The 288358-nt window shown below is 43.8% G+C and overlaps 1 protein-coding gene across 11 annotated transcripts; it reads left to right on the forward strand.

Moving 5' to 3' along the window:
- Positions 1-5483: 5483 nt before the first annotated feature.
- On the forward strand, positions 5484-181089 carry CRPPA (CDP-L-ribitol pyrophosphorylase A). 11 transcript variants are annotated; one of them, XM_075922287.1, is made up of 11 exons: positions 7282-7384; positions 11685-11808; positions 18756-19035; positions 46263-46412; positions 56465-56569; positions 63409-63454; positions 88129-88226; positions 92045-92131; positions 93198-93290; positions 100847-100978; positions 168869-181088. In XM_075922287.1, the coding sequence occupies exons 2-11, from the start codon at positions 11714-11716 to the stop codon at positions 168971-168973; spliced, it is 1191 nt and encodes a 396-aa protein (XP_075778402.1). In that variant the 5' UTR covers positions 7282-7384; positions 11685-11713; the 3' UTR covers positions 168974-181088. The 11 variants fall into 11 exon arrangements, with proteins under 11 accessions (XP_075778404.1, XP_075778400.1, XP_075778403.1 ...); XM_075922282.1 differs by lacking the exons at positions 7282-7384; positions 11685-11808 and adding exons at positions 7527-8723; positions 8828-9016; XM_006138325.4 differs by lacking the exon at positions 7282-7384 and adding an exon at positions 8737-9016.
- Positions 181090-288358: the final 107269 nt, after the last annotated feature.

Genomic DNA, 288358 nt, shown 5'->3' on the forward strand with positions numbered 1-288358 from the left:
TTTCTGGAAAAACTCGTGGAGCATCCACACCACAAACACATTTTTGCGCAAAGTAATTGGAAAGATCAGAGGAGCTTTTGCACAATTGGTAATTATCATTCTACAAGGAAGAACGCCTTTTTGCGCAAGAGCTCTTGCGCAAAAAGGCATGTGTGGATGGGGAAGAGGGGTTTTTAGCACAAGAAGAGGAAAAAGGAAAAAGCACAGGTGCCCTGGTGGCCATTCTGTCCATAGCAATCACTGCTTACTTGTAAGAGAGCATCCAGGCAGTCCGGAAGCTCGCTTTTGCAAAAGTGATCACTTTTTCAATGTGCTTTTGCAATGTGGATGCGCTCTTGTGCAAGAAGTTTTTGCGGAAGATCTCGTCCAACAAAAGCTTCTTGCGCAAAAAGCCTGCAGTCTACACATAGCTTGAGATATGAGTCCTCTATTCTTCCATTTTAAGCACTTTGAAAATATTTTTCTGACATTCATCTATATTTATATGTCCTGCTTCTATTTAAGATCTGGCATTTGGAACATTAAATATTTTGAGAATACATTATCCAGTTTTTCTTCAATACAATTTAGAAACTTCTTAATTTGTGTGTGGAGGAAATGTTCCACTTCAGTGAACAAGAACTACGGGAGAGGATAGCAACTGCCAAGAAAAAAGGGGAAAATTTTGTCATCAGCAGACACTTGTTATAAAGTGGAGGTTGTCAGACTTGGACAGATATCTGCAATATTTGAACAGATAAAAAATCCCAACAAATGTTACTTTAAGGAAAGTTACAGACACCTATATAAACAAATTATATAATTAAGGCTTTTGTATAGAAAATGCAGAGGCTAATTAAGCAAATGAAAACTGGAATGTTTTCACTGACACTTGCCCTAATCTTGGCAGAGAATCTTGCAAACACATTTTGTTTCCTTGGGAAGGGGTATCAAGATACACAAGTACATATATGAAACAGGTAAAAGAAAACAACACCTTAGTAGTTGTATAGAACTTGAGAAAAGTTTTAGTGAAAGGTGATAGTGTTTGCATCACTCATTTAACCAACCTATTACTGCTTGACTTCATAGTATATTTACTGCTGTGTCATGCCTCAGGGTAATATCAAGATGAAGAAAAAAGGTTTTAACAACACTTTTAGTACACTGAAATGAAAAAAAGCAAAAGTGTTCAAAAGATCTGGCCTAACTCCAAAAGCTCTCTCTTGAAATTAAACACAAGTTTAATAAGAAAGTTTAAGATGGCCAAACAAACTCTTTGGTCATGCTAAAAAATCTGTACACATTAAAAAGTGTTATTTTGAATTATTTTAAAATAATTCAGTTTAAATCAATTTACTCTTGAAATCTATACTTTAAATTTTTAATTTCATTAATTTAAGAACATAAGAACATAAATAGATCTAATGCTATAAATATTCATGCATGTACTAAACATTAAGCATGTGAGCGGTACCATTGACATCAGCAGAACTGACTAATATATTCAAAGACCAGAATGAACCATTTGTGGTCATCCAGTATGAATTCCTGCATAACAAACCACAGAACTCCCCCAAAATAATTCCTCATGTGAATTTTTTAGAAAAACATATAATCCAATCTTAATTTTAAAATTGACAATGATGAAGAATCTACCATAAACCTTGGTAGACTGTTCCAATGGCTGAATTACTCTCACAAATTTACTTCTGCTTTATGCATTGTGAATTTATGTTGCTTTAAAATTTCAGTCACTGGATCATGTTGTATCTTTCTCTGTGAGAATAAAGATATTTAAGAGTCTTGCTGAATTAGGGTCACTGTGACCTCTACCGCAAAGACTCTTAAAGTAGAATGAAATAGGAACACAGTTTATTTAAATAAATCAAAATTATTAATAATGGTTCACATCTACAGCACATTTCACCAAATGCTCTCAGAATACTTGGTCACAAATCCTTTCCAATCACAACTGTAAAAAATATATAGCCAATTTTGATTCAGCACAAGGATATTATTTTAACGGAAACTGTAGAACAAAATATCATCACTTCTTCAATAATTTCTCTCTACTGTACAGCCTCAAGCCAAACTTTACTCCTGCTGATACAGAGAGTAGGACCTATCAGGATCATGACAAACTTGACTCTATATGCCTGCTCAGAGAAACCTAATATTAAATTAATAAAGACTAAAAAGCACAGCAGCAAATAAGCTTGAAAGGGAAGAACAATTTATAGTTTAATCCTCTTGTATATAAACAACTAGCTGGATTTACCTGGCATTGCCCGGGAAACCAGAGGAACAAAATTTAGAAAAACAGAAGCTGGTCCTGACAGCCTCCAGCCACAGCGCAGCTGCCAATGCCTGACATCTGGCTATTGTGGCAGACCCCCTTACTTTTCTACTGCTGCATAAAGCAAAATCTCTGACTCAAAAAAGAGGCATTGCAATGTTGAGAATCAGGGCTATTTGACTTGGCAAACTTAGATACAAAAGTAACAATAGAAACTATGTCTCTGTTTTCTTCCCAAGTCATGAGTCTTGGAGCCATTAAAAGCACAGTGGAAGGGAGAGCCCTCACATTACCATGGCTTGTTTCCCCACCCTTACTGGAAGCTTATGGAGGCCCCTCTTCAATAGTGCAATATTTTGCCTCCTATCAGATGGTATTTTTGGGTTAATTATCCTTGTAGAAGCTAATGTTTTTTTGGTAGGGAAGTAGGGGATAGGCATGCTGGGTCTGCAAATTCTCATCTAGAGCTGAGTATAGGGATGCCTCAATCAATGGGGCTGGCCCTACTGAATCTGAGAGATTTCAAGGTGACACCTCAAACTCTTCTTCCATCTTTTTTGATGAAACTATGAGTCAACTTCCTGAGCCTGCTAGCACCTCTATAGTCCCTCCTCCAGCACCACCCCCTTGACTAGCTGCCCCTCCCATGGACTGCATCTCTCACCCCCAGGATCATCCAGTATCAAACCCAGGACCAGTGCAGATTTGAGGGATCCCGCCCCCGCCTTGGATTAATTTCTCACCCACCCAGCATCATCCAGTGCTGCCACTTGGGCCAGTGCCCCTCAAAGGAGACCCTCCCTCCCCATCATGGGCTTCATTTCTCACTTACTCCTTGCGGGATTGTCCAGCCCCACTTCCTTCATCCCCCTACAATCCTGCCCTCCCCCCACTGGTCCGGCCCAACCCCCCCACAATACTGCCCTCCCCCCACTTGCTCCCAACAGTCCAGCCCCCCCAGACCAGCCCGCCCCCCCAACGATCCAGCTCCCCTAATCCTGCCCTACCCCCCACTCACCCCCAATGGTTCAGCCCTCCCGGACCAGCCCCTTCCGCATTAATTCCCTCCCCACCCTGCTCTCACCTTCTGGTCCCCGATGCACCTCCTGGACATTTTTTCAAAGTGGCAGCTGGGCGGTAACAGCAGCCCCACCCCCTCCACCTAGAGCGAGCCCCGGCAGCAACCTGCCCGCCCATTGGTTGGCAACTGAGCCTAGAGCCAATCGCAGTATTGAAGAGGGGCCTCCATATGCTTCCAGCAATGGCGGGGAAGCCGCTTCTCCCCGCACTGCCAAGCTCTGTGCAACCCTGGGGAGAGGGGTCGGTCTCTCATCTCTTCCCTCCCACAGTACCTTAAAACCTTCTTCTAGAGGAAAGGTTATCCTATGGAAAGTTTGTTTGTGGTAGGTCTTATAATGTCAAAGTTATTAGAGCACAAACATTCTCCTTTATATGTTAGATTAAAAAGCTTGGAATTCGAGAGCTGCACAAGACAAACATTTACCTTATGTTTTATTGTAATGTCTGGTCCAGTAAGTGGGGTGCAGATGCAATTCTGCTTTTTTACAATTATCACAAAAATATGTATTTTTCCCCATTCAGAATTAGAGAGAATTGATGAAGGATTAATGCCTTGAGATCCCGTGATGAAATGTATTATAGATTGCATTTGGCAAGTAAGCAGATAAACCCATAGGTTCAGGTTCATGCTGTGCCCTGTACACATACAGACGAAGAAACCATCCCAGCAACATTAAACAATAAATTGTGGCCTCTACAATTACATATATCTCTACGCAGAACAGTAGAAAGATTAGACAGCTAACTTATAAGACCAGGACTCCTTCTCTTCAAAATGAATTGTACTTGATATTACACCTGCTAATTTCCATCTCAGGCTGATTGTTTTACTGCTTGTCACTGTTAAATAAATCACTGTTATGTGAAACAAAACCCTACAAGATGACAATTTTGGCTGAATGCTTCCTTTGCTGCTGACGATGCTGAAAAAAGTATTGTTTAGCCAGTCATGCTCTGTGGCACTTTTGGACATTTTCAGTTTAGTGTATTTTTATGGTTCATACATTTTACATTTATATAGTGTGAAGTTTGGGTTTTTAAAAGCTTTTTGCAAATAACATAATTAATAATTTATTTAATTAGAGGGACAGCTTCTATAAGATAGTTTGATGGAGATCCACGGCAGAATGTCCTATATCCCAATGGTCTATGCCAGAGATGGGCAATAATCAGTCCATGGCCTGGACGCAGTTCATCACAGTTAGCCCTTGGCAGGCCACTGGATGTTTTATTTACCTGAATATCTGCAGGTCTGACTGCCTGCAGCTACCATTGGTCGCAATTCACTGTTACCGGCCAATGGGAGCTGTAGGAAGCAGTGCAGGTACTGATGAACTGCGTCCAGCCCGTAGGCTGCTTATTGTCCATCCCTGGTAGATGCACTCACCTGAGTGGTGACAGCCCCCATTCAAATCCCTTCTCCTCAGTTAGGAGAGGGGGGCTTAAAGCAGGGGTCTTCCACATACAATACTGGGTAAGCACTCTAATCACTGGGATAAATGCAGTTATGGAGGTCCTCCCATCCCGATCCTAGCTGCTGTCTGTAGATTTAGGGGGCCTCTTAGCACACCTACTGGATCAGGTCCTGCATGTGACTTAGTGGAGAAGTACCTATCTTCTCTCTGATTCATGGATCATGCTGGGGCTCAAGTAGGAGGTACATGGCCTGACACCTAAACTGAAGCAGCAATTCACATTCCCAGGGGCAGAAATTTAAGCCATCAGGCAGTTTTAGTGCATATATTTAGGCATCAAGTTAGTTTAGGTATCTACAGGATTAGGTTGGATCCTAGCAGGGTTTTGTGGATCTAAGTAGCACTTAACAGGGCAAATAGGTACCTAAATATTCAGTTTACATGCCTACATTCCTTTGTGGATCTAGGCCAGGAGTGAACAAGAGGCTGCTAGCAGGTTGGATCTGGCCTGCGGCTGCCTTGCTGGAACCCTTAGGCAGAGAACAGCTCATGCTATAAACAAGGAGCTGCTCTCTGCTTTAGATGGCCAGGGAGGGAGGAGGCAGTCTTTGCATGCTGCCCTGCCCCCTCCCCAGCAAAATCTCTCAGCTCCCATTGGCCAATTTCTGGCCAATAGGAACTGAGACATTTTGAGGGGGTGGGAGGCAGGGGCAGTGTGGGAAGTCCTCCCATTGCTGGATTGCAGCAGACAGTCTGCTGGCTAAGAGCTGCCTAGGTAAGTGCTTCTCAGCGGGAGCCTATCTCTAGCACCCCACCTAAACCCTCTGTATCCCCTTTCAACCCAGGTCACAACTTCTTCTCAGACCCTGTACCTCCTTTTACACCCCTCCCCCTAGCCAGAATCTTCTCCTTCCCTGTCCTTCATTCCCTTGCCCCAGGTCACCACCCAAGCTCTCTGTACCCCTTTACCCATCTCACAAGTCCCTCCCAGACTTTGCACCTTCTCCTAGAGCCTCTACCCCAGGCCAGAATCCTCTCCTGCACTCTTACTCCCACATGGATCCTCCACCCCAAACCTCTGCCCCAGATCAAAGCCCTCTCCTTCACCCAAACTTCCTCAGATCCCACACCCACTGCTGCACCCCAATTCCCTACCCCAAACTCCCTTCTGCACCCAACTGCGGCCCCTGACCCCATTCATAGAAGTGAGGCCCTTGCCAAAAATCTTGGAATGGACCCCCATAAAAAAATTATTGCTCACTGCTTATGTAGGCCCATAAAATAGGAACTAAGATGGTAAACAGCTGGATTCAGTCAAGACCAAAGTGATACAGACAGGCAATGAAAACCATTTTAAGGAACAAGTGCTGTGATTGCAAGATAGGGTACTTAATAACTGATAATGCATAACATTGAGGTGTTTTTCAAACTGTCACTCCACATGGACATCCAAATAATTGCTGCATTCTAGGGACGTTAAAATGCATTTATTTAGATTAACTGCTGACAATGGCAGGGGCTCCATGTTCACACAGTGGAAGGGAAGAGGAGGCAAGCCAGTGGAGCCACTCTCCCGCTTCTGTATTAGAGGCAGGGGGGAAGGCAGGTAGGAGCAGATGGCTGGAAACCAGTTTTTACCCTGAGCATTGGCTCTCACCTGCTCTCACCTCCTAGTTAACCTTAATGGTTACATGTAACAACTTCCCCCCTCCCCCATATTGTGCTGCTGCCTCTGTATCCGAGGCGGCGGCAGCATGGGTGGGCAGCTCCGCGGGAGCTAGTTCTCCCTGTGCACCAGCTCCCACCTGCCTCCCTTCTCCCACCCGCTACAGAGGCAGATGCGCGGGGAGGAGGGTCTGTGTATAACCGTGAAGGCTCCCTGCTAAGGCCGGGCTCCTGGGCTGACTCTGTGCACCTTTACGCTCACACCCCTCCTGCGTTCAGAACTATTTTCGTCAGCGGCCGGGTGGCCTAGAGACTAACCCTACAGAAGGTTTAGTCCTGTCCCCGCGCCGCCCGAGGGGGAGCGCTAAGGCAGGCGGTGCGGTTCCATTCCACCCGGCAGCAGGATGGTCCGGGAACTCGGACGCGCAGCGGCCCCCGCCGCCACAGGCAGAGACAGCTTCCTTGGTGCGCATGCGCACGCGGGTGCCTATCTTCACCGCCCTTTCGGGGATTTCTAGGCCCCGCGGCCGGGCCTGCCTCACAAGGTCCCATCTGCTGGTGGGGCAAAGAGCCGGCCAGTGACGCGCACCGCCCCCTCAGCCCGGGCGAGGAACAGAGCGGGAGGGGGGCGCCTGGATTCTCTGGAGCGCGGACATTCCAGGGGAGGGAATCGGCCGCTCGCTCCCGACTGGCGCGTCCCTGCCGGGATCGCGCCGTGCCCTGGGGTTGGGGGGGGGAAGCGGGTTTCCAGCTGCAGCTTCGGGAGCGGACGCTCCAGCCCTAGGCCCGTCATGGAGCCAGGGGCTCTCCTGAGCGGCGCAGCCTCGGTGGCTGCGGTGCTGCCGGCGGGCGGGAGCGGGGAGCGGCTGGGGGGCGCCACCCCGAAGCAGTTCTGCGCCCTGCTGGGCAGGCCGCTCGTCAGCTACACGGTGCGCGCGTTGGAGAGGTAAAGAGCCGCTCCCCCCCCCCTTCCCGCACGTGGCTCCCCTCTTCCCGCCCCACAGCCCCGCCCATTCCCCCACGGCCCCGCCCACATCTTCCCCTCAGACCGGCAGCCCCTCTTAGCCCGCTGCACCCTCCCCCGATTGCCCCCCCCAGCAAACTGCCCCTTCTGTCCTCGCTTCGCCCGGCGCTGCCTGCCTGGGGGCTCTGAGCCCTTCACCCCCGCCAGAGCCCAGCTGCCTGTACCCCAGATCCCTCCCTGCACTGGAACTATGTTTAGTGAGCTGAGCTGCCCCCCCTCCCCCCACCTGTTCCTTTTTCTCACCACCCCAAGCTGGGGTCACACTTCGGGTTGTCAGTTCTCCCCATCTGGTCTCCATTCCGGGGCAGTTGGCAACCTAGGCACAGCTGGAGGCAGGTGCAGAGCCCTGGGGCAGGGGTGGCTGGCAGCACCCTGCACCTCAAGTTCCCACTCTCATGTCCCTGGGCACTTTGGCACCAGCTTGCCTACTCTTGCTGCCCACTGTGCTGAAGCTCTTTGCTCTCTTGCCTAGTTTTCCAGTGCTCTCCCTGGGCCCTCTGCTCTTGAATATTCTGTTTGTTTGCTGACCCCTTATGTGTCTCCTTTCCCCCTTGGGCCTCTGGTCCTCTGCTTCATATCCCTGGAGCTCTTGTCATTTGTTTCATGCCCGCTCCCAAATATACTTGTTTGCCAGCAAACTGGGAACCCTGCCACCCCACCTGTGCTCATAATCATAACCAATTATATTTATATTCCAGTAGGAAACAGTTGGGCTTTACTGAGGGCTGGAGTAAGTAAGAACAAGACAATGTGGTGACCAGGATCTGAATCCACTTACTGTTGGTGAATTTGGTCCTGTTTTTACCACATAATAGGCCAGTGGTCTCCAACCTTTTTAACCACAATATCATTTTTTCTATTTATGTGCAATGTAAGATCTATCTCAAACCCAGATACTCTTGCCACACTTCCTTCCTGCCCCTTCTCTTAGGCATTGCCCCTGCTCCATCCCTTCTCCAAGGCCTCACCCTGCTCACTCCATCCTCCTTCCTCCCCAAATCTTATTCACTTTCACCAGGGTGGGGGACAGGTGCAAGCTCTGGTCTTGGGCCAAAGGATTCAGAGTGCAGGGCTCCAGGCTTAGCCCAGGGCAGGGGATTAGGGTCCAGGAGGGAGTTCAGGGTGCAAGCTCTAGGAAGAAGTTTGGGTGCAGGGGAACTCATGTCTGGGGCAGGAGGTTGGGTGCAGGAAGGGGTTCAGGAATGGGACAGGATTCCACTTAACTGAGATGGCTACTGGATGGTGGAGCCATGGGGTTAAGGTAGGTTTACTCCTGCCATGACCCTGTACCAGTTCTTGTACCCTTGTACCACTCTGACATGTACAGCAATGGCTTCATGGTGCCATGTGCTGCGCTCATTTCAGCACTGACCCCACAGTTTCTGCTGGCCACGGTTTCCTGTTATTGATCAATGGGAGCTGCAGGAGTGGTGTCTGCAGGCAAGGACAGCATGTGGAGACCCCTTGCTCTGCCTTTCTCAGGAGCTGCAGGGACATGCGAGCCACTTCCAGGAGCAGTAGTTACCATAGGGATAATTACTCCAGCCATGACAGGTTAGGCTTTTTAGAACTCACTCTTCAAATAATTAAATGTAAGCATAAGAGAGAAATGAAAATTATTAAATGCACAGACCAGTCAAAAAACAAAAATAACTCACTTTGCAAGTAGTAAAAGAAGTAACAAGAATACATGTATGTGTTGGGTTGGGAGATGAGTAGAGGACAGTGTGTTTGTGAATGTGACAGATTTGCATTGCCAAGCTCCCTCTACCCCCTTCTCTCTGTGTGGATGTGGGGGGGAGGGGGATATCCTGATATCAGCAAACCTCCCCCTCACTCCGTCCCACACCCTGCATAGTAAACAGGAGGCTCCCAGGGTGGCAGCTCCAATGCAGAGAGCAGGAGCAGCATCACAATGGGTGGAGGGACAACTGAAGTGCCAGTGCTTGATAGCTTTTATCTAGGCCAAACCAGTAAGGATCACCTGTCAGAGTCTCCAAGATCTACCCATAGATCCCAATCTACTGGTTGGTGACCACTGTTATAGGCTATTGTTAGAACTGCATACAGTAAAACTCCATTCGTCCGGCATCTGATGCTCCGGCACTCCTGATGGTCCGGCACCATCAGGAACCTGGAAGTGCTCCGGGCAGCTGGACCATTGGAGCTGCTCTGCCCCCGGCTTCCCTGATTCAGCCGCTGCTAAAACTGACCAGCCCCTGAATCTGGGAAACCGGGGGCAGAGCAGCTCGAGTGCTGCCGGTAGGTCCCGTAGCGCTGCCTCTCGGGGCAGCGGGACCAACCCGGCAGCACCCCAGCTGTCCCCGATTCAGCCGCTGCTGAAACTGACTAGCAGCTGACTCCAGGAAGCCCGAGGCAGAGCTGCTCTGCCGCAGGCTTCCTGGAATCAGCCCCTGGTCAGTTTCAGCAGTGGCTGACTTGGGTACACCTGGGACAGAGCAGCTGAGGTGCTGCCGGGTTGGTCTCACAGTGCCAAGGGTTGGCGCTACTAGACCAACCCGGCAGCGCCCCATCTGCTCTGTCCAAGGCATCTGGATTCAGCCACTGTTGAAACTGACCAGCGGCTGACTCCAGGAACCCCGGGGTTGGTCCAGTAGTGCTGAGGAGCGGTTCTGCGGGACCAACCCGGCAGCACCCCAGCTGCTCTGCCCCAAGCATCCCCAAGAGCAGCTGGGGGTGCTGACGGGTTGGTCTCGCTGTGCCAAGGGTCGGCGCTACCGGACCAACCAGGCAGCACTCCAGCTGCTCTGCTGCAGGCGTCCCGGATTCAGCCGCTGCTGAAACTGACCACCAGCGGCTGAATCCGGGACGCCTGGGGCAGAGCCGGACACCCCCCCACCACAGACCCCTCATAGCCCCTCTTCTGATAGTCCTGCAAATCTGATAATCTGGCACCCCCTGGGTCCTAAAGGTGCTGGATTATCGGAAGTTTACTGTATTTGAGATGAGCAAGTGTTTCTGATATAAGAATATTTATATATGAATAAAATTCAGTTAAACCAAGCACACCACTTATGACTGTTCCTAACATGCTTCTCCTGTGTTTACTTTGCTGCACGTAGCCAAAGCTTTGGCAATGAAGATGTGGTTAGTGTTGATTGATATTCCTGAGATAAATTGAAAGATGTGATTTCTCGTTTAGGGGAAGTGGAGGGAATGCAGTGCTCTCAATCACAAATCACTACAGGCTTCCTGTGTGCTTGTCCTTGGCACCACAAATACAGTAATACAAACAGAAAACATGAACTGTCTTGCAGATTTAATTGAAGTATCTCTAGTTGAATTGCAAACTAATAGCTAACATCATGCAAGGTTGCATCTGTGTCTTTTCTTTGTTGGTGCTGAAGCAAATTAAAGTATCGGGACACTACAATTAATATATTTTTTTCCAAGTTAAATGGTTTCTGGGTATTAGGCATGTGACTATTTGGATGGTTAATAGAGCTATAATTTATAATCTCAAATGTGAACATAATACAAAGGCCAGGACCTTGGGTAATTTAAAATGTGGGAGGGAGGAGCTGACACGTACTATATAGACCCTTTCATAGCATGTTACATAAAACAGGCCTTCAAGTTTTTGGAGGCTGGAGATTTGGATAAGGTAGGTCCCTTCTCCCACCACTCTGTGCTGTTGGACACTTGCAGAACACCAACATTCAGATTCTTTTTCTTCCTTAACCCAGCAATAAAGACTGCTTCTCTGTTTCAGTAATTTTTGACAGAGAAAGAATATTATTTGTTTTCTCTGTTTAATGTTCACCAGCAGCCAGTCACAAAACAAATCACAACTGTAACCAATCAAAACCTCTAATTCAGTATTTGTCACAGCTCATCTCTTTCACCTCTGCCAAAATTTGTGGGAGTCAGGAAAGGAATAATAGTCTGTAGTTAAGTTAAAAATATGGGCAAGAGAGTGCAGTGAGGATTAGGAAAGAAATATTTTCAGAAAAATAAAATATTTAAAAAAAAAACCTTAATTTTTTTTGCTGTCATGAAGCTCTGGGAAATCACAGTTTTTAGCTAAACAATGATATTATAAATGCTGTTCCACAGATTTAAAAAAAAAAAACATCTGGGTATTAACTCTACAGTCCACTTAGGACCAGCACCTGAACAGACTCCGAATCATGGTCTAATTTAGTGCTTCCTCTTTATTCCAAGCAATAAATAAACTATGCCAGTCTCTTCACTGATGCAGATTACTTCCACTTTGGCATAACCTCAGAGATGCTGGCTGGTATGTCTGGAGCAAAAGTGAGAAGAAGAAAACAGACTTCACAGCCTAGCTGTACTGAAGAGGGAAATCACCAAGATGTGGGGATGTGAGTAGCCTGCCTACTGGGTCTAAGGAGCCTCCCCCCCCCCCCCCCAGTTTTCACTTCTTTGCCTGGATGTGTACACTAACATTACAATAATTGAGCCAGGAGAGTATAAAATAATCAAACAATTTGCAGTTTGTTATTGATAATCCTGGGAAAGATAGAATCCCTGTATAACATCTTCCCCTGACATTGTCTAGTTAGCTACTCTAATAAATTGCTTCTAGGTGACATATAACTTCTACCACTCTGCCTCCTCTGCTCCTGAAATGGTAACAAATATTCAGGGGAAATAGGCAATTTTCTGTCTGAATCTTTGAGTGATTTTAAAATCACAATTAAAAGTAATTGTGGTTTTTTTTTTTTTTTGGTGCCTACCCTGAGACACCTTAAAGATGCTTAATTATATTCAGAGGACAGGTGCTCAGAACTTCTGAAAAGCAGGCCCTATAGTTCAGTTTGTACATTAGAATTCACTAGTCAGTTTTGAAAACTTTGACCTCAATGCTCATGTACCTTGTGGTATTTCATCAAAGACTTGAAAAAGGTATCTTTGTAGTCTTTTGACAGGGTTATGGGGAGGGAAACATCTTAAAATATTTTCTGAAAGCATGTAGGGTCAATTCTCTTCTGATGTCAATTCAGTTTTACCGGGGAGGAACTTGACTCAGTGTCATTTACATTAAACTAAAGATACCATTTCCTCCTTAGATGGCTATTGCTTTACAGATATTTTCCCAATAAGGCTAAGATAATAGAATATTTCATTAACCTGCCTCAACCCTTTATGGAGTTCTTGATCGTCTCAACCACTTCATAAATCCAAATAATAAATGTGGGATATGGATCTATCACAAATGTAGCAACATATAGGCATATTAACAGACCTAAAAATGACACATGCTACCATAATATATCCATGTTTCAGGAGAATCAGCTTCTCTTGCACTCACCAAATGGGGAAAAAAACCTATGTCGGGCACAGGGCAGCCCTAGACTAGCTGCCAGCAACTGGCGCCTTAGGCGAGCCATGCAATCAGCGCCCCCACCTCCGAACCCCTCAGTGATATTGCGCCACCATTTGGCACCCCATTTAACTTGGCACCCTAGCCAACCGCCTAGTTCGTCTATATTGATGGGCCGCCCCTGGGTATACCTTAATTATCCTCTGGTTATTTAACAAATCATCTCTGAGCTGAGTCAACACAGACATTTTAGCTCAAAATAAATTAGTTTGACAAAAGTATAGGCACCTAAAAATAGAATGGAAATGTAATACTCTTTCTTGTTATATCTTAGAATTCTTCTTGAAGGATAGAAAACATCCTTTATAAAAGTCCTAAGACTGCCCCATTGATGTACTCTTTCCAAGCTGTACTGCTGTTCAAATGTTTGGATTGCTTTGACTTAGCTGGAGATACCTGTGAACGCTTATGTGAGAAGTGGGAAAATAAAGATTGCGTGCTGTGTAAATTTACAAGCAAATGGAATTATTAGGCACTACAATATGATGAAATGGACAGTACAGTCAGGCATAATTAAAACTAGGATTTAAGATGCAATGTTAATATGCATGTAGCTAGTAGCTGTTAAGGTATTTTTTTTTAAAGTTTAGTGTGGACAGGCTATTGCATATAACACATGTTAAACTAGTCAAGTTAAAACCTCAGCTCTTCGATCAGTTTAACATGTTTTATGTAGAGTACATAAATTTATCCATGATAGATTTTCAGACTATGTTAATTAACATGCTAATATCATTACTTAAATTCTGCTCAGGAAAAGTCCTCAATGTACAGAGATGTTGTATAATTACTAAATCATAATTGCAGCTTTTCTGCCCTTGATGCAGTTCACTTTTGTCTCATTGTGGATTTACATGACTGATGTACACTAATTGCTGACTAACTGTGAACACGAATCCTCGTGCTTGGGCAATCTTTAATAGCCAATAGGAGTTTAGGGATTTGAACAGTCGTCATATGGTTATTTCAGTATTCTCACAACTCTTATTACTTTAATCCTTCTGATTGGTTTTTGTAATAGAATTTTCAATCCACTAACCAATAACAAAGTTGCTTTAGCTTCTTGCTCCCTTCTGTTGAAAGTAGCACATTTTATGTAGAATCGGGAAAGGAATACAAAAGCCAATAACCTGGAGATTTTTTTTTAAAAATAAAAAGGGTCATTTTCTTCAGACCTATTCCTGCATTCAGTTATCTCAGTGAAACTATTATCACTAACTTCAAATAGAACTAGAATTGGACTCTTCTTCATTTCTGCTCTGCAGGCCAGCAGGGCACTCTTGTCCAATGTAATAGTTATAGATCTGCATATGCAGTAGGAAGTTACTAGCTGTTTCCCTCCATTTATACAGGAAACAACAACAAAAAATAAAACACCCCCCTCCTCAAATGTATATTGCAAGGCTGTGTCTACATTGTCATATCTTTCCAGAAAAGGGATGCTAATGAGACACTTCGGAATTGCAAATGCCGCGGGGGATATTTAAATCCCCCGTGGATTTGCAATTCCGAAGTGTCTCATTAGCATCCCTTTTCCGGAAAGGGATGACAATGTAGACACAGCCCAAGTGTTTTGGAGAGAAGAGTCTAGCAGACAGAGAAAAAACTGGATAAGGATGAGAGGGAAGCCTCTTTCCCAAAGAACCTGTCAGCAGTTTATTGAACCATTTTCTTCTTTCTAATATTTCTTCAGTCATTTAATGTTTGAATATTGGAGTCAGTGTAAAATTAATTAAAAGTTACTTCTTGCTGACTCAGCAATAACTATATCCTGCACTAAAACTCATTGGCCTTCAACTAGGGATATTTAAAAGCGTGGCTTTTTTTAGTTTTTTTCTGAAATGTTTAGCAGTTGCACATTTACATGCAGAGGGGAGGAAGCTCCGCAGGAGTCAGTTCATGCGTGTAGCCAGCTTAAAAGGTGCCTCTGATGTTGGGAGAGGGTGGACTTGTGTGTAGTTGTGAAGTTTAACTGATGAGTTGAGGCTCATCAGTTAAATGTATATACTATCACCTCCCTACCTTCAACATCATTCTGTTCAGTCCAAATGCAATAAAAAGGACCAATATCTGTGATATATTATCTAAATATAAAATTGCACATTTTTTTTCTCATTTGATTTACATCACCCATTTGATTTCAGAATTTTATATTCAATGTATACACAGAAAAGCACTTTCCTTGAAGGTATTTTGCAATGATCCAAGACTTTCTGGTTCCAAAAACCTCTAAAGCATCTTGTCTTTTGACATATACTTAGTGGCAAGGAGCAGACTATTCAGTTCTAAAGAAAGGAGGGAGTATACTCTTCCATACATTTTCAGTCTTTCAGAAAAACCTCTGTTGTCAGAGATTAGCAAGCTGAACTCAGCTAGTTATTCAGTCCAAACATGTCAAAGGGTTTCATCCTGCCAAGAATCTGCTATAATAAATTGCCCAAGGCTTGTCAGTTCTGTCCTATACATATTGTATTCTGGCTTCCTGTGATGTATTCCTACTTGACATGAAATCTCACATGCCAAATCCTGTTGGCAGACTTGTGTGTTGGTATCTCTTTATGACAATTTCAGAAGTGGTAGATATTAACTGAATATCTGTGTTTTTTAAACAGCATTAGGTTATGTCTAGACTGCGGGGGCTTTCCGGGATACCACCACGTCCAGGGAACGCGTTTGCTCTTCTGCTTTGTGTGTGTGTGTGTGTGTGTGTGTGTGTGTGTGTGTGTGTGTGTGTAAGAGCAAACGTGTTCTTTCAGGGACCTCTGTATACCTCGTTCTATGAGGAACAAGCTTAGGAACAAAGCTGAGCGTCTTGAAAATGTGTGTATTTAGCAGCATGTTGTATGGATGTGATTCGAAGAGAAGTATATTGGCGTTCGAGGGGGGTTGTTATAGAAAGATCTTGAGAACAGGATGGATGCAGAAGGTTGCCAATGAGGAATTATATAGGAAGATACAGCCGAAAGAGAACCTACTGCAGAAGGTTATACAATGGAAGTTACAGCTATTCGGGCATATATGCAAAAAGTTAAGACCTTGGTATTTGGCATAATGGATGGTCTGAATAGGAGAGGCAGACCCCACAGAGAATGGGTAGATGATATAGTAGATTAGTGCGGAGCTAGTCTACAGAAACTAAGCTATTCCGCACTGGACAGGGAAAGATGGAAGGAAATAGTGAAGGAGACATCGGACACCAACGGGCGCTGAGCCCATGGTTATTGATGATGATGAATACTTTGTCTTATTATCTACTCCTTTTTTAATGATTTCCAATATTCTGTTCACTTTTTCAACTGTTGCTGTATATTGAATGGGTGTTTCCAGAGGATTACCTACAACGACTCAAGATCTCTCTTGAGTTGTAACAGCTAATTTAGACCTCATCATTTTACACGTATAGTTGGGATTATGTTTTCCAGTATGCATCACTTTGCATTTAACATTACATTTCATTTGGTCAAAAAAAAATTATTTCCAGTGAGCTCACCTTTGAAGTGGTTTAAAGTAAATTTCTCCAAATGTTTGCTATGATCAGAGTTGGAGGCCCATTATTTTAATCACATGTTTACTCATTTGGAAATTTTCATAATTAGTATTCATGTCTATACTGTTTGGTGATTATCTAGTTTTATAACAATTTGATTTGTGTGTGAGCGCATCAGACTATAAAGCATTTTGGGAGCTCAAAGCATATCTATTTCTCAGTTACTGCTTTGTACAGATTCTTTTCCATATTGTATGAGATCGGATTAGACTGAAAGCTTCTTTTTAAATTTTTTTATAGTTGCAAATATTCCTTCCTTTTTTTTGTTTTAAAACTAATTTTGCCAACTGATATTAAATTTAAAAAGTTTTAGTGACGTTTACCATCAAAAGATAGAGTTCTGGCAGCTCCCCCAGCTGTTGTAATGCCCACAGCCCCTCCTTCCATCAGGTAATGCAGGATGAAGAGAGGAGGAGAAGAGTGTGGGGACACAGGGACGGGGTGGAGTCACATGAAAGGGAAATGGTTGGTCGTGTCATGCCCCTTAGTTCAGTGTTCTCCAACCGTTGTAACCACAAGATCACTTTTTCAATTTAAGTGCAATGTAAGATCTACCTCAAACCCAAATACACTTGGTCCACTTCCTTCCTGCCCCTGCTTTGAGGCCCTGCCCCTACTCTACCCCTTCTCTGAGGCCTCACCCTACTCACTCCATCCTCCTACCTCCCCCATCCTCACTCACTTTCACCAGGCTGGAGTAGGGGGGTACAGGCTCTGGTCTTGGGCCAAGGGGTACGAGTGTGGGAGGGGCTCTGGGCTTAGCCCAGAGTGGGGGATTGGGATCCAGGAGGGGTTTCAGGGTGCAAGCTCTGGGAAGGAGTTTGGGTGCAGGGGGGCTCATGTCTGGGGCAGGAGGTTGGGTGTAGGAAGCGGCTTAGGGCTGGAACAGGGGTTCAGGAAGCAGGCTCTGGCTGGGTACCAATTTAACTGAGATTGTTTGTTTCCGGATGGCGGAGCAGTGGGGTTAAGGCAGGCTTACTCCTGCCCTCGGCCTGCACCACTCCTGGAAGCAGCTGGCATGTACAGCAATGGCTCCATGGTGCCATGTGCTGCCCTTCATCTACATGTACTGAGCCCACAGCTTTTGCTGGCCACAATTCCCCATTACTGATCAATGGGAGCTGCAGGAGTGGTGTCTGCAGGCAAGGACAGCATGTAGAGACCCCCTGCTCTGCCTTTCTCAGGGGCTGCAGGGACATGCCAACCATTTTTAGGAGCAGCAATTACCATAGGGATAGGGATAATTACTCCAGCCATGACAGGATAGGCATTTTACAACTCACTACTCAAGAATTAAATATAAGAGTAAGAGAGAAATAACAATTATGAAACACACAGACCAGTCACAAACCCAAAATAACCTACTTTGCAAGCAGTAAAAGAAGTAACAACAACCACCCACGTATGTGTTGAGTCAGGAGAGGAGAGTGGAGGACAGTGTGTGTTTGTGAGAATGACAGACACACACACAGTGTGTGAGTGATAGATTTGCATTGCCAAGCTCCCTCTAACCCCTTCTCTCTGTGGAGATAGAATATAGAAGTGGGGGGGAGAAGAGACACCCTGATATCAGCATTCCCCCGACCCCAACCCCCTGCATAGCAAGCAGGAGGCTCCCAAGGGGGCAGCTCCAAGACAGAGGGCAGGAACGAACACTATGGCAGCAGGTGGAGGGGCAACTGAAATGCCAGTGCTTCACAGCTTTCCCCGCCCAACCAGTCAGGATCACCTGTCAGAGGCTCCAAGATCTACCAGTAGATCGGATCTACTGGTTGGTGACCACTGCCTTAGCTGGCATGCGCCTGTCCTGCCCTCATTCTGGGAAGAAATTAATTTTACTTTTACCACTGACTGACACACACACAATAGAACTTGGAATAGTCCAAAATCCTGTGTACCAAATGATATGGGCTAGAGGCTAAGAGCAGTGAGACTTCAGCTATTGGTTAGAGCGCACAAGCATTTAAAAGGTAAGTTATAGATCATTGGGAACCCGAATGAGATTGGACTGAATTAGTTGTTGAGGAGGGTTGACAAGGAGATTTCTGTCTGGTACATCTGAAGTCTTACTCGCCAGTCCTGCAACTTCTTGTGTGTGGGCAAACACCTGCACTGAATCCCATTGATTTCATTGGGTCTCAATGTGGATGTAGAAGGTGAGGTTCACCCAGCTGATCATGAAATGAGCCATAAGCTAAACTTTCAAAATTATATAGCCACTTTAGAATGTTGAGAAGTGCATCATTGTGATCGTATTTTTACTGATAATTATGTTTCTCACTACAAGAAATTATTAATTTTTAGTCCTAATGCAGGTGTTAGAAGTTTTATTTAAGAATACATGCAAACAATATTTATGATTCTCTAATTTCTTACAGAATAAGCTGGATATCAGATATCGTGGTGGTGGTCTCTCTGGAGAACATTGAAACAATGAAATCTATAATTGAAAAATATGGCCACAAACGAATTACGGTTGTAGAAGGTGGAGTGACTCGCCACCGCTCAATTTTCAATGGACTGAAAATCTTTCTAAATAGCAAGCTCTCCAGCTGTCCACTCCAGAAACCAGAAGTAGTGATTATCCATGATGCTGTGAGGCCATTTGTTGAGGAAGATATTCTTCTTAAAGTTGTTTTGGCTGCTAAAGAACATGGGGTATGTACAGCACTGCAATTAAACTTTGTAAAGCTCTCTTACATTGGTCTAAAGTAAAATTACATTGTTTTAATACTTCAGCTTTAATACCGTTCCTTTTAAGTGGCATAAATATAGGATCCAGTCATGTAAGCAGATCAGCTTGGGTGCACATGCCTACAAGATAAGGGCCTTATTTGGATTAGGATATGGAATTAGTCTTCTAAGGTAGGAACATTTTTTCTGATGAAATTTTTTTTGTAATTTTTTAAAATGGAAATTCCCTATAATCTCATTATTTGCTATGTTTTAACAAAACAAGGTTGTAGTACATTTTGGTTTCCAGTAACATTTTCTTCTAATTTTCAGACTTTAAGCATTAATTTTAGCTCTACCAAAATAGAGTTCTACTCCAAATTTCTATGTTTTATCTCTTTTCCCTAAGGTTTATTGAGGAAACAATCCTATTCCAGGTTCATCCCATTTTTCTGGCTCACCTTGGGTCAATCTTTTTCAACATTCACTCAGTTATGTCAATTCTGAGCGCTGTACTTGATTTAGTGACTCTGGGTATGTCTACACTTGCAGCCTATTTCGGAATAGGGTTGCAAATGTAGGCATTCGGAATTGCAAATCAAGCCCGGGATTTAAATATCCCGCGCTTGATTTGTATCTTCCCGTCAGGGCGCCATTTTTTGAAATTTACAAGCCCGGAATAACTGCCCTCATCTACATGCGGCAGTGAAACGGGCGTTCGAAATAAAGCCCTATTTTGAACTACCTGTTAAACCTCATTGCAAAATAGGCTGCAAATGTAGACAAAACTTCTGTCTCTTTTTCTGTTTGGTTTTAAGAGAAGTAATCGCATTCTAGGCACATCCTGTTTTCTTGGCACAAGCAAACCCTTATGTTGCTTTCAGTTATGATAAAAGGAAGATGTATACTCAATTTGGTGGTCCTACCTCTTACTCTTTAGGATAGGGTTTGGCAATTTTTGGTGGGGGGCAAATCCAAGATTTTGGAAAGTGATCAAGAGCCACACTTTTCTGTGGAGGAGATGTGGGATCTAGGATGGAGATTGGGTGCAGAAGGGTGCACGGAGTAAGTGACTGGGTTGCAGGAGATGGTGTGAGGTCTGAGAAGGAATTTTGGCTGAAGGAGGGGGTTGTGACTGGTGTCAGGAGATTGGGGTGCAGGGTCTGGGAGGGTGTTTGGGTTCAGCAGAGGATTCTGGCCTGGGGGAGGGGAATGCAGAGGTTTTGGAGCGTGACCTGGAGGAGGGAGTTTGGAGTGCGGGAGGGGCAGGAGTGCCAGAGGCAGGCTGTGGCTGGGAGGTGCTTACCTAAGCCAGCATGCCTGCAGCACCCCCAAGGCAGGTTGGGCTCCCTGTCTGCTGCAGCCCCAGATCACTTAGAGCTGCAGGCTGTTCCTTCCACGTGGCTCTCAGCTCTGGGACCGGGAAGAGGCTTGAGCTGCCCTCATCCCCCCCAGGCCAATCTCTCAGCTCCTATTGGCCGGTTGTTTCTGGCCAAAAGGAGCTGAGGATTGGGCTGGAGGTGAGGAGATCACACGGAGCCGCCCCATCCCTCTAGAGCGCTTTAAACCCACGGCAGCTGTGTGCCTAAGGGCCCCCGCAGAATGGTCCGTGGGACAGATTCAGTGGCTTCGCAGGCCGGATCCGGCTCATGGGCTGTATTTTGCCCAGTCCTAGTTTAGGAGGAGTTCTTGATAAAACAGACAAACTCTCTGAATATATATAGTAGACTAGAAGAGAGTTATATTTTTGTGGCATAACAAAAAGCTTTGCAATTATTCTTTTCCATCTCATCCTTCATAGCAAAAGTACTGTTCTCATTACATTACTTGATTTTCTTAAAAACCTTAAACATTGACATATTGTGCAGAATTTCATATACATCTTGTAGAACTGTGTACTGTTTTGTATGGATATAACAAAATTGTGATCTTATTCTTATGGGAATAATTTGCAATAAATGGCAGAGAGGTTAACTAACAGTTAATGATCAGCTGCAAGTCCTAAAACCAGCTGGCTATTAAGTGCCAGGAAATGGCTGTTGTGGAGATCATTATTTCCATTGTTTTCCTTTATAAAATAGGTTTTAGTATTTTTTGTCTTGAGCTTTGTCTGCCGTTGGTAGTTTTTGTTTCCAGTATCTATGTTTTCCTTCTCACTAATCATTGGTACATTAAAACAAGATATTTCTGAATGCTGTTAGGATATACAAAAGTGATCTTATAAATATCAGTTAAGTGAAATTAAAATATGACGTTACTTTGAACTTAAACTGATGCACAGCCAAAACGAGGATATGACCTGTACTTTGGTAAGTAGTTTCAGTGAAAATACTGGGGACTATGACTTTGAGTAAGGTGAGCAGGACTTGTCCCTGTATTTTTAATGAAATGCCTAACATAGTAAAACTTACCGTATTTTCCGGCGTATAAGGCGACCGGGTGTATAAGACGACCCCCTAATTTATTAGTTAAAAGATAGGTTTTCGTCTTATACTCGCCGTATAAGACTATCCCCCCTTAAGAGGCCAACCGGCAGCGCCCCAGCACCCCTCCGCCTCCCCAGCTTTGCTCCCGGTGTCCCTGGTCTGCTGGAGACGGTCCCCAGCAGACCAGAGGCACCGGGAGCAAAGCCGCAGCAGCGGCGGGGTCCCGCGCCTCCCCGGCTTTGCCAGAGCAAAGCCTCAGAGGCGCAGGACCCCTCTGCCTCCCCGGCTTTGCTCCCGGTGTCCCTGGTCTGCTGGAGACGGTCCCCAGCAGACCAAGGACACCGGGAGCAAAGCTGAAGCGGCGGCGGGGTGCCGTGCTTCTGAGGCTTTGCCCTGGCAAAGCCTCAGAGGCGCGGGACCCCGCCACGGCTGCGGCTTTGCTCCCGGTGTCCCTGGTCTGCTGAGGACCGTCTCCAGCAGACCAGGGACACCGTGAGCAAAGCCTCTGAGGATGCCGGCAGCGGGGCAGCCCAGGCGCGCCTGGGCTGCCCCGCTGCCAGAGCCCCTCCGCGGCTTTGCTCCGCGTCTTCCTGGTCTGCAGACCAGGGAGACGCGGAGCAGCTTTTCTCGCCCCGGAGTACACGGGCAGCGGGACCGCGAGGTCCCGCAGTCTGTGTCCTCCGGGGCGAGAAAAGCCCCGGCGTATAAGATGACCCCCGGTTTTTGGGGGATGTTTTTTAGCATAAAAAGTCGTCTTATACGCCGGAAAATACAGTATGTTCAGTGATGCATGTGAAAAGTAGTAAAGTTCTATATTTTCTGCATTACTACATAAAGTTCTACCTGTGAATATATTTTATTACTACTTTTCTTCAAACATAGTATGGAGCAGAGGTCCCCTCAGATCCCCTCCAGGTTCCACTTCAGCTCTTGATGCTGTCTTTTTGTCTTCCCTACAAGTGGGTTTTTGGAGCAAATAAACAAGAGTCCTCTCCCCTCTATTCTTTGATGAGTGGGGGGGAATCCATGGGAAAATAAAGAGAGATAAGGGTGGCCTGTAACTCTTGCAATCTTCTTATATCTTTCCTTTGGTCTTGGTCTAAACAAGGTTTACCTCCAGTATCTCCTTGTGAGGTGTGTTGCTCTGAGGCTAGGTCTTGTAGCTTTGAGAGCAGAGAGATTGTTGCTATCTTCCTCTCAGTAAACCTGTCCATGGTAGGATAGCCTCTTCCTGTTCACCATCCATTCCTGTGGCAGGTTTTCCCTTTTAAGCCCCTATAGCCCCCACAGATCAAGCCTTGCAGCAGCTGCTCATTGGAATTGAACAAACACGTGATCATTAAAAAAAAAAAAAAAATCACTCACCTAAGAAATTCAGAGTCCCAAGAAACCCAAATGTTTAAATCCTACAGTATCCAAACTCTGTATGAGACAATAGAAATTTTGTAATGGTACTTATGAAAATCATACATTCTATAATTCTTCATCATTTTCTAGAGCTTTATTATTTCCTTTTCTTTCTCCGTTGGTAGGATCAAGTACCACTACCTCAGGGAAGCGTGTGCTTCATAGGTTGGGTTCATTTGATATTTTTGATAGCTACATCCATGTAAGTTGTAAAAACTTCATTGCCACCAGCCTTCCCCATTCTGATGGCTGAAGACAAAACTGTCTCATGTTCAAACTGCTCTCTGCGAGGAACAATACATTAGAAGTTCAGCAGCATTAGTATATATCTGCCTTCTGATTGAGATAAGACTGTTGCTGGAAAGAGGATGAGGCCTTATGCTTCAGACTGTGCGCCATGGAAATGGTGATGCCAGAGCGATGTTGTTGCAATGAAACAAGCATTTTTGTTTCCTAAATGTGTTTTGGTTTTGCTTACCTGTAGGATAGTTTTGGTTCCATTCTGTCCTGTCATCCTTCAGATTGTTGCTAGTTTGAATTTTTAAATTCCCTATTAATGTTAAAGGGAATAAACTCAGACTTTATCTGCAAGTGAGTAATACTTTCTCTCACTAATTTTTTTTCTTGGATGATTAGTGTATTTAGCTGCATAATCTTCCCAAATAAATTAGGTACAAGACACAAAGGCAACCTTTACAGGAAGCCCTCCACATTTTCAGGGGCTACGTTCCAGAGACAGCCACTAATGTTGAGATCCGCACATACGGGAAGGCCGGGGGTGTTTGTGCACAAAACCAATAAATTGTCCAAAATGAGCATTTTATTGCCTGCTGTTTCACAGTCAACAAACAACTTCAACATCAAAACTAGTCACCCAAAACAATTATTTGAATTTGCTCCCTGCAAATCTTTCTGTTCCTCTGGGATGGGGTAGGAAGGTTAACAAAGGTGGGTTTGCAAATGAACATAGTAATGTGAAGATGTTTAGTCTTGTTTTTTAACACCTTTAAAATTTCTGGTACGGCATCACTACAGCTTCAATTTCCCTTTTAACTTTCTGGCTCCATTCCACCAAGAGATCATAGTGAAACATTTTGTCAGTGAGCTGTTTTCTGCATCTGAAGAGATCAGCCTGTTTTTTACATTTAAATCTGTTGTTTCTGTCTCATGTTCCCGTTCCTCTTTGTCTTCCCTATTTGTCATGAGTCCTGCTAGGTCCTCATCAGTCAATTCCTCTGAATGCGACTGAATCAGTTTTTCAACCTCTGATTCCTCTGTATCCTCAAAATCCTCCCTTCCAGTATCATGAGACATTCTGACAATGCTCTTGATCCCTTCATTGACAGGTGGGAAATCAGTGATATCACTGACCGCTTCCTTCCGCAACTTCCTCCAACAAGCATTGATGGTTGATTTTATTGATGTTAGTGATGTAGTTAGCAATGTTGTAGTCATCCCAGCACTTCCTTAGATCAAGCATTTCATCAGTGTCCTGCTCATTGTGAATCTGAGCAAAAGTGCGCCTGGTATAATAAGCTTTAAAAGTAGCAATCACACCTTGGTTGAGGGAAGTTGTGTTAGGTGGCAGGAAAATCACTTTTATGTTAAGATGGACAAATTACAAAGTGCCTTGTGGGTGGGCTGGGGCATTGTCCAAGGTGGGTAGCACTTTGAAGGACAGCTCATTGGACTGTAGGTATTTCTCTGCCTCAGACAAAACAGTTGTGGAACCAGTCCAAAAATATCAGTTGTCACCCAAGCCCTTCTGTTTCACCTCCAAAAAACTGGCAAACTGTGCTTATTATTTCCCTTTAATGCCCTGGGGTTCAAAGCATGGTAGAGCAACATAGGTTTCACCATACAGTCTCCTGCAGCATTAGCACAGAAAAGGGTTAGCTTGTCTTTTGCCGCCTTGAAGCCGGAAGCTGTCCTTTCCTCCTTGGAAAGGTATGTTTTGTGGGCATCCTTTTCCAAAACAAGGCAGTTTCATTGGCACTGAAAACTAGTTGGCACACACAACCCTTTTCCTCAATAATTTTAAGAAGGTGCAAGGTATAAGCCCATGCTGCTTTATGGTCTACTGATGCTGATTCCCTCGTTAACTTCACATTATGCAAACTGTGCCACTTTTTAAACTTGTCAAAGTGCACTCCTTGCTTACGTTGAATGATACTGCATGTCATGAGTTCCCACCTGACCACCTGATGCCTGTGCAAAATGCTTCCACAAACTCAAAGCCTTTTCTGGAATTCCAGCACCATTCACAGGTGCTCATTTCTGTGCCGTGTCTTCAATCCTAATGCTTAATGCCTTTTTCTGATTTTTCAGTTATGGGATCACTACTCACACATGACACCTTGGCACAAGTTGGCACACTTGCAGCAACACTGCCCCTTACATTTTTCTCCTTTTTAAAATATAACCTTTTATAGTAGACCTTTTAATGCCATACATACTAACTACTGAGGCTGCATTATAACCACTTGCAAGCTTATCCAATAATTCAGTTTTCTGACTTTTTCCTTTCTTAGTCTCTTGATCACTGACTGGATCACTCACTTTTCTTTTTGGTGCTGTAATTAAGGTGAGGTGTTACTTCAGTGATCGTAATTTTTTTTACCAGAACGCACTGAGAAAATGTCAGCATGCTGCATCATGTGCTTATACCGTGTGTGGTGTAGCGCACCATGAACAGTGAAACTACAGATGGCAATGTCTTGCTGTATAAATATTTTCTTCACCAGATAATGTGCTCACGTTTGTGTGATCATCCCCTGACAATAGCTAACCATTCTCCAATCTAGATCATCAGTTTGGTACCACTTTGCCCTTGCCCATATAATCATCTATTTCCCATGTCTGACAGTCTTCCTTTTCTAATGTATAAAGTCTATTTTAGGAAGATGAGCTGTTTTGATTCATTACTTTCATGTATTTAACTTCTGAAGGTTTCTAAAAATATGCCTCGTGACCAGGAACAACAGATGAAACATCTGTTTTCTCGACTGGCATAGCTTCATTGAACTAAGTTGAGTTATGATAGCAGAGAATTGACCCAAGAAGCTCTTGGCTTCCTTTGCTAACTGTCAACCTTCAATTTGTGAAACAGAAGCCTTTGTAGTATAAATTGGCAAACTCCTCTGCTTTGTGGGGGAGAAGACAGTACCTTCATCTAACACCGATGCTGCATTTTGAGCAAATCACTGGACAGCCATTGACTCTCCGTCTCAAAATTGACTCTTGCAGTTTCAGAATATCATAAGTTAGTGTCTCCTGTTCTTCTCCTGTAATCATATTCTTACCATATCTACAGGAATCATTTCTTCAGTGTTTCATTACACAATGCACAGTAATTATTTCTTCTTAGATTATGTGAGAAAACTTTTCTAATACAAAACCTGGTAGAAACATTAAATCACGAGTGCAATAAGGATAATACTACACTGTTGTTCATCTGCATACCATATAGATCATGTAATTGTATGAAGTTTTAATGTTCTTAAAATGGCATTTGATCAACTAGAGGATCACCGTACTCCTTAATTCTACTTGTCAGACAAATGAATTACTTTATTGCATTTACTAATCAGTTTGCTATTTGCCTCTAGGATTCCAAATGTGCAGCTTATCCAAAACTAATAAATTATACCTTAATATATTAATTATCTGAAACAGTCCCTTTATTATGTAGCTTTATGACCAATTAAATTCATTTCTGATATTTGAGGGCTATTTATAAGTAAAATTATGTTTCTAGAAGCAAATTTTTCATTTCCAATAAAAGCTGGGAATGGTGGAGGCTGAAGAAGGCAGGAATCCAAAGCCCCTAGCAATATCTAATTGCCAGCATTTGAAATAGTATCACAATTTTTTTTTTATAATTAAAATGAAAAACCTGTCAGATCTATTATTGGAAAAACTAGATCATGTTGAGAAACAGTCTAATTATCCCTCTGTCTGTAGTTAAATTTGCAGATTTGATTATAAACTGAATTTTCATCCCTCTTCTAACTCGAAGTAGAAGCTTCATTCTAAGAATTGGAAGATGGTCTCTAGTTAATTGGATGAATATTTGTTGTTTTAAATAGTCTTAAAAGAAAAAAATCTTTGTTCATAATTAGCAAGAGTCTGAAGATAAGATATATGTGTCAGAGAAAAAATTAGTTGGAGGAAAAATGTATGCTGAGGGATAAATTTTCAGCAGTGGTCACCGTGTTGCACTGAAGAAACTAATATTTAGGGGAAAATTATACGCTCCATAAAATGCTTGATGGCAATTGTTGCTTTATATACAGATGGAGGAGAGAATTGGGTTTTTATTGGATGGTATTCATATTAGGACCTTACTCATATGTCAATCATGGAACCAAGACGTGTAGAAACTTCTACTGTATACATTGCAAGGACTTTCAAAGCTTACTGAAATCAATGTAAAGACTCTATATTAACCCCAGTTTACTTTCTGTCAGTGCCAAGGTGCAAAGAGATTCATTCTTACTGCTCTCCTGCAGGAGAGGAACAATGCTTCTAAGCACCTCCTAAATTCATGTGGCGTAACCTCCTCTTTTACTCCCTCCTGGAACTTCACACCTGCATAGGAGAGGAGCTCCACTGTTATCCACCTGGGGAGGTACACAGCACTTCACAGCTTCTCTCCTCTAACCCCTTGGAGCTAGATGCCATATGACAATTTATGTGCCTCATGAAACAATGATTTTATTGGCATAACTCAGGGATAATGTTTGATGGCGGGGCCACTCCAAGATTTTGCAAAGTGGTCAAGGGCTGCACTCTTTCATGATATTAGTGGAGGAGGTGCGGGGCCTGGGATGGAGGTTAGGTGCAGAAGGGAACTTGGGTTAAGGGATTTGGGTGCAGGGATTTGGTTTGTGACCTAGGGCAGCACAAGGTTGTGTCCTGGGACAGATAATTAGTGTAAAAATTGTTGAACTACCTTTGATTATTTTTCTTCTATTTAGTCAGCCTTAGAAAAAAGTTTGCATCCTTTTAACATGTATGAAATGGAAAGTATGGCAAAATTTAATCCCTTATCCTCTTGAGTTCATGTACGGTATTAGAGGGTACAAACAAGGCTTTCTTCATTTTTTTTTATGCTTACCTTTTCCATAAATAAGGTAGTGTATATAGGGGAGATGTGAAAAAGAATTAGTATAGGTCTAGTGAAGGAGTTCTTTCCAATTCCATATGAATAGAATATATGCGCAGAACTCTCAGTGCGTGTTGATGCAGTAAGTTGAGGAGAACAAAGACAGAAGAAAGTCATTGAGAATCTACAGAGAGCAGAAACAAGAAAGTCAGAGGGTACGAGAGGAGGCTGTGGGACTTTAGAAAGTGAAGAAACAGTTGATGATATTCACAGAGCTGCTTAAAAGCATTAGACCACTTTCTGTTCCAAGCCCTTGTTTAGGCTGGGAGTCGAACCAGAGAGACCACAATAATGTAGGAAACTCAGATTTTTGTAGTGATGAAGTGTTTCTGTATCTCCTGTATACAGTTGGGCTGTTGGAAACTATTTTCAAGCAGGCATTGCTCAACTTCAAATAGGTGCAAGATAGGATTAAGAACAGATCTGAAACAATAAGTATAGAAAGCTGTTTCCAAGAGAAAAGAAAACACTCATAGAATCATAGAGCTGGTCATCAAGTCCAGCCTCCTGCCCAAGGCAGGACCAATCCCAACTAAATCAACCCAGCCAGAGCTTTGTCAAGCAGAGACTTAAAAACCTCTAGGGATGGAGATTCCACCACTTCCCTAGGTAACCCATTCCAGTGCTTCACCACCCTCCTAGTGAAATAGTTTTTCCTAATATCCAACCTGGACTGCCCCCACTGTAACTTGAGACCATTGCTCCCTGTTCTGCCATCTGTCACTACTGTGAACAGCTCTTCTCTAGCCTCTTTGGAACCTCCCTTCAGGAAGTTGAAGGGTGCTATAAAATTCCCCCTCATTCTTTTCTTCTGCAGACTAAACAAACCCAAATCCTTCAGCCTCTCCTCATAGGTCATATGCTTCAGTCCCCTAAACTTTTTGGTCGCCCTCCACTGGACCTTCTCCAATGTGTCCACATCCTTCCTGTAGTTGGGGGCCCAGAACTGGACACAGTACTCCAGATGTGGCCTCACCAGAGCCGAATAAAGGGGAATAATCACTTCTCTAGATCTGCTAGCAGTGCTCCTCTTAATGCAACCTAATATGCCATTAGCCTTCTTGGCTACAAGGACACACTGGCACATCTTCATACCTTTATTAGAATTTTTCTTAAACTAAACACTCAGAATCTAGTATATTTTAGAATGACTGATAGTGGCATTTACTGGCATTTTACAGAGAGATAATAGGAAATACTAGTTTTTATTTTTATGCATTTAATATATAACTATGTACAAGAAGAAAACTAAGGAAACCAAGATGGCCTCAGTCCAGGACCAGCAGTTGATGCTACTGTCTTCTAAATTCCCAGCTTGTCAGAACTAATTTGGGCTGTTAAATCTGTTGCTATATTCTTTCCTCAATTACGCAGTTCAGTATAATGCACAGATAAAGGGAACCTCATTAGAAAAGTCATGGTGTCATAAATTTATATTACATTTGTTTAAGACATCCTGTCTTTTTTAAGCCAATTCAGTATACAACATCGTGTCAGCTGGTTAGTATTGGATCAAAGTGTATATTAACCTCCTGATTAAACAGCCCTCTTCTGCTGTGAGGAATAAACACAATTATAACTTCTTCCTTCCTGATGTTGGTTTAAGATTAACATATGTCCAGTTTCAGTGAGTTCACCATTGTCCTTATCCAGCTGGGTAAACAAACTTTAAGGAAATGTAGTAAATTGTAGCATACAAACCGTTCACCTACTGTTCAGAACATGTGCAAGGAGTTCTGGTGGACACTCTCTTTGTCTGACTAAAGAGTATATTTAGTGTCTTTCTTGGAGCACACTCAATGTCTCAAATCCAGTTTCATGCAGTTTTTATATCTGAAACCCAGGGACTGTGTAGATTAATAGATAAGTGGTCAATACACATACATCAGGTAAAACTAGAATTGGATATGACACTTCCTTTAATCAAATTCTAAAATTAGCTGTTGATCTCCCAGTTATTAATGTAAATAACTGATATTCTGTTCTACAATATCTAAGTAAGCTTCAGTTAGAAACTCACAGATTTAACAGAAAGCTTTTAAAGTATGTTTCTTCTGTTTTAAAAATAAAACTAAAACTTGTGACTCCTCACCAAATCCTGAACCTTGCACTAGACTTTTGTGTAGAAAAAGAAATCTTTACATACAATAGAGCAAAACTTTTCAGACAGCATTTTTTGATGAAAAATGAAGATTCAGCAACACTGAAGAGAGTTGCTAGTCTATGTTGGTTTCATTGACTTGTTTGAGTTTGAGGGAGAAGCAAGGGAACAAAAATAATTCTCAAGAAAAAGATCAGTGTTGCGGGATAGTTCCCTTGTCCCTCGCCCAGGGTTCACTGTTGAGCCCCTGAGCCTTCTGGCACCACACCTTGCATCTTCTGAAACATAGATACGGCTATACCCCAAAGCCCCTCTTCCCTGGGCAGTTCACCAGGGCAGTGTGGCCTAGCGGCTGGAGTTTCTAGCAACATTCCTCTTCACCGAAGCAATGCGGCCTACCAGTCAAATTAGTAGTCCAGGTGTAGTGTCCCCTTCGGGGGATAATAGGGGAACCCAGGCCCTCTCTTTTCACTGGATCCCAGCCCAGAGCCCTCTCAGTGGTGGACATGTCCCACTACTAGCTCAGCAAGGAGTCCGCCCGAAACATGCTCAGCACTTGGGGACTCCAGTTCCCCACCTTGGGGTACTTCCTACCCTGTCCAGGATTGCTGGCATCTTCCCCACCTGCATCCTTTGCTGGCCTCTGCTGTGCTATCTGTCTGCTGCTCCTTCTCTGGGCTAGAAGCCCCACTGTCTGGTCCCTGTTGGCTGGCCTCCCAGTCTGGCCCCTCAGGCGGCTTGTTTACAGGAGCTCAGGCAGTACATCCTTCCTCCTCAGCAGCCAGCCCAGACTAAGCCACCCTCCATGCTTTTATACCTGATCATGCCCAACTGGGTTGTGGGGGCAGGGCTTCTTCAGTCAGGTGAGCCTGGTTAGGTTTAACTTTCACAGCATGGGGCTGGTACACCCCGTCACAGTCAGAATGTTTAATTTAGATCAGCGTTTCCCAAACTATGGGCTGAGGCCTGGTACTGGGCCGCGGGAAAAAAATACCGGGCCTCAGCATGGCTGCTGGGAGGGGAGCAGAGCGGGTCGGGCTGGGAGGAGGAGGGAGGAACCGGCCGCCGGGAAACAGTGCTGGGGGCAGCGGGGCTGTCTTGTAGAGATCCGGGTCAAAGCAGGGCTGGGAGCAGCAGGGCTGGGAGTAGCGCGGCTCTCCCGCGGAGATCCGGGTGGGCGGTGAAAGCAGGGCTGGGGGCAGCGGGGCTGTCCCGCAGAGATGGGCGGGCGGGCGGGCAGGTGGCAGAAGCAGGGCTGGTGGCAGCGGGGCTGCCCCGCAGAGATGGGCGGGCGGGCAGGTGGCAGAAGCAGGGTTGGCAAGAATATTGTGGGTGATTGTATCAAAAGCTTTGCTGGCACTAGGGGCTTTGGGAGGACTAGAAACAACTTATTTGAATATTCATCATTTGCTTATTGAATATGCAAATGAATGTTACTGGGCCTCCAAAATCTCATGAATGGATTTACTGGTCCCTGTGCCAAAAAGTTTGGGAACCCCTGATTTAGATGTATGTGAAAAAAATGTGTAGCGTTTTTATTTTTAAATTCAAAATAACTGTTCAAAATGTTTTTTCAATTATATTTTAAAAATAGGATAAACACTTCAAATTGAAGTGAAAAAATTATTTTTGGATTGAATTAAATGTTTAGGTAACACAAATTTTGAACTGTCTGCAAACCAAAAAATCAGTTATTTGCACAGATTCAGTCTTCTGTTCCTTATCTGAGGCTGAAGTTTTAGGGATGTAGTAGCCCTAACAGCTGGTGCACTTCCAAGGGAGAATGGCTGCAGAGTTTGTGCAGTCATATCTTCTGTGTGAATCCTACTCCCTAACCTCACCTATACACATTGGTACAAGGAGCCACAATGGCACAGGAACAAGGATGCCTTGAGTAGGGTTCCCACGATTATGCTTTTCTACTTTTCTGCAGTGTAACCATGCCGTTTCTGCTAGGTCACTGTCTTGAGTCTGTAGACGAAGTAAGATATAGCCCTTAATAACAACTGGATAGAATTTGGGCTAAGTGCTATTAAGAAAAAGGTCTTTATAAGAAAGAAGAATAAAATACGTCACAATGAAACCTGATATCTTCAATTACTGAAAACCAGAATTAATAAGAGGAATTATTTCAAATCTAGTTATCAGACTTTGTTTCATTAATACATTATGCATTTCAGGTTCACAGATGCAGACGGTTTAAAAAGAATATTTCGTTAAATATTTGTAATATTTTAATCTCATAATTACCAGTGGTTAATTTAGCTTTGAAGATGTTCTGTAAGTTTGGAGTAAGCAGACATTCACTGAAGACAGCCCTGCTAACTAGTTTAGTAATTACTGTATGTGTCTGAAGCTTGTTGATTAGTGCAGATATAATTAGCTTGAGTGCAGACGTCTTAATAGACGTGCATGTTTTTACCTGTGGCATGCATAGGTCTACAGGTATTGCTTTCATTTCTGTTTTTGAAGTGTATATAGCTGTTTTTAAAGTGTATATAGCTCACCATTGCAAGCCATTTGATTTGTGAAAATATATTTTCCTTGTATTAACTTGTGGAAACAGTTTGATAGACTTGAATGAGAAAAAATTCATCACCGTGATTTTGAGCAGTTTCAGCTGGCTCGTATCCAGAGCTAATTTAGGCTACATCCCAAAGAGACAGAAGTGTTTGTTAATTTGCAAATAATATTTCACATAATCAAAATTCCACCACAGCATTGTAAATTGTTGGATATATATCTAGCATGTCTGCATTCGTGTGTGTTATTATTCTGAGCTGTTTATTTGAACAGCATTTTATGTGACTCTTATATTCATTGAAGACTAAAATAAAGTCACGTTCATTTCTACTAAATTTTGAAGGTTAGTGGACATCCTGGGCCAGATTCACCCTCTATACAATTCCATTGATTTCAATGATATTTCACCATTAATGTATTTGTCTCATTGCGTCTAACTGTCCCATATGATTTCAGCATAAAGCTTCAAAGAGACCATCTAATTTAAAGTGATTTAATTATACGTCTAAGTTCTGTCCGTCAAAGTTTAAGACAGAAGGTTTGCTTCTCTTTAGGGCAATGAAATGCAAGATTATCAGAACTCAGTTTCCATGCTGCAGCATTTGTCAGAGCAGAGAATAAACTCTCTGATTAAAGAAACCAGTGTCTTCTGATAAAAATGTTAATATTAAGATAGGTAAACACTAAGAAATGTAGGGATGGTTAAAGTTTCCCTAATATTAAATTGTCATTCCTAATCTTGATTATAGATGACTCTGATATCAGGCCTACTCTTTGTATTAAAAAGTGGGAACTCTCATCTGTTAAAATAGATTCATAGATATATGGATTCCAAGACCAGATGGCACTGTTGTGATCATCTAGTTTGACCTTCTGTATATCACAGGCCACAGAATTTTTCAAAATAATTCCTAGGTCATAACTTTTGGCAAAACACCCAGTCTGGATTTTAAAATGGTCAGGAATAGGGAATCTACTCCAACAAATTGGTGAATTTGTTCAAAGATTAATTACTCTCACTGTTGAAAATGTGCACCTTATTTCTAGTCTGAATTTGTCTAGCTTCAACTTCTGGCCATTGAATCATGTTATACCTTTCTCTGCTAGACTGTAGAGCCTGTTAAATACTAAAATAATTAAAATATATATATGACAAGATTTACTCAGAGTTGCTCAGGTTCTTAACTCAATTAATTTTTTTTTAAATGTATGTACATGCTTCATTTAAATCATTGCTTTGGGGTGGGACTGGGGATGAGAGGTTCAGTATGCAGGTTTCCCAAGGAGAGAGGTGTTACGCCAGAGACTTAGGTAATCCAATTAATATGTGGCCAGTTAGGGAATTTAAGGGTGTTAGGGTGTGTCTGTTCAGAACAACAAATCCGACCTGGTGTTATGTATCTCTATCACCGCTGGATTGATTGTCACAAATCAGACAAGTACACGAGATTAGGGCCAAACCATGTATTTGAAAGGTAAAAGCACAACACCAACAAGTAACAATAACGATCCCACCCTATTCCTAGAAAAGAGAGAAGATAGACAGATCCCCAATACAAAAGGTAATACTTTACAATGGGAGGAGGCGGCGATCGAGGCCTGCAACCTACTACCCCATAGCTAGTTGAAAGCTTTGGGGGAGGACAGCAGGGAGATCCCTCGCAGAGGTGAACTGACCAGCCGGAACAGACCCTCTAGTTGATGAATCCTCGCCTTTTGTGGAGTGTTCCCTCTGAATATGGTTTTCACCAGTCCTGCGACTCCGTGAGCCAATTCAGTGAGTGAGGATGGAAGTGAGTATAAAAGTCCAAGTCCGTATGGTGCCAGCCAATAATCCAGTGGATGGGGTATTCCCACACCCACGGTGGTTGATACACCAAGGCCTGGGCTTCCCAATCCTAATCCAGTGTCCACGAATATGGGGAGATGGAGTGTCACGGGAGACAGACAAACACACGCTGACAGGGCTACGGACGGACAGTGACGAACCTGAGCTCCCCTCAGAGCAAGGTTTATAAGCTCTCTGAGGCGGGAAAATCATGCTAGGGAGCTGGGTGCAGAATATGGGGTCATGTGCAGCAGGTGATGGGGTGGAGTGCATAGATTGACTGCGTGCGCAGCAAAGAGGGTTGAGTGCAGATGGTAGTGTCATGTGCACCTTTGGTAGAGAGGGGTGCAGAGGCTGTATGGTGGTGTGCACCTAACTGATTTTGGTGGGAAATGAGCTTCTGAGGTAAAACCTCAAAATGGAACCCAGACAGACTCCATCTTGTATATCCTGAGAACATAACATATTCAGTAATTGCTCAAACCGTGGTAACAGAGGACTACTTGAGGCGCCTCTCACCACAACAACTTTGGACCAGGTGAAAAGGTCCAGCAGGCAAGCCAGGGCAGAGATGCATGTCCCTTACCTGCAGCAGGTACAGGTTTGTCTGCCCCCCTGCGCTTCCCAGTCAGAGTGAGGAATGCAGCAAATTGTGCATTTTCTCCTCACTCCCTGATGAAGGGGAACTGCCAGTGATGTTCTTGTATGAATAAAGGTGAGGGAGCTTCAGCCTCCCGCAAAGTGTGCCTGGGGGATAGAAGGCTTGGAGCTGGGGGGAAGGAGGCTGTGCCCCTTGCCAGCCCCTTTCATCTGATTCTGTCTCTTTTCTGTATGGTGTTATGAGAAGCAATCCCATTCCAGGCACATCTGATTTTCCTGGCACAAGCAAACACTTACCTTGCTTTAAGCTATGGTAAGAGGCAGCTATATGCCAAATGTGGGTGGTCCTAGCTCTTACCATTTAGGAGGGGGTTTTGAACAGACAGACAAACTCAAGTATATAGTAGATATGCTTTGGTTGGTGGACCTAGCCAAGAGAGATTCAAGCTGGAAGGAGACTGAGTATTAGGAGATATGAAGCTGGGTAATAGAATGGAAACAATTGCTAGCAGGAAAAAAAGAGGAGGGGTGTCAGAAGATAGAAGAGTCCTCACTTTAGGATCTGATGCTGCAAACTAATTGTCCTTAAATGTTCTGTGAGCCACCTATTCAAGCCCTGGTTTACACTAGGGAATTACTTTGAAATAACAAGCAGAGTGTCCACACTACACAGCCTATTATTTAGAAATAATAACTCCTGCTTTCCACGAGCAATAATGCTTATTTTGAAAGTTACAGTAATTCCTCATTTAACACTATACTTATGTTTCAGAAAATGATCGTGTTAAGTGAAAACGTGTTATGCGGGGTCAATTTTCCCATTGAAAATAATGGAAAAGGTGGGTTTGCTTTTCAAGCTGTGGCATCTGTTGGGACCGGGACATAAGGTTGGGGGAGAAAGGGGACTGGGTTACAGCAGGGAGGGGAAGTATTTGGCTCTGGGGAAGGGAAGGGGTGAAGAGGGAAGGGGGATTGGTTTGGGAATATGCCCCTGTGATGGGTCTACTGGGACCCGCACTGCGTTCGGTGAGGGGGGGTTGCCGGGGAGCGGCGTGGCGAGCAGCGAACCCTCCGCCGCTTTGCAGGGAGGTGGGGGAAGCCCTGTGCAGCCGCTGGCGATGGGCCGGCTGGGGAAACCCAACTGCCGGCCTGCAAGTGGGGGCGGAGGAGAGGGGGCAAGGCATCCAGTGAGGGGGAGTCAGCGGGGAATGGCGCGGCGAGCGGCGAACCCGCTGCTGCTTTGCAGGAAGGCGGGGGAAGCCCCGTGCAGCCGCTGGCAACAGGCCGGCTGGGGAAATCGTGTTGTTCTGGGGATGGTCGTGTAATTAAAAAATCGTTCCTTAAAAAAAAAAATTGTGCTATCGCGAAAACGTGTTAAGTGGGCACGTGTTAAATGAGGAATTACTGTATTTCAAAGAAGCAGACCCGTCACAGGGGCATATTCCCAAATCACGAGGTGCTCCACTGCTACTATTTTGAAATAGCTGCTTCCCAGAGTCATTCAAAGTAATTACAGGCAGTCCCCGGGTTACATGGATCCGACTTACATCGGATCCCTACTTACAAACGGGGTGAGGCAACCCCTCACTAGCTGCTTTTCCCCCAGCAGACCAGGGAGACACGAAGCTAGCGCCCCACCCAGCAGACCAGGGAGACGTGGAGCTGCTTTTCTCAGCAGACACCTCAGCTTGAGAATAAAGGACTGAGGGAAGTGAGGTGTGGGAGAATAAAACTGAGCTCTGGAGAAATGTTTGGCTAGAGTTTCCCCTACAATATGTACCAGTTCCGACTTACATACAAATTCAACTTAAGAACAAACCTACAGTCCCTATCTTGTACGTAACCCGGGGACTGCCTGTACTCCCCAGTGCTTCCTGGGGCTCTAAATCGAGCTAGCGTGTCCACATTAAGGGAGCCTGCCTTGGGCTAATTTCAAGACTTCCCTGTAGTGTGGACATGCTATTTCAAAATAATTATTTCGGGAGTTATTATTCTTCTTCGAGTGGCCCCGTGGGTGCTCCACTCCAGGTGTCGGGTCCCGTCCCGGCACCGCGAATCGGAGAGCTATCAGAGCCGTGGTCCACTGGACCGCGCATGCGTGGCTGCCCGAGGCGGCGTTCGCGCCTTTGATGTGTTGTGCGCGGTCCGGCTTGCTCAGTTCCTCTCAGCTGCCCTCGGTCGCGGACGAGAGCTCCTTCTTGTCAGTTTCATTCCAACGGTTTTCTCTCAGAGTCTTCACATTTGGTGAATAGTTCAAAAATTTTTCTTTCCTTACTTTTGCGTTAAATTGACCAGTTCTTTAAAAAAAAAACACAAAAAAAAACAGTTTTTCTACAGACTTTGGACAGTTTCTGCGGCAGCCTGAGGGGGACGGGCGTAGGAAAGATTGTACGTGTCAATTTCTCTCTTCCCACTACTTCAGTATGCCAGCGTCCCCCGGTTTTAAAAAATGCTCAGTCTTCCGAGAACCCATGCCGGCATCTGATAGGCATGATTCCTGCGTCATGCGCTTGGGTGAGACGCATGTCCCCCAAAAATGCATCCACTGCAGCAAACTGACGGCGAGGGCTCGAAAGGATCGGGACTTGCGCCTGAAGCTGATCCTTTATGGAAAGGCGCTAGAGTCTGATGCCACCCCTGCCTCAGGCACAGCAGCCCAGAAACGGCGGGCAACGTCTCCCGGGACAGCCGTTACAAAAAAGACTAAGGCGTCCCCAGCTCGATCGTTGCCAGACACCACCAAAATGAATTGCCCTGACGAGGCATCCGGGTCAGCAGCCCCAGGGCAGAAACTGGCTCCTGGACACACGAGACCGGCACCGGATCCAAAAACCGCGCGGAAGCCGGCATCGGCAGGAGCGCGAAAGCCGGCACCGCCAACTGCCGCCCAAACGGCGCCGGCGGCGGCGAGTTTAAACCCCTCGTTGCTGAGCCGCCAAGTCTCTCAGGCGGCACCGCAGGCTGATCTGCTGGCACCGGGCTCTTCCTCGGCACCGACAACGCTGCCCCCATGTGGCGATACAGAGGCATTACAGCCGCGTGCGGCACCGAGCTCTCCACCAATAGAAGAAATTGACAAGGCTTCACTGCCTTGCAAAGCCGTAGAGAAAGAAACTTACAGGGCGCTTTCCCCATCGCCTACCTTCTCTTCAGGACGGTCTCCTTCTCCACCCAGGTACCGAAGGCACCGGGACTATAGCCTCTCTCCATCTTATCAAGTGCTTAGAGGACCTTCCCATAGGGACACGGTCTATATAGAAACAAGATGCCCCCCATCACGTTCTCGCTCCCCAAGGGGGTCATCAAGGCATAGATCACCTAGGCGGTCGCCACAGCGGATCTACTACATCCGCAGTTCGGGATCCTCCAGATACTCCTCACTAACACGGTCTGACTGTTATTATGGCCGCTACCATAGGGCTGAATATGATCGCCCCCACCTTGGTCACGCTACTCTATCTTATAGGGGTTCTTCATGTACTCATCTATCACCCAGTGCGCAGCACTTATCAGAGCGTCCACAAAGATTGTTTTCACCACCTCCATCAGAAAACTTACCCATCAATCAGGACCACTCAGAACCAGAAGAGGGCCAGCTGTCCGAGACAGAAGATCCTCAGCCACACATTTCTCCAGCTGACTGTTCCTCATCGTCACCGGATGAAGCAATGATTCCAGATGACGCCTCTCCCTTGGATGACCTGAAGCAGTTTCAGGACCTATTCAAAAGGGTTGCAAACACACAGGAAATACAGTTGACAGACGTTCCCATGAAACATCGTCTCTTAAAGAATTTGCGACAGCAACAACGGGCAAGAATCGCACTCCCTATCGATGAGGCCATCATGGAAGTGGCAGACGAAATATGGCAAACCCCTACATCGGCTGCCCCAACTAGTAAGAGGGTTGATAGAAAGTATTTTGTACCTGCTAAAGGACTGGATTTCCTTTTCAACCACCCTCAACCCAACTCTCTTGTAGTTGATGCGGTACAGCGGAGGGCTAAGGCTCCTCAATATAAGAATACAATCCAAGACAAGGATAATAAAAAATTGGATGTGTTTGGAAGAAAGGTTTACTCTTCGGCTACGTTATTGTTACGAATCGCAAATTATACGGCCTACCTTTCTAACCACAATTTTGATAACTATTCAAAGCTTACAGAGCTACTACAATATCTACCTGATGCCAAGAAACCCTTACTGAAAGCCATAGTCCAAGAAGGATATATAGCCTGCAATACTACTTTGCAGATGGCCATGGATGTGGCCGACACAGCTGCATGGGCCACAGCTATGGGGGTCGCAATGAGGCGGTCTTCCTGGTTATCATCTGCCAGAACTCCATGGGAGCTTCAGAATAAAGTAGAAGATCTACCCTTTGATAAACAGAAGCTCTTCGCTAGTAACACCGACGAAGTTCTTCATTCTGGCAAAGACTCCCGTACCACTTTACGTAACTTGGGAATGTATACACCTCCCTATAAACGTAAACGTTACTATCCTTACCAACGGAGGTACGATTATGCATTCAATAAGAATCAATCACGTCCCCAAGACAATCAGCGCTTCCGGCAGCGTCCTCAATGTAAGAGATCTCAAACGAACCGTTCATCTAATCAACCTGCACCTAAACAGCAAATTTGACTTTCCCGTCGAGGACGCAAGCACGACCCCCACGTTCAATGTACCACAGGACTCTTTACACATGTTTCACCATCGATTAAAACAGTACCTCCTTCACTGGTCCAGTATCACCACGGACAAGTGGGTTCTGGAGGTGGTACAATTTGGTCTCTCCATCCCCTTTCTATCCATTCCCCCTACCACCCCTCCTACCCCGTCCCTTTTCAGGGACCCCTCTCACGAACATTTGCTGAAACAGGAAGTTCATCGCCTACTGAATATCGGTGCTATAGAGAGGGTACCAAGTCAGTTTAAGGGAAAAGGATTTTATTCCCGGTACTTCCTTACCCCAAAGAAGAAAGGAGGGTGGAGACCCATTTTGGACCTACGCAAGCTAAACCGCTACCTCAGGAAACATCGCTTCAAGATGGTGACCCTAAATGCCATCATTCCGTCGTTGAACAAGGGAGACTGGTTTGCAGTCCTCGACCTGCAAGACGCCTACTTCCACATAGCGATCCATGTGGCACACAGGCATTTTCTCCGCTTCCAGCTAAGTCAAGAACATTTCCAGTACAAAGTACTACCTTTCGGCTTGGCATGTGCACCCAGAGTTTTCACCAAAACCTTAGCGGTAGTGGCTGCCCACTTGCGCAGGCTGGGAGTGACAATTTTCCCATACTTGGACGATTGCCTCCTAAGAGGTCAAACATATTCAGAGGCCAAACACATGGTGACAAAAGCCTCTCAGGTTTTTCACTCTCTGGGTCTTCTCATAAACATGCAGAAATCCTCGCCAGAACCTACACAAGATCTGGTCTTCATAGGGGCGAGACTCGATTCGAGAACAGCGCACGCTTATTTACCTGCCGAACGTTTTGCCGCCATTCAAGATCTTGTTCACACGCTGACGTATGCTCCAACGATTCCCGTCAGAGTGCCGTTACAACTACTGGGACACATGGCCGCCTCAACAACTATTGTTCAAAACGCAAGGTTACATTTTCGCTGCCTTCAACACTGGCTGAGTACAGTATACACTCCGATGAAGGACAGCATCCACAAGGTGGTGGCGATACCATCACATGTACAACAATCCCTACAGTGGTGGACCAAGCCGACCAATGTTATGGCAGGCATTCCTTTTCACCGTCCACAACCGTCGAAGCAAATAACAACAGATGCGTCCCTTACTGGCTGGGGAGCGCATATGGACGACATGACGGTTCAAGGTCGCTGGTCTCCGCAGGAGATGCTCTTACATATCAACATTCTCGAGTTACGAGCAATACGTCATGCATGTCAGCATTTTCAGTCCCATATAAGGAACACGACTGTCAGAATCCTTACGGACAATATTGCCACCATGTATTATATAAACAGACAGGGAGGGGCTCGATCCCGATCTCTCTGTATAGAAGCGATGCACTTGTGGAACTGGTGTACCCGCCTCAATACCATCCTGACAGCCTCCTATTTGCCGGGTGTCCAGAATACTATCGCGGACTCACTCAGCAGGCTGTTTCCCCACGACCACGAGTGGGAACTTCGCACGGACATTCTACACGGTATTTTCGCCCAATGGGGGTTTCCCTCAATAGATCTGTTCGCTACTGCTGCCAATGCCAAGTGCCCCTATTATTGCTCCAGAGCAGGGATCGGACATCTCTCCTTGGGAGACGCTTTTCTCCACAATTGGGATCGTCCTAGTTCCCAGGATCCTGGAAAAGATCACTGTAGAAAGGGCTCGAGTAATTCTCATAGCCCCAGCTTGGCCACGGCAACCTTGGTATTCAGTACTCCACCAGATGTCCATCAAGACACCGTACACCCTTCCTCTGCTTCCGGATCTCTTGACTCAGGACAACAGCTCCCTTTCCCATCCGAAACCCGAAACATTACACCTCACGGCGTGGATGCTCGCTGGTTCAATCCAGTCGAACGCTCATGTTCACAGAGAGTCAAGCAAGTATTAGTACACAGCAGAAAAGACTCCACACGAAAGACCTACCTCGCCAAGTGGGCCAGATTTGAAACGTGGTGTAGCAGTGATGGTAGGGATGCTTACGTCGCAGGGATATCCCAGATACTTGATTACATTTTACATCTCCACAACACGGGCCTTGCAATAGCCTCGCTGTGAGTGCATCTAGCAGCAATTAGTGCTTTTCATCAAGGTCAGGATGGGTTTTCTGTATTTGCTCATCCCATCACAAGGAGGTTCCTAAAAGGACTTACAAATCTCAGCCCACCACGGCGACCACCACCACCTTCCTGGAATTTAGACTTTGTTCTGGATTCCTTGACACGCCCCCCCTTTGAACCCTTGGCTACGATACCATTGCAACTTCTAACCACTAAGTTGCTTTTTCTGCTTGCCATTACATCAGCTCGCAGAGTGAGTGAAATAGTGGCATTCATGTCATCACCTCCTTACACGGTGTTTAATAAAGAGTCGGTAACGTTGAGATCTCATCCAGCTTTTGTTCCGAAAGTTTGTTCGGATTTTCACATCAACGAGCCAGTTGTTCTCCCCTGTTTCTATCCCAAGCCTCATACTTCAAGAGAAGATGCACTGTTGCACACACTCGATGTGAGGAGGGCATTAGCCTTTTATATCGAAAGAACGCGACACTTTAGGAAATCGGACCGTCTAATAGTGTCATTAGCGGATCGAACCAAGGGACAACCCATCACTTCCCAACGGATTGCGAGGTTAATAGTGTCGTGTATTACAGCCTGCTACTCCATACATAACAAACCTCTTGCGTGTGCTCCTAAGGCCCATTCTACGAGAGCAGTAGCCACGACTACAGCTTTTCTTAGAGGTGTTCCTTTCCGAGACATTTGTCGAGCAGCAACATGGTCATATCATTCTACCTTTGAGGCATTACGCTGTAATAAACCAATTTGCTGCCGATTCCTCTGTGGCTACGGCAGTACTTTCGCATGTCCATAAACCTTAATTCCGGAGCGCTCAAGTGTTCGAGTACTGCTCCGAAGTCACCTGGAGTGGAGCACCCACGGGGCCACTCGAAGAAGAAGAAGTTACTCACCCTGTGAAGTAACGATTGTTCTTCGAGATGTGCCCCGTGGGTGCTCCACGACCCGCCCTTCCTCCCCGCTCTGGTATTTTTCATTTTCTCATTTCAGGGAGCGGCTGAGAGGAATTGAGCAAGCCGGACCGCGCACAACACATCAAAGGCGCGAACGCCGCCTCGGGCAGCCACGCATGCGTGGTCCAGTGGACCACGGCTCTGATAGCTCTCCGATTCGCGGCGCCGGGACGGGACCCGACACCTGGAGTGGAGCACCCACGGGGCACATCTCAAAGAACAATCGTTACTTCACAGGGTGAGTAACTTCTTCTTTTGAAGTAAATTATTTCGAAATAATTTCCTAGTGTAGACATGCTCTAAGGCCCCAATTTAATAAGCTGATTTTGATAGGTGGACTTCAGTGGGACTCTGTATGGGCATCTATGGTCCACTTGCAGAATCAGGTTGTAAAATACTGCTTTTCTTCTGATGCCAAGCTGTTGCAACTGTCAGGCTTGTGCACACAGTGTGCACAGTGTACTTACACAGGGCTCCCCTCCCCCAGGAGGACCTCTGACCTCTGACCTCTGGCAAAAAGACAAAATAAAACCTGAGTGGTGTTGCAACTATGGATGTTAAGTAACGGTTAATTAGCTAATAAAGTAGCCATGGAATTTCCATCAACTACTCAATTAGTCGATAAAGCACCAGCTCCTGCTCCCCCCTCCTTTGCTGCCTCTGTACTTGACTAATAATAACTAATAATATGTATAACAACCACAAAACTCAAACCCTACCTTCATGAAAAGCACAAGAAAGTAGAAGAGCATGCATAGTATTCTAAAGGTTAACAAGCTGAGGCTATTTAGTATGCAAGGGGATAATGAGTTTGAGTTAATAACCCTGGACACAAAACATGCTGGCACAAGATCACTGTCCATTTTAAAACTAGCGGTTGCCTATTTATGGCTACAACTTTTAGACTACTAAAAAGATTTGGAAAACTGTATTGAGGTTCCCCATTGAAAGTAAAGTCATACTATTTTCACATGATTTATTTACTTATTTAAAGTACTCTTGGGCAAGCCTACTACTTAAGTAGCCAGGTCACATACCCACAAATTGGTAACCCAAGTAGAAAATCAGAGGTACTGAAATGGTTTCTGCCATCACTTCTTGATACTTTCTTCTGTCTATCAGCTCTACATCAATTTTGCATAGATTAAACCATAAATAGGCTCCAGTCTCAGTTAAATGTTGGGGTGGATTGCTTCCATGCACCATCTGAGTAGACGAGATTGAGATGCGAAGCTGGGATTACAGGGCCATCTATTAGTTTCTCATCTGTGTTGAGCAGGATATGTGAAGCACACGAAAGAGCTCTTAAAGCAGATGAGCAATTGCCCAAACTACCCCAGGATATCTAAAAAAAGAAAAGAGTTGTGAGTAAATCCACCAAACTTTTTTTAGTGATCAAAACTATGCTCACAATACATTTTAATTAATATTATTGTATCAACTGAAAGACACATAAGACTCCATTATTGTCTTCTAGCTCCAAACCAACACCACCATTGAAATGTCTAGAACAGTGGTCCCTAACCTTTAGAGGCTGCCGGGCGCCAGGGGGCGTGGCCATTCACCTGCCGGGCACCAGGGGGCGGGGACACATGCACGCCCGGGGGCGGACGGCCCCCCCCAATAGCCGCGTGCTCGGGGGCGGCCCCCCCCGCAAGCGCCGTGCTCCCGGGACCGGCCCCCCCCCCCCGCAAGCGCCGGGGGCCAATGCCCCCTCCAAATGCCGCACGCCTGGGGCCGGCGCCCCCTCCTCCCCCAAGCACCACACGCCCGAGCCGGCGCTCCTCCTAAGCGCCGGGCGCCCGGGGCCAGCAACTCCCTCCCCCCAAGCGCTGCGCGCCCGGGCCGGCGCTCCCCCCAAGTGCCTGCGCGCCCGGGCCGGCGCTCCTACTAAGCGCCGCGCGCCTGGGGCCGGCGCCCCCCTCCCCCCAAGCGCCGCGCGCCCGGGGCACAAGCGGCCAATTCGCGGCGCTCCCGGGGCGGCGCTTACCATGCGCCCCGGGCCGGCTCCGGCACACAAATGGCCGGGCGGGCGCACACAAATGGCCCCGCGGGTGCCGTGTTGGGGACCACTAGTCTAGAACATACTCAGACATGAAATCCAATGGGCTAGGGTCATGACACTTGCTGAATTGCCTCACTGCAGCCTTGTTCACCATCCCCAAAAGAGACATATTTGTGATGGGGTTGCCTGCACTAACAGGGAACTGAATTAATTGGCCCATGAGGTCCCTTCCAGCCCTATGTTCCTATGGTTAGGATGTAACCTTGCATGATCGACAAAGAGATTATAACAAAATATTGAATGAGCCTAGGAAAGCTTATTTGACAAAATGTGATTTTCCTGGTATTACCATTTAAAAAAAACAAACCCAACCTTTTATTAGACATTTAAACAGACTTAACAGCTTGCTTATGACTCTTTCCCTAGACCTTTGAATTTTATATTGTTTTTGTATGTGGCCAATTAAAACATACTAAAATAAATAACATTATCCAAAGGCCCAGCAACTGGGATATAAGAATAATAGTCCAGCACATTAGAATCAGAAATTAGAGATGGAAAAGATCCAGTGTCTTAGATCACCTAGTCCATTTACCTACCTCAGTAGGTTTGTTCCCGGCAGTACATCTGCTAATGCTTTATTTCTTAGTTGATTTGTAGCCTACTGATTAATTCGTGAAGAATGAAAATTGCCATCTTATTGACTTTCTGATGCAATAATCTGCTCTGGCATGTGAAAAAATGTTTCTTTTACCCCAATACAACTTGTGAGCCCTCTCTTACCTGCTCTCTTAAAGAAGAGAAGCTCTTCATGCAAGAACTTTGTTCAGATCCTTTACCTGGCATTTGAATTCTCAGGTCCTACCATTCCCCTTGAACTGTCCATTGTAATCTTATGCATAGGTCCATGGCTTCTTGAGTACCAGGGATTCATCTCAATTATGTGTCTTCCCTCTGTGCATGCAAATGTATAAACTAAGTAATTTTTTTCATAACTCATAAAAGCTCAGTTTATTTGAGTAAATTTTGTCTAACTATACTTGCTGTCTCCGCCCTGCTTTATTATTAAGTGGTTTAGCAGAGGAGGGGTAAAGCAGCAATATTAATTGAGCGACACATTCTTGCACAATCAAGAGCAGATTTTGGTAATGGAAGGTCATGGAGAAGAAGTAAAATATCACTGTTATTTTAGTAATAGATTACTCCCTCCCTGCATAGCAATATTGCACCTGCTCTGCTCTGAAGTATCTGAGAATGGTGGATACTTAGAATGCCTCAAGAAGAGTTTACCACCTGGCAGCACTGCCCTAGAGAGTTAATATGTTAAATTTGTTTTGGCTTGTTCTCTGTGCAGAAATTAGTTAAGGTAAACATCTAAGAATATATTTAAGATGTTTTTTGTTTTGTTTCCTAGGCAGCTGGAGCAATCCGTCCTCTCGTCTCTACTGTTGTTGCTTCTTCTGTGGATGGTTCCTTAGATCATTCACTAGAACGTGCTAGGTACAGAGCAAGTGAAATGCCTCAGGCTTTCGTATTTGATATTATCTATCAAGCATATCATCAGGTAAGAATTTGGGCTTTTTAAATCAGAAGTTCATTCCCCCATGTATGTTCAAGAAAAATATTTCTACTTGTTTGTTTTTTTCTGAAAATTATAAGTTAAATTTCTATATGTGTATCTCAGACTAAGAGAGTTTGTATGTAAATCATTTCAGTGTAGTATCATACAACATTGCCTTTATAATAATACTATAAGATTCATCCGGCATTTCTCATGTCCTAAACTCAATTAATTTTTGTTTTTCTTCATTTAAATCATTGGTTTGGGGTGGGGCTGGCAATGAGGGATTAACTATATAGGCTTCCCTTGGGACAGAGGACTATCCCAGCCCTTTCTCACCACAGCAATTTGGGGCCAGATGAGAAGTGCCTCTCCATGGTCACTGCTGGTCCTGTGGGCACAGCTGGGGGAGGGGTGCATGTACACCCACCTGGGTCACATCTAAATTCATCTGCCCCCAAGCTCCTCAGCCAGATTGAGGAATGGAGTAAACTGCATTTTCCCATTGCTCCCTGACGAAGGGGAACTCCCAGCTATGTTACTGTATGAATATAAGGGGAAGCTCTAGCCCCCCCTGCCCTCAGTAAAATGTGCCTGGAGAATAGGAGATTTAGGGATGGTAAGTGCATGACGGGGGCGGAGCATCCCGAGACAGTCCCTTTCATCTGCTTGGTGATTCTGTCGCTTTTCTATATGGTTTATGCATCCCTGTATGAATCAGGAGAGGCGGGGAAGCTTCAATCCACCTCCCCACAATCAAACCCTTACCTTGCTTTTAGTTATGATAAGAGAAAGCTGCATACCAAATTTGGTGATCTTAGCTCTTACCATTTAGGGGGAGTTCTTGAAGAAACAGACGCAGGGGCACACCACAGACAGGGGCTGCTCTCGTCTGGAGCAGCCTCTGTGTACAGCAGGCCTGGGCACCCCGCAGGCAGGGGCTGCTCCAGCATCTGGAGCAGCCACTGTTTGCAGTAAATCCGGATGCCTTGCATGCAGGAGCTTGGAGCCAGTAGAGCCAGCCCCAGCACAGAACTGGAGGCGGGGGCCCTGCATGCTGGGAGCTGCTCCGGCTAGGCTAGAGCAGTCCCCAGCCCAGATCCTACTTTAGTCGGTTAACCAGTTAAACATTAGGTCAACCTAATGCTGAACCAGTTAACTGATTAATTGGGATTTTACATCCCTACTGATAATTCTTATACAGCTGGTCTCCGACTTACGACCACCTCCGCTTACAACAATCCGCACTTATGACTAAAGCGGTCATAAATGCGGTTCCCGAGTTACGAACGTGATCTGCGCTTACGAACTGCGTGGTCGCTATGTAACTCAATGGATCCGAGTTACGAATACATCGAGTTACGACCAAGTGTTTGGTCCATAACTCGTTCATAACTCAAGGACCGGCTGTAATCTGCTCAATTTGTTCTGTTATCAAACTGCCAAATACTACAGTAATGTGATTCCTGGGTATTAGGTGAATTCCATATAGTCAATGGAATTACACCAGAGAGAATTTAGCCATTCATGTATTTTACCAATGCTTCTTTCTTCCTTTGTGCGTGAATGTATCATTAAACCTGTTAAAATTAATGCTACAAGCCTGACTTGGATTTAAGATTCCAGTAATCCAGAAAACTCAGTCATACAATTAGCAATTATAGTTATTTAATTTCATTTCCTTTTATTTTTTATGTTTTTGCTGTAATCTTTGTCCCTTATTTATCTCTTTTCCCATGACATCTTCCACTTCATGGGTGAAGACAGCTTAAGCAAAGCTCTCCTCCACTCCAGGATTTATTAAGGGCCTAATCCAGAGCCCATTGGAAAGATTCCTATTGATTTAAAGTTTAGGCTTTGGTTCAACAAAATACATAAACTAGTGAACTGACATGCTTGAAGTTAGATGTTTAACTATCTTAATGAATCATTGCAGTAAGTGGTGGGAATTCGGGGAGGCAATCTTGTGCATGAGTGGTGTAATCATGGACAGTGGGATATGCTAATATATTAGAAAATCCTAATTTTGCAAATTTAAGTTAATTTATGTGAAACTATAAAATATTCCATCCATCATAATACGTGATCAGATTCATTAGATACATTGATTAATGGCTGATCATGATACATATGTGAATACAATCTTGGTTTTTACTTTCCAACGAATAAATGCATTACATTAATATCTTTATTGAACTGAAAAAACTGGAGCAGGAGATTCTAATGAAAACTTAACTGTTTCACCGTTATCCCCTCAATATTTGCTTCACTTTACACTCAGAGCTTACTGGAAGCACTCCAAAATCCAATCTCCTCTTCACATATCAACTTGTGGAAATTGCCTGTCATCCAGGGATCTCCAAAAAGTTGGTGCCTTGGAGTATGAGATTTCTTCACTTACCTTTTGGCAGGAATTCTTTCACTGCATTAGTGTGTAAAGCAGTGGACACCAAGCAGTAGATCGAGTGACAGAACTGAGGACACGGATAATGGGGAAACCCACTTCTCTGTATGTTGACATATTGTAATTCATTGTGGACTTTCTGAAGAACCATGGACTGCTGACATTCTCTTTGTCACCTGAAGTGACTGTGATTTTCCACTTAGTCTTTTTCTACTTGTTTTTGTTGTTACTTGTTTAAAAAGGAATGGTGTGACTAAACTAGGAAAAACAAAGCTAAGAAAAATTCTGGAAAGGATATATGGGGGCTCAGAAATCAGTGCTGCTCACTCTTTTTGTGAGACTGGTACTAAATGATTTCTTCATATTCTCATTTTAAACATTCGGCTATGTCTCTACTGCTCCCATTTTGTGGAAAAAATATGTAAATGAGGCTCTGCTTTTGTACAAGACACTTTTGCGCAAGAGACGTTCTTCCGTGTTTTTTTCAGGAAGAACAGCTCTTGCGCAAGAGGGGGTTTTGCACAAAAGTCTCTTGTGCAAAAACGGAGCCTCATTAATTATGCAAATGAGGTGAGGCGATATTCCACGCTTTGCCTCATTTGCATATTTATTGTGCCAAACAGGTGCAGTGTAGACATAGCCTCTGTATAGCGCCATTGGTCGCTCATGCCTATTTAAATGTGATCCATTGAGCTGGAGTTTAATGTCCACTCAGACAAAAAAAGGTATTTAAGTCTTTGCTTGAAATCCTTTTGCTATGAATTGATTGTATGGAGTATAGATATTAGTAAAAGCCACTAATCACTGCCCTTTGAATCACAGTAACAGATTAAGGCAGGGGTGGGCAAAAGCCACTAGTGGGCTGGATCCATTTAGGGCTATGATCTGGCCTGCACGGCTGTTCCAGGCCCTATCTTAATGTATAACTGTGGTTCAAAGAGCAGTTATCTATTTTCAGTACTTTTACTAACATCTATACTCCACAAAGTTGGGAGGGATTGCTAATAACAGAAGAGGACTAGAATATCATACAAGAAATTTTGGATGACCTTGAAAACTGGAGTAATATAAATGGGATACAGTTTGATAGTGCAAAGTGCAAGGTTATGCACTTAGGGACTAGAACAAGAAAAAAATCAATATCAGTTTTAGGGTGCATCAGGTGATGTATTTCTATTAGAGATAGAGAAATGTTACTATCCCTATACAAAGGACTAATGAAACCTAGGGTTACCAGATGGGTTTCAAAAAAATACTGGACACGTGATCTCAGAACGGGGGGGGGGGGGGGGGGGGGAGGGGAGAGGAGAGAGGCACTCGGGGAGAGGGGTTGGCTGGGGGAGATCGGGGGGGGTGAACTAGCAGACGGGAAGCAGGGATGGCCAAGAGAAGGTCGGGAGGAGCAGGACTGGCTGGGGGAGATCAGGGAAAGTAACTGACTGGCGGGGAGCAGGGCTAGCCAGGAGGAGGTTGGGGGGGGTGGGGTTGGCCGCGGGGGAACCAGCCAGCGGGGGAGCGGGGCTGACTCGGGTGCACGCAGATCCTGGGGTGCTGCCTGTCCTGTGCATTGGCGAATCCGGCCCCGGGGATTCCATCCCGGCCCAGCCCCCCTCCACTCTACTGCGTAGTTGCGAACTGCCTGGCTGGTAGACACACTCATGCAGTATGAGCATGTGTACCAGCCAGGCAGTACGCAACTATGTACTGATACTTCTGATAATAATAAAAACTTATTTAATTAGAAAATACCGGACATTTATATATCTGGTATTTTCTCAATTTGTTTCCTAGACAGAAAGCTCAAATACTGGACTGTTTGGTTCAAAACCAAACACCTGGCAACCCTAATGAAACTTAATGTGTTCAATTCTGGTCTCCCACATTTAAGAAAGATGGACTCAAAATGGAACAGGTGTGGAGAATGGCTACTAACATTATCAGATGTATGGAGAATGTGTCTTACAAGAGGAGACGTAAGGAGCTTGTCTTGTTTAGCGTAGCAAAATGAAGGTTGACAGGAGATATGTTTGCTCTCAAAAATACAGCAGAGGGACACATGCCAGTGAGGGAGAAGAGTTATTTAAATTAAGGAGCAATGTTGGCACAAGGCAGAGCAAGGCGCTGCTGCGTGGCACAGTACTAGCAGGGCTCGCGTCATGCCACAAACTGTTTTCCCTGTTACTGCACTTTTAAGGGCTGTAGGGCAAGGGGATTTATAGAATGTTGATGAGTGTGGACAGAGTGGGCACCAGGGCAGCTATGAGAATCGCTGGAGGCCAGTTATTTTGCAATAACTCTAATTGGGCCATCTACACATGCTCTATTTCAAAATTACTATTTTGAAATGGACATTATTCCTTGTAAATTGAGGGTTACAGAATTTGGAATAAGACACGTTATTTCGAAATTATTTCAAAATAATGGGCTTGCTGTGAAGACACTCACTTTATTTTAAAATAACGTGAATTATTTCAAAATAACGCTGCAGTATAGACATGCCCTGAGAGACATAGCTAGGCTGACTTAGCCCCCACTGTAGACAGTGCTAGGTCAATGGAAAAACTTGTGATTGGGTGTACCTACCCCACACAGAACAGCAGGGAGTTGCCCAGGCCCAGCTGGCTGAAAGGGCCCCACCCCCATGGCTCTGCTGGGCATGCTCCCAGGGGAGCCAGGGTATAAAAGCCAGGGAGCCATTCAGTTGGGGCTGACCACCAGAGGGGAAGGAGCTCCGGTCCAAGCTCCAGAGCAGCCGCAGCGGCAGTAGCGACAGCCCCCGCCAGGGAGGCCGTCCAGAGGGGACCGACCCACCGAGCAACACCCCAAGAACGGATCAGCGCACCAGGAGGTGTAGGAAGTAGCCCAGGGCAGAGGATTGTCCTCTGGGAGCTTGGCATGTTCCGCCCCGCATCCCCGCCGAGCTGGTAGCGGAATTTGCCACTGCCAATAGGGCCCTGGGCTGGGACCCGGTGGAGTGGGAGGGCCTGGGTCCCCCTACCTCTCTGCCCCAGAACAATCCAGCTCCCTAGCATTTGGGGAAGCTTACTTTGGACTGGACCGCTAGGCCATTGTGACCTTGAGAGAGGGGAGTGAGTGAGTATCTGACTAGGCCTGCAAGGCCATATTTACCCTGTTAGAAGGGGCTGTACTTTGGGACTAGGCCAGCAGGGCTGTATTCACCCTAATAATGGGGGCTATACTTTGAGAATTAGGCCTACAGGGCCGTATTCACCTTAATAGAGGGAATCGTACTCTGGGACTGAGCCTGCAGGGTCCTGTTTGCCTGGTGGAAAGCGAATATGGACCCTGACTTTGGGCACTTTTGGACCGTCAAAGGGGCTAGTCCCTGGACACCCCTCTTGGAGAGGTGAATTAACTAAAGCAACAGGAGAGTGTTCCTGTTGCTATAGTGATTACCTACAATGCAGCTGCTGCAGCTGTGCCTCTCTAGCATTTTAAATGTAGCTGTACCCTATATAATTAAATTGATTAAGGAAATATAAGACTACTGTGAGTCACATTATAGAATTGTCGCTCCTTTCTTCTGCAATCAATCTAACAGACTTTAAAGACATTCACAACTGCCGTGTTAGGCATTATTGGTTTTTTTCCTTCCCTAAACCGAATAAGGAAAGAAAGGGGAAAAGGGAATAAAAAATAAATGTATCAGATTACTTTTTCTGTCGCCCTATAAAATTCTCATTTCATACTCCCTGATTATGGTACTTATATGCTAATACTGAGGTATAAATAAGTAAATGAGTATAAATAATTTGGCTTCATTCTTCTCTGCTTATAGTACAGCTGCTCCCTGAGTTATGACCACATCCACTTACGACCATCCGCACTTACGATCAAAGTGGTCGTAGATGCGGATCCGAGTTATGAACGGCAATCTGAGCTTATGAGCAGCGTGGTTGCCATGTAACTCTATGGAATCCAAGTTACGAACACTTCGAGTTATGGACCAGTTGTTGGTCCCTAACTTGTTCGTAACTTGGGGAGTGGCTGTAGTGTTAAAATGTTCTGCTTTGGTTTTCTGCTTCTAAATTGCTGTACGCCACAATTAATTGTGTAATCATGCCATATTTTAATTACTCAGAGATTGGAAAAGGAAAACGTTTTCTATATATTTTTCGATGGGCTCTAATGTGAACTTTTTTATTTTGGATAATATTTTCAGTTATTTTGGAGCATTTGCAGCTATAACTGAAGTCAGAATTTAAAACCATTTACCTTAACTCTATATTTTTAAAACTGAACATGACAAATAACTTCTCTAAACTGAGCGTGGCACTTCTGCAATCCCCGCCAAATCTAAAGAAAACTAATTTCATAGTGAAACTTGTATATAGGATATCTGCTAGATTTTTGGCCCTGGTCTAGACACTTAGAACATAATCTAGCCACGTGGGGAATTTCTCCTGCAGTGTTGTCTCCTATGCCATTCTTATCTTATTTTGAAATAACGCGTCTACACACAAAATGCATTTCGAAATAGCATTTTGCTATTTCAAAATAGCACGTCCACACTGAGTGGACTCTGAATCGCATTTAAGGCTGGCAGTTCTAGCAGGGCTCCAGGTCAGGACTTAACTACTTGGGGCTGCTGCCTGAGGCTTTCTGAGGTCTGTGCTGAAAGGGACACCCCTCCCCCCCCCCCCCCCCCCCCCGACAGCCAGTTCTCAGGTTTCCCTGCTTGCTTGTTTACTTTGATGAGGGACAGCAAAGCATTTTGTCTCTGCGTGCTCTGGTTGCCCTCACTTGGGACACCACAGCACTCGGCAACATGGAGCCAGAGCCGCTCCTGGGCACTCCGGTGCTTCTCTTGGACGCGTTGCTGCGAGCCTGGCTGCACTTTCTGCAGGCTGCCATCTGGGAGGTCTGTGGGGGGGCTGTCAGTATCCAGGAGGCTCTGCGGGAGAGCTTCCACCCTGAGGAGAACTAAGAGCCTCCCTGGTCTGCGCCATTGGGGGCTTGTGCCTCATTCCTCCCTCATGTCCTTTCAATTACCCCTTCGTAGCCCCCCTTCCTGATGTAAAATAAAATACACATTTTCATGAATGCAAACTCTCTTTATTTAATAAAACTGGGGAGGGGGGGAAATGAAACTCTGGTGAGACTGGAGAAAGGAGGCAGGACAGGGGAGAAGAGAGGGAAACCTGGAAGGAGGGATCTGGAAGGGGGAAACAAGAGGAAAAATGGGGAGGGGAAGCTCAGCATTGGGGATCTCGCTGGACCAACATGATTTTCATGCAGACCTGCTCCTGGGTTCACATGTGGCCTTTGGTGGTCAGGCTGGCAGCTATCCTGCCATAGATGGCCGTGTTCATCTGTCTAGTGCAGAGATCATGGATATTGGGAGCATCCCCTCCAAACCTGAATAAGGTCCACGATCTCCACCCTGGATCTTCTCCGAGCCCTGGCAGGCTCTTGGGAGCTGGCAGACTACTCCTGGGGAGCAGTGGAAGGCTGGCTGCCTGTGCTTGCTGGCTTCTGTTTTGGGGCTACGGGTCAGGGGCGGTGACTACTGAATCTGGGCTGGCAGGTTTGGCACTGTGACCAGAGTCTACTCCTTTAAGGGCTCTGGGAGTGGGGGGAGGGAGAGAAGTGTTCTTGGTTGAGGCCACCAGGGCAGCCTAGGAAGGCTGGAGGCCCCCTATTTCGAAATAAGTGTTTGTACAGCACTTATTTAGAAATAGCTATTTCAAATTTGGCGTTATTCCTCGTAGGATGAGGATTATCAAATTCGAAATAAGTGCTCCGCTGTTATAAGGGCTGTTATTTCAAAGTAACTTTGCTGTGTAGACATACCCTTAGGGAGTGTAGAGTAGCCTATGGGCTGCTTAACTTACATCAGGGTCAGGACAGTATGAGAATCAGGGTGTTATAAACCTCAGTCTATGTTTTGTGATGAGTGTAGCTGTGCTCTTTCCACTCCTACTATTCTTTCCTTTGAAATCCTCAGTAATTAGATATGCTCAGATGCTTGGCAGGGACGAGAGGAGAAGGGTGTTGTTAGGAGCATGCCCTTTCAAATTGATAGGAAAGTGAATGGAATTCCATCCACTTTGTAACCTTGCAATTGTGTAAGTAATACATTCATTATAACTAACTGACTTATGTTATAGCAAAAGGTTTGGATTAAACTTAAACACAAGTTGTAGGCCTCAGACAGGCCAGCCAGCTTTGTTAACTTAGCACCAGCTCTGTTTGATGTTAGCATGTTCTGATGTTAAAGTGAAGGGATGGCGTATTGTAATATATAGTGATGTTAATATTAGGAAAGGCCTTCTAATAGATAGAAAGAAGTTTAATGTTGAAAGACTTTGTAACTTTGTTAAAGTGACTAGAAGTACCCTTTTGTCCCACGCTCCAATTGTGTAAATGTATTGTTTGTGTGAATGAGAGAGAGAATGTTTTAGGAGAGATTAGTGTGAAGGCCTCTGCATGCCCAGATCTTTATAGGAAGGGATGGAGACTCAGAAGCACCAAATAATTATCAACTAAGCGAAAGCACACTGAAGACGCAACTGGACCAAGTCAGATTGACGAACCCTGAAGTTAGTGGCAAGCACCCCTTGATAGGGAACCAGTAACAACTTTAGCTTGAAGACAACACCTCCGAGGGGTTGTCAGCGTATAGATATCAAATGCCTGTGAGAACAACTTCTTCCTCATAAGCATATGTCGTAGGAAGATTGATTGTGACGCTGAGTGACTGATTAAGGCCTGACAAGGCAAAAGGCATAGACTTGCATGGAAGGAAAATCCCATAAAGGATGGGGCTACTTGTATGGTTCTTCGGGTTTCCGTCCTGCTAAGACTATGGAGTGTCAGTCCAGACTGACAAGAACCCGGCTCCTTCCTCGCACCTGACCTATCTGGCCAATAGGTTGGGCCAAGCAATAGACTGGTAACTATTCCATCAGCAGGGTGCGTACGTGCGTGTGTGTCTGTGTGTGTGAAGGTATATGCTACTTTGTTATATTATCAATAAATGCGGCATGTTGCCTTATCCCCCTGAAAAAGATCCTGTGTGCTTCTTTTAAGCATAACAACTTCATGTGAAAACTTGTGGTTATAACATGGAGCCGTATTACTGTAGGGTTCTGTATGTGTTTGACCATGGATGCACAGATATGTAAGGGATATATAAAATCTCATTTAACTCCCTCATTTTCCCATTTTCCCATACTTTAAATACATTGCCCATTTTGTCTTTTGAATGAAAATGCCCATTCTTCTACTGCCAGCTACAGAGTACCCCAGTGTTTGTGAAGTTAACTGTTAAATTGATATTTCAATAATTCCCTTTAAAAATCAAGGCCTCAACAGCAACTTTTCATAACTTGAACTTCTGATCATCAAAGTTTAGCACCTAATGGTGCACAAAGGCTATCTCGAGTCGTGAAAGTATGTAAATTACTAAAGTCTGGCATAGTGTGAACAAGGTAGGTTTCCTAGCGTGGCTTTGCCAAGCCACCTGTCCCCTAACCTACACAAGTTAAGGTGCCAGTGCTGCGGATGGAATTGTAAGGACACCAAATGTGGTTAAACTAGAAAAATATTTTGTCACTTTGACCATTAATGTGATGATTATACTCTTAACTGTAATAACACAAATTTGTTTTTGTTTTAATTGATACAGTGTAGTGATTATGACTTGGATTATGGGACGGAATGTTTGCATTTGGCTCTAAAATACTGTAAAACAAATGCCAAACTTATAGAGGGATCACCTGACCTCTGGAAGGTAAGAGCAATGTTTCATTCATTCATTCATTCATTCATTCATTCATTCATTCATTCATTCATTATTAGGCCCTGAATGTTCATTTTAGTCATTTTTGTAAAATTTTAAAATATCACTAATGCACTTAGCATTAGCCAGTTACAAACAGTGATTGTCTAATGTATTATTACTGGCTTTTCTATGAAGCATTTTGGTGTTGTGATGAGTTACATTACACATCCAAGAACTGATATGTTTCCAGAGGGATCAACATCAGTCTCTTTACTTCCACCAGAGGAAAATAACTCCACCCTAATTAAGGAGAACTGACACAATAATAATGCTTCAAAGGGTTTTTGAAATTTAAAAGTATCTAGAATAGGATGTCTGCAGCCTGTTGTCCCTTATACAATGGGAAACAGTTTTAAGTAATTAAAAATGCTAAAACAGTCTTCCTCTCTGACTCTGCTCCACACATTTTTGTAGAGGTTTCTAGATCCTTAGTAAGCCACAATCCATCAACGGATATTCTTTTAGAACAGCTTTGTTTTGTCCATAATCTTCAGTATCTTTGGATTCTGTCTGAGGAAAAAATGTCCTTTCTCAGTTCTTTAATTCTTGAAGAGACATTTGTAGCAGTTTTGGCCAATCTCAAGGTACTCACCCAAAAGCTGCTTCACTAAACTGATGATAAAACAGAGAGCTGCTACTAACAGAGACTTCAGGAGGTAGCCGAGTTAGTCTGTTATAGGAAAAAAACCAACCCATGAAAGCTCATGATACCACCTACATGTTTTGTTAGTCTATAAAGTGCTACCAGACCATTTGTTGGGTTTTTTTACTAACAGAGAGACATCCTTAGTAAGCCAAGTTTTCCATCCCACCTCTTGAGAGGAGGGTGACGCAATCTGAAAATCTTGTTTTAGGAATATTCCTTATCTGATATTACCTCAGAGCAGTTCTGCCATCTTTCCACCACCCTTTCATTATTTGGAATGCTGTTTACATCTCATTAAACTATGGCTTAACTGATGTAACCATAGAAAAGATGATTTTTACGTGCATGTAATGCTGTTCCTTTTAATTATGTCAGGTCATTTTATCTGACTTATCTAGATCATGATTGCTTTTGTTTAATAACTACTCTTAGTAACACTTTTAAATGTGAGCACTGCTATTTGCTACCTTTGTTCTATAAATGCTTTATGTAATAATTTTATTTTCAAAGCTTGTACTCATTTTTGGAGTGAGAATCATTCACAAAGCTGAAAACAATTATGAGCCAAATCAGCAGAAAGGTAGAATTTAATCAGAAAAGTGTTAATGATATTGGGAATTGCTTAAGAACAGTTGACTAGATGCTCCAAAGGCTACAAATCCACAGTTAAGGAAGGACTACCAGTCCTGGCTTAAAGGGCAAGTTAAGACAGCTATAAAAAAAATGTATGTATAAAACCAATGGGAGAAAGTTGGTAGTAAGCCAAAGGATGTATATGTATCAGATGATAATATATTTCACTCTGACAGCATCTGAGGATACTAACCTGCAGCTGCTATAACTAGACACTTTAAAATTACACCCAGACAACTCACATCTTCAAGTTTTAACAAGAGCTGGCTAAGAAGATCTCTGGAGCATAAGTATTAATTTTTCAGTAAGTCTTGGATCACTGAGGAAATTCCAGGGAACTGGAAGAAAGCAAATATTGTGCCAATATTTAAAATATCGTAAATGGGATAACCTAGGTAACTAAAGATTTATTCTCCTGACATTAGTTCTGAACAAAATAGACAATGGCCGATACAGGATTGTATTAATACAGAATTAAAGGAGGGTAATACGATGAATCATAGAATCATTGGACTGGAAGGGACCTCGAGAGGTCATCGAGTCCAGCCCCCCACCCTCAAGGCAGGACCAAGCTCTGTCTACACCATCCCTGACAGATGTCTTTCTAACCTGTTCTTAAATATCTCCAGAGAGGGAGATTCCACCACCTCCCTTGGCAATTTATTCCAATATTTGACCACCCTGACAGTTAGGAATTTTTTCCTAATGTCCAATCTAAACCTCCCTTGCTGCACTTCAAGCCCATTACTCCTTGTCCTGTCCTCAGAAACCAAGAGGAACAAATTTTCTCCTTCCTCCTTGTGACACCCTTTTAGATATTTGAAAACCGCTATCATGTCCCCCCTTAATCCTCTTTTTTCCAAACTAAACAAGCCCAGTTCATGAAGCCTGGCTTCATAGGTCATGTTCTCTAGACCTTTAATCATTCTTGTCGCTCTTCTCTGTACCCTTTCCAATTTCTCAACATCTTTCTTGAAATGTGGCGCCCAGAACTGGACACAGTACTCCAGCTGAGGCCTAACTAGTGCAGAGTAGAGCAGCAGAATGACTTCACGAGTTCTGCTTACAACATACCTGTTGATACAACCTAGAATCATATTTGCTTTTTTTTGCAGCAGCATCACACTGTTGACTCATATTCAACTTGTGGTTCACTATGACCCCTAGATCCCTTTCCGCCATGCTCCTTCCTAGACAGTCGCTTCCCATCTTGTATGTATGGAACTGATTGTTCCTTCCTAAGTGGAGCACTTTGCATTTCTCTTTATTAAACCTCATCCTGTTTACCTCTGACCATTTCTCTAACTTGCTAAGGTCATTTTGAATTATGTCCCTATCCTCCAAAGAAGTCGCAACCCCACCCAGTTTGGTATCATCTGCAAACTTAATAAGCGTACTCTCTATCCCAATATCTACATCATTGATGAAGATATTGAACAGTACGGGTCCCAAAACAGACCCTTGCGGAACTCCACTTGTTATCCCTTTCCAGCAGGATTTAGCACCGTTAACAACAACTCTCTGACTACGGTTATCCAGCCAATTATGCACCCACCTTATCGTGGCCCTATCTAAGTTATATTTGCCTAGTTTATCAATAAGAATATCATGCGAGACCGTATCAAATGCCTTACTAAAGTCTAGGTATATGACATCCACCACTTCTTCCTTATCCACAAGGCTCGTTATGCTATCAAAGAAAGCTATCAGATTAGTTTGGCATGACTTGTTCTTCACAAACCCATGCTGGCTATTCCCTATCACTTTATTACCTTCCAAGTGTTTGCATATGATTTCCTTAATTACCTGCTCCATTATCTTCCCTGGGACAGACATTAAACTGACCGGTCTGTAGTTTCCTGGGTTGTTCTTATTCCCCTTTTTATAGATGGGCACAATATTTGCCCTTTTCCAGTCTTCGGGAATCTCCCCTGTCTTCCATGATTTTTCAAAGATCATAGCTAAAGGCTCAGATACCTCCTCTATCAGCTCCTTGAGTATCCTGGGATGCATTTCATCAGGACCTGGTGACTTGCTGACATCTAACTTTCCTAAGTGATTTTTAATTTGTTCTTTGTGTATCCTAACTTCTAAACTTACCCTCTCTCTGCTTGTATTCACTACGTTAGGCACACCTCCAGACTTCTCGGTGAAGACCGAAACAAAGAAGTCATTGAGCATCTCCGCCATTTCCAAGTTTCCTGTTACTGCTTCTCCCTCCTCACTAAGCAGTGGGCCTACCCTGTCCTTGGTCTTCCTCTTGCTTTTAATGTATTTATAAAAGGTCTTCTTGTTTCCCTTTATGCCTGTAGCTAGTTTGATCTCATTTTGTGCCTTTGCCTTTCTAATCTTGCCCCTGCATTCCCGTGTTGCTTGCCTATATTCATCCTTTGTTAGTTGTCCTAGTTTCCATTTTTTATAGGACTCCTTTTTTATTTTGAGATCGTGCAAGATCTCCTTATTAAGCCAAGCTGGTCTTTTGCCATATTTTCTATCTTTCCTACACAGCGGAATTGTTTGCTTTTGGGCCCTTAACAACGTCCCTTTGAAATACTTCCAAGTCTCCTCAGTTGTTTTTCCCTTCAGTCTTGCTTCCCATGGGACCTTACCTACAAGTTCTCTGAGCGTATCAAAATCTGCCTTCCTGAAATCCATTACCTCAATTGTGCTGGTCTCCCTTCTACCTTTCCTTAAGATCATGAACTCTATTATTTCGTGATCACTGTCCCCTATACTGTCTTCCACTTTCAAGTTCTCAACTAGTTCCTCCCTATTTGTTAAAACCAAATCCAGAACAGCTTCTCCTCTGGTAGCTTTTTCAACCTTCTGAAACAGAAAGTTGTCTCCAATGCAGTCCAGAAACTTATTGGATAGCCTGTGCCTCGCTGTGTTAGTTTCCCAACATATGTCTGGATAGTTGAAGTCCCCCATCACCACCAAATCTTGGGCTTTGGATAGTTTTGTTAATTGTTTAAAAAAGGCCTCATCCACCTCTTCCACCTGGCTTCGTGGCCTGTGGTAGACTCCTAGCATGATATCACCCTCGTTTTTTACCCCTTTTAGCTTAACCCAGAGACTCTCTATACAGCTATCTCCTACATTCATCTCCACTTCAGTCCAAGTGTGTACATTTTTAATATACAAGGCAACCCCTCCTCCCTTTTTTCCCTGTCTGTCCTTCCTGAGCAAGCCGTACCCTTCCATACCAACATTCCAATCATGCGTCCCATCCCACCGGGTTTCTGTAATACCAATGATATCATAGTTGTATATATTGGTTAGCAATTCCAGTTCTTCCTGCTTATTACCCATACTTCTCGCATTTGTATATAGGCATCTAAGATACTGATTTGATCTTGCCTCCCTGTTGTGCCCTGACCCTCCTTTCTCCTTGCCATTATAGGCCGTAGTCTCCCCTATTTCCAACCCATCTCCCAGTCCCGCACATGCAGCACTTACCTGTGGGCTTTGCTCACCTGCCCCCGACGTACCTAGTTTAAAGCCCTCCTCACAAGGTTAGCCAGTCTGTGTCCAAACAAGGCCTTCCCGCTCCTGGAAAGGTGAACTCCATCTCCGCCAAGCAGTCCTTCCTGGAAGAGCACCCCGTGATCAAGGAAGCCGAATCCCTCCTGGCGACACCATCGTTGCAGCTAGGCATTCACCTCCAGGAGGCACCTCTCTCTGCCCGGGCCTCTACCTTTGACAGGAAGGATAGAAGAGAATACCACCTGCGCTCCAAACTCCTTCACCCGTACTCCCAAAGCTCTGTAGTCACACTTGATCTGCTCAGTGTCACACCTGGCAGTATCATTTGTGCCCACGTGGATGAGTAGCATGGGGTAGTAGTCAGAGGGCCGGATAATCCTCGACAATGCCTCCGTAACATCTCGGATACGGGCCCCTGGCAGACAGCATACCTCTCGAGATGAGCTGTCAGGGCGACAGATGGGTGCCTCCGTTCCCCTCAGAAGAGAGTCTCCAACCACCACTACCCTACGTTTCCTCCTCTCAGTGGTGGCAGGAGACTGCTCAACCTTGGTGGTGCAAGGCCTGGTCTCCTCCACTGTGGGGGGTGACTCTTTGTCTCCTGCTGAAAGTAAAGTGTAACAGTTATGTAACAACACAGTGGGAGGGTTAGGAGCAGGGGTGGAACACTGCCTGCTGCCGGAAGTAACCAGCTGCCAGTGCTCACCCTGCACCACCGCCTCCTCCATAAGTGGCTGGTCAACAGTCCCACATCCTAGGACAGTGACCTCCGTGGACTCCACAGGAATACTGTCCAGGAATTCCTCATGGCTTCCCCTTTTTATAGATGGGCACAATATTTGCCCTTTTTCAGTCTTCGGGAATCTCCCCTGTCTTCCATGATTTTTCAAAGATCATAGCTAAAGGCTCAGATACCTCCTCTATCAGCTCCTTGAGTATCCTGGGATGCATTTCATCAGGACCTGATGAAGGGCGTCAACATGGATTTATGGGAAATAGATCACAGCTAGAGGATTCTCTGCATCTTGGGGTCTTCAAAGTATTTGAAGGCTTCAATATCTGAGATATAGGTGAGAGGATTATTCTAGGAGGGGTGGGTAAGATTTTGTGGCCTGCACTGTGCAGGGGGTCAGACTAGATGATCATAATGGTCCCTTCTGACCTTAAAGTCTATGAGTCTAAAAAAAGTGAACACATATAAAAAGGACAAATCAAATTTCAGAACAGAGGGCGGATGGGGGGGGGGAGGGGAAGGTAAATGTCTGTGAGCTAATGATATTAGAGGTGATAATTGGGGACGCTATCTTTGTAATGGGTAAGATAATTAGCGTATTTGTTAAGACCCCGGCGTAAAGTGTCAAATTTAAGCATGAATGACAGTTCAGAGGTTTCTCTTTCAAGTCTGGAGTTAAAATGCCTTTGAAGCAGTATGCAGGTAATCAAGTCGTTGAGACAATGCCCTTTCTGGTTGAAATGGCAAGAAACTGTTTTTTCTTTGTGATACTGTCTGATACTGTCTTCCCCAATTATCACCTCTAATATCATTAGCTCACAGACATTTACCTCCCCCCCCATCCCCTCTCTGTTCTGAAGTTTGATTTGTCCTTTTTGTATGTGTTCACTTTTTTTGATTGTATCCCTTTGGTATATATGGTCATGCCTATTTTCTTCCACAATGTGATCTGAGGAAGTCGGTCCGGCCCACGAAAGCTCTTCACCTAATAAACCATCTTGTTAGTCTTTAAAGTGCTACATAGTTCTGTTTTTTTTTGTTTCAGCTAGACTAGACTAACATAGCTACATCTCTATTACTATAAAAACAGAGTATGATTCTATAGTGTCTCTTGTGATTTCCATAATGTTTGTTCTCATATTTCCCAGTGGTATTTCTATAATTAAGAAATTGACTAAATCATTTGTTTATGGTACTTCAAATGTAAAGAATTGCCTTTGGGGTACTATTTTATTGGTTTTACATTCCTTCCTGCTGTGTTAAGTCTAATGAGGTTTATCTGTCCTTTAGGTGACCTACAAGAGGGATCTATATGCTGCTGAATCAATTATTAAAGGTATGTGTTTGTCCTGGTGACTCTCAGTTCATATAATTTTCAAATGAAACCTAGAAGTTAGTATGACTGTTCTAAGTCTATGATCATAAGAAACAATAACAATCTGTCTATTTTGGTTAGTTCTTTTAAAATATTAAATTTTTTTTTATTTTTTTTTACAGATAATACTGTAGCAACATTAATGCTATTTACACTATGATATCTAACACACACTTATTGATTGTTACCATGGCAGCAAAACATTCTACATTCATAAATAAAATACATTTATAAATAAATATAAATAAATATTCTATGTTTATAAATAAAAAACAAATTACAAGTGAGAATTCAATAGAATTACATGAATGATACATATATGAAAATTATAGCATATCTGCTCCAATTATACGTGAAACTAACTTCACCGGATAAATACCCTTCACATTTGAAGATGCTGTGTCCTCATTTCCTATACAAGCAGTTATGAGTAAAACTACTTTATGTGGATCTTGTTTATAAAGTAAATGATGACCATTCATGTTCTGACAACCTGTGAGATAGATGCAGTGCTTTTTTTGTAAGACAAAAAAGGTGACAGTACTCCAGGGTAAACTTGCTGAGCAAAACAACAAAAACACAAAACAAACCCCCCCGCACTGGGGGCCGAAATGCGGTCGCAGCCCCTTTAAGAGCCAAAATGCCGCGCATCCTGAGCAGGCTTCCATCAGGAGCCATACCGCCCCAGGAAAACAGGTGAAATGCCATTCCTTTTCTGTGTGCTGGGAAAATAGGTGACGGTATGGCTTTCCGGGCCGTACCATCACAAAAAAAGCATTACATAGATGTATGTCTTAATTTGAAGAATCTGGAAATATGAATCTGCAAATATGCACAGTACAGGACTGTGGAAAATAATGATCATGGAGGATGGGTTGAGTAATGACCCAGATTTATATAGGCGTTTATTTATAGCACAGTATAGTGTACCAATATAATAATTTTTATGTATATATGTTACACAATGTACACGATATGTACATGTATTTAGGAGTTATAAAAATGCATACCAGAAAAAATATTTAGGAACACAATAAGCTTGTGGGCATTTACTATAATAATCAGTGATGAAGAAAGGGCCAAATTATGGTTTGTTTTGCACACTGGTCCAAAGTAGTAAGGAGATACTAACTACGTGTACCATGAGTAGTAGCAGGCGAGGGGAAACAGGCTAAGAGTCACCACATTGTAAGAGGCTCTCTTCCCTGATGTGCATGACAGCAAAACTGCATCAGTGTTGTCAGGTAATCTGCATTGCAATAGGTATAGATCTGATGCAGTTTGTTCCCTCCCAGACCAGTGGAGAAACCATAGAAACTTGTGGTCTCCTAGGGTGCTCCAACAGTGTGTTGCTTTTTACTCTGGGCACATGGCAAAGCCATAATTTAACACAAAATTATTAAACAATTCTTTTCTCACAAATCACAAAACATCACAAAAGTTGCTGAAAGAAAATTAATGCTCATTTTATAATTCAATAGGGTTATATTTTTAACTGTATTTAAAAAACTTTGAAAAATCCAAAATATTGATAGATCTTGAAAATCCTCCCTGAGATTTTTAGCTCTGTCATATAAGTAGTCCCATTGATGCAATAAAGTATCTGGCCCTCCATGTGCAATGCAAAAATAAATTATAGTTCACTTTAAAATTATGTTAAAGGAAATAAAAGTTTAGATGGACATAATTTAAGATCACAGTTATTGGATAAATTGCCATTATATACTTGAAATAGATGGGGTAGTTAAGAGTGAATTAGTACAGGATGAGTGGAAAATGGAAAAAAAAAAACATAATTCAGAGACTTGGGTATGATGAGTTTAAAAAAACAACAGTTAAATATTGATCCTTTAGCCAAGATATTTTTAGCATATTGAATTAAGTGCTGTTTTGGACTGTTTGTATTGTTTATGTGAATCTAGTTCAGTTATGTTACTCTTGGCATTTCTAACCACTTTTAATAATTTATATCCGTCTGAGCATGCAGAAAAGCCTTGGGTGGGCTCAATAAGCTCAAGTGACAAAAGTACAATGCTACTTTAAGTGGATATTTATAAAATCAGAATCAAAACAAAACATGTTAGGGTAAAAATCACAAGCCCAGTACTGTACACACTCTACTCTACTGATTTTAATGTGAATTCCTCTCATGGAGGGCTTGGAGGATCTGTCTGTGACTAGTTTCTCAGTTGACATAAAATGGCATAGCTGAATTCTGCCACTTTTTGTCAGCTGAAGATCTGATCACTGATTATATAATCTTTAACTATTGTTCTGTTACCTGTTTTTTGCCCCAGTTTATTACTTTGATCCTGCATATACACATGCTCTTAAAAGTAAGCGTGTGAGAACTCCTGCTGAAATCACGAGGGCTTGTGGGAGTGGGACCTATCTTATTCAAACTGGTAAAATATCTGTATTTATTTCCAGTATTATATTATTTGGTTAGCTTTTTCATTCTGTTAGCTTGGACACCTCATTTGTTATTACTTTCTATTTTTGAATGTATATTAGAAGCATAAACTTAATATTGAGGCACCAAATACGGGAATTAAAAGTAGTATGGTTGTCTAGTTATATTGTCTGATATTTCTTCCTTATTTTACCAGCTCACAAATTCTAGTTAATTTGATGTTAGAGTTCTAATGCACTAATAAATACAGTATAGCAGTATTTTACCCATAACCCATACATTATTATTTGTTTTCTAAAAACCATAACAGTTTAAGCAAACTTTGAGAAAGCATTCCTAATGGACTTAGACTTTGAAAATTCTTTTTACAAAAATTTATGTTTTGCATTAAATATTACCTTTCCATTCCCTTCAAGTATTAGTGGTAAGAAGGAGGAAAAAATACAGTTATCATAGAAGAGTCAAGCAGGGAAGTTTATATTACTAATAATACATTTTGGAATAAGCCTGTACATACGAAGTACTAACTATAGTACTATACAGAAATATTAGCCAAACATTTATAAATTTTAAACTGACCTTTGTGTGTACTCAGTATAAAAGTCATAAATTAACTATCTTGTAGGTATAATAATAAATAGCTTCCTAAATGAAGCAGGCCATGATTGGCGCTGGGAGCCCTGTGGTCTCATGCAAAAGCCGGGCGGGGCGGGGCCCGGGACTCTCAGCCACTACCTCCTCCCGGCTTCTGCATGCAACCAGAGGCTCCCAGTGCCAATCGCAGCCCCGCCTCCATGCTGGGAGCCTCTGGTTCCATGCAAAAGCTGGGTGGGGAGAGTGACTCCCAGCCCCGCCCCCGCCCGGCTTCTGCTCGCAACTAAAGGGAGTGCCTGCCGGGAGCGCAGGTGGAAGGACTCCGGCTGTGGCCAGTGACTGCACCTTCCCTCCCCTTTCCTGCCCCCCTTTCCTCCTGTTCAGCCTCGCGGCCCCTGATCCTCCCCAGCGCTGCTTCCCTGCCCCCCTGCTTTCTCCCGGCCAGTCCCGCGGCCCCCGGACACTCCCTCCCCCGGCCAGCTCTGCCGGTTTTTTGGCGGGGTCTACCTGGCAATCCTAAATGAAGTACTTGCTATTTGTCTTTTTTGATCAGTTTATCTTGATTGAAATCAATGAGCTATGCCGATTTATATGAAGTGAGCATAACCCACTATATATGCCACCCTTAGGGCATATCTTTATGCAAGATAATGCACAGCAAGCAAACCTACAGCTTTTTGTCTTAGCTCACACTTACCAGCTATATGGACCTTACTACCACATACTAGACATTCTGTAGTGCACTTTGTCTTTAGACCAGAGGCATCAAACTCCCGGCCCACATCCTGGGCTGGAGCAGTTGTGCAGGCTGGTCCAGGAGTTGTGGAGGGTGGCTGTCCATTACTCTTTCTCAAGCCCCATCTCTTCCACCACAGCCCTGTCCCCACCACACCATGGCACCCTCTCTCTCTCTCGGACATGGCTTCAGGGATGACTGGGGTGGGAAGGGGGGCAGTAGCAGTGGTCACCCCCTACCTCCGCTCTCGGCGCAATGGAAGGAGATGCAGGGAAATGGAGCACACTGGGGTATGTCTAGACTACATGCCTCTGTCATCAGAGGCATGTAAATTAGACATACCGACACAGTCAATAAAGTGGGGATTTAAATATCCCCCGCTTCATTAGAATAAAAATGGCTGCCATGTTGTGCCGGCTCAGCTGTTTGTCGGCATGAACCGGCAGTCAAGGCGGGGATCGGTCAGCAAGGAAAGCCTTTGGAGACGTCTTCACTTTTTGATTACATATGATATATTTTTTTTGCTTCAAGTTATGGTCTTGGATGAATAAATCTTTAAAGAGTCTATCCTTTGAGCCAAAATGTCAGATTTATACTTATACTGTACATAGCTTGACTAGGGAATAGTTTTCCTTTTAGTACACTTTTCAGTGATGGTCTCATGGACTTTTTGAATAATGACTTGCAATTTTATTTATTGTAGGATACTCTTGCTTTTCCATAATTTTCCTTTGATTAATTGTTTAACTGTACATTAATATTATTAAATAAAAGAAACATTGTAAAGATAAGTATTTGGCTGTAGAATAGTGTGTGAAAGAAGTCACAATTCATCATCTGACAATAATTATGTGACTATTTCTTAGTCATCCACATTACAAATGTAACTCTACCTATGCAAGAAAAGCTAACAAGTCCCAAATGCTTCAGAGGAGCACAACTAGGTTTTTGGCTGTTGGATAAATGAGACTTGATGACAGACAAATTCCAGCCCACCAAACTGAACAGTGATGTAGGTAAGGAAAACACAAATGTAGTGTTCATATTCAGAGCCGGGGAGTGTAACATATAAATAGCTTCTTAAGTCAGTATCTTCTGAAACTCTTTTCTTAAATCATACTTATTTTCTCACTTGTGTAAGTCACAAAACCCTAGCATCATTCATTTTATAAACAGTAACATCAATTCTTTTCTACAGTTTAGCAGGTATGAACTTGTGGAGTATGTAGACAAGGTGGCACATGCCTATTTTTTAATAGCCTATAAGTAAGGAAACCTCATCTTGCAGTCAGGCTGACTCATTTAGAAATGAGAGCTGGATAATACAAAATATCCTAAAAAACCTCTATTAGAAATAGTGCCCCTAGGCTAAGTATCTTTGGACTCTAGTTCAAACATGTAAGCCTAAAAGTAGTTTTCCCCAGAAGAATTTTGTGTTTAGAGCCTGATGTTTTTTAATAATCAGAGATATTCTATAACTTCTTTTGCATGCATGTTTATCAGTGTGCACATACAGATTGAACATTTTGCATGCATAATTGGCTGGATAGATAGCTCCTCATCTGTGTGCATGTGTGTACAAATTACAATTTTGGAGACATGTACAAATGTAGGGACAGACCTCCAGCCCCAGTTTATGCAAATCAGGAGCTAAGTTTTATGTTCCATATTATATGGAAACTACATGTGAAAGGTGCTGAAAACACTGTGAGTATCAAAGGATATACCGTATTTTCCGGCGTATAAGACGACTTTTTATACTAAAAAACATCCCCCAAAAATCGGGGGTCGTCTTATACGCCGGGTATAAACATATAGGCAGTCCCCGACTTGCAGGTACGAACGGGGCTTTTCTCGCCCCGGAGGACACGGACTGCGGGACCTTGCGGTTCCGCCGCCCGTGTACTCTGGGGCGAGAAAAGCTGCTCCGCGTCTCCCTGGTCTGCAGACCAGGGAGACGCAGATCAAAGCCGCGGAGGGGCTCCGGCAGCGGGACAGCCCAGGCGCGCCTGGGCTGCCCCACTGCCCGAGCCCCTCCGCGGCTTTGCAAAGCCTCGGGGGAAGCCGGCAGCGGGACAGCCCAGACGCGCCGTGGCTGTCCCACTGCTGGCGTCCTCAGAGGCTTTGCTCCCGGTGTCCCTGGTCTGCTGGAGACGGTCCCCAGCAGACCAGGGGCACCAGGAGCAAAGCCTCAGCAGCGGCGGGGTCCTGTGCCTCTGAGGCTTTGCCAGAGCTTTTGTTGTGGACCCTGGGGCAGAGCAGCTGGGGCGCTGCCGGTTGGCCTCTTAAGGGGGGGGGGTAGTCTTATACGGCGAGTATAGGCGAAAACCTATGTTTTAACTAGAAAATTAGGGGGTCGTCTTATACGCCCAGTCGCCTTTTACGCCGGAAAATACGGTATGTGTAGGATGCTGGACTATCAGTCAGGACTCGAAGGCAGGCCAGATCCTAACAAATGGCAGGTCTCCACTCTGTGGAAATAGGTGTCCATAATAGTGCTGAATGGAAGCAAATTCTTTATTCGCTCACACAACAAACATTGCTCCTTCCCTTTTTTACATGCTAACTAGAAGATTAACCTGACATTGCTTGTCTCCTTAACTCAATTATTTTTTGTTTTTCTTCATTTAACTCTTTGCCCTGGGATGGGAATGGGAATGAGGGGTTCAGGCTGCCCCAGGGTGGTAGGCCTATCCCAGACCTCTCTCATGGCATCAGCACGGGTAGTGTGCTGGGGCTGAAGGAGTCCCTGCTGGTGGCTAGGGTGGTGAAGACCAAGTTGCCTGGTGGCTCCCTGGGGATGGTCAGGGTGGTGGGGGCCACACTCTCTGCCTGGTGGATCCCTGGGGCTGTCCAGGATAATGGAAGCCATGCTGTCTGGATGATAGCTCCCTGGGGCTGCAGGGGCCACATTGCCCAGCTGCCTGAGCTTCAGGGCTTCAACTCGGGAGTGCTGTGGCTGCCCAGGTGCTATGGGTGGTGGCTTCAGCTCACCAGGGCTGGGGTCTGACCTCTCCTCCCCCAGTTGTTTGGCGCTGGGGCCAAGGTCAGGGGGGAATTGTTTGGGCTCCAGCTGTGGGAGATGGAGGCCAGAATAGGAGGGATGGGCCAGTCATGTCTAACACCAGCACGGGAACCTTACCTCCGTCCTTGCTGTCCCATTGGGGTTACATCTCTGGCCCCTTGCTCACCCACTGTGGTCATTATACAGTATAACTGTCCCTGCTAGCAACCCTCTTTCTTTCTGTGTTATGAAAAACAATAGCATTCCATGAACGTCCCATTGTCCTGGCACTATCAAACCCTTACCTTGTTTTAAATTATAAGATGTATTCCAAATGTAGTGTTCCTAGCTGTTATCATTTAGAAGAAGTTCTTGAACAAACAGATGGACGGATAGACAGACTCACTTGCTTGCAGACAGACAAACTCTCTCAAATATACAGTATGGGCAGTGTCAAGTTTGACAGTTTTTTGTGTGTAGTGTTATGTGTTGTGAAGTGGACAGTGATAAGTTTGGTTTGTTGTGTTCTATGAAGAAGTTCCTTCAGGGAACTGATGGGCAGGATCCCCTGAGATGAAGGGGAAATGAATCCAGGAGAGCTCACAGTATTTTAAAGAAGCCTTACTGAAGATAGGAATAAGCCATCCCGATGCGCAGTAAGAAAAGCACATATGGTAGAGAATCAGTGTGGTTTACTAGTAAAATCCTTGGTGAGCTTAAACACAAAAAGGAAGTTTACAACAAGTTAATACTTGAACAGATGACTGGATGAGAGAGGTAACCTAGTGACAGATGGGGTATGTCTAGACTACATGTCTCTGCCGACCGAGGCATGTAAATTAGACATACGGACATAGTCAATGAAGCAGGGATTTAAATATCCCTTGCTTCATTAGAATAAAATGGCCGCCACGTTGTGCCGGCTTAGTTGTCGGCACGAACTGGCAGTCAAGACGCGGATCGGTCGGCAAGGAAAGCCTTTGCCGACTGATCCTGTAAACTTCATTGCACGAGGCATAAGGAATCGGTCGGCAAAGGCTTTCATTGCCGACCGATCCCCGTCTTGACTGCCAGTTTGTGCTGACAAACAGCTGAGCTGGCACAGCACAGCGGCCATTTTTAGTCTAATGAAACGAGGGATATTTAAATCCCCGCTTCATTGACTATGTTGGTATGTCTAATTTACATGCCGTGGTCGGCAGAGGCATGTAGTCTAAACATACCCATGGTGTGGGAAAAGCGGAAGTACTAAGTGCTTTTTTTGCCTCTGTCTTCACAGACAAGGTCAGCTCTCAGACTACTGTGCTAGGCAACACAGTATGGGAAGGAGGTGGCAGCCCTCGATGGAGAAAGAACAGGTTAAGAACTATTTAGAAAAGTTGGACATACACAAATCAATGGGGCCAGATTTAATGCATCTGAGGGTGCTGAGGGAGTTGGCAGATGTGATTGCAGAGCCATTGGCCATTATCTTTGAAAACTCATGGAGATCAGGAGCTGCCACCTGTGGTCATTCATGAGTAAAACTGTCCCTGTTAGCACATCCCTCTATTTCAGTTTTAATTTTAATAAAAAATTCTTCTAAATTATCACATCTCATTCATTTTACATGAACACTAACTCCATAGGAATAAGCAGGTTTTAAATTTATTTTTTTTTCTGTGTTTTCCCTTTATACTGATGTGCTTGATCATATGTCATTGAGAGGGAGGGAAAGGTTTCTTAGACAATGTTAAAGGCATTGGAATGAATTTATCATTTGGAGTTTAAATATTTAAAAGCTTTCCATGTAAAGCCAGTATATATCTTTATATTCAGTGTTATCTTGATGTGCATTCAGGGCATATTTTTATATATTCTTTTAATCCCTCAGTGCTAATTTAATTTTTTTGTCATTAAAGGTGTGGTACAGATTTGTTTTCAGTGTAATTATACTGCACATTTATAATCTTTTATTTCCTTGTGTACGAGGCACCCAGAAGACAATACAAACAAATTTCAATATACCGATTAACTGAGCATCAAAAGGATATAACATTCTGTTAAATAAGACGACTTGCATTAAACATATTTGTTAAAAATAACAAAAACAATCCTCTACGAAAAATCTTGTTGAATCCTAAAATTAGAGACAGAATTTCTGCTTTGAAATGTTGATATTATGCAGCTTATTAGTAAGCCATAAACTGCATTCTTAATTATTATTATTTATTATGTGATTAAAACAATCATGATTAATTGCACTGTTAAATAATATGTCATTTATTTAAATATTTTTTGACTGTTTAATTTTTTAAATATATTCAAGTCAGTTAAAACAGTTAGAAAGTGTACAATGCTCACTTTAATTTTATTACAAATATTTGCACGGTAAAAACAAGCCAAATAATATTTTTCAATTACTGTAGTGCAATCTCTTTATCATGAAAGTTGAATTTACAAATGCAGAATTAGGTACAAAAGATTACATAAAAATAATATAATCATTTTAGAGATTACAAACTACTCAGTCCTACATCTTATTCAGCAAGTCGCTCAGACAAACACATTTGTTTGTTTTCAGGAGATAATGCTACCTGCTTCTTGTTACAGTGTCACCTGAAAGCAACAACAGATATTCATATAACATTGTTGTAGCTATGTCACAAGGTATTTACTTACTAGATGCACTAAAGATTTATGCTTCCACCACCATTGCAGATGACATATATCCTTGTTAATGACGGGGTTCTGCTCAATAATGAGCCAAATAAGTGCAAACCGACCCACGTTCATATTCATCATCCAAGTCAATAGAAGGTTGATTTTCTTTTTTGGTGGTTTGGGTTCTGAAATGTTGCTCCTTTAAAATTTCTAAAAGTATCGCTCTCAGATTTTGGAAAGCACTTGAGATTCTTAAACCTTGGGTCAAGTGCTATAGCAATCGTGAAAAATCTCTCTCTTTCTCTCTCTCCCTCCCTCCCTCCCTCCGACAGTTTCCAGTGAAAGTAAACTGAAAAAACAACAAATAGTCTGGTAGCACTTGATAGACGAACAAAACTTGTAGATGGTATCATGAGCTTTCGTGGACACAGCCCACTTCTTCAGATGACCGGGGTATTAGATGTCTAGGACAAAAATAAATAGGGGAGATTGTGCGGGGGGGAGGGAGAAGGCAAGAAAAGGCAGTGGATAAAAAATATATCAAGGGAAAGCTGAATCTATAAGCACCTAAAGACTAGATAGTCAAAGGGGGCAGATAAGAACCATTAATTAAGTGTTTCCTGACATTTTGTTGTTTGCTAAAGACTGATGAAACATCTAGATGGTATCATGAGATTCTTCAAAGACAAAGAACCATTGTTGCCCTCATTGTTTGATAGGTAGGTAATGACCTAACCATCCAGTATCTTTGTTTAATCCAGAGTGTGAAAATTGAACTTGCAAATGAGCTGAAGCTCCAGTCCTTCCCTGTGTATTTGGCTCCTGTAATTGGTTTGTAACAAAACAGCCACTTGGAAATCTGTTAATGCATGCCCAAGGAGATTAAAGTGTGCCCCCACAGGCTTTTGTATGTTCCCTTTACGGATATCTGATTTGTGTCCATTAATTCTTTCACGTAGGGACTGTCCAGTTTGTCCAGTATATATTACAGTGGGGCATTGCTGGCATTTGATGGCATAGATTAAATTACTGGATGTGCAGTTGAATTGGCCTCTGATTTGGTGGCTCATATGGTTGGCTCCAGTAATGAGTTTGCTTGTATAGATATGTGGGTAGAGTTGGCACCATGGCTGATTGCAGGGATGGGTTCCTGGATGTTTATGATGTAGCTGTGTAGCATGGTTATTGGAAAGAATACGTTTCAGGTTGGGGGGTTGTCTGTAAGTGAGAATAGGCCTTTCCTCCAAGGCTTTTGACGATGAGGGATCTTTTTCCAAGATTGTTGGAGAGGATTGAGTTGTGGACCATGGGTGATGACAAGTGGAATTCTGTTATTTTCTCTTTTGGGTCTGTCTTGGAGTAGTTCATGTCTGGGTACTTTTTTGGCTCTGTCAATTTGTTTTTTCACTTCTCCAGGGGGGTATTTCAGTTTTAGGAATGCTCTATAAAGATCTTGTAGGTGTTTGTCTCTGTCTGTGAAACTGGAGCAAATCCAGTTGTATCTTAGGGCTTGGCTGTATACAATAGATTGAAAAATGTGTCTGCGATGGGAGCTGGAGGCATGAAGGTAAGCAGGGCTCGCTGAGCCTTGGCAAGCCCTGCTCGCCAGCCACGCTGTCCGTCAATCTGCACATGCGCAGATCGCCCAAGCCCGGCTCTTCCGGGTTGTAATCTACTCGCCATGGGCGAGTAGATTACATAGATTGTCGAGCCCTGAAGGTAAGTGAAAATATTCTTAAAATGAACAGTGGAACTGTTCTTAAAATAAACACATGCTGGGTCAGAATCTGAGAGTTCTACAGCATGAATTTATATGGCAAAATATGGGTAAAACAGAGCAGGAGACATACAGTTCTCCCAAAGGAGTTCAGTCACAAATTTAATTAACACTCTAATATTTTAAGGAGTGTCATCAGCATGGAAGCATGTCCTCTGGAAGGATGGCTCAACCATGAAGGGGTATATTAATATTTAGCATATCTGGCACATACCATAAATTAGCAAATATAACCCGCATCCATGTATAACATGCGCTTGTGTATTATCTGTGGTTTTTTTATCGTGTGTATAAAAACAAAAATAGATTACCTGCGGATGTACATAGCCCGCAGAGACTTCAGCCACCTTCATAAAAGGCTGATGTTATCATGTTGGTCTTGTCTTCTTTTAATATGAGTAAAAATCAACGTGCATAAGACGAGGACATGTATACCCTTCGGGGAGGATGGGATGTGGTTGGTAACCCGTGGGTAACCCGCAGGTTATATTCGCTAATTCACGGTAAATACCTTGCACGTAATATCACGGCAATTAAAAGCTGGCTATAGAAGTGCCATGCAAACATTTATTCTCACTTTCTGGTGACATTGTAAGAAGCGAACAGCATTACCTCCCATAAATGTAAACAAGCTTGTTTATCTCAGAATTTGGCTGAACAAGACGTAGGCCTGAGTGGACTTACAGGCTGTAATGTTTTACATTTTCATTTTTGAGTGCAGGTCTGTAATAAAAAAATTTGCATTTGTTACTTGCACTTTCATGAAAAAGAGTTTGCACTACAGTATTTGTCTGAGGTCATCTGATGTTGCCGGCAAGAGTAAGTCTCAGGTCCGACACTGGATTCTCAAAGTACAAAAAACGCTACACAGGTATCTGTCAAAAACCAGGGCTTTGGAGCGGAGCCCGGAGCTGGAGCACGGAGCAGTGGAGCTGCAGGTTTTTGCCCGGAGCTGGAGCGGAGCCGGAGCACAGAAAATCGTGACTGCTCCAGGTTTTTTTTTCATTTTCAATCCAAAATTAATGATATTTTAGCAAGAAAGTCCTAAAGGTGCCAAAAAGTTTCAGATTGTATAACAATTGATATTAACATCTACTTTACCACTTTACGTAGTACAGGTCCCCGGGTTACGTACAAGATAGGGACTGTAGGTTTGTTCTTAAGTTGAATTTGTATGTAAGTCGGAACTGGTACATATTGTAGGGGAAACTCTAGCCAAACATTTCTCCAGAGCTCAGTTTTATTCTCCCACACCTCACTTCCCTCAGTCCTTTATTCTCAAGCTGAGGTGTCTGCTGAGAAAAGCCGCTCCGCGTCTCCCTGGTCTGCTGGGGGAAGCAGCTAGTGCGGGGTTGCCTCACCCAGTTTGTAAGTAGGGATCCGATGTAAGTCGGATCCATGTAACCCAGGAACTGCCTGTATGTCACAGTTATTCTCATTTCGGCCAAAATCAAGATTTAATGTACAGATACAAAAATACAAAGTTTTTTGGAGATATGTTTTATTAAAGAATCAGATAATTATCAGACATCTGGAAACACTGCAGACTGCTCCCACCCTTGTGCCAAGGTTAGGCGAGTAGGTACTTGTGTAGATTAGTTAGATAGTTAGATTAGTATGTGTTTATTTGTAACGTGAAGCCTCATTACATCCCAACAATTAATATTGTAGAACAGCGACAGCACGTTCTAACGCTATAGCACACACCGAATTTCATTGATATATCTATATTAAAGCATTTTTGAGATATTAATTAAAAACTTGGAAAATATTTCAAATATTTTTACTGCAAAATTTCCTAAGAAAAATTAACTTGCAATTTATAAATAAAAATTTATATTAATTGTGTATATTAAAATACTTTTCTTCATTAACACTGCAAGAAACATGTTAAAATATTAAAATATACTTTAATAATAATTTTGTTTAAAAAGAAAATGTGACCATTTTTGTCCAGAAAATCCAAAATAAATTCGAAGTACCTTAAGTGGTTAAGATATCACAAGCAGGTACATTATAAAAAAATTTAATCCTTTTGTTCATTGCTTTTCTAAGATCATAACAAGAAATATTTGGATGAAGTAGCAGCACAAGAAGATTTGGCCATGGCTTCAACAAAAAAATCAAATCTGCTCCCCATGATTGATAGCTGATTTACTTTTGAATTTGAAAAGCTCAAATTTGGGCTTTTGGGAAAAGCAAAGAAGAAATCGGCAACTTGCAAGGTGGAAAAGGAAGTGAATGGCGAGCTCAAACCATGTAGCTTCAAGACAAGCGAAGCAAGTGCCGTGAAAAGTTTCAACTTTTGGCGTCATGTAAAACATAACCATCCTGAAAACTATGCAGCTTTGGTTACAAAAAAGGACCACGAAGATGAGGCAAAACAGAAAGCTGACATGGCTAAACGACGTTCATCTGGTTCTTTGTAAACTCCTGGAGGAGATTTTTTGCGGAGCTTCATTTGAAAAGAAACCCAAAATGAGCAAACAAAACTTGACTCATATTTAAAGTCCTCAAAGGTTAAAGTCACCATGGATGCCAATACTTTCCGTGAAGGGCTGATGGAAATGGTTTGCTTGAGTTGAACACTGCTCACTACCTCCAGGCTAAAGAACAAAGGATTCCAAAAAATTTCAGGTGAAATGGGTCAGCAGCTTGACGTTTCAATGGGGCACAATGCGGTTCGTCATTTAGTTGTCAGCACAGCTGAGTCTGGTCGTGAAGGACGACTCAAAAGTCCAACTGATGAGGTGCGGTATTCACACTCTTCAGTTGGCAATCTCGGATGAACTGAATAAAGAACATGCAAAGAAATTTCTGGCAAAAATTCGACAAGTCATGGTCAAACTACAAACCCCAAGTATTTGAAGTTTTCTGCTTGATCTACATGGGGTAACTCAGTCCTTGGATATTGTGACTCGCTGGGGTTCAACATTTGCGATGATTGATCAGCTTCTCGTTTTTCAGTCTTACTGTGAACTAGTGGCTGCTGCTGGAACAAGAGAACTCAAGTTAACAAAAGCTGAATGGGATGAAGTGAAGAAGCTGTGAGGAGACTTGGCAAAGCCAAACCATACAACTGTGAATCTTCAAGCTGTCAATGTAACCCTGGGAGTTTTAATGAAGGAATGGTGAACTCTGTCAAAATTCTTGCAAGAAAATGGTGGACAAATGGCAGAAGGAATTCTATCCTCGATGCAGAAATGCGAAGAGAAGCTTTTTGACAGCATTCATTTCCTTGCTGGTGTTTGTTGGCCCACGGTATCAGATTCTTCTTACCTCAAGGGAAATACCAAAGGCAAAGGAAGAGCTCCTTCATATTGCTCGACGACTCAAAAAACAAAATCTATTGCTACATTTGAACTCGGTGAAAAAGGTTGAAGAAAATGAAACATAACAAAAGGAGTCATCAACAATTGAATTTGCGGTTTCGGAAAGTTCACATCCTTCAGAAATAGCAGGCTATTTTCAAACTTCCATCTCCACTCTGAACTTGTTCGAGCATCCATCCTTGAGACGTCTTAAACCATCACAGGGAAATGGAGATAATTCAAGCACCAATTCTTCAGAAGATGACATTTGGAAAAGGAATTGGATAAACAAGAAAAACGCTGGCGAGTTTCTGCTATTCATAATTGTAATGAAGCATTATTCGAGAGAGACTTTCGGGAAGATTGTGAGGCGATGGAGTCTATTGGTAGGCAAAAAGTTGTCTGTTTTTGAGGCCGTTCACAGCTACCCACACCACATTCAGGTAGAATTGCTTTGAGCATGCCAACAACTCAAGCTAGTGTAGAGCGACTGGTTTTGGATTTAAAGTTAATTTAACTTTATACTAAAGTTAACTTTAGTATAAACTGTTCAGGAAGAACAGGCAGGGGAGAAAAGGAGGAGGAGTTGCACTATATGTAAGAGAGCACTACGATTGCTCTGAATTCCAGTATAAAGACGGAGAAAAACCTGTTGAGAGTCTATGGGTTAAGTTTAAACGAGAGAACAACAGCAGTGATGTTGTGGTTGGTGTCTGCTACAGGCCACTGAATCAGGTGGATAAGGTAGACGAGGCTTTCTTCGGACAACTGAGAGAAGCTTCCAGATCGCAGGCCTTGGTTCTCGTAGGGGACTTTAATCACCCGGACATCTGTTGGGAAACCAATACGGCAGTACACAGGCAATCCAGGAAGTTTTTGGAGAATGTTGGAGATAACTTCTTGGTACAAGTGCTGAAGGATCTGACCAGAGGCTGTGCACAGCTTGACCTTCTGCTCACAAACAGGGAGGAACTAATAGGGGACGTAGAGGTGGGTAACAACCTGGGTAGCAGTGATCATGAGATGGTAGATTTCAGGATCCTGACCAAAGGGAAAAAAGAGAGTAGTAAAATACACACCTTGGACTTCAAAAAAGCAGATTATGACTCCCTCAGAGATCTGATGGGCAAAATCCCCTGGGATGCTAACATGAAAGGGAAAGGAGTCCAGGACAGCTGGCAGTATTTTAAAGAAGCCTTACTGAAGGCACAGAAAGAAATCATCCCGATACGTAGCAAGAGAGGCAAACATAGTAGGAGACCGGATTGGCTTACAGGGGAAATCCTTGGTGAACTTAAGCACAAAAAGGAAGCTTACAAAAAGTGGAAACTTGGACAAATGACCAGAGAGGGGTTTAAATGTATAGCTCGAGAATGCCGGGGGGTTATCAGGAAGGCGAAAGCGCAAATGGAATTGCGACTGGCTAAGGATGTGAAGGATAACAAGAAAGGTTTCTACAGGCATGTTAACAAGAAGAAGGTGATCAGAGAGGGTGTGCGGCCCCCTACTGGATGAAGGAGGTAACCTAGTGACAGATGATGTGGGGAAAGCTGAAGTACTCAATGCTTTCTTTGCCTCTGTATTCACGGACAAAGTGGGCTCCCAGACTAATGCGCTATGTGATGCAAGATGGGATGAAGATGGACAGCCCTTGGTGGGTAAGAACAGGTTAGGAACTATTTAGAAAAGCTAAACGTACACAAATCCGTGGGTCCGGACTTAATGCATCCGAGGGTACTGAGAGAGTTGACAAATGTCATTGAGGAGCCTTTGGCCGTTATCTTTGAAAAGTTGTGTAGATCGGGAGAAATCCCGGATGATTGGAAAAAGGCAAATGTAGCGCCCATCTTCAAAGAAGGGAAGAAGGACGATCCTGGGAACTATAGGCCGGTCAGTCTTACCTCAGTTCCTGGAAAAATCATGGAAGGGATCCTTAAGGAATCCATTTTGAGGCACTTGGAAAAGAGGAAAGTGATTAGGAATAGTCAGCATGGATTCATAAAGGGCAAGTCGTGCCTGACCAATCTGATTAGCTTCTATGATGAGATAACTGGCTCTGTGAACGTGGGAAAGTCAGTGGGTGGTATAGCAAGGCTTTTGATACGGTCTCCCACAATATTCTTGCCAGCAAGTTAAGGGATTGTGGATTGGATAAATGGACAGTAAGATGGATAGAAAGATGGCTAGAAGGCCGGGCCCAGCGGGTAGTGATCAACGGCTCAATGTCAGGATGGCGGTCGGTTTCTAGCAAAGTGCCCCAAGGTTCGGTTCTAGGACTGGTTTTGTTCAATATCTTTATTAATGATCTGGATGAGGGGATGGATTGCATCCTCAGCAAGTTTGCGGATGACACTAAGCTAGGGGGAGAGGTAGATACGCTTGAGGGCAGAGTTAGGGTCCAGAATGACTTAGACAAATTGGAGGATTGGAGCACAAGTAATCTGATGAGGTTCAACAAGGACAAGTGCAGAGTCCTGCACTTGGGACGGAAGAATCCCAAGCATTGTTACAGGCTGGGGACCAACCAGCTAAGTAGTAGTTCTGTAGAAAAGGACCTGGGGTTTAGAGTGGATGAGAAGCTGGATATGAGTCAACAGTGTGCCCTGGTAGCCAAGAAGGCCAATGGCATATTAGGTTGCATTAAGAGGAGCATTGCCAGCAGATGCAGTGATTTCATTATTCCCCTTTATTTGGCTCTGGTGAGGCCACATCTGGGCTGTGTCTACATTGGCACCTTTTTTCCGGAAATGCTTAAAACGGAACAGTTTTCCATTTTAAGTATTTCCGGAAAAGGAGCGTCTACATTGGCCCCGGAGTTACCGTTATAATGATGCGCTTTTCTGGAAAAGCGCGTCTACATTGGCGGCGCACTTTTCCGGAAAAGCAGAAGCCCGGAGCCATTTTGAAGAGGGCAAAGGCCACCAGACCTTTCCGGGGGCGGGGCCAGAGCGCCGTTCAGACATGTGCTTAAAGGGGTCTCGCTGGACAGCCGTTTGTCTCCTGCTTCCGTGCCTTGGGGCCTCTGCCAGGGACTGGCACCCTTAGCAGGTTCGGTGGTTGCCCTCTGAGTTTTGGGGACACCACCCTTTGGCTCCCAACTGCTTTTCCCTGAGTTTTGTTTTTTCTGCCCTGCTCTGTCTGCTATGGAGCCGTGCGTGTCCACGTACCTGCTCGGGCCCCTGTTTCAGCTATACAAGTGCCTGCTGCTCGTGCTGGAGGCCGGTACCATGGTGTACATGTACCAGAAAGCAGAGATCACCTTGGACTCCCTCACCAGGGAGGCTCTGGCAACCATGTCACATCAGCACCCCACCGTAGAGAAGCCCGTCTGGAATTTGGAGAGCAGCACCGACTGGTGGGACCGGGTGGTCCTCGGACTATGGGATGACCAGCAATGGATCAGGAATTTCCGGATGAGAAGGCGGACCTTCCTGCAGCTGTGCACCTGGCTCACCCCCACGCTGCAGAGAGCCGCCATCTGGCTGCGGGCACCCATCCCCGTGAACAAGAGGGTCGCCATCGCGCTCTGGAAGCTGGCCACACCGGACAACTACCGCTCGGTGGCACAGCAGTCCGGGGTGGGAAGATCAACCGTCAGAGTGATCGTTGTGGAGGTAAGTCCCAGGAGGAGTGGGGTGGGGGGAGGGTGCTGCACTCCAGGCCCAGGGACAGCCAAGACTCCAGGCTGGGTTGCCCAGGGGTTTGGGTCGTCCCTCCCTTGCACAGGCCCGGTGGTGGGAAGGTGGTGGCCGTGGGGCGAGGGGGGCCTGGTGTGTGTGTGTGTGTGTGTGTGTGTGAGGACAGAGGGAATCAAGGGGGGACCCAAGGGAGCGCACACTCACCCCTGCCGTATGTGATGTGTTCCCTTGTGTTTCTCTGCACCCTTCTGCAGGTCGTCCACGCCATGAATGACGTCCTGCTCCCACGAATCATCCACCTGCGCGACGTGGATGATACTATGGCCGGCTTCGCTGCCCTCGGGTTCCCCAACTGTGGGGGAGCCCTGGACGCCACCCACATCCCCATCCGGGCCCCGGAGCATCGAGCGGGCCATTTCATGAACCGCAAGGGGTACTGCTCCATTGTTCTGCAGGCACTTGTGGACCACCGGGGCCACTTCACGGACATTTACGGGGGCTGGTCCGGCTGGGCACACGACGCCCGCATCCTCCGGAACTCTGGACTCTTTCGCAGGTTGGAGGCGGGCACCTACTTCCCCCGGTGGGACTTCACTGTCGGGGATGTGCCTATGCCCCTCTGCGTCATTGGGGACGCGGCCTACCCCCTGATGCCCTTGCTAATGCGGCCGTACATGGGGCAGCCGGACCAGAACCGGGCCCGGTTCAACGACCGCCTCAACTGGGCCCGAAACCCAGTGGAGCTCGCCTTTGGACGTTTAAAGCCCGCCTCCGTTGTTTGCTCACCGGTCTCGAGATGAGTGAGCAGAATGCAACGGAGGTACTGGCTATGTGCTGCGTGCTCCACAACATTGTGGAGCGCAGTGGGGAGGCCTTCCTCCCTGCATGGATGGCAGCCGAGGCACAGACGTTGGAACAGCCCGACACAGCTGCCATCCGCCAGGCGCGCCAGGATGCGGTGCGCATCAGAGAGGCCCTGGTAGACATGTTTGCTCAAGCCCCATAGTAGGATTGCCTGGGTCTCCCCAGACTACTCCCTCCCATTCCCTACCCTTTCCCACCCCCTCCCCTTACCTCCCCCAATTGCAAAGCGTCGACTCAAAGCACATCGGCCGTCATCGTGACTGTTCGTCGGGTGCGTCGGGCTTAGGGTTTTTCTTTTTAGTTTAGGCTAGGGTTTAGGCCACCATCGCCTGTCCTGAAGAACAGCCAAGAGGATTCGGGGTTTGTGCGGAAGGCTCAAGTCAGCGTACCTGATTCCAGTCAGCTTCTGTCGAGGGATCTCCTGGCTGTTCCTCTCCTGAGGCCCGGAAGGACCAAAGGATTGAGGTGGCCAGCAACACTACCCAATTGTCCTCCCTGTGCCTAGATTATGTTTAATAATCTGTAGTGTGCATCTTTTAACCATTCTTGCTTGTTTGTTAGCTATGTAAATATAGTTTGTGGTTTACATTTTACTGAAAAGTCTCAGTATTTCTTTATGCGCCACAAACCAATGACCACTTACAAAGGCCCCCCCCGCGCCCCCCCCCCCCCCCGGTGATAGAGTAAAGAATTTGTTGTCCACAGTTTGTAACCCTGTTAAATTTAAGTGGCTAATTGGCATCTCAAATCATTTCTTACAGTTACTAGAGTAACACAATAACCAACACAAGAATGAACTGAAAAATAGAAAACTTTTTATTTACAAGGGGGGGGGAAGACCTTCAACTGGGACAGGGAGAGGGGGCAGTTACTGCGACGGGCGGCCCCTGCGAGCGCTCCTCCCGGGGGGGAACCTGCACACGCTGGGCAGACCGCGTCTTGGCAGCCTGCACGGGGAGCAGGGGCAGGAGCAGGGGCAGGAGCTGGGATAGGAGCAGGGATAGGAGGGGGCAGGAGCTGTGCTCCGGGAGGGATGGCGGGGGCATGGGGTCTGGCCATGCCATAGTGTATGGCGTGCACTAAATGTGCCGTGAGCATGTCCATCGAGCTGCGCATCCCTCTGCACTCAGTTAGGAAGGCAGCCCAGCCCTCCTGCTGCCACTGCAGGTCCCCCTGCACCCGCTCTGCAATGGAGCCCTGGATTCCCTCCATGGCGTTCACATGGTGGCGCAGAAGCTGGTCCCTCTGACGCAGCCTGTGCCTCCTGGGTTGGCCAGCTGGGGGTGCCACTGCTACCGCAGTGGAGGGTCTGGTGCTGGGTCCCGCTGCAGGGAAGAGAAGATAGGATGGGTCAGTCAGGCAGGCCGTTCACTGTCCCCACACCTCATGCCCTCCACCCCTGAGCCCAGGTGACCTCACAGTTGTGTGGCTTGGGCCCACTCTGTTCCCCTCCTGCCCCCGTGTTGTATGTTGGCAAGGAGGACTGCCCCTGGAGTAGGGTCCTCCCTCCAGTATTGTAAGCACTGGTCTGTATCCTGGTCCCGTGGAGGGCGGGAGGGTGCTTGTGGAACTCCCTGCCGGTGGAGACTGTGAAAAGCTTTGGGCTAGTCACTGGTGTTTGACAGGGAGCGAGATGCATCCCCATGCAGTGCCTGGGAGCACATCTGGCAGAGGCGGTCTGGGCTCTCAGATCCCTCGCGTGGGATATCTCCTGGACGGAACCAGAAGAGTGACTAGGTGGGGGGGTGTCCCATCCTTGCAGCAAAACTCAGGGGCCCTTGTCCCTCCCACTATCCCTCCCGCAAGGCCGGTAGCCCAGGGACCTGTGTGGCCGTAGTGGGGACTTCCCTCGGGGAACCAGCCAAGGCACCGGGAGCAGGCGAGGGGCTCAGTGGGGCCCACGCTCACAGGACTGTGACGCTGTGGTTTACCCAGGAGCAGCTGGCTGTACCTCACAGCCAGGCATGGGACAGTGTGCCGTTCTCCGTGCTGCACCCTTGGCAGAGGTGCGGGCTCTGGGCTGAGTCCCTGGGGCCCTGGCCAGTTCCAGCTGGCATCCACCCTTCCCCCTGGTCCCGGCGAATGTGTGTGAGCAGCACGGTCCCAGGCATGCCCTGCAGTTGCCTGCAGCGGCCACATGCTGCTCGGTCACCAAGCTGCACTTGGTTGCACGTGCTGCTTGCTGCCTCCTGCTACACAGCGTGCAGCTGACGTGGCCTGAGTGACATGCTCTCCCCCTCCTCCCTCCGGACACCAGGCTCCCCCCCCGCCCTCCATCCCCCGCCCTTTGGAAGTGAAAACTGCAAAGACTCACCAGTGGGTTCCTCCCCGGCCTCGGCCTCGGAGGAGCTGCTGGAGGGGGCCTGCTGGGCGGTGGCAACGCTGGCCTCCTCTCCACCGGACACGCTGCCGCTCTCCTCTCCCTCCCCCGTCTTGGTGGGTCGGACGATGGCGGGGCGCTGGCACGTGTCCACAGCGACATCAAGGGCTTGCAGGGCTGGCTGGCCCAGAAAGGCGTTCATCCGCTCGTAGTAGGGGCAGGCGTAGTCCTGCCTCCCTGCCCTCGCTGGCCCGGACGTACCCCAGCCGCAGCTCCTTGACTTTTGAGCGGACCTGCTCACAGTTCCAGGAGGGGTGTTCCTGCTGCGCCAGGTTGTCGGCCAGCCGCGTGTAGATATCTACGTTCCGGCGCCTGGAGTGCAGGTCGTGGAGACCCTCTTCCTCCTGCCAGAGGTCCAGGAGGGTCTCCAGCTCCCTGGGGGTCCAGGATGGGGCCCGCCGTTTGCGGCCCCTGGGCGCCTCCTGAGCTGTGGGTGCAGGTGGCTCACCACCCGGAGCTGCCATGGCTGACTTCTGATGCTGGCTGGGCAGGACGGGCGCTGTGGCAAACCTCAGGCCGCAGGTCTGAGACACGCTCCTGCCATGTGCGCCCAGCAGCCTCCGAACTCTTTAAGAGCTCGGGTTACCAGGAAGTCCAGGGCTCCTACGGGGTCTCGCGCCGTCCAAACCGCTTTTTTCCGTTTCTTCTCCTTTTCCGGAAAAGCTGTCTACACTGGCCCTTTTCCAGAAAAGCTTTTCCGGAAAAAGGACTTTTGCCCGATTGGGAGCAGCGTAGCTTTTCCGGAAAAGCGGCTGATTTTGTACAGTACAGCGTTGTTGCTTTTCCGGAAATTCAAGGGGCCAGTGTAGACAGCTCGCAGCTTATTCTGGAAAAGCCGCTGATTTTACGGAATAAGTGGCCCAGTGTAGACACAGCCCTGGAGTATTGACAGTTCTGGGCCTCCCACTACAAAAAGGATGTGGACATATTGGAGAGGGTCCAGTGGAGGGCAACCAATGATTATGGGGCTGGAGCATATGACCTGTGAGGAGAGGCTGAGGGAGTTGAGTCTGTTTAGTCTGCAGAAGCGAAGAGTGAGGGGGGATTTGATAGCAGCCTTCAACTTCCTGAAGGGAGGTTCCAAAGAGGATGGAGAGAGGCTGTTCTCAGTAGTGACAGATGGCAGAACAAGGAGCAGTGGTCTCAAGTTGTGGTGGCAGAGGTCCAGGTTGGTTATTAGGAAAAACTATTTCACTAGGAGGGTAGTGAAGCACTGGAATGGGTTACCTAGGAAAGTAGTGGAGTCTCCATCCCTAGAGGTGTTTAAGTCTCAGCTTGACAAAGCCCCAGATGGGTTGATTTAGTTGGGATTGGTCCTGCCTAGAGCAGGGGGCTGGACTTGATGACCTTCTGAGGTCTCTTCCAGCTCTATGGCTCTATGATTAAATGATCTGGGCAGGCTACGAAAGACTACTTGATTGCTGCAATAATTTTTTACAGATTGAATTATGAATGATTCTAGTTTGTATCATTGTTGATGACATTTACGTTGTTTTTACAACTGAACAAAAATAAAGTTTTTTTCAAAATTATAGTATGCACTTTTTTATGTAGTTAAAAATTAATTTCAGTCGGAGCGCGGAGCAAAGCTGGAGCAGTCACTATTGATGCTGGAGCGGAGCTGGAGCAGAGCAAATCAAAAATTTGATTGCTCCAAATCCCTGTTCAAATACAAGCAGTTTATTTCCTGACTATCAGCTGTGCCCCTTAACTAAAAGAACAACATGATAGGAAAAGTGGCATTTCTTACATCCTTTCTGGTAGCCGGGGAACCCGTTTCAGCTGCGGATGAAGTGGAAGACTGTCTCAGCTTCCGAGGCACCAGTATCCAAAGCCCATCGGTGAGGTCCAAATTGCCGTGCTTTGGTGCAGCTTTAAATACTGTGTCTCTACTTTGTTTGTGGCTGGCAGTTTGGAAATTTTGGGGGGTTACTCGTTACTTGTTACAGTATGGCTCAGCTGTACTGCTTGTCCTTTGACTTTGTTTACATGATCAGTACATTTAGGTAAACAAGATTATGTTCCCGCCCTTATCTACAGTTCGTTCTTGCTACAATGGCGTATGTTGCTAGAGCAGTGTTTCCTGATTTTATTTGGCCACGGAACCCTTTTCAGCTTAAAATAATTTCAAGGAACCCTTAGGGTTCCCACAGTAAAATTTGGAAAGCAAAAAAAAAAAGAAAAAGTGCCCCTCCAGAATTGGTTGAGCAACAAACCTGCAAAATACTCTGTCTCTTTAAGAGGGGGCGGGGCAATGCCGCATTCTTGCGGAACCCTTACTTTCGCTTTGCGGAACCCTGGGGTTCCACGGAGCACCAATTGGGAAACGCTGTGCTAGAGGCTTGATTTTGGCTCATTAGTAGCAGGGAAGGGCGGCGGATGGTAAAACAGGGAGAATGCAGGCCTCACTACCTCTATGCTTAACACGTACGGAGTTCTTCTGCAAGTTTCCCCTACATCTGAAAAATAGTGTTTCTTTTCTTTATCATTTTTACGGTGCATATATTTATAATAAAAATCATATACAGTTGTACTGTACACTTTTTATTCTGTGTTGTAATTGAAATCAATATATTTGAAAATGTAGAAAAAAGTAAAAAATATTTAACAAATTTCAATTGGTATTTTATTGTTTAATAGTGTGATTAAAACAGCAATTAATCAAAAAATGTTTAGTCATAATAATATCTATTGCAACATTTGACCTGATTCTAAAACTTGAGTAGCTCCCTATGCCCACAACCCTATGGTTTTTAATTGAGCAAACACCCACCTAGAGAAAGCCTTTGTTTATCTGTCCCATCTGCTTCTTGCCCATTTTGTGATATACTTTTTGCAGCTTTGCTAATAATGTATTTAGTGTCTGGTTAGGGTAGGGAGGAATTAAGCTTGTGTGAAATCAGTATATCAGGAAACTATTATACTCTCTTGAGATACACTAAATGTAAGTATGTGGGGTTCATCCAAAACCCATTTAAATCAATTAGGAATCTTTCCACTGATTTCTTTAGATCAGGCCCTCTGTGTGAGATTTTTACAAAGTTCTGCAGAGATAGGAAATAGGGAATAAACTGCTAATTTGATTTTCTGATTTATGTTCATTGTGCTGACTTGCCTTGGAGTAAGGCCTCTTAAAATGAAATTTTCCGCTGTTGAAAAAGCTATATTGAAAAACAACAGCTGAAGAAATTGAAAGTAGAGTTCATCATATTAATAATTTTGTTTGATATATACTTTATATGGAATATTCAGATCTTGTTTTCTCTTGGTCACAGACAATCTATCACAACAAGTTTGTGTTACCACTGATATGAAAGAAGATTCTATGCAATTAGGTTTTCTTCTTCATGAAACTCTGAAAAGTCAAGTAAAAGTAAGTACTAGTGTATAGTACACTAGAGGGCTGCGTCCCCTTCTCATTATGCTCACCAACCCCCCTCTCATGGGGGCTAGGCAGGCCGAACTCTCCTCTCGGCCACTGTGGAGGGACAGGCTGCAGCAGCGCCAGCCATGGCCCCTTTATTCCCCCCACCAACTTTGGCCCTTTTTCCCCTCCCTAAGCTCCTCCCACTCCGACTGTGCCATCTCGGGCCCTTTCTTCTCTTACCTCCCCTCATTGGCCATGCCAGCCTGGTCCCTTTTTCTTTCACCCCCGGCCACAGACTAACCTTCCCTAACCCCCCCCCCCTCCCCGCCCCCCCCGGCTGAAGCTGCACCAGGTCCAGCTCTACTCCCAGTGGCTGGGGAAGGCCAGGAGTGGGCTGGGGGTGATGAGGCACTGGGAATGCAGGGTTTGGGCATGGGGGGTTGGGGGGCACTTAATTTTTTCCTGACACACACCACTTTCTCGCTGTTCCAAGGGGGAAGCCACCTCCGGCCCCACTTCTACTTCCGGGTCTGGGGCCCTGATGCTCTGCAACCCACAGTAGCATGTACGCTTCCCTTGCAAATTAGATCCGGCACGGATCCTGGGGGCTTTCTGTTCCCCCTTCCCTGTAGGAAGCTGGCACTATAACCTAGTTGAGCGGGGGGCTGAGGCTGGAGCTTCAGGTAGGTGGCAGCAGGCAGCAGTTCCCCACTGGGTCACAGAGCATCAGGGCTCCAGATCCTGAGATATAAGTGAGGCCAGAGGTGGCTGCCACGGCTGCCCCCTAGGCCTCTGCAGGGGAGCCAGGGCCAGGAGGGAACCCAGAATACCCCCCTAAGAGAGGCTGGGGGGAACCCCAGCCATGGCTACCGCTTCTGAAGCTGGGGGGGGGGTGACAGAGTGATGTGATGGTCACATTCTCGTCCCACAAGAAAAAAAATGATATATAGAGATGCATTAGTAGTATTACTAGCCTGTTTCTGGTTGCCATCAACTCTTACAGACAGAAATTGACCTAATTTCAGCATAGTCTTAAAGACAAAATTCAAGGTCTTCTGTGCCATTAGAATAGTTTAAATGGGGAAATGTCTTTCACTTTCAAACATGTCTTGCCAAAACTTGGAAAAGTGTGTTACTGGTGCTCAGCATTTTAGAAATATATTTTAATTTATCTGAGACAGTTGTGTCATTCTAGGCCATAATAACAAGCAGATTAGGATTCACTTAGCTTTTCTGCTCAGTTCTAAATGCAAAGTCTAAAGAATCATTGGCTACATTATTGTCATATGGATTTCTCAGATTAAGATTATTAAATTAATTCACTTTCCAGGGGACAATTTGTGATGAGAGATTCCAAAAGCTAGTACCAACAGAAATAAAAAACTCTTAAAAAATTATATCAGTGAGTTGAAGGAAATGCACACACAACTTTTCTGACAAAATTTCAACAATTATTTGCAAAGTAGTACCTACCACAATGATTTTAACTGGAACTTAAAAATAACATATGTAAGTAATAAATTAATATTGTTACTGAAAGATACTTTTCATGACAACCATATTTATTATTGTAAAAGAATTGGGTCAGCAACCTTTCCTATTCATTTTGTTTGTTAATTTATCCTTTGCCTTCTTTAAACAAGTAAATTTATAAAGACCCTAAAGATGTTTCCCTCTTTGTGCTTGAAAATTATGCACCTCTGATTCCTTAGTACGGGGCCTCTCCTATCCAAAGACTGCCAATTGTGATGAATATGACTAATTTGTTTAATAGTTTTGTAATTGAATAAGTATCTACAAGGGACTAGATTGAAACTATTAAATTCATGTCATTTGGGACATAGGCTAGGTTTGCTAATCAGCCTTTCGGGGGTGAAAGGCTAGTGCATTAATCACAGCACTATTTAGTCCCCTCGAATGGTATTAATTACGTATATATTTAATAAAGTTAAACTGTAATATTTTAACTAGTTTTATGGATGCCTGATGCATGGTATTCATGTTCTTCTTTAAAAATGGAAATTGAAGAAAGAAACTGTAACATGTCAAGGTAAATAAGAAAAATGTGTTTTCTCTTAAAAAAAGAGTGCTTACTATTCAATATATTCATTTTATGTTAAAACATATCAAGATTGTTTAAAATTTTCATTTTATACATGAATCAAATTGGCCCATTTGTAATCATTTTTGACAACGGAAAGCTAATTGCTTCTAAATGCAGTAATGATTTGGCAAAACCTCTTATCACCATCCATTTAATTGTCACATAAGCATACTCTGCTCATTAAGGCCGTATCTATACTACAGAGAAGATCGAAGCTGCCACAGTCGATCTTCCTGGTTCGAATTAACAGGTCTAGAGAAGATGCACTAATTCAAACTGAGAGGGATGCTCCCGTTAAGGCCAGTAGTCCAGCTCCAATGAGTAGTAAGGAAAGTCAAAGGGAGGAAGAGCTCCCATTGACTTCCCACCGTGTGTACAATGCCATAATTCAATTTAAGGTACTTTGACGCTGGCTATGCAATTATTGTAGCTGGAGTTGCATATCTTAATTTGAATTTATCCCGTGGTGTAGACCTAGCCTTATTGTTATTTCTGCATGTTGTTTACTCATTAAGTGTTATCAAAGTTGAATGGATAGCTTTCAAAATCACCAGTTTCATATACTTCAGAATTTTTTAAAACATTTTAATTCAAATTACTATCACATAAAGTAGGCTACAAATCGTCTCCATTTGGTTGCTGCATTTCTTAACTGCTTCTGAATTGGAAATCTAAGAGTCAGTGACAGATTCCTGCTTCTGTGGATAGCTCAACAACTTGAGGGTGAACTAACTGCTGCATATTTTTTAGAAAGGCATCCAGTCTTGATATATAGATTTCACAGAGGGAGAATCTTCCACATCTCTTGGTAATTTGTTCTGATGGTTAATTATCTACTGTTAAAAATACGTTTTCTGCTTTGTAAATCCAATCTCAATTTCCAGCTCTTGGATTTTGTTATGCTCCTGTCTGCTGGGCAGACACATGCTTTCCTATCAGATGATTACAAGCTAAACACTTAGATAAAGAGAAATTAAGTAATCTCTTAACCCTTTTATTTTGGATAAGTTAAATAGATTGATCTCCTAAGTCCTATTTTAAGCTATGTTTTCTATTCATAAATAATTCCAGCGACTCATCTACAAGGCCTCTCCAATTTTTCAGATTGCTAATGCAGTGTTCTCAGTCTCCAAGGTTTGGGATCACTCAGGTCCCAAGGATGCTAGATTAGGGAGGTCCAACCTGTACAATTGCAGACTATTGAAAAGTTTATTGAAAATATGGTCCCTGGGATATATTCTAAGAGTTAATCATTGTATATCGAAACTTAAAAGTTCTAGACCCTAAAAAAACACTCTCCCATCTCCAACCCTCCATCTGTCTGTCCGAAACAGTGAACCTTGCTCTTCAAAGGCTAAGGCTCACTGGAGGCAGGACATTTCTCAATAGCAGATCTATGTTCCTAGAATTGCTCTTTGCAGCATTACCACTTAAGTATGATTTGGCTGTGATGATAAAGATTTGAAGGATCTTTTTGTCCAAGTTTTTTCAACGGGCACAAAGGGCTTTTTTAAAGGGCTTTTATTTTTCTCAGCAGATCTAGCTCTGCCCTCTTTCTTTAGCTGCAGGGAGTGGTTTTCAGTCCTATATTTAGAATGTTAAATGTGAATTTTAAGCCATGTAAAATGCTCACAGACACTGCAGTGGTAGTGGCTTTAAAAAGTAGCAATATTTTTCTGAGTCTGTATAATGACACAGTATCTATTCGCTTTTTCAACAGGTTAAAGGAATATCAGTGTTTCTGTGCAAAAATGATAATTGTCTGCAAAACATCTTAAGACAGTGCTACAATTTTATTTGCATAAATGTGAGTATTTTGGACAAATATGCTAATTATGTACTTCACATTTAATATATCTATTGATTTTTAAAATAAACAGCTCACAATAAGTTTTTGTATTTCAAGAGTTATAGACTGTTGAAACACTTGTAGTTGAATAGGAGCCCTTCCAAACCCCATTCTTGCATTCAGTCCGGTCACAAGTACCTTGTAAACCATCCAGTGAGTTGTTGCATAGGAGGAATAAAGAATTCTTATAAATCACCAGTTGAAACAAATAAACTGCAAGGGATCATAGCGCTGATAGTGTATTTATTTAATTCTTGTTGAACAATCTCAAAAACAGAATACTCAGACTATAGTTATAACTGGAATACAATTTGACCCATGATTCTGAAGAGATTTTAGTCTACTGAGATTGACACATGTGGCAATGTGACTGGTTCAGAATGTTGTGGCCATCAACTCGACATTTATCACATAGTCTGTACTGGTACCTACTGGCTCTGACAAATCCATTCCACTAAACTTCGGGCCTAGCATCCCATACCAGGGCAGGAAGGGTTTAAGTTGAGTCATATCTAGAAACCAGTGTTATCGCTTACCCCGATCTACACTAAGGGATACTCCCTTCAAATTAAGATATGCAATTCCAGCTATGTTTATTGCACAGCTTAAGTCAAAGTATCTTAATAAATTTTAGCACCATCCACAATGCAGGAAGTCAAAGGGAACACACTCTCCCTTCGACTTCCCTTACTTCTTGTAGAAGCAGGACTATCAGCATCTACGAGAGTGCCCTCTCAGTTCAAGTGAGTGTGTCTTTACTATACCCGCTAATTTGAACCCTGGCAGATCGACTGCAGCTGCTTTGATCTTCTGTGTAGTGTAGACATGGCCCTATATACCTTAGAAATTGTCTTAGTAGTATTTATAACAGCATGCTATATGAACCTGTAATTTCATCAATTCAAAGCATTATAAATAGAAGAGTTATTTCCTTTCCGGCAACTAAAAGAAGTTTTCACTGCACTTTGTGAATTAAGCTTTGCTTTATTTTCTTTTGGTAACTTTAAAATTTGTTTTTACTTAGGCTAAAAAATCTTACTTTCAAGAAATTCAGGAACTAGTGGATATAATTGAAAATGCAAGTATTTCTGTCTTACACCCAGTTGTTCTCATTTCGGTACGTTAACTTATTCAGTTTTAATGTAATAAACCTCTAATCAAATACAAATAGTTTTTTCTTAGAATCTGTATAATGTATAAAATATTTCATGTGATGCACCCTTGCATTTTAAGTATTTTTAAATGGTAAACTGTATATGAGATCACAAAACATCATTAAACTTCAGCAATATGTACTTTATGCGACTAGGAGCCAAGGTGAGGCAAATAAAAGGCACAGTATTAGTTGAAAATTTACTTTATTTTCTTTAAGGTTTCATGATGCCCAGTCCTAGGTAACTTTTAGCTCTCAATCCTTTATTATGTCCCATTCGTTCTGGGAGTGCTACAGATTGCATAGAGCTCTGCAAGGCCATGTCTACACTAGGAAACTATTTCAAAATTACTAAATTTGACATAAGAACTCCCGATTTAACAAATTCAAGCTAGTGTGGTCCTTACTACAGGGAAGCCTTGAAATTAGTCTAAGGCAGGCTCTGTTAATGTGGATGCGCTACCTTGGATTTAGAGCACCAGGAAGCACTGGGGAGTAATTAGTTTGAATTATTCTGAGGAGTAATTATTTCAAAATAGCAGCACCAGAGCTTCCACACTGCCATTATTTCAAAATAACTATTTCAGAATTGTTACTGCTGATGAAAAGCAGGAGTACAGATTTCTAATTCCACGGCCCATTATTTTGAAATAATGGGCTTGGTAGTGTGGATGCTCCACTTATAAATTCAACCTTCGGGGTGGGGGTTATTTCAAAATAAAGTTCTAGTGTAGACCAGGGCTAAGAGTACAGAGCTAGACAGTCAGTTATCATATATTTAGCATTTATAATTATGCTGTGTAATGTTTATCAAAATGTTAAAATTATGATCATTTTAATATTACAAGGAAATTTAATTTAAAAATGTCATATATTTCCCTGGGTCTCTTAAGACCAAATAAAGCATTTCTCAAACTGGGGTCTGCAGATCCCTAGGTGTCTGTGAGGATACTCCAGCAGCTCTGCTAGCGCTGTTGATCAACTCCTTCATTTCCCTCCCTTAACTCTTCCTCCTCCTTTCCAGTGCCTCCTACACACCAGAGAACTACCAATCAGTACTGTGCAGGAGGTACATGGAGGGAGGGGAAGGAGCGGGGATTGGTGCACTTGGAGGAGGGCGGCAGAAAGAGAAAGGACAGGGATTGAGTGGGGATGGGAAGAGGTGGGGCAGGGATGGGACAGTGGGGGAAGGGATGGAGTGGAGGTAGAATCTGGGACTGGGTGGGAGGAAGCTTGGGTGTTCACAAACATTTTAAATGAAAATGGGGGTCCTCGGGTTGCTAAAGTTTGAGAACCACTGATGTACTAGATCACGGGTGGGCAATAGTCTGCCTGTGGTTTGCCACAATTAGTCCCCGGTGGGTCACCAGCACTTTATCTACCTGCACATCCACAGGTCTGTCCACTTGCAGCTCCAGTTGGCCACAGATTGCCATTCCTGATCAGAGGGAGCTGCAAGAAGCATCCCAGTCCACGCTGCTTCCCATAGCTCAGCTGGGAATGACTATCTGCAGTCAGTGGGAGCTGCAAGCAGCTGTACCTGCAGATGTACAGGTAAATTAAGTGCCAGCTGCCTGCCAGGGACTAATCTTGAACCGTGTCCAGCTCACAGTCCATTTATTGCTCACCCCTGTACTAGATTCAGCTCTAGGTAAACTTCAATTAAGTGTCAATCTTTCTAAGTGTATATGTTATCCATCTTTATGTGGCCTGCATTCTAGTTACATGGGTCAGTTACTACTGCTGCTGAGGATATCTTTAGAATTTGGGCTGACTGCTGCTTCTTCACCTAGACGGCCAGAGGGATTTATAGCCACTCAAAATGTGATACTAGAATTTTCTGTGCCACTGAGGAGCTCTGTAAGCCTCTGATGAAGAGCTGTGCATAATTGTCTGTACTAGTTTTCTGCCTTGATGAGAGAGAGAGTATGGGAAAAAGTTGAATTATCAGTATTATCTAGTCCCAAGGATTATGCTGCTGTATTGTACTTAAATAGTTTGATAGCAATTATGCACCACAGCTGACTGTTACTTTAAATACCATTCGTTGAATAAGGTAGTTGCCAACATGTAGGGTGATGCAGAGGTGCTGACTTTTGTTTTTGCTTGTGGGTGCCTTTGAAGTGTTGTCTGTGTTTTTGGTGTGAGAGAGGGGTCATTTTGTCAGGTTTGGGGAGAGACTGTTATCAACGTACTTATCCCTTGTTTTATATTTTATCAATGACTGTGTGTATCATTGATATCTTTACTATTATAATTGTGATTAAATAGTGACAAACTGCATAATTACACTATAATGAATTACAGCATGCTACAATCAGTGCAATCACCTACAAACTGTCTTCACCAGCACCCAGTTTAAAGACATTATGTCTCTCTGTAAGTTTCTGGATGAAGCAGTCAGATGTCCTATTTACATCTAGTTCCCTGATATTGTTTTTATGCACAATAAGGTCAGCTACATTATTCATTTACATCTGTCCCATTGGTGACTGGAGATAATTTTTAAGTCATTTGACGGTGGAGAATGAGTTATGGATGATATAAACACAGTGAGATGGATTATTATAAATTTTCAGTACTCTGAAAATATAGTGCTTCCCGAGTACTGCAGATAACTCCAAGATTACTCTCTTCATGGTTTATTGCTAATTTAGACATTGTATGAGGATTATATTTTTCCATGTGCATTAATTTGAATTTCACATTGAGTTTCGTCTGCTGTTTTGTGCCAAGTCACTCAGTTTTGTAAGAGCCCTTTGTAACCTTTCTCAGTCTGTTTAGGACTTAACTACCTTGAGTAATTTTATATCATTTCACTGTTTATCCCTTTGTGCAGATTATTTATTAATATGTTGTACGGAGACCAGTGCTGTTCTAGCCCCTCAAAGACACCTCTAGTTACTTCTCTCCATTCCAAAAGCAGACCATTTTTCCTACCTGTTGGCTTTCTATCTTAACTGAAGTGCCTGGGAATGCTTTCAGGAGCATCTCAGGCTCCTTACTTTAATTATGAGCCTTTTGCTATCTTAATCACCCTACCTCTGTTTATAAACAAACTCCCTGCTTTAAGGGCAGAAGTTGTTAGCCGCAGAGAACTCATTCATTGCACACTCAAGATCTGGCTCCCGGATGGTGAGTACCACAATTTTATCTCATGGCATCAGTGCCTGTGGGTTGATTTTACACATGACACCATAGGCAGTGGTATCTTAACTCCTCTGAAAGGATTGTATCATCTAAGGGCAAGGCTAGGTGTCAGGAACTCCTGAGTTCTAGTCTCAGTTCTGATAGTCACTTCCTCTGTACCTAGGACAGTCACTTATCCTGTCTCATCTGTAGAATCTACGATATATTTGAGAGTGTGTCTGTCTGTCTCTTTGTTCAAGTACCCATCCTAAACAGTAAGAGCTAGGAACATCAAATTTGGAAAACAGCTTCTCCTTATCATAATTTAACAGAAGATAAGGGTTTGGTTGTGCCAGGAAAATGGGATATGCTTGGAGTGGGATTGCTTCTCCTAAAATGGAAAGGGAAGGCTGTGCTATATAATGACTACATGGGGGCAGCAGGGGATATGGGATAGAAAGCAGGGATAGTTATACAGTGTAATTACCACAGGGGGCAGCAAGGGGCCAGAGATGTGGACTGGGACAACTATAGCTTCATTAGGGCGGCAGGGGGCAGAGGTGAAGAGAGGGACAGTTATCTACTATATATTTGGGGGAGGGGGAGCTGGGTAGTCCTCTCTCCCTGGGGTAGCCTGCATACTTAACCCCTCATTCCCCAGTGACACCCCAGGGCAATGATTTAAATGAAGCATGTACATTTTCATTTTATTTTCCAAAAAACAAAAATTAATTGAGTTAAGGATCTGAGCAATGCTGGGTAAATCTTTTAGTACGAACATAATTCCTATTTACCAACTAATAGAGGTGTTGTAAAGATTAATTAGTTTATGTTTATAAGACACTTTCCAGATGAATAGCACATCAAAAGGACTATATCTTATTTGACCCAAGTGTTCAATGCACACTGAGGGTTGGTGTGAATGCTGATCCTTGGCACCTGAGAATTTAGTCTTTACTTGCAGTTCTCTGTTACATTGCTTATGTACATTTAAGAAGAAATTCTGTAGGGAACTTCATGTGTACTAGCCTATAAAGTTTTAGCTAGGTTTCCTGTGCACCCAATATGTAGGGTCCTCTCTATATATAGGGACTCTTCTTTCTTGCCAACTATTGGTAACACAATACTTCTCCTCGGTGGCAGAGTATTGTTTACATTATCCCTTGAATAACTGTTTTAATCACAGTCTCAACATATAAAACCCTAGAAGGAGCATGATGAGATAACACTATAACTTTTGCAGTAGATGGTATGGCTATTGTCTGTTATAAGGATGGGTATTACATTCTTTCTTGTCTGGGGTATACAATGAAATGGATAAGGACTGATAATAGCAATAATAAAACATACTAAACTTATGTCAATGTCTCAAGAAAAATATGAGAACATAAATCCCTTGCAAGATTACTTAAAGAACTTCTGTCAGGTTTCTGCCCTCAAACTGCATAGATCCTGACTTCTGCACCATCTTTGCAGAAGCCCTTTTTCTCTACCTTGCCTCTCAATAAAAAAATTGTTAAACTCTTAATATGTAGGAAGAATAAGATACATTTAGTATGTTCTTTTTAGCAATATATATGTTTTTAAACTATGGGATCTGATTCATCTGTCAAATTATTCTCCCAGTACTTTCTAAATATCGCTGGCATAGATAGCCTTGGGAATAGCCTTAATAACAGATGCCTGTGTATGAAACATATTTCTCATGCACATGAAGTCTCTCTTAAAGTAGAGCAATAGCCAAAGAATAAATAGACTTTGTGCTATGCTAAAAAAAAAGGTTTATATAGAATTCTTTGTCTGGAATTCTTATTGCTACCTATTCATATTCTGGATATATGGCGCTTCCAGATTATTTTTAGAAATACCACAAATAGAAAATGGAAAGCAGTCTGAAAAATGTTTTAAATTAATAAAGAGTTAGCTAAACAAATCATTATCTCATATTAATCACTGGGAACAATTTAAGTACTTTAAACTTCCGATCCCTAAAATTCAGTACAGATGATATAGCTGGGGGATAGAAATTTCTTTCATCAGTTTTTAATTACTCAGTGTTGGGTGTACACTTAAATAATGGCAACTATAATGGATTTTTTTCTCAGTTTGATATTTTTATTTTAAAAAATAAATAAATTTAACCGACAAAGCCTGAATGGATTGTTAGACAAATATTCTGTATAATCTTGTGCTTTTGATGTAAATGTGGATACTTATATTTCTCAGATACTTTAAGTTTTGACTTTTTTTATTTTGAGTATATTGACACATTTGGTCATTGCGGTTTTTTAGATACTGGTTGACTAGTAAACCACGTAGATTTCATTTCTGTTATATTCTATGGGACTTCTACAAAGAAGAGAATGTGTAGTAAACTGACAGTAACCCTATTTTAGCCTCTAGCACTGATCTTCCTTTCTGATAAAATGCCATTTAGCTAACAATGTGGCAGCTTTCTGCTTCATTATTTCATATTCTAAGTGTAATAGAAAGAGCATTACTAATACATGTGCATTAGTGATAATTTGTTTATACTACGCGATTAAAAATAAATTTTTCCATTGCAGTTGTGAACTAGGTACTAGTGTGAACTTTGCACTAGGTAGCATTGCCTGGTGGATAGAGCACAAACTGCAACTCAGGAGGCCTTAGTTCTATTCCTAGCTCTGCCATTGCCTGTTGGGAAACCTTGAGCAGGTTGTTTAATCTCCCTATACCTCAGTTTCCACACCTGTAAAATGAAGATAATGATACTGACTTTCTTTGCAGAGTGCTTGGGGATCTACTGATTAAATATGCTTTATAAGAGCTAAGTACAGTCAGTAGTGGTATTTTCTATTCCTAATGTTTTGGTTAAATATGTAATAGATTATATTCCTATTTATGTTGTTATATATTTTACATCCTGCATATACAGGCTGTGCAAAGTCAGGAAGCTAAAATTCCACCCCCAATATTATCTCTCGAATTCCATGATTTTATTATGTACTGTGCACATGCAGACTTAGTGCCAGGTTAGCACATTTCTTTTATTTAATACACATAATCATAATCTCCAACAATTATGCCCTTTCCCTGTTGGAAGATAGAGAATATTGCACCCTATTTCAAAATAATATTCTTAATTTTTCCTATTAGTGTAAGATGCCTTCTAATTGTGAATTTCTGCTTATTAAAAATGGCTAATTATTAATTACTTTAGCTTTTCTTAAACATGTCATATTGATGGACATGCATAGAGATACCCATAATACATTTTTGAAGCATTGATGAAGGTTCCTTATGGTTTGAAGTAGAACAGAAGAAAGGCACAAGTGTTGTCGAGGCATAGCTCACTAGCTCTTGCCTCCATCAGGAAGACGAGGCAGGACTAGTAATTACGAAACTCAATCTCAAATAAGGTATTTTAAAAACACAAAATCCTATTGAGATTTTAGGGACTTTAAATTTTCTGCAAAGTAGGTTTTTTATTTTGTGGTTTATGAGACTCGTTTTAACTATCCACTAACATAGCTGAGGCATCGTATGAAAAATGTTGTATGAACAAATATCCACCTTAAATCTTGCTTTTTTGAGCTTAATAGAAATTTTGTGAAGAGATAAAGATAAAATTGTTTGAATAGTTAAAGTATTGAAAAGCATGAATCAAAGTTTAATAAATAATGACTTCTCTTTACAGTACTAAAGTGCAGCATTGTAAAGAATACAAATTATAAAATGCAGTGTCCCAGACAGAGAACAGACACAACAGATATTCTTAAGAATGTAATTCCATGTTGAAAAACTAAAACAAATTACTGGAAAACATGTGTACTCTTCTCTGATTTTTTTCAGATGATTTTATCTGTGAATCTATTAGAACGCTGCTAATGCACGGATATCCGCTTTATATCTATGGGTATCTGCATCCACAGATGGATATCTGCAGCTCATTTTTGTGGATGCGAGTACAGATGTATATGTTGTATTTAGAACCCAGCAAGTCCACTTTATATCCATGAGTATTCACATCAGCGGTTGTGATGTGGATAACTGCAGCTCATTTTTGCAGATACAGATGCAAATACCGATTCAAAATTTTGTATTTGCGCAGAGCTCAAAATATGGTTCCAAAATGACAGGGTTTTTTTTAGATTAATAAACTCTTAAGTGTATTGAGGACATTATATTCTGATCACTTCTGGCAGATTTTGAAAAGAAACAGTTTTCCTTTTATTAAGTATTTAAGTCATGGAGCGTGACATGAATATAAGTTTATAAAATTTTCCTGCCATCTCATATTATTTTTATTATATTTATTTAACAGTTTTTAAAAAATAATTCTGGAGATCTAGCAGAATTTATTTTGCAATAGAATGTAGTAATGGTTTGCTTTTTGCACCCTTTTGCAGGTCTATTTGACTGCTTCAGAAAATATGTCTTTCAGCAATGGAATAGAAGAACTGGCTGGGATAAAGGAATTTGCAAGGGAAGTAGAAAAGAAAAATGTTTTGGTTTATGGTCTTCTCATCCATTACATAAAGGTATGTAATTCTCTTTATACCTGCGAATTATCTACTTTTGTAAACTATATGATTAATGATAAGAATCTTTATTTAAAAAAATCAAAGGAAAAAACGACAAGGTAGTTTTCTCGAAAATTTTCTTGCCTGTTCATGTTCAGTAGAGCCTCTGGTTACTGGCAAAAATGTAAGTGATTTGATTAGAGAAAAAAATGGTAAATAGTAAAAAAAAAAAAAAAAAAAAAAATGTGAACATGCTTGAGCCGTTCTTTTCCTGTTGCTCATCTTTAAAGCTTGGTATCTGCAGCTTATTAAAATTGAAAATATGAGAAATATTTGTAATCAAAATTGATTTTTCAACTGTTTTCTGTTCCCCCATCAAAACAGTGTTTGGTATTTAGGTAACAAAAAAGGCATACCTATATCTGGGGAAGCAAACAGTATCCATGAATCCAGTTGCTGTAGATTACCAAAGTTGGGGGCCAAATGAGCTGACATTTCAGCATCATTGTAAAAGCTATTTAAAATTAACCTTTTTGTTTAGGGATACTTTGTCACTGGTGCATATATAGATTTCACTGATTGTTAGTGGCATAGAGCCACCAGTTAAGTTAGGCAAATATTAAAATATTCAACTGATGTTTAAATAAGTGAAATAAAATCTGTTTCTTACTGAATTTTTGGAATGTGGTAGTTATTTAGTGTTACATGTGGCTGATTACGCACAACTATACTTCATAAAATTTTATCCAAAAGTGCCAAGGCCTCAAAAATTCCACTGATTTTAATGAGGCTACGCCTAGACTACAGGCTTCTTCTGGAAGAAACTTTTTTTGGAAGAGTCTTCCAAAAAAACTTCTTCAGAAAGAGAGCATCCACACTGCAAAAGTGCATTGAAAAAGCGATCTGCTTTTTCAAAAGAGAGAATCCAGACTGAATGGACGCACTCTCGCATGTAAGCTGTGATTGCTGTGGACGGAATGGCTACCAGGGCACCTGTGCTTTTTCCTCTTTCCTCTTTCCTCTACTTTCGAAAGAACTCTCTCTTTCCTGTACACAAACGCCTTTTTGTGAAAGAACTCTTTTGCAAAAAGGCTTCTTCCTCATAGAATGAGGATTACCAATTCAGGAAAAGAACAGAGGGGTTTTTGATTTTCTTGTGGAAGAACGCAAATGCAGTGTGGACATTCCTCAAATTTTTAGGAAAAATGGCTGTTTTTCCAACAAAACTCTGTGGTGTAGACATACCCTGAGAGCCTGAGTTGTGAATAGTTAGTATCTTTGAAAATCAGGTTGCTTATTTTTAAAGACTTATTAATGTTATTATAAGAATACTGTTATAAATATCTGTAATTCTCCTTCTGTTCACTTATATTATAAACCACTGTTGAGAGGAATGTATTTTAGAATGTATTCTTTCTACAATGAAGCTTAAAATTCAAAGTCTGAGATGAAGGTAAAAAGTTATTTTGAAATCAAATTTGGGCTAAAAATCCAAAATGACCTTTATTAACTTACACAACCACAAATAAAATAATTTAGTGGTTTTAAACACCTTTTGCGCATATGTTTTAAAATGACATAGGTTTTCAAAATGTAATATGACCGGGATACCTTTACACATGTGGGCACATACAAATTAAATCATATATATTATTTCACTTAGAACAGCAGTTCTCAAACTTTAGCACCTCGAGGACCCGCATTTTCATTTAACATGTTTCATAGATTCCCAAGCTCCTCCTTTTCCAGATTCCATTCTCACTCCACCCCTTTCCTCACATCCCCACCCTCACCCCACCTCTTTCTACCCCTGCTCCACCTTTGCCGCTCCTTTTCCCCTCTACTGCGAGGGTGCCATTTTCCAAGGGGGGGCAGCTGCTGTGTGTTCTGAGACACAGCTTGCTTTTCATCCTGGTCCCCCTACTACTAGGGAGGGAGGGGAAAGTTCATGCATTCCGTGCATGCCTCTCTCACTTGGCTGGTGAAGGGAGCTCATCAGCCAGGTGCGAGAGGCATGCATGGAATGCAAGTACTTTCCCCTCATCCTCTTAGCTTCTGGGGAATGGGATGAAAAGCAAGCCACATCCTGGAGTGCACGGCTTCTGTACCCCACATCCTCCATAAATGGTGCCCTTGCTCCGCTGTCCACCCCCTCCTCCAAGTGTGCCCCATCCCCACTTTCCCCTAGCCTCCCTTTTCCTTCTGCACACTGTTGAACAATTGTTCTTCCATGTGCAGAAGACACTGGGAGGGAGGGGATGGAGTTGAGGGAAGAAGAGAGAGGAATTGATCAGCAGGGTTTAGACCCCCCTGGAGTAGCCTCATGAATGCCCAGCAGTCCATAGTTTGAGAAATGCTGGCTTAGAAAGTGATGACTGTGTAACTTTTTTAACTGAAAAGTTGAAGGTGTTTAGCAGATTCTCAAAGATTAAATCTTGACTTTTAATATGTGTGTGCACTGACTTATCTCCTATAAAACAGTTGTACTACTTGCACAACTTGAATGCATGGTTTAAGCTTTGAGTGAGTTCTTCCCCTTTTCCTTCTCTCCGCCCCCCTCCCCCCAAAAAATTATAAACTTCTTTAGCATTCATTTTGCACATTAAAGCTTTATAGACAAGATAGGTCTGTTAGGCTATGTCTACAGTAATGTTATTAAATAACAAAAAGCACGTCTACCAGCAAGCCATTATTTTGAAATAAAGGTCTTCTTACTCTGACTCTTGTAACCCTTATTTAACAAGGAGTAAGGGAAGTCAAAGGAAGAGTGTTCTTCCTTTGACTTCCTGCTGTGTAGACAGTGCCAAAAGCTGAATTAAGCTATTTTGACTTCAGCTATGCAGTTGACGTAGCTGAAGTTGTATAGCTTAATTCGATTTTTGCCCTGCTGTGTAGATGTGCCATAAGAGCTTTTTTGACTACTGATTCAGTAATTCACAGAATTAAAAGAATTTACATAGACTTACTAAAACTGATCCAGAAAAGTCTCAAATCATGAATCCTCATATTAAGAAAACCATAAATCTGTATTAATATAATAAAACATAATATCTCTGTTGATCTGTTACTGCTTTTAACATAAGAAAATTTTAAAATAACTTAATTTACACGAGTGATCAAAATGGGTCTTGAAGAGCCAAAACAGTGCAGCAGATCTTCATTTTAAGAAGTTTATAAATTGCAGTATAATGTCCTAGTTTTTATACCTTTTATACTCTTCCTGACTGATTTTAAAGAAATACAACTAATTAAGGGGCAAGAAATATGTATGATGATAAGTCTGGTGAGAATTTTTGTCCACATGTAGTAGGAACCTGTACCCAAGGAATTGCTCCTATAGCAGGCCTATAGTTACCCGGGTCGCTTTTTTCCCCTTTCTTAAAAATCGGAACTATATTAGCAATTCTCCAGTCAAATGGTACAACCCCTGAGTTTAGAGATTTATTAAAAAATTTTGCTAATGGACTTTCAAGTTCATGTGCCAGTTCCTTTAATATTCGTGGATGAAGATTATCTGGGCCCCCCGATTTACTCCCATTAAGCTGTTCAAGTTTGGCTTTTACCTCAGATATGGTAATATCTACCTCCTTATCTTTAGCCCCATTTGTTAACTTACCATTATCCCTAAGCTCTTCATTAGCCTCATTAAAGACTGAAGGAAAGTATTTGTTAAAATACTGGGCCATTCCTAGATTATCCTTAACCTCCACTCCATCCTTAGTAATTAGCGGGCCTACTTCTTCTTTTTTTGTTTTTTTCCTATTTATATGGCTATAAAACCTTTTACTATTGGTTTTAATTCCCTTTGCAAGGTCCAACTCTACCTGACTTTTAGCCTTTCTCACTTTATCCCTACATGCTCTAACCTCAATAAGGTAGCTTTCTTTACTGTTCCTTCCCATTTTCCACTCCTTATATGCTTTCTGCTTTTTCTTAATCACCTCTCTGAGATGCTTGCTAATCCAGCTTGGTCTAACACACCTGCCTATACATTTTTTCCCTTTTCTAGGGATACAGGCTTCTGACAGCTTCTGCAACTTTAACTTAAAATAATTCCAGGCCTCCTCCACTTTAAGATCCATAATTTCTTTAGTCCAATCAACTTCCCTAACTAGTTTCCTTAATTTACTAAAGTTAGCCCTTTTGAAATAAAAAACCCTAGTCTCAGATTTATTTTTGTTTATCCTTCCATTTAATTTAAACTGAATTAGCTCATGATCACTCGAGCCAAGGTTGTCTCCTACAACCATTTCATCTATGAGGTCCTCGCTACTCACTAAAACCAAATCTAAAATAGCATCCCCCCTTGTTGGTTCAGCAACTACTTGATGAAGGAATTCATCAGCTATCACATCTAGGAAAATCTGAGCCCTATTATTATTACTAGCACTTGTTCTCTAGTCTATATCTGGAAAGTTGAAATCTCCCATGATTACACAGTTTCCATGAGTATTTACTTCATTAAAAACATTAAAGAGGTCTCTATCCATATCCAAATTGGATCCTGGTGGTCTATAACACACCCCAAGCACTATCCCAGGGGAGGATCTGATAGTTTTCTTCTCCAATGTGAATTTTGCCCAAACGGACTCTGTCTTCTCCATTCCATCACTTTTTATTTCTTTACAATCTACCTCATCTTTGATATACAATGCGACTCCACCACCTTTACCCTTATTTCTGTCTTTCCTAAACAGCACATACCCTTCAATACCTGTACTCCAGTCATGCCTAGTATTCCACCATGTTTCTGTTATTCCTATAATATCTGGTTTCACTTCCTGGACCAATAGCTCTAGTTCCTCCTTTTTGTTACCTAGGCTCCTCGCATTGGTGTACAAACATCTTAATTTTTGCTGTTTGGCCTCATTCACATTCTTTACCCAATTTGGCACAGACGTTACACCTACAATATGACCTAGTAGACTAGTATCCACCCCACCCTTCCTCATGTTCATTCTCCCACCCCCAGCTATATCGTTTCTTACTTCGTTTTCCTCCCTCTCAGTGTTAAAATCTGGCGTAGAGATTACCTGGGCATCTCCCAACCGTCTCCCCCAAATTCCTAGTTTAAAGCTCTCTTAATAAGTTGAGCCAGCCTCCATCCTAGAAGTCTATTTCCCTCCTTACTTAGGTGAAGTCCATCTCTAGAGAACAGTCCTCTCTCTGTCCATAAATGCCTCCCAGTGACCATACATCCCAAAGCCCTCCTAATAGCATCACTGCCTAAGCCATCTATTGATCATCATACTCCTGTCACATCTTAGTTGCCCTTCTCTAGGAACAGGCAGAATCCCACTAAAGATCACCTGAGCCTCAATTTCCTTAAGCATCCTCCCCAGCCTAGCATAGTCTCCCTTAATTCGTTCCAGTGAGAATCTAGCCGTATCATTTGTTCCTACATGAAGGATGATCAATGGATTCCTTCCTGCTCCCTTAATAATTCTCTTCAACCTCAGTTCCACATCTCGTATCTTAGCACCTGGCAGACAGCACATCCTTCTATTCTCTGGATTAGCTCTGGTTACAGGCCTATCTATTCTTCTCAATAAGGAGTCCCCTGTTGGAGCTGTCATGTAACTGCTGAAATGTAGTTAGGAGGCGTTCATGCAGGCAGTACAGACTAAAAAAATTAGTTAGTCTAATATTAACCTACTAGACCATCATTCTTCAAGTCCAGTGTATAGTTTCATGTTAGAGGGAATATGTGATATTAATCCGAGAGTGCCCTTTCTTATATGTGGGATATGAGCAATGTTCCCCTCTAATCATTTGCATCCATGTGGATTTTTCCCATCCATGTGTGGAATACATTTTTATGTGCACCGAGGCATGTATGAATGTGCTCCACAAGTAAAAATAAAAAATCTGTTAGTGGGCACTGGACTCTCTCCTGAGTGGCCACACAAGCGCTCAGTTTACAGGAAACATTAGATATGAACATAGCAATGTATCCTTTTAAAGTTAAGAATAGTTGGATGCATGTCTGCTAAAGGCAAAAGATCATAACCACAAAATATCTGAATTGATTTTAACCGCAGAGAGTTGAACAGTTGCTTAATCAGGGTTTTGGATGAATGAAGTGTATTGTGCAACTATTAAAGACAGTGCTTGTTTATAAAGTGATGTTGAGATTTTTTTAGATTTACTAAGGAGTCATGTTTTAATGGACAAGCAACTTCTAAGAAGTTACCCAGAAAAAGTAAAAAAAAAAAACCTCCTAAAAATGTCTATAACTATTACAAATGTACAGTATACTGTAAATATCATGTCATTCATTCAGAAAGAACATGTGTTTAGTTGTAAACAAAAGGAAACTCTATTAACATAACTGTGCATGAAATACTAAAATAATAATATTGATACAAATGTTGGATAAACCTAGCAAAAGCTCTTGTTTGTGTTCTGAGTGACTAAATGGAATTTTTTCCTTCACTGTTTACCACATATTTTCCAAGACACAGTCCTGTGGAACATGAGCAAACATAATTTAAATCTTTACTGAAATCCACAATATAATGTTAAATTCAATTTTTTTCAAGAAAATGAAGGATTTTTAATCATATTGTTAATTAGTAGTTTTGTTAATTTTCTACTTAGGGTCAGATATTCCCTACCTGTGGAAAAATACATACAGGCAGGAAAAGAGATAGTGAGAAGATTCCACTGATCTGAGCTGTGACTGGGTCAGGCTAGAGAGCTAGGTTAGAAGGGGAGAGAGGCAGCTCTAGAAAACAGAAACAGCCTTGGCTAATTAGGAGAGGATTATTTCAGGGCAGCTGACCCAGAGTTATCATGGTCGGAGTGGCAGCAGCGGAGATGGGGCTACTATAAATTAATTAGGGCTAACTGATCTCACTTGAAGCTGCCACAGGGCCTCTTAAAAAGCCTTCTCTGCTGGTGGAAGGTGTGGAGAGTAGAAAAGGAAGTTGGAGTGAGACTGAGTGTATAATAGATTATGAGCTTTTCTGATTCTCTCCTTAAGGGAATGGCAGCATTGCCATAGACAGCAGGGGAGGTGAGGAGCCAGACAAGAAGTGTTTGGGTTCCTTTTCCAGGTAGCCTGAGAGTTCAGCCAGTACTTGGGGAGGACTATTTACTTAGCCCCAGGCTGAGCAGGGGGCACTTGCCCCAATGCCCTTCTAGCTGAGGGACAGAAGCCCAAACCTCAGCAAGGGCAAGTGGGGTCCATCCTGTAATACCTAAATCACCAACGAGATAATGAACAGATCAGAGGTATGGGACCCAGGAGTGGGACTGAACTTGTCACATGTGGTGTCAGGAATTGGATCTTCAACTGCCATAAGACCCTTTTCAGAAGGAAAAAAAGCCAGATTGAGAATGTAGTGAAGGTGCTCATACAATCCACAGCTGTGCAGCAGGAAGTTACCAGGTCCAGGTTGATCCCGCTGGGAAACAATGTGGCTACAGCAGAAAACTAATCAGCCGCTGCTGATCCAGGCTGCCCAGAACCGAGCCACCCTGCAGGAGGTGATAATGTAGCTGAAAGCTTTGACTGCCCAGGAGCATGGCCAAGATGAGACTCGATCCCTATGGGTCTATAGTTACCTTCAGAAGATGACAAAAGAGGATGACAAGAGGTGTACCTCCTAGCCTTTGAGAGGATAGTTCTAGAGGAAGGCTGGTCCTGAGCCCAGTTGGCCAGCATCCTGGCTCCGTTCCTGTACGGTGGGGCAGGGCCCAGAAGGCCTATTTTGACATGCCTGAGGAGGCCGCCGCTGAGTACCCCCAACTGAAGGCAGAGATCCTAGCCAGGTCCAGAGTGACAACTGCCATCACAGCCCAAAGGTTCTACAAGTGGAGGGCAAAGCCCTGAGGTTCAAGCTATTTGACTTGATGCACCTGGCCCAAAAATGGCTGCGGCTCAAGACCCACAGTCTGGAGAAGATCATGGAAATCATCGTCCTGGACCAGTATTTGAGGGGGTTATCTCCTGCAAAGATGAGTCATCCAGGGTGAGCCCTCTTCATATGACAATAGTAGTGGTAGTATTTCTAGCAAGGGTATATGGTCATTCCTTTAGAAGGGGAATTCTCTCCTATGAATCCAATAGATAGAGAAGTGGAGGTCACTCTCAACGAGACTGACTCCTCCTTAATCTCCCTCAGAATGTCTGTAGCAGCTACCTGTTTTGTCTTTCCTGGCTCAATATTTTTGGATTTTGCATCCTGAGCCATTCTCCAGGTAGAGAACTGACTACAGGCAGTCCCTGACTTACGCGGATCCGACTTACGTCGGATCCGCACTTACGAACGGGGCTTTCTCGCCCCGGAGGTCGAGGTAGCAGATTGCTACCTGCGAGCTCCAGGGCGAGAAAGCCCCGTTCGTAAGCTGCTCCGGTGCCCCTGGTCTGCTGGAGACCGTCTCCAGCAGACAAGGGGCACCGGGCGGGTTCCCGCGCTTCTGAGGCTTTGCCACAGCAAAGCCTCAGAAGCGCGGGGAACCGCCGCTGCTGCCGCTAGAGTCCCGGTGCCTGTGGTCTGCTGGGGACTGTCCCCAGCAGACCACAGGCACCGGGACTCAAGCCGCAGCCGCGGGGGGGTCCCGCGCCTCTGAGACTTTGCCAGAGGAAAGCCTCAGAGGCGCGGCACCCCGCTGCCGCTGCGGCTCTGCTCCCCGTGTCCCTGGTCTGCTGGGGGGGGGGGCACGGCTAGTGTGCCCCCCCCCCCCCCCCCAGCAGACCAGGCTTTTGTTTTGGACCCTGGAGCAGAGCAGCTGGGGCGCTGCGGATTGGTCCTGCAGCGCCCGCTCTGGGCACTACTGGACCAACCCGGCAGCACCCCAGCTGCTCTGCCCCAGGTCCTGATTCAGCCGCTGCTGGTCAGTTTCAGCAGTGGCTGAATCAGGACGCCTGGGGCAGAGCAGCTGGGGTGCTGCTGGGTTGGTCCAGTAGCGCCGAGGAGCGGTGCTACTGGAGCAACCCAGCAGCACCCCAGCTGCTCTGCCCCAGGCGTCCCCAAGTCAGCCGCTGCTGAAACTGACCAGCGCTGACTACAGGAAGCCCGAGGCAGAGTTGCTCTGCCCCAGGCTTCCTGGAATCAGCGCTGATCAGTTTCAGCAGCAGCTGACTTGTGGAAGCTTGGGGTTCTTAAGTTGAATCTGTATGTAAGTCAGAACTGGCGGTCAGTTTCAGCAGCGGCTGAATCTGGACGCCAGTTCCGACTTACATACAGATTCAACTTAAGAACAAACCTACAGTCCCTATCTTGTACGTAACCCGGGGACTGCCTGTACTTAATTCATTTCAAGTAACGTAGTTTCAGTATATCATGCTGATGATTACAAACCAGTCCCTCATTCCAGTCCAGTCACATATGTTAAAAAAAAGTCACAGGTCAGGAAAATTATTCCAATGGCCAATATTAATTCTAGATTTACTAAAATAAGGGTAAAACATTGTTTTCTTGATCAAGACACATAAGTATGGGTTTAAGTCTCTCTTCTTTTAGTGTTGCTTAAAGAGATCATTGAAGATTTTTTTCCCCCCAAGTGACAAGATTTTAGCCAGAGCTGGAACCAGTCTTACAGTGATATGAGTTCCAGCTTATTTCAAAATAGTTTTTTCAGGAGTTATTTCAAATTTAGTTATTTTGAAACAATTTCTTAGAGTAGACATGCCCTCAAACCTGCTGCTGGAAGCAGTCAGAGCTCTTTTCGTTTCCCCTCAGTAGCCAACACCCTTCTCTGAGAAGGAGGAAGCTAAAGAGCCCGGCAGCTTAGGATGGCTCTACTTCTGTCTCCTCTTGTGATCTACAAGACAACCCCTCCCCCCTTCCTTCTCCCTCACTTGCAACACCCAGTCTGGGATGGGACAAAAAAGGTGAAGAACCATAGGAGCTGCAGGAGGAGCAGAGGTGAGTCTAGGAGGACAGAACTCATGTGGGGGCAGGTGAATGTGGAGGAGAACTGATGTGGAAGCTGTGGGGATAGGCAGATGCAGGGGGGGGTGAGAGCTCCTGAGGTAGGGACCATAATCACTTACCGTGCATTTGGGAGAGCCACTGACACTAATTGTCACATACGCACAAGGATGAGGTAAAAAAGACAGCTCAAACTATACAATCTTCTTTTTAAAAATAAACCTTGTGATTTTGGGGCCACCTCTCATGTTCTGGGTCTAACTCAGGATTTTTTTGTTTGTGTGTGTGTGGCAATTCTGGATCTCATTTTTGCACTAATGAGTGAGTACTGCTGTGTGTCATGAGAGGATACACAGCTAAATGTCTGTACTCCTGCAGGGTAATAGAAATTATAAGGACTACCTTTAGATCAGCTTGCCCATCACCCTGCTAGTTACACATGGTTTCCTTTCCCTTCTGGGCATTAATTAGTGTATCTACGAAGAACTCTCTCTCCACATCTGTAAACCTTACACAGCAGAAAATAAATTAGATGGTTTATGGGAACTATGAAATTTTAATAAAGGAACACAAGTACCCAGATGAACATCCTGCCAACAAACTTTCCAGTATGATGCCAGTCTTGGAAATATGAGCTGTTGAGAGAAATAATTGGTAACATTTTAGGTTTTCACTAAATAATTATCCATTTGTATTGGAAAGGTCAGAGAATTTCTCAATTTGTCTCCACTAGAAGAGTTTCTATGAGTTTAACAAGCTGCATAGAAAATGATGAGATTACTATTTTATGTCTCTACACGTGGTCCTTTTAAACTTGTTTCAAATAGCAAACTTTTAATTGCCAATTGAGAATCATCCAGCTATACTGAATGAAGCACAGGAGACACTTGATATCGGTTTAATCAGGCCGCAACTTTATTATTAGATTTCTAGGACTACCTAGCAGATAACAGTGCAGTAACTCCCTGTTTATTCGTTAGTTCCACCAACTCCCCCTCTTTTTTCCATCTAAATTCCTCCAGCAAATCTATTGCTGGGAAGTTATGGCACCTTCTACCAGTGCTCCCTCTTTTACCATCCATGACCCTCTAACAAATTATTGCGGGGCCTTATCCCCCTTTGTAGGAAGGGTAAGGTGGGCTATTAGAATGGGGGTTTGGCTTCCTGCAGTTACAAACATATGAGCCCCAAACCTTACACTGTTGTGTTCCTTTAACCAGCATTTTTTAAAGTCCTTTACTAGACCATTTATCTGGTTGCTGGTAGAGATGTACTAGGATAGTGGATTAAGTGATAAGCAAAAGCTAATAGGTTAATGTTATAGACTACATGCATTCCCCCCTCCCCTGCAGTAATTTTTTTAGTAGGCTGACCAGCAACCCGGCTCAGTCCCAGCTTGCACCGGGTCCAGAACCTACCCCTGCTGCGGCTCTGCATTTAAATTCTGTATCAGAGGCAGTGGCGCGAGGCAACAGGCAGCTGGTCCATGAGAGAAGCTGGTTTTTAAACTAGCTCCCCTTGTGGATCAGCTCCCTCCTGGCACTCCACACTGCTGACTCTGATAAAGAGGAAGCAGCACAGAGTGTCAGGGGGTTCCTCGGGAGTGAGGCCCGAGCACACTGGCTGCTGGCCTCACCTCAGGGACTATAGAATAGTCAAGTAACCCATAAGCATTCATGAGGTTAATCGACTATTCAGTTAACCGATACTTAACATCTCTTGTTGCTGGATGCCTTCCCTATGGAGTACTTGTACTGGATAGCCACTTGCCAAATAAGCTGCAACATATGGCCTACCATGCCTTTTGTGCTCACCATAATAGTTCTTCACTGGCACCCATTGGCGGGGAGGCAAATAAAGATCAACCCACCAAAGCTAATATGCTGGCGAAGAAAAACATTTCTTTCCAATCCCCCTAAATAGAAGTGCCTACCACAATGCCCACAGCAGGTTCAAACCCCACCTGATAATCATACCTCAGGGAGAGGGAGTATGGATGCTGCCTTGCCTGTTTCGTGGTTTGATGTTTAACAAGATAGGAAATGAATATTGAATCGGAACAGTTTGTATGTAACAGCAGTATCAAATTTGAGCTGTTTCATCTTCAAATCCATAATTAGTTACTATGAAGTATTTTTAATTCACTGAAAAGTTTTCAGTGTCTTTCTCTGACATTTTCTTCTATATCACATAACTAGATGCCAAATGTATGTTAGATAATGTCTGAAATTTAAAACCTGAGATTTAGCAATCTCTTGTTTGTTTGAAGTTCTGTGGGACTGAAACACAAAGGTCATTATTTCGTAGACACTATTTTTTCCCAGTTATACATATAGCAAAAAGACATTTACATTTAGATCAAATTAACATATTTTTCATGGCAGTGAATAATAGCTCAACATTTTCTAAAGGTTCAATTTGTGTACAGGCAGTCCCCGGGTTATGTACAAGATAGGGACTGTAGGTTTGTTCTTAAGTTGAATTTGTATGTAAGTCGGAACTGGTACTTATTGTAGGGGAAACTCTAGCCAAACATTTCTCCAGAGCTCAGTTTTATTCTCTCACACCTCACTTCCCTCAGTCCTTTATTCTCAAGCTGAAGTGTCTGCTGAGAAAAGCCACTCTGCGTCTCCCTGGTCTGCTGGGGGGGGGGGGGGGGGGGGGGACGCTAACTTCGCGTCTCCCTGGTCTGCTGGGGGGAAGCAGCTAGTGTGAGGTTGCCTCACCCCGTTTGTAAGTAGGGATCCGATGTAAGTCAGATCCATGTAACCCGGGGACTGCCTGTATTTATATAAGTGCTAGATATTATTACCACAGTAAAAAGTTTCATTATATTATGTAAAATAAAAATCGGTAGTTTAGATGGTTGTAATATATTTGTGGATTCTATTTCTTCTGGGGAAAAAACCTTCAGATACATTGCTGTATTATAGCAACATGTGAAATTGGCAAAACAAATATATTTGTTTTAAAGAATGTAATCTGGATCATTAAGGTACCTACGTTGACTATGATTTTTTGAGTATGTAGCAGACATAGCACATACATCTTTAATATTTATTTGTAGAAAAATTGGATGCCTATTTTTAACATATCTTAATTAAAACATATTTTTTAGCAATTTTTTAGGATTGAGTTTTTTTATTTTATTTTGCCCAACACTATATTTACAGCTGAATTACTTGGTTATGGCAGCCTTTTTTTAACCACTAAAGAGCTGCATACACCGAACCAAGCACTTAAACTTATATATCATATAAAAAAGTCTCTATATTGTATATCTAAATATGTACTCTCAGCTGAAAGAATCTTCTTTTTTGGATATGGTATTTTTATTCTTACTGGCTATATTTTTCTTTATAGACTATCACTGAAATCTATGCCTTATTCTAAGTGTCTTTTTTAATCTGCTATATATTTGAGAGAGTTTGCCTGTCTGTGCATCTATGCTAGTCTGTGTGTCTGTCTGTTCAAGAACTCCTTCTAAATGGTAAAAGCTAGCACCACCAAATTTGGTATGAAGCTTGCCTGTCTGTGCATCTATGCTAGTCTGTGTGTCTGTCTGTTCAAGAACTCCTTCTAAATGGTAAAAGCTAGCACCACCAAATTTGGTATGAAGCTTCCTTTTATCATATATTAAACCAAGGTAAGCATTTGGTTGTGCCAGGCAAATGGGATGTGCCTGAATGTGATTCTTTCCTGTATAGTTTTATAAGAAGCAGACAGAACCATCAGGCAGCTCCTTCCAACCCCAGTTCATATGGAAACTTTGCTAGCAGGAAAGTGCACAGTTTGCTGCTCTCCTCATGAGAAGCGCAAGGAGCAGATGAACCTGGACCTGCTACCCCTCTACTGGCTGTGCTTGCTGGAGTTGCAGCAGCCATGAACAGACACTTGTCACCTGGTCCCAACCTGCTGTGGTGAGAGAGGGCTGGGGTAGCCCTCTCTCCTTGGAGCAGCCTGCATACAGAATCCCCATCCCCAGGGCTCGACAAATAATGCATTCTACTCGCCCGTGGTGAGTAGATTGTAACCCAGAAGAGCCGGGTTTGGGCAATCTGTGCATGCGCAGAATGATCTGTGCATGCGCAGATTGCCGGACAGTGCGGCTGGCGAGCGGGGTTCGCCGCGGTTCGGCGAGCCCTGCCTATCCCCACCATTTTATTTTCCAAAACAAACAAACAAAACCCAAAATGAATTGAGTTAAGGACTTGAACAACTCTGGGTAAATCTTGTAGTAACAGCATAAATGTAAGAGAGCCTGTTTGCAACACACTTTTTCCTCTCTAACTTGAGATGAATCACTCTTTATTTTCTGCTTTTATATAGCAGTTAACATTTTGATCAACTTATAAATCTTTGTTTCGTTTCCAGTACTTAACTTCCCAGTCCTAGAGACTGCACATTAAACTGCATTGAAATTGATCTCTATATTTAGCAATCAGTGACTTTATCACCTGATCAACTGGTTACAGATAAAAATACAATTTCCAACAATTATGATTTTTCTCATTTGCAGAGGGAATTCACTATCCGCTTCATTGTGAAAAGCAATGGTTAGGTATATTGAGAGAGGCTGCCACACACATTGAACCTTCTTTTAATGTCTTTTGCTAATAAACTCACCATTAATATCTGGGCACAGGTATGGAGAGAATGTTATAATGATACCCTGTTTAATCCATAACGGGTAAATTTTTACCACTCTAGTCAATTCAAGATTGAGCTTTCATGTCATTTCTAGGGGAATTTTCTGTTTCCTTTTGGATTCAGTTGAATTTCTACACCAACTTTAGCACGCAATCTTCATTTGTTTCAGACAGGATTATTAATAATTAGTAATAATTCTCCATTAATTTCAATTTACCAAATACTAAGCATATTAAAGGTTTTAAACATTTATATTGTGCCATGTAACCTGATTTTTGATACACATTTCTGTTTTTATCTTGAGGGGTTTTGTTGTCATGGTTCATGTGCGCAGCTGCGCAGTTTGTGAAATACTTCAACCATTTAAATGGATAGGGGACACATCTCCCACCAAACTGTATAGTGACAGTATGTGAAGCCACTTTGTGGGTGTTATTGCAGTTGTAAGTCTATGGTAGCTCTTGAAACTCCTGCAGGGAGGACAGTGTCCATCAGATCTACATTGTAGCAGTTACATTTGGTTTTTGTTAATTCTTCCCTTTGCAAAGTGCAGAAGAGCCTCAGATTGTTCTTAGGAGACTTCCTTGCAAGTTGTGGCCTAGAGGACAATTATAGCGGGCAGGAAAGGTGCGGCAGCTTGTAGCATTTTGGGGATTTATTTGCAATGCTGCTATCCCTAAGCAGGGAGGGATGCTCTGCTGTAATTTAGACAGCCATGCTATATTTTCTCTCTATGTATAAAACAGTGTTTCCTGCTGGATAACAGAGTGATGTCATCTGCATCCTCATGCCACTGCTGCCTGCCTCCACCTCCTTCCTCAGATGCTTGCTGTGGCCAGCCTCAGTGTCGTCCCCTTCTGGGCGTGGGCTGCTCCAGCTCTAGCTTTCGCTTCCTTCCCTAGGGCGCTGTGCACACCAGGGAGGAGCTGCTGGGACCATGTCACCTCCACCATCCAAGCCTGACACTCCCCCCTCAGAATGCACCAGGATGTTTATTCATTGGTACGTGTAGCATTGGCATATCCTAGGGGGCTATATGCTGTAGGGATGTTAGCGGGTAGTCAACTACTCAACTACTTGCTTTACCCCTTCCTCCTCGCTACCTCTGTATGACAGGGGCTGAATAGGGGCTGCTGGACTTGGTGTGAGCTGGGACCAAGCAGTCCCAGCTCACGCTGATCTGGAACACTGCACCTCTGCAGTGGGGTCTTACTATATTTTAAATGCAGAGCCACAGTGCAGGTGGCTCCCAGAGTCCTTGCAAGCCAGGACTCCTCAGTCCTGGCTCCAGCCAGCTCTGGGAGCTACCCCCGCTGCAGCTCTGCAGAGTGGCTCCTTATCAACTAATCGTGTAGTCAGTACAAATTGTATTGACTACGTGATTAGCTAGATAACTGCAGTTTAATATCCTTAGTCTGCTGGCAGCACGATGCATTTTCAGTCTGTTCAGTCTCTCTTCACACACAACCTTTCTGGGTCTCTAATCATTTTCACTGCCTGGCTTGCAAATCTCTCCATGTCTGCTACATCTTTTTGGCGGTAAGGTGACCAAAAGTGAGAACAGCCAGCACTGCAGGTGAGGGCAAACTCTCAGCTTATAGAACGGCATGAAAATTAAGGTTCTCAATTAATCAGTACGTAGTTCCTGAGCTATGGTTCTGAGAGCCACACGAAAGCAAGTAAATGGCCCCCCTTCCCCAAGCTGAGACCCTGCACCCTCAGCTCTCTCACTACCCTGCTGAGATTCTACACCCCCACCCCGCTCACTCACCCGCTCTGCCGAGACTCCACACCCTCACCCTATTCACTCATATCCCCCTAGCTGACACCTTGCACCGCCAGCCACCTCATTCGTACCCCCTAACTGAGACTCCGCGCCCCTAGCTCCCTCACCTCTTCCTCCAAGACCCCACACTCCCAGCCTGCTTCTGCCCCCTTTTCCCTGGTTAGACACCTGTCCCCAGAGAGAGGGGTGTTGGCAAGTGTAGCAAGCAGGGGGCACAGCCCCCGGTTAGATATAAAATATGTATTGCTATAATTGTAACAAACTATTTAATTTAAAATTACTTCAGTGTTCAGAACCTTATGTATATATTTTATTAGAAGAAAAGGATATTGGTTAGTACATTTCACTGCCATTTCAATATGAATATATCTCTTTAAGGAATTTCCTACCAGATGCTTGGATTAAAAAAATATTGAATCACTTCATGGTCATTTATAGAATTTCCAACATAACTAATTATATTGATTTTAAAACATTCTTATGAACTCATATTTGCTTTGGCCACTTTTATCCATCTTTTAAAATAATGTTTACTATATATTATTCCTTGAAATGTAATTTCCCACCGGTTCAGGGAAGTCATCCTTTCTAGAATTAAGAGGCACAGATTCATTACTTTGCAATGTGCTAAATAAATATACTTGATTTATAACTGTGACTGTATTTTGATCTTTGAAGTTTCCACCAAGTAGTTGGTTTAAAAAAAAAAAAAAGAATAAATTGTTTACATTTGAGATTGATTCAACCTGTGAGGTATTGGCAGCAGCGTGCATATTCATTTTTGGCAACCACTTGCCTTTGGCTTTGTTACTTTACTTATTCAGTGTTTCCATACATATGCATGTGCTGGCATAGTATCTCTTACTCAACCTTCCCTTCCTTCTTCCCCCCAAAAACTGATCCATACTTCTCTTACCCACACCTAAAAACTCTTTATGTTCACTCCCAGGCTCCTTCAGAGGTGCTGGAATAATTTCTCTAATGGGGGTACTGAGAGCCATTGTACCAGACTAATAACCGTGTATATAATGGACACCACTTCAATCCCTCAGCACCCCCTACTTTCAGCTATGGGCTCCTTCTCTCTCACTCAGCTCCTCTATTATCGTTGACTCTCACAAGGCTTTGTGCTGCTTCTGGGGAGTTCAGGAAATACATTTCTGTATTATAATTTAAATGAATTACTCAAAATTCTGTATTAATTTGCCTAGTAAAAAATCTATTTGTCAAAAAAAATTACCTAAATCATTTTTGTGTATCTGTATTGTTACAGACATACTTGCTGATGGACATTTTGAAATAAATTGCCAAAACAAATCAAATTGGCATGACTAGACCGTGTTATTTTGACAAACAAAATATGCAGAATTTTAAAATGTATGCAGAATTTGTAATATTTTGGTACAGATTCCCCCCAGGATTACAGTTGTAATGCCATTTACTTCGGTTAAATTAGTGTTGATTTACATGACTAATTGTGATGAAGATCAATTCCTTTGAACACCCAGCCTAGGCAGACTTTTTTAGGAAACTGAAATCAGCCAGAGAAGCAATTGACATGCCCCACAATTCAGAGATTTACTAGTGGTAGCTAAATATCCCTCTTTATCCATTATTCTAACTGCTGCTGACAAAGTTAGGCTTGACTTTTGCATGAGGGTCAGAAACTGAGAATCCAATCAGGCAAATCTTTAATTGACTTAAATTTAACAGCTAAAAAAATCCTCTAAACAAATGTAACAGAATTTAAAGACAATGTATTTATTAGGCAAAGGCAACCCTTTAAATTTTGTGCGAAGATTAATAATAATCTTTATTTTAAAAGTTGAGCAAAGAGTAAAACACAAACATTAAATCAACAGTTGCACGTCATAGATTATACTGGACGACAGAGGTACAGTTTATCAGCTACAACAAACAGTAGCTCAGTTCCCAAAACATAAACTCTTTGAAACTTCACTTCTTGAATAAGTAAAGGCCTACTTTGCATCTTTACTGAAGATATTAAGATCATCTACTTTCCACCAATCCCCACAACAAACATTCCCTTATGTTCATGCTCAGTTTAACTTTTCTAACCCCAATCCTCCATTCTCCAGGATTTCTATCTCTAGGACAGATTCCTCTAGTCTGACTGTGCAAATTGAAATAAATTGAACTACTCACAAAGTAAGGGTATGTCTACACATCAAAGTTATTTTGAAATAACTTCCTAGCATCTACACAAGCCAACCACTATTTCGAAATTAAATCAAAATAGTGGAGGGCTTATTTAGAAATTGTTAAACTTCATTCCACGAGGAATAACACCAATTTTGAAATTGCTATTTTGAAATAAGTGCTGTGTAGATGCTTATTTTGAAATGGGGGCCTCCAGCCCTTCCCAGGATGCCCTGGTGGCCACTCTGGCCTCAACTAAGAACACTCCTCTTCCTCCCTCACCGGATCCCTTAAAGGGGTAGACCTGTGCCAGCTCCAAGCCTGCCAGCCCAGAGTCAGCAGTCACTGCTCCTGACCCAGTGGCCCCAAAACATGAGCCAGCAAGCCACTGGCAGGCAGCCCTCCACCGCTCCCCAGGAGCAGTCTGCCAGCTCCCAGGAACCTGCCAGGGCCCGGAGAAGATGGGCACCTTCCTGGTCCAGGGCAGAGATCATGGACCTTATTCAGGTTTGGGGAGATGACCCCAACGTCCATGGTCTCTGCACTAGACAAGGGAATGCAGCTGTCTATGGCAGGATAGCTGCCAGCCTGGCCACCAAAGGTCACATGCAAACCCAGAAGCAGGTTCACATGAAAATCAAGTTAGTCTGGTGAGATGCCCAACCCTGATCCCTGAGCTTCCCCTCCCCCCTTTTCCCCTTGCTTCCCCCTTCCAGCTCTTTCCTCCCAGGTTTCCCCCTCCCCTCTCCCACTCTCACGAACAGGAACAGCTAACAGGAGAGTTTGGAGAGGGAGTTAGAGGGGGAGGTTAGAGGGCACTAGTGACTTCTGACCTTGTTTAAAACATAACTCTTAGAATAATCTATATTCCAGAGGTTTAAAAAGAATCCCAGTTTATACTTAAACTTATTCATTAGAAAAATGGAGACAGAAGCCCAGCAGCAGAGTGGGGGCTATCATGTTTGTGTTGAGTGTAACATGTATGATTACCTGCCCTGTGGGCGGGTGGCATATGTGTGCACCCATTGCAAGGAGCTCCTGACCCTCAGAGACCGAGTTCGGGCTTTGGAGGCCAGGGTGGCTGAACTGGAGGAGCTAAGGGAGGTAGAGAGCTATGTTGATGAGACTTTCCGGGACACTGTAGTACTGTCCCACCTCCAGTCTGAGAGCCCCAGTGCTCTTAAGGAGGATGAAAGTCTCAAGTGAACAGAGCATTTAATGGGAGCAGAGGGAAACCATCCCATAGTTTGGACCCTCCTCCCAGAGGATGTTGCGGTATCCTCTCGCACTGAGGATACCTCTGAGGGGGAGGGAATGCCAGTTAGGAAGAGGCAGGTGTTAGTAGTGGGTGATTCGATCGTTAGAAACATAGATAGTTGGGTTTGTGATGACCGGGAAAACCGTATGGTCACTTGCCTGCCTGGTGCGAAGGTTGCGGATCTCTCGAGGCGTATAGACAGACTTATGTGTAGTGCTGGGGAGGAGCCGGTGGTCGTGGTACATGTAAGTACCAATGACATAGGGAAGGGTAGGAGAGATGTCCTGGAGGCCAAATTTAGACTGCTAGGAAAGAGACTGAAATCCAGGACCTCTATGGTGGCATTCTCGGAAATGCTTCCAGTTCCACGCGCAGGGCTAGGTAGGCAGGCAGAGCTTCAGAGTCTCAATGCGTGGATGAGACGATGGTGTAGGGAAGAGGGGTTTCGATTTATTAGGAACTGGGGACACTTTTGGGAGAGGGGGAGCCTAAACAGGAAGGATGGGCTCCACCTAAACCAGTGCCAGCAGTCTGGTTCCACCCTGAACATTAAAAAGGCCGTAGAGCAGTTTTTAAACTAAGAGATGGGGGAAAGCCAATTGGTGCGGAGATGCACGTGAATCAGAGGGAGACTTCTCTTAGAGGAGAATCCACTGATATAGACTCTCTAAGCTGTAGTCAGAAAGAGAAGAGGGGAGAGGGCAAACCATGGGCCAGAGCAGACAAACAACCGCATACAAAGGAATCCAGTGCATCAGGGAAGGGCAGACAAATAAGCAGTGGCAAATTTTTAAAGTGCTTGTACACAAATGCTAGGAGTCTGACTAATAAGATGGGTGAACTAGAGTACCTTGTATTAAATGAGGAGATTGATATAATAGGCATCACTGAAACCTGGTGGAATGAGGAAAATCTGTGGGACACAATCATACAGGGATATAAAATATATCGAAAGGATAGAGCAGGCCGGGTGGGTGGCGGAGTGGCACTGTATGTGAAAGATAATGTAGAATCAAATGAAATAAAAATATTAAGTGAATCAACATGTTCAATAGAATCGCTATGGATAGTAATTCCATGCTCCAATAATAAGAAATTAGCAGTAGGAATATATTACCGACCACCTGACCAGGACAGCGATACTGACATTGAAATGCTAAGGGAGATTAGAGAGGCTACCAAAATAAAGAACTCTGTAATAATGGGGGATTTTAATTACCTCCATATTGACTGGATACATGTCACCTCAGAAAGAGAAGCAGAGATAAAATTTCTCAATGGCTTAAATGACTGCTTCTTGGAGCAGCTGGTGCAGGAACCCACAAGGAGAGACGCAATTCTCGATTTAGTCCTGAGTGGAGGGCAGGATCAGGTCCAGGAGATAACCGTTACAGGACCGCTTGGGATTAGTGACCATAATATAATAACATTCAACATTCCTGTGGTGGGAAGAACACCTCAGCAGTCCAGCACCCTGGCATTTAATTTCAAAAAGGGGAATTACACAAAAATGAGGAGGTTAGTTAAACAGAAATTAAAAGGCACAGTGACTAGAGCCAAATCCCTGAAAGCTGCATGGAAACTTTTTAAAGACACCATAATAGAGGCCCAACTTAAACATATACCCCAAATTAAAAAACATAGCAAGAGACCTAAAAAAGAGTCACCGTGGCTTAAACACCATGTAAAAGAAGCAGTGAGGGACAAAAAGGTATCTTTTAAGAAGTGGAAGTCCAATCCTAGTGAGATAAATAGAAAAGAACATAAACACTGTCAAATCAAGTGTAAAAATATAATAAGAAAAGCAAAAAAAGATTTTGAGGAACAGCTAGCCAAAAACTCAAAAAGAAATAACAAAATGTTTTTTTTAAGTACATTAGAAGCAGGAAGCCTGCTAAAAAACCTGTGGGTCCCCTAGATGATCGAGCTATAAAAGGAGCAATCAAGGACGATAAAGCCATTGCGGAGAAACTAAATGATTTCTTTGCTTCAGTCTTCATGGCTGAGGACGTTGGGGAGATTCCTGAATCTGCACCGTCCTTTGTGGGTGATGAATCTGAGGAACTGTCCTGGATTGAAGTGTCATTAGAGGAGGTTTTGGAACAAATAGAAAAACTTAATGTTAACAAATCTCCGGGACCGGATGGCATTCATCCAAGGGTTCTAAAAGAACTCAAATGGGAAATTGCTGAGCTATTATCTGTGGTTTGTAACCTATCCTTTAAATTGGCTTCCGTACCTAATGACTGGAAGGTAGCCAACGTGACACCAATATTTAAAAAGGGCTCTTGAGGCGATCCTGGCAATTACAGACCGGTAAGTCAAACTTCAGTACCGGGCAAATTAGTCGAAACAATAGTAAAGAATAAAATTGTGAAGCATGTAGAAGAACATAATTTGTTGGACAAAAGTCAACATGGTTTCTGTAAAGGGAAATCCTATCTTACTAATCTGTTAGAGTTCTTTGAAGGGGTTAACAAACATGCGGACAAGGGGGATCCAGTAGATATAGTATACTTAGATTTTCAGAAAGCCTTTGACAAGGTCCCTCACCAAAGGCTCTTGTGTAAATTACATGGCCATGGGATAAGAGGGAAGGTCCTTTCTTGGATTGAGAACTGGTTAAAAAACAGGAAACAAAGGGTAGGAATAAGTGGTAAATTTTCAGATTGGAGAGGAGTAACTAGTCAGTCCTGGGACCAATCTTGTTCAATTTATTCATAAATGATCTGGAGAAACGAGAAAGCAGTGAGGTAGTAAAGTTTGCAGATGATACCAAACTGTTTAGGATAGTCAAGACAGAAGCAGACTGTGAGGGACTCCAAGAAGATCTCACCAAACTGAGTGATTGGGCAACAAAATGGCAAATGAAATTTAATGTGGATAAGTGTAAAGTAATGCACATCGGGAAAAATAACCCCAACTATACGTACAGTATGATGGGGGCTAATTTGGCTATGACAAATCAGGAAAGAGATCTTGGAGTTATCGTGGACAGTTCTCTGAAAACTTCCACGCAGTGTGTAGCGGCGGTCAAAAAGGCAAATAGGATGCTAGGAATTATTAGGAAAGGTATAGAAAATAAGACACAGAATATCTTACTGCCCCTGTATAAAACTATGGTACGCCCACATATTGAATACTGTGTACAGATGTGGTCTCCTCACCTCAAAAAAGATATTTAGTCCTTGGAAAGGGTTCAGGAAAGGGCAACTAAAATGATTAGGGGTTTGGAACGGGTCCCATATGAGGAGAGGTTAAAGCGACTGGGACTTTTCAGTTTAGAAAAGAGGAGACTGAGGGTGGATATTATAGAGGTCTATAAAATCATGAGTGGTGTGGAGAGGGCCGATAAAGAAAAGTTATTTATTAGTTCCCTAAATAGAAGAACTAGAGGACACCAAATGAAATTAATGGGTAGCAGGTTTAAAACGAATAAAAGAAAGTTCTTCTTCACACAGCGTGTAGTCAACCTGTGGAACTCCTTGCCAGAGGAGGCTGTGAAGGCTAGGACTATAACAGAGTTTAAAGAAAAGCTAGATAATTTCATGGAGGTTAGGTTTATAAAAGGCTATTAGCCAGGGGATAAAATGGTGTCCTTGGCCTCTGTCTGTCAGAGGCTGGAGAGGGATGGCAGGAGACAAATCGCTTGATCATTGTCTTCGGTCCACCCTCTCTGGGGCACCTGGTGCTGGCCACTGTCGGTAGACAGAATACTGGGCTAGATGGACCTTTGGTCTGACCCACTACAGCTGTTCTTATGTTCTCTCTCCTTTCCCCTCTCCTGCCTCCTTTCTCCATTCTCACCAGAGTATCATTCCCTCCCCCCCCCCCCGTTTTGTTAAATAAAGAGAGTTTGTGTTCATGAAAATACGTGTATTTTATTTTACATTTTACGTCAGCAATGGGGGTTAGCGAGGAGTAAGTGGAAGGACGTGAGGGAGGAATGAGGCACAAGCCCCCAGTGGGGCAGACCAGGAAGGCTCTTAGTGCTCCTCAGGGTGGAAGCTCTCCCTCAGGGCCTCCTGGATACTGACAGCCTCTGATGAACCTACCAGATGGCAGCCTGCAGAAAGTGCAGCCAGGCTTGCAGTAATTCATCCATGAGAAGCACTAGAGTGCTCAGGGGCAGCTCTGGCTCCATGCTGCAGAGCATCGTGGTGTCCCGAATGAGGGCAATCAGAGCATGCAGAGACAAAATGCTTTGCTGTCCCTCACCGAGGTAGGCAAACAAGCAGGGAAACCTGAGAACCGGCTGTCCAAGGGGGGGGTCCCTTTAAGCACAGGCCTCATATAGCCTCAGGCAGCAGCCACACAAATTAACTCCTGACCTGATGCCCTGCCGGACTGGTTCCGGCCAGCCTTAAATGCAATTCCGCGTCCACTCAGTGTGGACGCGCTATTTTGAACTAGCCAAATGATATTTCAAAATGCATTTTGTGTGTAGATGTGTTATTTTGAAATATCTTATTTCAAAATAACTATTTCGAAATTAGATATTTTGAAATAATGCTGTCATGTAGACATACCCTAAGGTACTACTCAGAATCTGGGCCTGGCCTCTATCCTAGATCAGGGGTCAGTAGTCTTTAGCTCTCTGTCCATCAGGGTAATCAGCTGGTAGATCTTGAGATATTTTGTTGACATTGAACATCTGCAGGGCCCCACCACCACCACTACCCCCTGCAGGTCCAATGTCTGTGGTTCGCCGTTCCTGGCAATTGGAAGCTGTGGGAAGTGTCGGCCACCAGGTTCCTGCAACCTGCATCGCTTCCCCCAGCTCCTATTGGCTGGAAATGGCAAACTGTAGCCACTAGGTGTGGGGAACCATGCCTGAAGACTGTCAACATCAGCAAAATATCTTGCAACCCGCCAGTGGATTACCCTGACGGGCCAAGAGTTAAAGGTTACCAATCCGTGTTCTGGATGAGGTGGCTAGAGAGTTGTCTAAATCTAGACAATTGCTGACAGCTGCTGGCCTCTCTGCTGCACATCTGCTGAAGCCTGGATGGAAGAGCATGTAAGATTATAACTTTGGCCAAGGTAGCGCTTAGAAGAGCCCTGATTGTCAGATCACCCAGCTCCACTGATTGGTCCAATCACTCTATTTAAGCCAGAGGGAGGTAGGGGAATTTGTCTGAGCAATAAGTTGATTTCCATTTGTGGCTGCATTTTACCCTGCTTGTTTTTACTCCTTGTACCCATCCATGCTCCTGATTCGTGCTGTAGTCTTGGCTGCTGCCTCATTCCTGCGTTCACTCCTGTATCCATCCTACTCCTCCGCTTTACTTGATCAAGGCCTCTTCTCCAGTTCCTACCCTTATACCTCAGCTCCAATGCATCATTTACCAGTCCTATCTCTGACCCTCATCTCTGACTTCTGCTGCTGGCTCTGGCATTTGGTATCTGAACCCTGATCTGACCCTGGGTTTTTTTTTTTTTCTGTTTCTGACTCTGGGCTTGACCTCAGCTTGTGGTAGTTGGTAGTTGATTCTGGTGCTATCCCTTGGCTTTGCTCCACTACCTGGATGTGTTCTGTGCCCACTTCTGTCCTGATTTATAGGCCAAATTGCCTACTTCCCAGTCCAGGATTGTTTTAGGAGTTTGTCACTATCACTCCTCAGTTGGCTGAATAGTCATTGCTGAGACTGTACCATTGCTGATGGAACATTTTTTTTTTTTAAATAGAGAGCACTACTTTTCTTTTTTTAGATTTTTTAGACCAAACCATAAGATCCTGGCATCCTGAAGTGATGGATGGGACACTTATTGTTTTGATTTATCAGAGATAGATGGGACACTGACCTGCAATATTTCCTCAGTGAGATTAAAATACATAGCCCAATTTAAATACATACACCTTCAAATAACTACTAGGAATTATGAATGTCTGTTGTGGTGCTTCAAGTTCAGTTAACTAACTTTACCAGTAGTCATTGTGAAGATTCTGTTGACCTGAAAATGTTACTAGAAACAGTTCCTAATGATAACCTTGATTGTAAATAACTTCAAATGACTATAGTGTTGCAAATTATGCTCCATCTACTTTTTTTGCTGGAGAAATAAATAATATCTACAGTGTCATACCGTGACTTTTTATGAATGTTAGGAGGACTGTGTTAGAAATCACGATCAAAAGTAGCTCAGGAAAATGTATCTTTCCCCAAACTTTTATTTATTGTTATGTTGGCATGCAGTACAGTGTAAGAAAGAGATCAATATCTCAAGAGTTAGTTTCACATGCATATTTTCAACAAACTGAAGAAATAAGAGGATTACAATGTTTGGGATTCAGTCTGGTAAGCCCCACTCATAAGTGACTCCACTGGTGTCAGTGAAGTAAATAAGATGACGCACAGGAGTGAAGATTTGTAGACTCAGATTCTGGGTTGCTCCAAGGATCTCATGGTTTGGTTTGGTTTTTGTGTGGCTTGTTTGTTTGTGTAAATATATTAAAGGCACCTAAAGGCATCTAAGCCAAGGTGTCCTGGTTTAGGACACAGCAATGATTAAGGGCTTAGTATTTACTTATCTGTTTTGTGGAAGATGTTGAGGTATTGTACTGCATTGTTGTTGTCTCAAATCAAAATGGAAAATGTCCCAGAGCTTGCCAAACTTATACTGCTGTTTTCCAAACTGAATTAGAAAAGAATGTAACTTAAGGCAATTCCTAACAGCTATGCTGAACAAATGCTTTCTAAATGCATTTAAGAAAGCTTCCATTTTTATAAATTAAATATTAATTTGTGCAAATTGATAGCCTTTTTTAAAGAGTTCACAAGATACTGATGACAACTAGTATGTGTTCTTTTTAATGAAAAGAGTGAATATAGTCTTCCTGTTTGTAGAGCTATTGTGCTTTATAATCTTAAGGGGAGACAGTAATATGAATACCTGGGTCACAGTGCAAACAAAATAAGTAATGAGATTTTAGTTTGTCTTACATAAACAGAAAATATTGCTTGAAAAGGGCAGACGGAAATTCCTTGTTTCCTATGTTTGCATTGCTACAATACCTACACTAGTCTGGATTAGTTTGCTAATGTGAAATGCTAATAAAAGATCCTTTATGCCAAAAAGAAAACTGTAAAGAATAAGAATAAATTCACAATGAAGAGAGGTAATGTGGGGGATCTGCCAAGAATTTGTACTGAAACCTGAGCTGTTCAACACAAGATCTAGAAAAAGGGGTGAAAAGTGAGGTGACAAAGTATGGAGACAAGACTAAATTAGTAATTTAGACTCAAGGTAATTAGGTCAGAAGCAGACTGAAGACTTACAAAGGGATCTCACAAAACTGGGTGAGTGGGCAACAAGCTGGCAGATGAAATTCAGTGTCGATAAATGCAAAATAGGGCATGTTGGAAAACATAATCCCAATTGTGCGCACCAAATTATAGGGGCTAAAATAACTGTTACCACTCAAAACACAGATCTTGGAGTCTTGTAGATAGTTCTCTGAGAACATACACTCAATGTGAAGTAGCAGTCAAAAAAGCTAACGATGTCAGGAACCATTGGGAAAAGGATAGATAAGACAAAAAACATCATATTACAACTACATACAGCCATCATATGTCCACAACTTGAATATTGCCATATAGTTCTCATTATCATATCTCAAAAAAGATATATTAGAATTTGAAAACACATACAGAAGGGCAATAAAAATGATTATGGATATGAACAGCAGGTTCCATATGAGGAGAGATTAAAAAGACTGGGATTGCTTAGTTTAGAAAAAAGGCAATAAGGGGGGATACAATAGAGGTCTATATAATCATGAAGGTTGGAGAAGATAAATAGGGAATTGTTATTTATATGAGAACTAGGAGGCACCCCTATTAAATTAATAATCAGCCAGTTTAAAACAAACAGAAAGAAGTACTTCAGAACATATCATCAACCTGTGGAACAAGTTGCAAGGGGATCACTGTTGTGATGGCAAAAAGTACTAATGGATTAAAAAAAGAATTAGTTAAGTTCCATCACAGACTAGTGACATAATTGCATGCTCTGGGTGACCCTAAATTTTTGATTGTCAGAAGCTGGGACTGGATGCCAGGGGATGGATCCCCTGGTAATTCTCTCTAAAGCATGTGGCACTGGCCACTTTCTGAAAACAGGATACCATACTAGATTTACTGCTGGCCTGACTCAATATGGCTGTTCTTTATGTTCTTATGAAACTACTTTTTTATGAAATTTAAAAGGGAATTCAGGATCTCTACCAAGCATTTATAAACCTCAACTACCCACCCGGAAAAATAAAAAAGCAAATTGAAAGAGCTAGACAAATACCTAGAAACCATCTACTTCAAGACAGACCCAAGAAAACCAACAATAGAACACCACTTGTCATCACCTACAACCCCCAACTTAAACCTGTCCAACACATTATCAATAAACTACAGCCTGTACTGGAACAGGATACCATACTCCAAGAGGCTCTGGGAGACAGACCCATAGTCTCCTATAGACAACCACCTAACCTCAAGATGATTCTTACCAACAACCACAGGACATACCACACTAATACCAACCCTGGTACCTTCCCTTGCAACAAACCCCGTTGCCAGTTTTGTCCGCATATTTATTCTGCTGATACCATTATTGGACCTAACCAAGTGAGTTATAAGATCAAGAACACATATTCCTGCGCATCCAGAAATATAATCTATGCTATCATGTGCCGAAAGTGTCCGTCTGCTATCCCCACCTCTAATATCATCAATTCACAGACACTTACCTTCCTTCTTTTCCCCCCTCCCCTGCACCCCCTCCTGTTCTGAAATGTGATTTGTCCTTTTCATATGTGTTCATTTTTTTAAATTGTATCCTTTGGTATATATGGTTGTGACTATTTTCTTCCACTATTTGATCTGAGGAAGTGGGTCTGGCCCACGAAAGCTCATCATCTAATAAACCATCTTGTTAGTCTTTAAAGTGCTACATTGTCCTGCATTTTGCTTCAGCTACCCCAGACTAACACGGCTACATCTCTATCACTATTCTACGTCTATGGGTGTGTCTACACAGCACTGTAACTCAAAACAAAATATGCAATTTGAGCTATGCAAATTGCGTATCTTGTTTCGATGCTATTTCAGAATAGTTTATTTTGTCATTTGGTGCTATCTACACAGCACCAAATTTCGAAATAAAGTGCTATTCTGAAACATCCCTTACTCGTCGTAGAATAAGGTTTACAGGGACATTGGAATAGGAAGCCCGTAATAATGGGCTTGCTGTGAAGATACAGGATAGCTATTTTGGGATACTTCGGTATCCCAAAATAGTGTTGCAGTGTAGACATACCTTATGAGACTTATGTTCTTAAGGACCTGTCACACAGAGTCCTTTGAAAATTTTACTGATAGTGTTAAATTGTGTTCTTTGAAGTCATGTTAGATTCCACATATTTATTACCAATGAATATGTTTTGAAGACTAGTTTTATTTGATGTGTATTGCCTTCTCACCCAATACTGTGGAACTTCTTGGACCAGAAGAAGTGGTGGAGGTAGCTATAGTTCCTCCTCTGGTCCTATTTCACTGAGCCATGGTCTGCACTACAGACTTAGGTCAGTACAACTACATCAGTCATGGATGTGGAAAATCTGACATAACTCACATCAATTGGAGGCGGTCTCTTGTTAGTTAAGGTAGTGAAGGTACAGAGTAGCTTAACTGTGACAGTATTCTTGACGGGAACAGAAGTTGTATTTGCTTCAGTTATGGTTATAGTATTCTAATACATCTTGCACAGCTGATATATTTTGATACTTTGTTATTCCAGAAGGGTACTTCTCTTTCGAACAAAATTATTTTTCTGAATTTCAGTTTTATTTTTGGTAAAAGAGTATTCAATTAACTTTGGGTACTTCCTTCAACAGTTTTTAATTCCTATTTTATTAATTGTGTGTCTTTCACCTACTAGCCAGCAAATGTATTTTTGTCTTTATATTTCAGCATAGTAAGAAGCTAACCAGCACCTGCAATGGTGCCTTATACGGTGTTTAATTTAATTGGCCACTTGTTCCTTTTTGAAGTGTGACATGAGAAGAAACTCAATCAGTTCAGACACACAAATTGCAGAAATGTTTATGGTGCCAGCTAGTCTTCTCTGTCCCAACCATATTCTGGATACTAGCTTATATTGTTAGGAATGTTTTTCATACTATTCTTAGAATACCAGTTCATTTATACAGATATTCAATGGATCTGTGCACCATTCTGCGATCAGTGCATTCTGCAAGCATAATGGAAAATAAAACATAATATAGAGACAGTACTGCATAGCTGACCTGGAAGTACAGAGTAGCTTAATTTACTTTCCCACATCATAGACAGAGATAGATAGGGTCAGGTGTGGATTCAGAATAGCATTGAGTAGTACAAGGGAAACATTTTAAAGCATTGTTCCAACCCCGTAATCATCCTTTTCAAAGAAGTTATATCAGTGTTCAAAAAACCTAGATAACCAGAAGATATGTGGAGAAAATGCAGTTGAGAAAGTTAGCAAAAGTTTTATATACTGGGGTTTTAACTTAGGTCTTTCCTGGGACTTGCCTTCACTGGTATCTCAAATAATAACAGGGACAAATGTACACCTTAAATTTCCCCTTTAAACTTAGCTGTTCCTAGTAGTTTCCTGAAACAACCATTCTTTCCAAGGCCAAAGAGCAGCTATTTATCTTATAGCATGGGTGGGGAGACTTAAACCATGGCCACAACAGTGAAACAGAGAGGAAATCAACCAACAGTTCCAGCACCTGCCAATGAACTGAGTTAAGAGAAGAATGCTGTGAACCCATTACGGGTTCCCATTACTACTGTATCTGAACACATTGAATGTAGGTTAAATGGAGATATTGTAAATCTTAAAAGCAGACAATTAACACTGTGCTATGAAAATCTTTCAGTTAGTGCCAACATTGGAAATTATATATCACAACGGATTGCTATCATGATGATTATTTATTATTGTTTATGATTAAAAAGTGGCAAAGTATGACAACAGTGATGAAGGTGATTTTGTGAGATAAAGAGGGCATAGTTCAGGGATGGGGTCCCCAGCTTGACTGGATCTGGGCCCTGAGGCTCAAGACACCCGCACCCCCAGAACTGGGGAGCCACTGCTAGTGTTCCAGCCCCCGTCCCCCTTCTGCCTCACTGTGGGGCTGGAGCTCACAAAATGTACTAAGCTGGGTCCCCCCTAGGCTCTGGTGTGCGAGGAGAATGTGATGAGTCTTTTTCGTTTTCAGTCGGGCCATGTCAGTGAAGGGTATTTGTTTTTTTTTTCTCTCACTTGTGTGCATCTCGTGACTGATTTTCTATGGGCCAGTGGGCCACCAACTCAAAAAAGGTTCCACACCCAGGCATAGCTGGACAGACTCGATTGAATCATAGGTGTGGACGGCACCTTGGTCATGTCTACACTAGAGAGAAGATCAACCCTCCGGAGGTTGATTGTCCAGTGTTCAATTCAGCGGGTCTAGTGTAAACCCCAAATCGAACGCCCCTGCTGGCGTCCTGTAGTCCTCATTCTGTGCCGTTGGCCTCCTTCAGTATAGATGCTGCGGCAGCTCGATTTAAGGTAAACTAAATCCGTATACATATTTTACCGTAAGCAGTTCTGCATTCAGGGCAGGGTTAAGTATTATCTAAACCAGGGGTGGCCAAGAGGACGCTAGCAGGTTGGATCTAGACCTCCAAGCCACTGGATCCTGCCCATGGCCACCTCACCAGCACCTTTACTACAGAGCAACTCACACTGCTTTAAAGGCTGTCTGCTCTGTGCTCTGGATGCTGGGAAGGCTTTGTGCACTGTCCCTGCCCCCGAGCAAAATCCCTCTATTGGCCAGTTTCCAGCCAATAGGAGCTGAGAAATTTTGCTGGCGGCAGGGCAGCTAGCAAAGCTTCCCCCCCCCACACCTATGCTGATGCAGACCCACGTGGAGCAGCCAGCCCAGCACACAGGCATGGAGCCTCTCAGGTTATTGCAGAGCTGCTGGCTAGGAGTGACCCAGGCAAGCGCCTCCAAGCCAGAGCCTGCCTCTGGCACCCCAGCCCTTCTCTTCCCCCAACTTCCTGCCCCAGGCTACCACCTCCTCTTGCTCTTGCTCCAGATCACCTCCCAAGCCCTTTGTACCCCCTCTCCCCACCTTCTCCCGGTCACATCTCCCTTATAGACCTTGTACTCCCTCCTACACCCCTCTCCCAGGCCAGAATCCTCTCCTGCACCCATACTCTCTCCTGGACCAGGTACCCCAAGCTTCTGCCCCAGATCATAACCCGTCCTTCATCTAAAATCTTGGAGTGGTTCCCCATTAAAAATTATTGTCCACCTCTGATCTAAACCATCTCTGATAAGTATTTATCTAACCTTGTCTTAAAAATCTTCAGTGACAGAGATTCTACAACCTCCGTAAGTAATTTATTTCAGTGCTTAAATAGCTGATAGGAAGTTTTCATATTCTCCAACCTAAACTGCCCTTGCTGTAATTTAAGTCCATTGCTTCTTGTTTTAATCTCAGAGATTAAAGAGAGAATTTTTTCTTCTTCCTCCTTGTAACAACCTTTCATGTGTTTTAAAAATGTAATTGTGTCGTCCCCCCAATCTTCTCAAGACTAAACAAGCCCATTTTTTTCAGTCTTCCCTAATTGTTTGTTTTCTACAGCTTTAATCATTTTTGTTACTTTTCTCTGGACTTTATCCAATTTGACCAAATCTTTCCTGAAATACAGTGCCTAGAACTAGACACAATACACCACTTGAGGCCTAATCAGCACAAAGTAGAGCAGAATTACTTCTTTGCATGCATGTAATGTTACGTTCCTTCACTAGGTGTACGATATTTTTGTGTACTAAATAAGGTTAGATTCTACTGCAAAAAGCCCTAGAAAACTTTCATAGATACTTACAAAGCTGTAATCAACAGCTTCAACAGATCAACATACCATATCTTTATGAAGACAGAATAGGAAGGATGTTTCAGACAGGTATTACAGTGGTACTACACATAAGAAAGGAATGTTCTCTTCCGTGTAGCTTCAGGCAGAAGACAGTAGAATTTCCTGTAGTATGCAGTGTGCTTCTGTTCAATGGCTACCTGGGTGGCTTTTTTTTACTGACTTTGCAGGTATTTTTGTTTTAACTTTTTTTCATGACAGCTGAATAGAATCCAGTTCTTTAATACTCTTTAAAGGCAAGATTGTAATTTAGGGCACAGCAGGCACACATGGAAAAAAAGGTTTCCTGAAACTTTCTGTCCTAATAGGCTGTGTCTAGACTGGCATGATTTTCTGGAAATGTGTTTAACGGAAAAGTTTTTTGTTAAAAGCATTTTCGGAAAAAAGCGTCTAGATTGGCACGGACGCTTTTCCGCAAAAAAGCCTCAATCGCCATTTTCGCAATCGGGGCTTTTTTGCGGAAAACAAATCTGAGCTGTCTACACTGGCCTTTTTGCGCAAAAGGACTTTTGCCTGAACGAGAGCAGCGTAGTATTTCCGCAAGAAGCACTGATTTCTTACAGTAGGAAGTCAGTGCTTTTGAGGAAATTCAAGTGGCCAGTCTAGACACAGCCATAGAGTCCAGGAGGGAAACTAGGCTCCATGGAAGGGGTTGGAGAGGGGTAGTGAGCAAATGGAGATTTATTTGCACCCCTGTAGCTCACTTTCCCACAAATGCATGGCGTGCTGAACTGACAGGTCTACTAAAAGATATTACCTCACCCACTTTGTCTCTCTAAGTGCAGTTGAAGACAGGTAGAGTTGTACTTTGAGTAGATAAAACTTCTCTAAAAATGCTAAGTACTTTGGAAAATCAGATTCTAGGTGTTTCCAGTTGGTGCCGGTAGCTGTCACTGCCTACGGAAGGCCATGTCCCTTTGCAACACATGCTCTGAAAATGGTTTATAGTGCGAAATTAGCAATCTCTGGCTCAACAGTCTAGGGTGCTGTAAACCTCATTTCATGAGGCATAAGGGAGAGGTCGACAAAGGCGTTCCCTGTCGACCGATCCACATCTTAACTGCTGCGCTGTGCCGATGATTAGCTGAGCTGGCACAGCGCGGCGGCAATTTTTATTTTAATGAAGCTAGGGATTTTTAAATCCCGGCTTCATTGACTATGTCGGGTAGTCTAATTTACATGCCTCTGGCGACAGAGGCATGTAGTCTAGACATACCCATTGTGATTTGTGCACTAACAGCTGGTGAGGGGGAGTAGTGCTGCTACAGTGGTAGTGGGGGCAGGGATGCAGGCCTGTGCAACTTCACTGCACCCTAGCCCAGGGCCCAGTCAGTGGCAGAGATGTCTACTGCTAGGTCAGTGGGAATCTCACCACAACATGCCAACTACACCTCGGGGAGACCCACAGTCAGACATTATTCTGACTCCCCTGGGCTCTTTTCTAAACTCCCCCCCACTCATAAATGCATCCATTGGTCGTCATTGATGACTTCAGGGTATTCAGCAAGGAGTAGTCCCAGCAGTTCCTTGGCTTTAGGTGCATATGGTTGGCCAAGATCCCAGGTGTCTGTCTTCATCTGCTCAAAGTCCCTCATTGCAGCTGACCTCCACAGGGGACTGAAGGCCTCCAGCTAGCCCTCTGTTTTTCTGTGGATGGAGGCAGTCCCCTGACCAGAGAATGGCTTGGAGGCATCTACTCCCTGCGGTGGCTGGTGCCCCCAACTAAGCCACAAGGCCCGGCTCTTATACTTCCTGTTTCTCTTGAGGCTCCACCTTTCTGCCTCTGTCGTGATGGCAGAGGTTTTTCCAGGTCCTCTGAGAAGAGGTTGTCGGGTCCTTCTGAACTGTCACTCTCTGTGGAAGTCCATGTCCTTTTGTTACAGTGTCCAATATTAGTGGACACTTTTCAGTATTTTGGCCTAAATCTCTGTGCGCCTCAGTTCCCCAGGTGTAAAATGTGAGCCTTCATGTTACTGGATTATTTTCAGGGTGCATTCATTAATGTTTGTGAAGTGCTCTAATACTTTGGTGAGAGCAACACAGAAACACCCATGGGAAATGAGTAATTCGGTGTTCAGTGCAAGAATGTGGACACAAGAACAAATGGATATAAGCTGGCTAGTAGGAAGTTTAGATTTGAGATTAGACGAAGGTTTCTAACCATTAGAGGAGTGAGGTTCTGGAACGGCCTTCCAAGGGAAATAGTGGGGGCAAAAGATCTAGCTGGCTTCAAGATTAAACTAGATGGGTTTATGAAGGGGATGGTTTGATGAGATAACATGATCTTGGTAACTAATTGACCATTCATTAACAGTGGTAAATAGGTCAATGGAGGGATAATAGGATTTACTATAGAGAACTTTCTGGGTATCTGGCTGGTGAGTCTTGCCCACATGCTCAGGGTTTAGCTGATCGCCATTTTTGGGGTCAGGAAGGAATTTTCCTCCAAGGTAGATTGGCATTGGCCTTCCTCTGTAGCATGGGGTACAGGTCACAGCTGGAGGATTCTCTGCATCTTGGGGTCTTCAAACTATTTGAAGGCTTCAATATCTGAGATATAGGTGAGAGGATTATTCTAGGAGGGGGTGAGTGAGATTCTGTGGCCTTCATTGTGCAGGGGGTCAGACTAGATGATCATAATGGTCCCTTCTGACCTTAAAGACTATGAGTCTGGATTAAAGGCCATACATTGAATGTTAATAAAAAGAAATAGTCAATATACTACCCATTCACTAAATGAAGCCTGGATCTAGTGAGTGGGGAAAAAAAGTAGGTGAACATGTATTTGGACTCTGTATCATAGCGCAAGTGCATAAGGGGTCCAAACTAAAGTTGCATGGGCAGTCTTAATTCTGAATTTCCTAACTTTTGATGTTAGGCTTTGTATATCTACCATTCTTTAATGTAAGTTTTTTGATGCAATCTGAATAAACAGTACTTCTCCATGCTTGTTTTTAAGGCTTTAAAAATAAATCTAAATTGAAATGAATTATAATTCTAGGGGAAGTTGCTCAATTAACTGCTGGCCACTTTTGTCGACAAAACTCAGTAGTCTAGACACACCCTAAGAAAGATAGTGATGTATGTTTACACCCACAGTGGGTGACTGTGTCCATTTTCTCTCCTACCCAGCAGAGCTTCCCCTCTCACCCCAATGGAAAAGTATTTCCCTTGACAATAATCAAATAATAATCAAAATTTGAAAATAGCAAAAGTAAGAAAAAATGCTGATTAAGAACTTATGAGAATTTGATTTCAGGATATTTACTTCATAGATTTTGGTTTCTGATGTTCACAGTTTGTTTTAACACTTATAAAGCTTTATCTTTTTTAATCTCAATGTCTGCTGTCACTAAAAATTGCCTGACTTCTGGCCATTCCCACATAATTTACCTGAATCATGAAAATATAAATAAAAACAAACAAACTTAAAAATAAATATTGATACTATCCTTTGAAAGTGTGTGGGGATATATATATGGGTCTAATCTCATTGGCAGAATTTGGAAACTCTGTATCAAAAATCAGTTCATAAATATAGATTAAAACACCCATCACATTTTACCCATCTTTCTAGAACATCTAAGGCTTGTAAATTAAAATTTGATGATGAATTCCCATTTGGCAGCAGTAAAATTGGCCTCCTTTTTAATATGCTCTCTAGGGATATACTAAGCAAAGCAAGATTAAAGAAATGATTTTAAAATGAGGATTGAGCCTTGTAGACATGTTTGAAGATAGTCAGTTTAATTTACTTAAGCATTATTTTGCCCATATTTAAAATCTATTTTAGTAACTTTAGTATCTATGATAAAAGACCAGATTTCTCAACTGAATGACTAAAAATGAGTGGTGATTTTTAATCCCTCAAGGATAATATCATGTTTCTTCATCATTCAGGAGTGCTGTTATTAATATAATTACAGTAACAAGCAACAGGACCTGATTTTATGCTGGTGATAATTATAAATGTATTGCCCAAGTTTCAAATTTTTTTATCGACACACGACATTCCCATGCATGCTTGTGCACGCACATACACATAGAGGGCTATTGTGGACTTGGAATGTGCATTTCACAGAAGAAATGTGATACATTAATGTTCTACAAATGAATTCCCTCTCTTTGCAGCTATGATTATTCTGTATAGTTATAATATTTAATTAAGAAATTAACAATGCCAATTAAAGGTGAACTGCTTAATAGCAGCATAGAAGCAAACTCAAAATTGGGCTTTACTTTTCCTAGATCCCAGCGGTGTACTCAACTGGGGCTTCTAGGCATGTAAATCAAAGTAGTTTCTACTGATGCTCAAGATTCCTAGAGGTTGTCAGAGTCTCTCCCTCCCTCCCCTAAGGAAGACAAAGAAACCAGGATGTAACATTTTTCATGTAAGAAAATAGGATGAGAAAAACTTTTTTAAAAAGTGAAAGCATCAGAAAAAAGCCATAAAAGGAGCAACAAAAATTGTTTTTTTACTGAAATTCATTTTTTAATCAGACGAATGTGGTTTGTGGATTACAGACTCTATCTCCTGCTTTCAAACACTAAATGACACTTGCTTTTTTTAAAGCCACAAGATACTTCACTTGAATTCTAGAAACTTAATTATAGTTAATGAGATTCCCCATTCTCCTCCACTGCAGGGATGCCAATCAGTAGGGCTAGTGGGGGGTAAAAGTCTCCCTTCCCCCAAGAATTTTGCACTTGCTCAAAGCCTAATTGGCCACCCAATTAGGGTTGCCAGATGGTCTCCCAAAAATACCAAACACATGGGCTAAATACTTGTCGAGCAAAAAAAACAAAACAAACCACCACCCACACGGAACACACATCCTGTGTGGCTTACTACCAAGAGCCACCAAGCTGGGAACAAAGTAGCCGACTGCTATCCAAAGCAGAGAGAGGCAGACACCGGGGCAACACAATGGCAGGGCGGGGTGGGGCGACCATGGGTAGGAAGGTGACCCACTCCACCCCCCCACCCCATAGCCAGGTCTTTGTGTCTCCCAGTGGGAAGAAGCAGAAATTCCACCCCAGTCAGTTTTGGCTGAGAACCCATGGAAGGCTCCTAAACGCAACTACAAAGCACCTGCGGGATTCTCTCCTGGACTACGGCGCCACAACGCGCTTGAACAGCGCTTAGGAGCAGGGACAGGGCTTCTCCTCCTCCCCAAGGCGTCGCTCCTCCTCAGACGCAATCAGCTGAGGGCTCCCAGCACCGATCGCAGCCCTGCCTCCTAGCCAAGGGACTCCCTCTGTTTGTGTGCAGAAACCTGGCAGGGGAGGGTGGAGTGGCTGAGTCTCCAAGCCACTCCCTCCACCCCTGCCACATTTCTGCACGCAAACACAGGCTCCCAGCTGGGAGGCGGGGCCGCGATCGGCGCTAGGAGCCTGTGGTTGCGTGCAGAAGCTGGGCGGGGAGAGTGGCTGGGAGTCCCAGCTACTCCCCCTGCCCCCGCCGGGCTTTTGCATGCTACCACAGGCTCCTAGTGCCAGTCACGGCCCTGCCTCCCAGCCACTACCCCGCCAGGCTTCTGTCCGGTGCCCAGCCGGAAAAACAGAAAATACTGGACATTGCATATGTCCAGTATTTTCTTACCGGACAGAGAGCACAAAAACCGGTAGAATATTGGACACCTGGCAACCCTACACCCAATTAGCACCCAGAACCACCCAAATCTGATTCTGTGTGAATGTTCTTGAATGGGTGGGGTTCTGTTGCTGGTCTGAGTGATATGAACCAGTGACCCCACACCATCATGTTGTTTTTCCCCCTCTACAAGCAGAATTTCCAGAGGGAACTATGTAATCCCACCTCCAGCACCAGCAATGTCTCCTCCCAGGCAGGTAATACCACAGGAAGCCATCACTCCAAGGGTAGGGAGCATGCTGACAGGCCGGGGCAGTGATATCTGAGAGGAGGAAGTACAGGGACCTCAAAACACAACAGTCCCCTCCCCTGGATTCAGTATGTGCATGAATCATCTTCCCTTCCCCCAGGTTTACTCCTGTGCACACCAGATATGGTAGCATTGTCTGCACCAGTTGCTACCTCTCTGCTGTGGTAGGGAATCTGCGTGCCTGCAGGAGGTGGTGTGTGTATGCTATGGCTGCTGAGGTGTGGCAGCAAAGAGCCTCACTAAATATTTTTTATTGTATGTTTAAATTCTGATCTGAAAAATGTATAACCCCTCCCCCCCAAATATATCTGAATTGGCATCCATGCATATTTTATACCTGTTAAGTGCATCTTGTGTGCTCTTGCTAGTTTTTCCTCCTTCCAGACTTTCCATCTTTTAGTCCTGCTAGATTTTCTTTCAGTTGGGCACATGAAACTCAGTGTAGTAAATAGCCCTTTGTGGTTACCCATATGCTAAGAATTCAACTTTACAAGCAAGAATAATCTTTTGGACTTCACTAATTTGTATTTGTAGATTTATTTACATTTTCAGTGTGTCCATTCTTGTTCTTATTTAAGAAAATAAGAGCTCTCAAATGACAGATACTTACATCTAAAAATAACAACTGAGCCAGAAGAGAGATTTTGTACAGTGCATATATGGTATAGGACCTCCTGGTCCCACACTCTCGGATGTCAGTGCTGGCCCCTCTGCCTCCATACTTTAGATCTGTTCCTGGTTGCTGGGTTCTGCCCTCAGCCACTGGCCTGCAGCTCCCACCACCAGGCTCCACTCTTGGCCACAGGGCTCTGCTGATGGAGTCTACCCCCTCCCCCCCACCGCCCTCCCCAGCCGCTAAGCTCCAATCCCAGCTGCTGGCTCCCAGTCCTGGGGCTCTGCTTCCAGTCTCCTGCCTGGCTCTCTGGCTGGCAACATCCATATTCCTGCTATGTCAGTTTTTCCCTGTTAGTGCTCCAGCCCTGGAGCAGCTACATGATCCTAGGCAATGCTGCACCTTGGATGTTATCGGATCAGAGATTCCTGGATTAGAGAGGCTCAACCTGTGTAAGTAACATTGCTGGCATAGTAATTGACATATCTATTCAGTCCTTAGCATTATATTAGTCTCTAAAATGTCTAGACTTCCTGAATGAAGGCATTTGTAGACCACGTAGAAAGTTGTTAAGGGTAAGATAAGAGGTATCACCTAAGTCTGCTTGGAGTAATACCTACATAATATTTGAAAGCTAATAGAAATCTTATAACTTGTGCTATACTAAATCTAATTAGAAACAATGAGTGACGATTCCAGAAAGGTTTGAATATGTTAAAAACTACTAATGAACTGTGACCAATGTTTCCTTGTTTACCAGGAAATGAGAGATGATTGTTATTTTAAAAGAAATAAATTCTGCTGTTCTCCTGAATCATTTGTTATCCATATGTCTCTAAAAATATAAATTAAATTTCACGCTGAAATGTGCAATATACATGATCAAAAAACTCCCCCATCTCAAATAGCCAACTTTTTTAAATATGTAAAGTAAAGATGCTTGTGCAATGTTTTTAATCTTTACCAGACTTCTTGGCAGTTTTATGGTAAAATTGACCTTGGTGAGAAATCTGTATTTAAAGTGTCAATCTTCATTATTTATTTTTCTAAGAGTGCATCTACACTGCACCCATACCTCAAAATATTGCATAGCTTATTTTGAGGTAAATTCGAAATACCTTATTTCAAAATTTGGCGCTGTCTATGCTGCGCCAGAATTTTAAAACAAGCGCTATTCCAACAAGTCCCTTGTGGAATGAGGGTTACAGGGATGCTGGAATAGCAGAATATATTTTGAAATAACGGGCGCGTTTAAAGACTCCTGGCCACTGGATACTTCTAATATCCCAAAATAGCACCACTGTGTAGATGTAGCATAATTGTTCATTTTTTGTCTGCTGAGTTTTTAATACAGTTCTTTCTTCCGTGTCAGCTTCTGAAACGTTTTGATTTTGTGGTGATACACATTTCATAGTCTCAAAGGCTATTAAGAATTTATGTCCTCCCACCATTATGGGTGTTAAGTCTATATAATTTTGATATGAAAGGCAGCTTTGATATTTCTGAAATGTTCTACTTTGTACTCCACACAAGTATATTTTAGCTAACAGTGAATTAATAGGGACTTTTCTGAATTATACATCTTTAGTGGAGATGGATGCAGTGGTTAGTTTGTGTCAAGCAAAAAGAGCATAATGCATGACCAAATAATGGTAATTGGGTAAGATTTTTGTCAATGATTTTACTTTACATGGATTTCAGATACTGACAGTCTATTTTTGTAGATTATATTATTGAACTTGTGTCAATAATATTGATTATATTGATCAATAGAGAGAGAGCCTCTGAGTTTATAGGAATTGCTTGATCTTACAAGAAATTGAGGAAGATGCTGTATGAAATCTTCTTATTGGTGGAATTCACCATTTCACAAAAACAGACTGTTGGCAAATCCTGGCTGCCCCTTCATGCTCAGGAATTAGCCTTAGAGCTTATCTTCATTGCAATGTCTGACCAATCTATATTTGAGTTAACTCTTCTCAAAATATTTCAAAGGTTACAAGTCACATTACAAGTCACTGACTAGCACAGAGTGTTTATGGTAACGCAGTATAACTGATTCCTCACTACCCTGACTCCATCCCCTAATGGGCTAGCTAGCTCATGTTAAAAGTGCCACTAGAGCTAGAGTCTCGCGTGTGTACTCTGGGAAGGTGTTAAAAGACAATACTTGAGTTAGAACTCGACCTAACGCTGCAGTTAAAGGACAAAGTTGAGGACAGTCCTGTTCAGTCTTCAACTTAAAAGCATGTGTCATCTTCCACATTATAGGAGCTTCTAGGAGTTCTGCCTTTTGGCTGTCTAATTCAATTTCATTTAAAAGAAATGCTGTTGGTTCAAATGTTATTTTCATTCACTGATGTGTGTGTGTGTGTGTCTTCCTTGTCATGTGCTCCAGGTATTTTCCTTAACAAACTATTCATGCTTATGACATTGACAGTGCTGCATTTAAGGGTACTTGAAATCTCTGACTCTTTCTTTTGCTTATCAGCTTTAAATTGTCATCTTTAAATATTCATTTCCTGTGCCAGTCAAATATCTTGATGCCTTTTCTGTTTTAAATATCTTTTCTTATATTTAAATATTAAAATGTTCTACTGGTAACTGTAAAATTATTGGACTCACATGTTAAATTCAATCGAAGTGAAAACAATTTTAAAGTTTGCATACAATGTCTTTTGTAAATGCAAAATTTTAATATTAAATGGATAAGCAGATTATCTTTCTAATCAAAGTGATGGGAATGTATTTGGTTAACCTAAGAAGGTCCTTTTGCACAGTATGCATAAAATGATAAAAACCCATTTGCTATTAAATAGTAATAATCTACTTAAAGTATCATAAATGACTTGTCACTTGTTATTTTAAGACCATCTCTAAACATAATCTGAAAATAATGTATTTCATCAGCCATTCTCAAGCTACTATTCAGTAAATGCCTTTTAAATATTTTTGCAGTCTCTCAAAATGAAAGTTATTAAACTTGGCTATTATGCATTGGGCATCTTTACCGACTATCCACCCTGGTTGAATGTTATATGTACATTCAACATTGCTCATAAATTTAACAGACTTATGCTGCTCTTGTGAATTTGAGACATTGGAGCTGGTTCTACCCTACTTATACCAGTGTAAACTTAGTTGCAATCTATTGTTACATGTCAGAATCAACTTCCAGGTATATACTAGAAGATTTACCCAATGCGGCTTACTTAACTCAAATATATTTTGTGGTTTTTTTTTTTCATTTAAATCATTGCTCTGTGGTGGGGCTGGGATGAGGGGTTTCATATGCAGGCTGTTCTAGGGAGAGAGGACAACCCTAGCCCTCTAGCACCACATCATCTTGGGCCAGGTAAGAAGCACTTGTGCATGGCTGCTACAGCTGCAATAGGCACAGCTGGGAGACAGACACACACACAAAGTCTCTGAAATACATAGCATAGGGTGTTCCCACTATAAGTCACCTCGGTATACATCCATTCTATATTAATGTTGACGCTTGTAGGAACTGATGTATTGTAAGTATTCCCATTCCCCATTTGTAAGTTGCACAAACCCCTCCCCCCCAATTTGCACAAATGGAAGTCAGCCATGAGAAAAAAATTCCCTGCTTTAAGTTGTTTTGCTATAAGTCGAAGTTTTTTGGAACGTAACTTGGACTTATAGCTAGGACGGCCTGTAGATAGCTGTCCCTGTCTCCTCCCAGCCCCCTGCTGGCCCAGTGAGGTTATAGCTGTGTTGCTCCCTATCTCTGGATTCCCCCCTGTGGTCATTCTGCGGTATAACTGTCCTTTCTGCCTTTCCATTTTATGAGAAATAATCCAATTCCAGGCACATCCCATTGTCCTGGCACAACCAAACTCTTACCTTTTTTAAGTAATGATCAGAGGAAGCTGCATACCAAATTTTATGGTCCTAGCTCTTACCATTTAAGAGGACTTTATGAACAAACGGACTCACAGGTAGATGAACAGACAGACACACATTTCTAAAATATATAGTAAAGATATATATTGTTATAAGGTAGACTAGGTTTGGAGGCTCCCTTGGGGTGGACTAGGTCTGAAGATTCCCTTCTAGAGGCCTAGCAGCCCTGTTGTTCCTACCTCCTAAAAAAGAGCAGAGGAGATATCCTCAAGGCAGCCAAGTGTGACTGTGCAGCAGAACATCCAATCAGAAGGGCCAAATATAGGGAAGCAGTAGAGGTAGAGCAGCCACTTGCTTCCTGGAGCTCAAAGAGACAGGACCAGGTGTTTGGCTGTCTGGAAGAGCAGCAGAAATATGGACAGGTCAGTGGAAGTAGCCTGAGCCCAGAACCTTACCCAGGGTGGGCAAAAGGGCCGGATCTGGCCCACCAAGCGGGTCGATTTGGCCCGCGGAGGCCCTGCCACTTCCACTCCCCCAGGCAAATTAGGGCCTGGGGCCAAGGGAGCACGTGAAGCTTCCCCCTGCCCTGTGAGCAGCATGCAGCGCTTTGAAGCGTCGCGTGCTGCTTGGAGGGCGGGAGGAGACATCACACGCTCCCCTGCCCCCAAATCCTGATTGGCCTGGGGACAGGAGGAGCATGTGAAGTTTCTTTCCCCCTTCCCCCCAGCCCTGTGAGGACCGCATGGCATTTGAAAGTGCCGTACACTCGCGCAGGGTGGGAGCAGCGTGAGGGAAGCTTTGCACAGCTCCCCTGCCTCCAGGCTAATCAGGACTTGGGGGTGAGGGAGCGCGTGACATCTCATTCCACCCTGCGAGCAGCACGTGGCGCTTTGAAGTGCCGCGTGCTTCTCACAGGGCGGGGTTAGGACAGGAGGAGGTGGGAGGAGGTGGGGGAGTGTGTGAAGCCTCTTCCTGCCCTGACAGGGGCATGGGCACCTAGTGGGAAGCGAGGGCAAAGGCGCTCCCCCACCTCCAGACCAATTATGGTCTGGGGGTGGGGAAACCCAGAAGCATTCTGGCCCTGCCCCTTCTGGATTAGGCCCCACCGCTTCTGGAGCAGACCGGAGCCACTTCCAAAAATTTTTGAAGTGGCCCCGGCCAAAAATTATTGCCACCCCTGACCTAGCCAATACTGTGGTGGCCCTTGCTGGTCTGATTGAAGATTGAGGCTCGGCAATGGCTGCTCAAAGGACACCAACAGTGGGTGCTTTCAAGTCCTCCTTTCATCATGAGGATGTTTGCTATAAGTGGCCAGCATCAAATTTTGTAGTTTTCATAGAAAGTCACAAAACAATGTGCTGAGTATTAGAAAATTGGTGCACAGTTAGGCATTTATCCTGCCATTTAGGACAGTGATGGTACAAATCCAAAGAGTGTAGCAAAATAGTGGTCTGGCACAATCTACAGGCAGTCCCCGAGTTATGCGGATCCGACTTATGTCGGATCCACAGTTACGAACAGGATTTTTCTCACCCTGGAGGACGGGAGAGGCGGGATGCCCAGATGCGCCGCAGTCCCGCCGCCAGCATCCTCCGGGGCGAGAAAAGCTGCTCCGTGTCTCCCTGGTCTGCTGGGGGGGGGGAGCCTCCCTCCCTCCAGCAGACCAGGGAGACGCTGAGCAAAGCCGCGGAGCACGCGGGCAGCGGGAAAGCCCAGATGCACCGCGGCTGTCTTTGCTCCCCGTCTCCCTGGTCTGCTGTCTCCAGCAGACCAGGGAGACGCGGAGCAAAGCCATGGAGGACCCGGGCGGCGGGACCGCGGCGCGTCTCAGTCCGCCGCCCGCGTCTCCCTGGTCTGCTGGGGGGAGGGGCGCCCCCCCAAGCAGACCAGGCTTTTCTCCGGACGCCTGTGGTAGAGCATCTGGGGCGCTGCCAGTTGGTCCCGCAGCGTCGCTCTGGGCGCTACTGGACCAACCCGGCAGCATCCCAGCTGCTCTGCTCCAGGCGTCCTGATTCAGCCGCTGCTGGTCAGTTTCAGTAGTGGCTGAATGAGGACGCCTGGGGCAGAACAGCTTAGGTGCTGCTGGGTTGGTTCAGTAGCGCCGAGGAGCAGCGCTACTGGAGCAACCCAGTAACACCCCAGCTGCTCTGCCCCAGGCGTCCCCAAGTCAGCCGCTGCTGAAACTGACCAGCGCTGACTACAGGAAGCGCGAGGCAGAGTTGCTCTGCCCCAGGCTTCCTGGAATCAGCCGCTGATCAGTTTCAGCAGCAGCTGACTTGGGGACTTGGGGTTCTTAAGTTGAATCTGTATGTAAGTCAGAACTGGCGGTCAGTTTCAGCAGTGGCTGAATCTGGACGCCAGTTCCGACTTACATACAGATTCAACTTCAGAACAAACCTACAGTCCCTATCTTGTACGTAACCCGGGGACCGCCTGTATTCCCATTAGACAGCTGTTTAATGGAAGTTACACCTATTAGAGCAGTGTTTCTCAACCTTTTTTTTTTAATAAAGTACCCCTTCTTTAAAAAAAGATTATAAGTACCCCCTTTTAAAAATATAAATAAATAAATATAGATAGATAGATATAAAGTATAAATAAATAAGTATAGATAGATAGATATAAAGTACCCCCAGTACCTACAGTTTTCAGACACACACAATTTTTTTCTTTCATTGCAACACACTTGTTTAAGCAACTTAATCGTAGCCGGCCGTGTGATGAAATTTTTGGGTGTAAAAAGTACAAAAATAATAAAGCGCTGTAAAACTTAAAACAAAAATTCAGTTTTCTCCAAATTTCAGTTGTGCTGACATACCCCCCAGACTTCTCTTGAGTACCACTGGTTGAGAAACACTGTATTAGAGAATGGCTATGGTGGATTAGCAGCCTGTCCTCAGCATTGCTATGAGTAGAAGTTGTGATCAGGTAAATACTGGCTAATTGTGCTGTGATTCCAATCATACAACAGCAGAATAAGAGGAACAGAATAGAAATTATTTAAGGTAGAAATCTGTCATAAAGTATGTTTATGAATGTTAAAAATAAAGTAAAGGGGAAAACAGAGACCACAAAATCTATCCTGATAAATATCCACTGTGTATGTCAGCGCACACAGTGTCTGTATACGGGCAGTCCCCGAGTTACGCGGATCCGACTTATGTCGGATCCGCACTTACGAACAGGGCTTTCTCGCCCCGGAGCTCGTAGGCAGCGGGACCGCCCAGAGCGCGGGACCCCTCCGGCTCCCCGGCTTTGCTCCGGGTGTCCCTGGTCTGCTGGGGACCGTCTCCAGCAGACCAGGGACACCGGGAGCAAATCCGCAGCGGTGGCGGGGTCCCGCGCCTCTGAGGCTTTGCCAGAGGAAAGCCTCAGAGGCGCTGCACCCCGCCACCGCTGCCGCTTTGCTCCCGGTGCCTCTGGTCTGCTGGGGACCGTCTCCAGCAGACCAGGGACACCCGGAGCTAAGCCGGGGAGGCGGAGGGGTCCCGCACCTCCCCGGCTTTGCCACAGCTAAGCCTCAGAGGCGCGGGACTCCGCCACCGCTGCGGCTTTGCTCCTGGTGTCCCTGGTCTGCTGGAGACGGTCCCCAGCAGACCAGAGGCACCGGGAGCAAAGCCGCAGTGGTGGCGGGGTCCCCGGCTTTGCTCCGGGTGTCCCTGGTCTGCTGGAGACCGTCTCCAGCAGACCAGAGGCACCGGGAGCAAAGCCGCAGCGGCGGCGCGGCACCCCACCGCTGCTGCGGCTTTGCTCCCCGTGTCCCTGGTCTGCTGGGGGGGGGGGCTGCTAGTGCGCCCCTCCCCCCAGCAGACCAGGTTTTTGTTGTGGACCCTGGGGTAGAGCAGCTGGGGTGCTGCCGGGTTGGTCCTGCAGGGACCTACCTGGCAGCCCAGCTGTTCTGTCCCAGGCTCGAGATTCAGCCGCTGTTGAAACTGATCAGTGGCTGATTCCAGGAAGCTGGGGGCAGAGCAATTCTGCCTCCAGCTTCCTGTAGTCAGCCCCTGGTCAGTTTCAGCAGCAGCGGCTGAATCTGGAGCCAGTTCCGACTTACATACAAATTCAACTTAAGAACAAACCTATAGTCCCTATCTTGTACGTAACCCGGGGACTGCCTGTAATAAATTCAAAGGGTATATGGAGCTCATATAAAAGTGCTCATATAAACTGGATCCTTTCATAATTATTATTTGAAAATGGATTATGCTAATGAGCTTACGACCTCCTCAGTTAGTTATTTGCTCTAGAAATAATCAGACACTTGTTACTTTCATCATTCAGCAGTTAGTAAAAAAGCATAAGTACTGTCTAGTAAGTGAGAATATTCTCTGTTGATTTTGAATTAGAATGAATACAAGTTTTATATTGTAACTGAAAGAACAAACATTAGTAAAATGTGTTTTAATATAAAAATAGCATAGAAATTTGTTCAACAAAGTTATCTGAAGCATAATCCCCTTCATCAGATATATTCCATTTGTTTTGTGTCATATTAAGAAGATAGTCATTAGTTCATTTTTTCAGTTATACAGTAAATCTGCATTAAACTCTGTTCTGTGAAGGGGAAAAAAGTGAAAATATTTTCATATTTTAGCATAATATATGCTTGATAATGAACTCCATATTACTTTTTTGTGTGTTTGTTTGTTTTTGTTTTTACTAATTCTCAGTTACTAAAATCGTGTATATAATTCAGACATTTAAACAGGAAATTGTTTTTCAGTAATACTATTATGGTTAAAAACAGTAGCTATTTCTTAGTTTTGTAAGGACTTGATCATTTAAAAATAATTTTAGACCTTAGGCCAAAATGTCCTATCTCACACAAATTGGGAGCTGGAATAGCAGAGGCTCTCAAACTGGTCCACGAAGAACAAGTGTTTACAGAATTAAACTTTTTAAAAATCAAGTAGTCTGAGACTGACAGATGGAAAGATGATGGTCCACAAAAGATTCTTTTTATTGGAAAGTAGTTCAAATATTGAACTATGGGGAACCTCTGTAGAATAGTTTGGAAAAGAATACGGTGAACTTAAAAGCTGTAGGACAATTTAGGATTCTTTTCTTCAGTTCTTGAAATTCATTGTATATGGTGGCATATGGGATTTTGAATGACAGAGTTGAGGCAAAGTGGAAGTGTCCTTTTGAGAAAGATGCTTTGTTGAGGGATTTGGGTAGAAATTGAGCAAGAACACATTTGGTCAATGACAATATAGTCTTTCCTTCATTGAGTGGGTGAGATGGGTGGAACTTGTGACTAGAATATATACATGTGGTTACAGCTAATACAACAGAAACTTTGTTCGGAATTCTATTGTTTATTATGTTAAAATGAGCTTTCCGGTAAACATGTCTGGTAGTTTCCAAGTGTACAACATACAGTGTCATTCATTTATTGCTTCACTGTTTACTTTGCATGAATTAAGTAATTCTACCTTCCAGTTGTATGATATTTTTATGATGTGCTGTATAATATGATACAGTTTGTCCTCTATCTATTAAATCAAAGTATTTAACAAATGTAATGTGATGTGAAAATGTCTTAAAGTCAGTCCTTTAATTAAGACCTGAACATTCTCCAGGAACACCAGATGAGAATGAAAGTTAAATGTTCTGCAGCTATTTCTTCAAGAATGTAATATTTAAGACTACTTTTGAATCTATAAGTACACAATGGCAGAGAAATTAAAGGTCAATGAGACTGTGGGCCTGATCTCTAGCAGTTAGGGGAGTTGCACTAAATGCAGATGGGGCCTTGCACCTCCTCCCGCACTCCAAACCCCTTCCCCAACCTGAAGCTCTCATACCCTGTTCCCCTCATTTCTGGCTTCACCTGTAGCCCTCACCCCGTGCATCCCAACCGTCTGTACCAGCCGGGTGAAAGTGAGTGAGAATGGGGGCAAGCGAGCGACAAGAGAGGAATGATCAAGGAAGCAGAGAAGGGCCTTGGAGAAGGGGTGGGGCAGGGGCAGGGACAGCGCCTCAGGGAAGGGGCAGGGCAGGTGTGTTTGGTTTGGAGGGATTAGAAAGTTGGCAGCCTTACTAGCAATGGAAAGTCTGTCAGGAGGGGTGCAGTTGCTCAAATCTTCTGCAATATCTTTTCCTCCCTCGGAGCCTGAGATGACAGCAAAGGGCTAGCTGGGGTGAGGGTGGGACCACGACATGTAGGAGATGCACTGATTAAGTTGAGTATCCACTGCAGACTGAGAAGTGTAGGTGTATAAGTGGGAGTTGAGCTATGAACTATGGAAATAATGAAAAGGCTTATTACTGGTATGAATATCTACTTTACAGTTAGAAGGGTCAAGTATTGTCTTCAATTCTGACATCTTAAAACATATTAGAGAATCCAGGCTGCAGAGAGCTATGTGCATAGCCAGCCAGCAGCCTGGGGCTGCTAGGGAGATGGCGGGGAGAAGCTTGCCTGAGAGTGCTGCTGGCAAAGAGCAGCTTTGGTAAGAACACCCCAATTCCCTCCCAGATCTTGCATCCCCTCCTAAATCTTTCCCCAACCCAGAATCCACACCTGCACCCATATCCCCTCCTGGACCCTGCACCCCAAACATCTGCCCCAGGTCACAACCCCAGGGTTACAGCTGTACCCTCTGTACCCTGTTCCCCTTGCCCCAGATCATAACTCTCTGTTCCCTCCCCCTGGATTCTGCACCCCTCCATAGAAAAGTGTGGCCCTTAACCACTTATCAAGCTTAACCACTATCAAATCTTGGAGTGCTCCCCATCAAAATTATAGCCCACCCTGCCTCAGCCCCTTCTCCTCACCGCCCAGAGAGTCTGCCTCTGTGTCAGCTGTCAAGTGGCGGCTCAGTTTCACGCCCATTCTTTTCACCTCTTCTGAGCCGGGATGTGAGCAGCATGGTATTCACACTCAGCCAGACCAGGTACAGCATCTCCTCGATGCCAAGCTCCTGTACCCACTTCTAAAAAGCCATACAAGTCCTGAGCAAAATTGAAAAGGTGCGAGGCAGCTCCCAGTTGGAAACTGTGAACAGGAGCCAATGGGAGCCATGAGGTTCTGTAGCTAGGTAAACAAACTGATGCAGGATTGCTAGCAGCTTTGCTAAAGCAGGCCCTCAGAACAATTTGAGAACCACTATTGTAATGGATAAATGGCATGAGTCTTGTCATGTTGACTGTCTGTATTTTAATTCATAACAAGGAGCAAATAGTGCTTTTTTCATTTACCTGGTTCACAGCTTATTGTCATGTTAAATCCTCACCTGAATATCGAAGTACTCTGCCTTTCACAGAGTAACTCAAAGCAAATCATCCTCACTTTAAAACTAGCAATCATAATAATAAACATTAATATACGGATAAGCATGCAACATAAAAAAAAACGCAGAAAACAAAGAGGAAGCAGGAAAAGCTAGGTGGTCAGTCAATAATTAGAGAACCCAGCCTTTGGTCACTCTCCATTCTTCTTTTCTCCCAATCTCTTGGCCATTCACTTAAGGATGGAAAAGGGAGGGGTGCCAGAGGCAGGTTCTGGCTGGGACGTGCTTAACTAAGCAGCTCCCAGCCAGCTTTGTATATAGCATAAATTGAAAATATTAGACACTTTTGTTTTGAGAGTCAAACATTATTTCAAAAATAAACATTATTCCAAAAGGGTCAGTAGTCTGGGGCAGATTTCCTGCACTATTTACTACATCTATACTGTTCGGGTGGTGCAAAGGGAACAGAAACCATCCACTTGTATCCTGTTTGTCTTCCCATGGTGTGGGGGACTCTGTAGTGGGTATGGCACCAGCAGAGATGGCTCCTTGGCCTTTTGCTGTTGCACTGTGGTTATTCCTATCTGAGATGTGTTCAGTAGCGGGGGGGGGGGGGGGGTGTTGTCAGATGATGCAAATGAGACCAGTGCCCAGGTTGTTCTAACCTGAACTGAGGCAAAAAATATCAAGGCATCTTGACTCTGGTTCTCATCTGATTCTCTCTTCCTGAATTTGAGCTATTTAGATACATTCATGTCCAGATGAAGAATGTATGATTAAAATTTTAGCATGGTTGTCATGTCCCTGTGAGTTATTGATGCTTTATAGAACATTTAGAAAAACATTTTCTTTAGAAACAATTCTGTGCACAGTATATGTCATGTATCTTTCATCTCAAGTTCTTTGTTTCAAAGGACTTGGGCAGGATCTTTGTTCCTTAAGTGTCTTTACATTTTTTATAGCCACCCCAAATCATAATTCTCTGTCTAAAACATTATAATTGCTCGCTGATAAAGAAGCAATTACAATTACAGATACAAAATACTCTTCCTGAACAAATGAACCCTTTAGAAATAATGTTGCGTGCTGATATACTTAGTACTGAAAAGTAGCCTATATACAAATGATAAAGTAGATGCATGCTTTTGCATGTATATCTCTGTCAGTTGTATTTTACTGTCAGAAGATAGTGACATATATCCTGTAAGGCAATAGTTTTCCACTCTTAACTTTCAACTCCTATCAGGATAGATAACATATGAAAGAAAAATATTTAATGGCAAGCCCACCAAATTTCTCACTTTATGTTCTCTCCAGAATCTATGCATAATTTAGCTCCGTAGTTCAATTGGTTTCTACACTTCATAGATGCAAACTCTGCAACATCTGTTGGTCTAGCCTCTTCACTTTCCATATGATCTCTCAGTTCAGGCTCTGTCTAGGCTACGGAGTTTTTCTGGGGTCCTTATCCTGGAAAAATTCCACCATGTCCAGGGAATGTGTCTGCTCTTCCGACATTTTTTGCGAAAGAGCAGACACGGTCTTTCAGAAGTCCTGTCTTCCTTGTACCACAGAGAAAGGCTCTTCTGAAATGGAAGGTTTTTCTGAAACGTGGCCCAGTGTAGACGGGCCAATTTTCAGAAAAGACTCTTCTGACAAAACTATCGGAAAAAGGTATGCAAATTGTGGAGTGCAATTTGCGTACCTTTTTCCGATAAAAAGTGGCAGTCTAGACATAGCCTCAGAGTGTCATAGACTCCGGAGTGAAGACAAGCAAAAGAGAGTACCCTTATTTTGGAAAAACAGTGAATGAGCATAGTAGATAATTCACAAAAATGACAAATTACAACTTGGATGTGCTCATGCTTACATATGCCTCCCTTTGCTAATATATGTTTGGAGGTGGAATACAGATGGTTTTACTGGGAAAGATACGAGTTCTAAATATTGTAGAGTGGTTTTAAATGTCACAGTAGAATGGTAAGTGCAAACACCTGAGGAATTACACTCTCATGCTTCAGAGATAAACTGATCATTATTTTTATAGCTAAGTTTAAAAACCCATGAAAATAATTGTTCATGGTAGGTTATAACTGAAGTCAGAAATGTTTGTGGTTTTTCATATGGAATCTGATTTGTCAATACAGGCAGTCCCCGACTTACGCGGATCCGACTTATGTCGGATCCGCACTTACGAACGGGGCTTTCTCGCCCCGGAAGTCGGGGCGAGACAGCCCCGTTCGTAAGCTGCTCCGGTGCCCCTGGTCTGCTGGAGACCGTCTCCAGCAGACCAGGGGCACCGGGCGGGTTCCCGCGCTTCTGAGGCTTTGCCAGAGCAAAGCCTCAGAGGCGCGGGGAACCGCCGCTGCTGCCGCTTCAATCTGGGTGCCTGTGGTCTGCTGGGGACCGTCCCCAGCAGACCACAGGCTCCCGGACTGAAGCCGCAGCCGCGGCGGGTTCCCTCGCCTCTGAGGCTTTGCCAGAGCAAAGCCTCAGAGGCTCTGCTCCCGGTGTCCCTGGTCTGCTGGGGAGGCGGGGGGGGGGCAGCTAGTGTGCTCCCCCCCCCCAGCAGACCAGGCTTTTGTTTTGGACTCTGGGGCAGAGCAGCTGGGGCGCTGCCGATTGGTCCTGCAGCGCCCACTCTGGGCACTACTGGACCAACCCGGCAGCACCCCAGCTGCTCTGCCCCAGGTCCTGATTCAGCCGCTGCTGGTCAGTTTCAGCAGCGGCTGAATCAGGATGCCTGGGGCAGAGCAGATGGGGTGCTGCTAGGTTGGTCCAGTAGCACCCAGGAGCGGCGCTACTGGAGCAACCCAGCAGCACCCCAGCTGCTCTGCCCCAGGCGTCCCCAAGTCAGCTTCTGCTGAAACTGACCAGCGCTGACTACAGGAAGCCCCAGGCAGAGTTGCTCTGCCCCGGGCTTCCTGGAATCAGCGCTGATCAGTTTCAGCAGCAGCTGACTTGGGGACGCCTGGGGTTCTTAAGTTGATTCTGTATGTAAGTCAGAACTGGCGGTCAGTTTCAGCAGTGTCTGAATCTGGACGCCAGTTCCGACTTACATACAGATTCAACTTAAGAACAAACCTACAGTCCCTATCTTGTACGTAACCCGGGGACTGCCTGTACATAATTGACAAGGTCATTGCTAGGTTCCCTAAGTCTCCTCAAGGCTTACCTTTTAGTGAGGTTTTAATTTTATTTTATTTCACCCGATGAAAAAAACAGGCTGTGTTTTCATCTTGATAATTACCTTTTTGGGTAAAAGGAGGAACCAAATCTAGAATAAACATAGTCTTACAAATAACACTTCATATATTGCAATTACAAAGCATAAAGGTCAGCACAGAGTATAATAAAATTCCTACTAAATGCAAGGAATTCAAGGATTATTTTTAGGTATGTGTATATACAACTTTTTGATACAAACTCATATGATGCGTGATCCTATTAACAAGAATTAACATTACATTCATGTTTTAATTTTTCAATTTTGAGTTGCTCAGAACACATGTGCGCACACAAACGTTTTTTGGAAATAATGTTTCAAGCATAAAGTTAACCATCACACCAGAAAATTCAGAGTGAAGGCTAATATCTCTATCACCCTTAAACACCCAGTGAAAGCATAGGCATCGTGACATGTATCATGTATTGGAGAAATATCATCATACCTGTACTTAATGTTGGTTAAGAAACCTTAACATTTTTTACATTTGTTTCCATCTGAATTGTGCTTTTGTTTCTCCACTATGCTAAGAAATAGGATCTGATCTGATAGACTGCAACTGTGATTATAGAATAGTTTCACAGCTCCATATAAAATGAGAGCTCTGAGATGGACTATGTTATTTTATTCCCTAATACATGATGCCTAGTACATACATGGCCCTGTTTTCCATGTTTTATGTTTGTTTTGTATTCTATAATGATAATACAATCCAGACATTTTCTTTCAAGACTCTCAGCACTTTTGGGGAGTTAAACTCACTAGGTATTAGTCTCATGCCTTATAAATACTACCCGAGGCAAGTTATAACTTCCTTGAAATACGCTTCCTGTCATGACTTATGTCCTAAATAATACCTATTGTGTAACTATGAATTTCAGCACCTAATATGTATATTATTGATTAGTGGCCAGCATTGTGTACAGGGCCAGCCCGAGCCATTCGTGCACCCCAGGCCCCGGGAGCATGGCGCCACCCCTGGAAGTGTGATGCATGCGCGGCCCCGCCCCTGGGCGCGTGGCGCCCCCGCCCCTAGCACATACGTGGCCCCACCCCCAGGCGCCTGGCGCATGTGTGATGCCATCCCAGCCGCGCGGCACATGCACAGTGCCTCCCCCACCCGGCCCAGTAGCCCCACGAGGCACTCCCCATAATGGAGTGCCCCGGGCAGTAGCCCGGTCAGTCTGTAGCTTGGGCCGGCTCTGATTGTGTATTATGTGCTTATACCAGGACTTTCAAAATTATTGATCTTTGATATAGTTGTCTGTGAAAGCTCTCTCAGAACCATTTTCAAATAAATCCATATTAAGGGATTAGGTTTTTTTGATTGATTTGGTTCTGAAGTGCCATGTGTTTGCTGACTGCAGAATATGGGATACACAACTATTGTTGGCTTCCACTTCCTCCAGGACAACAATAGGTGTAAAAACAAAAGCTTCTCATAAAAGCTATTTAAAATATTGTTTAAAAGCTTCCAAAGAGAATTCCAATGAGATGTCATATATTATATTAAAACTAACAATGCTTAAGAAAAGACGAATTTGCCTTTAGAGTTACATTTGCCTTAGTAAATGTCTCTGTGAGATGAAACAGTGACATTTTCTTCTTGTTTTGTTTGTGTTTTGGTGGTCTGAAAACATTTTTTAAATTTCTTTAATTTAAGGACAATAATTTTATTTATATTGTTCCTAACTGAAGTTTATGATGCAAAAATATAAACCTCAGACCGTTTAGCAAGCTGGTAAAACCACATTTTTATTTTTAATTGTGGCTAAATAAAATGATTCATGCTAAAATCCAAACTTGTATGAGCATTTTCTAGATACTATGATTTTGTAATTAATTGCGAAAATAAGTAATTAAAAAGATTGCCACAGTCAGATTAACTAGTCGTCTTGGTAGTATACTTGGATCAGCAATGCCAGTAAGAATTACTTCACTAGCTCTTTGAAGGGCATGACTCTACTTATTTACAGCAAATTGGCATCCGGAAAATTTGTGTTTCAGCTTTTTGGAATGAAAACAGCAATCAAAATCCCGAATTTACGAGAGAGACTACAGATGTGGTCCTTTGGGAAGCACATTGCTAGTGGATTGTTAATGCGGTTGGGAAAGGGTGAGGTCTTAGTTTCGGAAAAACTCCAAAACCTGCAGGGAGTGGAAGAAAGCAAATATTTTTACAGTACAAGTTTAATTTGTATAATGTCATGCATATACTTTGTATAAAAATGCCTTGTGGAGTTCAATCATGAAATTACAGTAATAAATAACACTATAAGAGAGTTGCAAGTGCAGCATAGGCAAGAAGAAAACCTACTTTTTCAGCTAATGTTTGAACTGAGATGGAGAGTCAAGGCAGACGAATACAGAAAGTGTTTTGCATCAGTAGTAACCAGACAACATTGAGGCACATGGAAACTATTGATAGTTAATAGAAGGAACAGAAAGAGAGCAACTGTATGTGTTTAAAAATCCCACCTAAAATAATGGGTTTAAAATAAAAGGTGGTGGGTGTTTTGAAATTGGATCTTGAAGCAATGGAGGACTTCAACAGCGATGGGTATGAACTTCTTTGTACATAGCAAAAGACATTCAGTAGTACTGTGCACATGCTAAAGGGTAAGCCTTGAGGAGACCATAGGAAAGGAAACTTTAGTCAAAGTATGAGGCGAAGGTATACGTCATGCTAGGAGGGTGCCAGCTCATGCCACAGCCTGTAGCCTCGCTGAACACTCGCTGAACATTTCTCAGACAAAAAGTTTATTTGCTGGGTTATTGGGGTGGAGGGAGGAAGCAGGGAATATTTAGGATATCTGCAGGAGGAGAAAGTATTCGTCCTGTTACAGTAGGCAGGGCAAGAATAAACTTTAACAGGGATTTGAATATGTGTGTTCTTTAAGTGCAAGGGACTACCCTAGTCACTAGACTGAGTGGCTAGGTGAGGGGGAGTCTTTCCCCATCTCTTCTGTTAAAGCTGTGGAGCAGGGACATGACCGTGTCTTGTCTCCAAGAGAGTGTCCTTAATCACCTGGCTATAGAGTCATTCTTACTCACTTTCTGTGGCTCACTAATTATTCATCACTATTTCTTCTTCATCTCTCTGTATGAATTTAGCCCTTCATTTCCTTTTCATTGTTAAAAAGTGCCTGGAAACAAATCAAAGCAGTTAATTGTAGATTAAATGAACTATTCCATTTGACCTGAATCAAAATTTGTGGACTTTTTTGATTTGCTAAAATGTCTCAGCTTTTTTGGTACAGGTCGAACCATTTTGTTTTAATTTTTCAAAATTGCCATTGAACTGAAAAATCAGTTTTCCACACAATAGTAATTGTAACACGATTTGTACTAAAAGTTTAAATTGAATATCAACAATTAAGCTTTCTTCACAGTGTTAAAAAATTGTGTCTCATTTCTATGACATAAAAAGTTGCCGGGATATGGGGAAAATAGAGGATTTTGCTTATTCTTTTATTTTAACAATTAAAGTCAGCAAATAACCTCAAGAACTAGATTGAATCTTATAATCAATTATTTGTGAGCTTATTTGCAATTTTATGTTCAGTTCATCTTTATTTTTAAGACCATCCAAAGCATATAGTAAGGGAGTTTAAATAATATTTATTTAGAGTCTAACTCACTCCTTGCATTACAGGCAAGTAACAAAAATTTTGTGGAAAACTGTGGAAGGGGAAAGGAATATGAGGGAGAGGTCACTCCCCACTAAACTACACTCAGGCTATAGAGCAAAAATGCAGCGTCTTCCTGGCAATTCTTCTAGTTTATGGGTTAGAATACTGGCCACTGCTCTTTCATGGCTAGACTTAGGGCCACTGGATCTGTAACCATGGAGCCACAGTTCATGTAGAGGTCTGAGCCAAAGCCTTTATTCAAGTCAATGCAAGTCTTTGGTGTCCATTGATTTCAGATGACTGCATCAGGCCAAATGCTACGATTGGGCGTAAGTGCTATGAGGCACTCAGAGCTGGAGTGAATTTCACTCTTATAGTAGAACTTGTTGTATTCATAATAACGGGAAATGGGTTTTGATTTTTCTAAAAATTATTTCCTTATTTGAATTCCAGTTACAGGAAAGCACTAGGAAAAATTGGTCTTTGAGGACATATAAAACTACAAGTGTCCATAGGAAAGTGAGTGGAGTTTTGAAGCTATTTGAAATGAGACTGGTTAAATAGTCATTAAGGACTATGCAGTATAGAAACTTTTAAGGGGTACCCATTTTTGCTACTTTTATTATACAGCTTAACACATTTAGTGTAGGTTAGTATTGAGTACTAACATTAACAAAAATGTGGATGCCTTCACAGGTCATGAATTATGCATCTGTTTTCCTTTCCATTAATATGGAGTGCAGTTAATTCCTCATTGTACCATTAAAGCAAAATGAATTATTTCTTCCTTTAATTTTTATAATTGGTTCTTCATTTTCTTTAATTCAATTTGCCATTTCGAATAGCTTTTTAAAAAAGTCTTGATTATTTTACGAGTGTTTTACCTTTTAAATTAATTTCAATTTGAGTGTGGGTGTTTATAAAGGAACAGTTGTACTGATGATTGATATTAGCTGGCAGATATGAACTACCTATCTTGGCAAACTGTACAGTTTATTTAAGAGAACATAAGGGACATTCATATTTATCTGATTGAACTAACAAAGTCTAGAAGAGAACTTGAATGTAATATTAAGAATATCTTTCCCCTAAAGGATAATAATGTTTATTATACTCAAAAGGGAGTTTTTGACCTTTAAATCTATCAGAAATGCTATTTTAATCATTTAATTTAAAAGCAGCGATTATACCATAGCTATTGTTTATTTGTTTACATAACATCCAATATGATATTCAAGTCAAAGAAGCAATGTAATATGGAACGTGCTCCATCAATCTTGAATACTTTAGCTTTGAACATTGAAGAGTTATCCAGATTGTTTCACAATCACATTTCTGATAAGGTAAAGAGAGTAAGATTACAAGGAGTCATACTGGGAGCAGTGATGTCGGTTTCCCAGGCTATGTCTACACTACAATGAACTGTCGGAAAAAGGTACGTAAATTGCGCTCTGCAATTTGTGTACCTTTTTCCAATAGTTTTTTCAGAAGAGGCTTTTCCAAAATTTGGCCCGTCTACACTGGGCCAAGTTTCAGAAAAGCCTCTTTCAGAAGAGCCCTTCTTCCTCATGGCTTCCAAAAAAGCTCATCTGCTCTTCCGCAAAAAAACCCAGAAGAGCAGACACGTTCCCTGGATGCGGCGGCGTTTTTCCGGGATACATTAGGTATCCCGGAAAACCCCCATGGTGTAGGCATAGCCCCAGAGATGTTCATTTATTTTGTTTGAGATTCTGACATTATCCAGTGATTCCTCAATGAAACCTGTTTCTCATTTTGCAAATGCTCACAGTTTTCCTATTCAAATCCCTCATACAACTCCCCCTCAAATTTACTGTCTTCAGAGGTGGACCTTTTTAGTTGTTGTGACATCACCAGATGGGTGAGAGAAATGAACATTGTTACATACATATACCCTGAATCTTCAGTTCTTTCTGGGAGATAAGAATTTCCTTCGCTTGTCAGAATTCATCAAGAAGATAAACATGGAATTCACCAACAAACCAGTTCTTCTCTCCTCTCTTTCTGGAAAGTTATCCATATGCTGATGTTCTTTCTTGTTCTCAAGAGCTCAGAGACATTAGGCAGTTGGTCTGTTTTGAGGATTGTTGCAAAATTATTGTGCCAGATGACTAAAGGACTGGATCTTATGTACCTGCATATGACACAGTCAATTCCAGCATTATAGATGGTCACATGTCATTCTGCAAAAGGGATCGTGGCAAAGCCGCTGGACCCCCCCCCCCCCCCCAGCACACCAGGGACACCCGAGCAAAGCCGCCCAGGCGGCGGGAGTCCCGCTGCCTGGGCGGCTTTGCTCGTTTGCCCCGGAGCAAAGCCGCCCAGGCAGCGGGACTCCCGCAGCCTGGGCGGCTTTGCTCCTGTCCCCCTGGTCTGCTGGGGGGGTCCAGAAAAGCCGCTGGACCCCCCAGCAGACCAGGGACACCCGAGCAAAGCCGCCGCCTGGGCGGCTTTGCTCCCGGGCAAACGAGCAAAGCCGCTCAGGCGGCGGCTTTGCTCTGGTGTGCCTGGTCTGCTGGGGGGGTCCAGTGGCTTTGCTGGACCCCCCCCCCCCCAGCAGACCAGGGGGACAGGAGCAAAGCCGCGGAAACCCGCCCCCCCCCCCCGCAGCGGGACAGCCCTGGCGCACCTGGGCTGTCCCTCTGCGGGCGTGCTCCAAGGCTTTGCTCCCCGTCTCCCTGCAGACCAGGGAGACGGAGAGCAAAGCCGCTGAGCATGCCAGCAGGGGGACAGCCCAAGCGCGCCTGGGCTGTCCCGCTGCGGGCGTGCTCAGTGGCTTTGCTCTCCGTCTCCCTGGTCTGCAGGGAGATGGGGAGCAAAGCCTTGGAGCACGCCCGCAGCGGGACAGCCCAGGCGCGCTTGGGCTGTCCCACTGAGGGCGTGCTCCAAGGCTTTGCTTCTGTCCCCCTGGTCTGCTGGGGGGGGGGGGGAGCAGCTAGTGCCCCCCCCCCCCCCAGCAGACCAGGCTTTTCTTGTCTACCCCTGGGGTAGAGCAACTGGGGGCTGCCAGTTTGGTCCCGCAGCGCCGCTCCGGACCAACCCGGCAGCACCCCAGCTGCTCTGCTCCAGGTGTCCTGATTCAGCCGCTGCTGGTCAGTTTCAGCAGCGGCTGAATCAGGACGCCTGGGGCAGGGCAGCTGGGCTGCTGCTGGGTTGCTCCAGTAGCGCCGAGGAGCAGCGCTACTGGAGCAACCCAGCAGCACCCCAGCTGCTCTGCCCCAGGCGTCCCCAAGTCAGCCGCTGCTGAAACTGACCAGCGGCTGACTACAGGAAGCCCGAGGCAGAGTTGCTCTGCCCCAGGCTTCCTGGAATCAGCCGCTGATCAGTTTCAACAGCAGCTGACTTGGGGACGCCTGGGTTTCTTAAGTTGAATCTGTATGTAAGTCAGAACTGGCATCCAGATTCAGCCGCGGTTGAAACTGATCAGTTTCAGCAGCGGCTGACGCCAGTTCCGACTTACATACAGATTCAACTTAAAAACAAACCTACAGTCCCTATCTTGTACGTAACCCGGGGACTGCCTGTAAATTAAAATGAATACAAATTTTGTAGCCTTCTTTTCTTTTCTGTTTTTGGAGGGGAAGGAGTTCTGTTTTAACATTTAGATTATTCTTTATGAAACTAGTACATTCAGGAAACGAAAGAAGTTTGCATTGTGCTGAGGGAATGGAAAAAAATGCTAACATTTCTTCTGCACTGTTTTTCAGTGCCCCACAGGAGAATTTAATGCATTGCTCACTCTCAACAAAGACATTTCATTTTGTTACAATAATAATTATTAAATGTTGCTCAGTTTTTCAGCATACTGCTAATAATATAGAGATTACAAAGCAAATGTCCATCATCTTTCAGTATAAAACAGATCTTGTGCCTTTGTATGCTAAAGCATTTCATGTTCTGAACTTTTAGTTTTTGTAACTTGAGTTTGTAGTCCATTATGGTCAAATGTTCTTGAATTTGACAGTAGAATAACCCATATTTTCAGTTTTTGTATGAAAATAAAAGTGAAAAATCAAATTCACGTATTCTAAATTGATACAATTTATATTTTTCTGTTAAATTGAAAATGCCTTTACATTCGAAGATTATAAACCAGAAGGGACCATTGTGTTCAGGTAGCCTGACCTCCTTTATTTAGGTGCTCTGCTGCATTAAGACCTTGATTCTCAAGTAATCCAAAGCGCCAAATACTTTTATTGGAATACCACTATTGTATTCATCTTCTTTTAGATGGTTCTTAATTTGGCATTTTTGCGCACTTTCTGTGAGATATGGTTTTCTTGCAAATTGATCTAAAAATGAATTTTCCAGTTTCTATAGCATTTCCTAATTACAAGCCTTTATAAGGATCCTTCTAAAGTAGATAAAATAAACTAGAAGATTGATTGATGAGATTACCTTTATGAAGCAAACTTGTAATACTGTTGATGTATTATACTTAGATATCCATAAGGTATTTGCCATTATACCACACAACCATCTGATTACAAATTTATATCTAAATAAAGTTAACATGGCACACATTAAATGTATAAAACCTGGCCTAATTGGTAGTCTCAAATGTAACTGTAAATGGGGACTCATGATCCAGTGTGTCTGTTTTCAGTGTGATCTTGCGGGGATTGGTTCTTTGCCCTACTCTATTTAATATTTTTATCAATAAGCTAGAGGAGAATATAAATAATCACTGATTTTTTTTATGTGTAGATGATATAAGAATTGAGGGAGTGGTAAGTAATGAAAAGGACAGGTCACTGATTTAGAGTGATCGGGATTACTATGAATAATATGGCTACACGCAAGTGTATACGTGTAGGAACAAAGAATGTAGGCCATTCTTACAGGGGGAGGGCTCAAAAAGATCTGTTCTAGGAATTATATGGGGAATGGTCTGTGGCCTGTTTTCCAGGAAAGGTTGGTCTAAATAATCACAATGATCCCTTCTCCACTAGAATCTAGGACTAGTACCTGTTTAGGAAGCATGAATTCATATATGTTCACTCCTGGAATATTAGTTTTTTGTTACTATAATGTGTATTTGACTACCATAATACCAACTTTGTGTGTTTGTACTCAGTAGCAAAAATAATTGTTTTTAAAAAGCTGAAAGATAATGCATATGAAATTAAATTGTGTGTTAACATACTGGCTAGTTTGGTTACCTAGGAAAGATTCCCAATTGATTTAAACAGTGGGAGTCAATATCTTCTAGTGCCGTGGTCACCAACAGGTCGATCGCGAGCTACTGGTCGATCTCGAGGCCTCGACCAGTCGCTCGCAAGGCATCCTGTCCGTCCCGCCCCCATTTCCCTCCCACCCCCCAGAAGTCCCACTACTTACCTCAAGGTAGTGTTGGCTTCAGAAGTACAGCAGCTTAGTCCCACTTCTGGCAATTCCAGAAGTGCACTAGCTGCTCTGCCGGCCCCCTGCACCGCACAGGAGGGGTGAGTCAGCCCCGCGGGAGGCACTCAGGGGGTTTCCTGGCGCGGGGGGGGTTGGCACTATTAATTTCTGTAGGCTTTGTCCCAGGCTCAGATTTTAACGATTTGGAGCACTATTGAGTTAACATTCATACCTAGTAGGGAAATGAAAGTGATTCTGCTCTGCTTCCGGTTTATACCTTTTTTCCCCAACCCTCATCTTGTCTGTTTTGATAATAAGAAACAGTCCTTGTCCCTAAAAAGTTTACAATATGGTTTCATAATGCCTAGTAGACAGGGACCCTGATTTTGGGTGAAGCCTGTATGTATTACCATAACATCTTTAATAAATAATAATACATCATCCTTAGTAGGCAATATCTTATACTGAGATTTCACCCCAGAAAATACTCAAATGTACAGTATATAATATTCTTCCACATTTATTAGATGGCTACCTCCATTAAACAACTGGTTTTTGCCAATGCTTTTGTACTAGTCACATATAGCTGAGATACTTCTGCTAATTTAAGCATGAGGTTATTTTATTGGACACAGGAAGAGGAATTAATAGTAGCTCTTGGAATCACCAGTGCAAAGTTGGTGAAGCTAGGTGCATAAAGCAGGATATATAAAGGGGATAGTAAATGGGGAATGAGAGCCCCAAAAGCTCCTGTGTTTTGAACTACAGGCAGTCCCCGGGTTACGTACAAGATAGGGACTGTAGGTTTGTTCTTAAGTTGAATCTGTATGTAAGTCGGAACTGGCGTCCAGATTCAGCCACTGCTGAAACTGACCTCCAGTTCTGACTTACATACAGATTCAACTTAAGAACCCCAAGTCCCCAAGTCAGCTGCTGCTGAAACTGATCAGCGGCTGATTCCAGGAAGCCCGGGGCAGAGCAACTGTGTCTCGGGCTTCCTGTAGTCAGCGCTGGTCAGTTTCAGCAGCAGCTGACTTGGGGACGCCTGGGGCAGAGCAGCTGGGGTGCTGCTGGGTTGCTCCAGTAGCGCTGCTCCTCGGCGCTACTGGAGCAACCCAGCAGCACCCCAGCTGCTCTGCCCCAGGCGTCCTGATTCAGCCGCTGCTGAAACTGACCAGCAGCGGCTGAATCAGGACGCCTGGGGCAGAGGAGCTGGGGTGCTGCCGGGTTGGTCCAGTAGTGCCCAGAGCGGCGCTGCGGGACCAACTGGCAGCGTCCCAGCTGCTCTGCCCCAGGGTCCACAACAAAAGCCTGGTCTGCTGGGGGGGGGGCACACTAGCTGTGCCCCCCCCCCCCCCCAGCAGACCAGGGACACGGGGAGCAAAGCCGCAGCGGCGGGGTGCCGCGCCTCTGAGGCTTTGCTCTGGCGCGGGACCCGCCGCCGCTGTGGCTTTGCTCCCGGTGTCCCTGGTCTGCTGGAGACGGTCCCCAACTGAACTGAACAGCAGGTGGGCAATAATGTGAGATAACTATTGTGCAGCTTACAAGAGCTCTACTGAGCATTTTGTGCTTACATCCTCTTCTGTGCCTTGTGTCTAAACTTCTCAAGCAAATACATTTGTGAAAACTTAGGTCTACTTAATCATTTGGCTTTCACCAATCAGTAGTGACATTTTTGAAAAATTCAGTGCTGTAAGACTGAATACACATTCTCAATTTGTAATCAGATTCTCATTTCAGTTTCCTGTACCCTTCTGCTCAGTATGTGAGTTGCAAATATCTCAAAGGATCTTCTTTTTCAAATATTTCCCTTGAAATTTAAAAAAACCTTTGAGTTGGCCTTAGATATGATAAAAGATTCTATTTAAACTAATTTTCAGTCAAATTGGACCCCACAATATCACTTGAGGTCCATTGGCTTTAAAATAGTGAAAAGCTAAACTTCCCTCTCACGTCCTTTCATGTTCAAAAACTGAAATAATTTATTACAACAAAGGAATGTGTGTAGAATCTAGTAACCAACATAGGATATAGAAAGATTTATTAGGAGAAGAATTAAGAGCATTCCTGGCCAGGTGTATTTTTTTTCTTTTTTCAAAAAAAGAAAATAATGTATACAAGTTTGGTCAACTTCAGATATGGCTGGAAGACCATTTAGAAAACATATCTGTAATAGTGAAACTTTTATCCATACTTTGCAGCAACACACTAAATAAAAGTGGAAACAGAAGATGACTGCTACTGAATTTCAAGTAGTGTATACTAAATCTTGAAAACAATTAAAATGTTTGTCTTTGTGACCCTATGGGCTTGATTCCTTGCGCCTTGTGCAGTTATTTACACCTATGCTAAGTGGGCAAAAAACAGAATAACACCCACTTTCCACATGTATATAAATGTCTACATGAGATGAAAGGCAACATTGAATCAGGCCCCAAAGTTCCAATTCCACACTCCTTGTTTATCCAGAACTTCCATGCGCTAATTGGGACTTTCGTCTGAGTAAGAAATATAGAGTTTCACTATAAGTGAATATTAAATATCTGTGTTCTAATTGACTATGAGTGTTATTTATAACAGAAAATTTTGCAGGCTACTAGGAAGTAACATTGACTAATCCTCCTAAATATAAAAAATACCTACTTTCAAAAAGAAAATTTAGGACACATTTTAGTCTGACCCAGTCATTTGTATTTCCAAACTAAGTACTAAAGGCTCATGTGCAAACTGTGCATTGTGCATCTCAGATAAGCAGCAGATTATCTGGGATGCATTGTGATCCTTTTCACATGCCTCTATGCTCCAACTAGGGATTTCTGAAGACATTCTTTCAAATGTCTAAGTCAGTGTTTCTCAAAGTGGTCCACTCTGAAAAAGCTGCTAACAGGCTGCTCCGGTTTGCTTGCTTACTAGCTCCGCAGCCATGCACTCTCGTGGTTCCCATTGGCTGTGGTTTGCCATTGTTGCCAAGAGGAGCTGCGAGGCTTTGAGGCCGTGGAGCTGGTAAATAAACAAACTGGAGTGGCCCAATAGCAGCTTTCTCAGAGTGGGTCTGTGGTCCACTTTGAGAAACACTGCTCTAAGTTCAGAACCCACAATGATAGTGATTGTATTGTTTCTAAAATATTCACACATCAGTGAAGCATCAATGTACAACAGAACAGCTCGGCTTAACTCCCTTATCCTTTTAAAACTACCACCCCTACCACCTCTTCTCTAACCTCAATCCTTTTCTTAAACCCTCTCTTCCATTCCTTCCAAATTCCCCCTCTGCCTTAGTTTTTATAATTTTCTTACAAATGAGCATAAGTCTGAGAGTTTCTCCAGTGCCTCCCTGCCCAATATCCATTTTCCCTTTGTTCCCAGTGGCCTGGACTACACTAAAACCTTAGTCTGAAATTAACCCCCCCAAGGTCAAAGTGGTGCGTCCACACACCAACCCTATTATTCCAGTGTAAGGGGCCACAGAATTTGAACTCTGTGGTCCTGCTTTTCATGAGGAATAATGCTATTCCTGAACTTATAAGTCCGAAATTATGTTAGTGTGGATGCTCTGGTGCTGCTAATTTGAACTAATTGGCCACCAGGAGGCCTCCCACAGCTCCCCTGAGTGCTTCCTGCGGCTCTGAGTCCGAGTAGCACATCCACATTAATGGAGCCTGCCTCAGATTCCATTAGATTCTTCCCCATAGTGAGGACACGGAACTTCAAATTTGTAAAATTGGGTGCCCAGAAGTAAAACTTAGTAAATTTGAAATACTGTCCTAATGTTAACATGGCCAGTTAGACTCTTGAGGCCGCTTACTCTTAACTCCTGTAATTATATACCAATTCTGTCTCCCCAACCCATGTTATAGTCCCTTTACTTAAAAAGCCAGCAGTTGACTCTCTTTCCACCTTTATATCATTTTCCAGTATCCATTAACCCAGAGTTCTTGAAAACTCCATAATCATTGGCTTAGTGTCTTCTTTTCTGATTTTTCTTAGGAAACCTGACTTTTGCTGCATTGTTGCCCACAGAGCTGGACTTAGGGGCAAGAGATCTAGGTGACCACTTCCTGAAGGGAGGTTCCAAAGAGGATGGAGAGAGGCTGTTCTCAGTAGTGACAGATGGCAGAACAAGAAGCAATGGTCTCAAGTTGTGGTGGCAGAGGTCCAGCTTGGTTATTAGGAAAAACTATTTCACTAGGAGGGTGGTGAAGCACTGGAATGGGTTACCTAGGGAAGTAGTGGAGTCTCCATCCCTAGAGGTGTTTAAGTCTCGGCTTGACAAAGCCCTGGCCGGGTTGATTTAGTTGGAATTGGTCCTGCCTAGAGCAGGGGGCTGGACTTGATGACCTTCTGAGGTCTCTTCCAGTTCTATGATTCTGTGATTCTATGAATGTGGGATTGGGGGGGGCGTCAGGCTTGGGATGCTGTTTTTGTTGTTAGTGACAAAAGGGAAAATTGAATAGTTGAAGGAACATACTTAAGGTATTAAATGTGTGGAATTATTTTTCAATAACCTACTAGAATGTTCTGGACCTTTGTAGAATCTCAGGGAACTTTCCATGAGACTTACATTTTCCTCAGACCTCCTAGAATGTTGTCAGTCAAGACTATGTGGGTATATAAAAGGTGAGGTGTTGCCAATAAATCAGTGAGATGTAAGAACGAACTGAAATGAAATGAGAGCCCAGCTGCAATATTGTGATCCTTCTTTTATTGTGTAATTATGAAAGTGTACTTCTGTTGTAAGATTTGAAGAGAGTAAATTGTATCTAATAAAGGACATATTTAATGAGACAACCGAGATATCTATCATGCTCCTATATACACATAATATGAAAGAAATAATGTTATTTATTTTGCCATCCTTAACATGTAATGTGTGACAACAGCCTGACTGTGGAACATATCCTTTTGCGCGCCCTAAGTAATTGAAGTCCATTCAGTGCTGGTGCACAGTTCAATTTCTTGATGTTGGTACATGTCAGGTATTCTAAAAATTAAAAAGTTTCTATAAGCTTAGAGGAAATTTTTAGTTATTTACGTGGCATATGTGGCATGAATAAATACAGATTTACAGATCCTAGAAAGTAAATTATCATCATTAACCTGAAACAATTAAAATACATTCCATTTGTTTATGTTCTGTTTCTGTCTACAAATGTTTCTTTGTGTTATAGGCTGGAGATTTGACATTAGAGTGAAATTTTCTTTTATAAACAATCACATTTTTTGGAAGGCTTTTGTATTGGCAAATGCAACATATTTTGAATTTTTGTCAGAAGTCATAAGGTGATTGTGCATATTTTAAAAAGGGTGTTAAATGTGTTTATCTTTTTCATAATTACTCATAAGCTGTTCCTTTGTCTTTCAGGATGATCCAAAGCTTCAGGAGACAATCAATTCTGCTGCTGCCATTATTTCTGCATTAATAAAGGATAGAAACCCTGAGCTGATTGGACAGGTGCTGGTAGCATGAATAATAAAATCATTTGTAGCTATCAGAAGTATTTCTTTTTCATCATGTGTTTACCAACGTTCTTGAAACATTTTACTTTGTGATTCAATCACTGGATTTACAAAGTTTGCTATTAGGATCTTTTATCAACATAAAATGTAAGTTTGACCTCATGTTAAGATGCATGTGTAAATGCAACAAGTTACGTTTTGAAGTGTTATTATGAAGTATTATTATATGTGAAGTACTAATCATTTCTATAACTACAACTGGTGCTATTCAGTCCTTTCATATCCAAAGTACTTGATCTAAGCACAGCTCTCTCTTCAACCAGATAACATATACGATCTTAAAGCACAACTGGTGTTCTTTACTCAAAATGATTGAGGGATTGATCCTGCACTTACTATTGGGTTTAGAGTGTAATACAAGGTATAATCCCTTTGAATTTAATGAAAGTACCCTAATAGAAGCCATCACTAAGGCTTGACATGGATGGAGGTTCATGGGACCATATGAGAAGTAGCCACTATCTGTTGAATATTTCACAAGGTTTTTGTTCCAGTTGCAATGAAGTCAATGAGAATTCCTAAGAATGTTACATAACCTACTCACAAATTGGGGAAACACAATTCCAAAAAAGCATAAAGACTTGGGGTTCTGCTGCGAGGAGCAGTAGAGAAATGTACATTTTCAGCTAGTGCAGGGGTGGACAATACATTTTAATGGGGGGCCACTCCAAGATTTTGGTGAGTGGTCAAGGGCTGCACTTCTGTGGAAAGGGCATGGGGTCTGGGACAGTGAGTGGGGTGTGGAAGGGAACTTGGGATAGAGGCCTGGGGTGCAGGAGGGAGTGTGGGATCTGAGAGGGAGTTTGGGTGAAGAAGAGTGTTGTGATCTGGGGCAGGGGATTGGGGTCCAGGAGGGGTTATGGGTGCAAGAAAAGATTCTAGCCTGGGGGAGGGTTATAAGAGGGGGTGCAGGGTCTGGGAGGAAGTTGAGACCTGGGAGAAGGGAGGAAAAGTGGTGCATGAATTCCTGGCTATGAAGCATTATCTCCATGCCCCGCCCTTCCACCTGATGCCACAACCACTCCCAGCCCAATCCTTCTGGGCCGTGTGGAGAGCTGGGCTGCCATGCTGTTGCCCCAACCCAGTCCTCCCTGGTGGCTGGGAGAAGCTGGGCTGCAGCACCGTGGCCCTAACCCTCCCCAGGGCCCGGGAAGAGCCGGGCTGCTACGCAGTGGCTCTATCCCTCCCAGGTGACTAGGCTGCTGAGCTACACTGTCTTCCCCAGCGGCCGGACGGAGCCAGGCTGGTGTGCCGCAGCCCCAGCCTTCCCTGGTGATGGGCCCAGTCTCAGGTGGTCAGGCACGTAGGCAGTTTTGGGAAGGTTATGCCTTCTCTTGCCTACATGACCAACCACCCACAGCTCCAGTAGCTGAAGCTCTGAGTGCTGGCGGCTCCCCGCCCCCACCTTGCCCCACTTCAGGGATGAAATTCACCACCCACAGCATGCAGAGTGGGGATGTGAGGGGAGCCAGCGGTGCTTGGGGCTTCAGCGGCTGAATCCCTTAGCTCTGACAGCTCCTCCTCTGCCCCCTGCAGGCGAAATATGGGACAATATGTCCTTTTTTTTTTTTAAGTCAGGTCGGAGGGAGGAGGCCTTATCTACAGGACTGTCCTAGTAAGAACAGGGCGATGGTCACCCTAACCCATGCAGTCTAGTCAAACAAATGAGAAACTTGAGAGATTACATTATTTGCAGTCACTTAAGAATAAACATTTCAAATTCACTTCTGTCTGATGCTAATAAATTGAGTTTGATACAGAAATTCATCTGTCAGGTTTTCAAAAGATGTGATGTAAGTTACTAGCTAGATTGCAAACATGTAGATTATTAGAGTCCTCTTTCTTATTTTTCTTATTTTTCACTTAAGATGTAGAAAGGCTCTAACACAAAATATACTACATGTTTCCTCAGGACTAACAACCAAGCAAAGAAAAAATCCTTTTTCTTTTACATCTACAGTAATTTTTGCCACTGTGCTTATATTCAAGCACTGGAGTCAGCAAACTAACTTCATCATTATAAAATAGTCTATGTCATGTCAATTTCACTTTTTTCGGTTGTAATTTTTTGCTCAGTTAATTTATTTTAAACACGTTTTGAAAATTTCTCATGCAATAAACTCCTATAATGAAACATGATTTTCTATAGGCTATTTTGGAGCGGCTCTTGAGAAAAAATGTAAATTAAGTTTCAGGTTTTCATTATCAATATCGTGTTTATTTTAACTGAAATTCAGGGGTAAAATACAGATTTCCCTAATGTGCTATTAATATATTATCACTGTTCTTTCCTTTTAAATAGTTCATAAACAGCCAGTGAACTAGTGTGGAGAAAATATTACAAAGAGAAAGCTATTGAATCAGAGGGCAAAACAGAAAGCTTCTGTAGAAATGAATGAAACAGATCAGAATGAATGCTATTAAGTGTCCAAACTAAATTTTTTTCACAAATATTAATATGTATAGTATGAACAAATAGATAAAGCAAAATTAAGAAACAGTTTGATTTGCTTTAATCTACACACAACAACTCACAAATATTCAAATGAAAAAATTGGCATATGTAAACACACAGGGTTAACCAGTGAATCAGTCACAACCCATACTGCTTGAAATATACTAGAAAGCCTTGTGTGATGGGGTGTACCAGCCCTGCACTGAATTAACAGGGTTTAGCCAGGTTACACTGACTGAAGGAGCTCTGCCCCCGCAGTCCTACCAGGCATGCTCAGACTGTAGCCCAGGTATAAAAGCCTGGGGAGAGGCTCAGTCTGGGCTAGCTGGTGGAGGAGAAGGACCTCAGGTTGGAGCTCCTGAGCAGCAGCAGCCAGATGCCCGAGAGAAGAGCAGTGGAGGCTCCGATGCCAGTTGGGAAGTAACCACCGCAGACAACCAGGGAAGTGTGCCCCCCCCCCCCCCCAAGGAGTGAGAAGACCCAGCTGCCATGTGGGAATTTGGCTCATTGGATCAGGTAGGAAGTGGCTCAGGGAGGGTGCAGGAGCGGCCTCTCCCACCCAGAGATCCTCGGCATGTTTCGGTTGGATTCTCTGCTGAAGGAGTGGTGGGCTGTTCTGCTATTCACAGGGCCCTTGGCTGGGACCCGGTGGAGTAGCATAGCCCCCACCCCTGTGACTCTGGTCATTGGGCAATCCAGCCCTGTCTTAAATGGCTGCGTTACACTGTGGTTTATTGCCTCTGGCCATTGGGCCGTCCAATCCCCAGGGAGGGGGAAGGAAGGACCAACCCACGACACCTTGGAATATCCAGATTCAGCCTTTCCTATTCACTTACCCCTGCAGTCATCACCAGTGATACTTCCTGGGTAAAATGCTATTTAATGTGAATAAGCATTTCAGAATCTGATTCTAGTAAATGTTTAAATGATTACAAAGTTGACTGAGTAATCATAATATATCTGAAAAGTGAAATAAACCTGTTTGTCACAACAACTGAAAATAAAGTAAAAACTTGAGGCTTGCTAGGTAGGTCATTTGGTAGAAATATTTGTACCCTAATCTTCATTCTATTTCCAGGCCATTTGCCTTGAAAATTACATTTGATTGTTTCCCTGAAAAAAATTACACGAATGAAAAGCACAGAGGATGATGTAATAAAGAAATGTCCAGATAGAGGGTGAAATCCTAACTTTACTGAAATCAATGGCAAGACTCCCATTTTGCCCTCAGGGGCCTGGATTTCACCCATGAAGGTTATGGCTGATTCTTCTCACTATAATGTGCTGGACAAAGAAACTTTGCATCCAAAAACCTTTAAGTTTATGGCACATTTATCATTATAACACAGAGAAAATATACTTTTTAGGTGTTTATCCAAACAGAAGCTTCAAAAACTATTTGAAATTCCCCATTGCTGGTTTGTGCTCTCCTATTGTATGTCACCTCTTACTGAAAGATATTTTTAATAAGTGATTTGAATACGTCACATCGTCATATTTTATCTGTGATTAAGGATACTGTATCTGTTTGAATTAAAAGTGGAAGGTTCTGAATCTTGATGGATTGGACATGCATCTAAAAGGGCAAATTCAAATGAACTCGATTGATGAAACTTCCACTAAGTAGAGCCAGGTTTTGGCCTAATGAAAGTATAAACAGCTGTGAAACAAATTTTGTTGCGGAGATTCATGTAGCAGCAGTTCACAGTGATTTTGTTTGCTCATCCTTTTAAAGGTTCCTACTCAATTGTTCTATATGCCTTTTGAAAAGGAAATCACTACCTGTAATTCTCATCTGATTTTTTTAATAATGAATTATTGGGATCTTTCCAACTTGGGAATTCAGATACAGAGTTTATTAAATGGAAGCTTTTCTGTGTGACTTGGTAGTCAAAGAATGCTATTCAAAGGCAATTCCTCTTTACTGTTACAAGAATCACTTATAAAAGTCACAATTAACTCTTTGTTCATTTGAACTTGGAGAGATGGTGAGACTTATAAAAAAGAATGTAATAATTAAGTGCCCATTTTAGTGTTAATTATGAAATGCTAAGATGTTGATATTTGCTATGATGCAAAAGATTCCACTATAAATCTGTAATTTAGATACCACTTTGGGTGCAGTAACTAGATAGAACAGGAATGAGATACCCCAAAACAAAACTTAACTAATGGCCCGTTGATTTGGTCACTCAGGCTTCTTTTCCAATTCATGGTAAATCCAAATTGTGATATATTGTAGCTCTATTTTTTAAATGACTTGCTTCTGCAACAGCACCCAGTTAGATGTGTAAACCACCTTATTTCTAGGTGCAGTCAGTACTGTCTTTTTGCATGGTTATTTGTGTGGCCAATATTTGAGACCGACACTCCAACTTTAGGCTTGTTACCCCCATGTCCCTCAATCCTCATCTCATCCCAGTGATTCTGTCTTTTAACAATTTGGGGCTGAGGCCATGATTTCTACAATGCCTTGTGCAATAGGGCCTCAACCTGGCTGGTTTCTATGCACTCTCACAATATAAATGTTAATACTGATTATTAATAATGACTTCAGTAAATTGAGTTGGGGCCTGAAAAATGCAGTTTCTGTACCAGTGCTGACATCAGAGTTCCAGCTTCATAATAAGTTTATGGCAGAGTAGGCAGTTTGATTACATATACCAAACTGAGGAGGCATGGCATTACTCAATGAATAATCCCTCAAAGGAATTAAACCACATAACACAATTTTCTGTTATATGTCATCTCTCTCGTAGACTCTTGGTATCAAAATGATTCAAAGAGTTAAATTACAGTGTTACTCAAAGAAAAAGAATGGGTGGAGAGAGAAATTAAGAGGCTTAGAGAAGCAGAAATAGCTATGAGCAAGAGATTGTAAGGCAGAGATACAATAAAGTTCCTCCAGGTGTCAGGAGCTGCAACGGAAAAGGCCTTTGAATATTTATTCATGTCAAGCTTTTACAGTAGCAGAATGTGCAAAGAATATGGGTAATTACCTGCATCTGGCTCCGTAGAACCACAGGGTGCAGCTGTGGTAATCATGTTTCCCATTTCCTGATAGTTAATATTATTTCTCTGGTAATTACTTGCCCCTTCTTTGTCACTTCATCTCTTTCTCTTCCATGGCACTGCCACTTTCCTTCTATTTTATATCCGTGTATTTCAACTGTCACGTGTTGAATCTTATCTTTATTTCCCTTCCATTTGTCTTCTGACCTCTCCTCTGTCTCTGTATCTCGTCTATCTCCTCTTATTTGTCACTATCCTCCTTTTCCTCCCAGGCCACTATGGTTGAAGGAAACAGTCCGCTCCCTCTTCCACAAAGCCACGCTGTGTGCTTACACAAAAATGCCTTTCTTGCTGGCCTGGATCAAAAAATTAGGCAGCTATTGTTTTTTTGCTCCTGTGTGCTCTTCACAGGTGGGACTGCGAGCAGCTGTCACCTCCATTGGTACCTCAGCACATGTAAGCAGTAGCAGACTGAAAAGACAGACTTCCTGTATGGAGAGCTGCTAAAAGTGACACTGAGCCCCAGTAGTTAACTGAGAGTAGCCTCAAGCTCCCTGTCACATGGACACAGATCTGCTTCCAGGTCAGATAAGTACATTTGGGTGAATAAAGTTAGGCAAATCAAGCAGCCGGAGTTGTAAGAGCCAGAAAGAACCCAGCTAGGCTCTCAGAATTCAGGGATTGCTTCCGGGACTCTGAAGTCTGGAAAAATGTTTATGTATAAACAGAAAATTTGATTAGAGTCACTGAGAAACAATAAACTGGGAACATCACAAAGCCATGTTAGTTCTTTTTTCACAGCAAAACTCCACTGAAATCAATGAAGAGATCATCTGTGTTCAGTGTCCTTGGTATGTATTCCATCTACTCCTTCCTGCCATGTTCTGTTAACATTACACATAACCAAGTGAACCAACAGATTTGCCAGGCCCCTCTACATAGTGTGTGGAGGAGGGAAGGGAGGAAGCTCCACAGTCCCGGAAGGGGTGGAAATGGGCCTTGGGTAGAAGGGATAATGCCACCCAAAGTATCCCTCCCCCTCACTGGTCACATGATTACAAGTGAGACTCATCAGTTAACCATTTATATGTTTAACCCTTCTGCCGGTAGCAGTGTGCAACCTGAAGGGCCAGGTTCAGTATCTAGGAAGGTTCTTTCAACAAGGTGACTAAAACTGGCTTGAGCCCCCACCCAGTAGATTGGGAAGATTCCAACCTACCCACTGGGTACCTTTAGAGGCAATTCTTCCCCTCTCGTAAGCACTGAGTCAGAGATAGAAACAGTCTGTTTCATAACAGTACTCTATTGTCAACCCGCAGGACCACACTTAAACAAAGAGAACCTATAATATGAAAGAAACCTGTAAGCAAAGTACCATCCCCGGAGTCTGCAGGGCAAAGTCTTTTGCCTAAAGGTCTTTAGTCCAACCCTACTTAAAACACCCTATTTACAGCTTGGTCCAGTCAATGCAGACCCAGTCACATCACTTTGATGTCTCCACTCATTGAGCATGTGCCAGTGCCACCTATGCACTGTTCCTGTTGTCCACTTGCTCATGACAGCCGCCCTTCCGGCTGCTGCGCTGGCCGCCAGGTGCCCCGCTGGCCACCTGCCACTGGTCCTGCCAACTGCCTGCCGCTGCTCCTGCCAGCTGCCCCTCTGGACGCCTGCTTCTGCCAGCTGCCCCGCTGGCTGCCTGCTCCTGCCAGCCACTTCGCAGGCCACCTGCCATTGCTCCTACGAACCATCCGCCAGCTGCTCCTGCTGGCCGCCTTGCTGGCTGCCTGCCACTCACCGGCCATTCCCACCAGCCGCCTGCTGGCTGCTAGCTTCTGCCAGCTGCCCTGCTGGCCCCTTGCTGATGCTTCTGCGATGGGTCTGGCTCTGGACCAAACCTAGTGATTTCAGCTGTTTGTCAGTTGCTCAGTGATTTCAGCTCTTGGCCACCACCTAGGCAGGCCAAAAGATTCCAGCTTCCACTGAACTAACATTTCAAAATAATAAAGAGACTCCTTATGGAGTCTGTCTTTAGAATGGGGGGGAAGAGAGACAAGTTGAACCAGTCTTACAGCTAATGCCTGGATGGCATGTAGCCTGCTGGTTCCAGCTTCTTCCCCCCCAGTCCAATCCACTTGAGACTGGAAGGGGAAGGCTTGTCCATCCAAGACTCTTTACAATGACAGTGTTTCTTCTGCAAGCACTGGTGGTCATATTTTACAATTCCTACATTTAGGGTTAACATGGTTTGTGACCCCATAACAACCAAATTAGTTACAATACACAACATTCCATTCCAACAATTGACCATCCATGAGGCCTATAGCACTGACTGAACTCGATTTATATATTGCATTCCCTGGCATCCTTTCCCATTTCAGCATGAGCTGTATTTACGTATCAACAGTTGATTATCTTGCAGGGCTAAACAACTGAATGAGCATAACCACACCAAGGACTCCTCTCCCCTTTCAGTTGGCTGCATTGGGAGCAGTGGTTCAGACCCTGTTTACACATGGTTACCCTTTCACATATCTTCCAGGCAATGGTGATAGTGGGAGCTCTAGGCCACTCCGAATTGCAGACACCACGGCCAAATGCTCCCTTTGAACTCCCTACTTTCCCCTCCCTATTGGCGGGCCTGAATGTAACCACACTGCTCAGTTTAGGCTCTTTTTGTTTGTGCTACATTCTGAGATGTGTGTTTATGCAGCGCCCCATATTTCAACATTTGTTTGGGGAGGATGCTTACAAATAATATTGATTTTGATGCAGACCTACAGAATAGCTTTTTGTGTATAAGTAAAGAACTAGTTAATTCATGTACATGTATTGAGCTCCAGGCCCTTGGCTACATGTGCAGCATTTATAACATATAGCATTTATAACATGGATGAAATAAATCATCCATACCCTGTACACACTGAAATGCAAGTTTTATGAAAATGATCTCTCCAGAAATGCTCAGAACTGTGTTCTAATATGGCAGGGCTGACGGGGAGGAAGGAAAATACCTGTAAACCATTTTGGGAGTGGTTGTTTAACACCAGATCAAAGAAGTCTTATGAGAGGTATTTAAACAAAAAATTCAAAATACCTTCAGTGCACAATACAAAAGCCAGTCTCTTAGGGCATTCTACACTAGCAAGAAGATCAACACTCCAGAGGTTGATTTTCTAGTGTTTGATTTAACGGCTCTAATGTAGACCCCTAAATTGAATGCTGAGGGCAGCTCCCACCGGCACCCGGTACTCCTCCTTCTGAGAGGAATAAGGGAAGCTGATGGGAACATGTGCTCCCATTGGCCTCTGTATGGATGCTGCAAAATGCGTAGCTGGAGTTGCGTACCTTAAGCCAACCTTCCTGGTCTAATATGGACCAGGCCTTATTTTTTTTAAAAACATCAGCCTTCCTTTTTTAATTCCACATATTTAATGTGTATCTTTGTGCAGGCAATCACAAAAACTGAAAGTCCGTGGTATGTTCAAAGCTTCACAATACTGAAGTACGATTGCTTTTGGCTCCAAAGACGACAAAATACAGTGGCAGCAAAGCCCCACCTGGTGGTGTTGCCTTATGAATTTCTAGCCAACAAATCCTTTCTAAACTGGTTCAGAAGGCCAGTGCCACTAATGAGTAGCTTGGCAGTGCAGTGCCTCTTTGGCAAAGATTTGAAATCATCACCTTCATCTCAAATATCACTGATGTCTTTTCCCTAGCAACACATCTCTCTGAGGCTACATCTAGACTACAGGCTTCCTTCAGAAGAAGCTTTTTTTGGAAGAGAGCTTCTGAAAAATCTTCCGAAAGAGAGCATCCACACTGCAAAAGTGCATCGGAAAAGTGAATGGACGCGCTCTCGCATGTAAGCTGTGATTGCTATGGACGGAATGACCACCAGGGCACCTTTGCTTTTTCCTCCTTCCTCTTCTGAAAGGACTGCCTCTTTCCTGTCCCCACACACCTTTTTGCAAAAGAGCTTTTTCTCAAAAATACTGCTTCTTTGTAGAATGTGGATTACCAATGCTGGAAAAAACCCCTCTGATCTTTTGATTTTCTTGCAGAAGAACACAATTGCAGTATGGACATTCCTCAAGTTTTGTTGGAAAAACAACCATTTTTCTGACAAAACTCTGTAGTGTAGACATACCATGAGTGTGGTGACTGGTGAGAAATGGGCTGCCTGTTTGAACAATGCAGCAAAACTGAAAAAAATAAGGAAATCAGTGGTCTAGAGCTGTCATTCCAGCTTCATTCACAGTGACTAAAATATAAAAAGGAAAAGCACAATCATTACTGTAAACTATAGTTTACAGAGAGTGCTGAAATATACACTGTGATACAGTATTATTAGCCCATTGGATAGTGACAAGTTGCCAGACATGTTAATCAAACAGTCCATGTGGGTGGGCAATGTAAATGCAATATTTGTTGGCTAGGATACAATGGATTATCTTGGCTGACATGTATAGTCTTTGAGCCAGTTTCTCTTCAGTTCCCAGGATTTCATTCAGACTTTTTTCAATTTCTGAGATGCTGAGTTTCATTTTTTTTCAGCTTGAACAAACCCAAAAACTTGGCCAAAGTTGTGCTCAGTTATGGGTTGAAACTATAGAGTTCTGCTTGGTTTACAGCCCACCTCTTAAATAAGTTTTATTTCATGCAAAAATCTGCCTTGGCTTTCTTGAAAATGAACCTGAGTTCACTGAAAGGTTTCTGAACAGCAGAGAGCCTTTAGAACAGTGTTCCTTAAACTTTTTAAGACCTAGGAACACCAAACAATAATTTTTTTTTATGGGGAACACCAAGGATTTTTTGGTGAGGGGGGAAAAAAAAGTCAGGGGGAAAAAGAGTAGGGGGGAAAGTTATTGAGGGAAAAAAAGGGTCGGGGGAGTTATTGAGCCAAAAAAAAAATTGCCTGCCCTTTAAATGGTGGCCATTTTGAATTCTGTTGTTCTCTGCGGTACACCTCCGACTGCCACGCGGCACACTGGTGGCAGTTTATGAAACACTGCTTTAGAAACACCGCCTGCAATGCACTGTGCTGCATGCAGTCAATAGCATTCCATGCTATTTAACACAAGAAACGTGATTTTCAAATAGATGTTAAATAAAAAATCGATAAATGTCAGCTGATATTAAAATTGCATAACTGTAAAATAGCATAACCACTTATTGGTGCAAAAGGATTTAGTCCTGTGGTTTTCAAACTTTTTTTTTCTCATGACCCATTTGAAGAAAATTCATCTAGAATGTGGGCTCTGGGGTGGGGTTGAGGATGGAGAGCTTTAAGCTGTATGATGGGGCTCCGGCTTTGTTGGGGGTGGTCAAGGCTAGGACAGGAGGCGCTTACCTTGAGTGGCTCCCAGTCAGCAGTGCATCAGGAGTGCTAAGACAGGCTCCCTGCCTCTCCTGGCACCAGAGAACATGCTGCACCCCAGAAGCAGCCAGTAGCAAGTTCCCAGCCAATGGAAATTTGGAGCTAGTGCTAGGGGCAGGGGCAGGGGCAGTGCATGGAGCCCTGTGTGCTCTCTTTCTTTCTTCTCCCCAACTGGGAGCCAGGCCTGCTGCCAGCTGCTTATGGGGCACAGCACAGTCTATGGTGTCAGAACAGCAGGTAGCCTGCCTTAGCACCCACACTGGTCACCTGATCAACCTGCAGTAATGAGACCCAGTGCCTGACATTCCATGTTTGAAAACCACTGGTTTAGTCTATGTGTGGAGAAAATAACCACAAAGACAGATTTTCCGCAGAGCAAGATATTTATTAGACTTGACTCTATGCAACAAAATAAATTTGAATTTTCTACTATGATTATCATTAAAAAATGTACAAATGTCATGTAAATGTGATGTTTTGTGTACTTTGGAGTCACATTTTGTGTGTGTGTGTCTAACAAAACACTGAAAAACAGATTGGATATTGCTCCTTAGAGGTGTGTAGAATGCTAGGTGGAAGAAACCAGCCATATTTAAACTTTATTGTAGAAAATGCCATACTTGAAAGACTATTTTATAAGTACGACACTTAGCTGTTCAGTAGCTCTTTCATGCCCTCTGCAGTTAACTCAATTTTTTGTGAATGTGCAGTGAAATTAAGATCTGTTATGTTTCCTACAAAAACATTTTACCCAGGGTAAATACCAGTACACAATGGGAGTAAATGCTATTGGAAAGATTCATTTTGTTGCTTCTTGGCCAGGTTGTGGCTTTTGCCCTCCCCCTGCCCTCCTCCGTAGACAAGCAATTCTGTAGAGCAGAATAAGGTTGTACTATACATAGTCTAATTCAGGTCAGAGCACTGAAATACAAACTCATTATTGCATATGCTGTTTGATGGCATGACTAACTTTTTTCAAGTTTATGTGTTACTGCACATGCAATCATCTGTGCACTGGTTAACATACATGCGGTACTCACAATTGCAGAGCCTGTGTATAAATGACAGTCCAAAACTGCTTTAAAATAAGTAGGTCTATGAATAAAGCTGCTACTATAAATTGTATTTTACTAATTATCAGCTTTTAAAATGTGTGATTCAGTTATTGGTGTGTATATTTACGCAAATAAAGGTATAATTCAATTAATAATCTAAATGAGCATAATCTAAATTGTTTGCGTATGAATTAAGACAGTGATTCTCAAACTGGGCTGGGGGTCTTTGAAAATACTGAAGGGTATCCAGGAATCATGTCTAGGGCTGCCAGCTTTGCTGATCAACTCCTCTGCCACACTCCCAGTACCTTCTGCACACTGTGAAACATCTATTCAGGCTACGTCTAGAGTGCAGGCTTCTTTCAAAAGAATTTTTTTTCAGAAGAGATCTTCTGAAAAAACCTCTTCTGAAAGAGAGCGTCCACACACAAAAGCACATTGAAAAAGCGATGCGCTTTTGCGAAGGAGAGCGTCCAGACTGTTTGGACACTCTCTCACAGGAAAGGCCACCCAGAACCACTTCTGGCAGGGCTTAGGGTCTCCAGTTGCTTCTGAGTGCTGGTACTGGAGCCTTACAGAGACATGCACTTAAGGGACCTACCTGGACAGCTGCTTCTCTGCTTCTGCTGTGTGCTTGCTACCTCTTCGAGGGACAGCAAAGCTTCAGCAGTCCCTGCTGTGGTTGCCCCACTTTTTTGGATGCCCCAGCTTTTCTCTTGGTGCCATGGAGCTGGAGCTGACCCTGGGCATGCGATGGCCCCACACAACCATGCTGCAGTTTCTGGAGCACTTTGTGCCGGTTGCCTTCCTGGTCTTGACCAAGCTCAACTCCGAGCTCATTCTGGGAACCCTCTCCCTGGGTGCGAGAGCTACACTCTGACAACCGCACCCCACTGTGAAGAGGAGTTTTTGGAGTCTGGACTCCAGTTCTGACTGGTGGGACCAGCTGGTCATGGAGTGGTGGGACAACCAGCCGTGGCTCCAAAACTTCCACATGTGTAAGGTCACCTTTTTGGAGCTGTGTGCCTAGCTCACTCCTGCCCTCCAGAAACATGACACCCACCTGCGGCCCGCCATCTCCCTTGAGAAGTGAGTTGCAATCACCATCTGGAAGCTCACCACACCCAACAGCTACTGGTTAGTGGGCAACCAGTTTGGCGTGAGGAAGTCCACCATCGAGGCACTCCTCATGGAGGTAAGGCACTCTGGGCTGCAGTCCCTGCAGAGGGATGTGGAGAGTGTTGCATAAGGGGGACCCTCAGGAAAGGGGGGCTGAGGGCTGTGGGGGAGGGAAGCCCCATCTCTGGGGGGGTTGTGCAGTCCTGCCATCACACAGCCCTGCTGCTGGGGGGAAGTGGCCTCATAGGAGGTGGCTTCTGGGGTATTGGGGAGAGAGGAGAAGAGGGGGGCAGGCACTTCCCTACGGCTCAGGCACTCCCTCTTTTATTCTCTGTTGTGTGTGTTTCTTTGTCTCCTTCTGCACGTGGCGAGGGCCATCACTTGGTCCTGCTGTGGAAGGTCATCCGCCTGGGAGACCGGGACTCAATCGTGGCAGGATTTGCTGCCCTGGGATTCCCGGACTGTGCTGGAGCCATAGTTGGGACCCACATACTGATCTGCGCACCTGAGCATTGAGCGGCCCAGTATATTAATGGGAAAGGCTACTTCGCCATGGTGCTGCAGGCCCTGGTTGACCACCGTGGACGCTTCATGGACATTTTTGTTGGATGGTTGGGCAGGTCACACGATGCCTGGATTTTTTGCAACTGAAGCCTCTATGGCAAGCTGGAGGCAGACACATTCTTCCCTTGCCGGGACTTTGCGGTTGGGGACTTGCAGATACCGTTGTGCATCGTGGGGGACGCGGCCTGCCTCCTGATTGCTGTGGCTAATGAAGCTATATACTGGACACCTGGACCCCAGCAGGGACCAATTTAATGCCCGCCTGAACCGGACCAGGATCCAGGTCGAGTGCACCTTCGGCTGCCTCAAGGCGAAGTTCAGGTGCCTGCTGACCTGCCTCAATGTGGGTGGTTGCGGCATGTTGTGTCCTCCACAACATTGTGGAGAGAAAGGGGGAGGCTTTCCTCCCAGGGTAGGGGGCAGACACTGGCCACGAGAGGCAAGCCTTCAAGCAGCCGTGGACAACTGCCATCCACCAGACCCATCAGGCTAGGGTGAGCATCCAGGAGGCCCTGAGGGAGAGGTTCTCTCAGGACCCCAGTAACTCTCCCTAGGGCCTCCCCAACAGGGGCCTCTGGCTGGCAGCCCTATCCCTTCCCCACCACAACCCCTACCTTCACCCCATCCCTGACCTCTCAGTAAAGATACCTGTTTGGATGTGAACTAAACAAAGTCTGTATTTATCTTCCAATCAAAAGGGTGAGGAGGGGGAGGAAGACTCATAATCTGAAGGGGGAGAAGGGCTCAGAGTGGCATGGGTGGCAGCTGGATGTGCCACCTCAGGTGCGGGGACCTCATTGGACTTCGGGTTGGGTGGGTCTGGGGACCACAGGAGGGTGGGCAGAAGTGGGGGCGGGGGGCTGGAGTGGGGTCAGGGAGTCAGGGGTAGGGGCCATAGGCATCACTTGGGGAGGGGGCATTGTATGGGGAAGGAGCAGAGGCATTGTATGGGGGTAGGGGAATGGGAATGGGCATGGCAGGAGGGTAGTAGGCAGGAGGAGCGACAGCAGGCGGGTGTGCCATCATTTCTGTCATGACAGCACACATGCTATCACACTGCTGCATGAGGTGGTCCCAGGCACAGTTCCGCCACTCTGAGTCCTTCCGGATCTTCTGTGCCAGAGTCTGCTGCATGTCATGCAGGATGCTGACATGCTGGTGCATGAGGCCTTCCTGGTCCCTGGCGCACTTTTGGGTCCCCTGGGCTGTGGCAGCTGGCATGGGTGGTGTGGCTCGCTCCTCAGTCCAGACTGGTCCAGCTATGGAGAACACGAAGAGGGAGAGGGGGTCCGTCATCAATGCAGACGCTGTCCCTGAGGCCGTGACCTCCTCTGTGAGCAGTGACCAACAGTCCTCGGACAAGAGGAGGAGGATGTCCCGGGAGCAAAGTCATGTGTGTCCTGCACAGCAAGCCCTGCCTCCCAGGGGACCATGCTGCCCACTCCCTTGTCCTCCTACCCCATCCCACAGACAAACAGGCAAGGGAAGTGTCCGGCCACAATGGGATCCCATGGGCAGCAAAGGATCTGGGAGCAGCCTGGCCCTCCCTGGGGTCTGCACACACACCTGCGGCTCACAGCACTGCCTGCAGGAGCAGGTGGTGCCTTGTACGTGCAGACATTCCCATGTGCTGTGTGCAGCACTCCTCGGGGTGTCAGGGTTGTGCCTGCTCCCTTGTGGCTAGCCTGCTTCCAGCTGTGGCAGGTACAGGGAGGGCCCCTCCCCCGGGCCAGATGTGTATCAGGATCCCACCTGTGCTCAGGGGCTGCCTGCTGAGTCCTCATGGTGCACTCTAATGTTGCATGGGGTTCCACGTGCACAGACTGCAGCACGATGTCCAGCCTGAGCAACACTCGCACCCGGTCTCCTGTGGGCCCGCCTCCCTCACTCTGTGTGTGACAAACTAAGAGCACTCATCTGAAAATCCCTCCCTGGAATCAGACAAGGCCTGGGTGACATCCTGGCTGATTGGCACTGGCTCCAGGGACATAGTAATAATGTCCATTTCTCCTTCTCGTCCTCCTGCTGGCCCTGGTCCTCCTACTCCTCTGCTGTGACCTCCAGCCAGGCGATAACGGGGTTTGGTGCAGCTCCACGTAGTAGGGGCTGGTGGGGGCTCCTGCCCCTGAGTGTGAGCTGCGCTCCCTGTCCCTGAAGTATCCATGATGGAGCTCTTTGACCTTACTCCGGACCTTTTCCAAGGTCCAGGGTGGGTGTCCATGCTTCACCAGGGACTGGGCCATGCTCTTGAAGATGTCTGAATTGCGCTTGGAACACAGATCCTGAAATGTCTCCTCCTCGCCCCTACCTTGAGGAGGGATAGGATCTCTGCTCTGGACCAGGAGGGTGCTCGCCTCTTGTCCCCGTGTGTGGATCCTGGAACCCCTGGGTCTGCTCCCTGTGACGGCCAGGTAGGTCTCGGGGCACTTGTGGCTCTGCCATGGATGGCAAGGCCTGTGTGGCAGGGAGAGCTGCGCAGTGAGGTGCTGCTCTCAGGCCGGCTTCCTGCCACAAGGCTTGTCCAGGGTGCCTGCAGCTTTAAGAGGGGCCAGGAGACAAGAACTATAGAGTTGTGATTATTGTGGATGCAGTGTCCACCAGGGGACATGTATTATTTCCTGGAGGCTTCTTCTTTCGAAAGAAAACCCTCCTTCCCATCCACACACGCCTTTTTCCAAAAGAGCTCCAAGTTCAAATCACTTTGACTCTTTTGGAGTAGGGATTTGAACTCTTCCTTCTTATTCTGGGGCGAGGCTGTGTGTCTCTCTCCTGTTGGAATAGTTCCAATGTATATAACAGTTAAATAATCATTAGAACAGAGAGTGATTATATGGCTTGATGATGAGAGACCTGGACTCAATTCCCTGCTTCAACTTGGGTATCCCACAGAGTGTGTGAGTGCTTTAATCACATCTGTTGGATTTTGAGGGGATTAGGTATGCCTAGAGCAGGCCTACTAGATTGAACCCAGCCAGTGAGATAGGTTGAGGAATGTTTTGGCCATGTCTCTAGATACTAGCAATTGATGTGTCAGAGGTCAATCTTCTGGTGTTCGATTTAGCAGGTCTAGTAAGGACCTGCTAAATCAAATGCTGAGGATGCCCCTGTCAGCACTGGTACACCTACTTCTTGAGGAATAAGGGAAGTCAACAGGAGTGTTTCTCCCACTAACCTCCTGCTGTGGGGACAGTGCCAAAGTTTGAATCAAGGTATGTTGATTCCAGCTACACAATTAACATAGCTGAAGTTGCATTTCTTAATTTGAACTTATCCCCTAATGTAGACCTGATCTTATTCTGTAAATCCTGCCAGTGGTTAGGCATGAGGTAGCATTGAGCTGCTTAATGCTATCAAGATATGGGTGGCAGTGTGCATGCCCACCAGCAGCAATTTACACATGTAGGTAATGGAAACTTAGTACCCAGAAAATTTAGGCCCCTATGTTTAGGGTTAGGCTGCAGATAAAGGGTGCATATGTTTGTGAATGTCAGGGCTGCCTAAATGTTGGATTTAGGCACCTAAAGTAGCAGGCTCCTAAGTCCTTTTGTCAATTTGGCCCTAGTGGAATGAGGGAGGAGGAAATCTGGAGCTGATCATGAGATACCTGGAGGGAGGGGGATCTCACAAAACAGACACCCACACCATGGAGGATTCTGCTTCCAGGAATACTCTGGATGGAGAGTCACTAATTTAGGAAACTGCCTGGAAAGAGGAAACCTTTGGTACTGTGAAGAAGAGAAAAGTGAGAGAAATTGAGGGAGGGGGGATTAAAATGTCTTTTTTTTTTGGTTGAAGGATAAATACAAAATTCCAGTAGCTACTTATTTGGGTTTCTTTTAAATATTAGTGCACAGCCTCACTTAGTTTAAACCTTTAAAAGAAAATAAAAGGCAAAGTTGAAGAATCTGCCTGCTTTAGTTTCCCACTTGTCCACCAGAGGGAGTATAACATTATAAATGATCAAAAGTTACAAAGGGGTGGCCAAGTTAGTCTGTAACAGGAAAAACTTTAAAAACAACAAATAGTCTAGTAGCACCTTAAAGACTAACAAAACATGCAGATAGCATGATGAGCTTTCATGGGCACAACCTACTTCTTCAGATGACTTGAGTGTTAGAAGTCCAGATCCAAGAATAAATAAGGGAGGGAGGGAGGAGGGGAGAAGGAGGAAAAATTGGAGGGGAAGAAGAAAAAAGAGACAGCGAGTAGATAAGCTTCAGGGGGTAGCTGAGTTTGTTGTTTTTTAAGTCTTTCCTGTTACAGACTAATAGTCTAGTAGCACCTTAAAGACTAAATCAGTCTTTTGTAACTAGGGTATCATGAGCCCACAAAAGCTAATGATACCATTCAGTGGTCCCCAACGTGGTGCCCGCGGGCGTCATGACGCCTGCCGGGGCATTTATGTGCACCCGCCGAGTGACCAGGGCCGGCCCAACCCATTCTTGCGCTCTGAGGCCTGAGCATGCTTGAGCCATTCCTGCGCCCCGGGCAGCAGGCCCGTGACACATGCGAGGCTCCGCCCCCGGATGCATGGTGCATGCGCGGCCTTGCCCCCTGGCACGCTGCGCATCTTACATCTGCAATCGGGCGCACAGCGTCTGATGGCAGCTCTAAGGGGCGCTGTGCGGCCTCCGGCCCCAGGCGTGCGGTGCCCCTTACAGCTGCCATCAGGTGCCCCCCCCATAGGTTGGTGCCTCAGGCAGCTGCCCGGCTAGCTCCTCCCTTAATCCGACTCTGTGCGTGGTGCCGGCCCCAGGCGCGTGGCGCAGGCGCACAGCGCTTGAGTGGCCCCACCCCCGTGCACCCAGCCCCAAAAGGTTGGGGACCACTGATCTACATTATAAATGATATATCCTGAACCAGTGTTTGGAAACAGGAATCTAGTCAGGGAAAAGTCCTGCAATGCAGAAAATGTTTTACAGTAGGTATCTTTTTTTACCACTTCTATCTCTAGTATACATTTTCTAATGTTGGTGAATCATTCAGCAATATGGTCAAATAGTCCCATGTTTATGTATATATATGAGATTTGTGCATCTGCCTGTCTGTGAGTCCATCTATCTGTCTGCAAGTCTGTTTATTCAAGAACTCCTCCTAAATGGTAAGCACTAAGACCACCATATTTGGTATGCAGCTTCTTCTTATCCTGACCTATAGCAATGCCGGTAAGTCTTCTAGTATATGATAAAAATTCACCAACCTGGAGAGCAAGGAACATACGGAATCAAACAAATTATGTCACAGTAAAACTGTGTGAAGGGGAGAATTAAGACATGGCCATGCCTATTCAAGTAAAGAATCTGGATCAACATTGTAAGTACCTAACTATAAAAATTAGGCCTATCATGTTGTTAAAACAGCATTCTTAACTAAAGGATTTAACTGCAAACTAAATCCAGAATTGATACGGTAACTGAATGCAATTCAAAGTCTATAAGAACAAAGCTGTTCAATGTTTGGCCAATTTTTAATAAGATGGATTTTTTGAAATACAGTTCATGGTAATACTATGTGAATAAGGTGTGTAACCATAAATTAAAAGTTAGAACTCCAGCAGAGATTGTTGATATTTATTCATTTCATAGTTTCTGGACCTTATTCTTTGGGCTTCCGCTTTTTCTTTTTGCCATTCAAGTAGCACAAAAAGAAACAAAAATGTGCAGCATCTTCCCTGCTGGGGACTCACTTGGCATAGGAAAGTGCCTAGCAATGTAGAGCCAAGGTATGCCTCCTACACCCAGCCACACAGAGCTCTGGCTGGCAACTGGTCTTTTGGCAACTGTTACCAGTTTCCAAACACTGCCAGGGTCAGCCAGAGAATTGTGGAACTGTAACAGAGCCGCTGCACCCTGCAGTTCCAATCAGACACTGAACATACTCATACATATGTTTATAAGTAACGTCTTTGAATCTTTACATTATCACTGTTGTCCTTATTCTTCTACAGTCTGACCTTCTATTGTTCATTACCACCATATCTTGTCTTAAACTGGACTGTTAGCTATATTGTAAAACAATGTAATAAGTAATAATCCATGCCTCCTTCAAGTTCAGAGGGAACTGAATTTTCATAAATTTCTCCGTAATTATATATCTAAATACCCCCCTAGTTCTTGGTGCCTAGTTTAGGTGCCCAAGTCTATAAACATTACCTGTGTTTAGGTTGGTAATGCTGAAAATGCTCTTATTCTATCAGATTGTAGAGAAACAGAAATTTCGATGAAAAAGAAAGGCTCTTGTTCTCTGTTCATATCTCAAGACACCTAACACTGTTCAGACAGTTTTCTCAGTTCTCATATATTTGAGCCAGATAGGTCAGATTTACTGGAAAGCAGGGAACTATTGGAGATTAAAATTTTCCTCAGTTACCTGTTAGCATTGGCTCAAAGAAATATATGCTAAAATACTTAATTATCAATGGCACTTAAGTGATATTTTTCATCTGATGAGACCAAAGTGCTTTACAAGCATTCATTAATGGTAACAACTCTAAGAAATAGCTGTTATCCCCATTTTTCAGACAGACCCCCCCCCCCAAAAAAGCCAACATTCTTTCACGTCTATTTATCTGCAGCTAAGTGAGGCCTGGTAAAGGAGCACCAACAAGCTTCTTTAACAGGTTGGCATCTATCTACAATGTATGCTATGTAAAGATCTCATTCCGGTTTTGAACTGCTATAACTGCATTTTCTTAAGTTGCTAAATAGAAATGGGCAGCATTAAAAAACCCAAGATCAGGTTTTAATCTTAGCTGCTCTAAGGAAAAATTAAATGGGCTATGCTGAAGACAGTGTAATTTCTCCAGATTTAGCTGGTGTAAGAGAGCACAGCTTGCATGTCCTTTTTGTACTTCGTGCTTACAAAAAGAGCAGACTGTTGCTAAAGTTCTAATTCCTTCTACTAAAGTCCAAGAGAGCAAAAGTCCTTCGACATTCCTTGAGAAACAATCCGCCCTTCAGCCTACTTTATAAATTAATAAAAGCTGGTACGCAAAACCCAAGGAAGATTGGAATCTGCAGCCTGATCTCTGTTAAGTACATATATGGGTTTATATGTTTCTATTCTCTCTGTCTCGCTCTCTTTAAATATATAGTTTGAAAAACAAATCTGTTAACTTATTCTTTAAAATGTTAACAGTTAAAACCAGGTTTCAGGTGAGCAATAAAACATGCAGCTTCCCCAGACCTGTTCAAAACAATAACAATAGCCTAAGTCACATTAAGCCAGATGTTGAAGCACAAAAAGGAGGTGGGGGAGGGAGGTTCATGGAGACAAGAACAAATATGTGGAGGCCAAGATCTTGAAGGTCATGGAGACTGAACTTTCTTAAAGTAGAAGTCCCTCAGGTTAAGGCTGAGTCATACTGCCCAAGCAATGTGAAAAATCTTGCTCTACTGGTTCCTTTGCTGTATGTTTTCTATGGGGCAGATTAAAAGAAGTCTTCACTCTCCAGATCTATTAATCTATTATCTTGCACCTAAATTTGCTAAACAGTTAAGAAACTTATTCAGGCTTTCCTCCTTCCTCCTCCCATCTCTTTTTCTAAAGCTGTTTGTAGGCTGGGCCAGCCTTTATTAGTAGGCAGTGTTCAGACTAAGGCCACGTCTTCACTACCAGAAAGATTGGCACTGCAGCAGTCGATCTTCTAGAGTTCGATTTAGTGGGTTTGGAAAGACCCACTAAATAGAACAGCCAGGGCACCCCGTTGATGCTGGTACTCCTCGATTCACAAGGAGTAAGGGAACTCGATGGGAGAATTTGCTCCCATCGACCTCCCACTGTGGAGATGGCGTAGAAGGTCAAATTATGTCGACTCCAGCTATGCAATTAACATAGCTAGACTTGTATATCTTAATCTGACCTTCCAGGTAAGTATAGACAAGGCCCAAGCGTCAAGAGACATGGATTTTGTTCCTGGCTCTGCCATTACCTTGCCCTGTCTGTCAATTTTCTCATTTGTGAAATGAGGGTAACATTTTATTTACTATTTTGCTAAGGTGCTGTTACATTAGAGAAGAAAAAAGCTCTGCTCCCAGAGATAAGTATTTAATTATTCTTAAATGTATTTTAAATTAAATAGAAAACCTAATTCAATTACACGTAACTTTATGAAGCTGAAGTTTCCATGGACAGAAGAGATGAAGTTGATTTTTAGCTGTTAAAATGTTTAGCATTAAGCAGCCGACCCAAATCACTCTGTAGAAGAGATTACTTGATTTTCATTTGTTTTGTGGATTTTCATCATTGAAAAAAACTAGTGTCAAGAAGGGTATATCATACGCCTATGGACTAACATAATCCTGTGCCTTATCCCAACTATGATTTGCCAAATCAGGGAATCCAAATAAGAATATTACTATCTTAATTACCAATATGTTCCAACACCCTCTTGTTTCCTTTTCAAATCCTCCTTTCCCTTGTCCCAGGCTATGACAGGACTTGGAGATGAAGTTCTGAGCAGACTATTGTGGATGCTGACTGTTTGGAACTGCAGTGTCTCCATGGCAGCAGGCAGCAAGTGGGTGCCAATGATAGCCCCTCGCTGAAAACAGGAGGGGCGTTGTGCAGACTTGCAGAAAAAAGGCAGTGGTGCTGTGTAGTGGGGGAAAGGAGAGCAAGGTCATAAACTACTGCAAAAAGGTGAGTGCTGGTCAGCTTTGCAGCACTGACTCCCCCCTGGGAATGCAAGAGTGGACAGCTTTAAAGGTACAAGCTGTGGCTTTGGAAACCCCTTTTTCCACACAGTGGGCAACGCAGCACCCACCTTCTCTCTCCCCTTGAAGTGTTTGAACCTGCTGTGGACATCGTGCTAGTCACTCCTTTTTAAGGGGGCTGGGGAGAAATTTTTCCCTCATCACCATACTGGCTTCAGCCAAGTGGGATTTTTTCACCTTCCCCCAAGCAGGTGTCAGGGAAGACCTTATTATGGTGAACACCAAAGGCCTCCAAAGGCCTGGTTAGGCCCTATATCACAACTTATTTGGTAAGTGTGGGGCGACTACCCCATAGGGAAGGGGTCCAGTGCAGCTACCCCATAGGGAAGGCATCCATTGCCCAGATAAATGGCCTGATAAAGGCCTGAAATGGAGGTGCTGGTTAAAGAAACAGAATGGCGTGGGGTTTGGAGCTCTGATGGTTGTAATGGCAAGGAGCCAACCTCCCTTATAGCCCACCTTACCCCTCCTTCAATGGATTTGCTGGATGGCCCTGGTGGAAAAGAAGGTGGAAGAGTTGGAAGCCTCTTGAGTAATTACAGAATAAATGTACACAGTACAGCTGTTATCTGCCGGGTAGCCACCGACATCTAATACTAAAGTTGTGGCCTGATTAAATCCATATCAAGCATCTCCTGTCCTTTTGGTATATCTGTATGAGTAACAATGGCATTCAGGAACAAGTGTTGCTGTAAGAGTAGAAATACAGGCAACCCTACCCAGGTCAGAGGGCTGAGCATAGGCAAGAATTCAAGCATGAGAACTGTAAAGTAACGAAAGCCATCAACTGAGGCAGGTTAACTTCAAGATGTGAGTTGAGTCAGTTCTTTATCTGAACTTGCCCTCCTCATCCCTGGTTATTACCCGCTTACAACATTATTTACAAAACACAGAATCAGACCAAGACTGAAAATTTTCTGTCTGGAGTTTCTCAGAGAGCCTCTTCTGTTTCTCACATTAGCCAGTTATTTACTACGTCCAATTTGCCTACCAAATGGACTGTCAAGACAGACACACCATTCTCAGCCAATGCCGGAGACCATTATTCCACTGGTATAAATCTGTTATTTGATCCAATCTCATTTTGGGCCTAATCTAAAGCCCACTGAAAACAGGAGAAAAACTCCCATTGACCTAATTTTTTATCCAGTCCCTTATATATTAATTATGAGTGCATCAGAAAGTCCCAGTTATTAAAAAGCTGTATGGTACGGTCTGAGGAATGGGAATTGTTTTAGAGAATCATGATCAAATGGCCTGAGCTTGTTCCTGTATTCTTATCCCAGCTTTAATATTGACTCCTAATTTGGCTGTGGACAGTTTATCAGCAATGATATTTGCTGTAGGGTGAGTGAGAGAATCAAAAAGCTTCAGCTTTTGATCCAAAAATGTACATTTTGACAGTACCATTTTGTGAAAACAGTGTCATGATTTTGTTTTTGAATGAATGAAAACACATTTCAAAACATTGAAAGTTGCCACGAAACATCATTGTGATCCTCTAGGCATCCATAATCACTACTTACCTAAATACCTTCCGCACAGTACTGTTATCAGTCTCGATCAGGTAACCTCTGAAAAGTGCTTTGTAGACACATATATCACTCTGGACAGGTCTACACTTACGAGAAGATTGACATTCCAGAGGCTGATCTTCCAGCATTCCATTTAGTGGGCATAGTATATACCTCTAAATCGAACGCAGAGGACAGCCCCCGCTGGTGTTCGGTAAACCTTCTTCTGTGAGGAATAAAGGAAGCTGATGGGAGCATGTGTTCCCATTGCCCTCCTGCTGTGTGGATGCTGCCCCTGCTCAGCTTAGGATAAGCCGACTCCAGTTACACTGTATGCGTAGCTGGAGTTGCGTACTGTAAACCGATCTGCCTGGTCTAATATAGATGAGGCCTCTGTGTGTTATTACTTCAGACAGTGTATCTTTTATGGTAATGCTGAATTTGGAAAATTGAAGGTCAATTTTAAAGCTCAATGAAGCCATATTTATATTAGAATTCAAGCTGACCTGCATATTTATCATCATCAGAATCATAGTTATTACTATTATTTTAGTAGCACTGAAATATGCTAGGCACTTTCCAAAAGCAGAGGTCTCACAAAGCCCTGCCTCAAAAGTGGTAGGATTTGTACCTGTCCAAACAAACTTTCCCACATTAAAGATATTTTTGAAAGTTTAAAAAGAAAGTTAAAGCGCCGTGTTTATTTAGAGCTGAATAGCAGTGTTTGCTGCTTTATAGCTACGATGAACAATAAGCGAGATTAATCGAATTAAACTGGTGATATCAATGCTATGGTTTGGGTTCTTTAAACTAGCTATTCATGGAGCATGTCTACACAGCAGCATTATTTCAAAATTATTTTGAAATAATGGGCATCTTATTCTGAAATCCGTATCCCTCATTTTATGAGGAATAACGCTTATTTTGAAATAGTTATTTCAGAATAGGGTGTGTGTAGACTGCACAGTTGTGGTTATTTCAAAATAAATGGCCTCTGGGACTTCCCATATTTACCCTGCTGGCCACTCTGTCCACACTCATCAGGACTCTATAGTTCCTCTTCCCCTGCAGGCTTTAAAGGTGCAGCCTCAGGGGAAACCGTGTGTGGCATGCAGCAGGCCCAGTTCACACTGTGCCACACAGAAGCACCCAAATTTGCCAACCCTGATGCCATAGCTGACAACAGCACTGCACCTGAGCCTCCATAGCTGCCAACACAGTTTCAGGAAGCTCCTAAGCCCCTGCCTGGGGCAGAAGAGTCAGGCACCATCCTGGACTGGTGTGGAGATCCTGGATCTCACCGAGATCTGGGGAGAGGAGGCAAGCCTCCAGGATCTCCGCACCAGATGAGAGAATGGATGGCCGACAGCCTGGAGCAGAGGAGACACACCTGCACCCAGGAGCAGGTTAAAGAGCTCAGGCACACCTACACTAGGGCCAGGAATCACAGCTCCCTCTCAGGGGCAGCACCTGCCATTACAACCAGCTCCACTGCTTTCTGGAAGGGGGGTCAGTCCCTTTCACCCCTCCCCTCCCCTCCGGGATGCCCGTTGTCACTCTCCCAGAGGGCAGGCCTGCAGCTCAGGATGAGGAGGAGCAGACCACACTGTCCTTGGAGCTGGTACCACCCTCCCAGGAGGTCACCCAGGGATCAGAGGATGCCGGAGAAGGCCCATCAGGTGAGCTCCATCCATGACTGTTCCTAGACACTTCCCGGTGTAGGCGGCAGGTGGCGAGGAGCTACACGCTCCTCACTCGGCCGCCTCAGCCTGGGCATTGCGCTGCAGCCTGTGCACGTGGATGCATGTGGAACGTCAGTCCGGAGCGCTCAGCCCCAGGAAGCTGCCATAGAGGGTTATTGCAGAGACCTGCCTTTGTCCCGACCCCATGGTGGGACACCCTTCCACCACAAGCCACCACTAAGGAGGCTGAGGTCCTGGAAACACACAGCAGTGCTGCAAAAGGCACGTGGCCAGACCTACGCTTTTGGGGCCGCATCCATGCCCAGGGACCTGGAGAGGGGGCACATCGCCACCCTGTGTGCCTTGCAGCAGTCTCTGTAGGTGGTCGTGGAGCTGCACTGCACCAACGGGCAGGCACTCTTGAAGCAGGCCTGGACCATGTGCCTGGCTTACCGCTGCAGTTGACAGCCTGCTGTTGTGGATGATGGGGTCCACATTGCCCAGGAGGATGAGCTGGTGCAGCAGGATACTGTTGATGGTCCTTATCAACTCTGGAAGGAGACAAACAGAATCACAGGGTTGCCAGGGCCCTCAGGAGTTCCCTGAGCCCAATGCCTCTCTCCCTTCCCCCAGACACAGCAGGACCAACTCCCTACATACCCCATCCCCTGACAGGGTTTGTGAAGGCGGGACTGAAAACCTTTCCAGGGAGAGAGCCTCCACCACTCCCTCCCCTTCTCTAGGGAACCCTATTCCAGCAGTTCACCAGCTCCTGGGACAATAGCACGAGAGCACCATACCTGCATAGAGTCATAGAATCATAGGACTGGAAGGGACCTCGAGAGGTCATCGAGTCCAGCCCCCCTGCCCTCAAGACAGGACCAAGCTCCGTCTACACCATCCCTGACAGATGTCTATCTAACCTGTTCTTAAAGATCTCCAGAGAAGGAGATTCCACCACCTCCCTTGGCAATTTATTCCAATATTTGACCACCCTGACAGTTAGGAATTTTTTCCTAATGTCCAATCTAAACCTCCCTTTCTGCACTTTAAGCCCATTACTCCTTGTCCTGTCCTCAGAAACCAAGAGGAACAAATTTTCTCCTTCCTCCTTGTGACACCCTTTTAGATATTTGAAAACCACTATCATGTCCCCCCTTAATCTTCTTTTTTCCAAACTAAACAAGCCCAGTTCATGAAGCTTGGCTTCATAGGTCATGTTCTCTAAACCTTTAATCATTCTTGTCTCTCTTCTCTGTACCCTTTCCAATTTCTCCACATCTTTCTTGAAATGTGGCGCCCAGAACTGGACACAGTACTCCAGCTGAGGCCTAACTAGTGCAGAGTAGAGCAGCAGAATGACTTCACGAGTTTTGCTTACAACACACCTGTTGATACAACCTAGAATCATATTTGCTTTTTTTGCAACAGCATTGTGCATGAGTATGGCCCCGATGGTCAGTCTCCCTATACCAAACTGGTTCCTGATAGAGTGGTAGCTGTCCAGTGTGGCAAGCTTCCAGACAGCAATGGTGACTCGCTTGTGGAGGGGGTGGCATGTCACATGTGGATGTCCCCTCACCTAAGAGCAGGGGTGAGCCACTCGTAGAGCTCTACGAAGATCCATTCTGCATGCGGAAGTTCTGGAGCCACTGCTGGTCGTCCCACCACTCCATGAGGATCTGGGCCCACCAGTCAGAACTGGTGGTCAGTCGCCACAGCAGTGGTACATGGTGTGCAGGGGAGGTCGGGAAGGGTCGTGCTGCATGAGCAGCACATGGAGAGAGGAGAGGAGATGCCCTGCAATGAGATGGGGGTCCTGTTCCTGTAGGGACATGAGGGCAGCCTGCACTAACTGCACCAGGAGGTGCAGCATGGGGGTTTAAGAGCTGTCAACTGCTTGGAGGCAGGCCTGGTTCCATGGCAGGAGTGCTGTGGTGTCTGAAAGGGCAACCAGAGCAGGCAGTGAGAAGGATTTGCTGTTTCTCAATGAGGTAGGTAAAAGAGAGGAGCCTGAGACATGGCTGTATAGGGGGGTCCCTTTATGCTTGAGTCTCAGACAGCCTCAGGAAGCAGCTCCAGGAAGTGAGTGCAGTCCTGATGCCCTGCCCAAAGTGCTTCCGGGTGGCCTTAAATGCAGTTCAGCATTCAATGAGTATGGACGCTCTGTTTCGAAATAGCTCAGCGCTATTTCAGTTGGCGTTTGCTGTGTAGACACGCTATTTCAAAATAAGCTATTTTGGAGTTTGTATTCCAAAATAGCTTATTCCGAAATAAGCATGCAGTGTAGACGTACCCCGTCTGTCCACTTTTGTGCCATGATAATATCATGCTAGTTCACAAAATATATTACATAATATATTTCAATGCAATACCATAAAATAATCTTATTCTCCTGCACAGACTGTCTTGTATAGCCTATGGATCGCATGAGGTTATATTCATAGGTGACAATGGCCAAAACTGAGAAGCATCTGTTAATTTCTCTTGTTATCTTGTACACCTGTTAGCAGTCATTGGTGTGGTTTGATTAAGGAACCTGTGTTTTACCTGGCATGTGTACTGTCCGGTACACTTCAGTCTTCTTTGCACAGTTTACTACAAAACCTTTCTTCCTGCTGCTTAAAATAAAACAGAAAGAGCCAGATCCTTAGCCAGTGCACTCAACATAGCTCCACTGAGTTGAGTGGTAGTAGACCGGTTTACATCCACTGAGGATTGCGCCCTACAATATTATTTTGTAGTTCATGCCTGAGACAGTTTTTTAAATAATAGCAGAAGGAGTATGGGTAAATTACAACAAAATGATCAGTCCCCTCATCTCTAACAATGAGATTTCACTTGGTTTAAGGATAAAAGAGTGCAAGTGTTTTGCTTCTCTCATTCTACTTAATTATCTTGCCTTCCCCACGGTCTTACTGCAGAGACATTTATAGCCATCAAACATAGTCTGCCAGACCTAGGTGTTATGGACTGTGCCTCCAGGGATAATAACCATATGGTATTTTAGGAGAGGACACAGTTCATTTCAGAGCAATTCGAATAAGCAGATTTCTTTTCTTTATTACACCATTGCATTTGGCGGCAATCCGCTAGAGGCAGATTCTCTGCTCTCAAAGGACTGGTCTGCCCACTCTGTCCATTTAACAGGACATTCAGCTCAGAAAATCCAGTCGCTGATCACACATGTGGAGCAGATGTGCGAGCATGCGTAGCAAAAGAAAAAAAATCCCAGCAGTGGACCAAGGGAAATGTAGCATAACTACTCAAAAACAGTGACAAAAAAACCCTGATTCTGAAATGGTGGATATTGTGGCTTGTAAGGGACTATTTTTCTTATTAATTCTTCGTAGGGGGAAAAAAGCATATGCTTCCTCTATTATTTTTCTTTTTGAAGGTGGGGGAGTCATATTCATGTTATGCTGATGTGGCTTCTTTGTTCATTTTCACAGCCTTCTTACAATGATATAATTCTCACTATTTTGACCAGACAGTCTTGGGGCCCTACCTCTCAGGAACTGACTGCTGGAAAACTTCCACTGGAAAAAAACACCCATTTAAAAGAAAGGATATCAGAAGTATACATCCTTTTATCCTTGCCCCCATAGACTTGCATGTAAAAGGAGAGCACCAGCTGTTTTTCTCATGGTGAATAAGGGTTACTTGGGGAAATCTGACTTCCTGTTTTTACATGGACAACTACATTGTTACATAACTAGTTAATTTTGGTTAGGTCAATAGAGCAAGTTTAATTATTGGAACTTTCCTTTTTCACTCAAGCTACACACCGTACATAAGAAAGAGAAATTACAAGAAAGTCAGACGTGTACAGTAGCTGAAATTTTCATCTTTATTAAATGGATGGCTTTGATACTCCTTATTAAATGTATCCCCTCTTTTTCAAATATAATGATCTGGGGGAAAATTTTGCTGCACTATATTTCTACTGGAAAATGCTGTTATTTAATATCTCTGGGTGTGTTTACACATCAGTGTTATTTTGGAATAATGGCTGTTATTCCAAAACAACAATGCGAGCATCTACACATCGATTCTGTTATTTTGAAATAAATTTGAAATAACGGATGGTTATTCCAACTTCTGTAAACCTCATTCCATGAAGAATAATGCCTACTCCAAAATAGCTATTTCGGAATAGCTGTAGTGTGGACGTTCCACTGCTGCTATTTTGAAATAGCTCTTCCCCAGGACCTTTAAAGTAATTACTCCCCAGTGCCTCCTGGGGCTCTAAATCTAGGTAGCACATCTATATTAAGGAAGCCTGCCTTGGACTAATTTTGAAGCTTCCCTGTAGTGTAGACGTATTATTTTGAAATAAGCTGTTTCAGAGTATTTCTTCCGGATGAGCTTATTTTGAAATAAGCATGCAGAGTAGACGTACCCTCAGAGTATAGTGAATGAAATATTGTGTGTGAAATTGAAAAAATGTAATAGCCAGAGCACTCACGGAGACCCTCCCCTCAGCTCCCTGCAATATCCCCCGCAGCCTTAATCTAGCAGAGTTCATAAGAACAACATTTAAGCATCTTTATCCATGGATATACAAACGTATCTTAATAGGCAGTGCTATTAAACACACAGCCATTATTATAAGAACAACCACCCAGGACAATGCAAAATATAACCTAATTACATATTGGAAGGTATCAGAAATTAAATACGGGTCTTGCTATTTGTGATAGTCAGAATTTTCTTTAAATGAAGCTCTTTCTATTTATTTTGTGTTTCTGGTCAGTGACTAGATATAGACTTTTTTCTTCAGTTCATAGGGTATTGTAAATTATGCTAGATTTCAAAGTATTAGTTTTGATTAATGCATCAAAGGACATTTGTCCCTGTTTCCTCCACATTCTCATAATATACAAGTAGTTGGCTGTATGCTGTTAATCCCTTCAGAATAAAGCAAGCAGATCATTGTAGATCATAGTATCTCTTTTGTGTGTTTTTGGTACAACAATATTACAGTGGAAGGAACCCACTAGCACTGTTATATGGATGAGTGTTTTTATTCAGAGCCTTGTTCTTAATAAACATCCCAAAGAAAAATATTCAACAGCAGCAGGCAGTAATAAAGAGGCAGAAAATGGCAAAACCACAGTACTGAAGGAAGCCTATGTGAAAACACTGGTTGTATCTTCCTGGTTACAGAAAACAAATAGAACTGTTCAAAGTGCTTGCCAGCAAGGGCCTGCCAAATAAAATATTGTTTTATGAAGTCAGGAAAAAACTAATTTTAAAGGTTATTGTAGGTTATTTGTGGTCACTTCTTGAATGCATAAAACATGATGTCATTTTGAACCCTTTGCTATTTTTATTTTAATCCTATAGGTCTTTGCCTGAGATACTATCTCAGCCTCTGCAGAAATCTAAAAGGTGGTGTTATTGTTTAGTACATGCAAAAGCTTGTTCTACAAAATGAATAGAATTAAATACAAGCCAACAAAGTGCCAGAACATGTTGTGCCATATCAGCCTTACTGCTGCGTCAATATATTCACACTATAAAATAACTCTGGAGAAAAGGATCACCACCCTACTAGTAAACTTGAATCAGAAGATTGCAAAGAGGTTTTCCTCATACTGAATACATAAAGTTTATGTTATGGTACGGTTCTCTTGGATTATGTGTCATGCTAACAGTATACATACTCTCCTTGATAACATCGGCTTAACTTCACTAGCTGAACAATATTGTGGATGTGATAATTATTTTCATTTGGGTAACCTGTCACCACATGTTACTTGCCTGCTTCTGGTCTTCAGTAGTATAGGTTTGTCTGGCTTATCTGAAAAAGTAATGCCAGCACCAAGTGTAATGTATCTAGATCAAAGGAGGAGGCAGTTTAAGCAGGCATTTGATTAAAAGAAGCTGACAGTAAAGGGTAAAGTCTATTTGTCACCACCAATCAAAGTTAAAGCTGTTCCTACTTTTCTTCTTTTAAATTGTAAGTTCTTCAGTGTATGGAGCATGTCTTCATATGTATTTGTGTACCAGTTAGCACAACAGCGTTTTGATCCTAATTGCAGTTTTTGGGCTAATATATCTATATATTTTAGAAATTGCACCTGTCTGTCTGCCTAAGAGTCTTTGTTCAAGAACTCCTCCTGAATAGTAAGAGCTAGGACCACCAAATTTGGTATGCAGCTTCCTCTTACGCTAACTTAAAGCAAAGTCAGGGTTTGATTGTGCCAAGAAAATGGGAAGTGCCAGGAATGGGACTGTTTTCCAAAACATGGAAAGGGAGGGGGCACAGAGAGCAGGGACGCAATACTTAGAGTGGCCACTGGGGGCAGTGAGCACAGAGGAGAGCTATACTGCAGAGTGGCCACTGGGGGCAGCCGCACCACCAAGAAAGTGGCCAGCAGGTCTGGGGATCTGCCATCTTGCCTGCCACCGGACCAGGTAGCCCCTCCTGCCCCTGGAGGCTGGGGAAGCTAGGGGGCACCAAAGACCTCTGCCAGATGGGTGCCTGGGAGGAGGAAAAGGCCACTCTGGGGGGGAGCCAGCCCTGTCAGATGGGATCCCCCATCCTGAGCCCCTCCTCACCCATCACTCTCACACTCCCTCAACGTCCAGTCTCCTGCCCTACCCCCCCTTCACACCCTCAATGTCCTGCCCTGACTCCTGCACCTCCCACACCTCCAGCTCCCTGCCCTGAAAGTCTTCTAGTTAATAATAAATAATTCTTCCATCTGCTATAGTTTCCATAAATATAATGGGCGACTATTTTAGGGTCTGATACAAAATTTACAGAAGTCAATGGAAAAACATTGACTTCTGTATGCTTTAAATCAGCTCCTTAATCAGCCCTCTGAGAGATTCCCAATCTCCAACCATTAACTTGGACCTGTTAGTTATCTCACATTCATCTGTAATTACCATTCCTAAGAGGGGTCAAAATGAGCATGAATACATAGAACAGATTGCCTGCAAGAGAAAGTACTTAACCAGGCTACGGCATTCTCTCAGGCTATGTCTACACTATGAGTTTTCTCAGCAAAAAATATTCTAATGAGGGACTCATTTGCATGAGTCACAATCTCATTTGCATATTTTCTGCTATCCAGTTTTTTGCTAGGGTTTTTGTGCAAAAACAAGCAGTGTAGACATTTTCTTTTTGCACAAAAACCCCTTTTCCTGCAAGATCTGTTGCAGGAAAAGGTCTGTTGTGGGAAAACGGAATTTTGCGCAGAAATAAAACGTCCACACTACTTGTTTTTGCACAAAAACCCCAGTGAAAAAAATGGATCAGCAGAAAATATGCAAATGAGATCATGACTCATGCAAATGAGTCCTTCATTAGCATATTTTTTGCAGAGAAAACTCATAGTGTAGACGTAACCTCAGAGGATATGTCTATTCAGCAGCTTTATTTTGGAATAACTGATGTTATTCTGAAATAACAAAGATTACATCTACGTAGCAAGTCATTATTTTGAAATAATGTCAAGCTGGAGGACTTTTTACTTCAACTCCTGTAACCCTCATTTTACAAGGAGTAAGGGAAGTCGAAGTGTTCTTCCTTCGACTTCCTGCTGTGTAGACAGTGCCAAAAGCAGAATTAAACTATTTTGACTTCAGCTACGCAATTGATGTAGCTGAAGTTGCATGGCTTAATTCGACTTTTGCCCTGCTGTGTAGATTTGCCCAGAGTGTTTACTGGTAACATGCTGCTCAAGCTAATGCCCTGTCTTTTGACAAAGAAGCAAAAATTGAAGAGCTGCTATCCCTGTGATAAATTAGGGTATACTTAAGTTTTCCAAGAAAATCATTGTTCCAACACAGGGCAACAACACATGGCTTGGGGAAAAAATACATGCACAGTTTTAAACTGATATTCTACAAATTCAGTTTTTACCTTGTATAGTCTAGCTACTTGCTTTACATCACTACAGCATTTATAAAATGACTTTTGAATATTTTTATCTTCCTCGCAAGCTTTCTCTTACAGTCCCTTCATATTATTAATTTATCCAAATATCCACAATACACAGCCAAGCATTTTCTCTAACTTTTAATTACAGGTTGAACCTCCCTAATCTGGCACACTCTGATCCAGCAACATCCATGGCCCAGCATGGTTTTAGTTAGCCAGATGTCCACTTATCATGGGTGTGGCCATGTTTCCCACTGTCCCATAAAGTTTTTTTATAGTCATCAGTCCTGGCTCTCATTGTTCTTTGCTGTTATTTAGCTCTATTTTATCCTTAAATATCTTCTAAGAACCCAGTAAGCAGTGGATGGGTTGGTAATGCTGCTAGACAATATTGACCTCCCATGGTTCGGCAAATTCTAGAGTTCAGCACCAGTCAGGATCCAAAGGTGCCAGACTAGACAGGTTCAAACTGGTGGTATTCTCTTCTATCCTTCCTGTTGAAGATAGGGGCCCGGGCAGAGACAGGTGCATCCTGGAGTTGAATGCCTGGCTGCGAGGATGGTGTCTCCAGGAGGGCTTTGGCTTCCTCGACCATGGGATGCTATTCCAGGAAGGACTGCTGGGCAGAGATGGCATTCACCTTTTGAGGAGGGGGAAGACCCTATTTGGACAAAGACTGGCTAACCTAGTGAGGAGAGCTTTAAACTAGGTTCAACGGGGATAGGTGAGCAAAGCCCACAGGTAAGTGGAGAACATGGAGACCTGGGAGATGGGTCAGAAATGGGAGGGAGCGTGGGCTATAATGACAGAGAGAAAGGAGGGTAAGGGCAAAACTGGGAGGCAAGGTCAAATCAGTATCTTAGATGCCTATATATACAAATGCGAGAAGTATGGGTAATAAGCAGGAAGAACTGGAAGTGCTAATAAATAAGTACAATTATGACATTGTTGGCATCACAGAAACTTGGTGGAATAATACACATGATTGGAATGCTTGCTCAGGAAGGACAGACAGGGAAAAAAGGGAGGCGGTGTTGCCTTATATATTAAAAATGAACACACTTGGAGTGAGGTGGAGATGGACATAGGAGACGGAAGTGTTGAGAGTCTCTGGGTTAGGCTAAAAGGGGTTAAAAATGAGGGTGATGTCATGCTAGGAGTCTACTACAGGCCACCTACCCTGGTGGAAGAAGTGGATGAGGCTTTTTTTAAACAACTAACAATATCATCCAAAGCCCAAGATTTGGTGGTGATGGGGGACTTCAGCTATCCTGATATATGTTGGGAAAATAACACAGAGGGGCACAGACTATCCAATAAGTTCTTGGACTGCATTGGAGACAACTTTTTATTTCAGAAGGTTGAAAAAGCTACGAGGGGGAAAGCTGTTCCAGATTTGATCCTAACAAATAGGGAGGAACTGGTTGAGAATTTGAAAGTGGAAGGCAGCTTGGGTGAAAGTGATCATGAAATCATAGAGTTCACAATTCTAAGGAAGGGTAGAAAGGAGAGCATCAAAATAGAGACAATGGATTTCAGGAAGGCAGATTTTGGTAAGCTCAGAGAGCTGATAGGTAAGGTCCAGTGGGAATCAAGACTGAGGGGAAAACCAACTGAGGAGAGCTGGCAATTTTTCAAAGGGACGTTGTTAAGGGCCCAAAAGCAAGCTGTTCCACTGCGTTGGAAAGATAGAAAATATGGCAAAAGACCGCGTTGGCTTAACCACGAGATCTTGCATGATCTAAAAATAAAAAAGGAGTCCTATAGAAAATGGAAAGTAGGACAAATTACAAAGGATGAATATAGGCAAACAACACAGGAATGCAGGGGCAAATTTAGAAAGGCAAAGGCACAAGATGAGCTCAAACTAGCTACAGGAATAAAGGGAAACAAGGAGACTTTTTATAAATACATTAGAAGCAAGAGGAAGACCAAGGACAGGGTAGGCCCACTGGTCAGTGAGGAGGGAGAAACAGTAACAGGAAACTTGGAAATGGCAGAGATGCTTAATAACTTCTTCTTTTCGGTCTTTACCAAGAAGTCTGAAGGAATGACTAACATAGTGAATACTACTGGGAAGGGGTAGGTTTAGAAGATAAAATAAAAAAAGAACAAGTTAAAAATCACCTAGAAAAGTTAGATGCCTGCAAGTTACCAGGGCCTGATGAAATGCTTCCTAGAATACTAAAGGAGCTGATAGAGGAGGTATCTGAGCTTCTAGCTATCATCTTTGGAAAATCATGGGGGACAGGAGAGATTCCAGAAGACTTGAAAAGGGCAAATATAGTGCCCATTTATAAAAAGGGAAATAAGAACAACCCAGGAAACTACAGACTAGTTAGTTTAACTTCTGTGCCAGGGAAGATGATGGTGCAAGTAATTAAGGAAATCATCTGTAAACACTTGGAAGGTGGCAAGGTGAGAGGGAACAGCCAGCATGGATTTGTGAAGAACAAATCATGTCAAACCAATCTGATAGCTTTCACTGATAGGATAACGAGTTTCGTGGATAAGGGAGAAGCGGTGGATGTGGTATACCTAGACTTCAGTAAGGCATTTGATATGGTCTCGCATGATATTCTTATCAATAAACTAGGCAAATACAACTTAGATGAGGCTACTATAAGGTGAGTGCATAACTGGCTGGATAACCATACTCAGGGTATGTCAACACTAGCTCATTAGTTCGAGCTAGGTAGGCAAATGAGGGCAACTGGAGTTGCAAATGAAGCCCGGGATTTAAATATCCCGGGCTTCGTTTGCATGTTCCTGGGCACCGCCATTTTTAAATCCCCCTTAGTCTGAACTAATTGCCCGCGGCTAGACGCGGCACTTAAACGTTAATTCGAACTAACTCCTTAGTTCGAATTAACTGTTACTCCTCATTCCACGAGGAGAATTAACTGTTACTCCTCATTCCATGAGGAGTAACAGTTAATTCGAACTAAGGAGTTAGTTTGAATTAACGTTTAACTGCCGCATCTAGCCGCGGGCAGTTCGGACTAAGGGGGATTTAAAAATGGCAGTGCCTGGGAACATGCAAATGAAGCCCAGGATATTTAAATCCTGGGCTTCATTTGCAACTCTGGTTTCCCTCATTTGCCTACCTAGCTCGAACTAATGAGCTAGTGTAGACATACCCTCAGAGAGTAGTTATTAATGGTTCACAATCCTGCTGGAAAGGTATAACTAGTGGGGTTCCACAGGGGTCTGTTTTGGGACCGGCTCTGTTCAATATCTTCATCAATGATTTAGATATTGGTATAGAAAGTACGCTTATTAAGTTTGCAGATAATACCAAGCTGGGAGGGGTTGCGACTGCTCTGGAGGATAGGGACATAATTCAAAATGATCTGGACAAATTGGAGAAATGTTCTGAGGTAAACAGGATGAAGTTTAATAAAGACAAATGTAAAGTGCTCCACTTAGGAAGGAACAATCAGTTTCACACATACAGAATGGGAAGCGACTGTCTAGGAAGGAGTACGGCAGAAAGGGATCCAGGGGTTATAGTGGACCACAAGCTGAATATGAGTCAGCAGTGTGATCCTGTTGCAAAAAAAGCAAACATGATTCTGGGATGCATCAACAGGTGTGTCGTGAGCAAGACACGAGAAGTCATTTTTCCACTCTACTCTGCGCTGGTTAGGCCTCAGGTGGAGTATTGTGTCCAGTTCTGGGCACTGCATTTCAAGAAAGATGTGGAGAAATTGGAGGGGGTCCAGAGAAGAGCAATGAGAATGATTAAAGGTCTAGAGAACATGACCTATGAAGGAAGGCTGAAAGAATTGGGTTTGTTTAGTTTAGAAAAGAGAAGATTGAGGGGGGACATGATAGCCATTTTCAGCTATTGGAAAGGGTGTCATAAGGAGGAGGGAGAAAACTTGTTCTTCTTGGGCTCTGAGGATAGAACAAGACGCAATAGGCTTAACCTGCAGCAAGGGAGGTTTAGGTTGGACATTAGGAAAAACTTCCTAACTGTCAGGGTTGTCAAACACTGGAATAAATTGCCCAGCAAGATTGTGGAATCTCCATCTCTGGAGATATTTAAGAGTAGGTTAGATAAATGTCTATCGGGGACGGTCTAGACACTATTTGGTCCTGCCATGAGAGCAGGGGACTGGACTCAATGACCACTCAAGGTCCCTTCCAGTCCTAGTATTCTGTGATTCTATAACCTATAGAATTTGGCTTTGCTAATAATAGCAAACCAAGTAATCTTGCAAAAGTCTTGCAACGGATACCCATTCCAACGGATACCCATTGGACAAATCCCTGGTGCCCAGGGACCCACAGAAAATATGACAGTTCAGTCTTCTTATATCCTTGTTTCAGGTCTTGGCTGATCCTGGCTTCAATACCCTTGGCTTGATCCTGGCTTCAGATTCACAACCTTGTTCTCTGCAGCAAAGGTGACCAGAGCTGTGGGCTCTTTAAATCACCTCCAGAGCCTTGGGAGGCAGTGCAGTCCATGCAGTGGTGAGCGCTGCCTGCCTACAGCCCTACCCCTTCTGCCTAAAGACACACCCCTTCCACGAGGCTTGGAGCCAAGTCCCCCCCCCCCACACACACATACACATAGCCCAGGGCCCAGCAAAGTCTGTTGCCAGCCTGGAGAGTGGGTGAGGTCTGAGAGTTGTGGCACTGAACTCATAGCCCAAAGGGAGGGGAGCTAATGCTGTTTTAATCCACTTTTGCACCCTCCTAATCTGGAGATGCTCCAAAGACTGAAGCAGCATATTCATTTATGTGGCCTTGGAAACCTGTCACAGGGTTGCCTGCTCTATGCGCCGCAGCACTACCCAGAATTCTCGTAATGTGATGTGCTGCAGCTCTGCCCCTGCTATATACCTCATGCCTGGGCTTCAATGGGATTCTTAGAAAGACAGTGTGGAGCTGCCTCTGCAGTGCCTGCATAGGGGAATCCTCCCCTTGTCAAATCTGGTGTTTTTAGAGCCCCTTTTAAACTGCTCTGGCCTTTATACTCATATAAAGGGACTGGGGCAGGTGTAAGAATCTCATCTAAGATTTCTTACTTGTAAATGGTATTTTTTTCCAAATCAATCTCTAATATGCTGCCATTCGTTGTCTTTCTGTTTTATAGCCAGTTGGCATTATTAATGCTATTTCCTTGCTGTACTGTCATACTCATGAGAGAACTCTCCTGAGCAAAATTTCTATTAATGTCTTATCGTTTGGTCTTTCTGGATAAAAGATGTTTGCTGTAACTAAGCTTTACTAAGGCTCTTATTCCTGTTATAAATTTAATTCCACCCAGGTGTCTCCCACCTCCCAGCTTGTAAATATTTCCCTTTACAGTCAGTTCTGTGGGATTCATGTTTGGGAAACCACTGGCTAGGAGTATGATGGGCTCAGGACACAGATTTGTAGTGTGTGGATGGGGCTGGAGTGTTGTGGCAGAAGACTGGGAATTTGGGGGTGCAGGAGTTTGGGGATGTGAGAGGCTCAGAACAGGGGCTTCCAGTGTATGATAGGCTGGCGTTTGGAGTCTGGAGGTGGTGGTTGAGGAGTGTTATGATGCTGCGGCCAGATGGGGGCTTGGGCGCAATTTGGGGCTTGTTGTCCAGGCTTCATTTTTAAATAAAATATTATATCCCACACAAAATGTTTCAGCATTGTCTTTATTTATGAGAGGGGCAGGGAACCTGTTTTGAGTCAGGGATCACTGACCCACAGGAAAGTCAGTTGTGGCCACACAAGTGAGATGCAAAAAAAACCCCCTCCAAAACCTTCCAAGCCTCACTAATATGGCCCCAACTGTGCTGGTGGGGGTAGGTGGCAGGGTGCTGGGGCAGGGTGCTTGTGTGGGGGGGGGGGGGGAGGTCTGGCCAGGGGGAGAGGACAGAGACATCTGGGGCCAGTACTTGGGGATCCTGGGTCTCAGGAAGTGCGCGGGCTGCTCTTCCCCTCCCCTAAGCAGCTGGTGTGCTTCCTGAAATGCCTAGTCTGTCACTCCACCGGGGACTTCCTTCCTCCCTCCCTGCTGCCTGCCTGCGCAGGGTATATGTGTAGGAGTTTCAGGACTGCATGCCAGCTCCAACTTCTCAGGAAGTGTGCACTCTTCCTCTGCTCCCCACAACAGCTGCGTGCTTCCTGAGAAGTTGGAGCTGGCATGCAGTCCCAGGTTTCCAACTCCGTCCCCTCTCCCACCTGGTGCAGGCAGGCAGCAGGGGGAAAGTCCCTGCTGGTGCAACAGACCCAGCATTTCAGGAAGTGCACCAGCTGTTTAGGGGAAGGGAAGAGCAGCTTGTTCTAACCCAGTCCTCCTCCCCTTCCCCAAAGCCAGGCATACACACCTCCACCCAATCCCCCTCTACTGCCCTCTCCCAAAGCCAGGCACACCCCTTCCCCAGCCCAATCCCCCTCCTCCCACTCTAACCTAATTCTTGGGTCCTGGAGTGTGAAGGACCGGGTCTGGGCACAGCTGAGGGCATCCGCTCAGGGCGAATTGTTCAAATTCGGGGTTCCTTACAGCCCCCAGACTGGAGACCTTCCCAAATAGGCCACAAACCAGTCCCAGAGCACTTCAGCTGCCTGCTTGAAGCCTCATGAGCAAAACCCCTCCGGCATCCCAGCAATATCCATGCCCCAGATGGCCCCGGGCCTCATACACAGGTGAGGGGTTCTAGAGCCCAATCTCACCTTCCCCGAACAAGTTCTGTCCGGTTCCAAGAAACCAGCCACAGATCCCTGGTCAATTTACCTTCTGGACCTTACCCACAAATCACGCTGAGTCAGTCCTTTAGCATCTAACATTGGTTTATTGCTACAAGAAAGAAAAGCATGAGAGCAAGGTTGCTAAAGAATCATACATTACATGCATCGAATCTCCCAGGTCTCGATGCAAGCTCTAGCAGAGATGTTGTAGCTGCTGGCTTAAAAGTCCTTGTTGCATATCCTAGGTTAGGATGGGTCCACAGTTCTTTCCAGCTCTTCGATCCCTGTTGCCTCTGGGATGAAGGGCTGAGCTGAGTATGAGATGGAGACGGCCACATGGCCAATTTATACCTCCTTCCTGGTCTCTTCTTGGCTGCAGCAGGTCACCTGGCCAGCGGCCTATCCCTGTGTTCCTTGCTGGTAGCCCTTAGGTGTCATTCCTCATTCCCGAGGTGTGTCCTAGGCCCATTGAGTGCTATTGTCCCACAGAGCCTTGCTAATTAGCATGTCCATTGGCTGAGCTCTGCCCATTGCTCAAACACACACAGAAATATTTAATACTCGCACAAAATACATACTTATAACTTCACACGCAGACATTATACATTTACATGAATAGCATATATAAAATTAGCAGACAGTAAGCTTCTAGTCAACATCTTGCATGGCCCCCTTTATACTACTTTTGGGACCAACAACCCCCCCCCCATGGGTGCAGCAGTGACCCAGCTGCTCCCTTCACAATCCAATAACGTGACACGGAGCCACCACTGCTACAGCTGCACATCTCCCTCTAGGTGCTGGGGCACATGCGCTGAGTGGCCGACTTTGAACCAGGATGCCATGCACACCTCTTCCACCCCTCCTCCAGAGCCAGGCATCTCCCCCTCCCTAACCTTATGCCTGGGTCCCGGATGCTGTGTGCAACCCAGTCTGCACGTGCAGGATATGACATAGTGCACTGGGGGCTGTGAGCAGATGGCGCAGGCCAGGAGCACCCATGCGGCTCACAGCATCCCGGCCATGAGAGTGGCTGACCTGAGTGATTCTGGGTTCTGTCCTGGTTCTGTCAGGAGCCACAATTTTTTTCATGCAGCTCGCGAGCTGTGGGTTGGCCACCGCTGATCTAGATGTTAGCAATGTTATGTCATGCTGAGTGGAACTTCTGAGCAACCACATTTATATTCTCTTTAAAGGAACTAGCTTTAAGTAACCAACCAGTTCCATCAGCTGAACCATTTGATTTGTTTAAAGACACCTCAGGTACCGGATCTGTCACAGTTAAAGTCTAATTCCAGAAGCACTGGACAACAGCAAGCAAGGAAATGTCTTCCTGCCTCTCCTTATTGCCTCCAGCAGGTAAACCGTATTAATACTTTTCTCTAGTTCACCTTTCAAAGAGAAGAGGCTGATGGATAGAAATAGATATATCTTTCTATATTTGACTTCAGAATAGAAAATTGAATATTTGATTTTTACCTTCTCCCTCATAATAAAATAGTGACTGTCACTTAGGTTTCTTGTAGGATTTGTCAAACTCTTTCCATGGTCCCCAAGTGTATATGAGCCTTGATTTTTGTTGTGTCTGCCAATAAAAAAGCAGATTGGAATGTATTTTGATATAAATTCTAAAAAAGCCATCATTTTTATTAAAGGGAACATTCCTTGTAAAATGAACAGCTTTGTAATTCATTAAATCTCCTTCCCTGGGTGGATCAGAATATTTGTGCTCTATTGCATGCTTTAGGAGGTACAAATGAAGAAGAAATGCTTCAAGGCTGAAAAGAAAGCCAATCAAGATGGGAAACATGGGTTAGCCTTTTTCAATAGGAGGTTAGAGAGCACTTTTCTCTATTTCTAGCTTCTTCTGGGTCATGTTTTTGCAGTGCAGGGGGAATTTGAGTTCTGCTCCATCCCAAAAGAAGATAGTGTGCAACAGAATTGCAGTTACATGAAAACCACAGAAATGGAGGATGAAGGAACTCCCTTTAAGTAAAGTTAGAAAGAAACTTAGTGGCTTGATTTTGTAAAATGCTAAGCACTGACTCCAATCCAGCACAGCATTTAGCTACATGAATGTTCCCATCAAACCTATGTAGTTATAGATGACCCTCCGAATCATTAATGGCTTTTCCCCCATAATGCCCTGCTAGTGTAGAAGTATTTTCCCAATTTGCTGATGGGGAACTGAGCTAGAGATAGAGGGTAAGTGGCTTGACCAAGGTCACATCAGCTTTTGGCAGAGCTGGAAATTGAAAGGGCATCTCTCAGGCCTGAAGCATATTCCGTGTGTAAGCAGGGTCTGAACCACTGCTTCCAATGCAGCCAGCAGAAAGGGGAGAGGAGTCTTGGGTGTGATTATACTCCTTCAGTTGTTTAGCCCTGCAAGGTATTCAACTGTTGATATGTAAATACAGCTCATGCTGGAATGGGAAAGGAATCCAGGGTGTGATTATGTAAATCCAGTTCAGTCAGTGCTATAGGCCTGGTCGATGGTCAATTGTTAGAATGGAATTTTGTGTATTGTAACTAATTTGGCTGTTGTGGGGTCACAGGCCATGTTGACCATAGATGTAGGAATTGTAAAATATGATCACCAGTGCTTGTAGGAAGGACACTGTCATTGTGAAGAGTCTCGGATGGACAAGCCTTCCGAGACTCAAGTGGTTTGGATTGGGGGGGAAGGAGCTTGAACCAGCAGGCTACATGCTTTCCAGGAGTGAGCTGTAAAACTGGTTCAACCTGTCTTCTCTCCCCTCCCCTCCCCAGTTCTAAGGATAGACCTAAAACAGACTCCATAAGGAGTCTCTTTGTTATTTTGAAATATTATTCCAGTGGAAGCTAGAATCTTTTGGCCTGCCTAGATGGTGGCAAAGAACTGAAATCACTGAGAAACTGACAAAGAACTGAAATCACGAGGTTTGGCCCAGAGACAGAGCCATCATGGAAGCAAGTGGCCAGCAGGTGGCTGGCAGCCAGCAGGGTGGCTGGTGGGAGCAGCCAGTAGAAATAGCAGCGGGCATCTAGCACAGTGGCTGGTGGGAGTGGCAGGCAGGCAGGCAGCCAGTAGAAATAGCAGCAGGCAGCCACTGGGGTGGCTGGCAGAAGCAGATGGCCTGTGGGGTGGCTGGCGGGAGCAGCTGGCAAGAGCAGCAGCAAGTGGCCAATGGAGTGGGTGAGATGCCTCCTATACCCACCCCTCAAGGGTAGGAGGTGAGCTCTGAAAATCACCTCTGAGCTCTGATCTGCCCTGACTCAGGGCAGCAACTGTGAGTGGGGTACGAAGAAAGGTTGGGCATGTGAATGGGACCCTTACATTGCTGGATTTGTGAGCCTGAGAGGCAAAGGAAATTGCTGAATCTGCTTGAGTGGGGATGTTTACTTGTGGCTTGGTTATAAACTTTGTGGTGTTTTCCCAAGTTACTACCATGTTACTTCTCTCCCTCTTTCATTAAAAGTTTATTTTCTATGCTCAGACTCTGTGCTTGCAAGTGGGGAAGCACTGCCTCCCAGAGGTGTCCAAGGATGTGTGAATTTCCCCACCGGACTGGGTTGGGCTTGAGCCAGTTCTGTGTGAGATGGATAAAAAGAAACCCTAGATATTGAACCCAGCCTTGGCTGCTGCCAGCGCTATCTGGCAGAAGGGTTACACGTGCATTAGACCGTCCTTTCTCCCTGTGCACTGAAGTGCTTTGCTGGATCAAGTCTAGTGCTGAAACAGCGAGTGTAAAGTGTAGAACAAAAGAGAGACACAACCAGGGAAATTGATTATGGAAGCCTGTTGAAGACAGCACCCACTGCATGATTCCACACATGCTGCCTACTGAAGAATAGCCAGAACAGCCACCAGTTGTAATTCTGCAAACAAATCACAACGGGCTTAGCTCTGAGGGTGACCCTAGAGCTCACAATTTGTAGGAGTAACCACAGGCTTATTTTTAATAAGATTTGAATCAGATCGGCATGTTGGGATCTACTGCAATCAATAAATAGCTGCACTGCATAGTTATATTTCTAAAGGGTATGAAAGCGTAGGTCCTGCAAAGACTTAAAGAGGCTTTTGGAAAATAATTACACTGAAAGCTATAGTGTAGTGACAACTGTGTTGAAGTTAGGAACTATTGCTTTAAGCATAAGAAGTTTATTGGTTCTGCTTGCAGATAAGGGGCTCTGTAGGGAAGCATGCAAAGTGATACTGCCTTTCTATAAAGAGAGAGCCTATAACAAGGTGGGATTGAGCCTCTCTGCTTTGGGGTTCTTGTATGGTAGGATTCTGGAGTCTAAGGGTACATCTACACTGCACAGCTATTTCAGGATACCAGAAGTATCCCTAAATAGCTCCCCCAGTTCTGTCTTCACATCTTCACAAGCCGCCCATTATTTCAAATTATTTTTTTGAAATAACAGGTGCACTATTTCAGCATCCCAGTAACCCTCGTTATTTTGAAATTTGGTGTTGTGTAGACATGCGAAATTTCGAAATAGCCTACTTTGAAACTCAATTGAAATAAGATACGCAGTTTGTATACTGCAAATTGCATATCTTATTTCGAGTTTAGGGTGCTGTGTAGACGCACCCTATGAGATAAAGTGTTTGCTACTCTGCAAACTGCTGGAACAGGTATTTTGTTATATTATCCAATTGCTTTGCATGTTACGAATGTAACAAAGCCCATGGCTGGGAACGTCCTGTGAGAAAGCTGTGGGTTCTTAAACTGTATCATAGTGTTGAGCACAAGTTAACAGAGAGCTTAACTTGTGGGCCCTCTCTCCTGTGATTCCCTACCACACAAAGTACCTCTTCTCCCATTGGCTATTGTGTAACATCTCTCTGGAAACAGCAGCAATTGCTTCTATGAAAAAAAAATCCTTTCTGAAAAGTCTATTTGTGGCTGTTTTGAGTAGCTGGAAGCAAGGAGCAGTATCAGTGCCATGTTACCTGTCAACTCTTCAGGCTGCTTCTGAGAGGGCCAGATGTAAGCAACCAGCATGGGACTCTTAGGCGAGCTACATACTACAATTGAAGGTGGGCTTACGGCAGGAGTGGGAAATAATTTTTGATCAGAGGCCACTTCAGAAATTTTTGAAGTGGCCCTGGGCTGCCCAGAAGGGGCAGAGCCTCAGGTGGAAGGGGCGGGGCCAGGACAAGTCAATGCTTCCCCACCCACAAGACCCTGATTGGTCTGGGGTGGTTGGGGGAGCCTGTGAAGTCTTCGCTCCCGCCCACCCACAGAAAGAACCGCTAGCTGGCACGAACACCTGGCAGTTCCCTCTAGGAGCTTGCGCCCCTGGTGGTAGGAGGAGACTTTGCACACTCCCCCACTGCACCCTTATCAATCAGGGACTGGGGAGGGGAAACATGCGTCCCACTCCCTCCCCCCGTCCTGTAAAGGAGCACCATGCTTAGAGTCAACCACCAGCCTTTTGCAGGGAGGGAGGAGACTTTGCGTGCTCCACCCATCCCCAGGCCAATCGGGGGGGGGAGCACATGAGGTCTCCTCTCGCCCTACAAGGAGCTCCAGCTTCGACAGGGGTGCCCTGAGCATTCGATTTAGAAGGTCTTTACTAGATCCGCTAAATCAAACTCCGGAAGATCACTGCAGCATCACTCTTTCGGGAAATGAAGATGGCCTTAGATAGTGACTTTTAGTTCTTTTCTGGGCCTGCAGAAGTAGGTCAAAGGAGACCTAGGTTCAATAGCTCAGAAAGACTCTGCCATATGATATTGTGTAAATCATGTAGTTTAGCCCGTGTCTCCATTTCCCATTTGTAAAATTCAGGTGATGTGAGGATTACAAGTCCATTTTTAATGCGCGGGTATGACAGAGTGCAGGGAGTTAACAGGATGAGCCTGCATTGTGATCACTCTGATGCTAATTAGCTTCCCCCAGAGAGGGCTGACTGGGGGGATGAAACATAATTAGCTGATCGGACTAGCAGGGTGTGATAGCAAAAGGGAGAGAAACAGGACTAATATTGTTCAGAGACAGAGCAATCTCCAGGAAGAGAGACTTCTTTTTATTGGCTGTACAGAAGTGCCGAGGATACAAGGACTGTTGTAAATAGTATTGCTGCATGTAATGGTAAAGGTGTGGGTGGTGGGAACCCAAATAAAGAAACTGCGGGGGGTGCTCGCTCATCCAACCAACGGCATCTGAGCAGCCTTGTGTAATGCTAAAAAGAGGAAGTGGATCATTCCCTGTCACAGTAGAGTCAGAGCATATAGCTAGAGTAGAACTCACTTCCTCTGTGACTTTGAGTAATTCACTTCATCTCCCAGCCTCAGATGTAACATGGTGTTAGTACTGTAATATATATTGCAGCTTTTACACCTGACACTGATGCTTTGAAGAATAACATTTTCAGAGTGCTTTGAAGATGTGCACTGATATAGCTGTATGTATTATTAATACACAATTGTGTGACCTCTTATGTCCAGAGGTAAAACTGCTCCAATGGAAAACAACAGGGAACAAATACATCCCTGATGCAATTCCATCAACATGAGTGGAGTAGCACTAAAGAGGAATTTGTCCCAATGGATGTGTTAGTGGGATCACAAATATTAATGGACAGTGTCTAAAAACTATTCAGCAATTAAGTCTACTTTACTGTAATGATTTGGATAAATTAAAGCAAGGATGTTTTGTGAAAACAAGTGTTTTTGTTGTATTTTTAACTTGCTTAAATTAATTTAACAAAATTAATGTTTTGAATTTTTATTGACCCCTTTCCTTTTTACTGGCATTTGGCTGGGTAACCAAAAAGGAACTTGACATTGATATTCAAACAGGACTCGATGAGATTGCTACAAGGGGCTTTCCCCTTCTTTCTTGCATTGCCTGTGAAACTGCAGGAGCCTGTCCTCACGGCTTGTATTTGGAGTGAAAGAGTGTTCAGTAACTCTAAGAAGATATGAATTTGTATTTGGAAAGACACACACTGTTTTGGAAAATTAGATTAAAATCTTTTAGTGGTGGGGGACTTGGTGACTCAGGAACCATTTCATCTCTGCATCACCAATTCAGATGAACAGCTGCCAAAAGCCATGACTATTTGATTGATTTGTGCTGTAAAGGGGTGGAATCTATCCAGTTCCTACTCCATATTACAACAATTACCATCAGAGTTAGCATTAATGTTCAGTGTAAGCAGAGATGCTGAGCACTGAGGGATTTAGGACAATAAAATCTCTCCAAAAAAGAAAAAAAATCCATTAATCAATGGATGAGTTGAATGACACAAAACCACTTAGCTTTTTATTTTACAACAGTCAAAATAGTGCTGAGCACATTAGAATCACAACACAAATTTCATCCCTCACAATCTAATATCATACATGATACAATGATGGGATAACATCAGGAAAGCAAGGAATTGGAAGTGCGAGAAGAGGGTAGCTATAGGATAATCCAGCAAAACTGACCACATAGCACATTGAATCATTTAAAATGGTTGAAATATATTTTAATTGAGTTGTTCCGGTAAACAGTAGTTGGCTGCAGTATCTTTCTCAAAAAGCCAAACACTTCTAGCTGCTTTTGTTTAGCTCCCTGGTTTATTAGCCCATCATTTCCTGGCCTCATATGACAGATTTAAAAATCCATCGGTTAAGGCAAAGATTGTAAATAATAGGGTCAGGCAGTGTAGCAGTAATGTAGTTCTTGGGCTTCAAAAGTAGTTTCTGCTAGAAACACCATTACGTCTACACTGCAGGCTTCTTGTGAAAGAACTGTTTTGCGCAAGAGTTCTTGTGCAAAAGGTCTTCCAGAAGAGCACGTCTACACTGCCGTGTGCTTTTGCCCAAGAGCGTCCATGGCAGTGTGGGTGCTCTCTTGTGCAAGAAAGCTCTGATGGCCATTTTAGCCATAGGGGTTTCTTGCGCAAGAAAATCATGTTGCCTGTCTACACTGCCTTCTTGTGGAAGAGCTCTTGTGCAAGAGGGCTTATTCCTCGTGGGGAGAGGAACAACTCTTCTGGAAGAAGCCCTGTTTTCCAACACTGTACTGTAAATTTACTTGCGCAAGAACACGCGTGCAGTGTAGACACCCGGCAAGTTTTTGTGCAAGAACAGCTGTTCTTGCTCAAAAAGCCTGCAGTGTAGACATAGTCCATGGGTTTTATAGACACTATTCTTGGCTTATAAATCTACTTTAGAATTGTTCAACTGTAGTACAGTTGCAGACTCTTGGTATAAATTAGCATTGCCTGGGGCTCCCTTGTTGTTTGGTCTAAAAGTATCAAGAAACAATTTTAATATCTTTTTCTTGTATTGCATCATTGCATCCCAAAACTGGTGATGTAACATTTAATAGATCTTATTTGATGGTATGTATCTGTCACAGCATGTGCTTTAAATGAACAATGTTAATTCTTAGGATGTGGCATCCTCTTTCAGGGGCTTTGAAGTCTGCATCTTCTTTGTTTCTGATTGACATGACTGAGATCCTAGATAAAGCGGGGACAAATGAGACTTGTTGTATTTGTAGGGTGTAAGAAGAGGTTAGAAGGGTGCTGAAACACTCAATAAAATGTGGGGTGCTGAAAGCCATTGAATCAAACTGGAAACCACTTCAAGCCAGGGGGAGGAGGGTGCAGGAGCACCCCAAGTTCCACAAGCTCTGATATGTTGTGATTTTCAGGAATGCAACTGTTAGTGAAAAATTACACTTTTTAAGCCATTCAGAGCATGTCCAGTTTAGATACACGCATTATAGAACACAGTGCCTATAAACTGTACACACTGTCTATAGATGAACCATAATGATTCCATCAGGGGTCACCAGTGGAGACTGAATCCTGAATCTTCAGCACTAAAAATAAAGGCTTCTAGCATTTGAGATGAGGGAACAAAATTCAGTTATCTGATAGCAATAGTAGGCACTTTATTATTTAGCTGAGCCATTAAAGGGGAACACATAATGCATGCTGAGCCCAATGAGTTACATGTACATGGGTCATTATAATGGGGCATAGTAGACTAACACTCCTGAAGTCTGTGAAAGGAAGAGTCCTAAGAGAGAATATTATTGAAAAGCAAAGGTTGTATGTCCCCTAATATATATGTTCAGAAACCTGGAGCAAAATATCCTGGCTGTGTCTACACTGGCACGTTCTTGCATGAAAGCGGCCACTCTTGCGCAAAAACATGCCGCTTGTCTACACTGGCCGCGCGTTCTTGTGAAAGTAAACTGATGTTGTACTGTAGAAAATCAGGGCTTCTTGTGCGAGAACTTTGACACTCCCTCTCAGGAAGAAACCCTCTTGTGCAAGAGCTCTTCCAGAAGAGGCCAGTGTAGACAGGCAACATGAATTTCTTGCGCAAGAAGTCCCTATGGTTAAAATGGCCATCAGAGCTTTCTTGCGGAAGAGAGCGTCCACACTGCCATGGATGCTCTCACGCAAAAGCACATGCCAGTGTGCTCTTTTGTGGAAGAGTTTTTGCACAAGAAGCTGTGTAGACGTATCCCCTATGTTCAAATATGAAAGAATCAAGCACATCTGATAGGCCCAAACAATAAACAACTAACAGAGAAAATTCATCTTGCTTTCTGTCTTCTCCTTATATACATTACAATAATTTCTTGTATCAAATATTTTTCTCTTAGGAACTGAATCCCCCTTTTTTCCCTCCTATAAGAACCCTGGATTTCTGTTTCTGATAGTATCCTATCAGAAACACCTATGAAGTATCTATATCGGGGCGGGCAAAAGTCTCTCAGCAGGCCACATCCAGCCTGCTTTGGGCTTTGATCTGGCCCACGAGCCAATTACAATCCCCACCCCCTAATTACAGGACCCATGGGGAGGGGGGAAGGAGCTCAGCCCTGACCCTTCATGCCCCATGCTGCTGCATGAGAGGAGGCAGCGCTGGGGCTCAGGCTCCTCAACAGAGCTGGCCCGGAGGCATCACTACTGCAGCCACACAGTCTGGGAATGGTCCTGGAGGCTGGAGGTGCAGCTGCCATGGTGTCTCCGGGGCCAGCCCCAGGCCACCTGGCCACAGTAGCGGCGCCTCCAGGACCAACCCTGGGCTGCAGTGCCTCTGGGGCGGCCCCAAGCCGCATAGACACAGCAATGGCACCACTGGGGCTGGCCCTGGCCTATGTGGCTGTGGCAGCAGTGCCGCTAGGGCCGGCAGCAGCGGCGCCTCCGGGGTGGCCCCAAGCTGCATTGCCTCTGAGACAGCCCCAAGTTGTGTAGCCATGGCAATGGCATATCTGGGGAAAGCCCTGGACCACGTGGCTGCAGCAGTGGCACTTCTGGGGCCGGCTGCAGTAGCGGCACCTCCAGGGCCGTCCCCAAGCCACGTAGCCACGGCAATGGTGCCTCTGGGGCCGGCCACAGTGCCTTGGTTTGGTTGCGTGGCTGTGGCAACGGCACCTCCAGCCTCCAGGCTGGCCTGTGGCTGTAGTGCCTTGGGGCCAGTCCCGGATTGTGTGGCCATGGCAGCAGTGTTTCCAGCCTCCGGGACCGTGTGGCCGCAGAACTGGGGCCTCCCTCCGGGACAGTTGGGACAGCGTGGCTGCAGCTGTTGCTTCAAGGGAGCACAAATTCAGGTAAGGTTGCCCCTCAAACCCAGACCCCCCCACCCGCACCCTAATCCCATCACTTCCCTCCCCCCCAAAACCCAGCACCCCCAGCTTGCTCCAACACCTCACTTGTTCTTGTACCCTCTCTCCTGGTCACATTCTGCACCTTCCCTTGTTCCTGCTCCTGCCACCTGGCCAGAAACCCTAATTGCAGCCTGCTTCTGCACTCCAGCTACCTCTCAAATCCTGCACCTCATCCCTATCCTACTTGCTGAGAGCCCTGTCTCATGCACTGTACCCCTCATTTTTGTCCCCTCCCCATAGCCTAAGTAGGTCCATAAAATCCACTGACTCAAGAACCCCAGAAAAGTAAATCTGGTCTATAGAAAGTCCTGAACCTCAGTTTCCCCCTTTCCTTCCCTTCATCCATGATGTTGTGGCACTAGAGGAGTGAGATGTCTCCATTCGGGGTTACATCAGTGAGAGTCGGGAGGTTTTGGAGGAATTTTTTGCTTCTGACTTGTGGTCTCCAGTGGTCAGTGACCCCAGACTCAAAAAGGGTTCCACACCCCTCCCAAAAATAAAGAAAACATTGAAACCTTTTGTGTTGGACATGATATTTTACTTAATTTAAAATGAAGTTTGATAGACTAACATGAGAAAATTAAAACGCTTAATCTGTTTCATAATTTAAATTAAACTGTTCTTACTAGCTGCAGCTGGGTCAGAAAATAAGGTCACCATACTCAGAAGGGTAGTTCTCAACCTTGCCCCTTCCACCCAAGTCCCCGCGTCTTCCGGGTCAGCCCGCAACCACTTCTGAAATTTGTGAAGTGGCCCCTCTTCCAAAATTATTGCCCACCCCTGATCTATATCAATACTCAAGTTGTCAGCAACAAACCACCTTTCAATTACTGGTGAAAGAATGCATTTAATTTTTCTAATCTCTCCTACGTTATTTGGAGCTTACAGCAGCTGATACTGGTTCAAAGTAGTAAGGCTGTCTGGTCTGTAACTGCAGAGGATATCTGGACACAAACATATCAGCCAAAAGAAAATGGCTTGTAAATTCTGACTATCACGTCCATCACCTTGAGATGTCAGTCCATTTTCTGGCAACTGTGAAAGTGGAACTTGCTGTTCCCTGACACTGAGAGATAAGGTCAAATTATTAAGGTTGATTTTTAGCACCCGATATTGTAAAGCTGAAGGTGCGTGTTCTCAGTATGCACAAGAATTCGACTCAGTTCGAAATAGTGTGTCCTGAGTAGGGTAGCTACCATCGACTTTGAAAGTGATGCACTGTGGGTACCTATCCCACAATTTCTGCCCCCCTTTGCATTTTGGGTTATGCTCCCAGTACATGCTGGAACCAAAGCTGTACAGGGGGTGGTCCTAGGTACATGTCATCAATGTCCCACAATATACTCATCTCTTCCCTCACTTGCCCCACTTGAAAGCAACAGCAAACGGCCTTTTCCCCCTGGTTATCCACGTAGATGCCATACCAGTGTAAGCATGGAACCTATCATGGATCCCATTCAGCAGCAAAGCATTATGGCAGTCATATTAACCATGGTGAGCTAATGCTGGAGAATCTCTACAGTGTATCCAGGGTCTGCCAGAAGGAGGAAGAATCCTGGGAGGCCATGAACATACTCTTTTGCGAAGCACTTAAGTTGAGCAACTAGCAAATGTTGCTGGCATTCGATCCTCTGCACACAGAGGAATGCTGGTTCTGATGCCATGAGACAAGCACAGACTGGTGGGATGCAGCTATGGGAAGATCTGCGGTGGCTGCAAAACTTGTGTGTGCAAATGGCCACTTTTATGGAAGTTTGTGAATTGCTTGCTTCTGCCCTGAACATGTTCCTTGAACATGTCATCCCTAATCCATATTCACCTGCAAATTTGTGCCAGCTGGACAGCTGGTGGAGCCAGGGGAATGTGTAGCATGCTCGTTGTTGTTCCTGCTGTAACAAAAAGTGAAGGGTAGACTTTACAGAAGATACACTGTAAAACCTAATATGTTAGCATGAAAGAAAGGTCTGTCTAAACACAATAAAGATGTTATGGACAAGGCACAGTTACACTTTTAAGTGGCCACTATGCAGCAGGTACACCTCAGAGTACTTAGGGGAGTAGCTGGACTCAATTTGGTGGCAGGCATGGTAAGGGACATCTCGCGGGGGTGGGGGAAATAAGGAGGCCAAGACATGGCAGCAGGGCAGGGCAGGGCAAGAGCTCATGTGGCATCCATATGTTTGGCACCCCCTATTTGCTAAGAGAGTGGAATTTTCCCATCCCGCAGGAGCATGCGGCTGGGAGGTGGTCTGGGCATGGTGGCAGTACAGGGCAGGGGCTCAAGGCATACTTCATTGGGGTTGAGCAAACAGAGGTTTCCTGCAGAGGCACCAGCTAGTCGCTTCCCCTGTTTCATCCAGGTTGCCATGTGTGATATCAGTCTTCTCTGAATCACACAGAGTGATAGGGAGCAGATGCTGACTGAATGTGGCCAGAAACCTGGACTTTACACTGCGATGCTTTGTGCTGCAATGATGCCATATCACTTACTGCTGGCTTGGCGTGGAAAGGTGTCCTACTGTGGAGGACGGAACAAGGCAAGTCTCCCCAGAAGCCTCGTGAGAAGGATTAAATAGTTTCTCTATGAAAGCTTTATGGAGATGTGCAGGGAGGATTCCCTTCATCTCCAGACATGTTAACAGGCTGTTCTGGGGACCCACCACTGTGTAGATCACACCCAATTCCCTTACCCCACTTGCAGCATGATAAAAAATGTAAACTCACTGTGACGGTTCCCCTACACCCATGCTTTATGAAATTGACTTATGGATACAAATATGCGTAACTTGAAGATGCTTTGGACAAAATACCTCACGTAACCTATACATCTTAATGTCTCAGTCTGCTGGATCTGTGTATCTTATTTTGGTGTATGTATCACTCTTTTATGTAGAGTTAGGAATATGGAGTAGAGAATGGTTTTTGGTTTTAATGTGCAAATGAAAGCCATCAAGGATGTTTCCCTCAATGTCTGGGTGATCACCTGTAAACAGCCCCCTTTGTCCTTTAAGTCTTAACAGTGGTTGGTCTTAGGAAGTCACGTGACCTCTCTAACTGGTAGGGGCTGGCCAAGTAATTTTCCATGGACGAGGAGAATGTAAATAAGAGAATTTCACCTGAAAGGGAGGCTATTTAAGATGCACAGTTTTTCACTTCTTGGCCTTGGCTGGCATTTGACTTCCAAGAGAGTGAACCAAAGACCCCAAGGAAAAGGGACTTTCCTGTTTTGGAGGCTAAGCAAGAATAAGAATAGTTTTAGGGTAAGTTTATGATAAGTGTTATAACTAGCTATGAGTTTTCTGTTATTTTAAATTTGTAAACTATTTTGCTCTGCCTGTTTTCACTTGCAATCACTTAAATCCTACTGTATGTACTTACTGAAATCACTTTTATTTACTATAAAGCCCAGTGTAAATGATTGTTACATGGGGGAACAATCAGTGTGTGCATCCTCCTTTCATTGTTAAAGGGAGCTTACTGTAATAATTTATTTGGAGTTCTGATCCTATTTTGGAAGTGGTTTCCTTAGAAGCTGGGCCCCAAACTGCATTTTCTTTGGACCAAAGATTTCCCATGTCTATATTGCTCCTTGTGGGGAAGGGGGGTGATCTCAGCTCTGTGTCTTGGCTGAGAGAGACCAGGAGATCTGGTCCTGCAGGACAGGATGGTGAAAAGCCCCAGAGAGCAAGGAGGTGAGTATCAGTGGCTTTATCATCACTCCAGAAAGCACCCCAAGGGGTCTTCTGTAACCACACCTGTCACACTCACCAGAAGTGCCCAGAAGTGCCTAGCTGTGAGACATCCTGGGAGGAGGGGATTGTCTCCAAAATTATTAAAAGGTTCTGATTGTCAGTGACATCGGTTGTCCTGCTTGCCTGTTGACCTTTCTCCTCCTCCTCATTCTCGCTGTCTCCCATGCTGCTGCCCAAGGACACCAAAGGAGTGTGGAGGAATCTGCAGACTGGCTAGGGAGGCTGGTTGGGTTCCCCCCCGCCCCCCCCAGGATCCCAAACAGCTGCCCATCAAAGTGACGTGTTTGTGGCCATGATCCAGACTATCCATTTGCCTCCTTTGTCTTCTGGTACAACTGCTTCAGCTCCTTTATTTTCATGTGATACTGCTGGGTATCCTTGGTGTATCCTTTCTCCACTATGGACTTTGTAATTTTGGCATAGATATTTGCATTTCATTTGTTGGTGCATAGTTCTGCAAGAACAGATTCCTCTCCCTATACAGCAATGAGGTCCAGGGATTTCCTACACACTCCATGCTGGTGATTGTGTGCTGCCTGCTCTGAGGTCTTCTAACCATGCTGGCCACACAGGAATGAAATTCAAATTTTCCCAGAGCTTTTCCTGTTCATCTGGAGAGCAGTAGAGTTGAAAGTCCCGGCCACAGTGGGTCACTGCAGGGCAATGTGCGACACCTCTCGGTGGCCAAGAACCTCCATTTTCACAGTGCTCTGTCTGCACTACCATAGAGTTGACCATGAAAGGTTGAATTTAGTGTTACTCCCCATGAAAAGCTGAAGTGCCAAAATCAACTTTAACGGCCCTTCAAGTCGACGGAATGGGCTAGGTGCTGTGGACTCACTGTGTAGAAAGTCAGCCTAACATGGCTAAGTTTGATCTAAACTCCCAGTGTAAACCAGGCCTGACACTCTGGTGCAGCTGTGTAACTGTGAAACCGTTGTGTTCTGCTGGAGCTCTAGGTGTAAATGTAGGAGATGATGAAAGAGGAGCAGATCCAGTTTGTGCTGCTGTCTATTTCCTCCTTGTGCATGCTTTTGCTATTTGAGTGTAATTCAGAAAGTGTGAGGATAGTGCTTCCCGTTTAGAGTACACGACTGGATCTCATGTAAGTGATTCCACATGCTGGATGACAAATGGCCTTTATGTTTACCCCTTACTATGCTAAGCCTACAAATCACACACACAAGGGCCTTTTTTTCTTATTCTTTTTTGACCTATCACTTTAAACTCCATTTAACTATTTTAGCTGCAGTGTAAAACAAATAGTTCCACAATCTGATGAAGACTTCTTACTTTTGGTGCCAGGAAAGGACGCATCATAAAAACAATCTGTTCTCATACTTCACTGTTGCTTGTTTGATAGATGTCCTAAGCAGTGAATATCCACTGGAGGTTGCTGCTGCTTATGATCATGTTTGGTTTACACTGCTTTTTTGTTTTTGCCTTTTTTTCTTTAGCAAAGCAGAGGTCTACATTTTTTTCTCGCTGTCTCAATGCTTGCAGCATTATCTGGAGAAGATACTTCCAGTTTCCAGGGGATGAACTTGAGAGTGACATATAGAGTACCACAGAAACTGTATGAATTCCAAAGGCATAAACTCTCTCAGTGAACTACAGTATGTGCCCATGTTTGGATATCATTCTAAAATACTGGGGTATGGGAGAAGCAATTAACACTGGGTGCAATCTTTTTGTCTTGCTCTGTTCTTTAGAGCAAGCATGAAATAATATGTAGCTTACATCAAAATAGCTTAATTCGGCTTTAGGCACTGTCTACACAGTGCAGAAAGTCAAAGGAAGAATACTTTTCCTTCAACTTCCTTTACTCCTCATAAAATGAGAGTTACAGGAGTCAGAGTAGGAAGTCCTCCAGTTCAACATTATTATGAAATGATGACTTGCAGCGTAGACACACTCTGTTATTTCGGAATAATGTCAGTTATTTGGAAAGAATGCTGCTGTGTAGACATAGCCATAAGATGGGCCAAACACTGTGAAATGTGTTCCCATATTTCATTAAGCTTATTAGGTTTATGCACCACATGTTACTGAGGGGTTGAGCAAGTAAGTCTAATAGAAGCCCTGAATGGTGCATCGGGGCTATACCATTGGCGGTTGAAACATTAAGGTTCAGATGAGTTTTGGACATAAAAGTAGTGATTCAACCTTTGTTGAAGGATGAAGCATATAGTGTATCCTCCCCAAAATTATAGCACAGACTCTTGGGCTACGTCTACACTGGCCCCAAATTCCGGAGAAGGGATGCAAAGCAGGTAAGTCAGAATAGGGAAATCCGCGGGGGATTTAAATATCCCCCCGCAGATTTAAATAAACATGTCCACCGCTTTTTTTCCGGCTTGGGGAAAAGCCGGAAAAAAGCGTCTAGACTGGCGCGATCCTCCGGAATAAAGCCCTTTTCCAGAGGATCTCTTATTCCTACCTGAAAGAGTAGGAATAAGAGATCCTCCGGAAAAGGGCTTTATTCCGGAGGATCGCGCCAGTCTAGACGCTTTTTTCCGGCTTTTCCCCAAGCCGGAAAAAAAGCGGTGGACATGTTTATTTAAATCTGCGGGGGATATTTAAATCCCCCGCGGATTTCCCTATTCTGACTTACCTGCTTTGCATCCCTTCTCCGGAATTTGGGGCCAGTGTAGACGTAGCCTTGGAGTACAGGATGAATTTTCTGAGAATTTCCAAGTAAATCAGTTAGTTAATTTAAAAACTAAAATTAATAACTTTAGCTCTGTCAGACATTTCCCTTCCTGAATGATCTTTTTAATGGAATAACACTGACCATTATTCACAGTAATGTGATCCAGATAGATATTTCTGGTCTTTATCAACTGCACAACTATGGTGCCTGTAAAGAGGAGGACGGGGCAAAACTTAACATTTGAAAGACATTTAAAAGAAATCTTTTGGCTGCTTTGGAGAAGAATGTATCATTTGGCATGAGTTAGTGAGTCCCTTCCTTTTGTCTAAATGATGTCCATTGGATTAGATGTGCCAGAGGTCTTATTCTACTAGAATATAACCATGCTGCAATCAAAGCAGAGAGGGTATGTCTACACTGCCCTCCTAATTCGAACTAGGAGGGTAATGTAGGCATACCGCACTTGCAAATGAAGCCCGGGATTTGAATTTCCCGGGCTTCATTTGCATGAAGCCGGCCGGCGCCATTTTTAAATGCTGGTAGTTCGAACCCCGTGCCGCGCAGGAGTACAGCTAGTTCGGATTAGGAAGCCTAATCCGAACTAGCTACTCCATGCCGCGTGGAGCCACGCGGCACGGGGTTCGAACTGCCGGCATTTAAAAATGGCGCCGGCCGGCTTCATGCAAATGAAGCCCGGGAAATTCAAATCCCGGGCTTCATTTGCAAGTGCGGTATGCCTACATTACCCTCCTAGTTCGAATTAGGAGGGTAGTGTAGACATACCTGGAGTGAGTGCAGCACGTGTAGACATACCCTCGTTAACACTGATCTAGCTCAGATAACAAAAGCAGTGAACCTATGGCACCGGTGGACACGGCATGGGCTCTACAAGCTGACTGGACACCTTGGGCATGTACTTAAGAGCTAGCCCATGCTTCTGTCTATGCTGCCCTGGTTTCAGTGCTATTGTTAGTTGAGCCAATTAGGTCAAAGCTAGTTCAGGTGTGTCCACATGTGCAGTTGTAACCCACATACCAAGTGTGGTTCACTGTCCCATGCAGTGGCACCTAGACCACAGCAATGGATAAGAACAAGAGACCTCTACAGCATGGGCTGAGAGCCAGCTGGCTTTTAGCTCAAAGGGTAGAGGCTCCTATACTGGGCTTTAGAGGTCCTAGGTTCAAATTTGCCTGGTGGCGGTTACAAGGTCGCAGCTCTGAGTACAGTGTACACACGCCCCTCGATCTGCTATATCCTCCAACTAAAAGATGCTTTTTTTGAATTTTTGTACAAAGCTACGTTCACCTCAACTTTTTAATCATATTTCTAGGTTTGCTAAACATTTGTTAATTTAATGCCAATACAAATGAAGTGGTTGGCTGGTCTCCCAATACTTTGATCTATCCACAGCTGTTGGGTTTAGTGTGTAAGTGCTAGGCCGTGCTGGTGGCCTGTGATATGCAGGAGGGCAGACGAGTTGATTTGTTGGTCACTCCTGACCTTACTCTCTGACTCTGTTAATTAATTCAGGTAGCAGACAGTGGTTGTGATCTTTTTCTGGCAGTTTTAGAGTTAGTTTCTTAGGTGTTCATTGTCTGAAACAGATGGTGATTACTTTACGAGCCACACCTATTTTTAAAAGAATGGTCATCAAAAAGTGGTCAATCTCTCAATAGTTTTTATCGTTTTGCTAAGATAATATCTAGGAGGTACAATTCATGCAGTTTTGCTTGTTTTATATTGTTGGTATCCATTTTGCTACATACTCACAATGTGCCTCAATCCAGTTGAAACAGCCCTGGGCTTCTGTGTGTGTGTCAAATGCTCTCAGATTTGGCTTTATTGCAAACCAGTTTGGCCAGCCTACAGCAGACGCTTTTGGAGGGTCATGAGTCTGGGTTGCATTAATCTGAATGATAAGATCCCCTTAGCCTGTTTAGCATTATACCTGATTTAACAGACAGTTTAATGGATGATCCATAGCAGTACATCCACTTTTTTAACCCTGGGAATTACACTGTACAGCCACAAAGCAGGGTCTAGGTTTAGTGGCCCAAATGCAAAATCTTTTTTTTTTTTAACGTACCAAACATTGCTTCTTGACAAGGGGGTCATTTTCCCATCTGTTGAAGGGTTGTTTGCCTTATGTTACAATTTTCAGACTCTCTGACTCTCCCAGACTCATACTGGTATAAAACAGATGTAATTCATTTGAAGTCAAAAAGTTACGCCCGCTTAAAACTGGTCTAAGTGAGAATAGAATAACATTGATAGATGTGAAAATCTGGAAGAAGGCTCTTTATGCCTGGAATCCCTTTGGACTCTATCCTCTCTCTGGTCTAATTTAAATATTTTTGTGACATCTCTTTTTCTCTGTCACAGCTGGCTGTCAACTGCCTCCATTGCAAAGCTCAAGAGGGGATTGCACGATGGTGGAAGAATTTCAGGACAGCCCCTCAACACGATGTAATTCTCTGGCCTCATTTCTCAGTAACTGCTGGATGGGAAAGAGCATGTAACACAGCAAGGCCCACTGTTTAATGCTGCCGGCAGGGGGCCACTGGCAAACTGGGATGTGGTTAAGCTGTTAAGTCCACTATTGAATCTGCCAAGGAGATTCAATGGTGGATTTAATGGCATAGCCAAGAAGCATAGCCAAGAAGTCTGGAATAGACTATGTATATTGAATTGAGCCCTTAGTATGTAAATGTGCACAAACCCAAAATATGTATCGTAATTGAGACAACTGAATTACAGATGAATAATCCTAACTATAAAGGAGATATGTTGCAATATGAAATGGGATAGACTAAAACTGATCACTTTAGTACTTCCTGCATGGCCTAGAATATTTATTAAACAGGCATTGCATGTGGATAGTTTTGTCACAACACATTTTATGACAGCTCTCTTCATGTTGGGAAATTTACTTCCAAAAATATATGCAACTGATCACCAGGCAGCTAAGGACTTAAGAGCTGAGATTCCAGTGTACATGGACTCTAAATATTCATGCAATAACAAGCACTTGGTGGTTATTGGGTTAACAAGCACTGCTCCAGTAAGTACCAAAAATGTATATTACTCTTTAAAAATCACAGACATATTTGAGCATTTTCAGTGTGTCAAAGCAAAAATTACCTTGTGTCCTTTTAGGTGATTGTTTTCAGGATATTGGTCTTGCTAGAGTGACTAACACATCCATTATTGTAATTATAATTTAGTGATAATTGCTGTGTAGAATTTCCAGCATTTTATTACTATAAGCGAGAGCTCATTTTGAAAGTCAGCAGTGAAAATCTCTGGGGAAATGGCTGCTGGCTTTATTTATAATTTCCAGACTTGTTACATTCATTTTTTGGAGAGGGGTTGGGGAGAGTTATACCTGCACTGAGTAAGTTAAAGAACCATCTCTCAGCTGATTAAAATGAAGGACTGTCATTGAAATGTCAGACCAACAGTGTAATTAACATAGAAAACATGTCTGAGCCATGTTGGTTAAGAGAAATTACTTCCTTGCATGATTTTATAAACAGTTGTAGGAATAATGCCAAAGTGTAAAAGCAAACTGTGCTTTATAAAAGTCCATTTAGGTTCCCTTTCAAATTAGAAACAAACTAACTCCTCATACCAATACATGATTGCTCAGTAGAGACATCAGGCTTTTGCAGTAGGCATGAGGATTAAATCACAGGTTCTGCAAATACTCTTCCTTTGTAGAGCATGACTCCTGCAGACAAAGATAAAACTTGACTCTCTCTCTTACAAAGATGTATCACAGAAACAACAGGTTGCAAAAAGGTCATCTAAAGAGACCTGCATTTCTTGCAGTTTTGTCTCATGGTATTTAATCAGTTTATTTGTTGAAAGAAAAGACAATGACTATGGATTACATTATTGCTGCAGAGCCTGAAATGCTTTTTGGAATATTGTCCCAAATCCTCAGTTGGTATAAATCATCATTGCCTCCAAAATTAGTCCTATATATTAAAAAAAAAGAGAGAGAGAGAAATATTAGCCACTTTAAAAAAGAAAAGGGAAAGAGTTGGTGTCTGAGGAAAAAGAATAGGAAGAGGGGAGAAGGGTTATGTATCACTTCGTGTTTGATCCAAAGCTATTGAAGTCAGTACAAAGTTTCATCTAATTTCATTGAGCTTTGGATCCAGGTCTTTGTTCCCACCCTTTAAACATAATATCCAATTTAGTGTTAGTCTACTTTAGTGCAAAAAATTGACCAGCTGCTTATGACCAAATATCAATCTATGGGAATGTGGACTCAACTTCTGACCCTGGTATTTTCATGGTACAGAGATTGAACGAGGCTTAACCAGTGCATTGAGAATTCATAAAGTTTAGAGAGAAATTCCCGAGAGGTAGTTGGGATCCTTGTTCAAGGAAAAGGAGGCACAGCAGTTCCTACCCAAGAACTTATGGATATGGGCAGGTGACATCAGCCATGTAACTTAGAGGCAGCAGTTAAACTGACAGAGGAATTCATGCAAGTTGACCTTCCCAGGACAGCAGATTGGGGGGAAAAGTCTGGAGATTCTACCAGTGAAAATGGCATAGAGAAGGAAAGGGAAGAGGAATTCCAACAGAGACCTCTGCCTTACCTACTACCACTATGGCTATGTCAACACTACAAAGAAAAGTCGGAAAAAAGCACGCAAATTGCAAACCGCAATTTGCGTATCTTTTTCTGCTTTTCTTCCGAAAGAGGCTTTTCCGAGATTTGGCCCATCTGCATGGGGCCAAATATCAGAAAAAACCCCTCTTTTGGAACATCCCTTCTTCCTTGTAGAACAAGGTTTACAGGGATGCCGAAAAAACGCGTCTGCTTTTCTGAATTTTTTCCTTGGATGCAGCAGAACTTTTTATAGGATACCTCCGGGAAAAGCTCTGCAGTGTAGACATAGTGTCAGGAGAATCTAAACCCAGGTATAAGGGAAGAACCCTGAGAGTAAGGGGGAGAGAGAAGAAAATATTATAACCTTAACTTGTTGTTGGGTGCTGAGTGGATCACCATTGGTGCACCAAGGGGAAAAGTTCAAGCACAGTTCATAGAGTCAGAAGAACCAGGAACTCAAAGTAGGCTGGAGCATGGGGAGAGACCACCAGAACCAGGTGCCCATGGTACAAGGACCTATATTCCAAAGCAAAACAGTGGGGGCAACTCGCTAAGTATGATTTGTGCAGCTGGAGAATGGGTGGCCCATATAAGGAGATGCTCACCCTGGAGACAGAGGGAGAATCCCACAAGGAAGCACTTGCAGTAAGGAAGGGAATGCATGGGGGAAGAAAAGACTTGGGAGACGGTGGGAGGTGTGTGCCAGAGTGTTGGAGAAGTCCTGAGGAAGTGGGGTGAGCACTAGACCACCCACATTTAGGCCAGTGCCAGGTGGGAGCATGACAAGGAGGCTTTGTGATTTTTGTGGGGCTGCAGACAGGGTGTGCATAATTTGGTGTGTGTGTGTGGGGGGGGGGGAAGCGGGTGTATATGTGTGTGTGTAAAAGTGCAGCCAGAACCTGATGAGAAGGTTCTAGAGGATCCAGAGGAGGAGCTGCAACCTTGTACACTTGAGGCAGGTGTGGCTGGGCAAGAGCTGCTGCATTGGCACTTATTATTGGGCTCCCGTAAATTGCCTTAGCTTCTAGTGTGTGCTGAGCACCTGCTCATTTTTCCCCAGGGATGCTCCAGCCACAGAGCACCCATGGAGTCAGTGCCTGTGCCTCTGTCTCTCCTTTCCTTAGCTGGGTGAGCTCAAGGGTGTATGTTATTGGAAATACAGACCCACACAAGTTTGTCAGATTGATGGGGAGAACTGGTGAAATAAATCATGAGATGTTTGACATGGAGAACGTCTTCCACTAGTCTGTGGCTAGAAAAGAGACAGGGCCAGGATGATGCTCAAGACATTTTAAAGGTGGCTGATTTTCATAAAAAACATCAGCGTCCATTCTCTGAAAATCAGACCCTTTTTAAGGTGTTTTCAGTTGGACTTTGTGAAGGAGTGCGACCATCTCCATAGGTATGAACCCCTTCTTTCTGCCTTTTTACGTATGGCCAGGCCATGACCCCTCGGGGAGGGCTACCGTGGCTTCTCTTTGTGTTATTGCCCCGAGTGGGGATGAGGGGGGCCTGGGCTCTCCCTCTCTGCAGGCCCCAGCCCAAGGCCCTAAGGTGGGGGTGTCCTCCTTGTCCGTCACCCACCTAGCTCATGGGGCTAACCACCGCAGCTCGTCAGCCCGCAAGCAAGATTCCAGCCACCCGCCCTGGGCCACTTCCTCAATCCCACTCTCCATGCCTTTCCTTCCGCTACCCCCCTTCTGTTCGAGCCCCTGCTCACCTGTTTTCTCCTCCTTGTCTACCCCCCTTTTGCACTGTCCATCCTCCCTTTTTAAGGACCTCCTGACCCTAACGCACCTGCGCCGGCATCCTCAGTCCTTCCGCCTCCCCTACCCCTGCAGTCACTCACTGACCTGCTCCCTCCTGCGCTTGCACCGGCGTCTGACCGGCTTGCGCACAAGGCACATGCGCAAGCGTCTGTCAGGCCACCATTCCCCTGGCCTGCCTCAGCCACCGTATTTTCCCCTGTCTCTGGGGCGGGAGGAGTTGGCCAGCCGCCGTCCTCCATCGGGGCCCGGTTTGGGGTCGTGCGGGGGGTCACAGACATCCAAAAACTGAAGTATCCAAAATCATTTGTCATTTTTAAAGTCCTTGGTGTTTACTTGTACAAGGATGGATTTTTTTTAGGTGAATGCTGCACAGTTTAGTAATGAACTATTTCTTATCATGTTTTTATTTAGGGATGGTTCAAACTTCAAAATTCATTGCCATTCGAAGCACTTGGGGATTTTTGGATTGGGATATAGCTCCAGTCTATTACAGACACAGAGTGCATTCATAAAACGAGGAGCTGCATCCAGGGTTGGGTTTCAAGCACCTTCAAAGTTCAGAGTGTTCTATACTGGCATAGGCCTTTCTCCATTTTGTTGTGTGAACAAAATGAACTGCCTATATGACAGTGAAACAGATTCACAAATGTGCAACTCCCCTCATATGCAGAAACAATTTCAGGGCTCAGTCCTCCAATAATTACTCATGCACTGAATTTCACTCTCTTCAGTGGGCTCCACATGTGACTACAGATACACACGGGAGTAACCATTTCCAGGATCTGGCCTTATGTGACGGGCCACCAGCAACCTCCATGGCAGACAGCCGGGGCCGCCGGGCCGCAGAAAGCGGTGGCGTGGCCCAAGCCCTTCCCACCAACCCTGGCACAAGCAGGGGAAGCCGGTAGGGCCGCGCTTAGCCTCCGCAGCTGTGCCGGCAGGGAACTGCTGATCTCTCCCTGGGGGCCACGCTGGGCGGGGGCTGGGCGGAGCCATGCAGCCAGGCGGCTGCTGAGAATGCTGGCACGCCACCGGAAGGGGTGGAACCCCGGGAGGCATCTGGCACGGCAGGCCATTTTAAAAAGGCTCGCCGCCACAGAGGGAGGGGGCTGCCTCCTCGCAAAGAGGGAAGAGAACCCCCGACCCCAAGACGGACCCCGATGACACCGAGGCCGGCAGACGGCCCGGCCTCGGCCCCGGGGTTCCCGGGACAGCCACCACACCTTGCGGTTGACCAGCCCCAGCTCCGACGGGGATTGGACCTCTCCTTGCCGGCCTTGGAAGGAACGGCCCGGTAGGGATCGGACTCAGCGGAGGGAGTGGACCTGTGAGGCATCACCGGAGCGACTCCAGACCCAGACTCCTGAACCAGGGTAGGCTCCGGGAAACGGGCCGATGGTGCAAAAGTACCTGGGAAGGGAGGAAGAAGCCCAGAGCGGGGCCCTTTTGGTGTCCGTGGGTAGATGGGTTACAGCAGGAGTGACCCCCGTCTACCGTGTCGGGGCGCAAGCAAGCCCTGACGCTTAGGGCCCCGGGTTGGGACCCGGAGAGAGGGTGGGACCGGGTCCCCCTCCCTGACCCCCGAGGAGCATTCAATCCTGGGCAGCACTGGCTCAGGCGTGCGATAGAACCCGGTGACAGTCAAACAAGAGGAGACTGTGGGCTCAGGCCCCACCCCGCAGGGACGGGTGATAACTGCAGGGTCCGCTGACACCCCCCCCCCCCCGGAAGGGGGTGATCACACCCAATTGTCTGGGCTTACAAGCAGGGGCCCGAGACGGGATACTGGTGGAAAGAGGGCAAAGGGGTTCACCGAGCCCCCCTCTCGCTCTGGGAGGGGGTTATCGCACCCCTCACACCATACAAAATAATACACTGGTGACAAGTTAAAAAGTAGGTGTAACTTTTATCTAGCCTTGTGTAGATTACTCTGAAAGAGACTGTCTGGATGCAAGCTATTGTCACACTCTTTTGAAGAAGTGTTTTTGGAAAGGTTATTTTGCTCAGTCCTTGTTTACTAGTGCAGCTCATGTTCTGTCTTCTAAAAGGAAGACAGGTTGTGAATGTATGTTAACAACTTGAAAAGCTACAAATGAATTTTCAGTCTTTGGTGCTGGTCTTTCTTACCTCATGAATCCACAAATGTCTACAAATTTGATGAGGGAGGATCTCATCTCTTTCCATATTTTTCAGTTTTGTTTTCCCTTGCAGCTTATTCAAGACTAGAGTGCCAACTTCCCAGAGAAAGGTGGATTATTGTTGCTTCTCCTTTCTGCCTTTTTAATTGCTGGTTGAGTTTTATCTACATTTGGGACAGTAGTTTCCATCTTAGGGGTGGGCATTATTTCTTATAAAGTACATAAAACAATAGAACCTAATGGCCTCAAAAGTAGAATCTTTACAATTGCACACTTCTCTGCTTAAAAAAATGATAATATGGAAACTCTAACTTCACAAGTGCAGCTTTACATTGCTGACTTAACAAAAGGGCTGCAAGTGTGAAAATGTAGTGAATTGTGAAGATCAGGGTAGTAAAGTGGATACCTGTGTTCCATAATGGATTGTAGAATGTATAAGGTTCGAATTTGCTTCATAGGAATATAAATGCATTAAATGGTGCAAAATGTGTCAATTTTCATTCAAGGGATGTACAGATAATGGAAAAAAGAAGTACTGCTCCTCTCTTGCATAGCTACTACCTGTGTGCTCTGAACATTTGACACTGCTTGGATCTCCTACATTATTTCCCATGTTTATAAAGTGACCTTAGAGATGCTGTTGAAATGGCTTTTTCTAGTCTCTTGAATATTTTTGTTTGTGAATTTAGTGTTCATGAAAAGCACAGGGCTGACTGTACTGGATAATGAAGTTCAGGAAACCTTAGTTCTGGTACGACTTTTTTTTAAGTACTTGATTTTGTGACTTTAGTAATATTATTTTTAGGTTATTTGTAGGTTTTTGTTGCATAATTGCATAGACCTTTTAAAAAAAATTGAAACTCCCCCCCCCCCTCCAGAAATTCATCATGTACCATCACATTGGCATTCACATGGATCTGAGAAGGACTGGAATCTTTACATCCATTGCCTGGATCTCTGCCACTTGAATAAAGTATTTTACTCCCATAGTAGGTTGTCATTCTCTGTATAGACCAATATGAGAAGGAAATGGGATACGTTTTTGCCAGTGGATTTTATAGATACGTGCTGAAAGAATAATGGTGAGACTCGGGAATCTTAGGTTTTACTCAAGTCACTATTTGGACCCTTCCTCCAAGAGTGACCTCTTCTGCCTCATCCTCTCCATCCTGTGCTTGTCCTATTCCTATCTCTTCCATATTCATGGCTCCTTATCCCAGTCTTAATTTGGTTGCTGGGTTTCATGTGCAGGTGTTGGGTGGGGTTGGCGGACTGTGATGTACAGCAGGTTGGACTAGACAATCTAGCAGTCACTTTTGGCCTTGAACTCTGACTCTGCTCATCCAATGGCAGTCTTCCTCACCAAATGATAGCACCAGTTTCCTTTCCCAGTTCTCATTTCCCCCTCAGTCCCAGACCTAGTCTCCTTGACCAGCCAATCCTCATCTGACCTCCAGTTCTCCTCCATCATTCCCCCATCCACCCTCGGTCTGGCTCTTGTTCTCTGTGCAGTTGAATTGGGTAGAATCATTCTCCATGTTGCCTGAGACCAATAAGTAAGTGTGTGGGTGGGTGGGGTGGGGGGAAGTGTCACTGAGAGCACAAAACATAGTGTCTTTGCTTCCTATTCAGTTGCTGTACTCCAGAGAAGAGCATACTTGGTTGGGATGAAATATTTAAGAAATGTAGCTGCTAGAATCTAAGGCTCTACTGAGCACATGCAAGTTGCTATTTGCTCCAAAGTCTTGTAACTTCGGCAGATTTTCATGATCTGCTTATTGCTGCCCTCCATGACCTAAGTCCAACCCCTTGAAATATGTCAATCCCTGCTTCAAAGTCCAACGCCTTGTAACATGTCGATCCAGTGCTAGAGTTTTTCCAAAGAAAGGTCACAGGAATTTTTTTTAAGGTGGACAGAACAACGGATCTTTTTTGAGCCTTATTCTCAGAAACAGCTGCAGTTTTGACTGAATTTTCCCATTCAGCCTGAGGAAAACACCCAAGATGGAAAATTTCAGCCCAAACATTTGGCAGAGTTACTAGCAACTGAAAACACTATATGGAGAGAGACCAAAGGTGGAATGTTATGGCAATATTACATTCTATGTACTTCTCTAAACCAAACCTCTTAGCCTTGTAAGGTTTGCTTCCATGACATTTCTCTATTGATCTCTGCATTGAGACTGCCAAAAAATGACTAACCATGACGTTTGTGAGGCACGCATATATACACAGTGGGAACTTGCTTTACTTTTTAATCTACAGGGTGTCTTGATTCAATTATCTATGTAAGTGATGGAAAAATAGTCCATTGGAGTTTTAAAAGAAAGATTTGCTGTTATCTGAGTCCTTGCTGTAACACATTGCTGAAACAATCTGCACATGATTTTAAACATCTAGATTCTGCAGAAGAAGGTTTATATGAAACAAACTTCTGAAAGCAGTCACTCTTGATTGGCAAGTGTGGTGGAAGAGCCCTTGATGCATGTCTTTCCCTTCTTTCTTCTTTCCTCTTTGTCTGGATCCAATGAGCTCAAGGACCAATATGGGTGTCTTGTGTTCTTGTGGTGGTGACTCATGAGGTGGGTTGGTCCAAGCAGTGTTGTAGGTAAATATTTCACCTAGCTTTTTTTCAATCTGGGACACCTATACACAAAAGCTGATTTAATTGGAACTCCTCAGCTCCCTTCCCTTGGTATTGTGCTGCTAATTAGGCTCTCAGAAATGGGAATATAAAGAGGCCACCTCAATGTACAGAAAGTGACTAGTATATAGTATATGTGCTTCTTTGAAAATGCTGCCTTTCCACACTACTTGTCTTCCCTCCTCTCTTCCTTAGAATTCAACTCTCAGTATGAACCTGGGATACCGTAGAACATTCTGAAGACTCAGTGCTGTGAGTAGCTACTGGTCTGATCTCAATGAAGACTGCTTTACTAGAAGAGTCCCAAAGGCCTCCAGTGTTGGGGAGGTACTAGATGCTAACACAAGTGGCAACATACAATGGGGAAACTAATGAAGAAACGGTAGTACTCCAGCGTAACTCTTCTTTCTTCATTGTACTTCTTCGCCTTCGCCATCACCATCTCTCTCTTTCTATGGAGGCCCAGTTCTGAGATGCAATGTGTGAAAAAGGCCCAAAAAGAAAGATGAAAATTCATAAAGGAAATGTAAAATGTTTTAGGATTCCATCTGATTAAGACTCCTTCCTTTAGTGCAAGTGACACTGTAGGTAATCCACTTGGCATGATTCTGTATTTATGGTTGAAAACTATTTACCCCAGGAGCATGAAGGGTCACCAAATATGTGTGGAACTTTGAAACTAAAATGTGGATGGTTAGAAAAGAGGGATGGCTGAGAGGAGTGACCATTAATGTTGTCCATGGAATTTTTTTAAAGAAAGAAATGAAGCATGTTTTTGTTTTCAAATCCAATGCAGCATTAGACATTTGACCTGACAGTTTTCTGCAGCTAAGAATAAATAAAGGTGCTTCTGTTGCATTTTCATGAGGCAATGGTGCCATTCATTGGTTGGTTTAAGTAACAGCAGGTGCACATTCCTTACCATGTAGGAATATCCCAGAAGACTTATTCCAGGTTCTGTTTTGAATTTAAAGTGAAAGTTTCAAGACTGATTATTGCATCTCCTTTTTAAAGGGACTTTTAAGTCTGGTCTCATGTGGAATATAATGTTTAGTGCTAGAAAAACACGGATAATATATTTGTTTCCACAAATCAAATATGCGACACAGGCAATATGAAAACACTTTGTAAGTCTGAGTGCAAGGCATATGCATTTCACTGCTTTTATTTTTTTCTCCTGTGGATGTCTGCAGATGACAGTGCTGAATAAAATTTGGTCCATCACCTCACAGTGAAATAGAAATTGCAAATGCAGACCAATTTCTAGCAGCACATGGAGAAGACAGTTGGATTTTCTGTTCACAGTGATTAAAGAACCCTGCTAAATTTCTTCTGTTTGTCTGCTCAGGGGGTTCTTTTAATTGGAGTGTGCTGTGAAGGGTCTGGTACACTTCATGCTAGGGGCCAAATTCTGATCTCAGTTGGAATGGCAAATATGAATTGACTCCAATAAGGTAAATGGAGTTACTCCGGACTTACCAAACAACAGAGATCAGAATTTGCCTTACGTGTCATATGTGCTGTATGAGATCTTTGACTTCAACAAAAGAAATGTTAAACAATCCAGCAGATGTCTAACTCTAATGCTTGATCAAAACTGCCTGATGTTATTTTTTAAATTGTGCTTGCATAAGTGGAATTGAACTGAACAGGCCATAATCTTGTGATCTTTTAGGGAACTGAATTCATGGAAGCTATCAAATGGTAGCTGAGCAGGATGGAAAGGGAGTCTGCCAAAGGGAGTGTTAGAACTAAGAGGTCATGGTCAGGTTTGTTTTGATGGGTTAATCTTGGATCCTTCAACGTTCTGCAGTGTGGGTGGTAACTGAGCTCCTCTGAGAAGTTCTAGTTGGAGTCATCTTTTGACAGGTGGATTTATTTTCGAGTCAAGCCAATTTCATTTTTTTTTATTCTAGGAGTGTCCATATTTTCCTGTTAAGTATCTATGTGAATAAAGGAATTTCAGAGATCTTCTTTTTGATAGATCTTCTCTGCCTCTTAAAAGGCTTATAATAAGATGAAGTGTTAGAGGTGGATTTGTGCAAAGATGTAGCAATTTCCCTGATCTTTGTATCAAAACAGAATTCCAACACCTTAGAATCTCAACGGATTTTGTGCAGCTATTGAGAAATAGCATTTCCATATTTTCAGATGCTTGGTTGGTGCATTGTGGTCACATCTAATTTAGGGGATCCCAAATGTTTTGCCTGTGTGGCCCCATTTTGAGACTTACTGTTTCTTGTGACTCCAGGCAGCAACAAAACAACATAGTGACCAAGGAATTTACATTAAAAAAGTATATTGTTTAATGCCTTCTAATGTGACATTGGGCTTGTGTGTTGCAATGCAGCTTCCCAAAAGTCCAGTGAACATCTAAACTCCTATGTGACATCAACAGTAGAGTGATACCAAGACTTGATGGATAAACGCACGCTGAGTCCAACTTCTGACAAGTATATGCTCATGAACGGCTCCATGAGTTTCAAGTCTTGTGCTGAGAGTGTAAGATATACATTTTTTGTAGTGAATCCGAACTCTGTAGGAGAAAGTTAGGCAGATGTTCCTTGCAAGAATCGATTGCAGGAAATTTTGATGAGCTGTTTGATCTCAGATGCTGGCCAATCCATGCTACTTAAAGGGATTTTGCACCCAATCATACTTTCACATCCAAGTTGAGGAATAGAGGGAAGGATGCAAACTGTTCCTCCAGCTGGCTGAGATCACCTGTGTGGGAGGCTGAATAACTTCTTTGTCAGCCAGGAATTTGCAAGGCTGTGGGAAGGATTCAGAGTTCGTCTTCAATAGATTATTCTTCCAGAAAACAATGTTTTTTTCATGAAGCCTGTTATTTGATCAGTTTGCTGAAGGATGTGGGTGTTCTTTCCTTGCAGACTTGTAATCAGTTAATTCAGCTTCCCACATATGTCTGACATAGGCAAGAAGACATACATGCTGACATATTTTTCCCCAGGGATGCTCAACATCCTTCCTGAAGCCCCGCCCCCACTCTGCCTCGTCCCCAAAGTCTTCGCCCGCTACTCACTGTTCTCCGCCCTCCCCTGTCTGCCAAACCATTGATCAGTGGCCCTGCCAAACAGATAGGGACCAAGCAGCCATTATATTTTTTCCCATGGATGCTCCTGCCCTAGAGCATTCACAGAGTGGGTGCCTATGCAAGAAGGCATGTCTTCCTGTAGCCAATAGAAAATCAGTGAATTCACACTCTTTGCCATCTACTGCATCAATATGCCACTTGTCTCTCGGTTCAAAAGATCCCAGAACTTTTCCTCCTGAGCTTCAGTGTGGAACAACAGCATGTTAGGATTCTTTGAAGAGGCTGAGTCTTTGTACAGATGAGACCTGCTGCAAAACTTCATCGAGCTTTGAGCTGTAGATGCCAGTTGTTCTCTATGAATCAGTCACTGGGTGCACAAAATAGATGAAGCAACTTTCTTTATCATGGCACTCAGGTCTGCTTTATGGCCATCTGTAGGTGGAGCTTCATTATGTAGAAGTCTACAATGTGTGCACACTTCATATTTTGATCTTATGTGTAGCACATACAACATTTATTGTGCTGTCTTGAGTTTGGGAAGAATTGTGTCCTCCCCTGTGTATTTCACAAAGACAAGAAATGTGCATGACGATTCTGACTGTCACATCAGCTTGAAAAGCAAATGCATTTGTGTTTTTCAGGTACTTTCCCAGTGTTAGTGCCTCATCTGTTGCTATCACTTCAGTCCTTCACTTCACCATATTGCTAGAGAGCAATATGTGTTTGACCTTGTTTGCCTCATTTTCCCCACAATAACGTTCGCATATCGATTGCAACGAATCAAAGTTTCTCCATTTGCATAGGCAAAGAATATTGCCAATATGGCAATTCATCCCAAATGATGTGTTTTAAACTTGGTCAGAGGCAAACATGGCTCTCTTGAATTGCTACAATTGATGCTAAAGTTTTTCTTTGTGGTGCTGGTTTTCCCGTGTATTCCTTGGGTGTGTCTAGACTACAGGATTATGTCAACAAAAGTGGACTTTTGTCGACAAAACTATACCTGTGTCTACACTACCGCCGAGTTCTGTCGACAGTAAGTTGACAGAACGCGGCAGTTTTGTCGACAACGGTAAAACTCATTCTAAGAGGAATAACGCCCTTTTTTGACAGAGTTATGTCAAAAAAAGGTGCTATTGCATCCACACTGTGCTTCTTCAAAAGAGAGTGTCTAGACTCTCTGTCAAAAAAGTGGCTTGCTTTGTCAACAGAACTGGCTGTAGTCTAGATGCTCTTTTTCGGCAGAGGCTTTGTCGACAGTGTCTGTCGACAAAAGCCTGTAGTCTAGACGTACTCCTTGTGAAGCATTTCTACATCTAATTTAAGTTTATTAGGCTTCATTATTTTGTTAGCAGCATGTGATACAGGCCAAAATGCTGTTTTCTTCATCCTTGACCAAAACACCGATGAAGCCATAATAAAGAAAGCCCTGGCACAAATTTGAACCATTTCCTGGGCTCTTTGTTTGTTTTTACTTGTGACTGAAACATTAGACTCACTGTTGGAGACTGAAGCAGACACTGTGTAAAAATGAATCCATTGCGCCTCTTACCATAAGTTGGAAGAATTCACTGTTAAGCAAATGAGGCCAGGATGTAGGAAGACCCTGTGTAATCATACTAGGGCTGCACAGAGATGGTGACTTACAATGATTCTTCATCCTTAAGTACCAACAAGGTATTCAGGATGTAATAAAAGAATGGATGGCTCCTGCCTTAAGGGACTTGCAAGCCTCTGCAGATTCCCAGGCTATCACAGTCTCCTAATAGCTTGAGCAAAGAGGATGCTCTGTTGATGAGGCTGCTGCCCATAGATAATGGTCTTCTTCATGAAAGCCCTTCAGCCGGATGCTTGCACAGCTGGATGGTGCAAATGGCTAGATTGGTGTCCATACAGCCACTTCCATACAACCTACTTCACAAAAGGAGCAGAACCTGCCATTTTGATCTACAAAATGGCTGCCTCTGCATACTATGACCTTGACTCCAACTCACCCAAAGTGCATTATAAACAAATATATGCAAATATAGATTGGTACTGCTATTTGTTGTGTAAGGTCGCAAAAACAACCCGGTGTGTGCTTTACAATAGGTGCAAGATTAAATACTATTGATTTCTGAGTATATCCAGCATGTGCACTTGAGAAGAGAATTTGGCCCATAGTAGCTTCTAGCACAATTATTTGCATGTGTTAATTTAGCCTACTTTCCAAGAACAGTCACACACATTACAGATTCAGGCACAGACATAGCCAAGCCAAAACAGATAAGCACATATGTGTGTATGTATCACTATAGTATGTGAACTAGGTTGTGGGGTATCCCCTGAAAAGCATTCAAATAGAATGGATCATTTCTGAATTTTAGACTATTTAAAAAACATTTTAACTCCCCTTCACTCCCCCCAAATCTGACAGAATGGTGAGGCTACCTGGGATTTATTGTGAAATCTAAAGTATAGTATTTTGTCAGTGGCAAAGTATGTTTCTGAGATTTACAGGAGAGAGAAGAGTGGAAAAGAAAAATTAACCAGAGAAAAAGCAGATCATGTAAAAGGGGTGGGAGCAGGGGGAAGAGAAGGGAGAAGTAGCCAAAAATAAAAAGGAAGTAGAAGAACAGAGCAAAAAACTAGGTGAGGTCAAGTTAAATTTTTTAAACTGTTTTATGAAATTCTTGGTGCCAAATCATTACAAAAACATGCACAGTTCAGAGTGTTTGACATTGTATGTTGGATATATATGTTTTATATGTGATGTATGGTAGATTGTATAAGACTGCCTGAGAGGTACAGAGAAAATGCATCAGTGAGGTGAGCAGGTGTTCCTGTTATAGGGTGTGTCTACACTACAGCGCTAATTCGAACTAACTTAGGTAATTCGAACTAACGCATCCAGACAAAAAAACTAGTTCGAATTAGCGTTTTGCTAATTCAAACTAGCATGTCAACATTATGTGGACCCTGAACTGGGCTTAAGGATGGCCGGAAGCAGTGCCGGCAGGGCATCAGATGAGGACTTAGATCGTGGAGCTGCTGCCTCAGGCTAGCCGAGGGCTGTGCTTAAAGGGACCCGACCCCCACCCCGGACAGACAGTTCTCAGGGGTGCCCCGCTTGCAAAGCAGTCCTGGCTTGGAGTGCCCTGAGTGCCTACACTGGGCACATCACAGCACTCGGCCATCAGCCCGGCTGCACTTGCCGTAGGCTGCCATCTGGGGAGAGGGAGCAATTGAGGGGCTGCAGGAGAGCTTCCACCCCCAGAAGCCCGCAGAGCCAGTCCAGTCCTCCCCATCGGGGGCTCGTACCCCATTCTTCCCTCACCTCCTTCCACTTACCTTTCCCTAGCCCCCCTTCCTGATGTACAAAATAAAGAAAACGTGTGGTCAAAAATAGAATCTCTCTTTATTGAACAAAACTCGGAGAGACTGGGAAAAGGAGGTGGGAGAGGGGAAGAGAGAGGGTGGGAGAGGGGAGGGCAACTACAATGATCAGAGGTTATGAAGAGAGGCTAAAGAGACTGGGACTTTTCAGTTTAGAAAAGAGGAGAGTGAGGGGGGATAGGATAGAGGTCTATAAAAGCATGAGTGGGGTGGAGAAGGTGCATCAAGAAAAGTTCTTCATTAGTTCCCATAATAGAAGGACTAGAGGACACCAAAGGAAAGGAATGGGTAGCAGGCTTCAAACAAGTAACAGAAAGTTGTTCTTCACAAAGCAAAGAGTCAACCTGTGGAACTCCTTGCTGCAGGAGGCTGTGAAGGCTAGAACTAGAATAGAGTTTAAAGAGAAGTGAGATCAATTCATGGAGGTTGGGTCCATGGAGTGGTATTAGCCAGGGGGTAGGAGTGGTGTCCCTGCCCAAAGTTTGTGGAAGGATGGAGAGGCATGGCACGAGACAAATGGCTTGGTCACTGTCTTCAGTCCATCCCCTCCAGGGTCCCTAGTGTTGGCCGCTGTCGGCAGACAGGCTACTGGGCTAGATGGACCTTTGCTCTGACCCAGTATGGCCATTGTAAGCTCAGGGCTCAGGGTCAGGGGTCTCAGTGGACCACATTGATTTTCATGCACACCTGCTCCAGGGTGGCCAGGCTGGCAGCTCTTCTGCCCTAGACGGCCGCTTTCCTGTGCCTAGTGTGGAGGTCGTGGACGAGGTCCACGATGTCCGCACTAGACCAGGCGGGTGCCCGCCTCTTACGGTCCCAGGCAAGCTCCCGGGAGCTGCCAGCCTGGTTCTGGGAAGAGGGGGAGGGCTGGGGGGCATCGGGTGGCTGGCTCGAGCCGTGCCAGGTGCAGGGTCTGCTAGCTGGGTGCTGGCAGGCTTGCACCTGGCACGGGCATCGTAGCCAGCCCGTGCCCCTTTTAAGGGGTCCGGGTCCGGGAGGGGGGCAATAGAGTTTCCCTGGTGTTGGCCAGAGTGGCCACCAGGGAAAGCTGGGAAGGACTAGCCTCCCACTAGTTCGAATTAAGGGGCTACACACCCCTTAATTTGAACTAGTAAGTTCGAACTAGGCTTAGTCCTCGTACAATGAGGTTTTCCTAGTTTGAACTAAGCGCTCCGCTAGTTCGAATTAAGTTCAAACTAGCGGAGTGCTAGTGTAGCGCCTATCAAAGTTAATTCGAACTAACGTCCGTTAGTTCAAATTAACTTTGTAGTGTAGACATACCCATAGGTAGTTTTGAGGGTGTTTACCTCTGGGGTCTTGCTCAGGTAGTTAGAGCAGTGCCAGATGCAACATTCAGCTCTACATTCAACCTCTACCAAACATTGGGCACTTGGAATTTGGAAGCTGTTTCAGGCCAGACTCTAGGATCTGTTATGATGGAAGGGATGGGCTGCTTTGGTTCTGTATCTTGTACACTGTGGTTTTCTATTTCCTCTTAAGGCTATTTGTTCCTTTTCCCTCCATATTTTTAAGACCACTTTCCTTTCCACAAGTCTCTGCTTTCATCCCTCTTTGTGTTCTTCCCTCCATCTCTTGGTTTAGCTAGATACACACAAGCTTACCAGGAAGCCACTAGTCAAATATGCTCTGGCCACTAGTCAAACACCTTCTTTCTTCTCATAGATTGGCAGTATCGGGTGGTACTGACTGTAGAAGGGTGGTAGTGGTAGGGACTGTGACTGCTTGGTGCTCTAGTGCTGCCATTTGCATGCAGATGGATGCTGGCTCACAATTTTGGTTCCATAGTTAGGAAAAAGTTTACAGAGCCTGAAAGCACTTTTGGACATCAAAGCACCTACAGGTTGGACCTTCCTGGTCTGCCACCCTCAGGACCTTACTATTCCTGGATGAGGGATTTTGCTGGACTAGGGAAGGTCATATCTGGTCTCCCTGCTGCCAGTCCCTTCCTGCCCTCCACCCCCTAAGGTTCCTCCCTCCCCCTTCTCCTCCATAGCTCACGCTGGACTTCCTGACTCCTGTCCCCTGAAGCCCAGCCAAGCTGCATGCCAGCTCCTGCCCCCCTCACCTAGCCTAGCTGAGCTGGACATCATCAGATGTTGCCAGACCAGGGAGTTTTGATTTATAGAGGTTATTAAAGTCTTTTTTTGGTATAAATGAACATACAGTATAAATAAACATAGCAAGAATAATGTAGGGTCCAACCCCTGTGCCGTCTCCATGTTGATTAGCAGTGGCTCCATGAGCTGCAATGCTGTGAAAGAACCTTGCTGTCTGCAATGGAAAGCTCATGTGAAGCAAGATACTTTTTGTGGAACGTCTGCCATGCAAAATTTCAATAGATTTACAAAACTGAAAATGAGACACTCTCAGTTTGAAATCCAGAGCCAAAACTGAATTATAAGCAGTCTTCCAAGGTTCTCTCTAAGCTGCATGGTAGCACGGCCACTCAGCTGCTTAACCAGCTTTACCCAGCCAGGTAGCTCCATGTGCTCCTGGCTGGGTGGGGCTCATTAAGCAGCTGTGTGGCCATGCTGCTGCGCAGCTTAGAAGGAACCTTGGCCTTCAATACTACACCCACCCCAGACGGACCCTGATAGTTATTCTATTTTGAGATTAATAGATTCTGAGGCCAGAGGGGACCATAATGACCATCAGGTTTTACTCTTCTTCACAAAATGGCGATAAGAGCCTCCCCCAATGACTTCTGCACTGTACCAAGTCCACAGCTGCTGACTGTCTTTAGAAAGGAAACCTGTCTGCAGACTTCAAATATTGGAGAATCCATCACATTCCTAAGTAAGTTGTTCCAAGTTACCGTCAATGTTAAATACTTATTTCTAATCTAAATTTGTCAAGATTCAGCTTCTAATCATTGGGTTGTGTTAGGCTTTTTTCTGCCAGATGAAAGAAATCTTCTAAAAATCTCTTCCGCACATGGATATTTGTAGACAGTGATCTTAATCTCTTAACCTTCTCTTAAGAAGCTTGAACTAGTTAGTCTTCTAAGTCACTCACTATAAGGTACATTTTTGCAAACCTCAGATCATTCTTTAGCTCTTTTCTAAACCAGTTCTAAAACTTTATGATTTAACAATGATAGCTTTTTTTTAATAAAAATTTTCGCTGCAATGTTAAGAGAGACCCCCATGAAAAGAAGTGCATTAGCCATAAAAAGGAAAGAATGAAACTGACTATATAGAAAGTATAGAAATATACAAATAAAAACAGTGGAAATATAATTTTCTATGACAAAAAAAGTTTAGAGAAAACAATCAGAAAATATTAGCAAAACAAATATCTATCAGCAAAACAAAATACCCACTCTTTGGATAGTTGATTTTATATATCATAAATAATTCTGCTTCCACACAGAGGTGAATCTGCAGTGGCCCAGTGAACTTAGTATGATTTAACTTCCTTTTTCTTGTATGTAAAAACATTTTCTCACTTCATTGTACAGTTGCCGCTTCCTGTTAGCACAACATTGAATGTGAACATAACAAATTCCATGTCCAGATTTAAAAGTTGTTTAGTCTGATTTAATATCTTCCTTTTCTTTCAGTTCTAATAGCCAATATTTAACCTTGAAACTCAAAGATTAATACTTCATTCTATTTGAAAACTGTAAGTATGTGCTTTGAAATAGTGTTCACCTTTTTTTCTAGCTTTAATAGTTCCCCAGATAGTGGTTGGTAAATTAGATTAGATTAGAAGTGGGAATGAACAAGGTAAGATGATGCATGATTCAGTTTTTAAGATCTGCTATCTCATGAACTGGTAAACCTGGAATTCCTCATTTTTCCATTGGTCTTTAGCATTCATTTCTATCCCTGGTGGTTCATGAAGTAATAAACTTTAAAATGGTTGCTGTTCCTCCAACTTGGTAGAAACACTGGCTGTTTTCCAGGGAAACCAGATACTTTCAGTATCCCAAACATCCAAGTTAAGCCCATGTCTGTTATATAGACTGTAAGTCAAGGAAGAACGTGACTCATTGTTTTTCAGATGGAAAGTTAAATTTAAATCTCCTTCAGTTGGAGATCTGAGAGATGCTCAGGAGAAATTAACTCTACTCGGGTTGTTAATTTTATATAATCTTTGCTTTGGGGTTGTATACAGAGCATTTACAAACTCTCAGACACTGTGTTTATTTCAGCTTACATTTTTCCGTGACCGAGATAGAGATGTTCACTGTTCATTCTGTTGCCAAATCGAAATGAGTTCACAATTTCATATCTGAGTAAAATCACAAACTTGTCCCAAATAGAAATTCACTTGCTTTTTAAAGAAAAATTGTGTTCTGTCTGCAAAACCCTCACTTAATTTTTGCAAAAGTGTTGAGGCAATAACAAAGCTTGCTTCATTTTTTTCACAAATCCATAACACCAGATTGTTCAAGAGTTTGGTTGATGGTGGAACATTCTTCTAATATTTTGTGCTTGAGCCAACATGTTCTGTTTTCAGTTTTACAATAATATTTATGTTGTGACATTGACATTATTAGCCATATTCTGCACACTTTGGATATTCATAGCAATCAGTAGCTTTTAATATTGCACCTAGTGTTGAGTACATACTGTCCTCTCATCTTTTACACAATTAATATACTTTATAAACAATTAAGTACTTTGCATGACTTGGAGTGGAAAGGAGGTTCTATCAATCTAATGTGTATTCTGTATCTTTCTGCTTCTGCAGTTATCACTGTTTACATCTGTGTCTTCTTTGGCTTGTATACAAAAACAACCCATTTTATTTTGTTCAACTTTGGATGCACTGTAATTATGGTGCTTATTAATCAATAAATAATGAATCCTGCATGTAAAAATAATCAAATAAGAGATTTTAATGTAACTCTATGGAGTATTTTTTTAAGTTTTGCTTCAGAGTCTTGCTTTTGATCTTGGAGTTGTTAAAAACATGGAACCACAGATGAAAGGAGTTAGAAAATTCCATATCATAATGCAGTTAGATCAATAATTCATGAAGCAGGTAATTCACAATGACTTGCCAGTCCTTTGATTGTACTGGGTTTATGGCTATTAGCAGTTTCTCCTTTCAAATTTGTATGCTTCCATACTTCCTTTCTGACCTCTTTTTCATCATTTATGGTCCAATTTGGTAGTGAAAAAACATAACCGCCACTCTAGTGCATGGCTGTCATTCAAACTGAGCGTTACTGAGCAGTTTGACATTTGCGACTATGGAGGAAAAAAACATTAAGCAGGTGTACAAAACACTAACCAGGTCCTTTAAATAATGCTTTATGGGATTCACAACTTGCCTTTAGGCTATAAACCTGATTCAGTCTCAATTTAACAATATAGATTTCATCTTAATATTTACACTCCATAGCACAATTTGCATTGAGCTATTTAATATCAATGATTTTTATATTAGATCCCATTTGAAAAATGGAGGGGGAAAGTTTTATGATAGAATAGCCTGGAGTTTAAAGGTGTTATTTGAAGTTAATAATTATCACTGCTAAATTTTAAATTAGTTACACTGCTGTAAATCAGCGTGATTAGTGAGATTCTGGCCCTGAAGATTTTCTAGCAGCTGTATAAAGGAGTAAGATGTAAAAGCAAAACAAGCTGCAATAAATGCTTGTTTCTGCTTAACCGCTTTGTAACTTAAGTCATCTGCTGTACAGGTGTGCACTCAGCACACTTTCTTTCTCTTACATTTACCAGATTTCTATGAATCAATGCTGCAGTTTTACAGCTGTGGGGAGACTAGTATAGCTGACCAAATAATATCATGTCAATGGGTTAAATGCAGTTACTGATTTGTCCTTTAAAGATGAATATCATGTTCAGGTCACTTGTTAATAGCCATCTAATAAAAGAGGATTTTAAATTTAAAACGGGAAGTTGAGGAATGGGAATTGTGATTCTGAACACTTTACAATTAAAGTGCCAGTTTAAAATATTTGTGTATATAGTATGCTTCTGTTTTGTGTAATACTTTGATCTTGATCTTTTAATCTTAGTTTTGGATGACTTCTTAGTCCTCACAATGAAAAAACTCATAGATAATGAGATATAGGGAGTGCCATTTTGAGAGTTGCAATGTGAATATATTTATTAGGTATAGGAGAACATGCAGATATTTGGATTGTGATCGTAGTCATATTTTCAGGCCTTAGTTAAGGAATATTCATAAATATGAACATTGGTCAGGTAAACATAAAGCCTGATAGGGAAAAGAATGAGGAAGATGAACGGTATGCCAAAAGCAGGCAGACAGAAGTGAAGATTTGTGATTATTTCATTAAATGATGTTTACTTGTATCCTTGAGATGCTGTGCAAATGTGGAACAAAAGCCAGTAGTGACTGAAAATGTCCAGAAAGTGAGCAGTGACCATAGCATCACAAAAGAAGCAAAGAAGACAACATGAAAATTTGCTCTGACTTACTGTGACTGACAAGAAACCCATGAAAGTCAATGGAGAGATAGCCTTTCATTTCAGAGGGCTTTGGATCAGGGCCAGTATGAGTGTTCATATCCGTCATGAAATGTCATAGAGATTTAGACTGCCCTGAGTGGGCATCATAGACTGAAACATTTCTGAACTCTGCTGGAGATGTTTTGGGTCTGGTATGATTTTTATCTCTGTAACACCCTATACACACGGGATAATTTTTTGTACGGAAAGGGTCTGTACATTTGGTCCTACTTCCTATTAAGGATTCTGGATAATGTAACCAGATACACATTTCTTATGCTATGTTGAGATTAGGCATCCTTATGTTGCACTCCTATCATGTGGCAGTTTTTCACAATGGATTTTAAAGAAAATGTGAAGTCTCTGAAGAAATACTCTGCAATGTTGTTCTTGTATCCTGGATAGCTTAGGTATAAGAAAAGTGATTGGAAAATGGGAAGACTAGTTCGTGAAAGATTTGAAAAGAAAGAACAAAAATTATGTTTGATGTTTTTGTTCACAAAGAAACAACAGTGGGGCTACATCTACATTGGCAAGATTTTGCGCAAATACTATTTAACGCAAGAGTTTTTGCGTCAGAGTATTTGCGCAAGAGAGCGTCTACACTGGCATATGCTTTTGCATAAAAGTATCCGTGCCAGTGTAGACGCTCTCTTGCACGAGAAAGCTCCGATGGCCATTTTAACCATCGGGCTTTCTTGTGCAAGAAATTCATGTTGCCTATCTACACTGACCTCTTGCGCAAGAACACTTGTGCAAGAGGGCTTATTCCTGAGCAGGCGCATCAGAGTTCTTGCGTAAGAAGCACTGATTTCTTACATTGGAACGTCAGTGTTCTTGCGCAAGAACTCGCGGCCAGTGCAGACAGGCAGCAACTTTTTATGCAAAAGCGCCTGCTTTTGCGCAAAATCTTGCCAATGCAGACACAGCCTAAATGTTTGATATTTTTTTCCACAAAACTAACCAAAATTAATGGGAAAGATTTGTTTAATTTTATTTAACATTAAACTTTTGACTCTGTTTTTAAGGTTTTGAATGCTTTTTCCACTATTTCTCCCTTTTACTTTTTGCTTGGAGAGAATAAGAAAATTAGGCTAGGTGTAATATAAAAACAAAATCTTAAATTTTGTTTTGAATTTATATTATACTATAAAAGTCAAACTGTCATGCTGTGATCTTATTGAAACAAAGCACTCTGACATTATCAAAATGAAAGGTTTCAGTTTTTCATTGACAATTTTCACTATATTGATTTTGTTCCTTTGAGATGTTTTGATTATCAGAAAATGCTAGTCGGCCAGAAATCTGATAAGCAGCACTACTCTTTTCCTTCTCTCTCCATCCAATGTCTTAAATGTATTTTTCTTCCACTGCATTAAGTTCTCAGCCTGAAATCCTACAGTTTTATTTCCTTTCTCTTTCCATTTCTCTTTGGGACATATCTCTCTGACTGAATACCATATGCCTCTGTGTTCTGAGAGTTCTTGTTTTTTCTAGCCACCAACTTAACTTTGTTCTGGGATTTTATTTGAATATTTTGGAAACTAAGCTCAATCTCTTCCTACTCTGATCCCCATCTTGTACAAGTCAATGCAAGGGACATTCTACATTTACAGTGGGAGCTTAAGTTACTAACAAAAGCTCTTGAGACTGTGTGTCTCATTTGAGTTCCTTTTCCAGTGGAGGGTCAATTGGCTCAGTAGCTGCTATTATTAAATGTTAAAACTGTAAGCTCTATGAGGACCACTTCTTATCATAATGGGTTTTTAAGGTGATTAGTATATTGGGAAGCCCTTTTCCTATTGAGCAATATCACAATATAAATATGTTAGAGGCGGCTCTAGCTTTCCAACCTCCTTGCCATACCCTGCTCTGTGTGTGTCTGAGGTTTAACAGTAAAATCTTCTGTGCAGAAGAATATCTTGTAAAGAAAATTATCACAACTGAAGGGGCTTCCCAGACATTTGTTCAGTAAGGTGCACAGAACAGCTGTGAATGAGGAACTGTCCAAATGAACACTCTTAAGTAGTATATGGTGGTTAATCCAGACTGCCATGTCCTGTTAGGAGCTCCATTTCATTGATCTTATGAATATAATACATTCTCAAGGAATAAGAGAGAGAGATGATCTGTACAGAAAAAAATCTACAAACTTTCAACTCTACTGAGCTATTTACATCAGTTTGTAGTTGTACATATTCCAGGTTATCTTCAGAAGAGAAAGATACATTTGACCTCCATTAAATTACTCTGTGTTAAATTAGTGTAATGCAGGTTCTTACATCATTATAAAATGAAAGCTAGGATTCTTTACCTCTTAGCTCAGTTTCAGCCTTTGACTGGCCTAGCAGATTTTTACTAGCATGAATTTTTGAATCTGAATCTAAACTTTCTAGATCTCCTTTCTTGCATCAGACCAGAATTTGCTCTGACTAAAATGATAAGGAGCAAATTCTGATCTGAATTAAATCCACTTTTACCTGGTTGTTTTTGGTGTTTCAAGTGGTCATCTGGTATAACATCATAATAGCAACATTGACTATAACTGTTACAAAATGAAAACCAAAGTAGAAACAAAGCACTACTTTTTTAAGATCAGAAAACATTTTCTGCTTGGATTAAAATAATTATATACTTTTAACAAGAACATTTTAAATTCTTTCTTCAAAACCTTTTATTCAGCGTAGACTCAAGCATTTCCTATGGCTTTGCTTTGATAATAGTTAAAATAAAGGAAGAACAAAACGTCTGCTTTGGCTACTCCTCCCAGATAGTTGGTTTTAAAATATTTGGGCAGAAAACCAATAATTTGGTTTACAGATTACAATGTTGTCCAGTTTCCTGTATGTTTTTACAAAGTGGAACAATGACATTAGCCTTCCACTTATTTTTGTGTCTCTTTGAGACACTTCATGTACGGATCTTTCCACAGTCCATTAAAAAGTATCTTGGCCATTTACCTAACAAGCCACAGGACATCTGTTACAAAATATTACAAACACACCAGTATTCTCCTTTCCTGGAGAGAAGAGGACAGGAAGCTCAGGATTGAAATGCAGCATTTCCAATATTTTATGATATTTTACAAAGGTGCCAGACAATGACATCATATCTACCATGTGTCCCATCCCTTTATGACTGTAACTTCACTGCATAGTGGATGATTGCAGGAGGATGACTGATCTATACTTTTGCCAGCACTGTAGTAAAGAAGAGGTAACAAATGGTGTCATTGCTGAAGCTGGCAAAAAAAAAAATATTTGTAGTCATAGTTGTAGTTGGAGCCAAACTCCAAGGCATTGACCTGGAACTATAGAGATCCCAAAGTTTTCCATGTTCATGCAGTTTTGTTTTATTTCTTATGTGTCTGAGTAGTTTTTTGATCATTTAACTTCAGCTTGAATGTTTTACAGTCCTGAGACTTTACAGGAAAATAAATAGGAACAATGCATCAATGATTTTAAATACAAATATGTGGCCACATAGCTCATCTAACTGCAGCCTTTGCTCATACTTTCATGTTACCTAGAACAGCTTCCTCAAGATCCTTGATGCATATGTAGATTAATGTGAGCAGGAATGAATTGGCCAGGTTTTCACTTGCCTTGTAGAAGTGCAGTACTGCAGACACTCATAAATAAGGCTGAAAAAATCAAATCAGTCTGTATTGTGCTTACTTGGAGCTGTTCACTCCAAGCCAAATCCTGATCCCACTTGAAGGCAGTGCCAGACCTCTCATTGATTTCAGTGGGATCAGAATTTGGGCCAGTTGTATCGGAGATGCGTTTTTATCCCTAAATAAGTGGTGTATTGAGGGAGCTGTCATGTGACCTCACAGGTTTTGCCTTTACATAAGGAATGACTGGATGCAGTGTTCTTTTTCACTTCCACTTCTCAACCACTGGTCAAAAATATTGTTAAGTGCCATTAAACAGCTGGCATGTGCAGCTTCTTAAGTAGGGCTGGCTGGAAAACAACACTTTTGTTTCATAACAACTTCACAGTTTTGAAATTTATTTTCATTCCAAAGTGGAACAAAAATGGGACCTTCCCAAATTTTTCAGAAGGTGGGAGGGCAGAAAGGTAGATATCCACCAACCCTCTCCAGAGTGCTGATCAGAAATTCTATTGTGTACCGGATAAACCTTACCAATGACACATGAAAACCAAAACATTACTGCAAAACACTTCATTTGACAGGGCGTTTTGGTTTAAAAATATCCCCAAATCTATTCAGAAGTGGCTACATTTCAATTTTGGGCAAAGCACCCCCTACATTCAAAGTCTAGTTTTCAAAATTATTGTGCACTTCCAATTCCAATAAAAAAAATCAATAACAGCTGCAGTTGTGGCATACCTTTTGATAATCATGAGCCCCATGCCTAATGGTTTCTTTGAGAAGAATGGAGCAATGCAGTATACAAATGCTGTATTTTTAATAATTATGCTAAATAACATTGACGTTCTTACTGAAGAAAGTAGATAAAGTACCACATAATTTTGCAAGAAATAATGCTGTTTGTAAAATAAAAAGTTTGTGAGCAGTTTGTAATCAAAACACTGTAGGTCATCTGAACTTTCTAAGAAAACCTGCCTCAAACCATCTTTTTAATAATGCTCCAAAATATTGTTTGTTTAAAATCAACATAAACACGCAACAATGATATGAAAGTTAAACCTCAAAAGCAATAGATCTTCAACCTACATTCGTAAATGAAATATTCATAGAATATTAACTCTAGAGAAGCCAGTGATTACTGTCATGTAGGAAAAATCTATTACAATAAGGCTACATTCCATATACTTATTGATTTATAAGCATTAGACGGAACTAGGATCTTTTCTTGTGTTTATCAACAGCATTTTAAAAAAATGTTAAGTGAACTTGGAATACCACAAACCAATCAATAAAGTTTAAAAGCACCAGTGAATCTAACCCATAACAGGTCCTTGTTTGGAGAACATGCTCAAGAAACACATGTGCCCTTAAGAGGTCTTGAAAGAATTTACACCCATGGACCATTACCATTTCCAAACACCCTGCAGCTTTACCAGCACAACATGTGCTGACTGTATATCACCATGACCCTTTCACTAAAGCTCTTTTGACTGGAGTGCTTTTAATACCCACTTTCTCAGCTGAGCTCAGGAATGATTTGTTTTACATGCCACATTAATCCTTTCCACATTTTCTGGATGAGGCAACCACAATTCCACTTGTGAGGTGTTTCTAAAACATAGTTATAGGAATAAAGCAGCAGGATCCCAGACTTGACAACTTCCCTCCAGGCAGCCGACAAACTGGGCTATCGTGACTGGGTTTAGCTTTTTAAAACTAGCATTTGTGCCCAGCAATCAGGGTGGGCTGGTCTCAGTGGCTAGTAGGAGGCCCAATTATTGTTGGCAATTCAGCCACAATTAAAACCCTGCAGGGATCTTCATAGATTTAATGTCCAGTGAATGCTGATGAAGATTAAGAAAATCAAATTCTTATTTTATATGCTTAAGATGAAATGAAATAGAGAGAAGCAGAACTGAAAATACAAATAACAGCTCAGTAAAACCCAAGAAGTTCATGCCTCACACTTTCATGATGGTAGGAAACCAGCTTTTTTTAAATGGGCAATTAGTGTCCAGTGCACTAACTTTTATTATGTGGTAATTTTACAGTTTTCACTTTAAAGACAGACACAAAAATCAAAGACCAAATGAATTTCTGTTGTATGCATTTATGAGCTTTCTATATTTATAATGTTACCAACGTAGCATTTTGAAAATTTATTGTTGTCAACAAGGCTAACGGAGTGGACCAACCAATTATAAAACTGTTTTTACATGTCAGCACAGTACTCATTTTATTAACAAGTTAGTATTCTACTCATTTTTGTGTGTGTTAAATCTAACTGTACAAGCAGCTGGAGGATTAAAATTATGTTTCTATCCAATTCTAATTTATTGCTCTTTCCCCGTAAATTTTACTTGTAAGCTCAATCGTCTGAACCGAGCTATAAATTTGAGCAAGGCAAGTCTCATATATAACTTGGTTAATGCTTGAAATTTCTGAATGAAATTGCATTGCATTTTACACTATCTAGTAATATAAACAGAAAGAGAACACTGTTGGCCTAATCGAGGCTTTACTTTTTTTCTTAGACAATGTTATCATACATTGGCCTTCTTAACATAAAGTCAAAAGAAAGGTAGCCTCATTATCAGAGAGACACCAGAATGCGTACGCTTACATTTGTTATTCTAAGTAGCACCATTGCTCTACTACACTCTTTTAAGTTCTTAGTATTAGTATGCAAGCTAATGTTCTGTCTTGGAGGATGTGTGCTGTTGTTGGCTTTGGTTATAGAAAGTTTTGTGTGTTAACAGGAGAATTTGCTTTGTACCTTGATCTGAGCAGAGTCATTTTGTGGAGGAGATTTGCACTCCAGGCACAGGTGTTGAGCAGAGACTCCTGAATGAAGGGAGTGTCTGCATGCTGTCTGACCACCTCTGTTCTAGGGCTGGTGTTCCATGTGCAACTGAAATGAATTACACTTAGAATATAGCCAAGCTTCATGTAAATGACTTCTGTAACACTGAGAAACTGACCTACAAGAGCTCAAGGGCAAAAATACAGTGTAAATCAATTTGGGCAAAATACTTTGTAAATCAATTCTGGTTTTTAATTCATAGTCTAAAAGACTAAAAGTCAGGTCTGATTTTTTTTTCTGTTTCAGAAGCACTGATCAAGTCGGAAGCATTTTCCATCAAGTCGATTGGGCCTATGAGCACCCAGTACCCCAAATATGCTATTGTAGTTAATGGGCCCAATGGCTTTGGTGGGCCCCAGATCAATCTTGGAATAGCTATATTGTTTTACTATATTCCCCATCAGACACACACAGTTAATTGCTGAAAGGAAACTAGCAAGCTCTCTTCCTCAGATTTATTCCTGAGGGGTTAAAGGTGATGTTTCCAGTAAGGAGATGAAATAGTTTAGCATAAACAGAAAAAGTACCCTATGATGGGAGTGTAGCACCATCTACAGACATTCTTCCTCCTCTGCCTAAGAAGCTGCTCACTTCCTATCTACCTTTCTTAAGCTCCCTTGTGACTCAAGGAAAAGCTGAACTGCAGTTAACACCCTATTCACTAGAGAACAGAGAAAGCAGAAACTTGAAAGAGTTTTTAAAACGTTCAGGACAAAATTGCAGCTGCCCCATGCAGGTGCGATGTGGAGGTTAAAGGGCAGAGAGCTCACACACACACAGTTTGTGCACCAGTATGGTTGACAGCCAGATTATGTGACTGTTCTGTCAGGTTAAAATTCACCCTTCTGTAAAGTGCTAGCAAAAGGCCTAACAGCCATTCAAGCCCTACAATGCAGGGCCTACATAAACTTTTTCCTGAACTTAAATAGTGCCCAGACCTTGTATTAGCACTCTGAGTGCAAGGAAGGTGTTGGTTAACATGGCCAACTGTGTTTAGCATCTAGGGAAATACAGCGTATATGGGGTTACTATAAGGTGGGTGCATAACTGGTTGGATAACTGTTCTGAGAGAATAGTTATAAATGGTTCACAGTCATGCTGGAAGTGCATAACAAGTGGGGTTCCACAGGGATCAGTTTTGGGACTGGTTCTATTCAATATCTTCAACGATTTAGATGATAGCATAGAGAGTACACTTATAAAGTTTGCAGATCATACCAAGCTGGGAGGGGTTGCAAGTGCTTTGGAGGATAGGGTTATAATTCAAAATGATCTGGGCAAACTGTAGAAATGGTCTGAGGGAAATAGGCTGAAGTTCAATATGCACAAATGCAAAGAACTCCACTTAGGTTATGTCTACAGTACAGAGAAGATCGAAGCTGCCCCTGTTGATCTTCCACGGTTTGAATTAGCGGGTCTAGTGAAGACATGCTAATTTGAATTCAGGAGCCCTCGGTCGATGCTGGTAGTCCTGTTTCTATGAGGAGTATGGGAAGTTGAAGGGAGAATGTTCTCCCTTCGACTTCCTGCAGTGTGGACAGCGTGAAAAGTCAAGTTCAGGCACTTTGACTTCAGCTACGCAATTAACATAGCTGAAGTTGCAAATATTAATTTAAACTTATCCCATAATGTAGACATACGTTTAGGGAGGAAAAATCAGTTTCACTCCTGCAAAATGGGAAGTGATTTTTCTAGAAAGGAGTACTGCAGAAAGAAGTCTAAGGGTCATAATGGACCACAACGGTCAACAGTGTGACACTGTTACAAAACAAAAGCAAACGTGATTTTGGGATGCATTAACAGGAGTGTTGTGAACAACACATGAGAAGAAATTCTGCTCTACTCTGCACTGATTAGGCCTTAACTGGAGTATTGTGTCTAATTCTGGGCACCAAATTTCAGGAAAGATGTGGACAAATTGGACAAGATCCAGAGAAGGAAAACAACGCGATTAAAGGTCTAGAAAACATGACCGACGAGGTAAGATTGAATGAATTGGGGTTGTTTAGTTTGGAAAAGAGAAGACTGAGAGGTAACAAAACAGCTTTCAATTTGAATTGCAGCAAGGGAGGTTTAGGTTGGACGTTAGGGAAAACTTCCTGTCAGGGTGGTTAAACGCTGGAATAAATTGGATAGGGAGATTGTGCAATCTCCATCATTGGAGAAATTTAAGAGCTGGTTAGACAGACATCTACCAGGGATGAGCTAGAGATGGTGCTTGGGCCTGCTGTGAGAGCAGGGAACTAGACTTAATGACTTCTCAAGGTCTGTTCTATGATTCTATGGTCTTCAACCATAGGAGAATTCCTGCGGCCCTACTATCTGTGTGCAAACAAATGGAAATTTTATCTTTGATCTCAGTGGCAGCAGAAGTAGATCTTAAATCCCCCAGTTCAGCAAAAAACAAACAAACAAACAAAAAACCTTCAACGGGTCTTAAACAAAAGTTTAAGATTAAACATCTACCTATGTGGTTTGCTGAATAGGGATGGACAAACAGGTGTATAAATGCTTTGCTGAATCAGGCCACTGGTGATTTTGAGTCTGCTAGGGTTGCCATGTGTACAGTTAGCTTCTATAACTGCTTACTCCCACTAAGCCCCTGGCTTATGAAACCAGGATTTTGGTCTAATTTTCTTCATTCATTCATTCATTCATTCATTCATTCATTCATTCATTCATTCATTCATTCATTCATTCATAAAGAAGATTTCTCACACACATAGCAAGGAAAGAAACTGATAGGTCCTCCCCTTTAAAGTGATTTATAATAACCTATATTATGATAAGATTAATTACTATATATCATAGAAAATGAGTCATGGAAAATAGTGGATTGTAAATATCACACAGCCAACTAGCTTTTCAAGGCCCACAGTCAGGACTGAATAATACAAATAAAAAATATGATTTCTTTAGCAAATAAATAAATACATAAATAAAAACCAAAACTTCCTGCAGCTTTTAGCATTTTTTAAATCATTTTTTAACATTTTAGAAAATAATTTTTCTATAAAGAAAATAGAAACATATTTTGGACTGACTCTGTATGGAAACTGTTTAGATATTTTATGAACTTATTGTATCTTTGTATTTTCAGTAGTCACTTAAAATGTTTGCTGTTTTTATGTGAAGATAGATATTCTTATTTTAAATAAAACAATATATTTTTTATTAACAGAATTCAGATAGCTTTTGGATGCTTTTTAGTTCCCATACTTATGGAATTGTTCTTTTTATATCTTAGTGAAGAAGTCTCTGCTGTATTCAGTGTTAGTATTTAGCTTGATCCACAAAAATTGCCTGCTTCATTTTTTTGCCTTTGGGCAATTTTTCAATCTTAACTAAACCAAGTCCATAATGTATGCCTTCTGGCCAACATTCCAGGTACATGAATAGCTTTTTAAAGAAAAAAAATGTTGTTTTTTCTAAAGCTTGACATTTTAAAAATACAAGTCCAGAATTGAAACCCTCAATAATTTTTCCATGCCTATAAGTTGTAAGCAGCAAAATGTTACACAAATGAATACATCTGGGATTATTTTCAAGCTGTTATTTCCCACTAGGGAAAATATTTAGAAATAAGGTTCAATTTTTCTGCTAAAACTACAAAGAGGCCAGCCATCTTGATGCTTTTCCAGATTTTTAATGGTTTTCCTGATATTGTATAGTGACTTTACTGCTCTGTTTTGTATGGCCTTATATACACCAATAGTAAGCATTTATGTTGGGCTTATTTCAGTGTTCAAATCTGTTTTGTGGCATTTACGGCCTAAAGCTAATAAGGAGATTGAGTATTTTCTTGTAAAACATTGAAAAAAAAACCTGTACCAGGAAAATAAAAGGGAAATCTTTTTAACATTAAAAAACAAGTCTCACCAAATGCAGGGACCGCCCTTTTTCTAAACTCAGACTGGACAGACTCTGGAGTAGAAATCTTCTGTTTCTTGTCGTCAGATACCTGATCCAAAGTTCAGATAAGTCAGTAGGAATCTTTCAATGAATTGCAATAGGTTTTGGTTTGGGCTCCAGCTTAGGGGAAATTGGGCTTTATGTATATAATAACATAATAATAATAATAATAATTAATAGTTAATAAATAACTCTTATGTAGTACTACCTGCACAATATACATAGGAACAGGGTTACTCATTGGCAATAGTGCTTTTCATTTATAGTTCTTATGGATTAAGAGTGCAGTAAAGTGACTGACCCAATTATCACAGGGCTGAGACCAGTACCCAGGCCTCTTGAGTGCTAGACTTGTAGGCCAAACCATCTCCACGCAAACCACATTTCCTACTTAAAACCTAAGATTACTTTTAACTCTTTTATTTAGATTTTATAATGAAACCATTAGAAAGGCACCTATTAATGGCTCTGGGTACCCCACCACACCTCCACTAATGATATTGTGAAATCCAAACACTACTGCCATGGTCATTCCAACATGAACCTCAGCAGACCTGACACTTATAGACACTTATTTCTTATCCCCTTTAAAACTGTGGCAAGCACATCCTTACTCCTCTCTAAATCCCCTCTCTAGCCATTTTTGCCACATGTCCAGGAGGTCACCAAATTTGGTTTATTATGGATAAGGGAAGGCAGCAAGTTCTAGAGTCAAGGTGCCCTCTGAGAATGCCTTTCCAGCCATCTCTTCTGCTTTACAGTGAGGGGGAACTGGCTCCCATTACCCTGCTTACTGCAGAGGTTGGTGCAGTTGGGGCTGGGGGAGGCAGGACCCCATCCCCATCTACAGCTCTGCCCCCTCTGCTGAGACCCTGCCCCCACAGGGAGTGGAGGAGGCAGGACAGCACACCGAGAGAGCCTGCACTCCGGGAGAGGAAGAGACGGGGCAGTGCGCTGAGGGGAGGAGGCGGGGCAGCATGCCAAGCACACCCCAGCATCTGTAGAGAAAGGCGAGTGTGCAGTGCACCTCCCCACCTCCCTGGAGGGAAGGATGGCGTGACTCTCAGAACACTGGGAGAGGGAGGAGGCCACACAGTTCCAGCCTCCCAGGCCAGAGCACGAGGAGGGCAGGCATTGGGGGCAGCAACATTCCACCCCCAGAATGATATAACAAGCATTCTGTGGGCAGAATGTGGGTGGGTCCAGGCTGACGGCTTGGGAAGGCCTAGCTTCCCCCCTCTTACGACACCAGATGCCTGGGGTGGCAGTCTCTCATGAAGATTGATGTGTTGACCACATCACACATCATTGGCGCATTAGTGTGTTTCCTAGTCTAAATGTTGTAAAATACAAGTTGAATCTGTCTAGTCTGGGACACTCTGATCCAGCAATATCTGTGGTCTGGCATGATTTTAGTTAGCCAACTGTCCACTTATCATGGGTGTGGCCAACTTTACTGTGGTCTCATTACATTTTGTTTACAGCCACCAGTCCTGGCTTCCAGTGTTCAATGCTGTTATTTAGCTGTAATTTACCCCTACATGGCTTCTAAGACCTCAGTAAGCAGTGGAAGTGTTGGTAATGCTGCTAGACAATATTGACCTCCCGTGGTCTGGCAAATTCTCTGGTTCAGCACCTGTCAGGACTAGAGAGGTTCAACATGTAATAGCTCTTATTATTGGTACACTATGGGCTCCATGCTCTTCTGTAACAGTGTAGCTATTACTATTGAACATTATAACATTTTTCATTTTAAAGTTACCTTGATTTTAAAAAGAGAAAAAACATACATAACAGTATTTCTGAGAGTTGTATAATATATAGGCATTATTAGCCAGTAGTTAATAACCAACTATCTCTGCTTCCCATTCCTATTTTTAGAGGCTTATGAGTGATGTTTAGACACCAGTTACCACCCACAAATTCACAAGTGTATAGATGCAATGTGTTGAATATGCCAGGTGCTTTCATGGCCTCATGAGCAGAGCTGAAGGAGAAAAGAAGATATGACCAGAACTCTGAAAGGATTATTCTTTTATTCACTACTATTCTCTTTTTATTCTCTATTTAACATGCCAGTCTTTCAGCTCTCAGAAATCTATTGACTTTCCAAATAACCAATTCAGTTACTTAAATGGTGTATTGTATGAGAATTGTGTTGGCCCTCTGCACAGGAATAAATATAATCTCTGAAGAGCTCTTAGGAATGAGTTACAGAGGCGGAGAACTTGAAGCTGTTCTATAGGACTTCATCAGGCATATTATTTGTCAGTTAGTTGTGCTAGTATCTGATCACTAATAGAGAGCCCTATAAAAATATTGCGAGGAATCCTGTGGCACTTTAACGACTAAGGGTGCAGCGACACTGCACCCAGAGTGTGAAATAAGCTACGCAATTTGAGCTATGCAAATTGAGAAGCTTATTTTGAGTTAATTTTGAAATTTGGTGCTGTCTACGTAGCACTTATTTTGAAATAAATTGCTATTCTGAGACATCCCTTACTCCTTGTGTAATAAGGTTTATAGGGATGTCAGAATAGTGAGCCCATTATATTTCAAAATAATAGGCAATCTCAAAAGATGCAGAATAGCTATTTTGGAATACCTCCAGGATCCCAAAATAGTGCTGCAGTGTAGATGTAGCCTAACAGATTTATTTGGGAATAAGCTTTCATAAGCGAAATCACACTTTGTCAGATAAATCTTTTCATGGGTTTTTGCTTATGTGCAAATAAATCAGTTAATTTTTAAGGTCCCCAGGACTCCTTATTGTTTTTACAGATATAGACTAATACGGCTACCCCTCTGATTAAAAAATACTACTGTCTGATCTGAATAAGGATGCACATGATTCCCATTTTAGGGCCTCTGAATTTTTCTATTGATTTCAATGGGAATTGGATCATACCCTTAGGTGCATGTGGTCTGTTAAGAGTTGAATTTGCCCCTATTAGTGGAATGAAAAGTTCTGTGCTGAGCCTGGTAAATTACAACTGTGCTTACAAACCATGTTACAATATTCTAAAACAATGGTATTTTTATTGTGGCTTCTCCTAGGGTAATTGCTTTTAAGTTTGTGTTTGGGTAACCTACTAGAAAGTGATAGTGACTGAATATATCAGAATCTGTGATAGGACAATCGGCACCACTGGGTGTAAATATCAGGTATTTTCTGAGTGCTGTTGTTGTTATTAATTCTTCTAGATTTGGAATGGACTTCAAAAGTATCAGGCAAGATTCCCATTTACTGTAATTCTATTGATTTCAAAGGAGGTACATCAATTTATATAAGCTAAAATTCCAATCCAATGAACCTTACTAGATAGCAGAACATCATACCTGTTGTTCTCAAGGAATTGCTGCAAGCAAATTCCATTTGGCTAACCCAGTTACATGAGATGGTTAAATATTGAGCTCTGCCTCCTGATTATTTCTTTAGGGAGCTGCTTTACTTGGCAGTTCTATCCTTCCCCCCAATCACTCATTGTCAACAGCTCCACCAAGAGAATGCTTGGGTGAAAGGGCAGGATTCAAAGGAATACACAACGCATGTTCAAAGGGAATGAGATCACAATCCCAGAAGAAAAGAATAAATTCAGATTTCATGCTTGTGTGAAACAATAGCAAAACTCAACCACAAAGATGCAAACAGTTATTTGCAGTATTGGAAGATAGGTTGGAGTTTACTTATCTAGACCCCCAGTTTTTATTATTTTGTTTTGCCAGGGTCAAGCCAAGCTCTCTTATCTTCTGTCTTCTAGTCCAAACAAAAGACATTTCTAATGTGTTCTATTGTTCTTTTTTAAAAGAAATCAGCTCCCAGAAATGGGGACAACTTTTAATTTTTCAAAATTTCTTCTCCCTGATTCCACTTTGAAAAATTGGGTATGATTATTTCTTGCTAAAATAGAACCTCAAAGTTACAAACATGAAAGTTATGAACTTTCCAGCCAATCACACACCTAATTTGGAACTGAAAATATTCAATTAAGTGGAAACAGAGACCCTCCCCCCCTTCAAAAGAGAAAATACAGTGCAATACTATGTTAAACTTGTTACTATGAAAAAAAAACCTGTTGTTTTTTGTTGTTAAAATACGGAAAAAAAAAGAAAAGCAGCATTTTTCTTCTGCTTACTAAGGTTTCAAAGCTGTATTAACTTGGTGTTCAGTTGTAAAATTTGAAAGACTGTAATGATTTGTTCAGTTACGAATATTTCAGAGTAACCAACAATCTCCATTCCCAAGATGTTTGTAACTTTGCAGTTCCATTGGAATTGACAGGGCTAAGAAGTCATTTTCACCCTGGGCATACCTAGATATTTTCATGGTCCCTGAATTAGGCCAAATGAAAACTGTAAAACTATCAGATGATTAGCATTTGTCCACAAATTAAACTTCAAATAGCAATTATTCAGCAAGTTGTAAGTGTGCAGCTTATTAATAAAAGTTTAATGTACTTTTAATGAACAGCACACTCCCAGACAAGCTGTCTTTGCAATAATTTGAGCAGAATTCATCTAGTATACTCAGGATTTTGACCTTCTATGCTACTACACTGATACATCAAGGTAGAAATGTTAAATCTACATCTGTTCTTTGAGAAAATGGAAATACAGCAATTGTAACAAAATGCTTTCCATACAACTTGCTTTGAAAAATCTTGGCTTCGTATTTGTATTTTTTCATAAAAGAGATGCTTTGCATTTGGCATTTATGTGGCAGCAGGAGACCATCAACTGTGGGGATGTTCTTTTCCTTTGACATTATCTCTTAATTAATCACTCTGAGCTCATCACTTGAACAGAATCCTGGGTTTTTGGTTTTTAAAACCCTGTAAACATGTTGCTTTAGTATCTAATCCCAAGAAGGTGTTATACACTTTGAGGTTTCTGCTTCCTTTTTAAAAAAATACTTTGGAACCCACGATTGCTTAAAAAGGAATCAACGAAAGTGCTTGTCTTTTCTTTGAAGTCATTTTTCTGTGGAAATCGGCCCCTGACCAAAAGGTTTCAAACGATTAAATAGTTTTTATTTTACGACGTTCTAAAACAGCAGGGGTAAATGCTGGGCTTGCTGCCAACCAGCAAACTGCACCCATACTTTCATGTTCAGCAGCCAGACACCTCTACAACAGTTATTCCTGAGCAGGATTGTGTCACTCTGGACAACAGAGAGATTTCAGTGTTTGAATAATTTGAAGGAGGACTGATGAAAGGGCATTTTATAAATGTGCCACAAATGTAATGCATTTCAGAGTGAGAAAGGTGACTTTGCAATGAGATCATAGTGGGCAAATTAGATATTTGAAATTCTTTTTGCCAAGGGACGATTCTGTGGTGACAGAATTGACTTTATGGATCTGAACACCCAGTCCTGTGGATCCCGGTGTGCTATTCCAAATGTCAAGACAACTGTCTGTGGTCATTCTCTTTGCGCCCTGATGCTGAAATTCATTCTTTAACAGAAGGCCAGCCCAGGGTCTACACTCCATTGAAAATCTCTCGTAAGCTTCCAGAAGTGCTTTGAAGAGGAAGACTTTGACCTGGATGCCTGTGAGAAATCAGTGTGGAGAGCTGGCCTTTGGGTGAAATACTCTCCCAAGCCTTAGTCAGCAGTGTTCTGAACAAAGTAGAGTTTTAGAATTCTGCTCCCATTGCAGTCAAGAAGTTACCTACTCACTTTTAGAGATTTTTTCTTATGACCTTTCGGTTTTTGTCTTAGGGTGCCACCGGGTCTTCCATTTTTCATCTCCTCCTCCTCCTGATTACTTTGTATTGTTGAGGTGGTGCGAAACACTGAATTAACTGGCCAATTGAAAATTCTCCCTGTACAGGGAACCTTTAAGATGGAGTTAAGTGGCATAAACGGTTTCTTCTCCAACTGATCCCCTCCCTTGGCAAGTGTGGTCAGTCAAAAACATGTGGGAATGGTGAGGGGGTGGGATGCTGTGTACCTGCTCTCTGCAAATTTTAACTGGTATATCTCAGTAACCATAGCCAGCTGGCATAAATCAGAGTAGCCAAGTATCCCCTAAATTTATGCCTGGGCTCAGGCTGACACTGGATCAACCAGGAAATGGGATGACTATAACTAGCTCTCTCTCTCCTGTTCTGAATGGGTCTTGGCATGGGGATTCTGGGCCTCTTATTCTCAAGCAACTCACTGGATAAAACCTCATTGTGTACAGATCAAAGGGGTCTGATGAACTGTCAAAAAAGTAACTATATGTAAAATGTGTGCTCCATTTACAGCAAGCATTTGAAAGTTCCCTGCTACTGCAGAAATGCAGTTTATGTTGATTTACTGTCTAGTCGTAAACAATATGGAGAAACTCTTTCATTGAGTTCCATTGCATATGCTACAGAAAGACTGAAGAGAATTCCTCTTGCTTATATGCAATCACATGAAGTATATCTTTCAGCTATTTTGCAGTTCTAGCCCAAGAGAGAAGTATCATCACCGGGCCCAGCACCTCAGCTCTTAAAGTTGTGTGAAAATCAGTGGTCTTGCCTTTTTGACGTATTATTTAGACTATCCATTTATTTTATTACTCAATCTACTATCATTGTTTCATATATGCAGCACTTTTTGCCTGTTTTTCTGGTAACATCTTTTGTGCATAGTGTATTATTCAGTCACTCTGTGTCTTTGTTATATAGACAGGATGTAGTATTTGGTAAATAAGAGAGACAAAGCTGGGAATCAAGCAATGTAGAAGTGATTTTATTTGTGCCTGTTTAAGTTGAAGTGTTTTTTGTCTAGTAAATGCTTCTCATATAAGGAACACTGTAATTTCATATGTTAGGAATACTTGCTACTAAGGTCTACACTGGCAAGTTACTGCTCTGTAACTTTCTAGGTCAGGATATGAAAAAACATCCTCCTGAGTACAGTAAGTTATAGCACTGTAAAGCAATAGTGTAAACAGGCTTCTGGAGCCTTGCTCCCAGTGCGGTTAGCTACTTCCTTCATGAAAGTGGTTCACTCGGGGTATGTCTAGACTACATGCCTCTGCTGACAAAGACATGTAAATTAGACATACCGATATAGTCAGTGAAGCGGGGATTTAAATATCCCCTGCTTCATTAGAATAAAAATGGCCACCATGTTGTGCTGACTCAGCTGTTTGTAGGCACAAACTGACAGTCAAGATGGGGATCGGTCAGCAAAGGCTTTCCTTGTCGAATATCTTACTGCCCCTGTATTAAACTATGGTACGCCCACATCTTGAATACTGTGTACAGATGTGGTCTCCTCACCTCAAAAAAGATATTTTGGCCTTGGGAAGGGTTCAGAAAAGGGCAACTAAAATGATTAGGGGTTTGGAACGGGTCCCATATGAGGAGAGGTTAAAGCGACTGGGACTTTTCAGTTTAGAAAAGAGGAGACTGGGGGGGGGGGGATATGATAGAGGTCTATAAAATCATGAGTGGTGTGGAGAGGGCCGATAAAGAAAAGTTAATTATTAGTTCCCTAAATAGAAGAACTAGAGGACACCAAATGAAATTAATGGGTAGCAGGTTTAAAACTAATAAAAGAAAGTTCTTCTTCACACAGCGTGTAGTCAACCTGTGGAACTCCTTGCCAGAGGAGGCTGTGAAGGCTAGGACTATAACAGAGTTTAAAGAGAAGCTAGATAATTTCATGGAGGTTAGGACCATAAAAGGCAATTAGCCAGGGGATAAAATGGTGTCGTTGGCCTCTGTTTGTCAGAGACTGGATAGAGATGGCAGGAGACAAATCACTTGATCATTGTCTTCGGTCCACCCTCTCTGGGGCACCTGGTGCTGGCCACTGTTGGCAGACAGGATACTGGGCTAGAAGGACCTTTGGTCTGACCCAGTACGGCCGTTCTTATGTTCTTATGTTATTCTAATGAAGCAGGGGATATTTAAATCCCCGCTTCATTGACTATGTCAGTATGTCTAATTTACATGCCTCTGTTAGCAGAGGCATGTAGTCTAGACATATCCTCAGAGAACTTTCCACCAGTTTTTCGTGCCATGACCACATTGGCAGATTAAAGCATAGCTGCGGCAGCACATTACACTTCGAAGAGTAGACATAGCCTTAGACTTAATCAGAAAAACAAATTGATGGTGACTGACAAGAGTGCAAACTCAAAAAAGTAAAAGCTAATCTATGGAATCAAGCCTTGCAAATGTCTTCTTCAGAAACAGTATATTTGAGGAGAGTAAAAATACAAAAGAGCTGTTCAAGGCAACAGAAGTGTACAGCAAACACATGTGATGAAGAAAGCTGTTACACTAATCCATACCCTGAGTCTTTCCAACTGGCTTATGAGGTTATTTTTATTTTTTAGTTTACTTCATATTCCTACATAGGTATCTTGATGGAATTAATTTTTTCCTGTGGAATCATCTGATGGATGGGAAGAAGGTTAGGGAATGGTCTTTGGAGAAATTATGCTGGGAGAATACAGAAAAAAAACTTTGTCTTAAAACATCGATTTTATTAGAACATTGGTTATGACTCCAATACACTCTCAGCAAGTTTGCAGATGACACTAGGGGGAGAGGTAGATACACTGAAGGGCAGGGAATAGGGTCCAAAGTGACCAAGATAGATTAGAGGATTGGGCCAAAAGAAATCTGATGAGGTTCAACAAGGACAAGTGCTGAGTCCTGCACTTGGGACGGAAGAATCCCAAGCATTGTTACAGGCTGGGGACCAACTGGCTAAGTAGCAGTTCTGCAGAAAAAGACCAGGGGATTACAGAGGATGAGAATCTGAATATGAGTCAACATTGTGCTCTTGTAGCCAAGAAGGCTAATGGCATATTAAGTTGCATTAGGAGGAGCATTACCAGCAGATCCAGAGAAGTGATTATTCTCCTTTATTCAGCTCTGGTGAGGCCACATCTGGAGTATTGTGTCCAGTTCTGGGCCCCCCACTATAGAAAGGATGTAGACTCATTGGAGAGGGTCCAGCGGAGGGCAACCAAAATGATTAGGGGGCTGAAGCGCATGACCTATGAGGAGAGACTGAGGATTTGGGTTTGTTTAGTTGCAGAAGAGAAGAGTGAGGGGGGATTTGATAGCAGCCTTCAACTTCCTCAAGGCCCACCAACCTTGGGAGCAGTGGGACAGCCAGCAGCAGAGTCAAGGCAGGCCCACTCTCACCCTGCCTCCCCACCACTCCCAAAAGCACCTGGCATGTATAGCACTGGCTCCATGCACCACCCCTCATCCATAACAGGACCCAACCCCACACCCTCCACTGGCCACAGTTCTCCATTACCGATCAATGGGAGCTGCAGGAGCAGTGTCTGCAGATAAGGACAGCACCTGGAGACCACCTGCGCTGACCCTGTTTCCTTTCTCTAGCATACTGGACATTATACACTGTGCAATGGATCTAGGACTCTAAAGAATTACTTCAATATTGCATGCTCATAGCAAATCCTATTCTTTCTCCAAAGACCATTCCCTAACCTCTTTCCCATCCATCAGATGATTCCACAGGAAAAAAATTAATTCCATCAAGAAACTTATGCAGGAATATGAAGTAAACTAAAAACCATGATGCACCATTAAATTAGCACAAGTTCAGTATTTTTTTATTGTATCTTTCCATCCATTCAAATACCTATATATTCATGATAAAGACCTGGTCTAAAACAGATGGAAGTTATTGGGCAGTCTCATATTGAATTGAACATAGAATTTTAATAAGGCCCTAGCTCTGTGAGATGCAAATAAAAGTCAGCCAACCATACAACCAGGGAGACCAACAGACTTGCTGGGCCTTTGGAAAAGGTGTGTGTGGGAGGTTGGCTTTGTGTTACTGGAAGGGATGGGACTTTGGGTAGAAGGGGCAGGGCTGGAGCATTCAGCACTCGAAGCTGCCTGGAGTGTACCGTGTGGCCCTCCAGCAGTGATTTTAAGGGCTCAGGACTGCAGCTGCCACCACACCTGTGGTAACGGTTGCAGTGGCTTGGAGCCCCAGGCCGTTTTGAGCTGTTAGGCTCTGGGGCAGGTGCTGCCTTTGCCTGCCCTTCACCCCCATTGGCAGGCAAGCATGCAACTCCAGGTATAAGCCTATCAAGGAGTTGAGATAACCTTATGAATCATGAAAGCAGGCACTGATGACAAATGATTACATTTCAGTGCATCCTTTTGAATGTAGAAATTCATTTTATATTGCAAAAGGACGAGTGAGCTATCATGCTACATTGCTTCTCTTTCTTCTAGCAAAGCCACTCACCTTCCATTATAGCCAATTGTCTTTTGTAGCTAATAAAATATGCCATATTGGAAAATGAGTATTTTTGTCAGATAAAATGAGTATTTTCTCTGGCAAAATAAGTATTAAATAGAGCTGTTAAGTGCAGTTAACTCATGTGATTAATCTTTTTGAATTAATTGCAATAAATCTCATTGTTACACAGTAGAAATTTGTTAAATATTTTTGTATGTTTTTCTACATTTTCAAATATATTTCTTTCTATTACAATGCAGAATACAAAGCGTACATTGCTCACTTTATATTATTGCAATTACAAATATTTGCACTATAAAAGGATAAAAGAAATAATATTTTAATTCACCGCATATAAATACTGTAATGCAATCTTTTTATCATGAAAGTTGAACTTACAAATGTAGAAATATGTACTAAAATAACTGCACTGAGAAATACAACCATGTAAAATTTTAGGGCAAGGGCGGGCAACCTGTGGCCCATTGTGTGAACCTGTTGGCTCTTATAACACCTCTCTCAGAACTTGAACACTGCATATTAACTGATTCACAGTGCTCTGAAAGTGCTGGGAGGGAGGAGGAGCTGGTAAATGTGAGGCTCCAGTGCACCAGGGGCATATGGTAGAAGGAGTCAAAGAGGGGCTGCCCAGTGGATCACAGACTACAGGTTGCCTACCACTGGATTTCAATCTTGTGGCTGAGATGAAGGAGAGCTACTCATGCAGCCCACTCTCTAGTCTTGGTGGCCCATTGTTTCCTTAGGGCCTACAAGTCCACTCAGTCCTATGTCTTGTTCAGCCAATCACTCAGACAGAAAAGTTTGTTCACAATTTGCAAGGGATAATACTGCCCTCTGCTTGTTTATAATGTCACCTGAAACTGAGAACAAATATTTGTGTAGCTTATAGACAAGTCCTTAGTTAAGTAGTTTTTTCCTGGTAGTCCAAAAACAAAGTAGGAAGGAAAATCTACGAAAATGCCACTCATCTGCCTTGGCAAGTTGATGGGGTGAGGGAGTTGGCAATGAGAAAGGGAGAAATGTGCAGAGAAACAGAAGGTAGCTGGGCACCCCCACCATGCATTCAGTTTTGAGACTCTGGCACCTGTTGGCTAGCTGTGGAAGTTCAGGAGCTAACTGACCAATATTCCCCAGCTTTTTTGATTTAACATGGAATAGGTGCCACGTGGAGACTTTTTTGGCTCCATTCCATCAGCCCTGCTCTGTCTACCCTAAGCTAGGAAAGGGAATCCATTCTGACATGTGTTGTGGATCTAGATGATCCGCTGTCTGGAGGTCAGGAAGGATTATTTTTTTTCTCCCACAGGGCAATGGTCAGAGAACTGGGGAGTTGCCTTTCTCACTACACCTTCAACCCATAGTGGGTTGAATAGCAATGACCCTTGATCCAGTTGTTAACTGAAGACCTGGGATTTTGATATTAGGGCTTAGGACCATGGGAGAGAGAGAGAAACCTTGTGGCCCTCATAGGCTGAGGTCCCCATTCTTCTGCACCCATTGTCCCCATCTGGTGGGAGAAAGTGCTAAGAATCAGAAAACACATGAACCTGGGTAGAGGCTGAGGAGATCCTGCTCCACATTATGGGTTATATAGTAAGGAGCCCTGTAACCACCACTCTGGAACCAGCTAATTGCCCAGTATAGGAAAGTATAGATGATGGATAGATAGCACCCCTCCTGTGGGTTAAAGCTTAATAAAAACTGTCAACTAAGTCTGCTGCTTAAAATCCATCCATATGTCTGTCCTCATTTTGGTGCCGTCTTGTATCAATTACTATTGTGACAAGAAAATATTGAAAAGAAGGCCCAGCTGCTCCTCTATTCCAGTACTGTTCCAACACCTGTTCAATTCTTGTTTACATGTCCATTCTATTATGAATAATCCTTTAAATGCAACGAGGATTCCCATGGCACCTTAAAGACTAAAGGTCTGTGTCACGGGGCGCGACCCCTGTCCGCCGCCCCCACTGTTTTGTTTACAGTCAGATGGTGCCCAATGCACCGCTTGGTTGCACACCTCCTTGGCGGAGTGGGGGGTCCGGGCCCGCCCTCACTCCGGACCCCGACCCAGGGCCCTGACACCGAGAGCGTGCCTCTCGGTGGTAGCAGGGGGGTAGTACCCCAAACGCACCTGCTCCCGGGATACACGACCCGCCCTGGGTCCAACTCCACTCCGCTGGCCGCTGCCCCGCTTACCGGGTTGCTCCGCTCCCTGCCTTCCCGTCCGGGACCGCTCCGCTCGGGGCTCCTCTGCCCGTGGCTCGCCTTCCCTCCTCCTGGCTTTCCCCCCGCCGCTCTCGTTCCGGCCCTTTTTTGCTCCTCTCCACTTCCGGGTTCCCCCCCCCCTCCTCCGTCGTCGCACTCGTGACGTCACCCGCCACGCTCCCGGGCGCGCCGTGATGACGCGCCGCGGCCTCCGCGTCCCCGTTCCCTGCGTCCTCTGGCGCTGAGGCGCCTGCGTCCCTCTCTCCCGCGGCCCCCGCTGCCGCTTGCGAGTGGCGGGGCGGTTCTGCCCCGTCACACATCTCCCCCCTTCCTACGGTCTGTCCGCCCTCCGGTTGCTCGTCACCCGGCAGCCGCGAAAGACAGTCCGCGTTCACGTTATCTTTACCAGGTCTGTGTTTAATGTCAAAACGGAAAGGTTGCAAGCTCAGGTACCATCGCATTATCCGTGCGTTGTTGTCCTTCATGGACTGCATCCATCTCAGTGGCGCGTGGTCCGTCACCAGCGTGAAGGTGTTGCCTGTAAGAAAGTAGCGTAAGGAGTCTATGGCCCATTTGATGGCCAGCGCTTCCTTCTCTATCACGGCATAGTTCCTCTCCCTAGGGAACAGCTTCCGGCTTAGGTAGGCTACGGGGTACTCTGCACCCTCCTCCTCCTGTGCGAGGACTGCCCCGAGCCCTACCTCGGAGGCGTCAGTCTGCAAAAGAAACGGCTTCTCGAAATCGGGGGACCGTAGCACTGGCCCCGATACCAGGCATTGCCGGAGCGCCTCAAACGCCCGCACCCCTTGGGGCGTCCACACCACCCTCTGGGGTTTCTCTTTCTTTGTCAGGTCTGTTAACGGGGCCGCCAAGGAGGCAAAATGTTTTATAAACCGTCTGTAGTACCCCGCAAGGCCCAGGAACTGGCGTACTTGCCGTTTGGTGTGGGGTCGGGGGTAATCCCTAATGGCGCATACCTTGTCTAGTAGTGGTTTTAGCCGGCCCCTCCCCACCGTATACCCGAGGTAGGATACCTCCCTCTTCCCGAACTGGCACTTCTTGGGATTAGCTGTGAGCCCGGCCCGTTGGAGCGTTCGCAGGACGGCTCCCAGCTGCTGTAGATGCTCCTCCCACGTCCTGCTGAAGACGACGATGTCATCTATGTATGCTGTGGCGTAGTCGCGATGGTCCTCTAGGATCTCGTCCATCAGCCTCTGGAATGTAGCTGCTGCGCCGTGTAACCCGAACGGCATGGTGACGAATTGGAATAGTCCGAACGGGGTGGCGAACGCTGTCTTCTCCCTGGCCGCCGGCGTCAGGGGTATTTGCCAGTACCCTTTCGTAAGGTCGATCGTTGATAAGTATTCCGCCCGCCCCAGGCGCTCCAGTAGCTCATCCACCCTGGGCATGGGGTATGCATCGAACTTTGATACCGCGTTTAACTTACGGAAGTCGATGCAGAACCGTACAGCTCCGTCCTTCTTCGGGACCAGTACGATGGGGCTCCGCCACTCGCTCCGTGATTTTTCCACCACTCCCCACCGCAACATGTCCTGCAGCTCTTTTTGGACCGTGTCCCACAACTTCCGGGGGATGGGGCGTACCGGATCCCTCACTCGACTCCCCGGTTCTGTCGTGATCTCGTGGCATGCCCGGGTCGTCCTCCCTGGCCGGCTCGTCAGGCTGGCTGCCGCCTGCTGTAGTACCGCCCGAAGTTGTGCCTGTTGAGTATGGTTTAGTTCCCTCCCCATGGGGCTGGCCGCCCAGGTGACCTCCTCCTCGCCCCAGGGTCCGAACTCGATCTCCGTGCTAAGGGCTTCCGATGGGGGCTCCTCCCGGGGTACCCATCGTTTTAACAGATTGACGTGGTACACTTGGCTCTGCCGGTGCTTTCCCCCTACCTGGACTTCATAGTCCACCTCCCCAATCCTCTTGGTCACCCGGTAAGGTCCCTGCCACTTGGCCAATAATTTAGACTCCCCTGCCGGCAATAGGACCAACACTGGGTCGCCCGGGTTGAAGACCCTCAGCCGCGTCCCCGTGTTGTAGTGGCGGGCCTGGGTTTCTTGGGCTTTTTTTAGATTTTCTTGCGCCCACCTGCCTATAGTTCACATGCGGTCCCGCAACTTGATTACGTATTGGACCGCCCCCAGTGCAGTGGATGCCTGCTCTTCCCAACCCTCCCGCACCAGATCTAGTATGCCCCGCGGGCGTCGGCCGTACAATAGCTCAAACGGAGAGAACCCTACCGAGGACTGCGGTACCTCTCGTATTGCGAAGAGCAGGGGTGGCAGCAGCTTGTCCCAGTCTCGTGGGTCATCTTGGACCAGCCTCCGCAACATGGCTTTTAGGGTTTTGTTGAAACGTTCTACCAGCCCGTCCGTCTGAGGGTGGTAGGCTGCGGTGCGAATCTTCTTTATCTGCAGCCATCTGCACAGCTCTTTCATTAGGCGCGATACCAAGTTCGTCCCCTGGTCCGTCAGGATCTCTTTCGGGAGCCCGACGCGGGCGAACATTTTCACTAGCTCGTCGGCTATTGTGGCCGCGTTGGTCTTGCGTAGGGGAACAGCCTCCGGGTAGCGGGTGGCGTAATCAACCACCACTAATATATACTGGTGCCCTCTCCGAGTCCGCTCCAAGGGCCCCACGAGGTCCAAACCTATCCTCTCGAAGGGTTCGGACACTAGCGGCATGGGTACGAGGGCCGCCCGTGGGACCCGGGCCTCTGCTGTCCGTTGGCACTGGGGGCATGATCTACAGAAGTTCTTGACATCCTGGTATACCCCTGGCCAATAAAACCGTTGGATCACCCGTTGTTGTGTCTTCTCAATTCCCAAGTGCCCGGCCCAGGGATTGTCATGGGCCATCTCCATCACCCGCCACCGGTACGCTTTTGGGACGAGTAGCTGGGTTTCCCCGCCTGCTGTCCCTGGGACCCGGTACAGCCGGTCCCCTTGGATCTCGAAGTGGGGTCCCTGTTCGCTCTGCTGTTGGGTCCCCTCGTCCTCCACCCGGGGCTCTAGCGCGTTTTCCCAGGCGTGCTGTAATGACGGGTCCTCCCGCTGCAAGGCTAAGAAGTCGCCGGTATCGACCTCTAGGGTCACCCGCGCCTCTTCCCCGTCTAGCCCCTGTGGGGGCATCGTCTCCTCCTCCTCCTCCTGGGTAGCCCACGCCTCCCGCGTGTCCCTTACGCCGGTAGGGCCCCGTTCCCCTAGCAGCCGCCGCAGCCCGGGCCAATCCCGGCCTAGTAACACGGGGTAGGGTAGTCGGTGAGCCACTGCTACTCGTAACTCCCCGCCCTGGCTCCCGTCGTGTAGCCTCACCCGGGCCGTCGGGTACGGCCGGGTGTCCCCGTGTACGCACTTGATCCAAACTTGGGCCCCCGTGTGCCCTGATCTTCCTAACGCGTCTCTCCGCACTAACGTTTGTCCACACCCCGAGTCTAGAACGGCCTCTACTACCTCCCCGTTCAAGCGTATCCGCCTTATCATGCGGGCCCGGCTTACCTCCTGCCGCAGGCCCTTCCGGGGTCTAGGTTGGCCGTAAGTGCAGTCCATCATAGGGCAGTCCCGACGGATGTGGCCTTCCTGGCCGCACTGGTAGCACGTCGGTTTTGATTGGATCTTCTGCGTGTCCTCTGCCCTCTTCCCGACTTCGGCCCGGGGTTCCCCTTTTCCGTGGTCCTCAGTACCACGCCATACCGGGGCCAATCGCCGCTCCGGTCCTCGGACTGGGGGGCTTCCAGCCCTAGGCCCCGTGTTGTCCCGCCCTTCCTTCCCTTTGGGGCTAGGGCCTCCCCGACCCACCGGGTTGGTCGTTGCGCCTACCTTGCCAGGTCCTTCCAGCGTCTCGGCTGCCATGAAGTGCTCCATGAGCGTGACCGCTTCCTCTAGGGTCCCGGGCAGGTGTCGCCGGACCCACTGTTGGCCTTCCGCGGGGAGCACTTGCAGGTACTGTTCGAGTACGACCAGGTCGGCCACCTGAGTCGCGGTCTTGGTGGACGGTTCCAGCCACCGAAACCCGGCTTCCCGGATCCGCTGCGCCACTGCCCGTGGCCGCTCCCCTGTTGCATATCTGGCCGCCCGGAACCTCTGCCTATAAGTCTCGGGCGAAATACCGAGTTGGTCGAGAATCGCCTCCTTGACCTTGTAGTAGCACAGCGAGTCCCGGTCGGACAAACTCCGGTAGGCGAGTTGGGCCGGACCGGACAGGTAAGGGGCGAGTATAGTAGCCCAGTGCTCTTGGGGCCAACGGGCCGCTGTGGCCACTCGTTCGAAAGTTACCAAGAACGCCTCGGCGTCGTCCTCGGCCCCCAGTTTGGTGAGCCTGATGGGGAGTCGCGCTGGGCCCGCCGCCTCCTCCTCTTCTTCATTGGTGGGTCCAACCAGTCCTGTCCCATCCTTCAGCTCCCTCACCAGCTGCTTCTGCTGCTCTCTAAACTCGGAGGTTAGTTGTCGCAACGCCTCCGTTTGTTGTCTCTGGAGCTGGCGCTGGCTATCCACCAGCCATTCTACAATTTTGTCGGCATCCATGGTGCCGTGTCCTATTTGAGATGGCAGATAGGATAGAGTGGCCCTCCGCCAGTGAAAACGAAAGGCAAAACAAACCACCACCCTCGCACCCTAGGTTTCAGGGGCGCAAAAGTACCCACATTCTCCACCACGTGTCACGGGGCGCGACCCCTGTCCGCCGCCCCCACTGTTTTGTTTACAGTCAGATGGTGCCCAATGCACCGCTTGGTTGCACACCTCCTTGGCGGAGTGGGGGGTCCGGGCCCGCCCTCACTCCGGACCCCGACCCAGGGCCCTGACACCGAGAGCGTGCCTCTCGGTGGTAGCAGGGGGGTAGTACCCCAAACGCACCTGCTCCCGGGATACACGACCCGCCCTGGGTCCAACTCCACTCCGCCGGCCGCTGCCCCGCTTACCGGGTTGCTCCGCTCCCTGCCTTCCCGTCCGGGACCGCTCCGCTCGGGGCTCCTCTGCCCGTGGCTCGCCTTCCCTCCTCCTGGCTTTCCCCCCGCCGCTCTCGTTCCGGCCCTTTTTTGCTCCTCTCCACTTCCGGGTTCCCCTCCCCCTCCTCCGTCGTCGCACTCGTGACGTCACCCGCCACGCTCCCGGGCGCGCCGTGATGACGCGCCGCGGCCTCCGCGTCCCCGTTCCCTGCGTCCTCTGGCGCTGAGGCGCCTGCGTCCCTCTCTCCCGCGGCCCCCGCTGCCGCTTGCGAGTGGCGGGGCGGTTCTGCCCCGTCACAGTCTGTCTACACTAGCCCCCTAGTTCGAACTAGGGAGGCTAATGTAGGCATTCAAAGTTGCAAATGAAGTCCAGGATTTAAATATCCTTGGCTTTATTTGCATCTTCCTGTCTGGGTGCCATTTTTAAATCCCCTTAGTCCGAACTAGCTGCTCGCGGCTACACGCGGCAGTCAAACGTTAACTCGAACTAAGTCCTTAGTTCAAGTTAACTGCTACACCTCATGAGTGCCTGGATGGGAAGATGCAAATAAAGCCCGGGATATTTAAATCCTGGGCTTCATTTGCAACTTTGAATGCCTACATTAGCCACCCTAGTTCGAACTAGGGGGCTAGCGTAGACATATCCTAACAGATTTATTTGGACATAAGCTTTTGTGGGTAAAACCCACTTCATCAGATGCATCCAACCAGGCTATGGCATCACAGTCAGTCATCCTCAGTCTCTCCTGCTGGAGCTCTTCCACTATGTATTTAATATTCACAGACCCTTAGAGAGGGCAACTGACTGGCTAGGTAAACCACTAATGGGAGTGCTCACTTGGGATGCAGGAGAACCTGATTCTATTACTCACTCTAATGAATATTTAACTATTTATGCAAAGAGACTGAGACATCTGCGCTGCTCTCAGAATAGCCAATAGATAAGGGTATGTCTACACTGCATGGCTATTTTGGGATACTATCTGCATAGCTATCCCAAAATAGCTACCCCATGTCTACACAAGTCGCCTGTTATTTAAAAATATTTTTTTAAATTATGGGTGGGCTATTTTGGCATCCTGGAAACCCTCATTCCATGAAGGTTAAGGGATGTCTTGAAATAGCGTGTTATTTCAAAATTTGGTGCTGTGTAGACGTGCCAAATTTCAAAATAAGCTATTTTGAAATAGATTCAAAATAAGATACACAATTTGTGTGGCACAAATTGCGTAGCTTATTTCAACTTAAGCCCTGCAGTATAGATGCACCCTTAGGATGTGTCTAAACTACATTTCTCTTTCGAAAGAGGAATGCAAATGTCAGAAATCGAAAATGCAAATGAAGCACAGATTTACAAATCTCGCACTTCATTTGCATAATCGCGTGAGCACTTTTCCAAAAAAGTTTAAAAAAAAAAAACCAGTCCAGATGTGGTTCTTTTGGGGGAAGAAAAAACCCCTTTATTGAAAGAACTCTGTAAACCTCATTTTTTCAGGAATAAGTGTTCTTTCGAAAAAGGGGTGGTTTTTTTTTTTTTAAAGAACCGCGTCTAAACTGCTATTTTAAAAAAAAAACTTTTTTGGAAAAGCGTGCGGACGCGATTATGCAAATGAAGTACGAGATTTGTAAATCTGCGCTTCATTTGCATTTTCAATTTCCCTCATTTGCAGGGCTTGACAAATGGTAGCGACACCTACTTGCCAGCCCTGCACTGCGCATGCGCAAGACCCGCATTGCGCATGCGCGCGCCACCGGTGAACAGGGCAACTGGCTGAAATCTACTCGCCATGGGTGAGTAGATTCAGTGATTTATCGAGCCCTGCTCATTTGCATTCCTCTTACAGAAAGGGAATGTAGTCTAGACACACCCTTTAGTGACTAGGGCATTCATCTGGGATGTGGGAGAATAAATGTTTGCCTTTAAAGTACCACAGGACTCAGTCTGTATCTGCAAAAGCAAAAAGAACACAGCTGCCCCTCTGAGAATAATCCTTAGTGAATGTCAAAGAATGGCCAATAACATTTTGGGGAAATATTTATGCTTTATGTGAGTATAAATTACAGGACAATCGCTGACTGAGAAGATAGGTGGAAGTTTTCCCTTCATGTAGATTATTGATTGACTACTCGCTTTTGGTTTTCTGGTAACTTCCTGTGAAACGCCTAGGTTGTGTCAGTGTTTGGAGGCAGAATTCTGGACTATGTAGAGACCTTCAAGCTGATCTAGTTATTGCCATCTATGATATTACATTGTAAAAGTATATACTTGTCACCATGTGCATAATTAAACAAATAAATACAATATCCATAGTTTGCTGTAGTTTACAACTTGTGGTTTTTAACCAGCTGGAATAACTACATACTTTCAGATTAGTTTGTAATCCCTTTTTTTGTCTGCTTAGAAAGAAAGTGGGGGCCGAAGGTCAGTGTCTTAGTGCTAGAGGTCAACTGTATTAGGTGCATGGACTTTATAAAATAGTACCACCTAGCTCTCAGCAGAATTATTTCATTCAGAGTTTCATATCTTAGGTAGTTAATAGATTACAAATGGACAGAAGGATAGACTAGCCTGGAGATGCCAGCTGTATTGCGGTAGGTTAAATGGCTTGTAATGGTGAAGGATCCCTTAGGTACTCTGAATATCTGGATCTCTTCTGCAATTCAGAAAGAATGATGTATGTTTCTGCTTTCTTTGTACTACTTTCTCCACTAAAAGCACTAGTTTGGTCCAGTGATTGTTTTGTGGTTTCATTACTTTGCAATAAAAATTAATACCCTGGCCAATGCTAAACTGTGGTGAAGTTTAATTAAGGGCGGATACTAATTTTTGTTGCTGCTCTGGTTTGTGATGGGCTGAACCTGAGATTGAAATCCTTCAGTAAATCTAAAGGTTTGGACATGTGTGGAGTGATTTTCTCCCCCTCCCCCCCATCTCCCCCGCTTCATACCCTTTAAAGACTTTTCTCCTCCAGTATGTCCTTCATGCTCTGGGGCCCTCATTACACTTCTGGGTTGGGATGAAGGCAGCTGGCAGCAACCAAAGCAGGCTGTGCACTGCTATAAGCACAACAGCCTAGGAAAGTTCCTTTATTTTTCAGAAACAGATGCGGTTCATACAAAACCAAATCAATTACAGGGGGTAACTAGTTATTTTTAGTTGCTAAAGGGGGTAAGGAGAGAAACTACCATCAGTCTTTATGTAAAGGATTCCAGAAGATTAGGGGAATACATAAGAACGATGATAATGGTCAAAAGGCATTGGAGTAATATACATAGTTTGCACTTCCTTTCTGGAGAGAGCACAAAGAAAACCAGTCTCTTTCATGATTGTAGAAAAATCCTAGGTGGCTTGATATAAAAAGAGCAGGTAGCTGCCAGAAACACACAACTTTTTTTTCTACAATAGTTTTTTTTAGTATGCTGTCATGTCCCTCTCCCTCTCCCCCCGCATAAAGTGAAATGTCAAATCAGCAGAAAATGTAAATGTATTTACCAAAAAAAAGCCCAAATGAAAGGGCATGTGATGTTTTACAGACATTCCAACGCCTCAGGAAATTTGAACTCACACCAAAGCGTCTGATATTCATCTGACTCTCCATGTGCACTGAAGCACACGTGCGTACGCACGACACTTTGAACCACTGCAGTAGGGAGGGGAAAGGGAGGAAGGGATGAAATCCCTGCTCTTAAATTATAGCCACTTTCTAAAATTCTGCAGTAACAGCACAGGACTTGATACTTTCAGACATCACAGTGACTTGAGATGATCTGATAAAAAAGTCAATTTGTTAGAGAGATCGTTCTACTGAACATTATAAAAAAGTTGCGCCAGAGACACAGGGTTCGAATGAGAGTAGTGTGGAGTATAAAGGAAAGACACAACAATGTGATGTGACTGCCAACACTCAGACAGATTTGACTTTGGAAACATTGCATTTTTAATTCCTCCATCAACTTACTTCCAATTCTCTGTGTCAGCAGGATTCTCTCTGTCTCAGAGGAATAGATTCATTTCATGGCATGTTTTTTGGAAGCAGAACTATATTATGTAACTCATCATCATATATCACATTCTTTGAGGGCTCATTCCCCAATTTTAATTCCGCCCTCCATTTTATTAGTACTTTTAGAAAACTCCCTTCTCTAGGACCTGATTGATCTTAATTACATTGGCTTTAACTTTTATGTACTTGCTCCTGTTTTTACACTGAAACAGGCTCTGAGTCTGTTAAATATTTCTGCTAAAATGTTTATTTTAAGGCTCGATTCACATTTAACCCACACCTCTCTTCACACACTTCTTTACACACTTTTTAATAATGCATACACAAAATAAATAAGAGGGTCAGATTTATGAGAATGGAATGGTTTTGGAATTGCACCACTGATTAATTTGGTTGCATTTGAAGCCTGATTTATCACAGCACTAAAACTTGTGATTAGTCCCATCAACGATAATTAAATGATGCATTGCTTTAATGATGCATGCGCTTAACTGCAATGGAAGTGAATTGGTCGTAAGCATGGCCTTACTTTTAACACATGGTTAAGTGCTGCGCTAAATTAGGGCCTAAATATAGAACCAGATTCATCACTGGTGCAGATCGGTGGAGTTACATTATTATAGATCTGGTCCTCTGTTACGTCATGTCTACACTAGGAAATTATTTTGAAATACATTATTTTGAAGAAATAACCCCTGAAAAAATAATTTTGGAATAGTGGGTCCCTACAACAAGACAGCACTGAAAGAGCTCAGAATTATTTCAAAATAGCACGTCCACACTGATTGGAGCCTGCTTCAGATTTAAAGCCCCAGGAAACACGCTGGAGAAGGCACCAGGAGGGTGGACACTTCCTGTGGTTGCTTGGTCAGGCAAGCTGAGATGTGCTTTCAGGGGCTCCTCTCTACAGCCACATCTCACACGCCTCCCCCCTTGCGGGGACACCAAACCAACCCTGTGTGCTCTGGTTGCCCTTGTGGATGCCACAGTACTTCCAACATGGAACCAGAGCTGCTGCAAAGGAGGGCCAGGCTCACGGGCCTTGTGCTGCACCTCATGTTGCAGTTCATCCAAACTGCTCACATGCTGCTTCAGCAGGAAAATGACTAGCCTGAACTAGAGGGCTCCTTCACCCAGCTCCTGGCACTCCTATTACAATCCTCAATCTCCTGTCCACCATCAAACGCCACTTCTGCAGGAGGGAGACCAGTTCATAGTGATGGATTCACATAGTTTTGCAGTGATGGGACGACCAGCACTGGCCCCAGAACTTCCACACATGGAGGGCCATCTTCCTGTAGCTCTTCCAGTGGCTTGCCCCACCCTCAGGTGACAGGACACCAACTGCAACCTTTCACCCCCCTGCAGAAGTGCATCACCATCGCTCTGTAGTAGCTTGCCACACCAGACATCTACCATTCTGTGGGGAACCAGTTCAGTGTAGGGAGATCTATGGCCAGGGCCATGCTCCTACAGGTAGTGAAGGCCATCCATAACATCTTCCTGTGGAGGATCATCACTCTGGGGAAGGTCGACCTCATTGTGGATGGCTTTGCTACCATGGGCTTCCCTAAATGCGGAGGGGTGGGGGCCATAGATGGCACTCATATCCCCATCCTGGCCCCTGACCACCGTGCCTTGGACTATATAAACAGAAAGGGGTACTTCTTTATGGTGCTGTAGGCCCTAGTGGACCACAAGGGATGGTTCGTGGACATTAACATCGGTTGGTTGGGAAAGGCACATGACACCTGCATCTTCTGGAACTTCTGCCTATTCTAGAAGCTGCACTCAGGCACTTTTTTCCCTGACTGCACCGTCAGGGATGTGGACATGCTGATCTGCATCCTTGGTGATGCAGCCTACCCTTTGCTCCCCTGTCTCATGAAGCCCTACATGGGCAGCCTGGACCCCACTAAGGAGAACTTCAAAGCCAGGCTCAACAGGTGCTGCATGGTTGTGGAGTGTGCCTTTGGTCACGTAAAGGGGAGGTTCGGGTATTTCGTTACCTGCCCGGATATAAGCGAGTATAACATCCCCTACGTGGTGATGGCCTGCTGTGTGCTCCACAACCTATGTAAGAGAAAGGGGGAGATTTTCCTGCTGGGGAAGGGAGAGCCAGAAGCTAAATGGCTGGCCAGGGCTTATGAGCAGCCGGATACCACTGCCATATTGAGAGCACATCAAGGGGCTGGGTTAATCAGGGAGGCACATCAAGGGGCTGGGTTAATCCTTGAGGGAGAGTTTCAGCCAAAGCCACCTATGAGACATTCTCCCGTGCCTCTCTACAAAGGGCCCCTGCATTGCCCCTGTGTGCCTTCCTCCCCCACCACTTCCTTCCCCTGCCCTCCCTTACTATCTTCCCCTCCCCCCACCCGAGCAAACAAAGAACCCTTTTTGGTGGCGGGGGGGGGGGGGCGGGAGAACAACTCTGTTTGTTTATTTGGAGAATATACCACAGGAAAGGGACTAGGGAAAGAACACGGAATGGGGGAGGGGAGCTCAGGGCTGGGGCTGGGAGTGGTGCCTGCCACCTCTGAGGCCCCAGTGGCCCTTGAGAGGGACTAGGAGGGGAAGACAAGGGGGGACAAGGATGGGAATTTGGGGGGCTAGGGGTAAGCTGTGGCGGCAGGGGTTGGAGGTGTATGCATGTGGCTATGCACTCCATCAGAGAGGTGAGGGAAATGCGCATGGACTCATGTTGGCATACTAGATGTCCCACATAGGCTTCCACTGCTCCTGGTCAGCCTAAAACTCCTCCCTGGCCTGGCCAACACATTCCCATGCCTACTTGTCCCTGGGACGTGGGTGTAGAGAGTCTCCCCTGAGATGCCCATGCTCCTGCAAGAAAGTGCCCACAGTCTAAGCAACCTATGGCCTTGCTTGAAGCACATTGCTATCGTCTTGGGTGTCGGCTCAGAGATTAGGGCTTGGCTTCATACACAGCATCTGCTGGGATGACCGGCCTTGTAACTTTTCTTCATAGCTGGGCCAGTGGTGAACGTGGCATGTCCACCACTTCCCACATCATCTTTCCAACTCTGCGGAATCCTCCAGAAGAAGTGAACTCAGGAAGACTACTGTGGGACCAGAAGGCCTGCCTCCAGTGCCTTGTCCAGGGACAAGTAGGCATGGGAATGTGTTGGCCAGGCCAGGTGCCTGTATGTGGGAGTGGGGGCCTTCTGTGTCCTGGACAAGCCAAATCTGGCACTGGCAGCATCCTGCAGAGAGAGAATTGTCTCCCTGCCCACTGGAGGAGGAAGGGAGGCATTGGGAGCAGGTGTGGGGAGCAGTGGAGGCCTTTTGCCAGAGAGAGTGCTACTAGGATCCCCTCTTCCTTCCTCTAGCAGGTTCCCATGCATGGGATCGGTCTCCTCCGCATTGCTCCGTGTGGCCAGGAGCGGATGCTGCCTGAGAGCAGGCATGACGCTGCTCCATGTGTGGCACTGCTGTGTGGTTCCATGACCCCAGACTCCTGAGTAGTGGCTTGTCGTGGGAAGGTGTCCCACCATGGAGGCTGGAGCAAGGCCGGCCTCTCCAGGAACCTTGTGAGAAGGACCAACGGGTCCAGTGTGGGAGTGTCATGGAGCTGAGTGCACCAGACTGGCGCTCCACGTGCACAGGCTGTTGTGCAACCCCCAGGCCAAGCAGGCCAAGCAAGGATCACTCAGCCCCTCACTACCCACCGCCTGTCCCCCCATGTGTATAGGGAAAGTTAGAGAACTCACCTCAAGTGCCTTCTCTGGGATCGTCCAATAGTGGGAGACATCGTAGGAGGGGGGACTGGCTGTAGGGGGAGGAGCAGGTCCTAGCTGGCAGGCATGGCGTCCTGGCAGGCCTGGTCCTCCTCCTTGTAGTCCTCCACAACCTCATTCTCATGGAGGGTGATACTGGGCATATCCTGGTTGGACTTGATAACAATGGGGGGAGGGGAGGTGACCAGCCCCTCTCCCAGGATGGCTCTGAGCTGCTTGTAATAGCATCAGGTGTGAGGAGCCATCCCAAAGTGTTCACTTTGCTCCCTGGCCTTGCTATACACCTGCCAGAGCTCTTGTTTTCATGCAGACCTGGTCCAGGCTCCTTATGTGTCCTTTTTCAGCAAGGCTGGTGGCTATCTGGCCATAGACATCGGCATTCCTCCTCCTGGTGCAGAGATGCTGGAGGTTGGTCTCCTTGCCCCAGACCTTGATGAGGTCCAGAATCCTCACATCAGTCCAAACTGGTGCCTTCTTTTCTCCCTGGCCAGGGGCAGCAGAGGGTCATGTGTACATGCAGGCAGCCATGAGGGGCTTAGAGGGAGTGCTGGGGTCTAACATGGCTCCTGAGAGGGGTGCTGTGTGGAAAGGACGGGGCAGGGAAAGGACGTACCACAAGCCCTTTTCCTCCAGCCTGCTGCTTCAAGCTCTGCAGGAGAAGGGAAGCAGTGGAGATGTCAACTGTGGCCTGCAGCTGTGAGAGGCTTCCGGAGGCCAATTATTTTGAAATAGCAGCAGCTGAGCAGCCACACTCCTGCGATTTCAAAATAACAATTCTGAAATAAGTGTTATTCCTCATGGAAAGCAGGCGTTGTTATATCGAAATAACCAACCCATTATTTCGACATAACAGGTGTGGTGGTGTGGACATTCCGCTTGTTGTTTCAAAATAAGGGGAGTTATTTTGAAATAACTCCCTAGTGCAGACTAGGGATTAGTGTTTTGCTGAACAGGCACACTTAAAGTTAAGCCTGCGCTTAAGTGTTTTGCTGAATTAACACCTTAGTGCTCGGTCCATTTTTGTGCTCTTTTGTTGCTCTCTATCTGATGATGTAATCATTAGGGCCCCAGGTAACCTGGCAAGCTGCTTCTCAGTTAGAATTCCTCATTTAAGAGAGGATAAAATTAAGTTGTTCTGCAGCTGTGAACCAGAGAAGTCTCAACAAGCTTCCCAGTAATATGAAAAAGAGATGGTATGCCATGTTGGCCAATAAAAATGTAATTTAAACACTGCCCTCTCAGTACAAAAAATCACATTCAGGACACAGTAATCCCCCTCTGAACCTTATCTTACATTTCAACAGCTCCTTGGACTCTTACAATTGATGCACTTTGAATTTTCTGCATGTCAGGTAGCGTGGCTTTCAGTGTTTCCCTCCCGCAAGCACAGCTTTGCTCTTCATTCTGAGCCTCACAGGCATTTCCATAAATAGGAGGAAAACTGAATCCATCATGTAAAATCCAGTAAGTTCAGGAACTTTTAAGTACTAATTATCAGAGTTAAGAATACTGCTGCATAGAGCTGTAAGGTCTTTGCACACATTCTACCCAAATAAATGGAACCTCTTTCTTTTTTCAACCAGTTTTACAAAATTGAGATTTTGTTGGTCTTGTCAAAGGCTTTTTTTTTTAATGAAATTCTTCATTTAGGACAAACACTCACCAGAAGGGCTTATTAAAACCCCGAAATTTTGCATACTAGATTGGATACTCTACTAGCCTTGACATCCTTTTCTGGCAGTATGGTTTTATGCTTCAGGAGGCATAGGCATTGGGTTCCTTGTTACTCCAGGGATGCTCAATGCCATGTCCACCTCAGGTCCTGCCTCTTCCTTCCCCAACTCTGTTCCAAGGTCTTCTACGCCTTCTCCCAAGCCCCATGCTCTGCCTCTATCTGACCAGGTGAATCCCTACCCAAAGCGGGGCCTGTCCCTGCTCCTCACTGTCATGATGGGAGGGAGCTGGGTGGAAGAGCTGGGTGGGGAGAAGGGAAGCTGGTATAGGAAGAGCTGGGTGGGGAGAAGGGAAGCTGCTGTCAGTGCTAAGCAGAAGATGCCCTGGGTAGTTCAGTCAATGACGTACTTGATGTGGGAAGGGAGATTACTGCTGGAGCTGGTAAGCAATCAGCTGATTGAACTATGAGATTATTTCAATCGAGCATTTACAGTATTGGAACTGGTTGGGGAATTGTTTTGACAAAACAAATATTTAACTAGAGTGTTTTGAATTTTGACAGAATGTCCTTTGTCTAGCATGGACCTTCTTTGGTTGGACAACTGGAGAGAGGACTCCCACATGGAAGAGCTAACAGAAAGAGGGTTAGGATACTCAGCTGGGATGTAAAAGCTTCATGTAGTTGCTGTGAATCAGCCACCACAGAGACTTAACCCTGGTTCCTACACTTCTTAGATAAGTTCTAACCAGCAGGCTATGGCTTCAGTCAGTCATGCTCAATCTCTCCAGCTAGAGTTCTTCCACTCAGTATATTTAATATTCACAAAGTCTGAGAGAGGGAAACTGAGGCTATGTCTACACTGATACTCTGGTATCCCGAAATAGTGTATCCCAAAATAGCTATCCTGCATCTTCATAGTAAGCTGTTATTTTGGGC

This window comes from Pelodiscus sinensis, chromosome 2, assembly GCF_049634645.1.
Source record: "Pelodiscus sinensis isolate JC-2024 chromosome 2, ASM4963464v1, whole genome shotgun sequence".
Lineage (NCBI taxonomy): Eukaryota > Metazoa > Chordata > Testudines > Trionychidae > Pelodiscus > Pelodiscus sinensis.

Excerpts from the sequence above, each read along its gene's own strand:
- CRPPA (XM_006138325.4), top strand. The coding sequence starts at position 8,875 with ATGGGAGCTGCAGGAGTGGTGTCTGCAGGCAAGGACAGCATGTGGAGA. Across the intron at positions 93,291-100,846 it reads ACCCAGTTGTTCTCATTTCG|GTCTATTTGACTGCTTCAGA; the intron begins GTACGTTAACTT and ends ACCCTTTTGCAG. Across the intron at positions 100,979-168,868 it reads TTCTCATCCATTACATAAAG|GATGATCCAAAGCTTCAGGA; the intron begins GTATGTAATTCT and ends TTTGTCTTTCAG.